Raw genomic sequence first — 288,358 nt, 5'->3', positions numbered from 1 at the left:
TGTGGGGGGGGTAGGTTGAGTGGTTTGTATGTGATTGATGTGTTTTCTGAACCTCACACAGCCAAACGGTTGAGCGTAATGTATGAGGTGTGTATTTGGTTGGAAATGGGGAGTGTTGGATGGTGTTAAAGTTGCCTGAGGTGTGTGTGTGTGTGTGTGTGTGTGTGTGTGTGTGTGTGTGTGTGTGTGTGTGATTGATGCATTGGGTTGGTGCATATTTGTGGCTTTGTGTGTTCAGCTGTGTGTAGGATTGATTTTTTGGTTTGGTGTGAGTTGAATTGGTTTTGACTGATGTGTGTTTCAGTGCTGTGTGTTAGACTGTGGGCTTGTTTAGTGTGAGTTCGTTTTTTGCATATTCTTGCCTTTTTTGTCCACACAATGATGATTAAAAATGCAATTTTGTAATTGTGGAAGTTTTGGTGCTCTGTGTGTGTGTGTGTGTTTATATGGAGGTGAAAGTTAAGGTTCACTATTCACATTATTAATGAGCAATAATTGAGTGTGATTTCTTCTTCTTCTTTGTCAGACCTGATGTCGTAGAAAGTTTGCTCTTTGGTTATTGTTCCTTTCTCACTGTAGTAAATTATAAAACTGTACCTTACCGTTGTTAAGTAGACAGCCAGGTTTGCTCACCAGCATTACACAGATTTGTTTTGGGTTTAATGAGGCTGCATGAATCAGTGCATTTATAGCCTGGGCATGACTTTTTTTTTTTACACTAGCATGTTTCTTTATTAGCATATAATCTTACTGCTTTATCTGAAAAAAAAAATAGCTAAATAGCTTGAGTGGCATTCCTAACTTACAGGATTGTTTAGCTTTACTTGTGGATGATGATGATGGCAGGAAAACAGTAGCAGCAAAAAAAAAAAGCAACCACAGACTGAAAGAGCGGAAATTGAATTTGCGGCTCTGTCTCGATCTGTAGGGTTTTCGTAGGCTTTTGATTACAGGCTCTGTTTTTAAAACGCTGATTGCTTGAGTGCGACGGCGATCTAACCGACGCCTGAGGAATCTACAGGAAGTAAACATGGTGTACTGGGAGCCATTCATTCATTACATACACACATGGTCATGAACGCGGGAGATATTACTCAGATGTTTAAATCGCAAAAATATTTGTTTACCATCAATCAATTTTAAAAAAAAATCACAGCCAGGCTTTTAAAAATGGTCCCTGTAACAAAAGTGACAGAGTCAGATAGTTAGTTCGTTAACATTTTGGTAGCTGGACGTTATGACTGCAGCCTGTTAGTGAGCTAAATTGAATTATCTGAATGACTTCCATTAATCTGTGTACATAAATCTGATAATCTTGACATTTTTAGAAAACGTGAGCTACAAGATACAATATAATGTATCTCAGAGAAAGGGATGATGTCGGTTTGATATTAATTTGATGTACAATAAGTGTCCTATTAATTATTTATTTATATAAAATGGCTAATGAGGCGTCCAGATATAAGAAATGTGAATATGAACATTTCAAGCATGTTGCATTATTTAGATAATATTCTCATCCATGTTGCATATCAGTAGACTAGCATTATAAACTTGTTGCTATGGTGATTTAAAAAAAAAGAGGTGGGTAAACTATGAATTCTGTGATCAAGGTAAGGTGGGGCGGCACGGTGGTGTAGTGGTTAGCGCTGTCGCCTCACAGCAAGAAGGTCCAGGTTCAAGCCCCGTGGCCGACGAGGGCCTTTCTGTGCGGAGTTTGCATGTTCTCCCTGTGTCCGCATGGGTTTCCTCCGGGTGCTCCGGTTTCCCCCACAGTCCAAAGACATGCAGGTTAGGTTAACTGGTGACTCTAAATTGACTGTAGGTGTGAATGTGAGTGTGAATGGTTGTCTGTGTCTATGTGTCAGCCCTGTGATGACCTGGCGACTTGTCCAGGGTGTACCCCGCCTTTCGCCCGTAGTCAGCTGGGATAGGCTCCAGCTTGCCTGCGACCCTGTAGAACAGGATAAAGCGGCTACAGATAATGAGATGAGATGAGCTATTCCACAAAATTGAGTCGTACATGAGCTGATAGCCGACGAGGCATGTAGCACCGAGTCATCTATAATCCATGTACGACGAGATTGAGTGGAATAACTGTTTTATTCTATCAACATTCACTGGATTTTGAGAAATAGAGCATTTTTATTTTTAGCAAATTCAATAAATAAAAACTTTATACAAAACGTCCGACAAAATTATTTCCGCTTAGAATGTAAACAAACTGGTGAAATGACAAGAGCAATTTGTGAAAAATGTAATAATAATAATTCTTGAAAAAAGATACGCTCTTAACATCAAATACTTTTATTCCATATTTTGTTGGGTTTTTTGTATTTTTTTGGGTTTTGTTTCCAAGTAGAGTTTTTATTTTGTCCTCAGTTGGTTCAGCAACACGCTTCGCCATTTTCTTTTTTTTTTTTTTGCTGGTTGGCAAACCAACTTAAAGGTGTATTATTGCCACTGACTGGGCTGGAGTGTGGAACAGGAGATATTGGGGGGGGGGAAACCATATTCTTTTATTTAGCTATTTCTGTTTCTTTTACAGTGGTGCTTGAAAGTTTGTGAACCCTTTAGAATTTTCTATATTTCTGCATAAATATGACCTAAAACATCATCAGATTTCCACACAAGTCCTAAAAGTAGATAAAGAGAACCCAGTTAAACAAATGAGACAAAAATGTTATACTTGGTCATTTATTTATTGAGGAAAATGATCCAATATTACATATCTGTGAGTGGCAAAAGTATGTGAACCTCTAGGATTAGCAGTTAATTTGAAGGTGAAATTAGAGTCAGGTGTTTTCAATCAATGGGATGACAATCAGGTGTGAGTGGGCACCCTGTTTTATTTAAAGAACAGGGATCTATCAAAGTCTGATCTTCACAGCACATGTTTGTGGAAGTGTATCATGGCATGAACAAAGGAGATTTCTGAGGACCTCAGAAAAAGCATTGTTGATGCTCATCAGGCTGGAAAAGATTAAAAAACCATCTCTAAAGAGTTTGGACTCCACCAATCCACAGTCAGACAGATTGTGTACAAATGGAGGAAATTCAAGACCATTGTTACCCTCCCCAGGAGTGGTCGACCAACAAAGATCACTCCAAGAGCAAGGCGTGTAATAGTCGGCGAGGTCACAAAGGACCTCAGGGCAACTTCTAAGCAACTGAAGGCTTCTCTCACATTGGCTAATGTTAATGTCCATGAGTCCACCATCAGGAGAACACTGAACAACAATGGTGTGCATGGCAGGGTTGCAAGGAGAAAGCCACTGCTCTCCAAAAAGAACATTGCTGCTCGTCTGCAGTTTGCTAAAAGGTCACGTGGACAAGCCAGAAGGCTATTGGAAAAATGTTTTGTGGATGGATGAGACAAAAGTAGAACTTTTTGGTTTAAATGAGAAGCGTTATGTTTGGAGAAAGGAAAACACTGCATTCCAGCATAAGAACCTTATCCCATCTGTGAAACATGGTGGTGGTAGTATCATGGTTTGGGCCTGTTTTGCTGCATCTGGGCCAGGACGGCTTGCCATCATTGATGGAACAATGAATTCTGAATTATACCAGCAAATTCTAAAGGAAAATGTCAGGACATCTGTCCATGAACTGAATCTCAAGAGAAGGTGGGTCATGCAGCAAGACAACGACCCTAAGCACACAAGTCGTTCTCCCAAAGAATGGTTAAAGAAGAATAAAGTTAATGTTTTGGAATGGCCAAGTCAAAGTCCTGACCTTAATCCAATGGAAATGTTGTGGAAGGACCTGAAGCGAGCAGTTCATGTGAGGAAACCCACCAACATCCCAGAGTTGAAGCTGTTCTGTACGGAGGAATGGGCTAAAATTCCTCCAAGCCGGTGTGCAGGACTGATCAACAGTTATGTAATATTGGATCATTTTCCTCAATAAATAAATGACCAAGTAGAATATTTTTGTCTCATTTGTTTAACTGGGTTCTCTTTATCTACTTTTAGGACTTGTGTGAAAATCTGATGATGTTTTAGGTCATATTTATGCCAAAATATAGAAAATTCTAAAGGGTTCACAGACTTTCAAGCACCACTGTAAATACTTGATAACAAAGTGATATGTCTGACTTGATGCACGCCACCATTTTGTTTTTCTCTACTCACAGTATATGGGTTGATATCCTAATAGTAGAGTAGTCAATCAGAGTGTGTGATTGCTCATATCCAGTGACTGTGAATAGAATAAATTGTAGTAGTCGAGTTTTGGGGGTTTGTGGTCGAGATCTTTTGCTGGCATCAACAAGAGGAGGCCTGATTTTTCTTCTGCTTTTTTAATATCCATTTGTCAACAACAAGAATCCAGACACACTAGTCAACCTTTCATTCTGAGTCTGTTTCTCCAGTTAATAGCACAACAGCTCTTTCCCATTTTAGATTTGTTTTTTTGTGTGTTTTGGCACCTTTTGAGCTAAATGCTAATGCTGCCACTCAGTGAGTCATTCTGCCACTCAGTGGGTGTAACCACATACAGTGACATCACATGCATACCCTCTAGTAAGAAACAATGTGATTGTTCACACAGTTTAGTTACCATAAATGCTGATAATGCAGCACAGATTTGAATATACTACAGCTTACGCTGTTAAAATATTCAGAAAGTCGAAAGGTCTTTACACAGACGGGGCGATACGAATAAATGATGCAAAAGTGCAAGAATAATAGATTATGAATTTAATGCAATGTTAACATTCACATTAAAAGCAACGTTTGTAAGAATTCCACAGAAATGACTGCGTGATGATGAGCTGGTGCTTATTCTTTTACAGTAAAAGGTGTGTGTGTGTGTGTGGGGGGGGGGGGGGGGGGGGTGCTTGGTCCATCCTATCTGGAGAAGTAGACGAGAATGTGCGGAGTTTCAACAAAGTAGGCTGCGGTACAGACGATGGACTGGACACTCACCATTTTCATTGCTGAGCTCCTTTGTGATTATTTTTTCCCCAGACGTTGTCTTTCAAGTTGTTTTTAATCTTTATAATTTTTGTTGCTCTTGTCAAACAATGCTAGGTTTTAAGACACAAAATGAATGAGACTCCACCAAGCCTGCAGCAGTGTCATGACGTTTGGTTGAATGCGTTCCTTTTGCAGACAAACTATTATAAAAATTGAATCTGTTGCAAAAAAACAAGTAAATAAACACTTTTTCACAAACAGACATTCATCTTTAATGTGAAAGCATTCATTTACAGGATAATCATTCGAAAAAAATTAGATAATATTCTAACAACAAATCGCACTGTATGTGTAAACTAGTGAATTTTAAAGTTACGTAGACGCTAGTTCAGAAATGTAGGAGGTGTGTAAATGCTTTTTATGTATGTTTAGCCTATAAATTATTTCTGTATATTTTAAAACTGTTTAATTGTGATAAGATATAAATGTAAGCGTAGCTTTGAGTCAAGTCAAGTTTATTTGTATCGCGCTTTTAACAATAGACATTGTCGCAAAGCAGCTTTACAGAATTTTAATGACTTTAAACATGAGCTAACTTTATCCCTAATCTATCCCCAATGAGCAAGCCTGCGGCGACGGTGGCAAGGAAAAACTCCCTCAGACGACATGAGGAAGAAACCTCGAGAGGAACCAGACTCAAAAGGGAACCCATCCTCATTTGGGCAACAACAGACAACATGACAATAACATTAACAGTTTTAACATGAAGTCAGTTTCGTTGATGTTATAAACTCTTCATTGATGGAAACTTGAGTGCAAAACTGTTCATGACAACTGCAGTCCTAAAGTTAGCAAGTCAACTGTAGTCCTCAGCCATAAAAGCATTACTGTAAGAGTCCAGAGTGTCTTCCAGGTGTGACTTTCAACTGTCCATATGGGGCCGTCCTCCACAGGAGCCATGTGATGAGACTCCGACCAGACGTAGGGCATCAGGATGGATCAGGCAGGTCTGAGGAGCAGAAGAGGTCAGCATCTCGATCTCAGGATTGACATGTAACTCAGAGGGACAGATGGGGGGGACACAGGTTGTTAGGTATGCCCAATGTCACCTGAATAAGAAGAAACAGTATACACTTTGTGCCGAGTGCAAGCAGGGACAATTATTTATGGTATCATGGTTACATAATATGAGGAACACTTCCAAAAAGGACAAAAAAAAAAAAAACCCAATAAGCTTAAGTAGTTAAAGCTGTGAGAATACTGGTCTGGGGAATATGTACAGTAAGCACAAACCAGCTAATTACCAGGACTAATGAGTTATCTCGCTAGCATGTCTTCTTTATGGACAATGTAAAGGTGGAGTGACAGCAGAAATGAGACAAAACTATTGGGAATATCAACATTTCTCTCAGATATGCCAAAAAATTTCCAAGAAATTGTCAAGAAAGGACTGAAACTGTCGAAAGTGAACTCATTTGGTGCCGCAATTTTGAAAAATGCTATCACTGCGTGCAGTGAGCTTGAACATATTTGGAAAGTTGAACTAATGAAGTAGTAAATATAAACAGAGATAAGAGGTTATGAGGGAGTTTACCATGTCATAAATGCAATAAACATGACCTCATTCTGAAGGACAATTATAAAGCAATATCCAGTTGGGGCGAGTATTTGTTCCCTTTGGTAAATTTGATAAGAATTTTGTTGTATGCCAGTAACAACCATAGAAGGTTGGCTTAATTTGTTTGACACACACACAACCCCCCCCCCCCCCCCCCCCAAACTTCCTGTTGAATTGCGATATTTCTGCTTGGGCTGGAAGGAAATGCTGATTGGACATCAAACGTTTGGCAGCTTCCATGTCAAGACAGTTTCCAAAACATGTTTTTGCTCTGGTGCTAATCAGCCATGACAGTGTTGCTGTGTAAACAATTACACCCGAAGCAGTATACGGTGATGATTCAGAAGTGAGTTTCCAAGAAGTGTTCAAATTAAAAATTAAAAAAAATATGCTGAGCGGAATAAAGTATTTTCAGTGCCAGTTTTAGATTTTTGGCTATTCCGGATTAGCATGAAAAAGGTGGAAGATAAATAAATTTAATGAAAGTCTGCTGATGGATGAACAAATATAATCAATATCGTGGGATCTCATACAACCCCGATTCCAAAAAAGTTGGGACAAAGTACAAATTGTCAATAAAAACGGAATGCAATAATTTACAAATCTCAGAAACTGATATTGTATTCACAATAGAACATAGACAACATATCAAATGTCAAAAGTGAGACATTTTGAAATTTCATGCCAAATATTGGCTCGTTTGAAATTTCATGAGAGCAACACATCTCAAAAAAGTTGGGACAGGGGCAATAAGAGGCTGGAAAAGTTAAAGGTACAAAAAAGGAACAGCTGGAGGACCAAATTGCAACTCATTAGGTCAACTGGCAATAGGTCATTAACATGACTGGGTATAAAAAGAGCATCTTGGAGTGGCAGCGGCTCTCAGAAGTAAAGATGGGAAGAGGATCACCAATCCCCCTAATTCTGCGCCGACAAATAGTGGAGCAATATCAGAAAGGAGTTCGACAGTGTAAAATTACAAAGAGTTTGAACATATCATCATCTACAGTGCATAATATCATCAAAAGATTCAGAGAATCTGGAAGAATCTCTGTGCGTAAGGATCAAGGCCGGAAAACCATACTGGGTGCCCGTGATCTTCGGGCCCTTAGATGGCACTGCATCACATACAGGCATGCTTCTGTATTGGAAATCACAAAATGGGCTCAGGAATATTTCCAGAGAACATTATCTGTGAACACAATTCACCGTGCCATCCACCGTTGCCAGCTAAAACTCTATAGTTCAAAGAAGAAGCCGTATCTAAACATGATCCAGAAGCGCAGACGTCTTCTCTGGGCCAAGGCTCATTTAAAATGGACTGTGGCAAAGTGGAAAACTGTTCTGTGGTCAGACGAATCAAAATTTGAAGTTCTTTATGGAAATCAGGGACGCCGTGTCGTTCGGACTAAAGAGGAGAAGGACGACCCAAGTTGTTATCAGCGCTCAGTTCAGAAGCCTGCATCTCTGATGGTATAGGGTTGCATTAGTGCGTGTGGCATAGGCAGCTTACACATCTGGAAAGACACCATCAATGCTGAAAGGTATATCCAGGTTCTAGAGCAACATATGCTCCCATCCAGACGACGTTTCTTTCAGGGAAGACCTTGCATTTTCCAACATGACAATGCCAAACCACATACTGCATCAATTACAGCATCATGGCTGCGTAGAAGAAGGGTCCGGGTACTGAACTGGCCAGCCTGCAGTCCAGATCTTTCACCCATAGAAAACATTTGGCGCATCATAAAACGGAAGATACGACAAAAAAGACCTAAGACAGTTGAACAACTAGAATCCTACATTAGACAAGAATGGGTTAACATTCCTATCCCTAAACTTGAGCAACTTGTCTCCTCAGTCCCCAGACGTTTACAGACTGTTGTAAAGAGAAAAGGGGATGTCTCACAGTGGTAAACATGGCCTTGTCCCAACTTTTTTGAGATGTGTTGTTGTCATGAAATTTAAAATCACCTAATTTTTCTCTTTAAATGATACATTTTCTCAGTTTAAACATTTGAAATGTCATCTATGTTCTATTCTGAATAAAATATGGAATTTTGAAACTTCCACATCATTGCATTCTGTTTTTATTTACAATTTGTACTTTGTCCCAACTTTTTTGGATTCGGGGTTGTATGTACCGTATTATATGGACACAAGTGTTTTACTGGGAAATACACCACTTGTATTTTCATATGAACTACACTCGGGACATGGAGAACCAAAACCATGACATGCGTAGAGGATATTACACGGTTATGCAAAGATATGAAGTTTATCTTCAAGTGGTGAATGTATATATTCACGAGTGAGCAACATGAACGAGTAAAATATTTTTCAACACAAGAAGATAAACTTCATATGTTCGTGCTACCGTGTAATATTCTTTATATTATATGGACACATCCACAAAAAAAAAATTAAAAACTGCAAGTTAATCCAAAGAATTTTAATTTTGAACCGGTTCACTATTTTGACAATTCGCATCTAGTCAGAGAGAAAACACTGTGAGTGACATCATCAGGGTGAAATATCAGGAATTATTATACACATAGGACACTTTTTCAATGGAATAAAAACATGTGTTCTATTCCCTTCTAGCGAGTTTCATTCATTTGGTTCGATAGCATACAATATTGTTAGCATATCGCTTATCCTACGTGTATTACGCCACTCTACCCAATGGAGAATGAGCGTTGAATATGGTTTACGATATTGCATGGTTGTCAAGACAACATGACGTCACACATCGGAGATGTAAAACTTTCACACAAGCGAGCGACTGGGACTATTTGTAAATAAACAATCATGGCCGCCAGATTTGCTTCTTTAAATACGGAAGATTTTGAGAGAATTTTGAAAGAGAAAGACGTGTTGAACACCTGAAAGGAATGTGTATGTATAATAATAATTACAATAATAATAATAATAATAATAATATTGGCTGGCTTTTTTTCATGGTCTATCAGATATATATCCATTCAGCTACTCGTCTTCGACTCGTTCAGTATCATGCTAGCTGAATAGAATATATCTGATAGACCACTCAATGCCAGCCAATATTATTTAAATATGTCACTCAGATCTGTGATGTATTTCGTATGAAAAATCCGAGTTTTTCAACATGAGAAGATAAACTTCATATCTTCAAGCCAACATGTGATTTTCTTTTTATTATATTGACATATTCACAAGCAAAAAAGTCCCAAATTTATCAAAACAATTCATTGATTTCTTCATGAATGACATATAGAGATTTACACTACCGTTCAAAAGTTTGGGGTCACCCAGACAATTTTGTGTTTTCCATGAAAAGTCACACTTTTATTTCCCACCATAAGTTGTAAAATGAATAGAAAATATAGTCGAGACATTTTTCTGGCCATTTTGAGCATTTAATCGACCCCACAAATGTGATGCTCCAGAAACTCAATCTGCTCAAAGGAAGGTCAGTTTTATAGCTTCTCTAAAGAGCTCAACTGTTTTCAGCTGTGCTAACATGATTGTACAAGGGTTTTCTAATCATCCATTAGCCTTCTGAGGCAATGAGCAAACACATTGTACCATTAGAACACTGGAGTGAGAGTTGCTGGAAATGGGCCTCTATACACCTATGGAGATATTGCACCAAAAACCAGACATTTGCAGCTAGAATAGTCATTTACCACATTAGCAATGTATAGAGTGGATTTCTGATTAGTTTAAAGTGATCTTCATTGAAAAGAACAGTGCTTTTCTTTCAAAAATAAGGACATTTCAAAGCGACCCCAAACCTTTGAACGGTAGTGTATGTCACGGTTTTGGTTCTCCATGTCCCGGATGGAGCTCGGATGAAAAATATGAGTGGTGTATTTCCCAGTGAAACACTCATGTGTATGTAATAAATCTCTAAATGTCACTCATGAGGAAATCAATGAATTGTTTTGATAAATTTGGGGACTTTTTGTTTGTGAATGTGTCGATATAATAAAAAGAAAATCACGCTTTGGCTTGAAGATATGAAGTTTATCTTCTCGTGTTGAAAATATTTTCACTCGTGATATACAGGCCTACATTCACCACTCGAAGATAAACTTCACATCATCGCACAGCTGTGTAATATCCTCTATATATTATTTAACTCCAAGTTTGACAAATGTGGGTACATAATTTTTGGTTATTAATAAAATGAAATAAAACAGTGTTTTTTTTATTTAACAAAAGGAATACAATTTGAATAAATTGATGATAAATAGGAAAATAAATGTAATTTTTTGTGAATAAAATTTTCATTTAATAAATTTTTCTCAATAATATCTTCGAGAAAATGAAATCGTGAACTGTTACATGCCTAGTCATGAAAAGGTGCAGTCACCGTGGACCTGAAGAGGAATAAACTACTCGGAACGTCATCATTTCTCTCAAGTGTGCTGGAAAATTGTTCCGTAAAGACTCAGTACTACTGAAATTCCACTCTGCCACATGGGGGGGGGGATCTTCTCCCAGTAAACAGTAGAATAAAAAGGATGGAGACTTGTTGCAGGAATATCAGTGATGGTATCTGAGCACAACTGAAGTAAAAGCCCTTCTCTCTCGTGCTCTCACTTTAAGGCGTGACTGTTGGTCCTGCATGCTTTCAGCTCGTCCTCTCGTCTGGATTTGACGCTGATCTCTCTACATCTCGAACACACTTTGTGAAATTGCAGAGCTCGGATCAGTCCGCACTTCCTGAATCTCATTCCGAGCCGTTATATTGCGCCGCCGATCCTTGACGAGGCCCCAGAATCTCTCTCGCATTATTTCTGCACTACTTAACGAAGGCCCTGCACCTTCATGCAAAACAAACACACAACACACTCTGCTTTGAAATAACTTCTGCACACAGTGTGTATACATCCATTCATTTCAAATATACTCGAATGCGAGGGCCTGTAGAATTGAGAATCGAGATGAATAGAGTGTTTGAATTTCTATTTCGTGTCATCATTCTGTTTTAATCTGGATTTCACTCCAGAAAAAAAATAAATAATAAGCTGGTCGACAAACTTTGGTACGAGGCAACATACATGATCAACTTAGTAAAAACAGGAAGTACACATCAGTATGTTCATTACTTTAGCGTGTATTGAATGTTGCTGAAGAATTACCATATGCAAATGAGACCTTCTTGGTCCGAATGATGCAGCTTGATGTAATTAGTGGGTTTTTAATATTTACAGTTGGGATTTAAAGGAATAAACTGCGATACAGGATTCTGTGGGAATCATACACACATGTATGATCTCAACTCTGTTAAGAGAGAGAGAGACAGACAAAGAGAGACAGACAGAGAGAGAGGCAGAGAAAGACAGAAAGAGGGAGAGAAAGACAGACAGAGAGACAAACAGAGACAGAGAGACAGACACACAGAGACACAGAGAGAGAGAGAGAGACAGAGAAAGACAGAGAGAGGGAGAGACAGAGTGAGAGAAAGACAGCCAGAGAGACAAACAGAGACAGAGACACAGACAGAGAGAGACAGACACACAGAGACAGACAGAGAGAGACAGACATACAGAGACACAGACAGAGAGACACAGAAAGAGAGAGAGAGACAGAGAAAGACAGAAAGAGGGAGAGAGAGACAGAGAGAGTGAGAGAAAGACAGACAGAGAGAGACAGAGACACAAAGAGACACAGACAGAGAGAGACAGACATACAGTGGTGCTTGAAAGTTTGTGAACCCTTTAGAATTTTCTATATTTCTGCACAAGTATGACCTAAAGCATCATCAGATTTTCACACAAGTCCTAAAAGTAGATAAAGAGAACCCAGTTAAACAAATGAGACAGAAATATTATACTTGGTCATTTATTTATTGAGGAAAATGATCCAATATTACATATCTGTGAGTGGCAAAAGTATGTGAACCTCTAGGATTAGCAGTTAATTTGAAGGTGAAATTAGAGTCAGGTGATTTCAATCAACGGGATGACAATCAGGTGTGAGTGGGCACCCTGTTTTATTTAAAGAACAGGGATCTATCAAAGTCTGATCTTCACAACAAATGTTTGTGGAAGTGTATCATGACACGAACAAAGGAGATTTCTAAGGACCTCAGAAAAAGTGTTGTTGATGCTCATCAGGCTGGAAAAGGTTACAAAACCCTCTCTAAAGGGTTTGGACTCCACCAATCCACAGTCAGAAAGATTGTGTACAAATGGAGGAAATTCAAGACCATTGTTACCCTCCCTAGGAGTGGTCGACCAACAAAGATCACTCCAAGAGCAAGGCATGTAATAGTTGGCAAGGTCACAAAGGACCCCAGGGTAACTTCTAAGCAACTGAAGGCCTCTCTCACATTGGCTAATGTTAATGTTAATGAGTCCACCATCAGGAGAACACAGAACAACAATGGTGTGCATGTCAGGGTTGCAAAGAGAAAGCCACTGCTCTTCAAAAAGAACATTGCTGCTCATCTGCAGTTTGCTAAAGATCACGTGGACAAGCCAGAAGGCTATTGGAAAAATGTTTTGTGGACGGATGAGACCAAAATAGAACTTTTTGGTTTAAATGAGAAGCATTATGTTTGGAGAAAGGAAAACACTGCATTCCAGCATAAGAACCCTATCCCATCTATGAAACATGGTGGTGGTAGTATCATGGTTTGGGCCTGTTTTGCTGCATCTGGGCCAGGACGGCTTGCCATCATTGATGGAACAATGAATTCTGAATTATACCAGCGAATTCTAAAGGAAAATGTCAGGACATCTGTCCATGAACTGAATCTCACGAGAAGGTGGGTCATGCAGCAAGACAACGACCCTAAGCACACAAGTCGTTCTACCAAAGAAGTGTTAAAGAAGAATAAAGTTAATGTTTTCTAATGGCCAAGTCAAAGTCCTGACCTTAATCCAATGGAAATGTTGTGGAAGGACCTGAAGCGAGCAGTTCATGTGAGGAAACCCACCAACATCCCAGAGTTGAAGCTGTTCTGTACGGAGGAACGGGCTAAAATTCCTCCAAGCCAGTGTGCAGGACTGATCAACAGTTACCGCAAACGTTTAGTTGCAGTTATTGCTGCACAAGGGGGTCACACCAGATACTGAAAGCAAAGGTTCACATACTTTTGCCACTCACAGAGATGTAATATTGGATCATTTTCCTCAATAAATAAATGACCAAGTATAATATTTCTGTCTCATTTGTTTAACGGGGCTCTCTTTATCTACTTTTAGGACTTGTGTGAAAATCTGATGATGTTTTAGGTCATATTTATGCAGAAATATAGAAAATTCTAAAGGGTTCACAAAGTTTCAAGCACCACTGTACAGAGACACAGACAGAGAGAGACAGATAGAGAAAGACAGAGACACAGAGAGACAGAAAGAGGGAGAGAGAGACAGAGAGAGCGAGAGATAGACAGACAGAGAGACAAACAGATACAGAGAGAGAGAGAGAGACACAGACAGAGAGAGAGAGAGAGAGAAGAATGAAATCTTTTTGGTCTGAATGATGCAGCTTGATGTTTAACAGTAATTAATGGGTTTTTAATATTTGCATTTGGGATTTAAAGGAATCACCTGCGATACGGGATTCTGTGTGAATCTCACACACTTGTCTGATCGCGACTCTGTTAAAGCTTGTGACGAAGTTTTTCTCTGAATGTGCAGTTTTAGGATCGTGCCATCAGGGGTGGAACATTTTTATAAGCTTCATAAAAATAGTTTAAAAACTCTCGCGTGGTATCCTCTCGGTAGCTGTTAAAGTGTGAACGCTGCGGCTTAATAGACTTCGAAGTGTCATTAAACCCAAATGGAGAACGGTTCTAAGCTCTGTGTGTTTGGCTGTGAAGCTAAGAAGTTGTCAGCTGTGTAAGCAATATCGATGAGTAAGAGTGGAGTTATACTGAATATCAGCACGGCTGTGATTCGGCACGGATCCCGAAGCCCCGGGCCGAGAGCCAGAGCTAATCATAGCTGTCCTGATATTCACTATAACCGCACTCTTGCTCATGCGATATTACTTTTACACAACAGTTCTATAAACAAGAATAATTGTGACTAACTGGTATTTTGGACACATGTTGGCCAAATAATGTTTATTTTTGCTCCATAAACAAACAGATCCCGCAGAAACCACACTCACTTTATAGCCTGTTGACTAGCTGGTGAGCTCACAATGACTTGGACATTCCTGTTAAAAGGGTTTCCTGTAAACCTGGTGTCCCTTCTTCCTTTTCATGTTCATCTGAAGAGCTTTCAGAAGTTATCTTCCTGAAAAATATTATGATTATTTACCTTCAGATTATCTGCTCAGGGTGTGTATAGTAACTAGGCATGTAACGATATATCATGCGACAATAAATCACCATACAAACTTATGACAATTCAAATAATGAAATAATTTTTTAAAAGTATCACAATCATCATCGGGCTACAATTGTTTTTTTTAACACTTGTGGCCTATAAATTGTGCAATTCTTTGTAATTAATAATAAATTTAATCCTTATAAGAAGACAAATACTGTATAAGCAATATTAGTTGTGAAAGCACTGTTGCTTGGCAACTGGGAAAAGCAAACCAAGTGACTGCTAATTCCTGGAACGAGTAATTTACCGAATTAGCTAATTGTTTATGTAATGAATAGGAATGTAACAAAGATAAATCGTGGTACAAATTTATGACGATTTGGATCAATGAAGTAAAAAAAATGAATTGTGATTATTATCACGTTGCATAATCTTAGCTAGCTGTAATTGTGTTGTTTAGACAGCATAGGGCGCAATAATTAAGTTATTCCACGAAATCGAGTCGTACATGAGCTGATAGCTGATGAGGCGCGTAGCACCGAGATTGAGTGGAATAACTGTTTTATTTTCTCCACATTCACTGGATTTTGAGAAACAGAGCATTTTTATTTTTATTTTTTGCAAATTCGATAAATAAAAACTTTATGCAAAACGTCCGACAAAATCATTTCCGCTTAGAATTGCAAACAAATTGCAATGGCAGGAGCAATTTGTGGAAAATGCAATAATAATAATAATAATTCTTGAAAAGTAAAAAAAGACATTCTTACCATCAAATAATTTTATTCCATATTTTGTTGCTTTTTTTGTATTTTGGGGTTTTGTTTTCAAGTAGTTTTTATTTCATTCTTGGTTGGTTCAGCAACACGCGCCGCCATTTTGTTTTTTTCTACTCACGGTATATGAGCTGATATCCTAGTAGTAGAGTAGCCAATCAGAGCACGCGATTGTTCATATCCAGTGAATGTGGACAGAATAAAGTCTTATATAATCAGTGAAGGGTGAAGTGGAGTCACTCCCTCCAGCCTGAAGTTGATTATTTTCCAATAACAGCATGTTCCAAAATTTTATTCATCATCTACCACAGCAGTTTGCCAACACTAACAGTTTTATTATTTATTAAAGAACGGCACATTGTACTTTTTTATTCATTTAATGTTGTAGAACATCTGTGAAACAACTTACCGTAGTTCCTCACCTGTGTCTGTTTTAGAATTCTCATCTCATCAAAATGCAGATTGTCATGTTACTGAGAAACTGCAAAGACTCCATCTTCAGCCATAGTGCTGTTACCATAGAAACGATAACGGTCAGTGCGACTGTTATAGAAAATTAATCAACACCTTCTGACCAATCAGAATTGAGAATTCAGCAGCACTGTGGTATAATACGATGCATGGTCTAATCATATTATTGACATGTACTACAGCAGTCAAAAGTTTACACACCCCTACTCTACTCATTCATAGGTTTTTCTGTATTTTGTATGTTCTGCATTGTAGAACAACACTGACGACATCAAAACTATGAAATAACATCTGGAACATATCTGGAATTATGTGGTAAAATTTAAAAAAGTGTTAAACTGAACATGTTTCATATTTTACGGTCTTCAAAGTATCCAGCATTTACCTTGATGATTGATTGATTGATTGATTGATTGATTGATTCGGTATAAACATGTAAAAATTTTACATAAATAAATATATAAAATATTGACATAATCATACCAGGATAACACAATAAAGCGCACAGCGCTTGTTTCCATTGTGGTCCTTGGGTCAAGTGACTAGAATGTAACAAGTGACTAAAAATGAAAATAGAATATTATACAAATTGTTAAAATAAATTAAACAAAATAAAGAGTATAAAATCAAAATGACTAGTAATATACATAAGGACTGTGTTCCTGGTTAATAAGTTCACTGAATAAAAACTGTTTGACTAGCAACTTGAAGAGAGACCTGCTTTGTGTACATTGAATATGAGATGGAAGCTCATTCCAGGCTAAAGTACCGGTATAAAAAAAAGAGGTGTTACCAAAAGATTTGACATGAGGAACATGGAGAGAAGAGGTGTTGGATCTTGTACCAATGCCGTGAATATTACGGGTAAGGGTAAGGGACTGAGAAAGATAAGAAGGGGCGTTTCCATTGACAATTTTATGTACTAAATTTAATTTAAGTTGTTTAATACGAAGTTCCAACGGCAACATCCTAACCAGGCAAAATTCATCAGCTCCAACATGGCTCCTTGACGGTGCATTCAAAAGGTATCTAATGATTTTGTTCTGAGAAGTCTGTAACCGAGACCTATGTTTCTTGGTTAATCCAAAATACCATGATGCACTGGCATAGTCATAGTGACTTTGGATTAAGGCTGACACAAGCAGCTTTTTAGTTTCAAAGTTGACATTTTTAGTCTGTCTATACAGAAACTTTAGTTTAGCATTGGATTTCTTAACTATTTTATCCACAATGCATTCCCCATCCAGGGATTGGTCCAATTCGACGCTTTACACACTGTTGGCGTTATCTTAGCCAGCTTCATGAGTCACCTGGAGCGCTTTTCAATTAACAGATGTGTCTCGTCAAAAGTTAATTAGTGGATGAGGTTTTTTGCGTCCTTAATGCGTTTGAGATCAAACAGTAAATGGTGAATAATAAAAATACTGAATAAATAAATAACCCTATTCTACAACTGTAGTAATCCATAAATAATATTATGTCAAGAACCGAACAACTAAATAAAGAGAAATGACGTCCATCATGACTTTAAGACATGAAGTGACTTTTAATTAATAAAAATAAAGAAAAAACATTGAATTAGATAGAAGGTGTGTGCAAACTTTTGACTGGTTTAAAAAAAAAAAAAAAGAAACTGAGCGATTCTGAAGGCCAGTGTGTGTGTGTGTGTGTGTGTGTGTGTCTGTCCCCCCCAGCTGTGTGTGTTTGGCCTCTGCATGTAGCCTAGCGAGGTCCTGGCAGGTCTTCTCAGGGGGAAAAAAAAGAAAGAAAGAAAAGCGATGGGGGTAAACGTTTCTAACCACATGTGAGGGAATTCTAAAGCGGGAAAGTATGCCTTTATCTCCGAATAAACGCAGGAGGCAACATGAAATTACACAGGGCTTTCAGGAGACTTAATGACTTTAATTATAGCACAGCAGAGAGAGAGATGGAGAGACACGGGTGGGAGAGAAGGAACATTGCTCACAAAGAGGAAGAAGAGGGAAAAATGAGGCGAGAGAGGGAGAAAATTCTTTTAATTGACCCTTTTTTTTAATCAGTAACAAGTTGAGATTTGTTTCTTGATTTTATGCAAATCAAAACGATACACTTCGGTGCGTTCCTCGGAGCAATCCTGCGATTTTATTCTCACGATTTCAGTTCAGTGTTTCGCAACAAAAATGGAAGAAAAACTCTGAACTGATGTGTTCTCTTTTCCTGGGATTTACTTGAAATATATACAGTGACTCACAGGAGCCTGTTTGTAGTTCTGAACTAATATGCCACCATTCAGGCCATGCCCACAACTGATAGCACTAAAGCGCAATCAGGGGTGCCAACATTTTCATAATGCACAATACCAATCAAGTGGTATAAAACTAAGCTTTTCACATGCAGTACAATGTCCTTTAAACATTTCAGGGTCGGCTTTCTGGGTAGGTGGCATTATTTTTGAGCTGTGTTTGTGGAAATCACATTAGGACAGCCGTCACGACACGTGCATCCTCTTTACAGACGGTCGTCCCAGAACGCTGTTCAGGAAAACCTGGAAACGATGGTGAACTTTGCTCCATAATAAAGTTTACATATTAAAATATAATGCTAAAATGATCTGTGTTCTGTTTGATAACCTGAACCATGTCCGTGTGCTGTGTGTGTAAAGACCAGTGTGTACGTGTGACAGGAAATAGTTTGTCTGTTTGTCAAAAAGCTTATTGATTTTTGCACTAGTAGTTCTTTTGGCTGTTGTTTTGACTCGTTCTTCGTAGCGCTATTTGCTCAGCGTTCAATCTTCAAAGCATTTTGGTGGAGAGCCTGCGGCGAGAGCATTACACACACTCTTTAGTTTGTGTGTGTGTGTGTGTGTGTGTGTGGTGGGGGTGGGACACCTGCATTAGGAGGGGTGTGTGTGTGTGTGTGTGTGTGTGTGTGTGTGTGTGTGTGTGTGTGTGTGTGTGTGTGTGCGCACTGTGGCCTTTAGCTTGCCGTAAGGAACAGTTTTATTTGGCTGTCGTGAGGCAAGTTCCTACTCGGCACAGCACGCCCAAATCTTGAGCCCTCTCTCTCTCGCTCTCTCTCTCTCGCTCTCTCTCTGTCTGTCTTTATCTCATCCATTTCTCTTACACTCTCTCCATCTTCCTTTCTATCTCTCCGTCTTATAAATCTGTTAATTATTAACCGAGATTGCGAGCTTCCAAAGAGCCAAAACACAGCTGAAGCAAGGAGTTCAAACCCCTCTGTGAATTCTTCTGAATCTTTGATAACTTTTGAAAAGTATCTGCGTGTTCTGTTTGTTTATAGGTATGTGTATGTACAGAAAGTCCTCATACTCAATTAAACCTTACAGCTATGAATGAGACGCAGTTTACTTCATGTTTATGAGCACTACCAACACTTGTTGGGGTTGGGGGGTAATCAAGGGTACTACTGTTGCAGCTTTCCTTGTCGCTGGACCCTCGAGCATATACACCCTTGTGTAGCTTTTAATATATATCTTTCACCTTAAATGTGCTTTACGGTCCATTTATATACCTTTTTAAGGGTATGCTATGTCCAGGTGAAAATTACGTTATCAAAATGATGACTCTTGAATGAGAAGCGAATGCTGTCTGACTTTAAAATGATGTAGCTTTGACATATATGTCTATTTAATGGATGCGTTTCATTTAAAAATTTCATGCACATGGAGTTTCTAAAAAAAAAAAAAACAAGAAACAACAGGTACTCTGTCAAAGCCTACGCATTCGGTCTTCTGTTTGGAAGCCCAAAGAAATATTTCTATCTTGCGCCTCTTAAATGTTTAAAGAGAAATATTGTGTCAAGAGAGTCCCAAAATAATTTAATCCTACGGTCAATGAGGTGAAAAGTGAACACTGTTTCTGTATAAGAACTGTAAATAAGCCCTGTTTCACGTCTGCACGTCTGACCAGTTTCTAACCCACACCTAATTGCCTGTTTCTGCCTTTAGATCTCTGGCTTATAAATAAGAACATTGTGTACATAAAAACTGTCAGGATGATGGTATGGAAAAACACCAACCCCCCCCTCCACGAGACAGATGTTTCAGGGAAGGTCCTCAGGTCATTTTCAAATGAATATTCGTGGAAAAATTAAGCTGACAAAACTTGTCCTATCTGGAAAAAAAAACAAGATTATTCAGTCATCTGTTCTTGAAATGTTTTACCCAAGTGTAATGTCTGATCTTTCCTCTGGTTCTGTGGCTAATCTGCATCTGGAGCTGTTTTTGGCTCCAACATCAGAATAGCAGTGCATTGAGTTGGGAAATTGAGTTCAAATAACTGGGTGGCACAAAAGTTTCTCCCTTCTGAAACTCTAATGAGACTTCCATAATGGCCATACTGTCTCTAAAAACGTGAGGTGCCAGGTGGAAATCTTTACACCTCCTCATTCTCCTCAAGAGACCGTGGATGATGCCGAGGGGAAGAAATTAGTGATTCAGGCACCTAGAAATAAGAGTGATTCATGGAAAATCAGTTGCTCTGACATCATGGTCATAAAATGGTAAACAACTGGGGACTCATCAAAGACCAGGGACTCGTGAAAGACCTGGGACTCCTCGGCGAACAATGACCAGGGATGCATCAGAGATCAACCACCAGGGTCTCATCAACGACTGGAGGCACATCGGCAATCAATGACTGGGGACTCATCAAAGACCGGGGACACATCGGCGATCAATGAACAGGAATTCATCAAAGACCGGGGGCACATTGGCAATCAACGACCAGGGACACATCGGCAATCAATGACCTGGAATGCACCAGAGATCAACCACCAGGGACTCATCAAAAACTGGAGGCACATTGGTAATCAATTTCTGGGGACTCATCAAAGACCAGGGACATATCACCGATCAATAATCGGGTACTCGTCAAAGACTGGAGGCACATCAGCAATCAACGACCAGGGACACATCAGCGATCAGTGACCGGGGACTTGTCAAAGACTGGGTGCACATTGGCGATCAACGACCGGAGACTCCTCAAAGACCGAGCGCACATTAGCAATCAATGACTGGGGACTCATCAAAGACTGGAGATACATTGGCGATCAACGATTGGGAACTCGTCAAAGACTGGGGGCACATCGGCGATCAACGACCAGGGACACACTGGCAATCAACGACCAGGAACTCATCAACGACTGGGAGCACATTGGCAATCAACGACCGGGGACACATCAGCAATCAATGACCGGGGATGCATCAGAGATCAACCACCAGGGACTCATCAAGAACTGGAAGCACATCAGCAATCAATGATTGGGGACTCATTAAAGACCAGGGACATATGGGCGATCAACAATCAGGAACTTGTCAAAGACTGGGGGCACATCAGCGATCAACGACCAGGGACACATCGGTGATAAACAACCGGGGACTCGTCAAAGACTGGGGGCACATTGATAATCAACGACCAGGGACACATCGGCGATCAACGACTGGAGACTCGTCAAAGACCGGGTACACACCGGCAATCAGTGACCGGGGACACATCAGAGATCAACCACCAGGGACTTGTCAAAGACTGGGGCACATTAACGATCAATGACCAGGGACACATCAGCGATCAACGACCGGGGACTCATCAAAGACCGGGGGCACATCGATGATCAACAACCAGGGACACCTCGGTGATCAATGACTGGAGACTCATCAAAGACCGGGGACACATCGACGATCAATGACCAGGGACGCATCAGAAATCAACCACCAGGAACTCATCAACAAATGGAGGCACATCGGCGATCAATGACTGGGTACTCATCAAAGACCAGAGACACATTGGAGATCAATGATCAGGAACTTGTCAAAAAACAGGGATGCATCAGCGATCAACAACCGGGAGCTTGTCAAAGACCGGGGTCATGATCAACAACCGGGAACTCATCAAAGACCGGGACCACATCGGCGATCAACGACTGGGGACTTTTTTCCATCGTACAGATGCCGATTTTCTCTGTTTCCATCTAGACTCAACAACATAGGATTTAACCATCACCATCCAAATGCCACTGTTCAATATCAGCAACATTGTCTGTCAAAAGTTAGTGTTCTTCATGCAAAAACCAAACTTCTTGTATTAAAAATAAACAACCTTTCCCATGTTTTACCATTTAACACCAATGTTTCCCATCACACACACCCGCACTGCTCATTATAAAGTTCCAGTGAAAGACTTAATTGGGAACATTGGCATTTAGTTGGAGAACATTTTTTTGTTTTGTTTAATGAACATTGGTGTTTGTTGTCCTTTCATATTTAGTTGGATGATGGCGGTGTTTGGATGGTGAATGTTAATTTCATGTTGTTTGGTGAACGTTGGGTTAACGTGGTATTGCTTACGACGTGAAAAGTGTGTGTGAAACCGATGGTATTAATGTTGTAATTACTGTTACGTAAGATGCAGTGGATTGATAACAACTAGATTTTGTGTAATACTGATTACTTCCCCTGAGCACTTCTGTGGACTTCCTGTCCTCTCATCCTCGCTTCCTTTTGCCAGTACCGAGGTGAGAGTGGATGGAGGAATGCCAGCAAACGAGAGATCAAAAGCTCTGTGTGTGTGTGCACTGTTTGCTTTCTCGTGTCCTTTTGATCTTTCGTTCTCATTCTGGTATCACTCAATATCTTTTCACACACACAATGTCCCATGGGTGCTGTCTCTTGTCTCTATCACAGAATCGAGCTCCAAGTAGTGGAACCACAAATTGGTCGGTAGTGGAGCTGCGCCATCCTCGTTCCTCCTCCCCTCCCCCATCATTCCTTTAAGACCTATCATAATGTGGATCGAAAAAGTTTGCATTTTGTCCATAAGATGATTTTTGACAGTGTGTACACCAACATTCTCCATCACACAGTAACATTTTCTCGATTTCGTACACCTATGCTGACGTTCTCCATCACACACCAAAGTTCTCCATCATGCACCCCAACACCTTCTTGGATGTTTCCATTTCTTTGAATTTCACATCATAGTTTCTTTTAGTTTAGTTACATAGCATTTGTTTTTCTAGTTTTGGTGGTGATCATTTTAGTGGCTTCTCCGGAATCTAACAGGGAAGCCATGTAGTCTTTTTTCCCCACAATCTCATTAAAAATTTTTTTTTAATTTGTTTGCTGGGGCGGCACGGTGGTGTAGTGGTTAGCGCTGTCGCCTCACAGCAAGAAGGTCCTGGGTTCGAGCCCCGGGGCCGGCGAGGGCCTTTCTGTGTGGAGTTTGCATGTTCTCCCCGTGTCCGCGTGGGTTTCCTCCGGGTGCTCCGGTTTCCCCCACAGTCCAAAGACATGCAGGTTAGGTTAACTGGTGACTCTAAATTGAGCGTAGGTGTGAATGTGAGTGTGAATGGTTGTCTGTGTCTATGTGTCAGCCCTGTGATGACCTGGCGACTTGTCCAGGGTGTACCCCGCCTTTCGCCCGTAGTCAGCTGGGATAGGCTCCAGTTTGCCTGCGACCCTGTAGAAGGATAAAGCGGCTACAGATAATGAGATGAGATGAATTTGTTTGCTGCATTTTCTCTAAAACTCTATCATTTTGGCCTTGTCACACTGTTTAAAAGTGGAAGTGGTTACTAGAGGTCAATAGTGTCCTCTAGTGGCTGTGAGGAGAACATGGATGCATAATTTAAAGAAAGAAAGAAAAGAAAGCACAACTTTATTCATCACGCACTTGTGAAATTCCTCTCTGCATTTAGCCCATCTGAAGCAGTGAACACACATGCACACACACGTGAGCAATGAGCGCACACACACATACCCAGAGCAGTGGGCAGCCATGCTAACAGCGATAAAAGGGTTTGGTGTTTCGACTGAAACTCTAACGAATCTTTGTAAAGCTCAGTGAAATGACAGGATACAGTGAAGAATTTCAGAAGATCATATAAACAATTATCAGCAACTAAGTTAATTTTTCGTTCTTGTCATGCAGGCAAAGAGGGCGGTGCAGAGAGGAGCTACGGCCGTGATCTTCGACGTGTCCGAAAATCCAGACGCCATCGATCAAGTGAGTCGTCTCTCAGCCTGTCTGTTTTCTCCAGTGGTGGTGGTGTTGAAGAGGTTTTACCAAAACTTTTAAATGATAATATACTTTATTTTAACACATGTTAACCATCTGTATATATAGGAGGATGGGGACATGACAAACATCTCATCCTATGATTCTGAAAGGCATTTCTACACTTTAAAGTTTGACATGTAATGTACACAAAAATGTATTTAATTATGAGCTCATCTGGCCGACAGGTGATGAGTTTATGTCATCATGTGTTGTGTTGTGTTGTCTGTCGTCCGTCCGGCGGCGTCCACATTTCACAAAAATCGCTTCTTCTCTCTCAGTTCTTCACTGATTTTTATTCTTTTTGGCAGGAAGGTAGGTCTGCCTGGGGTGCACATAGTTTCTACACAAATTTGCATAATTGGAATTAATAATGAAGATATGGAGTAATTAATCAATCCCTAACGAGCAGTTTCCACACACATTGCTTCTTCTCCCTCAATTCTTCACCGATTTTGATTCTCTCTGGCATGAAGGTAGGGGGACCAAGGGTGCATATAGCTTCTACCTGGATCTGCTTCATTACAATTATTAATGAAGTTATGGACTAATTAAGCCTTAATGAGCAGTTCAACAAAAATTGCTTCTTCTCGGTCAATTCCTCGCCGTTTTGGATTCTTTCTAGCAAATAGGTCGGTATTCCTAGGGTGGATATCGCTTCTATATATCGCTTGTATACAGCGTATATAGCTTGCAACATTTATTGTGCAAGGTGGCCCGCTTTAGATCGTTCCTTCTGGACTAGACGGGGCCAGAGTGAGCTACACCGTTATTGACGGTCTCGTTTTATTTATTGACCTACTTATGGCCCTTTTCCACTACCCTTTTTCAGCTCACTTCAGCCCGACACGGCTCGCGTTTCGACTACCTTAGAACAGCACGACTCAGCTCGCTTCAGCCCTGCTTAGCACCCAAAACTCGCACGGTTTTGGAGTGGGGCTGAAGCGAGCCAAACCGAGCTGAGTGAGGCTGGGGGCGTGAGCAGACACTCCCCTGTGCACTGATTGGTGAGGAGGAGTGTCCTCACATGCCCACACACGCCCCGCGAGCACGCTGGGATCTGTAAACACCGTAAACCCGGAAGAAGAAGAATTACGAGAATTTCTGAAGCCTTATGCGCCTCGCCTCATCTACACGCTCTTGCCAGTATCTGTTGGCGTTGTCGGTGACAACAAGCCACAGCACCAAGACCAGCAACACTAACGACTCCATGTCCTCCATGTTTATTGTTTACTATCCGGGTCGTGAGACTACCGCTTAAAAGCTCACTGATGTCACTGTTTGCGCCGCTTAACGACATCACGTGACGTCCACCCACTTTCGCTAACTCCACCCAATGTGTCCACCCACTTCCAGCCAGCACGGTTCAGCGCGGTTGTAGTCGAAATGCAACTCCAACAGCCCCACTCAGCTCGACTCAGCCCGACTCAGCACGGCACGGCTCAGCCCAACTCAGCCGCGTTGGTAGTGGAAAAGCGGCATTAGAATCTTGAAAAGGAAAAAAAACTTTTTAAAAATTAACATTTATGTAAAATAATTTTTGTACACCGTATCAGCTGCTTCCATTCAGTTTGTAACTTTAAAAACATTTATTAAAGGATATCACACCATCCAGTGCTATAATGTTACAAGTGTAAATCATACACTTGTTTAATATCCTAACATTTTCATTTCTCTCATGCCGCTCCCATACCTCCTTTCCCCCCTTTCCCTTTTCTTCTTCCTTCATCTCCCGTCCTTTCTCCTTCCCCAAATCTTATCTTTATCCCTCCCGTATCCTGTCTTGATTTTTTTACCTTCTCTCTCTCTTTTTCCGCTTTCCCTTTCTCCTTCCTGTCTGTCTTTCCGGTTGGTTGTCTTTGTATTTTATAAATCTAAATCCTCTCTCTAAATTCTCCTCCTTCTCTGATTCTCTGTTTGTCCAGCTAAACCAGCTCTCTGAGGACCCCCTGAAGAGGCCAGTGGTCTACGTTAAAGGAGCTGATGCTGTTAAACTGATGAACATAGTAAATAAACAGAAAGTGGCACGAGCCAGAATCCAGCATCGGCCTCCGAGGGTAAGAACCTACAACCACCATCACCGTCGCTTTATCAAAATCATTTTGTCTGATGAGGAATATTTATCAGAGTTAGTTTTCTAGATTCATTTTTATTCGAATCACTTTATCAGATTCAGAATCACTTCATTTGATTCACAATTATTTTGTATGAATCGCTTTATCAGAATTGTAATCATTTTATTAGATTCTTAATAAATTTGGAGGAATCAGTTTATCAGATATGAATTTATTAGATTCTCAGTTAATTTATGACTCACTTCATCAGAAACACTATCGGAATAGGAATTATTAGATTCTTAATTTGTCAGAATCACTGTATTGAAATCAGTTTAAATTGATTAAATTCTTCATTATTTTATAAGAATCACTTTATTCAAGTCATTGTATCAGAACTGGAATCACTTTAGTAGATACTCAGTTACTTAAAGAATCACTTTATTAGATTCTTAATTGCTTAAAGAATCACTTTATCGGAATCAGTTGATCAGAAATCAAATCACTTTATTAGATTCTCACTTAATATTTCTGAATCACTTAAACAGAATCAAGTTATTAGATTCTCAATTATTTCATATCACTTTATTAGTGTAATTGTACCAGAATTGAAATCACTTTAATTGAATCACTTGAACAGAATCGGTTATCAGGATTTGAATCACTTTATTAGATTCTTAATTATTTTGTCTGAATCATTTTGTTTGAATCAGGATGAAATTTCTGATTTGATTTTAAGTCATTGTGTCAGAACTGCAGTCACTTTATTACATTCTCACTTACTTTAAAGCTTCACGCCATGAGAGTCAGTTTATCAGGATTGGAATCATTTTATTTGATTCTTACAGATTTGGAATCTCTTTATAACGAAGTGTTATTTGTTCATTACAGTCAGAATCACTGTGTCAGGATGTAAAACTGATCTTCACTGGCCAGGAACACATTTAAATGTTTGAGTCATCAGTCAGTGCGGAACTGGTGCTTTTATAAAACACTATTACACAACAGAAATAAAGAATAAAACAAATGTTAACTATGGACCCTACCCACTCACGTGACCTTCGTAAACGCGACCGCCATTTTGGACATGAAGAAATAACGGTTTATGGCACAGACCCTTTCGGTTCTCGCTCATCTAGCTGCTACAATGACTGCTTAGACTGCAACAATAATACCTAACACACATTTAAGTATCCATCGTAAAGACGTGAAACTCGTCGAGTGACGAGTGTGTTCATTGATAAGCTAACACAATCTAAAAGTAGACATACCATCACACTGCCCTGGCGCTGTGTACAGTTTACCTTCTATGGTTTGTGCACTCACTATTTGCCATTACTTTCTCCAACCCAGTGTTCAAACTATGCCGATATTTTCGGGAGGTCCCTTTTTTTCCCTTGGGGGGGGGTGCGCTTGCGCTTGCGCTTGTCTCGGAGCGCGGATCTCCAAACACATGAGAAGCCTATCTTACACACATATCACGCGGACTCCACACACGCATCGCGTCTGAAGTCATAACTCATCAGGGGAAATCGTGTCCGCATTGGCATGTTCAAAAAACAACCTCGCGTCAACAATGATACCACACGCAAGAAAAAAAATACAGTCAGGCTACTCAACACATCTGATCCACAGCAGCACCAAAGCATCACTGGAAATCATGTCAACAACCAATCTTCCATTTCAACACGCGTCAACAAACAAATGGCACCACAAACATGAACGAATCGGTCAGGCTACCGATTCCAAACCCACAGCAGACGAATAATTAAATGCATCTTACTTTAAAGCAGAATCGACCACAAAGGAAGTGTGTTGGCAATGTTGGCACACTTCCTTTCTACTAGTTTGTGTCCCCAACCTGGCAGCAGCAGTCGTTGTCATATCGGTTTATTTTATCTTTGATGTAAACACAACACTTCGGATATGCAAATGCTTCCCGTTACACACGATTGCTATGTCAGTAAACATCATTTTGCCAATATTTTCGAGACCATCCATCTTCTCCGTCGGTCAGCATCTGTCGGGATCCGATAAAATGATAAATCTTGCCTTGTGTGTTGATGGTTACTACATCCAGGTGCACAACAATATAATGGCATGATGGAAGTCTTGCTGAAAGTAAAAACTTTCTTTGATGGCTATATTCCTTTCGATGCTTCGCCGTCGTTCCTCGTTGTTGGCTGTGGTAGACTACTGGTAGTTCATGTCCAAAATGGCAGCCGCATTTGTCGTGACGTTATGTGGGATGGGTCCATACACAGATTTGTGCTTCATCATGTGGGTGAATTTCACTTTCGTTATGTTGCTGGTTGTATTAACTCAGGTTAACGTCAACAACATGTGGGATTCAGTTTTAACATCTTAATATCATCTCCATGTACAGCACACGATCTTCAACAGTGTTTCTGCTTCATAATAATAATAATAATAATAAGTCAAAGACTAGTAGCTTTAACCCAGACCTTGGTGTAATATGTTAACCTATGAATATTTATGAGCTCATCCGGCCAACAGGAGATGAGTTTACGCCATCATGTGTAGTGCTGTCCGTTGTCCGTCCAGCGTCGTCCACATTTCATGAAAATCGCTTCTTCTCTCTCAGTTCTTCACCGATTTTTATTCTTTTTGGCAGGAAGGTAGGTCTGCCTGGGGTGCATATAGCTTCTACACAAATTTGCATAATTGCAGTTAATAATGAAGATATGGAGGAATCAATCAATCCCTAACGAGCAGTTTCCACACAAATCGCTTCTTCAATTCTTTCTGGCATGAAGGTAGGGGTACCTAGGGTGCATATAACTTCTAAACAGATTTGCTTCATTACAATTATTAATGAAGTTATGGACTTAATGCCTTCAGCAGTTCAACAAAAATTGCTTCTTCTCGGTCAATTCCTCGCCATTTTAGATTCTTTCTGGTAAATAGGTCGGTATTCCTAAGGTGGATATCGCTTCTATATATAGCTTGTATATAGTTTGCAATATATATTGCACAAGGTGGCCCACTTTAGATTGTTCCTTCTGAACTAGACCGGGCCGGAGTGAGCTACGCCATCATTGACGGTCTCGTTAATAATAGCACCGTATTTAATGTGTTGACTGTTACCCAGGATTTGATCAATAAACTGTTCTTCACTTATTGTTGCAGCCCACTGAGTATTTCGACATGGGGATTTTCCTAGCGTTCTTCGTCGTGGTGTCTCTGGTGTGCCTCATTCTCCTCATCAAAATCAAACTGAAGCAGAGACGCAGCCAGGTACACAGCGTCCTCTCACGGCGGATATAAAAGGCAGAAACAGAAACGATTTAAATAAAATAGCTTGTTTTGCACCTCCTTTATTTTCTCAGTGTCTTTTTTTTTCCATCCAGAGTTCTATGAACAGGATGGCCATTCAGGCTCTGGAGAAAATGGAGACCCGAAAGTTTAAGGCAAAGGTTAAAGGTCAGCGTGAGAGCAGCTGCAGTGCGTTGGATTCTCTGAGCAGCAGCTCGACGTCGGACTGCGCCATCTGCCTCGAGAAATACATCGATGGAGAGGTAAAGGTTTTACGTATGCAGGACTGTAAACGCGTCACACTGTGCCCGGTTACGCTTCAGTTTCCTTTGTGAGATGAGTTCAATTAACTAGCTGTTAACTAGTGATTCAAATAATCTATTACAACCCCGATTCCAAAAAAGTTGGGACAAAGTACAAATTGTAAATAAAAACGGAATGCAATGATGTGGAAGTTTCAAAATTCCATATTTTATTCAGAATAGAACATAGATGACATATCAAATGTTTAAACTGAGAAAATGTATCATTTAAAGAGAAAAATTAGGTGATTTTAAATTTCATGACAACAACACATCTCAAAAAAGTTGGGACAAGGCCATGTTTACCACTGTGAGACATCCCCTTTTCTCTTTACAACAGTCTGTAAACGTCTGGGGACTGAGGAGACAAGTTGCTCAAGTTTAGGGATAGGAATGTTAACCCATTCTTGTCTAATGTAGGATTCTAGTTGCTCAACTGTCTTAGGTCTTTTTTGTCGTATCTTCCGTTTTATGATGCGCCAAATGTTTTCTATGGGTGAAAGATCTGGACTGCAGGCTGGCCAGTTCAGTACCCGGACCCTTCTTCTACGCAGCCATGATGCTGTAATTGATGCAGTATGTGGTTTGGCATTGTCATGTTGGAAAATGCAAGGTCTTCCCTGAAAGAGACGTCGTCTGGATGGGAGCATATGTTGCTCTAGAACCTGGATATACCTTTCAGCATTGATGGTGTCTTTCCAGATGTGTAAGCTGCCCATGCCACACGCACTAATGCCACCCCATACCATCAGAGATGCAGGCTTCTGAACTGAGCGCTGATAACAACTCGGGTTGTCCTTTTTCTCTTTAGTCTGAATGACACGACGTCCCTGATTTCCATAAAGAACTTCACATTTTGATTCGTCTGACCACAGAACAGTTTTCCACTTTGCCACAGTCCATTTTAAATGAGCCTTGGCCCAGAGAAGACGTCTGCGCTTCTGGATCATGTTTAGATACGGCTTCTTCTTTGAACTATAGAGTTTTAGCTGGCAACGGCAGATGGCACGGTGAATTGTGTTCACAGATAATGTTCTCTGGAAATATTCCTGAGCCCATTTTGTGATTTCCAATACAGAAGCATGCCTGTATGTGATGCAGTGCCATCTAAGGGCCCGAAGATCACGGGCACCCAGTATGGTTTTCCGGCCTTGACCCTTATGCACAGAGATTCTTCCAGATTCTCTGAATCTTTTGATGATATTATGCACTGTAGATGATGATATGTTCAAACTCTTTGCAATTTTACACTGTCGAACTCCTTTCTGATATTGCTCCACTATTTGTCGGCGCAGAATTAGGGGGATTGGTGATCCTCTTCCCATCTTTACTTCTGAGAGCCGCTGCCACTCCAAGATGCTCTTTTTATACCCAGTCATGTTAATGACCTATTGCCAATTGACCTAATGAGTTGCAATTTGGTCCTCCAGCTGTTCCTTTTTTGTACCTTTAACTTTTCCAGCCTCTTATTGCCCCTGTCCCAACTTTTTTGAGATGTGTTGCTGTCATGAAATTTCAAATGAGCCAATATTTGGCATGAAATTTCAAAATGTCTCACTTTCGACATTTGATATGTTGTCTATGTTCTATTGTGAATACAATATCAGTTTTTGAGATTTGTAAATTATTGCATTCCGTTTTTATTTACAATTTGTACTTTGTCCCAATTTTTTTGGAATCGGGGTTGTAGAATGCTAGTGGTACTAACATTTTAAAAAACCTGTCACCAAATTTTGCTCTTTTCAGTCAATCAGGACACTGATAAAAGCTTGGCCAAGTATTTCTAGAAGTTCTAGATGTATTTTCTATTTTTGGAAAAGCTTCATGTATTTAAAAAACCACACACACACACACAAGGACAGGCTACTGTTAGCATGTAATACTACTTAGCTTTTTTTTTTACATTCATGGATTTAGCTAATATACAAAGCAACTCGTAAGTGCAGCAGGTTATTACAGTCTAATATTTTGTTATTAAAGAGGGAAAGGTAAATCTTTGACCTTTTTTTCTCGATGCAATCCACATCAGCTTTCAGGATCTATTTACGCAGCACCTGTTACACATTTATTTCAAGTGCATTAAAGTACAGGAAACACCAAGACAAACAGGAAGAACAATTATACCGAACTTTTAAAAAAAGAACAAATTGTGTGTCCTCGTGCCAGTTCTGCCACTCCAGTCATCCCAGGACAAACGTGTCACTGAGTTCAAACTGTCTTATTTATTTATTTATTTATTTTTGTCTTGTGGGTTGTGTGTCATGTTAAATAAAAACAAGCCACAAAGCAGGGCGCCTGGGTAGCGTACAGGAAGTGGGCTTAGAAAAGACTCAAAAGGAACAAAAGCTTCCCCCCCCCTTTTTTTTTTGCTTCACTGATGAATAAAAGCAACAAAAGGCCAGGCAGAAGGGAGAAGACATGATTCATCACGTAGGGGTTGGCGATGACGTTGGCAGACCAGAGACACAACTCCCTCCGCTGTTACAGTAGAGAGCACAGGTTCACTGCTCTAGTCCTGCAGCACCTCCATGTCCTACTCTCAATACGCCTGGTTCAATTAATGAACATTTCAAGGGTGTATGGGTTGGGGTTGGGGGTGGGGTGGGGGGTGGGGACTAAAATATACAGGACAAGGGGTTCTCCTGGACCACAGTTGGGAACCTGTGCAGTAGGGGAGTCGGGACTCTTTTTTAGAGCATTTTTAGAGATTAATTAGTTGTAATGTAATCGAAGACTCCAAAAGATTTATTTGATGAAATTTCAAGACTAAGTCGAGGTCAGAGTTTTGGTAAATCCAACTACAGATTATTATAAAGACCCTCCTGATTCCTTGTTATCTTCTTACCTACTCCAGGAACTGAGGGTGATCCCTTGTGCGCATCGTTTCCACAAGAAGTGTGTGGATCCCTGGCTTCTGCAGCACCACACTTGTCCACACTGCAGACATAACATCATCGGTGAGCCCTTAAATCTCACCCTTGTAACTGCTACCTTTACTTTACCTTGTGTATGCAAAAATTAACTTTTATTCCCCCCCACACACACACAGAGCAAAAGAAAGGAAACCCTGGCCCTGTATGCATGGACCCGAGGAACCCGGGTCTCCATAGTCAACAGCCAAGGGTGGTGCTCCCTGTTCACTACCCAGGAAGAGTGCATCGAGCTGGGCAAGTGACCGCCTTTCCAACTCGTACTAGCATGGACCCTCACGGGAACCCAATTACTGTATTAACAGTGGACCAACATCCGGATCAGAACCTTTACCCTCCGCAGTCTAATTTCATTCGTGGTTACCACAGTATGAACCCTCACCACTGCACCCTAGAGCATCGAGCACTTCCTTACCCTCAACCACATGCCTTCAAACGCCCCAAATTTCCTCGCAACTTCTCTCGTGCCGCTTGTTTCTCACAGTATGAGACCATGTATCAGCACTACTACTTCCAAGGGTTGACGTTTCCCCAGCAGGAAGGTCAGCCCGGTGGTGCGACCCACAAGGGCCACACTCGATCCTTCCAACCTGGACTTCTGTACCCTACTTTGGTGCACATGGCAGCACCGTCCTCTTCCCGTCTAGGGGACTCTGGAAGCGCTTCTGGGCTCGGATGTTATCACGGACATGGACGGTCCGTGTGTAGTGGATATCTTGCGGATTGTCCTGGCAGCGATAGCAGCAGCAGTAGCAGCAGTTCAGGACGATGCCATTGCTCCTCCAGTGACTCTATGTTGGATTGCACGGAAGTGAGCAACCAGGGCGTTTATGGAAGCTGCTCAACTTTTCGAAGTTCTTTAAGCAGCGACTACGATCCGTACATCTATCGGAGCAAAAGTCCGTGCCGGGGAGCGGCTGGAGAATCCAGTTCAGGATTCCCAGCAACTTCGTCCGTTAGTGACGATATACTGGCTCCTCTTTCAGGAGGTACAGACTGCATACCGCCTCCTGTAGGACCTTGCTACAATTCGGGGGACCAGCTATCGAATTGCAGCATTGAGCCCAACTGTAGCAGCCATTCGTCACTGGAAACCAGGGAAATCACTAGCACTACCTCACCCACAGCCCTAGAGGGAACCATGGAGCATTGTGGGGAACAAGGGGCAGCGTGTAGCTGCTGTTTTGAGGTTCCTCCGCTGAACGTGGAGCATAAAGGACAGGAAGGGGCAGACGGGGTCGGACGTTGCCGACGAGGCGCCGAACCTCAAACTGTGTCCGTTGCTTCTGCGCAGAACTTTTATGCTGCTAGCAATGAACTGATGTCGCCTGCTGAGCGTGCTAGCTACGACGGACTGCCTTGCTGCTTCTACACAGAAATGAAAGTACACCGAGGAACCGTCGGACGTTACGCTGAGGATTATTCTGTAAATGTACACTACGCCCAGACGGACAACGATGGCTGCTCGGGGCAAGGATGTCGCGAACTTGCTCAGCGGATACCCATAATCCCCGAGGACACGGACTGCGAATTGGGTCTCGTTTCCGAGCCTCAAACAAACCTTCTAACAGGACAGAACAGGACTTCTGTAGACACTAATCAAGGTTTTTTCACCTCAGGACAATGCAGAGGTCAAACATATCAACAACAACAAGACGAGGAAGCAAGAACGCTGTTTTCCTCGCAGTTTAAAATGAGCAAATTGACAACCGAGGGCTCCGGGTTGTAAGGGGGAAACAAATTTATATGGTCTCACAAGTACAAAGTTCATAAGAATTTGCACGTATTATTAAAAGTTGGGAATGGCTCGTGTTTAAGTTGGGGGTGGAGTTATCAGTCATGGCTTTTCTTATGAATTTATTCATTACGAGAGTTTTGCCTCTGTTAAAATAAAAAAAAAAAAATCATCTCAAACGTTTTGAAGTGTACTTCTGAAATGGAAAAAAATTTATTTGGTTGAAGTGCGGTTTGATTTATCGCTGATGTTCTTCATTCCTGTGGCCTTCAGAATCTTAGCCACACCTATTAAAAGGATAAAAGACGCGCATCATAAGGGGTTTTAATTCCACATGACTATACATTTTGGGGTGCGTTTAATACAAATTTAATTCTGGTGAAAAACAAAGTGAGGTATTTCAAAATTTGTAATTATTTTAGTCAGAAATGCGTGACATGTCGGCTAGCTATATCATCATCACGTAGATAAATATGAATAAAACCAAAACCGAACATTTCAGAGGAAAAGCTGGGTGTGGGCCGTTTCAGGGGAACTTGAAAACGTCCATCATGTTGTCCCATTTCACCTCGTCCTCTCCTTTGTCTCTCAGGGTCACTGATCACTCATTAGTACAGAAACAGACCAAGATTAACACTTTTTTGATGTTGTGGTTTTATTAATATAAGCAGGAGACTACTGAGCTGTCTGTACTATACACCAAAGTTTAGCTAGTCTCCGACGTGCAGTTAAACAGCTACAGAATAAGAAATTATAATGAACAGATTATTCAAGAATTAGTGGATTTTTTTTTTTTTTGGCGAATTTGTTTCAGCTCTTTGTTTTCCTTTTAGGAAATATTTCGAATGTTTGGTGCACTTGCGTTTTGTTTAAAATTCTGTTTTAAAGAACACGTTCACAGTTAGACTGAAAAGGCCAAAGTGTAACAGTTTAAGGAGACACAAATGCAGTTTTATTTGTTTTTGTTTTTTAAAGCTGACACACACTTTGAAACTATAATTATAAAATGACTTCACACACACACCTTCATGCCTTTCTGTTTTTTTTACAGAATATTTTACGCTGTTTCTATGAAATGTACCCATACGGCTTTCACAGGCGGACATTTTAAAATAACTTTATTTATACGTCAACAATTACAGTGCTGTAACACACACACACACACACACACAGTCTAATCTTGCCTTCCATAGAGTTATGTACTGCAAATGAATATAGCATTTTTTGGGGTACTTGAGTCACTATTTAATTTTTGTATTGTTTGTAGCACTTAAGAAGATTGTATAAAAGTACAAAAATTAATATTTTGTAATTTTTTAAAAAAAGATATAATTATTTTCTCCATCATTTCTCATCCTTCAGATGCTTCAGCCGTGTATATTTCTATATCTGTATAGCAGCACATTTCATAAATGGAAATATGTTCTCTGAATATTTATTGACTAATATATTTATCTGTAAGCCATGTCTTATGTTCAGAGTGTCTGAAGAAGTTTCTGGAGTGTTTGCTTTGGAGATCACTAATATGAAAACTTTGTAAATACATGGTAATTGCACACGAGATGATTAAATATCCTCTGACCAAAAACCGCTTTTAAGATTTTAGTACTATACAGTTTTGTAACAAAGTGTACAAAGATTTGGAAAAATTATATGGTTTTATTCAATTGAGAATGTTTGTGTCTTTCTTTGTGTGCGCGTTTTAAGTCTCTTCTTCCTTGTACATTGATATTATGATTTAAAATGAAGGAAAAACTCTACACTGAAACACACGACGTGTTTATATTCAAACGTGTGTTGTACTGAATATTTGCAGGGACGTTGTTGTTGTTGTTACAATGACCTTTAATAAGAAAAGGCCCGGCCCCACTGCACTTACGGATGCAAAGAAGATGTAAAACGTAAAAAAAATCTTTGCCATCCGTTGGAAAACGCTATGCATCTGTTGTGTACTCATTGCATACGTGCTTCATACGCTCTATCCATCGAGCATCCGTCCACTGTGATTTCATCCGCGCAAAAAGTTTTGAGCTGCACAAAACTTTTAGAACGGATGAACTTTCCGCCGTGTACGATGTAAATCCATGACATATACGAGCAACAAACGTTCTATGTCCATCATCATCCGTTAAACGTCTGCTGCATCCTCTGGGCATCCTCGCAACTCACATCCGCTGCAGCTGAAAACGGAAAGAGGGAGGAAAGATAAGGTACATGAAACGTCTATTCATCGTTAGTAGCACGGAAATAGAAAGGATGTAAGCGTATGCATCTCATATATAAAGTATTCAAAACGGACAAAGCGTTTATATCTGGGATGTATCTCGTATATTTAGGATGTCTGGAGTATGTCTAGAGTATGTAGAAGGACACCTAGCGCAGTGAACGGTCTGCATCCGATATACATCCGCGCAACATCCCCTTTGTTTCCGTTAGGCGTACGTGATGCATCCCCTTCATCCGCTATGCATCCGCTCTTTCTGCTATGCGTCCGCTTCTCAGTTATCACCGGTAACCCCTTCGGAGCTGTCATCCACTTCCATCCGCTTTCATCCACTAGGCTTCCTATGAACATGCGTTTAACATCCCCGCTATATACTACCCACGACCGTTCTTTTCCGTTCTGTTTTCGCAAATTTTCGCCAATTTTGTCCATTTCTGGAGCGGATGAAAACGGATAGAGCCACCCCCGAAATTTTGCTCGTCCGCTGTGTCCTTTTTGCATACGTTTTGTGTCCATCAGCCAGTGGGACCGGGCCTAAAGACAAATTTCACTGATCTCAAACAGAAGTGATAATAGTTATGCTTTGATTTTAGCGTCGAAAAACAGCAAGTGAGCTTCTTGTCTTATTCTCCATTTTCCAGTAGAACTAGAAATGATGTAGAAGGTGTGGACCATCAACGCTTTAGAGGGTGATGGAATAAAGCTGTACACTCCAGTGCTATTCTGTACAGAGAAACCTCACTATAGTATACAACACAGGGCTTTCCCCAGAAGTGCTGGTGCTACTGATGCGCAGCCCTGCCTGTAAGGGCTGGCCCAGCCCTCAGGGCCCTGAAGGCTGGTAGGGGGGTCTGGGGGCATGCTTCCCTGGAAAATTTTGAAATTAGAGACTTCAAATGGTGCATTCTGGTGATATCTAGGCACAATTCAACATTATTAAATTTTCTCTTTTTTACCTTGTCAAGTATGCAAGGGGCAACGTTAAAGGGCAAAATTAGATTTGAAATGAAAACCCTTCGTAGCATGCCTCTTCATTTTCCAATGCCAGGAACAGAATCGAGGTCAAATCATGCAACAGCACCATCTAGTGACCAGCGCAAAGAACATGATTTTGTGTCTGGTTGCAAATGGCAGTCAGCGCACACAGTGAAACCCTTTATTTTCACTTCTGGGTTGAGTCCCAGGATAATCGAGACCTTCCATCCATTTTCTACTGTTTATCCGGATCTAGGTCGCAGGGTAGCCCGAAGCAGAGCAGCCCAGACTTCCCTCTCCCCAGCCACCTCCACCAGCTCTTCCAGGGGAATACTGAGGCGTTCCCAGGCCAGCCAAGAGACCAGCGTGTCCTGGGTCATGCCCAGAGAACCTCCCTTGGGAGGCGTCCAGGGGGCATCCTAACAAGGTGCCCGAACCACCTCAACTGACTCCTTTCGATGTGGAGAAGCAGCGGTTCTACTCTGAGTCTCTCCCGAATGACCAAGCTTCTCACCCTGTCTCTAAGGGAGAGCCCAGCCACCCTGCGAAGAAAACTCATTTCTACTGCTTGTAACCGCAATCTCATTCTTTCGGTCACTACCCACAGCTCGTGACCATAGGTGAGAGTGGGAACATAGATGGACCAGTAAATTGAGAGGTTTGGCTTTTAGATCAGCTCTCTCTTTACCACAACAGACCGGTTTAGCGTCCCTATCACTGCTGACGCTGCCCCAATCTGTCTGTCCAACTCTGACTCCCCCTTACCCTCACTCGTGAGCAAAACCCCCAAGATAGTTAAATTCTTAGGTAGCAACTCCCCCCGGGTAGCAGCCAAAGGCGGAGGCCCTGCTGTACTGATCCCCGGCTGACAAAACTGGCTTTTGGGACATGGAATAGTCAAGACCTATATATTATAATATCTTCCTATTTCTATAGTTATTACTCATTTTCAGAGGGAATAGGAGATATTTAGGTGTGGAAAATACTCTGCATTGTTCAATTTATGGTATTGATTTTACTTTTGGTGTGTAAGTGACAACGCAGTGCTGATGTCACACTGTGCGGCAGTGTACCACGTATCCACGCTTTCGGGAAAGCCCTGCAATACTATTCCTATTGTATTTACTGTACTGTACTATAACATATGATAGAATATCTCAGCTTTGGAGCATGATAGAACAAAACTATGTGCACCCGTGTTAATCTTCACCTCACTAACACACACTGAATTTGGGGAAGATCTGAGAACATCAAAAATTTTAACCCAAAATAGAATGAGTTTTGTTTGTGTCTTTGCGGTTTTTAGGTGAAAAATTCAACGTTCTCCGATTTTCACCAAATTCATTCTCTGAGTTAAGGTGCTCAAAACAAACAGAGTCAGATCGTCCAAATCATGCTCCAAAGCTGAGATCTGACCCTCACATTTCCAATATATTAAACTTAATGAACTACACAGGTTCAGGGCACACATATGGGGCGTGTCCCCACAAAATGGTGAAAAAGTAGTAGATGCTTTATTGGATATTATAAATCTACAGTTAATTATCTTTAAAAAAAACAGGTAATTTGTTAAATTCCATGCAGCCAATTCTGAGAAATTAGTGAAATTATTTAACGTATCATCTTAACAGAAAATTGGGTTTTGAGAAAATCTGTTGTAAACTGAGGACTGGGGAAGCCATGGGCTAATGGGTCGAGAAGTAGCTTTGGGACCAAAAGGTCATGATGCAAATTAAAAGTACGAGACTTTACACCTACAGGAGTCAATATAGCACTTTACTTTCTTTATTCATCTAACAGCCTCCCAATAAAGACAAATACATGTGATATAATTCATAGGAACACAATTAAAGAAAAAAAAGTCTAAAACTGAAGTTAAACTTTGTGAGAATTCACTTGGGTTATAATTGAGTACACAAGATTTCCTAATTTCTTTGCTCAGAACGTTACAAAACAAGAAACCCATGTTGTTTTCTGTTTATTATTTTGAAATCATCTTTGTTTTTGGCTTCCAAGACTTTTTCCTTTAAATTCTGGCATGGATTGTGTGACACTGCCCCCTGGTGGACACACATGTTTCTTGCAAGAATGAAGATTTCAGTTGGTTTGAGTATCTGCACAGAACAAACACCCTGAAGTGCTCACAGATACGCTCACAGGAATATCAATCAGCCTTAAAGCTCTGCTGCATCACTCTTTTTAGGGAGAGATTTAGCAAGGGCTAAATCCCACTGCACCACAATCAGCAGGTCGTCAAACAACACTGGAAGTAACATAGAAAACTGATAATAATAACAATAATAAAAAATACCACCACTTCATTTTATCATATTGTTTTACTCATGAAAAAAAACAAGGAGTGTAATGCCTGCACTCTCATGGTTCTTTGATTTATTTATGGTTACAGCCCCTACAGTGAGAAACACCATGAACCAATCAGCATCGTGCATTTCCCAGTTTCTGTTTGTATGAACGTGCGTCACATTTTTTAATTTACATTGTACAGATGTGCGACGGTGATTTTATTTGGCTGCACCAAAACTGGAGACCTGTTGTTTTTCTTCCTTTTCACAGCACCAGTTGTGATGCATTTTTTGGATCTCGAGTTCAGATATCTAGCTAGTGCATGCTAGCTATCAGCAAGGCTCCGCCCACTTCCAATCTCCTCCTCTTTAATTCTTATCTTTCTGCCTGTTTTGCCGTGATTGCTAGTCAAATTTAAAATTAAATTTAGATCAGTGAATTTTGTGTTAATTAAATATTTGAATGCCAATTCCAACATGTTGTGCAAGTGTGTGTTTTAAGCAATTAATTATCTTTCAGTCCTTTGAGCTCACACTTAGACACCCCTTAGCAGTAGCGTAAAACTAAAGAAGCAAACTTCACACTGATGTATCGGAGATTAATTTTTTTGCCAAATTACTCCTTTAAACCTGACCGATGACTCGCCATGATTTCCGTTGTGTCTCTGTATTACGAGTTTGCACACAGCTATGCAGCATTGTGTCCGTCGTGGTTGCCGAACGTCTCCACATCAACTCGTCTCCTCCTCCGTGTGTCTACATCGCAAGCTCCATGTGTGACAGACATCCATCAAAGCTTGAACCCTGAGTGAAGAGCGACGATTCCTCCACTGAGATTAATGTACTGCACTCGGCAGAAACCAGCATCCTCAATCATTTCTTGAAACGTTTCCTGTTTTAAAAAAAATAATAAAATAAAAATTTTAAAAAAGGGAAGCATATTTAAATGTGTTAGTAAAGCAGCAGGTTTTTTTTGTACAGGACTCAGGATGGTAGAAATGTAAAGACACTGGAGACTGGTGGAGTGGAGGCTCGCTCATGGCTGCCTGTTAGTGTCAGCACTGATTCCTTTAATTAGTTTACTTGTGAATTTTAACATCTATAGACACACGCCAATAAATCCATCCATCCAAAAAACACAAACAAAACCATCCATCAACCAGAGAAACCACACAATCAACATTTCTATCCATTTGTTCAACAAACCAACCACCTATCCAGCAAAAAAAATCCATCCATCAAATAAAAGCACCCATCAATTCATTCATCCATTTAAACAAACCATCCATCAAATTATCCATCCATGAATCCATCTACTTGTTTAACAAATCAACCACCTATCTAGCCAAAAAAAAAAATTCCATCCATCCTTCAAATAATCCATTTTGAAGTAATTAAAAAAAAAATCCATTTCATTCATCCTTACAACAAACCATCCATCCGTCCATCCAGCCATCAAACCATCCATCCATTCAAACAAACCTTTCATTCAACAAACCATCCATCTATATGACCAACAAACCATCCATCCATCCGTCCAATAAACCATCCATCTAATCAAACCATCCATCCATCCATCCGTCCGTTCATCCATCAAACCACCCATTCGTCCATCAAACCATCTGTCCGTCCATCAAACTAACCAACCATCCGTCCGTCCATCCATCCATCCATCAAACCAACCAACCATCCGTCCGTCCATCCATCAAACCATCCATCCATCTGTCCGTCCATCCATCCGTCCGTCAAACCGTCCATCCGTCCGTCCATCCATCCGTCCGTCCGTCCATCCATCCGTCCGTCCATCCATCCATCCATCCGTCCGTCCATCCATCAAACCATCCATCCATCTGTCCGTCCATCCATCCGTCCATCCATCCATCCATCCGTCCGTCCATCCATCAAACCATCCATCCATCCGTCCAATAAACCATCCATCTAATCAAACCATCCATCCATCCATCCGTCCGTTCATCCATCAAACCACCCATTCGTCCATCAAACTAACCAACCATCCGTCCGTCCATCCATCCATCCATCCATCCATCAAACCAACCAACCATCCGTCCGTCCATCCATCAAACCATCCATCCATCTGTCCGTCCATCCATCCGTCCGTCAAACCATCCATCCGTCCATCCATCCGTCCGTCCGTCCATCCATCCGTCCGTCCATCCATCCGTCCGTCCGTCCATCCATCCGTCCGTCCATCCATCCGTCCGTCCATCCATCCATCAAACCATCCATCCATCTGTCCGTCCATCCATCCGTCCGTCCATCCATCCGTCCGTCCATCCATCAAACCATCCATTCATCAAACCATCCGTCCACCTGTCCGTCAAACCATCCATCCATCCATCCGTCCGTCCATCCATCTTGAGGAAACCACTGATCTAAATTAGGGATAAAATTAGCTCATGTTTAAAGTCTTTAATTTTCTGTAAAGCTGCTTTGCGATAATGTCTGTTGTTAAAAGCGTGATACAAATGAACTTGACTTGATCTAGAGAATGATATTCTTCCTCAAGGTGACATGAGCAACACTGTCTTTTCCAGTCCTGTACAGTTACCTGATCCGGAAACTTGCGGATGCTCTCCACCAGATACTGATACGACTTCCAGTCTCCTGCGATCACCTCACCGAGAACCGGAATCACCTGGAAACTGTAGGCATCATAGAGCCTGTACAACACATCATCATCAATAAAACTTAACCACACCTCACACCAACAAACTCACTGACAACAAAACCCAAAAGCAAATTAAAGCCGCTAGCGGCCTTGACGGGCCCTCGCATGTGTGGTTCTGCAACCCAGGACATTCCGCCACCCAACAAAACAGTCACATGTCATATATTCATCAAATGTTCAAAGGTGATGTGCATGTTGCAAATGCCATGACTGCTTGACGGATGAGAGATAGACAGACAAAGACTGTGTGTGTGTGTGTGTGTGTGTGTGTGTGTGTGTGTGTGTGTGTGTTTCTGTGGTGTGAAAATGTACATTTATAGATGTACAAAACTATACATATGTCTCCTCCTTATCTCCATCTCACACTGTAATCTTAAGTCATCTTAGCTTTCCTGTGTCTGCAGTGCGCGTGTGTGTATATACACATGCAGAGTTTTCATATGTCTGCAACAAAATGCACAATGATGGCAGGTCACTGTGTGTGTGCGTACTCTGCATGTACACACACGCACACATACAATAATAGTGACCTGCCATCATTGTGCATTTTGCTGCAGACATATGAAAACTCTGCATGTACATTCATATGTCTGCAGCAAAATGCACAATGATGGCAGGTCACTATTATTGTGTGCGCGCGCGTGTGTGTGTGTTTGTCGGGGGGGGGGGGGGGGGGGGAAGAGAGAGAGTGTGTGTGTGTGTGTGTGTGTGTGTGTGTGTGTGTGTGTGTGTGTGTGAGAAAGAGAGACAGTGTGCTCATAGATGTGTGTGCATGTGAGTGCATACTTGAGTGCATGTGTGTATGCATAAATATGCATACGACTGTGTGTGTGTGTGTGCACAGAATTGTATACGTCACCCATTCTCGTGAGTATTCATGTGTGTGTACATGACTGCAACTGTGTGTGTGTTTTTATATTTATATATCTATCTCGGGTGGGCAGAAAAAAGTGATACCCCTGTTTAATCAAGAATAACTCAAAAACTAGGCTATGCATACAAACTAAATTTGGTACATGTCATGAGCAGCTAGTTTTAGTCAAGTGGTGAAATTTTCAGCCAAAAATATTCATTAACACAGGAATAATGAAGAAATACAAAATTCAGGTAAAAAAAATGCAATGCCAGACATTGACTTATTATTTACTTACCACGGCTTTAATCGAGAAGATGGTCGATATGGCCTCCATCCTCGGAATCAACCAATCGAAGTTTTTTTTTCCAGGAAGATATGGACTTTCGAATTTCAGCAACTGATATTTCATCCCACTTTTCTATTATCTTGTCCTTCAGTTCCTGTTCTGTGAACTTTTCCGTCCTTCCGGCATAAAGTTTTTCGGATAACGAATCCCAAACATTGTAGTCCATTGGATTCAAGTCAGGTGACTGTGGAGGCCACTCATCCTTTTTTATGAACATTGGAGTGTTCTGTTCTAGGTATTCCTGGGTAACGCGGCTTGTATGCGAGGTGGCCCCATCCTGCTGAAAAATGTACGTGTCGTCTGGATAGAGTTGTCTGCAATCCGGCAGAAGTCCGTTTTCCAACAGCTGCATGCAAGATTGAGAGTTCACCTTCACTTTATTCGTATCGATAAAGTGGATGTTAGTTCTTCCATTCCAAGACACACCAGCCGACACCATGACTTTCTTGGTAAACCTTGAAGTTTCATGGTAGAGTCTTGTGGGAGGAATGTCATTCTTCTTTCTTCCATAAACCCTATCGTTCTGTCTATTGCGTGCAACTTCGTATGTAAAATCCTTTTCATCCGTAAACACCATCCGTCTTACATCCTTGGCTGAATACCTGTCGTTTAAATTCTGGCTGCGAGTCTTTCGCTTCTGTTTCACGTTAGTATCACATCTTGAAACCCTGATTCTCTTGAATGGTTTCAAATTAAGTTCCTTGGTAATGGTTCTAACAGAAGTACGACTGATGTTCAAATCGTGCGCAATTTGTCTTTGAGATTTATGTGACCCTGGCTGGTCCTCCTGGGATGCGATGAGCTCCTCAACTCGGGCCTTGTTATCATCAGTTGTAGCTGTTCGAGGTCGTCCACTGCCCGGCTTCCTATCTGTGGAACCAGTTTCTTTAATTCTTTTAATCCACCTGTTAAGAGTAGCAATGCTCCACTGTTTCCTAGGGAACTCCTTTATTAGCCGCTTAGCACCCCAGCCTTTCTCTTCCACACAGGCCTTAACAACAGCTTTATCTTCTTCACTCAAAACCATGACTTCTCTCAAGGGCTTTACAAAATCAAATGCTCCAAAACCAGGCTGTTCAGAATGTTTAGGTTATAGGGACTGCCACGCGCAGACGTTACATCATCAGGCAGCAGACGCACTGGTAGATGCACTGGATGACACAATAAGAACGTCTGGCATTGCATTTTTTTACCTGAATTTTGTATTTCCTCATTATTCCTGCATTAATGAATATTTTTGGCTGAAAATTTCACCACTTGACTAAAACTAGCTGCTCATGACATGTACCAAATTTAGTTTGTATGCATAGCCTAGTTTTTGAGTTATTCTTGATTAAACAAGGGTATCACTTTTTTCTGCCCACCCGATTATATATATATATATATATATATATATATATATATATATATATATATAATGTTTGTGTGCTACATGTGTATGAGTGAGTGTGTTGGTGGCGCTATGTCAGGGATGTCATAGATCAATCCGTCAAAGCATTGAAAATTTTTGGCACAATGCTTGGCCAGATGGTGATACTGTGCCAGGCATGTGATTTAGACGTGTCAATATCATCAGAATCACGATATCCAATATTTTGTAAAGTTTCAGATCAATCCATCAATGAATTGAACATTTTTCCCCATTTCCTGCTTGGCAAGATGGTGGCGCTGTGCTAGGCATCTGAATTACACATGTGAATATCATCACAATCATAATACACAATATTTTGTAAAGTGTCAGATCAATCATTTAAGGCATTGCCAATTTCTGGCACATTTCCTGCTTGGCCAGGTGGTGGTGCTATAACAGACAGGCCCACTGGGCGTCAGGTTATCATAATAATCATAATATCTATAGATAGTTTTCACATGACGTCACAGAGTCGGGGATTCCCTAGTGGCGGCCATCTTGGGGGTCCAGCTTACCGTACGGGTCACTGAGCACACATTGTAACGCGCGAGTACAAAGTCTTCAAAAGAACCCAAGCAGGCTATTTAAAGCAAGCAATGGTGCACACCTGTTGTATTCACGGCTGTCGTAATAGGTCAGATGATGACGTCAAGCGGAGCTTTTATGGAATTCCCACTGTACGGGAGCACGAAGGTGAGCAAACAAACTCAGCATACAAAAGGAGAAATCTATGGCTTGCGAGAATCAACCACAAGGATTATCAGCCTTCCGGACACAGCAAAGTCTGCTCCGATCATTTTATAAGTGGTAAGTTGTTTAAATAAACAATCAATTGTGTTCAAGTTTGTTTTTGGAAACCAAAACATCATGTGAACAATCTCTGGAGAATGCCTAACTGGAACCGTTGAGTTTACATTGTAATGTACACTTAATATCGCTCGTTTGTCACGTTTCTATTTGAAACTTGTCACTTCACTCATGCAAGGGGCATTTTTGAAAAACATTTTAGGTCTATTCTGTATGATTTGATTTGTGTTTGGGATGCAAACAGTGCGCCTTTTGGCGGATGCCGCCTGAATCGCGCAGATCCGATTTTTTTTTAGGGGGGGCGTTGGAGTGTCTGATTATAATTTCAAAGTAAATTCTGTATTAAAATTACTAAATAAGCAAATCCGTTACAGTCCATGAAACAGGAAGTATAAGGATGAGAAAAAAAAACAGTTTAAATTGGAAAGCTGCGCACATTTGCGCAGCCCGAGCGGTGTGCAGGACTGCGCATATGTGCGCAGCTTTCCGATTTAAACTGTTTTTTTTCCTCATCCTTATACTTCCTGTTTCATGGACTGTAACGGATTTGCTTATTTAGTAATTTTAATACAGAATTTACTTTGAAATTATAATCAGACACTCCAACGCCCCCCCCCCCCCCAAAAAAAAAAATCGGATCTGCGCGATTTAGGCGGCATCCGCCAAAAGGCGCGCTGTGAATATATAAAGTTGTATATATCAGACAGCCTTTAAAGTTTGATGAAGTCAGTTTCAGGCTTTGGCAGCCCTGTATAGTCACTTGGAAATGCAGCTTTGTCCACTTCGTAGGGGTCAATTCCCCCAATCAAGGCCAGTTTGGCTGCATACCGTTGTCGTGAGATGTCGTCTAATGTATCTATATACTTCTGTTTGCTTGATTTTGCCGACATTGATCTTTATTTTAGAAAACTGACTATATAACTTCATAAATTCGTCCGAGATAACGTAGCCGGTAGTGGCGATAGTCCGTTTTGTTTGCCCCCCAAGATGGCGGCTGGGGGGGGGGGCGTTCCCCGGAATGCCGTGACGTCAGTGAAAACTATCTATTGAAGAAAGAAGTGTCCGACCATACAGTCAATGCACTGTGGCTTTCTGACATGTTTCCTGTTTATGTGGCAAGATATTAAAATCATAAGGCCATTTCAACATATTACAAGATATCAAAAATCCCTTCGCAATTTAATATCAGCAACATCTTGGCATCACATATAACAAATTCCACATGAATCTCATGAACCGTCTCGGAGGAGCATGTTAAAATTCATTATGTGACAAAACACACATATTCAAAACCCTATTCTTTCCTTGGCCAGCTGGTGGCGCTATATCAGACAGGCATCTAGATGTCATAATAATCACATTCTCTAATGACCTGAAAGGTTTCAGCCAAATCATTAAATGTATTATGACTTCATGACACATTTCCTGTTTATGTGGCGAGTATTAAAATTCATAATATTGCCATTTCAACATATTACAACATATCAAAAATCCCTTCACAATTCAACTTCAGAAATATCTTGGCATCGTGTTTGCCAAGCTTGACATGAATCTGATGAACTGTCTTGGAGGAGTACGTTAAAAATGACCACGTGTCCAAACGCATACAAGCCCAATTACCTCACATCCTGTTGGGCGTGGCTAATGCAATGTATATAAGAAAGTTGTTCGTCTTGGGACGAACTACATACGTACCGAATTTGGCATGCGTAGCTGAAACTATATGCCAATCCAAGGACTCCATGACATTAGGGGGTGCTATGAAGTCCCTGGGCCACGCCCGGGGCCAAACGTCTGTGGCTGAGAAGCGGTTACAATGACTGATGTGTGTATCAAATTTCATGAGTTTTTGTGCATGGGAAATCCCTCAAAAAAAGCCAAGCGTGACAGAAAAATAATAAGAATAAGAACTAGAGACAATTCCCCTGTGGGAAATTGAGAGAGTGATGCACTGCGCGTAGCAGTCGCAGTTGTAGGAGCTGAGCTGTACTGTGTGAATGTGTGACTTGCCTTGATGCTACAAGCCTGTGTCTCTCTTGCCCCTTTTCCACCAAAGCAGTTCCAGGGCTGGTTCGGGGCCAGTGCTTAGTTTGGAACCGGGTTTTCTGTTTCCACTGACAAAGAACTGGCTCTGGGGCCAGAAAAACCAGTTCCAGGCTAGCACCAACTCTCTGCTGGGCCAGAGGAAAGAACCGCTTACGTCAGCGGGGGGGGCGGAGTCGTTAAGACCAACAACAATAACAAGACCGTAAAAGATTGCCATTTTTAAGCGACGAGAAGCAGCAGCTGTACAAACGCGAAGTCATCCATTATTATTATTGTTGTTGCCGCTGCTGCTTCTTCCGTGTTGTTTTTGCTTTGATATTCGCGCCAAGGTTTATGTAAACGTAGCGACGTAACTGACGTATACAGCGACGTAATGACGTATACAGCGACATAATGACGTGGCTCCGCTTAGCACCGCGAGCTATGGAAAAGCAAACTGGTTCTCAGCTGGCTCGCAATTTGAACGAGTTGTGAACCAGCACCAGCACTGAACCAGCCCTGGAACTGATTTGGTGGAAAAGGGGTATGAGAGGGAGCAGCCCCTCCCTCCTGTGTGTGTGTGTGTGTGTGAGAAAGAGCGAGCAGCCCCTCCCCCAACCGCGCGCTGCGAGCAGAGACAGAGTGTCACACAGAAAGTGCAGTTTTTCCTCAGAGTGCACCCTCCAAACAACGGGGATTTACACGAAAACGGAAGGAGATATTCACAAAATTCTTTCACAGTGAGTGCCAGAAGGGTCTCCTGAACACATTGATGTAATTTTTTTTGTCTGTAGTCTAAAAAATGAGGACACTAGAGCGATTTAAAAACGAGTGACTTTTCTGATTTTGCAGTAAAAGCGCTGCCACGTTTATAATGGGAGTCTATGGGGCAGCGCGCCTGTCCTCTCCTTACTTTCAGGCTTCTCATTCAAAAACTGTAAAGCCTATCGTTTAGGTAGACACGTTGTGTGAATCAGGACAAGTGTGGCCACTATTTTTGAGAAAATTAGGTGTATAGAGTGAAAATTGTGGCTGAAAACACAGTTTAAATGAGAAAGTTTGAGCTTTTTTTTCAGGCTGCCTACACTCTAAATTCCCGAGCCCCACTGGTGTGTAACGCAATAGACACCCATTATAAAGCCTGAATTTCTCCAGATTTGCTCATGGTGTTTGAGCCGGGACTGATCCAAAAGTATAGAACCTAGCAAAAAAGTTGAATCCCAGATTCACACAGGAGAAGTTTCTCTACGTTTTAAAGTTTGAATCATGTCTCTAGGTGAAAGCATGCCAGAGCAGTGGAGGTTTGAAAAACGTTGAAAATGGGCGTTGTTTTTCAATTAATTCCATAGAAATGAATGGGAAATTTTGGATGATTTTTTTGCGACTATGTCGCGAAAAAAATCATATTTTGATGAACAAAGTAATATCATACCGAGTCCGATCGAGCCGCACGTTTTGATGTATTGCTTGTCTGTGTGCGATGTATGGTTATTGGGTTATTACGAATCAAAATTTCTAGGGAGCCTAGGTACTCCTTCTCTCCTTCTATAATAATAAGAAGAAACACAGAGAAGAACAATAGTTATGCGTGCCTAGGCACTGCATCACTAATAATCCTTCGAAAAACAATCGGGTCTTCACACCGAACGGTGCTCGGGCCATAATTAACGACATTGTGACATTTCATTTCCACTGCAGGTTAAAACAAATACACTTCCTTTGCATACAGTTATAGGAAAATAATCAACAGCTGGGTGGTGTGATGGAGGATTTGCTGTTCACCGAGCACGGTGGGAGCCACTGATTTTGGCCAAACTCTTATTTTAAGGTAAAATAATAAAAGAAGCACTGACCTGGACAGGAGAGGGTTCGACACTTTGCTGAACTCGAGACACATGAAGCGTCCACCTGGTTTAAGCACACGCAGGGCTTCCTGCAGAGCCTAAAAAAATAAAACCACACAATCCTATTATGAATATTTTTATTAAAGCTTAGATACACTTCTAACTTCAATACAGCTCTAAGTTACTGGGCCTCAGGATCGAATCAACCAATCAGACAGAGGGAAACAAGTTCTCAATATGCAAATAGAAAGCGTAACAGATGTATGAGGTGTGTACATTCAAAAACAGTCTAGCAATAGAAGTAAAAGTAGATTTTTTTCCTCCACGTTTGAGCTTTATGATTTGCAGTTTTATGTATGTGATAATTTTAATGCTGAATGCCAATCTTCTCAGTAAATAATCAATCCTGAATATTCTACATAATTTCCCTCCTTTATTAGACTTAAGATTGATAGAGAATTTGTATGTAAAAAATAGGGCTGTAACGATATGCGTATCGAAATCGAAATCGCGATACGCAGAGCCACGATCCGTATCGCGATACAAGAAGGCAGAATCGCGGTACACCCTTTCAAACTTCTCCTCAGCCCAAAAACAGAGGCGCTTCCAAACTTCAATTTATGAATACTTTACTTTTTATTTAAATTACATTTTAAACTTACTTAAATTACTTTTTTTTTTTTTATATTAGTAAGTCGTTTTTTCGCCGACCTGCGACAATCTTCTGCAAGTCACGCAACGTCCACACTCGCCACTGGCAGAGCATTCATTTCTTTTAAGCGGTCGCCATTCTGGTTGCGACGCGGAGAGCGAATCTGTAAACAAGCAGCTCATTGGCTGGCTAGGTGTGCCACAAGCCAATCACAATCACTTGACCGGAAAGGCATGCAGTGTTGCCAGATTGGGCAGGTTTAGGTGCTTTTTGGCTGGTTTTGAACATATTTTGGGGTGGAAAACGTTAGCAATATCTGGCAACACTGAAGGCATGTCTGCTTGGGCGGAAGCCTTCTGCGGCAGTTACATTTTGACACGCGAGCAATGTTTCACTATAAAAATTCCGTAATTTCCATCTGTTTTCCGCGATCACAGAAAATCATTGGCCCAATGAGATTGAGACAGTGAGAGAGCCACCCCCCCCAAAAAAAATCTTAACGGATTTACACGATTTGGAAAAATGACTTTTTCAGAACCGAAAAAAACAGAGCTTCCGGCTCAACAGTATTATTTTGAGAAATAAAACAATCTTTGGATATACATTTGTTCATTTTTGCATACATATTACTCATTCTCTGCAGTGGTCTGAATTATTTGTTATTAAATAGTTAATGTAAGTAAGTAAATGTTAATAAGTCAAATTTACTACTTTAAAAACCATTTTTAAAAAAATCGTGGGCGTATCAAATCGTGGGTCAAAAATCGCGATACAAATCGAATCGTGAGTTGGGTGTATCGTTACAGCCCTAGTAAAAAATAATAATAATAAAATAAATAGACCAACTATTAAAAACTATTTTTACTTGCTCAACGTGAGTGACGTTCCGGATGCCGAATGCGATGGTGTAAATGTCAAACTGATCGTCGTCGAATGGGAGCTCCTCGGCGTCACCTACTACCCATGACAAACCTACACACACACACACACACACACACACACACACACACACATACATACATACATATCTGCACTGATGTTTCATTAATATATAAACACACATCTGTATTATTACTGTCCACTGTAATGTTGGTCAACTTGTAGGTGTGTAGTTAAAGATTATAAGCTCATGGGTTAAGGGGATTGCAATCTCAGAGAAACCTATTTGTTTGATAAGTCAAGACTGAAAGGACAGAACAACACAACGGCAGAGAATTACACAATAGAAGAACAGTACAGCAGGAAAGAATAACAACAGAATAAAACAAAGAATATAACAAAACACATAGAATAGAACAGAATGGAGGTTTTCAGCCTGACGTCATAAGGGGTGTTCACATGGCAACTTTTACTCCGGTGTAGCACCGGGGCTGCCCCGGTAGAGCGTTCACATGGTACAAAGTTATACCGGTGTCGCCCCTGAAAGCTGCTTAAACCGGTGCAAATCTAACCCTGCTCGGGAGGCGGTTTAAGAAATTTACTCCGGAGTAAATGCTAGTTTGCGGGGCAGCACCGATATAAAATGTGACGTCTGAACGCTACAGGGGTAGACTCGCTACGCGTGAGGAGTTGATTACATACGGGCATTGCATAATTTGCATCCTGGTATTTTGCACTTCCAAAATGGCGAATATCAACAACAACAGAACTGCGTGTCTTCCAGTGTTGCCAGATTGGGTGGTTTTAAGTGCATTTTGGCGGATTTGAACATGTTTTGGGCTGGAAAACGTCAGCAGTATCTGGCAACACTGGTGTCTTCATCCACGTTGTTTTCCCGGCACTTGGTGATGCCATGACAACCGGGAAAAGGGAGTACATTTTCACGCATGCGCATATTTAATTTCCGCATTATTACTATCGTATAGCACGGTCGCAAAAACTGCCGTGTGAACGCAAGTGAGGCTACACCGGTGCGAACACGCTTCTCTCTAGTAAGCAGGTTTGTGACGTGTGAACGCTCCACAAAATTTACACCGGTGTAAGATATATCGCAACAAAATACATCGGTGCAGCACCGATGCAAACATGTGCCGTGTGAACACCCCTATAGGGTCACGTGATACTGTTTACGCCGCCATTTTGGAGATCAAACAAAGCCACGCTTATCAGCAAACAACGCTTGTAATATCCATCTTCTTCATCGCTTACTTTTATCATAGAATGCCTGATGCGTGTTGTGCAGTTAGCTGCCACAACAGAAGAGGGGATAAACCTGGATTAACGTTCCAAAGGTTCCCGGCCGATCGACAGCGTCGCGAAAAGTGGATCGCGGCGATCAGGCGAGAGAATTGGCAGCCCACCGAACACACGCGTTTGTGTGGTGAACATTTTGTCTCAGGTAACTTTTCCAAAAGTTTAAAGATATCGTATGCGAGATAAATGACAAATTGTACAGTTGTGTTCAAAATAATAGCAGTGTGTTTAAAAATGTGAGTAAAGCTCAAAACCCTTATAATAGTTTTTATTTCCATGCATTGGGAACACTGCACATTATATTCTACATCAAAACGAAGAAAAGTGTATGAATATTTTAATTACTTTACAGAAAATGAAGAAAAATGAACATTGGGCTGTTCAAAAAAATAGCAGTGTCTGCATTTTTCATTACAAACTCCAAATATTTACTGTATAAACTGAAAAAATCTTAAGGATTTAGTATTCCTGTGAATCACTAAACTAATATTTAGTTGTATAACCACGGTTTCTGAGAACTTCTGGCACCTGTGAACAGGTATTCCAGCCCAGGATGATTTGACAACATTCCACAATTCCTCTGCATTTCTTGGTTTTGCCTCAGAAACGGCATTTTTGATGTCACCCCACAAGTTTTCTATCGGATTAAGGTCCGGGGATTGGGCTGGCCACTCCATAACTTTCATTTTGTTGGTCTTGAACCCTGATGCTGCTCGCTTACTGGTGTGTTTGGGGTCGTTGTCTTGTCGAAACACCCATTTCAAGGGCATTTCCTCTTCAGCATAAGACAACATGACCTCCTCAAGTATTTTGATATATGCAAACTGATCCATGATCCCTGGTATGCGATAAATAGGCCCGACACCACAGTAAGAGAAACATCCCCATATCATGATGCTTGCACCACCATGCTTCACTGTCTTCAGAGTGTACTGTGGCTTGAATTCAGTGTTTGGGGGTCGTCTGAAAAACTGTCTGCGGCTCTTGGACCCAAAAAGAACAATTTTACTTTCATCAGTCCACGAAATGTTTTTCCATTTCTCTTTAGGCCAGTCGATGTGTTCTTTGGCAAATTGTATCCTCTTCAGCACGTCTTTTTTTTTTTTAACAGTGGAACTTTGCGGGAGCTTCTTGCCGATAGATTAGCTTCACACAGGCGTCTTCTAATTGTCACAGTACTCACAGGTAACTTCAGACCGTCTTTGATCACCCTGGAGCTGATCATTGGCTGAGTCTTTGCCATTCTGGCTATTCTTCGATCCATTCGAATGGTAGTCTTCGGTTTTCTTCCACGTCTCTCTGGCTTTGCTGTCCATTTTAAAGCACTGGAGATCATTTTAGCCGAGCAGCCCATCATTTTCTGCACTTCTTTACAGTATACGTTTTACCTCTCCAATCAACGTTTTAATCAAAGCACGCTGTTCTTCTGAACAATGTCTGGAACGACCCATGTTTCTCAGGTTTTCAGAGAGAAATGGATGTACAACATGTGCTGGCTTCATCCTTAAATTAGGGCCACCTGACTGACATCTGTTTTTTCACAGAATGAATGATCTCACTAATTAAACTCCACACTGCTATTATTTTGAACACGTCCCTTTCACTTAATTATTCGATTACACAGACTCGGGAGCATGCATATCATGAATGTTGGGTCTGTTGGTTTTCTATGACTCTACTACACCTACTGGTAAATTATTTGCCATGTAGTAATATAATTTCCACCAAAAACAAACAGTGATTGATCTGGTTAGTCGTGTTGGACTGCTATTATTTTGAACACAAGTGTACATGTAGCCTAGCACCTAGCCTACACGTAAGCCCTGTTAGGCGGTCTTCAGGCTACTTGGCACCGAGCCCCACTAGTCAGGCTACGATGGTTTTATCTTTATACATCCATGGTTTTATATACGTGAGACGGGGACCGCTCGGCCTCATCAATAGGGCGACCTGGCACCGGGCTTCTTACTAGTGTTTGGGCGGCTTGCGTGTAGTCTAGGTTTAACATACACGGTGCCCTCAGGCGAGGCAGAGCCATGTTGTTGGGTGGGTTGTACTTTTTAGATGTGAATATGCAATGGACAAAACTAGAATTCGATACTAGACATATTAATTATTATGCGTTTTTCTATATGATTAATGTAACTCACTCTCTCAACCTGAACACTATTTTTCTAACTGCAATGAATTTACTTTTATTTGGCATCACGTTGAAGTAGACTGTTATGGAATTTTTTTGCCACAAAATGTTGTTGGAAATCTTTGCATATGTTGTCATGGCAACCATTCACGATGTCGAGGTACTGAAGGTCCGGCAAATCACCGACACTACACCGTTGCAGTGGCATAAACAGATGATTAGGTAACGAGTATGGGTCACGTATACCAGCCTCCGTCAATTTTTCGCGATATCTGCTCTTACTTTTACCATCGAGATGCTGTACGGTACACGACAGTGTAATGTCGCTCGGTAACCCACATGTTGGGCTATCGGGAGTCGCCATTGTTGTGACCGCCAAAATGGCGCCATGGCAACGGTCACATGGGTCAAAAACCTCTATACATCATGCCACGATGCATCGTGACCCAAAATTGTGACGATGTGCATCATGGAAATGTGCGACATCAGCATTCTATTAATGATGCAGCTATTAACTAGTTAGTAACTGGACTGGGGTAGCTCTTCAGTAACGGAATTACATCCACAGCAAAATGTGGTAACTTTTTTTTTAAGTTGCAGTACTTAAGATAATGGTATTAAATAAAAAATATGTCACACTGTATGGGGGGGGGAATCTTTCTTTTGACCCTAAAAAAAAAAGCATTGAAAAATTGGCTGTGTTTAACTCTGAACGCAAAATCTTACGAGGAAAGAAAAGTCAGTAACGGAATTACATCAGAAAAAAATGAACTTTGATTTCTTAAAATTCAAACCAAGATTTCTCTGATGTGATATTGCTGTAACCGGGGTGATGATTTTTAAATCTGGTTCTCAGTCCATACTTTAGCAAGATCACTGAGCTGAGACGTTAAGGCAGTCATTTCAGAATTTTGGCCTCTCTGCTGAAATATTACCCAGTGTCTGAACACCAGAGATCCCAATCTGCACAACCCATATAAAGGACTTTCACTGATGTCACGGATTTTTGTTTAATCGCGCAGTGTCCAACCATATTGCCGAGTAAACAAAGAACCATAACCACGACAGGTAATGAAGAAAATCAAGATGACTGCAGTCAGTACAATCTCTCTGAAATGATTTTTTTTTAAAATAAAAATTGTATACCAGCAGATCATGTTGCATCCAAAAGCTGAAACATGCAGGCATAACAGATTTAATAAATTTACCCACAAATGTATTTATTTATTATTTATTCTGCACACTGCACGTTCTCTCTGTGTGCATGTGAGCACGTGCGGGTTAAACGCAGAAGTGGAATGTGACAAAAATAAAGGCTTCTTCTCCTTAATTTACCCCAAATGTATTTATTCCACTTGAAAAGTGTTTGGCAAACCAGCTACCGGATTTGGGACACTATGACGTCCTGAACTATTTAGCATTTGAGATTTCTAAATACACCGGAGATGCTAAAGGCAGACAAAAGTACAGATGCCGAACCAAGGCATCTGTACTTTTATACAGATACCAAGGCAGGTTTCGTGCTCGAATGTTATGGGAAATTCCTGATAAAGAAAAATCCCTTATTATGACAAAGGTAAGCTCAAACGTGGTCTTCTAATAGTAATAAACAAACCAGGGCTGCGATCTAGCATTTTTTATGGTGTTTAGCCTCGTCTGCATTATCACTACATAACAAACATGCTGCTAGTTGAGCCAAGTGTTACATCTAATAAAATATATCGCATCCAAAGCCCACATCCAGATCTACATTTTAACACTGCACAGAGTTTTTCCACACTAACCTGATATAAAATGTTCTACACACACAGGAATGTTTTTCTTCCTGTTTAACAGCAGCTCGCCATTTTACTCATCTTTCTGGGTTCACCGGGAAACAGTGACAAGTTAAACCAGGCTTATCTCCACGTCTTTTATTACATCCAAAAGCACTACACGTCTCTGGGATTGTTCTTTTAGATAGAACTTCTACAAGTTTATCAGGAGACGTTTAATGAATTTGGCTTACAATCACTCGCATACACTTGTGCCGGTCGCTGCCAAACACAAAGCTTGCCAGGCAACATGGCCGCGTAAACAAATAAGCAGTTGCGATGACGTCACGTGAAAGTCCTCGATGGTTAAAACATACAGAGCGCACACTTTTCACATGAGCACGTTCTTCCATGGACAGCCTGCACCATGACTGAGACCAATAGGCTGATAGATCTGGATCGAAACATTAAAAAAAAGAGTAGCTTTCAAGTGACACCGGTCCTGTGCCTCTGCAATACACACTGCCTGAAAAAGAGGCTTTGGATAACGGTCATTTTAGCCGCTTTGGAGCTCTAATTACAGCTAAAGGGATACCACAGGTGACAATCAATCAAATTTTGTGTAAAACTTATTAATTTACATATTTTTAAGGACATGGCAAGTCGACAGTACTTTTTTTTTATTTTTTAGAGATGCTCCAATTAATCGGACGCCGATCATGATCGGCCGATATTGCCTAAAAATCGTTTGATCGGAGGACCCTAAAAGCGCCGATCAAAAAAGTCGATTAAACCACGTGACGTAAGCTACTCGCACAACGTTTTTTTTTTTTTCAACTGCGCATCGCATGGACTCAGCAGAGTGGAGCTCTTACAAGTGGCAGCATGAGTTCTCCTGTCTGGAAGTTCTTCAAAGTGTCTGACAAAGACACAAAATTTGCAGTTTGCAATGTATGCCATGATGAAATCCCTCGAGGTGGAAGCAACCCTCGAAATTTCAATACCACTAACCTCATTAGGCATCTTAGAGCGCACCATTATACAACTGAATATGCCGAGTACGAGAAGCTAAACCAGCCGAAGCCAGCGTTGAGCTCATCCCCATATCAGCCGACTGTGAGTGAGAACCATACAGCAGGGATAGTAAGAGGTGGAAAGACATCACATTTAAAATTATGGAATTCATTTGCCTTGACGAACAGCCTCTATCCGTTGTGGAGGATACAGGGTTCCATTGCCTGCTAACCTGTCTTGATCCACGATACGACCCCCCAGGCAGGAAATACCTAACAGACGTGTGTCTCCCTCAGTTGTACCAAACAGTGTTTACATACGTACATTGACTCGCTTCTGAAGGATAATATATATTTCAGCTTCACAAGCGATATTTGGAGTGCAGACGCCTGTCCAATGTCCCTGCTAAGCCTAACGGTGCACTTTATTGACTCAGACTTTGTCAGACACAACATTGTGCTCCACTGTCAGGATTTCACAGGGACACATTCTGCAGCGTCTTTGGTGGAATCATTTAGCGGCATGTTTCAGTCGTGGGGGATCTCAAGAGAAAAAAAATCCACTCAATTTTAACAGACAACGCCAAAAACATGCAAAAAGCAATGAGACGTGCAGATTTCCCTGGCCTGCCGTGTATGGCACACACTCTCCAGCTTGCTGTGAGTGACGGAATATTGTCCCAGCGAAGTATTTTGGATATCACAGCCTCAGGGAGACGCATTGTTGGGCACTTTAAACATTCTCCATTGGCATACATCCGGCTGGAACATTTTCAAAGGCAACTCGGCCAACCAATTAAAAAACTCCGCCAGGATGTTCCCACGCGATGGAACAGTACATTGTACATGCTCCAGAGTCTGTTAGAACAAAAACTTGCGCTCGCCTCCTATGCAGCAGAATACGAATTGCCATGCACGTTCACAATCCACCAGTGGAAATTAATTGAAAATACGATCTCCATCCTCGCCCCGTTTGAAGAGCTCACACAACAGATCAGCTCATCAACTGCATCAGCTGCAGATGTGATTCCGTGTATAAGAGCTCTCACCTGTCTCTTGGAGAAGATGGTGGAGTCTGACCATGGCGCTACCGGAAGCTGCTAGAAGACGATTTGCTGACACTGATACACAGAAGCTATATGCAATTGCAACAATGCTTGATCCAAGGTAAGAGAAACTTGCTAGACCCATCACTTAGGCTATAGTCTTCAGCCTACTACTTCTTTCTTTTAAATAGGCTAATTATTTTCGTTTCCGTTTCCGGTTGAGAGTACATCGTGCGCATTCTGGCTGCCGCTTCTCACCAGAGCTTTTTATTTTATTTTATTTCTTTTTCAATTTTCATTTTATTTATTTATTTTTTCTGTGTGTGTTTGTGTAGTTTGATGTTTGTTTGAGTGTTTTGTCCACCGGTTGTGGTGTAGCTCCGGACCCAGTTTTGGGCGTTGGTTCCCTCTAAGGCCTTGATTCGCTGTGCCTGCGCTCCCAGCTGTGGACTGCAGTGAGCTCGCTGCTCATTTAACATTCGTGGTTGTCCAGTGCTCTGCGCTTTTAATGCTTGGCGTGATGTTCCGAGCGATGTTGCTCGGTGGCGTCGCGGCGGCTGTGCAGGAGGTTTGGGACATACCAACGCTCTGCGTGGCGGAGCTTCTGTGTTCGCTTTGTGGATCCATGGCGTGGTGTTTGAGCGATGTGGCTGACGGCATCACGGCGGCTGTGCTGGAGATGTGGGACTCGTTTTCATGCGCCTTTTGGTGGGACTGTGGCTGCTACTTGGTGGACTTTTTACTTTTATTTTTTATTATTTATTCAATTATTTATTTATTATTTTTTGTTATTATTTTTTTCTTTGTCTATAATTGTAAAGCGTCCTTGGGTTTCTTGAAAGGCGCTATACAAGTTGAACTTATTATTATTACCCATGTCTATATTTGAAGGACAGCTTACAGTAATCTAAAATACACACACACACATATATATATATATATATATATATATATATATATATATATATATATATATATATATATCTCTCAGGGCTTGACATTAACGGTTGTCCGCTTGTCCGGGACAAGTGATCCTTTATGTCGGACAAGTGCCAAAATACGCCGATATTCGGGTTACATATCAAATTTATCAGTTTATTCACACGATTTCCGAAGCATCTCACTTGACATTTTGTTTTGCTGAATCGCTGGATGTTTCTCTTCAGAAAGAGCGATGTGCGCATGAGCAATATTCCGCTTGCAAAACCGGCCAATACCGCTTCGTGTATTTGAGCTGAAAAGTAAACAGTCGTTTGTCAGACCCTCCAGGATTTCGCGATGTTGCGATTTGCAACTTCAACGCAAATTCAACCAATCCCCGTGAATTCAAGGCGGTGTTGCAATTATATCCAATCACCGCAACTTTCCCGCAAATTTGACCAGTCGTTGGCGTCGTCTTGAGGTGACATCGACAAACTACCTTCCGCCTTACTTCCGTGTTTCCGTTCAAGAGAAGCAGCATGTGTGAGTCAGTGTTTATGTAGGCTTAAATTCTGTTACTGAAAGTGTGTTATGTTTACAGTGAAGGACTGTGCGCACTTTACATTATTTTTTTACTTAATGCAAGAAATTAATGGATGCCAACATTTTTGCCAAAATGGTATTTTATTTTCCATTGTTTAGGCAGCTTCAGCATCATACTGTGAGATTCTGTTCAAATTGTTTTTTTTCTTCCATGAAGCCTGAGTCATTTATTTTATTAGTTTATAATTATTGTTTAATTTAGTCTTCAGGAGAGACTGCCTGCACACAGTACTAGTATTAATAGTTTTTTTTCTTACATGAAAGCTGAGGCATTTATATTATATTTTAAGGTAACTTCATGTTGTGCTGTGAGGTTCTCTGCACTTTAACTTTTGAACCAACAGGAGCATTTGGATAAGTAAAGCCTATTTTTCTGCATTTTTGTAGTCCTGGTAATCTTTTATATTGGTAAAGTTGTTTATAGGACCATTTCTCAGTGTCTTTTTTTTAAATCAATAGTTTTTCAGTAATAACTTAATATTTAACATATCACTCAATTTTAATCACAAAAAGAGAAAATCGCAACAATTTCTCACAAACTTTCACTTCCTCCCGCAATGTAATCGCAACAAAAACCTAAAAAACACCGCAACTTTCATCGCAACCATTAAATACCATACAGGAGCCACAATGAATAATTAGACAACAATTAATCAGTGGAGGATATTATATATATATATATATATATATATATATATATATATATATATATATATATATATATTCGAAGTTAATAATTTAAAAATGAAAATATATCTCATCTCATTACCTGTAGCCGCTTTATCCTGTTCTACAGGGTCGCAGGCAAGCTGGATCCTATCCCAGCTGACTACGGGTGAAAGGCGGGGTACACCCTGGACAAGTCGCCAGGTCATCACAGGGCTGACACATAGACACAGACAACCATTCACACTCACATTCACACCTACGGTCAATTTAGTCACCAGTTAACCTAACCTGCATGTCTTTGGACTGTGGGGGAAACCGGAGCACCCGGAGGAAACCCACGCGGACACGGGGAGAACATGCAAACTCCACACAGAAAGGCCCTCGCCGGCCCCGGGGCTCGAACCCGGACCTTCTTGCTGTGAGGCGACAGTGCTAACCACTACACCACCGTGCCACCCATGAAAATTATATATTATTTTAACTTTCTGGTTTTCAATTTCTCATAAATATATTAATGATTGATGGCGTCCAATTTTTTTTTGCAGTGAATAGATTTTTGTCTTAAAGTAATTCTGGTGAAATTAGTTTATTACAAATAGTTTATGTTTTTTTTTCTCAAATTTTTCTTTGGACAAGTCAACTTCACATTCGGACAAGTAAATTTCCTTTCAACTTGCCCGACAGGACAAGTGGTTTCAAAAGTTCATGTAGAGCCCTGTATGTATGTATACATATATATATATTTTTAGAAATACTGTGAGTATTTTTTTCAATGCTAAATAACCTGATACAAATGGATGTGTGTGCCCTGCAAGGCATAACAACTGATTTCGCATTGTTTTCATTTTTACATCTATTTCAGGTACAAAGACAGATACTTTCCAGAGGCACTCAAACCAACTTTACTATCACTGAATTGCCAAGTACAAGCAGTGTGGAGGTACCCAGTTCCAGCGGGTCAACAAATAGCCCACCAGCTTGCTCTTTGGAGGCAATCTTTGCTGAGCTGGTGGAGGACGATACAGGACACAATCAACAAGAAATCACAATCGTCTCGCAGATCAACCACTATCTAGCAGAACCCGTAACGCTACGCAGTGGACAGCCACTTGCCTATTGGCAGGTGAATAAAGGCTGCTTCCCAGCACTTGCACAGGCAGCAAGAGCATATCTTTGTTCACTGTACACAAGTGTGGATAGTGAGAGACTATTTAGCACAGCTGCAAACGTTACTGATGACAAAAGAAACCGGCTCACCTCAAAAAATGCAGAGATGCTCATAGTAATCAAGACAAACTTGCCATTTATGATTGGAATCTAAAGGATTTTGTCCTCTGTGGTAGTAGGCCTAGCACATTTTGGTTTTAAACATTTTGTGTTTATTTTAATCAATATATTAAAAAGGCTAAGTTTCCAAGTAGCCTGGGCCTAAATGTGACTGATTGATCCCATCCTAAGTTGATCTAATGTGTGTTGGTAACTATCTGCTTGGCCTTCTTATGTTCTTTATTAATATTATGAAGGATGGCATTGGCATTATTTATTTATTTTTTGGATAAACAGTCGGTTGTTCCTCAACATCAGACATTCATAATGATGGCAGAAAAGTTTGCCATAATTTTCAGTGGCCAGTTTTGGTGTTTACATTTTGCTGCCAATTATTTAATTGTATTCAGTGAGAGGCTACAATTTCCAAGCATGCCTTAGTGCAACTTCATCCCATCCCATTAAGCTGATCTAATGTGTGCTGGTCTTCCTGACCCCTCTTGTTTTTTTGTTTCTCTGCCTTATTTGGGAAAGATGGCCTAGAGTAGCCTTAAGCTGTCTAATTTTATATAAGAAAATAAAAGCAGTTGGTGGTTCTTCAAGATCTTGACTGTATTTCTGTTTTTTTTTCAATACAGTTAATTCATAGTTTCATTTCTACACATTGTGCACACACTGCTAGATTACACTACCGTTCAAAAGTTTGGGGTCACTTTGAAATGTCCTTATTTTTGAAAGAAAAGCACTGTTCTTTTCAATGAAGATCACTTTAAACTAATCAGAAATCCACTCTATACATTGCTAATGTGGTAAATGACTATTCTAGCTGCAAATGTCTGGTTTTTGGTGCAATATCTCCATAGGTGTATAGAGGCCCATTTCCAGCAACTCTCACTCCAGTGTTCTAATGGTACAATGTGTTTGCTCATTGCCTCAGAAGGCTAATGGATGATTAGAAAACCCTTGTACAATCATGTTAGCACAGCTGAAAACAGTTGAGCTCTTTAGAGAAGCTATAAAACTGACCTTCCTTTGAGCAGATTGAGTTTCTGGAGCATCACATTTGTGGGGTCGATTAAATGCTCAAAATGGCCAGAAAAATGTCTCGACTATATTTTCTATTCATTTTACAACTTATGGTGGTAAATAAAAGTGTGACTTTTCATGGAAAACACAAAATTGTCTGGGTGACCCCAAACTTTTGAACGGTAGCGTATATATAAAAGATATGGAAGCTTCAGATTCGCCTGCCATTCTATGATCGGCAATCAGCAGATCATGATTTTGGTGATCGGGCCCAAAAATGGTGATCGGAGCATCACTAATTTTTTTTTTTTAAACAATATTAAACCTTTGTTCATAATTTTTTTTATTTACAGCTTTATACAGACAAAAATGTCTCGTCATAGTCGTTTAAAATATTACAAGTATATCGAATCCTGATCACAGAGTATCGTTCCACCCCTAGAACTGAACGACAAAAGAGTGGAACAACAGAACAGAACATCACTCGTCTACTGCAATGTTTGTGTGTGTAAGCAAGTAAATAAACAAACACACTATATAAATTCAGTTTGATGTAACGCTATAAAGGAAATGCTGTTCTGTGTATTACAGTAGCACAGTACCTGTGGTGATTCCTGCGTTCTCCGCCCGCTCTTTCCCCACCTTCAGCATTTCTTTATTGATGTCACACACCACCGCTCGGGATTCTGGAAGCTCCGCCCCCTCTGAGCCGTAACTTTTGGAGATATCCTGCCATGAAGGTGTCTGATTGGCCCGTGCTCTCTGACGCAGCTGCTTCTCACGCGCCGCACGTGTGTAATTCAGGAAACGGAACGAGATGTCACCTAGACAATAAACACACACACACACACATGGTTCCTCATCACAGACTAATAAATAAAGCATGATAAGAGGATTAACACTATTTTATCTTTCATTTTATCCCATTTTCAGTGACAGTATTTCACATCCCCCATTTCCTTTTCATAGTTCTGTATGCCGTATGAGTTAAATGTGTGTACCGGTGCCTCCGGCTGTGTCCAGCAGGCGTAACCCAGGCTGAGGATTCATCACACGCAGCAGTGTGTCCTTCCACAGCCGATGGATACCCAGACTCATCGCATCGTTCATCACATCATACTTCTGAGCAACACTTTCAAACACTTTATACACTGAGGAAGGAACACACACACACACACACACACACACACACACACACACGAGTGTGAGACCCAAGATATGAGGACTTGTACATATCTGAGTTACACAGATGTCTGTGGTGATGTTTAAGTTCCAGTGATGCCACAGAAACGGAACAGTCAAAAAAAAGTTGGGGTGGGGGGGACTTATTCCATGTTCAAGTTGTAATCTTACATTCGGTCATAAAGAATCTGAATAAATAAACTGTCAAAATTATACTTTTTTTTTTAAAAGTATGACATTCAGGTTCAATACCAGAGTCAGACTCTCAAAGTGAGTAATGAATCAACATCAAAACCAGAATTGGACTCTGAATCGAGTCAGAGTTCGAATCAAATCCAGAGTCAACTCTGGAAATCAGAACGAGCTTTTTGTGTTTGAGTTTTTGTAAAGGCTGTTACATTTATAAACCGTATCAGCATCATGTACAAGATTTATTTGCTTAAACTAAGAAGAGTGTAATAGGAAAAGAAAAATAAAACGAACCAGAACGTCAAGGACGCAGTCGCTTATCTGGCCTGCCATCAAAACAACCACGACGACCGAAACATCAAACAGAACTGAAACGTGACGATGTGAGAGAGGACCAACCTCCACGACAAGGAACAGAAAAAACAAACAACCAAGTTTTGTTCCTCAAGGGAAGATCAACCCAAAACATCCATCAGAACTGGAATCGGATGAGAAATCAGAGACAGTGTTCGAAATACCCGTCTGCAGTCTGCGTTTTGCAGAATGATTTTCAGGATTGCAGAAGAAAAATTAAACAACCTGCAATTTTGCAGAATGAGAAAAAAAAAAAAAAAAATCAGGCTCGGGATTCAATGGTTCTCAATTTAGCAAACTAGCGGCGCTGTAAATAAACAAACCTGCGCCGCGCGAACCTGACGGTGTTTTCCAGGTCAAAGGTGAGCAATATTTACATAATACCGACGAAAGGTGACGACAACCAAATAAGGGCAGTTGCCATTTTCCGATATAAGATTTCGTCACTTTTAATACCCGCTGGGAGGACCCGACAACTACCTCGGCAGTTTCTGCCATGTATCTCCCAGAATTCAATGCGGCACAACAAACATGGCTCCCAAGAAGAGGATTGTTTCTTCGGGGCAAGAGTCCGACAAAAACGCCAAGAAAACAAGGACGAGTTTGTCGTATCTCGGCAAAACCGGCAGCCAGCGTGACTCCAACAACAACAGCGACAGATCGCGCGTCCGCGAGGGGGACAAAAATGAAGACGGTCGCTGTTATAGTTGGATACATATATATTGGTAAATTGTATAGGTCTGTATATATTGTATTGTTGAATCATGCAAAATTATACTGATATTATATCCCTTTTTGAAGACAGCAACAGTATTTTACCTTTATTCATAGATACTTCTGAATATTTTGTTTTCTCATACCAAGCTACATGTTTTGTGTACATGTTCTATTTATTTATTTATTTTTTTTACTAGTGCTGTCTTGCCTGTGGTGCAGACGAGCACAAAGTAAAACAGTTGTTCTGTAAGACAAAGCTCGTAGGTTCAGTTCCGTAGCTCTCAGCAGGTCTGTAGCTCTCAGTTCTGCCATGATTAGTTTGTACCCAGTTCTCTGTTGTTAGTTTAGAGCAGTGAAACCCCTGCAGTAGTTCTCAGTTCAGTTCATGACCTTGCACTTTAGAAGCCAGGCGAACACCATGAACCCAAACGTCTTTCCACAGAGCCTAACCTAGGAATTTGAAAACGGGGGACAAATCCCTCACTAGTTGTAGAAACAGGGGACAGAAAATATTAAACATGGGTAAAAATATCCCTCATTTGTTCCAGTTAGTGGGGACAGAAAAATAAGTAATACATTGGTATAGGGCTGCACGATATCAGAAAAATATGCGATATTCGATAACATGACTGAATATCTCGATATCGATATGCATCACGATAATTAAATACATGTTTTTCTTACCTCTACTCGCCGTTCTACCCTGTCTAGCATTTAAAAAAAAAAAAAAAAAAAAAACCACCCAATGCATCGCTTCCATTCCAACATTATTTTTTATTGGAAAAACATGGCTACACCTGCAATGGTGTCCATCAATTATCTTTAAATCTCTTAATTTTTGTGAGCGCAGCAGAAATATATTCAGGGAACATCTAGACACAATGTCTCTAGACATCGTGTCTTCAGCTCGAACTCTTCAGTCAGAAAATGAACTGTGAAACTCAAGTAGGGTTCTGTGGTGCGACTTGGCCATAGGTCTGTAGTACTTGCATAGTACTCCGCTCCACTTACTTCAAGTGTAACTGATTTTCGACACGTGATGTACATGTCTGGAATTGCGACTTGAGAAAAATAATTCCGTGAGGGAATTTTAGGCCGAATCCCATTTTGCCCCTTGGACCAACCCCTTGGCCCTTCCCCTCCATTTTGCACGTTCACGTGAAGGGGTAGGCAGCGCTCGAAACTAACGGTGTCCCGATGTCCCGGGGACCATAAAAAATGTCATCGGGACACAAAATTATCATATCTGGGACAATCCCGGGACAATGGAAAAAAATAGATCTAGAAAAAAAGTTCTACATTAATATTATTTACAAAGCCGTCACACATACGTAGACATTCACCTAATTTGTCAATTTTAAAACGTTAACAGCAAAAAATACATAGTAGCTACACTTTCGATGCACCTGCATCCGTAGGCTACAGAGCAGCGCATTCTGTTCGAGAATCTTCGGCCGGTGTCCGCATTATATGGACTTGGAATGGAATTGCTACCGCACACGCTGCGCCGACTCTTGCCAGAACAAAAATGCTGAAGTGGTTGAAGCGGACCGACCACGGGGAAGAAACTGAAAGCCCAGACGTAACGTCTCCGGGACCTTCAGGATCCAAAGTGTCATCGCCTGGTCTGCAGGCAACGCGAGCAACTGAATGAACTTAATGAACACTGTTAGACACGTTATAAAATACAACAGGAATGATGTGGATGATATTGACGGAAGATACCGTTCAACAGAATAAGTGAGTTTTCTTGGTGTCTTTCTAGTTCAGAAAGTTTAGTCAGTCAGCAGCACAACTAGGCTCGGACCTGCTACTATGCTGATGTTGCTAACATTTGCACCCGGCAGCGAAAGTTCATAAAATGGATAACGGAAAGTTCATAAAAATGGATAACGGAAAGTTCATAAAAATGGATAACGATAATGGTGAAAATGATAAGTTGGCCTTATAAGTGCCAACAGATATTCAAGGTATAAGTAGATGAAATGAACATAAAAGGGGTCTTATTTTCAACTAAAGTGTACTGCAGATGTAGGGAGTTGAAACATTTTCTGAATGAGCTAGTTGGCCCCTTTAAATAAACGGGTATCTATTCATACAGTGAGATCGCCAAAGTTTAATAAACTGAAAATGCAATAACTGTAATTTTGAAGTAGATGATGTATAGGACATGTGTCGCTTGTGTCTTGTGACTTATTGTAAAAATGATATAAAGGGTTCAAAATCACATAGTTACAAATATAATAGTAACTTCATATGATAATATTAACCACTGGTTATTTCAGAGAGGAAAAAATGGGGACACTATTGCTTCCATTCGGGACAATACAACACAGAATTCGGGACCACTGGGGGACACAAAGAAAAAAAGTTAATTTCGAGCCCTGGGGGTAGGGGTATCCCAATCCCAGTTAACGCGGAGGGGTAGGGGAAGGGGTAGGGCTTCTGTACCCCTCCAAACGGAGATTTTCCTGGAGCTGACTCCGAACGAAGGGGTTTGAGTGATTTCCCACAATGCCATGCGGATTTCAGCGAGATTTCATGCGGATTTCAGAAAGATGGCGGTTCCCGCGGCGAAAGATTGTCATAAATGTATTTTCTCCATTATTTACGTGTTTTAAGTTGTTATCCAGAGGAAACACACCGCTTGATTCGCTTTCGAGCTGAGAATGAGCAGCAATTTCTGAAATCCAAGCTGCTGCTAAAAAGCTTTGGGAGTGAGTATTGTTTTCGGTTGCTTGACTGCGTACGTTTTGTTCTGTTACTCTCGCTTTTATTGTTTACATGAGTGTTCTGACACCTCATTCTGTCGGATGTGGTGCACGAAGCGCCAAAGATATCCCATTCAGTGGTGTTAGTTAACAAATCACACCCTGCCAGCAGAGATTTCTGGTTCTGCCTCTGGCTCTGACTGTAGCGGCTGGTCGCAGCCAATGACGCATTTGGTCGCGTTTTGCTAACGTAAACGCTGACGGAGGTACGCGATGACGTATGCGATCGTTGAAGGGCTATCCCAATACGTAAGGGTTGAATTTCAAGCCCTATCCCTTGTAGCTCAGTTTCAAGGGGAAGGGCCAAGGGGAAGGGGGAGGGGTAGAAATTAGAATTGGGATTGGGCCTTATACCGTCGGTCCAGTATTGAAATCATGTCCACAAATCCACTGCCGGTAACAGCTGTCATTGGCATCATGTCTTTCGCCAAGTATCTCGCTATGCCTGCCGTTATGTCTTTGTGGCGTTTAGAACGTGTCTCATAAGGGGTTATACTAGCAAAGCTCTGCTGAACTGTAGTCACCTTCGTAATTTTAGATGTTGAAGGACTTGGCATATCATTGGACTGTTTGCTGCTAACGCTAGCTTGGATCTCTTCGTACAGGTGTTTATGGTTGTGTCGTAGATGCTTACGGAGATTCGTCGTGTTCCCCTTGGTAGCTGCCACCACTGTTTTACGTCTTGCAAAGTACCCGAGTTTGCAGTACGTCATCCCTCCTGAATCCAAAGTACTTCCAAATAGCAGACGTGCATTTTTTTTTTGGAAACCAGTTCCTCCTCACACAAGTTTGTCTCACCACACTTGCTACCGCTCCCACCTTCCGCCATCACCACGAGGCTTTTACTTGTTTTGCAATAGGGGGCAGAGTTATCCTGTGGCGCTTGTTGACATTCAAATGTGATTGGACGGCACAGAAAAACTAACTTGTAAAGGCACACTAACTTGTGTCTCATGTGACTCTCATTCCAGTTGATTTCACCGACATGGTGTCTCCTGTAGAGGTCTCTCTCCATTTACTCATCAATCAATACAGATCACCGACAGCAGCGTCAGAAAAGTAAAATACCGTAAACATCTAAAGTACAGCTCATCACTGCATGCTGGAGGTCAGAACACAGTTTCCCAGCCCCGGTCCTCCCGGAGAACCCCATTCTGTACATTTTTTTGGTGTTTGCTCTAACACACACACACACACACACACACACACACACACTTTAAAAAGGAATTGAAGTCATTTTTAAACTTGCTTTATTTCTTAATTAACATGTTATTCAATTACGTTTTTGGTTTTAGTAACCTTATATCGTGACTCGTATTGGCAACTAATTGCAATTAAATATTATACTTATCGGCCTATTCGGTTTTTAGCCGTGTTGAATTTAGTTCGTTTGGTCCACGGCAGGCGTCGCTTATCCGTGCGATCTTCACAAGACTTGTGCAAGACTTCGAAACGTGAATTGTCAGCCAGGTGTCAGTGCCGCCATTTTGAAAACTCTTTTCCAAACGAAGTATTGCACAAAAACAAGTTTAAATGACGATTACTGCCTACTTTTTTCAAACTTTCCTGATTGCTATCAAAACAAACAAAACTTCCGGCTTGATTACGTCAGCATTCGAAAGAGGGCGCGCGCGTCTTTTGACAACGTTGGCAGATGTCGGTCACTTTGATTTCCGCTGTACGTTTTACTTCCGTCCTACGATGTCTCGCACAGGTCTCAACGCATCTCGTTTACGGCCATTGCTATGACATATTACATAGCATATTTCAAACACTCATAACTTGCTATAGCAGTGACAAAATAGCGATCAAAAACACATTCCGATATTTAATAAAATGAGAGAAATAGAATTTTGATAATTAAAAAAAATTGCCTTCAGTTCTCCTTTAAATGTACTACATAAACAAAGGTGAGTTGACTCGGAATATGGTCGTGATTAAGAAGATAAGTGCTTTAATAATAATGACAGTTGGGACAGTGGTGGCTCTATGGGTTAAAGCTCTGGGTAAAGGTCAGGGGTTCAAACCCCAGCACCTCCAAGCTGCCATTGTTGGGCCCCTGGTCAAGGCCCTTAGTCCCATCAGGCCAACCTAACCACATTGACCCAACACAGAGGTGAGAAGAAGAAAGAGGTTAGGTAGGGGACAGCATGGAGACTTGTGAAGGGGGAGACATGGGACAGTTTGTTTTTGCATAAATTAATTTGAACCAATCAGGTTTTAGATTCCATCAGAAGTTCCATGTTGCCCCTGAGAGTAACCAACTTTCTTTGGAGCCATGAAGCTGGACACTGCAATAAGGTTTGTGCAATTCAATATTTTATCAACCAAAACTTGTATTTTCTACTTCGCTTCCTCCGCCATTCTGTGGTGTAATGTACGCTGGAGAATCGGGGATTTGTTAGGAATTAAAGGAACAGTCCACCGTATTTCCATAATGAAATATGCTCTTACCTGAATTGAGACGAGCTGCTCCATACCTGTCTGAGCTTTGCGCGACCTCCCAGTCAGTCAGACGCGCTGTCACTCCTGTTAGCAATGTAGCTAGGCTCAGTATGGCCAATGGTATTTTTTGGGGCTGTAGTTAGATGCGACCAAACTCTTCCGCGTTTTTCCTGTTTACATAGGTTTATATGAGCAGTGATATGAAACAAGTTCAGTTACACAAATTGAAACGTAGCGATTTTCTATGCTATGGAAAGTCCGCACTATAATGACAGGCGTACTAACACCTTCTGCGCGCTTCGGCAGCGCATTGATACGGAGCTCAGATATCAATGCGCTGTCGAAGCGCGCAGAAGGTGTTAGTACGCCTGTCATTATAGTGCGGACTTTCCATAGCATAGAAAATCGCTACGTTTCAATTTGTGTAACTGAACTTGTTTCATATCACTGCTCATATAAACCTATGTAAACAGGAAAAACGCGGAAGAGTTTGGTCGCATCTAACTACAGCCCCAAAAAATACCATTGGCCATGCTGAGCCTAGCTACATTGCTAACAGGAGTGACAGCGCGTCTGACTGCGTCTGACTGACTGGGAGGTCGCGCAAAGCTCGGACAGGTACGGAGCAGCTTGTCTCAATTCAGGTAAGAGCATATTTCATTATGGAAATACGGTGGACTGTTCCTTTAAAGTCTGGTTTACAAATATAAAATTGTTTAAAAATGTTTGTGAAAAATGTGGGCGTGTCCCTGCATGAGGATTAATCTTATTTCATTCCTTCTTGAGAATGGAACTGTTTTGTTGAGTCAGGTTTTGGGTAAACAGGCATTTTTCTATCGCTGTACCAGCACTGTGTTCATACAGTTCATATGGTACAAGTTTTGATGATAAATAAATATTAAACATGTAGGATTAAGATCAGTATTTTTTTGTCCCATGTCTCCCTGCAAAAAAAAAAAAAAAGGACAGTAAAAGTGAAGTCTGAAGGCCAGTATGTGTGACAAGCTGAGAAACTGATGATGTGCTGAGGGTAGAGTAAAGACTCTGTAACGCAGGATGAAGGTGACGCTGCCTGCAAAGAATCAGACGATCTACAAAAGTCTCCCCTGATCATTAAACCAAAAACAGCTGGACATTAAGGTGAGCTCATGTATTAAACAGTGAAATTGCAACTTTCATTTGTTTACACATCTGCTGAGTAAACACCCAGAGTCTCTTAATAAATAAATAAATAAATAAACATCTTGCAACAATTTATCAGAATAAAAGAAAAATGAATATTTGAAGTTGAATAAGAGAAGGAAGCGCAGTCAGAATGAAAAACATTTTAGATTTAAACATTTAATTTAATACAAGCACTCTCTCTCTCTCTCTCTGTCTGTCTCTCACCTCCTTGTTTTTTTCTCTGATGTTGCGCTAAGAGGGTACAGTAAATATGCCGTGAAGAAACTGATGTAATGCAGTTCTCCTCTCTCTCTCCCTGTTCCTCTCTACCTCTCCCCGGTCCTACCCCTGTTCCCCGGTCCCCTCTCCCCCCCTGCTCCTCTCTCTACCTCCCTGCTCCTCTCTCTGTTCCTCTCTCTACCTCCCTGCTCCTCTCTCTACCTCCCTGTTCCTCTCTCTACCTCCCTGCTCCTCTCTCTACCTCCCTGCTCCTCTCTCTACCTCCCTGCTCCTCTCTCTACCTCCCTGCTCCTCTCTCTGTTCCTCTCTCTACTTCCCTGTTCCTCTCTCTACTTCCCTGTTCCTCTCTCTACTTCCCTGTTCCTCTCTCTACCTCCCTGCTCCTCTCTCTACCTCCCTGCTCCTCTCTCTACCTCCCTGTTCCTCTCTCTACCTCCCTGCTCCTCTCTCTACCTCCCTGTTCCTCTCTCTACTTCCCTGTTCCTCTCTCTACTTCCCTGTTCCTCTCTCTACCTCCCTGTTCCTCTCTCTACCTCCCTGTTCCTCTCTCTACCTCCCTGTTCCTCTCTCTACCTCCCTGCTCCTCTCTCTACCTCCCTGTTCCTCTCTCTACCTGTTCCTCTCTCTACCTCCCTGTTCCTCTCTCTACCTGTTCCTCTCTCTACCTCCCTGCTCCTCTCTCTACCTCCCTGCTCCTCTCTCTACCTCCCTGTATCTCTCTACCTCCCTGTTCCTCTCTCTACCTGTTCCTCTCTCTACCTCCCTGCTCCTCTCTCTACCTCCCTGCTCCTCTCTCTACCTCCCTGCTCCTCTCTCTACCTCCCTGCTCCTCTCTCTACCTCCCTGTTCCTCTCTCTACCTCCCTGTTCCTCTCTCTACCTCCCTGCTCCTCTCTCTACCTGTTCCTCTCTCTACCTCCCTGCTCCTCTCTCTACTCCTCTCTCCTCTCTCTCACACACCTCTTTCTGTTTTCTCCTCTTCTGTCACCGTCTCGAAACCAAAATGGGCGCTTTTTCCCTCTGAAACTGTGGCGTAGCTTCGGCATGTCGACACTTCTGCTGAATAAAGTAAACTTTTAACTCCACACACGGACTTCACATTCCGAGCTGGACAACCAGCCGCTTTCCGCATGAGAAGCCGAAAGGACGCCGCCATGTTGTCCGCGGGCTTCGGGCACGTCATAAACCTGCGACCGGCGATTTCCGGTGTAGCGTCGCTTCTCCCCGCCGCTGCAGGTCGTGTGGAGTTTAAAGGACTGGGAGCGGAGCAGCGTTCTCCTGCTTTTATTTAGACTTTAACACAAAAAGACAGTGTTATTTTATTTATTACAAATAGTTATATGAAGAAGTCGACGAAGCAAACAAAAAACAAAAGTGAATGAACCAAATGAGCATGAAATAATAAATACGGCATAAAACAATAAATTGAAAATATGTAAATAAATAATACTTTTAAATTAAAGTTTTTAAATGACACAATAAATCAAAATGTCCTATATATTTATATAATGTATTCACAATAAATGTAATAACTTGATAACATTCCACTATATATTTATTTCATGTCTATAATTTTGCCACATCTCCTTTTCATAATGTTTAAAGAATTACAATAACATTTAAACTCATTAATGAAGGTAAACAAACAGGAAAATACTTTATAAATGTGTTCTTTATCTATAAATAGTTTGAGATTACAACTACACATGAAATTGTGAATATTCAGCAAGACTCATGTTGTGAATACTGAGAAATCACACAGCAAGTTTGTGTCGAAATGAAACTCTGTACAAATATGAAAAATGTTATCATTCATGCAAATAAAAAAAATGTTGCAGGAAATTTTATTTGCAAAACTCAGACAACCCGAAAGAACAAATGGTCATTGAGGGTATTCTTTATGGAGGCTACACCTGTTGTAGTGCATTATGGGATTTCATACATGTACTGGGGGCGGCACGGTGGTGTAGTGGTTAGCGCTGTCGCCTCACAGCAAGAAGGTCCAGGTTCGAGCCCCGTGGCCGGCGAGGGCCTTTCTGTGCGGAGTTTGCATGTTCTCCCCGTGTCCGCGTGGGTTTCCTCCGGGTGCTCCGGTTTCCCCCACAGTCCAAAGACATGCAGGTTAGGTTAACTGGTGACTCTAAATTGAGCGTAGGTGTGAATGTGAGTGTGAATGGTTGTCTGTGTCTATGTGTCAGCCCTGTGATGACCTGGCGACTTGTCCAGGGTGTACCCCGCCTTTCGCCCGTAGTCAGCTGGGATGGGCTCCAGCTTGCCTGTGACCCTGTAGAAGGATAAAGCGGCTAGAGATAATGAGATGAGGTACATGTACTGGATTTTCATCTCATCTCATTATCTCTAGCCGCTTTATCCTGTTCTACAGGGTCGCAGGCAAGCTGGAGCCTATCCCAGCTGACTACGGGTGAAAGGCGGGGTACACCCTGGACAAGTCGCCAGGTCATCACAGGGCTGACACATAGACACAGACAACCATTCACATTCACACCTACGCTCAATTTAGAGTCACCAGTTAACCTAACCTGCATGTCTTTGGACTGTGGGGGAAACCGGAGCACCCGGAGGAAACCCACGCGGACACGGGGAGAACATGCAAACTCCACACAGAAAGGCCCTCGCTGGCCACGGGGCTCAAACCCGGACCTTCTTGCTGTGAGGCTAACAGCGCTAACCACTACACCACCATACCGCCCGTACTGGATTTTCTAATACAAAATTTCCCAAAATTGTACACCACATTGCAATGTCCTGCTCACCTACACTCCCCGGCCACTTTAATAGGAATTTGTTCCTGATTCTAAGATCCCTGTTCTTGGCTGCAGGACTGGAACCCAATGTGTTCTTCTGTTCTGCTGTTGCATGCTTAGATGTTTCTCTGCTCACCACGGCTGTAAAGACTGATTATATGAGTTATGATATCCTTCCTGGCAAAAAACTTGAACCAATCTGGCCATTTTCCTCTGACGCTCTCTTATCAACAAGATGTTTGTTTCCACCCACAGAACTCTCACTCAACCCAGTGTTTTTTGTTTTTCACACCATTCTGTGTAAACTCTAGAAAATGTTGTGTGTGAAAACCCCAGGAGATCAGCAGTTTCTGAAATACTCAAACCAACACCCATGCCACAGTGAAAGAAAGTCACACTTTGAGATCACAGTTTTTCCCATTCTGATGTTTGAACATTGTGAACATTAAAGTGCATATCACGGGTAAATTCAGGAGCAAGATCAATGTAATTCTCCTATTTTATATTAAACTTTGGTCAAATATCTGTCACATTCTGCATTCTCTGCAATTTTTTTACCTTGCGCAATACCAGAAAAATTCAGTTGAAATCAAGCCATTTGAGGCGAATTGGTCCGCCTCTGAAAAAACTTGGCATTTGGGTTTCCCGGCAAACATTGATTTTTGTGACATCATTTGCGGGACGCCTCCTTCTGAATCCTACGTCAGCGCTGGTTTGTTTATAAGAAAACGACCTGGTGGTTTTCTGCAAATTTCGTCAACGTTATCGCGTAATTATTAAAATGGTTAACAGATGTATCGTAGGAGGGTGTAGCAACACCAGTCTTGATGGGATTAGTACTCATCATTTCCCAAAAGACCGGACAATGAGAGAGAAATGGGAGCGCTTGGTCTACACAGGCTGTGCACTGAAACCGTGCAAAGCTCTCACAGCCTGTTGGCGCTTCCGCAGGTGACGTCACGAATCTGGCTCCAGACTCCCTTGGGATTTTTCCAGACGCGTTTTGTTATTTTATTTTTTTCTGCTGTCGACAGATGGCCTTGTGCAAAATTGCCCTTCTGGATGAGTGTGTAAAGGGACATACTTTCATATAAAAAAAACCAAGAAATTGGTCCAGAATATGCACTTTAACTGAAGCTCTTGATTTGTATCTGTGTGATTTGATGCATCGTGTTGCTGTCGAGGGATCGGTGGATTAGAGAACTGCATCAAACAGAACAGCAGGTGGATGTGTGGGTGTTTCTAATTAAGTAGCAAAGTGGTAGTTGTTAATGCAGTCTTTTCTCTAAAATTATTTTCTTTAACAAGTCTTAGCTTGAATGGACTAACTTTCACACCAGACTATCTCACTCATTCATTCATATTCATTCATATTCACCGTATCGTCTTATTTATCTTAAAGTGTGTTTTGTCCCCTTGTAATCACAACACCATGTGGTCTCCAGGCTCTTTTTTCACATTTCCGTTCCCACACTGTGGGCAGCACTGAAAGGCCGGCGAGCGAGTCCTTCACACTCCTGAAGCTTTAATGTAAAGTAGTGAAGAATATGAGATGAAGATGGCTCCCTGAGTGTGAGACAGCCGAGTCAGGGAGGTCCCATAGTCTCAGCTTACAGTCTGACAAAGGCTTCAGCTGGAGCAGATTCAGAGTAAAAGGGCTTTAAACCCGAGGGAAGGGTGTTGTTTCACACACTGTGATTCTCTTCTCCTCAGCAGGATCAGGTCTCATCAGGACCACAAACGCTTCCTTTCAGCTGAAACCAAAACTGGACCTGGGCGAGGGAGTTCGGTTCCTTCATTAAGGGCTTTTTGAACACCACCTGAAAGTGATATAATGGTACTGGAACCCACAGCAGTGAGAACCGTACTCAATGGTTTCACACCTGATTAAATTAAACCAGCTAGAAAATGATCCGCTTACCACAAATGGACCTAACCAGCTAAAACGGCTTTCGTGTCTGAAGGTCTTTAGCATTTCATCACACAGTCACACACACCTCAGTCGGCTTTGTCAGATTGTTTAGATGCATTGATGTGGTTTCTGACGCTGTAAGAAAGACTTTCATCTCCAAAAATGGACTAAATTCAGAGCTTAAAAAAAAAAAAGGCCAAGCTGAATCACTTTCTTCCTCACCCACCACAGCATTTAGTGTCTCGACTCCAGCATCAGATTCAGGAAGGAGGCGTGGCCTAAAGTTCCAAGTTATGCATATATTTCATTTGTATACAAACTTTAAAGCTAGCCTCGGCAGTTTATTTTCAAAATATTTTTATATTTCTTGAAATTCTTTTTACATCGCAACAGCACTGGATAAATCAAATGCTGTGAACATTTGATTGTCTGTGGCAATCACAGGGCTGGAAAAAGCCCGTCCAATCATTGCGTTCGGTCCAAATGATATGATCAGATGGCTGACGTGTCTTTCTACCTGTGCACACTCTGCCTGTGCACTCATTGCATGTGACCGGAGTCGTCTACAAGGCGAGGCAGACGTACTGCAGACATTTCGCAAAGCTAGCTGACAACTGTGAGGACTAACAATAGTCATGCTCATTGTTTACATTCATTATGATAATGTTAGGTGTTTTCTTACATGTGAATAAGTTAAGCTCCTCCTCCCAGCACTCTTTCTGGTAGACTTGTCCTCCAGTAGTAGTCAGGCGGTGCGCGTTCATGTGTTTTGAATGAGTGGCTTTGGAAGGAGGGCTGAAGGGAGGAGGGGTGGGATTTTTCGGTTGGAAAATTTCAAAATCTAGCTCGCTTTTACTGGTTTCTCCAATTTTGCCTACTGTCACTTAATACAAACAATAATGAAAGTTTGCGTCCATTGCCTTTTGAGGTGAATGTGTGAATCATGGGGAAACCAGCTTCCTTTGGGTTGTTAGCAAATTTTGGTCTTGTTTCCAGCTCCAGTGCAAAATTATAATTAATGAATTAGGGTAGTTCTTCGGTAACGGTGTTACATTCACAGCAAAATGGTAACTTTTTTAGTTGCAGTGCTCAAGATAATGGTATTAAATAAAAATGTCACACTGTACGGGGTACCTTTTGACCCTAAAAAAGCATAGAGAAATTGGCTATTTTTAACTCTGAATGCAAAATCATTTATGAGGAAAGAAAAGTCAGTAATGGAATTACGTCAGGGAAAAAAAACTGAATTTTGATTTCTTAAAATTCAAACCAAGATTTCTCTGAAGCGACATTGCTGTAACTGGGGTGATGATTTTTAAATATGGTTTTCAGTCCATTTTGCCTTGGAGTCTATACTTTAGCAAGATCACTGAGCTGACAAGTTATGGCAGTCTTAATTATTTCATAATTTTGGCCTCTCTGCTGAAAAATTGCCAATCAATCAATCAATCAATCAATCAATCAATCAATCAATCAATCAATCAATCAATCAAAAGTAAGAGTGATTGAGTACTTTAACAGCTCTGTGCTTGGACTAGACACTGCCTCATCTGTAAAGATGAAAGAATAAAAGATTGGGGGGGAGACTGGGGAACAACACAATATACAAAAGAAAGAAAGAAAGAAAGAAAGAAAGAAAGAAAGAAAGAGTAACAGAATACAATGTTGATTCAAAAACAATTGTTTTCACATTTTTATTTTAAATAACTCAAAAAGAATAATATGGACAATTAAGAAGAATAACAAATAAATAAACAAAAAAATCTATGACCTTGAGTTTGACATCTCAAAGTCATTCAAGGTCAAAGGTCATGGTGCCAAATGAAAGCTCATATGGCGCTTCCTATAAGATGATAATGGTAAAAATCTGTCTACCATCAACCGTTTTCAAGTTACAGCCCTTTGATAAACAAACAAATAAATAAACAAACAAAAGAACGAATGAATAAGAAGAAACCTTCATTTGTCACATCTGCATTACAGCACAGTGAAATTCTTTATTTGTTTATCTTTCTTTCTTTCTTTCTTTCTTTCTTATTTATAAATGAATGAATGAGATAATTTTGGTTAAGGGAAGTGGTGAGAACTAACCCGTGGTCAGTGAGTTATATCTTCTTTAGCATTTTTCCTGCCAAGTTTCTTCATGGGTCCCTGAAACAACCTTAAATCCTTAAAGCCTGCTATCAGTAGGTGGCGCTACAGGATTCATCATTATCAAACAAACCCTCCATCTGAAGTTCGAAGAGCTCTGTAGGACAAGCAGCATCACTCATCAAGCTTCCTCCTGAATCTGCATTTCCACAAATCACTCGTAAATGTGTGAAACGTCTAAACTCGAAATCAGTCAGTACTACTGAGTCCTGATGTACTGACTCCTATCATTACTGCATGGATGAAAGATTTTTCTGTCACACACTAACTTTTTATTATTCACCACATGCAGAAATAATTATATAAAAATACAGATGGAGAGAAAATCCCAGATCAGCACTTGCTGAAATACTGAAAAAATCAGCTCGTTTTTCAGAGTTAAAGTCACTGACGTTGGATCTTCCCCATTCTGATGTCTGATGTGATCATGAACTGAGGCTCTGGTCCTGGATCTGTATGATTTCATGTGTTGTGTGTTGAGCTGCTGCGACATGATTGGCTGATTGGATAAATGCATGAATGGATGGAGGAAATATGACGATATGCTGTGGACATCTGAGCTTCATCACGATATTTGGGGTCAGAGGGAATCGGAATCGTGTACTGAATCATTTTATTGTACAAGAAAGGCTGACTTTTTTGGGGTTTAATGTTGACTTCATTATGCTGGACTGGACGGGCTGATGATCATACCGGGAACTCGGCATACACAGCACACACACACACACCAACAATAATGTGTGTGTTTGTGTCCACGTGTGAGCTGATGAGTTGATGGACTGGACTGGCTGCGTGGAGAGAAATGTCTCACACGTGACACGTCAATACACTCTTTGTTTGGACATTCACACTGTGACTGCGAGTCATTTCACAAGCATTCAGGAAGACACATGTTCACAATTCACTTTCTGCACACACACACACACACACACACACACACACACACACACACACACACACACACACAGACATACACAAACAAACAAACAAACAAACAAACAAACAAACAAACCTGTATAAAACTGTACTTGTGGTGATCAAATAGTTTACAGTAACAGTATAAAAACTGGTTCAGTCCCACAGAAAGAGGTGTGGCCTATAGATCTGTCAATCCCAAAAAGGAAGCATGGTCTTGCATCTGTCCTGGACAGTAAAGGAGGTGTGGCCTAGATGTATGTCAATCCCTGTGAAAATAGTATTAGTGTCAGCCCCTGTGAAGGAGGCGTGGCCTTCTGTCTGCCCTGTATAGTGAAGGAGGTGTGGCCTCTGTACCTGTCAGCCCCAATAAAGGAGGCGTGGCCTATATGGATGCAAGTACCAGTAAAGGAGGTGTGGTCTTGCATCTGTACTATACTGAGAAGGAGGTGTGGCTTCTGTACCTGTTAGTCCTAATGAAGGAGGTGTGACCTATATGGCTGTAAGTACCAGTAAAGGAGGTGTGGCATCAATACTTGTCAGTCCTAGTGAAGAAGGTGTGGCTTATATGGCTGTAAGTACCAGTAAAGGAGGTGTGGCCTTCCATCTGTCCTGTAAAGAAAAGGAGGTGTGGCCTTTATGGCTGTAAGTCCTAGTAAAGGAGGTGTAGCTTCTGTACCTGTCAGTCCTAGTGAAGGAGGTGAGGCTTATATGGCTGTATGCCCTAGTAAAGGAGGTGTGGCATTTGTACTTGTCAGTCCTAGTTAAGGAGGCGTGGCCTATATGGCTGTAAGTACCAGTATAGGAGGTGTGCTCTTGCATGTGTCCTGTATAGAGAAGGAGTTGTGGCATCTGTACCTGTCAGTCCTAGTGAAGGAGGCATGGCCTATATGGCTGTAAGCCCTAGTAAAGAAGGCATGGCATCTGTACCTGTCAGTCCTAGTGAAGGAGGCGTGGCCTATATGGCTGTAAGTCCTAGTAAAGGAGGTGTGGCATCAATACCTGTCAGTACCAGTGAAGGATGTGTGGTCTTGCATGTGTCCTGTACAGAGAAGGAGGTGTGGCATCTGTACCTGTCAGTCCTAGTGAAGGAGGCATGGCCTATATGGCTGTAAGTACCAGTAAAGGAGGTGTGGCCTCTGTACCTGTCAGCCCCAGTGAAGGAGGCATGGCCTATATGGCTGTAAGTACCAGAAAAGGAGGTGTAACCTTCCATCTGTCCTGTATAGAAAAGGAGGTATGGCATCTGTACCTGTCAGTCCTAGTGAAGGAGGCGTGGCCTCTGTGCCTGTCAGTGCCATTGATTAAGGCGTGGTCTTTGGGACTGAGTCCCAGTAAAAGAGGCGGGACCTTGCATGCCAGTAAATGCAAGTAAATTGCATGTAAATTGCATGTCTCATGCAGTAAATTGCATGTCTCATACAAAGCATCTGCATATGAGAGAGACCATGATATCAATAAAAGTGCAGTTATGCAGTCTCTCTGTCTCTCTCACACACACACACACACACACACACACACACACACACACACACACACACACACACACACAGAGTTTTCACACATCACAGAGTCCTAATGTCCATGTCCCCGATATGCTTCAATACACTTCCTTGTAGAGCCCTGACTTTTACTCCCACAATGTCTTTAGTCCCCATGAGGTAGGTGTGTGAACAGGATGCAGCCCCATGAGCTGATGAATATGAACACACACACACTGAATAGTATCTTGTGGCACTTTTGTCCTTGTGACATGGGAAGGTGAACACACGGCATGCGTTAAATTATAGTAATACGGTTGCTAGGCAACTAGGAAGTATGGATCCTGTGCATAAACTAGCTACTGACCAAGGAAAGTGATTTAACTAGCTAGAGCCTTTATCTCTTTTACACACACAACATTAAGGATGCAGTGACAATGAACATGAGGGAACAGCAGCTTGTCCTTCAAACGTGTCGGTAAATTACTACGGCAGTACTCCTTAAACGGTCAGATTTATTAAAAAACTTAAAAGATCCTAAATATTCATTATTTACCCTAAACACCCAAGAGATATTTATGACAACTACAGTGGTGCTTGAAAGTTTGTGAACCCTTTAGAATTTTCTATATTTCTGCATAAATATGACCTAAAATATCATCAGATTTTCACACAAGTCCTAAAAGTAGATAAAGAGAACCCAGTTAAACAAATGAGACAAAAATATTATACTTGGTCATTTATTTATTGAGGAAAATGATCCAATATTACATGTCTGTGAGTGGCAAAAGTATGTGAACCTCTAGGATTAGCAGTTAATTTGAAGGTGAAATTAGAGTCAGGTGTTTTCAATCAATGGGATGACAATCAGGTGTGAGTGGGCACCCTGTTTTATTTAAAGAACAGGGATCTATCAAAGTCTGATCTTCACAACCCATGTTTGTGGAAGTGTATCATGGCACAAACAAAGGAGATTTCTGAGGACCTCAGAAAAAGCATTGTTGATGCTCATCAGGCTGGAAAAGGTTATAAAACCATCTCTAAAGAGTTTGGACTCCACCAATCCACAGTCAGACAGATTGTGTACAAATGGAAGAAATTCAAGACTATTGTTACCCTCCCCAGGAGTGGTCGACCAACAAAGATCACTCCAAGAGCAAGGCGTGTAATAGTCGGCGAGGTCACAAAGGACCCCAGGGTAACTCCTAAGCAACTGAAGGCCTCTCTCACATTGGCTAATGTTAATGTTCATGAGTCCACGATCAGGAGAACACTGAACAACAATGGTGTGCATGGCAGGGTTGCAAGGAGAAAGCCACTGCTCTCCAAAAAGAACATTGCTGCTCATCTGCAGTTTGCTAAAGATCACATGGACAAGCCAGAAGGCTATTGGAAAAATTTTTGTGGATGGATGAGACCAAAATAGAACTTCTTGGTTTAAATGAGAAGCATTATGTTTGGAGAAAGGAAAACACTGCATTCCAGCATAAGAACCTTATCCCATCTGTGAAACATGGTGGTGGTAGTATCATGGTTTGGGCCTGTTTTGCTGCATCTGGGCCAGGACGGCTTGCCATCATTGATGGAACAATGAATTCTGAATTATACCAGTGAATTCTAAAGGAAAATGTCAGGACATCTGTCCATGAACTAAATCTCACGAGAAGGTGGGTCATGCAGCAAGACAACGACCCTAAGCATAAAAGTTGTTCTATCAAAGAATGGTTAAAGAAGAATAAAGTTAATGTTTTGGAATGGCCAAGTTAAAGTCCTGACCTTAATCAAATCAAAATGTTGTGGAAGGACCTGAAGCGAGCAGTTCCCAGAGTTGAAGCTGTTCTGTATGGTGGAATGGGCTAAAATTCCTCCAAGCCGGTGTGCAGGACTGATCAACAGTTACCGGAAACATTTAGTTGTAGTTATTGCTGCATAAGGGGGTCACACCAGATACTGAAAGCAAAGGTTCACATACTTTTGCCACTCACAGATATGTAATATTGTATCATTTTCCTCAATAAATAAATGACCAAGTATAATATTTTTGTCTCATTTGTTTAACTGGGTCCTCTTTATCTACTTTTAGGACTTGTGTGAAAATCTGATGATGTTTTAGGTCATATTTATGCAGAAATATAGAACATTCTAAAGGGTTCACAAACTTTCAAGCACCACTGTAGCTATTTATTGCAGTTTGAAAATGTTTAGGGCGGCACGGTGGTGTAGTGGTTAGCGCTGTCGCCTCACAGCAAGAAGGTCCTGGGTTCGAGCCCCGTGGCCGGCGAGGGCCTTTCTGTGTGGAGTTTGCATGTTCTCCCCGTGTCCGCGTGGGTTTCCTCTGGGTGCTCCGGTTTCCCCCACAGTCCAAAGACATGCAGGTTAGGTTAACTGGTGACTCTAAATTGAGCGTAGGTGTGAATGTGAGTGTGAATGGTTGTCTGTGTCTATGTGTCAGCCCTGTGATGACCTGGCGACTTGTCCAGGGTGTACCCCGCCTTTCGCCCGTAGTCAGCTGGGATAGGCTCCAGCTTGCCTGCGACCCTGTAGAAGGATGAAGCGGCTAGAGATAATGAGATGAGATGAGATGAAAATGTTTAGAAAATCATTTCACCCCTTAAACTCCCAGTTTATTACTTCGATATTCATTACAGAGAAATTAACAGAAGTACCGTCTGTAGTTATGAGAGTAATGTGGATCTTGAAGGGGATGTAAACTTGTGAAATACTCTGACATCCTGGACATCATGATGGATTTCGACAGAACGAACAGTGTCAATTTTACTCCACCAGTTTTTAAATGTGTGGCACCATTTGTTCTTGTAATGATGAAAGATGAAACACGCTCAGCATCTTCCTTGCACTTATAAAATATTTTGTACCTTTCATATGTATCTTGCACCTGAAATTATAACATAATTGGAATAGATTATATGGACACGAGTGTTTTACTGGGAAACACACCACTCTTATTTTTCATCTGAGCTCCATCCGGGACATGCTTACTTGCTTATGTAGTTGAGTTCCGTCTGGAACATGATGTCGCGACCAATTGCCCAATACCCCTCCATTTCATCTGGTCTTTCGCCATCATCTGGGCCTCATTCCATGTGTTGATTCCGGCAACCTTCATCTTCTTCAGGACACTACGGCGCCAGGTTTCCTTTGGACGGCCCACACATCGCTTTCCTTCTGGAGCCCAAGAGATGCTGGTGTGGGGGATAGTTTTGGGTCTACGAAGGGTATGGCCTAGGAATTTCCATCGTCTCTCCTCAACAAGAGTTGTCACATTCTTGTGTCCAGAAAGTTCCAGAACTCTTCCATTAGTGATGTGTTGTTGCCAGTAGACATGAAGGATTCGTCTCAAGCACCTTTGCTGAAAGACACTGAGGATGTGACTATCTCCAGTTGTCAGTCTCCAGGACTCACAACCATACATCAGCACCGACATTACATTTGACATAAAGATCTTCAGCTTGGTGTTGCGAGGAATAACGGCAGACTTCCATATTCTATTCAAATGGTGAAATGCGCCATTCGCCTTCCTCACTCGTGTCCGCACATCGACAGCAGCTCCTCCATCATTAGTCAGTTCTGCTCCTAGATAAGTTAATTGATTCACAGATTCAATCTTGTTACCATTGACAATGATCCAATCACCACTTTGTCTGGTCCACGCTCTCATGATCTTCGTCTTCTGGAAGTTAATCATCAATCCAATCTTCTCTGCTAATTCTGCCGATCTGACTGTTACTGATTCCATGGCTGACTTTGTAGAACTGAACAAGCAGATGTCGTCTGCGTAAGCAAGGTAATGTTGCTGGGTGTTGAAGTTCCAACGTATCCCTCGGGGTTTATCCTTGATAACTTGCTGCATAAGATAATCTACAGCAATAATAAACAATAGTGGTGAAAGTGGGCATCCTTGTCGAACACCTGACCTGACAGAGAACCATTTATCTGGATAGCTATTCAGACAACATTGGTAGTTCTCGTAGAAGAGTTTGATGACGGTGATGACGGTGAATGCCATACGATGCTAGGATGTTCCAGAGACTGTCTCTGTGGAGGCTATCAAAAGCCTTTTTGAAGTCGATGAAGTTTAGGTAAAGTGAAGACCTCCATTCCTCGCACGATTCAATAACATTTCTGATGGTAAAGATGTTATCTGTGCATCCTCTCCCTGGTCTAAAACCTGCTTGTGCATCGTCCAATTTGTCATCCAACACTGAGTATGCGATTGTGGAGAATCTTCAGTAGAATTTTCCCAGATGTCGATAGCAGAGTAATACCTCTCCAGTTATTAGGATCAGTTAGATCTCCCTTTTTGGGGAGCTTTACTATTGTACCCTTTCTCCAATCTTCTGGAATATTCTCACGTGTCCATACCGTTCTGTATAATCTATCAAGTCAAGTCAACTTTATTGTCAAATATGCTATACATGCTCGACATACAGCACAGATGAAATTTCAGTCCTCTCTGACCCACGCTGCAAACAGGCAATGCAATAAATAAAAATGGAATAACTGAAATAAACAATATAAACAGGATAAACAGTCTAGATAAGAAATAGACATAGACTAAACACCCACAGGTATATATACATACACATATACATACACACACACACATATATATATATATATATATACACACACACATATTTTATATATATATATACGGCGGCACGGTGGTGTAGTGGTTAGCGCTGTCGCCTCACAGCAAGAAGGTCTGGGTTCGAGCCCCGTGGCCGGCGAGGGCCTTTCTGTGCGGAGTTTGCATGTTCTCCCCGTGTCCGCGTGGGTTTCCTCCGGGTGCTCCGGTTTCCCCCACAGTCCAAAGACATGCAGGTTAGGTTAACTGGTGACTCTAAATTGAGCGTAGGTGTGAATGTGAGTGTGAATGGTTGTCTGTGTCTATGTGTCAGCCCTGTGATGACCTGGCGACTTGTCCAGGGTGTACCCCGCCTTTCGCCCGTAGTCAGCTGGGATAGGCTCCAGCTTGCCTATGACCCTGTAGAACAGGATAAAGCAGCTAGAGATGATGAGATGAGATATACACATACATATTATATATATATATATATATATATATATATCGGTATATATACACACACACATATTTTCTCATCTCATTATCTCTAGCCGCTTTATCCTTCTACAGGGTCGCAGGCAAGCTGGAGCCTATCCCAGCTGACTATGGGCGAAAGGCGGGGTACACCCTGGACAAGTCGCCAGGTCATCACAGGGCTGACACATAGACACAGACAACCATTCACACTCACATTCACACCTACGCTCAATTTAGAGTCACCAGTTAACCTAACCTGCATGTCTTTGGACTGTGGGGGAAACCGGAGCACCCGGAGGAAACCCACGCGGACACGGGGAGAACATGCAAACTCCACACAGAAAGGCCCTCGCCGGCCATGGGGCTCGAACCCAGAACCTTCTTACTGTGAGGCGACAGCGCTAACCACTACACCACCGTGCCACCCCACACATTTGAAGAACTCTCCAGGTATGCTGTCATTTCCAGGGGCTTTACCAGAAGACAACGTTGTTATTGCCTCCTCAATTTCATTAAGAGTTGGGGGTTCGTCATCTATGTCCAGGAGTTGTTGATCTGCGACTTCAAAGTTGAAGGTACTTTGTGGGTCGGGAAGGTTTAGTATTCTGTTGAAGTGGCTGGTCCACATCTGAGATAATCTCTCCTGATCAGTTACAATATTTCCATCATCATTTCGCAGCACTGAGTCCTGCATAACTTTTCTTCCACTTAATTCTCTGTTTATCTGGTAAACTTTTGCCATGTTACCCATATCGGCAGCTCCCTGTGCAATCTGTGCTGTAAGCTCATAGTAGTCTCTTTTATCTTTCCTGGCACTTTTCTTCACTCTTTTATTCACTTCACAGTATTCCACATTAAGAGCATTCTTCAGTCTTTCTGACCGTGTATGCTGTTTCTTCAGATGTATTTTCTTTCGAAGATCGATAAGACTCCAAGTGTTTCGAGACATCCACTTGGCTGGGCAGCATCTGTCTTCTTCATCTATTACCTCATCAGCGGATTGATGGTAGATCTTCTTCATATTTTCCCACAAATTCTTAGGATCTTCATCTAGTTGAAGAGCCTGGAATCTGTTTTTGATCTTAAGGCTGAACTCCTTCCTGGTATCTTCCAATCTCAGCTTACCTACATTCCACTTCTCTGTAGACTTCTTCGGTGGACGTTTACTGCATAGTTTATGCTTCACTTTGGCAATGAGCATAAAATGGTCACTCCGTGCATCAGCTGATCGAAACACTCTTGTAACTTGTAAACTCCGTCTCCATTTCTGGTTGATCATCACATGGTCTATCTGGTTCATGTGTCCGGTCGGTGACTTCCACGTTAGCTTATGTACCTCTTTATGAGGAAAGAGATTCCCACCGATGATCATATCGTTGGTCAAGCAGAAGTCTCTCAGATGATCTCCATTGTTGTTCCGTTCGCCTGTTCCATGTCTTCCCATAACATCTTCGAAGTTATTGTTGTCTACACCAACTTTCGCATTGAAGTCACCCATCACTATCAGAACGTCATGCCGCTGTACAGTATCTTTCACCTGTTGTAGCTCCATATAAAGTTCTTCCTTCTTTGTATCGTCAGCCTCGTTCGTTGGTGCATAACATTGTATGATTGAAAGATGGCAGTATTTGCCTTTGAATCTGGCATACATCATCCTTTCATTGACTGGTCTCCAAGCCACAAGAGCCCTTCTAGCTCTAGGAGTTAGCATCAGTGCAACACCATACCTATGTATATCATTCACTTCACCAGAGTAGAGAACTGTCTCACCAGATATTAATTTCTTCTCTCCAAAAACTCACTCCTAAAACATCTAACTTAAACCTACGAAATTCTGCCGCCACCTGTGCGGTCTTTGAGCACTCAAACATTGTGCACACATTCCACACACCTATATTTAGGGTGGTCTGGAGGTCCATGAAGTTCATGCAATCGGCATTCTGGCTGCTGGCTTTGGCCGACATCCATCATCAACCCAGTGCTGGGGCGATTCCCTCCCATCTGTCCATTTCCAGGGGTTTCATTTAAATTAGTAATGATTTTGGTTACAACAAAGGTTTTTGGATGGAGAAGAGGTTGTAAGCCCCATGCCCCAACCCCCAGAACCCGGAGGACCGGTTGCCGCGTTAGTCTGGCATCTTGTCTTCGACCTGTTCGGCTTGGTAAGAACTGCCAGGGGCATACGCCCCCACCGACATAGCTCTCAGAGTCGTTAATGCACTCAAGCCCCTCAACCAGGAGCGGCCATGTGACCACCCCTCCTATATTGCTATAGGCGACAAGGTGCAGCATAGAGGGCCCATCTGGGACATGGAGAACCAAAACCGTGACATAAATCTCTATATGTCATTCATGAAGAAATCGATGAATTGTTTTGATAAATTTGGGGACTTTTTTGTTTGTGAATGTGTCAATATAATAAAAAGAAAATCACATGTTGGCTTGAAGCTATGAAGTTTATCTTCTCGTGTTGAAAAACTCGCATGTTTCGTATGAAATACATCACAGATCTGAGTGACATATTTAAATAATATTGGCTGGCATTGAGTGGTCTATCAGATATATTCCATTCAGCTAGCATGATATTAGAATATATCTGATGTACCATGAAAAAAATCCAGCTAATATTATTATTATTATTATTATTATTATAATACATACACATTCCTTTCAGGTGTTCCGCACATCTTTCTCTTTCAAAATTCTCTCAAAATCTTCTGTATTTAATGAAGCAAACCTGGCGACCATGTTTGTTTATTTACAAATTGTCCCAGTCGCTCGCTAGCGTGGAAGTTTTACGTCTCCGACGTGTGACGTCATGTTGTCTTGACAACCATGCAATATTGTAAACCATATTCAATGCTCATTCTCCATTGGGTAAAGTGACATAAGGCTGCTGGGCCATAGAAGGTTCACGCTGCACGCTGCATGCTGCACGCTACACGTTCACGTGAAGAACCGGACCCTGGGCCATTAAACTTCATGCTTGAATGTTCACGTGTTGCGTCTGTTCTACTTTGACCGAGTAACCAACAATACGGACTCTTCGGATGACGACGATTGCCTCATTCTGCTTTTACTGAGACAGAGGAAGAGAAAAAGGAACAGAATTTGGAGCCGAGAACACTTCCTTCTGAGAGAAACCCGTGGTGAATTTCACCGAACATTCTATAATCTGCTTGACAATCCCGATGAAGAACTATTTTTCAATTATACCATTCAATTATATTTTTTCTGAAGTTTTCCCCTGAAAGCATAGAGTTATCTCCCTAGACCCGTTCTGATTGGCTGGCGCGGCGGTGACCGCATGCATTGACTGGAATTTCCATCTTCACGCCTAGAAAAAAGTGTGCATGTTCATTTCACGCTTCACGCGTGAAGTGTGCAGCGTGCAGCGTGCAACGTGAACGCCGTTCTATGGCCCAGAGCAAGTCATGCTACGTTTGTCCACTTTTCTTTACACGCGTGTAGCGTGTAGTGTGCAGCATGCAGCGTGCAGCGTGAACCTTCTATGGCCCAGCTGCCTAATACATGTAGGATAAGCGCTATGCTAACAATAGTGCATGCTATCAAATCAAATTTATGAAACCCGCTAGAAGGGAATAGAACATGCTTTTATTCCATTGAAAAAGTGTCCTGTATGTATAATATTTCCAGATATTTCACTCCGATGACGTCACTCCCAGTGTTTCCCTGCTGACTGGACGCGCGTTGTCAAAATGGCAAAAAATTAAAATTCTTTTGATTAACTTGCTTTTGTGTGTGTGTGTGTGTGTGTGTGTGTGTGTGTGTATGTGTCCATATAATATAAAGAACATTACATGGTGGTGCAAAGATATGAAGTTTATCTTCTCGTGTTGAAAATATTTCACCACTCAAAGATAGACTTCATATCTTCACACCACCATGTAATATCCTCTATATTGTAGGTACACAGTCCGTCTAAGAACTACAACAGCCCGTCTCTTTAAGAAACTACATTTCCCATCAGCCCACTTCTGCGTTGACCTGCGTCACGCCGGGGCGGGATCACCAACATCACGTCCTTCATGAAAGCATAAATAACGGAACAAACTTCCGCTCTTTCTCTTTCCGTCTCGGGACTAGCGGTCTGCGTACACAAAGAGGCTGCTCACCCGAGCAAATTTAAAAAGACGTCTTTTTCTTTCTTTCTTGCAAGATCCACGAGTTAGCGTGATTTCTTTGTTTACCACTGGCCATGGTAGACTCTAAGATCGCGTGATTTTAAACTCAGTGAGTTACAACCGGTTTCATTCATTCAGTACGTACGACTGCAGCTCAAAGCAGTTAATTTATAATTAGGAGCGACCAGAATTCCTCCTGATTGAAGCACTGTGCACATTGTTTAATCAGAGACTTTCTTTTCATCACGAGCGACCACGAGCCGGACCAGGAAGTTCTCTGCGCTTTCTACAGAAGCGACTCACATTCTTCACAACGGTGAAAAGCTCCAAAGTCTCGGGACATCTTCTCATAATCTCACGTAGAAGCAGGATACGGAAGTAAGACTTGGCATTTTGGGGCATAATAAAAACCTAGTCTTAGGAATTTAGCTTTTATTAGGTTTATTTGTTACACTGTTAAACACGCAGCGTGTTGAATTGATTTATTTTGTTCTATGTTCTCTCAATTGTTTAATAGATAGGCTGTGCATGCTTCTCTTTATTCCTACTAACATATTTAATTCTCTTATTATACATCTTGACCGCATTAAGATTTCAGTGGATTTAGTAGTGTTATGAGCTAGCTTCCCTTTGTCTTAGCTTAGCCACACGAGGTTAACCTAGGCCTACCCAAACACGTGGTCACCCACAAACACACCTTAGCTAGGCCATAGGGCCTTTCACAGGCCACACACAAGCACACATTAGCCACACAAAGCTAATCTAGGCCTCACCTCGTGCACAACCACACCTCAGTTAGCATCCCACGCTAGCCTTCCTGTTGCTAGGCCATAGGCCTAAACACGTGGTCAACTCCCCCACGTGGCCACCACTCACAAACACACCTTAGTTAGCAACAGAGCTGATCCTTTGTTCTATTTAGATAACATCCCTTTGTCTTAGCTAGCAACACAAGGCTAATCTAGGCCTCCACCACGTGGCCACACACACAAACACACCTTTAGCTAGCAACCAGAGCTAAATCCTTTGTTCTCAAACCCCACGTGGTGACACACCCTCCTTAGTTAGCTACACAAAGCTAGTTCTTTTGTCTTAGCAACCAAAGCTAATTCTTTTGTGTAGGCCACACCCACACAAGGCCTCTCATACACACACACACACCTTACTGTTTGTATATATTTCAATCATTATCCATTTTTATCTTTGTTATAATAAATTCATTTATTGAACAAACTGTGTATTTATTTGTGTTCCAATATTTATGAAGTCACACACTCTCCCAAAGAATTCAGAAAGGTGCATATAAGTTATGTAATACGGTAAGTGATCATAATCATTTGGAATATACCATAATTTAGCTGTTTGGTAATTTATTATTAAGCACCAAGATTAATGGTATTAATTAATGAGACTGATTCCATGAGTGATTTAATGATAATATGAGACTGATTCAATTTAAATGATTCAAATGAGACTGATTCAATTTAATTATTAACCTTCAAATTTAATAAGACTGATTTAATGAGATCACTTAATAATTAACTGTAAATGCACCCACAATATTAAATTAAATGGTAGATTAAAGCTTTAAAGGTTTATATTTAAAGATATAAATGATGTATCTTTCAGGGTCCCACTCCAGCGAAAGGAATGGTTCCCTTTCATTGCTTGATAAAAGCAACTAATCCCAACAAATATATGCACTTTCTATTCCTGCCTGAACAATAAAACTCTGTCCTGAAGGACACGCTGTACTTTGCATTTTAAATCTCTCTCTCTCTCTCTCTCTCTCTCTCTCTCTCTCCATTTTCATTAATAAATTCTGGACACAGAGGACAAACCAGAGATGACAGACGCTTATAAGAAACATGCATATTTATTTGGCAGTCAGAACACATTAAATAAAAACTAGAAACATACTTCACTTATACAAAAGATAGATTATGTCCCATTTTAAAGTCCAAAATAACTTACTGTATAAATTAAAATCTCACTATTTACAATTGAATGACAATGACACCCCCCACCCCCAACGTCCCTGAAAGATCCGGATCTGCCGCGTGAGAGTGTCGTGGCAGGAGGCAGGATGGTGCAGGATGCAATCGGCCGGCGTTAATGTGACCTTGATAAATGGGAGCTGTCACGTTTGGTTTTCGGGTTGACAGTGTGAGCGTGTGTTCCTCTCTTTCCCCCTCTCTCTCTCTTTTCCTCTCTCTGAGTTTTTGTATGCATGAGTTTCTCCATGACTTGGATTTATTCATGCGGTAATTATGACAGGCGGGACTGCGGCATTCGCTCGTCTAGGACATCTGAGCAGGAAGAGCGAGTTCTTTACTGGAAGTCTGAGGTCTCTCTCACACACACACACACACACAAACAAGGCCCTTTTTCATCTTGCTATTCACTATTATGGTCTGGACCATGATGCTTTCTGCTTCCTCAGGACAATTAACACGGAACAGTCACACGGCAGAGTCTTATCTTTAGAAAAATAATGGAACAAACAAAACTGAAAAGAATGTAAAGTTTGAGGTCAAACAAAATAACAAGTCCTCGATTAATCACAGATGCAACATTGACAGGAAGAAACCCACAGAAAGAAAAACCCCATAGAGCCGGAGCACTGGGAAAGCTGGGGAAGTAACACGCAGAATAAGTGCTGTACAGAACTAAACATCAGCGTGTAAAGTGTTTCATCCACGTTGTGTGTTCTAGGTCTGTGCTGATAAGTTGATAAGAAATTATTAGTTTTGTTCGGGGGTAAAACCTGAGATCAGTTTACATTTTGACAAATTTAAAGTGTGCGATTGAATCAGTGATGCTCATTACGAAGTCTTTGTTTCAAGTGCGCACACAGCTAGTGCTTGGTAGAGTTTGGGAGCTTACTAATATTTAAAAAGTGTAAAAAAAAGTGTACAATTTGACCAACAGTGACGACACAGTAAGCCTCATCAGAAGAATATAAACAGCCCTAGCATCGACCCCTGAGATCACCACCATGATGAATGAAAGGTATAGATCAGGAACAAGTCAAAATTTTTGGTATTTCAGGGATCAAAATTGTTTCTAAAGCCCCCAATTGTCAATATGACTTAGAGGGACCTGAAGTTTATGTAAAATTTTGAGCAAGCGGCTCATATTTAGTGAAATTCTTCAGGTAGTACAATAGAAACCACCAGCATTTATTTATTTATTTATTTACTTAGCAGACAAGAAATCTCTTCTTAAAGGTAGACTGCCTTTCAGATTTTTAAAATTTAGATCATAAAAAGAATTTTCCCCGACACCCAAAGCTACTGAATTCGAATCATAGACTTCCAATTTTATTTTTTAAAATAAAATAATTAATGAATTTATCTCCACGTGGCCCTAAATTCTCCGCTATTTTTTCCTGCTTCACCATGACCCAATTCAAGATACTACGTCATGCATCACATCACGTGTTGGGCTTTCCCCGTTCACGCAAGGCATTGTGGGATACAAATTTGAAACAGGAGAGAAAAACGGAGGACGTGAGTGTGCGAATGAAACGTGAAAGAGCGACTACAGTAACGGAAAGCGAGAAGAAAAGGCGTTATGTTATATACGAAGGAAAGGAAACGCAGGACCAAACTAATAAATATCGGCGCTCAGTGAGCACCTCGGTGTGATCAGCTGTTCGTTTAGCGACAGAATGATGGAACTGTCAGTGCACGTTCAAAGGTAAACCTGCACATGCGCAACACACACACACGGACTTCCTCTGTCTGCTTGACTGCGCGAAGCGAGCGATTTCATGCACATTATTTGCTTTAATCCCCTCGAATTAAATAACTTCCCAGCTACAGAATGGCCTGATATTTTGTGAGATATTCCAGAAATAAACAGATATCACAATGACCACATTTCAGAGGGAACTAAATTTCACCGATTTTATGAAATCAAAAGGCCGTCTAGCTTTAAATTTTGGACCAAATGCCAAATTCTAACACCATACATTACATATCTGGATATTTATATGGCAGTAATGTCTCAAATCAAATGCTAGAATTTGAGCTAAATGGAATTAACCAATCAGCATGTGGTACCGCCTCAGGAGCCGCCTACTGTACAATTCAAAATGGCCGTCCTGATGTTTTTTCTTCTGCTTTTTTCCTCCACTTCGTTCCTCAGTGTTTCTAGTGCATCATTTAAATATTAACAGAGCACTGTCTCACTGAGTTTCATAAAATTGTGCAAACTCTACGATTTAAGACATTTAAAAAATAAAATAAAAAATAAAATAGTCCCACCTTCCCTACTGAGCACAGGTGCAAGTAAACCTGTGGCCGTTCTTTTTTTTAACAACAAAATCGTGCTTAATCTTGAGCCAGTTATAGCGATATGAAAATGTAATATTCACACACACCTAGTTTTTCTTAGAAAAATGAAAAAGTTGATGAATTACAGTACAGTTTCAGTTGGAAGACAATTCCCTACCAGTTAAAGCAAACCAAACATGCAGTGTTGGTAGAAATAAACAGAAATAAACAAACATTCACACACTGAACCCAACGTTCCCCATCCTGGTACTAACCCGACCCGAGATCGGATAGAACCGGACACTTTCAGAGAGGTATAGCTGTAAGAGTATTGAGAATTTTCAGTACACAAAGTGCTACATTAGGTTACGTTCACACTACACACTCCAGCTCGCGATGCTTTGCGATGGGTTATCGATGAAAATGAGGCGTTTGGAAAATGAGGCCTCGAGAAGTGTTCCCAAACCCATCTGCAAGTATTCACCGCTTAGTTTGCCGATGAAAACATCGGCATCAAATTTCAATGCATGTGTTGAAATTTTTCATGACATTTTTGGCCACTCATGCGGTGGAGACACACCAAAAAACAACTCGCAAAGCTCCGAGAACATTCGCTGTGTGTTGGACGATTGGTGGTGATGTTACCAATTTTTCATCGTAGAGTATTTGCAAATTAAACCCATCGCGAGCTGTCGTGTGACCGTAGCCTTAAGGAACAGTTCAACCAAAAGGAAATGAAATGCACAGTGTCTCTCTTGTGTCAAAAACAGTGGCTGAGTTGTATACAGAAGCAAACATCAGACACAAACATGTTGAACTATTAAAGCAGGCAGATCAGACACTCGCTGGCCGCACTGTGAAAATTGTCCATACAGACGCTCATCTAAGTTTCCAAATCTGTCGTTGCTTAACTCTTGAATATTTTCTATTGTGAATCCTATCATTAAAAAACTTATAATAGCTGCTTTCCAAAGAAATGTATCTGATCAAGATCGGTTCAGTACTTTGGGAGTAACGGCAGGTTGAAGTCGGTACAACAGAGTAAAAACTCTGTTCGCGGGACGTCGGGAAACTGCCGGTGCTTTTCTTTTTGAGTCACGGGAAAGTGCTCAGTCTCTCTCTCTCTCCTGATCGGTTTCCCACTGGATTACTCATCAATATCCATCAGATCACTTTTATAGGGACGTTCTCTCGCTCTCACTGTTTCTGATCAAGGATTCAGCAAAATTTTCCGTCTGCTAGTTTTGATGTTCTGATTCACGGGAGACTTTGAAGTGAGTTTGTGTAGTTTTACCTACTTATTTTTTCAAATCAAACCAATTCCTGTAAATAAATAACTATTTTAGAATATAACTGGAGTTGTTTTGATGAAAAATATTGAGATCTTAGTGGTCAGAATCAATTTCAGTTCAGTTAATGTGAATTGTTTATTCAAGGTTCGCACTGAAAGCTGTGAATATTAATCGAAATAGTCATTTATATTCTTTCATATAAACACTAGTAGGCACTACTGAGAAATACAAAAGCCTACAGAGCACAAAGAGGGGATTAGAAATCAGCTTTTATTACTTTTTTATTGAGTGTACTGATTTAACGGTTTTACCTAATTAGCATAATTAATACTAATTAAATACCAATTTGCATAATTTGTTTTGACTAATTTTTCAAACCTTGTATTCAGTATACAACCGTCTATGTACCTGCCAATTTCCATGTAAATATCTTGAAAAGTAGAAAAGTTATTAAGAAAAAACATTTGATCTCATTGGTTAATGAGGCCCATTTTGGACCATGTGACCCTCAGACAGAATATTACGTCAGTTTTCTAAAAATTACGCTGTTTCTTCAACCTTTGATTTGTAATATCTTGAGAACAGATAAACATATGTTGTTCTGCATTCAATTCTGAATTCAATGAGAGCAGGTTCAAGCAATTTAGATTGAATTTGAATTTTCACCTGATATGCCTAATTAAAGTCAAAAACAGATTACATTTAACTTTTTGTCACTGACTCGTTCATTTCATCATTTCGTTCACTGGGATTCTAACAGTAGAGTTCCGATTATTTCCTGTGTTTCTGGTGAAATCTGATCTTTTCTGTTTGTCAGCTCGAAGTAAAGCTATGGATTGAATCAATATGATATGATATGATACAATACCATCTTGAAAATACCATTACAATACAATTCTCTGAATGATTTTTGCCATATCGTCCACATCATTGCACTAAGTACTGTGATGTAATTATCTGAAATTTTCCACACACTTGGTTTTATATTTAATAATAAAAACTAGCGATATTATAAACTGACATTTTGATGTCACTGACATCATCATCATCTCATCTCATTATCTCTAGCCGCTTTATCCTGTTCTACAGGGTCGCAGGCAAGCTGGAGCCTATCCCAGCTGACTACGGGCGAAAGGCGGGGTACACCCTGGACAAGTCGCCAGGTCATCACAGGGCTGACACATAGACACAGACAACCATTCACACTCACATTCACACCTACGCTCAATTTAGAGTCACCAGTTAACCTAACCTGCATGTCTTTGGACTGTGGGGGAAACCGGAGCACCCGGAGGAAACCCACGTGGACAACATGCAAACTCCACACAGAAAGGCCCTCGCCGGCCACAGGGCTCGAACCCGGACCTTCTTGCTGTGAGGCGACAGTGCTAACCACTACACCACCGTGCCGCCCATCATCATCATCATCAGAGCAAAACAAACAGTGATGATGATGATCATGATGATCATGATGTCAGTGACGTCGAAACATCAGTTTATGATTTTGCTAGTTTTTATTATTAAATGTATAATAAAAGTTGTTTTAATTAAGATTTTGTTTGATTGGGAATTTACTCAGAATATAGAGGGAAGATTCACAATGTGTGGTAAAAACTGTTCAAATGATGGCACACATTACCCATAATTCCCTATGGTAAGGAACAGGGAGACAGACACAAGGGCTCTAGACCCCCAGGGTCAGTAAGTTCATGGGAAACATCACACTAGTCTTAATTTATTCATCAGCAAATATTGGATGCCAAAGAAGCTAATTCTAGTCAAAGTCAACCAGTGGTCTGGAAGACAATCCTGGGAAAAGTTTGTTTTTATTTATTTATGTTTTAATGTAACATTATGACTTTCATATCACGCTTCTAGTTCAGTGGTCCATGTTTAAGTGTCTATTGGTTTTAAAATAGTATAATTTCCTATACAGATTTATTATTTTGCACATTTATTGCTTTGATTTACATAGTTTCATCTTTAATCGTGTAGCCAAGGGTTAGGTTTAGCTACAATAATAAAACAGCGTACAAGTAATGTCCTGAATCTTTTTGTACTGTGATACGTAATTACAGTAAATTATCGGTCGATTGGTTAAAACTCACATCGATATTTAAGGGCTTTATGTTCAGAGGTTTAGTTTTAAGTATGCACTGTAGGCCAAATTCAGCCTCAGAACTATATAAAGTACTATATTTAAGTTCATTTTACGTACAATGATACTGATATTGATAGCTTTCTGAAATAGTTTCACGAGCACGACACGTTTGTACCAAAAACAGGAAAGCTACATTGTGGCTTAGCTAGGTTGCTAGCAGGGACGCCAATGTATGGCTGATGTGATAACACAGCTCTTGTGTTTAGGATTGAATATTGAAGAATTAAACAAAACAACCTGCCAATTTGTTACAATTCACAACTTATATTAAGTTTAGGGGCGGGGTTTGAGGTTAGTGTTCGTATCTTATCTTACGACTTAATTTGTATGGAAATCGAAAGACACTCGTTCTAACTCGGACGAATGCTAATGTAATTTTTTTTTTTCCCCAGAGAGTCTTGACGTACCAAAATGACCAGGTTATCAGGTTAGGTATGTACATACGGTAACATAACTTTACATTTCTAAAGTGTTGACTTGTATTTGTAGCTTTATCAGAATAAAAACTCAATTATTTTTTATGACCAATGCTGAGGTCCTCCACCACGCCAATTCTACTACCATCAAGACCATGCTTCGAAACAACAGACTACGCTGGCTCGGCCATGTGGCACGAATGGATGACTCTAGAACACCAAAGCAACTGCCGTTCGGTGAACTTAAGCAGGGCAAACGTGATAAGGGTCGTCCACATAAGTGTTGGAAAGACCGTGCCAAGGAGGACCTGCGGCTTTTCGGCATAAATGCCGACTGGTACCAGATTGCGCTGAACCGCAGCGCTTGGCGAGCCGCTCTCTCATTGGGAAAGGAGCTCTGCGAGGCCTGCCTCCAGACGAAGGCAGCCGAAAGACGCGAACGTCAACGTCCAAGGGTCCACCATCGTCATAATATGACGGGGACCATATATAAGTAAAGTAAGTATTTTTTGCTACAAATTCAAGATGAAGGTCCGAATATTTAGAAATTGTTATAAAGTTTACTATTTTATTATTAGTGTTGGTGGAGTTAATTTATAATGTATTTTAGTATAAATACGGAGGTGATTTATAGCAAATCACGTGCTGATTGGTCGAGAAACTGGGACTATTTCTCGATAATCACCTTGAGCGATGCAGCAAAATGGCGGCCGATCGCTTCGTCACCGTAAGTGAGGAAGAATTAGAAATGATGAAAGAAAATGCCGTTCCGAAAAGCACTAAAGATGCTACGAAGTTTGGTCTGAAACTATTCAAAAGGAAGGTGGAGTTGTGATTTATTTTATCGATTTCAAAACAAAGTATTTTATGTGACTCGGCGTAGATAAGTGACACAAATCTGTGCTCGCCTTTATTACATGTGCATGCTGCGTTTGAAGTTTGAAATAAATTATTCTTTTCATTTTTTAAATAATCACCTGTGTATTTACACTAAAACAGTTATCCGCCTCAGGCTCAGTGAATATCGGTGATTAATAACCTCGACTTTGTCTCGCTTATTATTCACCGATATTCACTTCAATAATTGCTAAACAGAATTCATGTTATCAATATTACCGTCTTGTCATCATGTTGGATTTAACGATCCGCTTTACAGGAAAATAAATAATTGAAATAGCATTCAGCACAACATCACTGCATATAAAATGTCAGTATGTTCAACTCACAATGGCGAAAACCGCATCTTGTGACATTACGTAGTACAGTAGTATGTGGTTTGGGATTATATGACTGTTTTGCTGTTGTTCTTTCACCCTGTTGCTCATATTTGGAATATTTAACAGGACTAGACAGAATATTGTGTCGTGACCCCGACACTCCGGGTGGCAGCACTGTAGTTAACACAAGAACAACAACAGCACTGATTCTAATAAAGCTGAAGAATGTGGTAAGCTCTGTAACGTCGGACAGCCCGCGGAAGACGAGGAGGAGGAGAAAGGGAGAATTGTTTTGGAAGAATGTGCCGCTTTTCATCGCTCCCACACGCAAGCTCTTAGTGGTGACTCAGTGAAGTGACAAAGCTGAAAACATTTGGGCAAAAATGAAACTTGTACAATACAATATCCCTGTTTATCTCGAACGTAGTCGATTAACCAAGACGTGTTCACTGGTTTAAGTGCTTCAGTTTTGCACTGGAGCTACAAGGCTACAACAACGAAGCTAGTTAATGACAGGCTAATCATTTCTATACTGTCGCTAACATATAGAATATAGCTTTATATATTAAATATAAAGTAGTCTTTTCTGGAAATGAGTCAAAAATGTCTGGAATATCAAGATTTACCTCAGATGTTTTGGTAAATTAGCAAGAAAAGACTCAATATTGCTAAAATTACACTAATTAGCATTAACCACAAATTCTGATGTTCCACACTGAGAACTGTAAACATTGTGTCACAACTTGCGAACTTAGAGCCATCAGAAAGGTCATAGGAAGACAAGTATATGATACCTATATTCACTGTTTTTTTTTTTTTTTGGGACACTGTTGCTAGGCAACTGGGAAACATGCGCGCTAAACATAGACGCTAGCTAGTGACTCACGCTAGTTGTTTATCTAGCTAGCTTATAAGCCAATAAGTCATTTTAAAGGTGTAAGGACAGTGAAAAAGACCCAAATGTCTCATTTTTCCTCATTAAATATCACCTTTTACCTCAGATATGTTGCTAAATTATTAAGAAAAGACGACATACAACTAAAAACTAAAATTGCAGTGTAATTTTACTTTGCATCAACCGCTAGTTAAACATTGATGGGTTCTGAAGTTCAGTATGATGTGTCAGAACTCAGAGCTGTCACAACATTTTAGCTTTTTGTAAAAACTACCAGTTTAGCATTGTGCAAGCTAATCTTTGGCTAAGTGATATCATTTGTACGTTATTGAAATCAGTTTTTACACACACACACACACTGTTTTGTTTTCAAGTTGTGGGAACACTTTTGGAAATATGCGCACCAATCTTAGAAGCTAGCTAGTGACTGAGGCTAATCATGTAGCATACAGCCATTTATAATCTTTTAGACAGGTAATGGCAGTGAAAATCTGACAACAATGTTGGGAATGACAACATTTACCTCAGAAGTATTGATAAATTACTCGGAAAAGTCTAAACATGACTGTGTAATGTCACTTAGCATCAACCGCTAACCAAATATCCATGAGTTCTTGAGTTTCACACTGAGTAATGCCAACTTCTGTTGACTGTTTTCAGCTCTGAAACGTCATTTTTTTTCTTTTATAGATGGCTGTTTGTCATAAATTGTCAAAAACCACATAAACAAGTCTGATGCTGAACTAGCATTAGCCTTGTAGCTCCAGTGCAAAAACTAAAGAAGAAAACTTCATTAAAAAAAACAAAAAACAAAACATGCCTTGGCTGATCGACTGCATTCGTGGTAATGGGAAACTTGTGTATCTTTCATCTCTGTGCCTTTAAAGACAGCTCTGTGGGAAGTAAAGGGGGAAAAAATTGTACACACAAACAGTTTTCCAACCCTTAAGGCACTTACAGACACCAGACACACAAAGCAAAACAAAACAAAACACAAAGATGAAAAACCCACAACAAATGAAAAAAAAAAATACTGAAAAACTGTTTACAGAGGTCCAGAAGGAACGTGGAATGCCAGTTTGTTTGGAGTACGGCCCGAGCCGTAGCGATGGCAGATTTACACACACATACGCGCGTGGACACACACACACACACACACACACACACACACACACACACACACACACACACATTCTTTTGTTTGTTGCTGTATTATTTGCTGGATCATGATCCTGTTCGTCCTCCGTTGGAAAACCGTAATCCTGTTCCAAACCGGAGGTGACCCACATAAAGCGCGAGGTGAAAATGGACTGAAACAGAATCGGGTTTTGGTGTAGTAGAAAAGGCTGATTGTCTGCATTGGTGTTCAGACAGTGACGTGAGCCGTTCCACGTTACAGTACGTTCTGTCTTTATTCTCCGACAACGGATTCTTATCTGAACTCCGTCTCTCAGAAACTGCCAGAATCTGCACAGCTGAAAACCTGCTGGAAGAAATAGTCTTTTCCCAGAACTGCTCAGGTTCTACTGGCATGTGACTGAGGCTTTGTCATGGTCCTGTCGAAGCCACGCCCCCTAACATGGCACCATCTGATTGGCTGTCAGTTGATTTCCAGTTCCTCATCAGGTGCTCCACTGTATTTGCTACCTGCTGTCCAGTAGAGTTTGTGTGACTGTGCATATGTGTGTGTGTGTGTGTGTGTGTGTGTGTGTGTGTGTGTGTGTGTGTGTGTGTGTAAGTATGTGTGTGTGGTTAGTTGCCCACCAGAGGGCTGAGGTCACCGTGATGGTTTTTGAGCTTCTTTTTAAAGAGCGAGATGGTGGAGGGTCTGTAGAAGATAATCCACGGCTCTGAGGTGGTGCTCTGAGAGCATGAGTCTGAACCGCTCACTGAGGGAATGGTGGGAGATCTGAGAGAAAGAAAGAAAGAAAGAAAGAAAGAAAGAAAGAAAGAAAGAAAGAAAGAAAGATGGGAAATTGATGTGAGTAATTCACAAGAGACAGGCAGACAGACAGACAGTTAGATAGAGTGAGACACAATAAATAAATAAATAAATAAATAACATGAAGATGGGAAATTGATGTGAGTAATTGCCGAGACAGACAGACAGACAGACAGACAGACAGACAGACAGACAGACAGATAGATAGATAGATAGATAGATAGATAGATAGATAGATAGATAGATAATAAAGATGGGAATTTTGCATGAGAAGAAAGAAAGAAAGAAAGAAAGAAAGAAAGAAAGAAAGAAAGAAAGAAAGATGGGAAATTGATGTGACCAATTTGCAAGAGACAGACAGACAGACAGACAGACAGACAGACAGACAGATAGATAGATAGATAGATAGATAGATAGATAGATAGATAGATAGATAGATAGATAGATAGATAGATAGATAATAAAGATGGGAATTTTGCATGAGAAGAAAGAAAGAAAGAAAGAAAGAAAGAAAGAAAGAAAGAAAGAAAGATGGGAAATTGATGTGAGCAATTTGCAAGAGACAGACAGACAGACAGACAGACAGACAGACAGACAGACAGATAGATAGATAGATAGATAGATAGATAGATAGATAGAAAATAAAGATGGGAATTTTGCATGAGAAGAAAGAAAGAAAGAAAGAAAGAAAGAAAGAAAGAAAGAAAGAAAGAAAGATGGGAAATTGATGTGACCAATTTGCAAGAGACAGACAGACAGACAGACAGACAGACAGACAGACAGACAGATAGATAGATAGATAGATAGATAGATAGATAGATAGATAGATAATAAAGATGGGAATTTTGCATGAGAAGAAAGAAAGAAAGAAAGAAAGAAAGAAAGAAAGAAAGAAAGAAAGAAAGAAAGAAAGAAAGAAAGATGGGAAATTGATGTGAGCAATTTGCAAGAGACAGACAGACAGACAGACAGACAGACAGACAGACAGATAGATAGATAGATAGATAGATAGATAGATAGATAGATAGATAGATAGATAGATAGATAGATAGATAGAAAATAAAGATGGGAATTTTGCATGAGTAGAAAGAAAGAAAGAAAGATGGGAAATTGATGTGAGCAATTTGCAAGAGACAGACAGACAGACAGACAGACAGACAGACAGTTAGATAGAGTGAGACACAATAAATAAATAAATAAATAAATAAAGAACATGAAGATGGGAGTTTTGCATGAGTAGATAGATAGACACAAGAAAGAAAGAAAGAAAGATGGGAAATTGATGTGAGTAATTGCCGAGACAGACAGACAGACAGACAGACAGACAGACAGATAGATAGATAGATAGATAGATAGATAGATAGATAGATAGATAGATAGATGAAAGAAAGAAAAGCAAAATAAGGAATGAGTCATTAAGTGTTAACAATAAATGTGTGTAAACACTCTCTCTCTCTCTCTCTCTCTCTCTCCTCACACACACTCCGTACGTCACTCAGCCGTATCAGGATCAGAGCTAAAGGCTGAACATCTCAGTTCGCTGTAATTTAAATTTTACAGTCCAAACGTGTTACAACACAAAAAACCCCACAGTGTTCAGTGTAGAATACTTACTTTACTGTAATGTAAAGCTTAGCCACCATGGCTATCACAGTTAGCGTTAGCAAGGCAGCCAGCGCGTAGATGGTCCACACTGTAAACACAACACAGTTATTACAGCACGCGCTTCTTCCTGCGTCACTGCCGTTTATTATAATAACAAACACTCAGCGTGACACTAACGCAGTCTGATCACTCCACCGACAGCGGATGGAAGGGAAACGTGTGTATGTTTAATTTATTTGACTGAAATGAATAGAAATAATAAAAATGTGTGTATATTTATTTATATATAGTGTGTTGAGTTTATTAGCTGTACTGTTACTAATAAACTGACAACCTAATGTAAAACACATGGAATTTTAATACCATAATAATCCAAAAAATGCAATAAAACTTCAGTAATTTAACTTTAAACAGCATGTTTCACTTCTAATTGTGAAAAAGGTTAATCTATTTGTGCCAATGTGACATTACTGACACGTGACACCGCTATGAAAACGACAGGTGACTGTGAAACGCTGACAGAGAATAAAGGTGTACATACTGGTGCTGTGCGCAGCGGTCCGGCCCCGGCCGAGCCACTGACCTGGCATTACGTTTTCCGACTTGGGACTGGACGTGATCAGATAGAGGATCTGAGACGGACTGCCTTTCTTGCTGGTGTTTGATCTCTCGGTCATGCTGCCAGAACGTGGATCGATTGTACTGGTGGCCTCTTTGCCATCGTTATCGTCACTGATAACGTTATCTTCAGGAGATCTGCTGCCTGGTCCTCTGGAAGCTGGAACGAAGAGGATCGCGTTAACGACATTTACACGCACATCAAGCTCTTCAATGACAATTATTCGTTTATTTCACTGTTTATCCAATTCTTCAGTCTTCAAACTTAAACACAAAAACTAATTCTCATTATGGGACAAACTGATGTATAAAATATTCTTTAAAATTCATGAATTAATTTATTTATCACAAAAACTGATAAAGAACAAAAGAAAAAAGCACATGGTTTATTTCAGGTTTGAAAGTGCATGGCATGGGGCAGTGAGTTTGTTGGTGTGCCCTAATGCCAGATAGTAACCCAAATGACCCTGAGGGTGCCAATACATTTATGCCATTATCTTTAATACTTTAAGAGGTTTAAGAATACAGCAAAAGCACAAGCCACTCCATTTCTGTGTGTAAATGTTAAAGTGTGGTCAGATAACAACCTACACGGAATTGAAGAAGGGTGCCAATACTTTAATCCCTGATATATATATATATATATATATATACACACACACACACACACACTTGAACAGCTCTCTGCATTGTTTCTAGCTCCGCCCACATGTCCCTGTTTGGTTCTTTTCCAGCAAGAACTGGAACCAACTGCAGAATAATCATCATCATCAGCTTCTTTTTCTTTATCATCTTTTTCTTCATCCTCCTCCCCATCGTCTTTTTTCTTCTTCATGTTCTCTATCTTAATCATCATCATCATCATCATCATCTTTTTCTTAATCTTTTTGTCCTTCATCCTCATCATCATCTTATTCCTCTCCTTCATCATCAGCAGCTTCTTTTTCTTCCTCCTCCTCATCTTTTTCTTCTTCTTCTTCCTCCTCCTTATCATCATCTTTTTCTTCTTCTTCTTCCTCCTCCTCCTCCTCCTCCTCATCATCATCATCATCTTTTTCTTCCTCATCTTCTTTTTCTTCTTCTCCTTTATCATCATCATCTTTTTCTTCCTCCTCCTCATCACCATCATAATCTTTTCCGTCTTCCTCCTCCTCCTCATCATCATCCTTTTCTTCATCTTCTCTTCTTCCTCCTCCTGCTAATCATCTTTTTCTTATTCTACTTTATCATCATCATCTTCATCAGCATCTTCTTTTTCTTCCTCCTCCTCATCCTTTTCTTCTTCATCTTCTTCCTCCTCCTACTCCTCCTCACCTTCTTTTTCTTCTTCTACTTTATCATCATCTTTTTCTTCCTCCTCCTCATCACCATCATAATCTTTTCCGTCTTCCTCCTCCTCATCATCATCATCCTTTTCTTCATCTTCTCTTCTTCCTCCTCCTGCTACTCATCTTTTTCTTATTCTACTTTATCAGCATCATCTTCATCAGCATCTTCTTTTTCTTCCTCCTCCTCATCCTTTTCTTCTTCATCTTCTTCCTCCTCCTACTCCTCCTCACCTTCTTTTTCTTCTTCTACTTTATCATCATAATCTTTTTCTTCCTCTTCCTCCTCATCCTTTTCTTCTCTGTCTTCTTCTTCTTCCTCCTCCTCCTCATCCTTTTCTTCTCCATCTTCTTCTTTTTCCTCCTACTCCATCTTCTCATCATCATCCTTTTCTTCTTCTTCTTCTCCTTTATCTTCGTCATCATCTGCTTCTCATTATTATTATTATTTCTTCAACCTCAGACTGATCTTTTGTCATCAGAATTAACATACAGGAGCGGGTCATAACAAATAACCAAGGGTCCTGCAGTTCACACTCCTTAACACACTTGTAGCACTCTTCTCAAAACTCTGGCTGTTCCCAAGAGTGCAGTCTTTTGCAGCAACTCGGTTCAAATTTCAACACCGATCTCTGAGATCCAATTTTGGATCTTTTTTGTAACCACACCAAGGGCTCCAACAACAACTGGAATAACCTCCACTTCATTCATTTCCCAAATCCACTTTATTTCAAATTTCAAAGGCTGGTATTTATCTTCCTTCTCGTTCTCTGTAACCCCGTCATCTCCTGGGATTGCAATGTCAATCAAGAGGCAGTGCTTTCTTTCTTTATCTACCAGTATCACATCTGCTCTTCTTGCCGTGATATTATTATTATTATTATTATTGTTATTATTTCAGATCCACTCCATCCTTCCAGGCTGACACACACACACACACACACACACGCGCGCGCACGGTATTTGAATACACACTCGATGATATGCGGTATTTAAACAGAGCGCTGCCCGAGGCGAAGTGAAAAAGCACTGTGGGTTTGTGAACTCGGCGAGCAACCAATTTATTTCTCTGACCTTTTCATTCGGGCTAAACATTTCCCGCTATTTCACGGTCCCTTCTTTCTTTACTTCCCCTCCGTCAGCCTGGCAAATAAATCATAAGAAAACAGAAATACTGCACGACGGCTGTTGGGTTTGGCTCGTCCAGCAGAGGCACAACGTCCTGGCTTCCTTTTTCACATCACCAACACTAATAAACACCGAGTGCACTGGAGAAAGTGAGTCTGAATACACAACAGATTTCAAAGGAATCAGTGGACAATTCAGAAATGTGGTTACTTTTATCAAAGTACTAACTGCGGCTATTTTATTTCATTAAATATACAATACTTTTCAAAATTCAAAATACTTGTAGTCAATTCTTTCATTAATACAGCTTCATTAAGAATACTAGAAAATCAGATATGCGTTATAATCTCTATAGTGCCTTGATTTAGTTGCAGTTTGTCCAGAAAGACCATTTTTTTTTATCAACAAGTGCTAAAATGGCACAAAAAATAAAATTTTACCAACTAAAATCTAACAGAAGTTATATTAAATTGTTAAAGTTGATAAAATTGTCCAAATGCAAAAATTCCAAACTGTTATAAAAAAAATTGTTTTTCCATAGAATAAAAACATGTGTTCTATTTCCTTCTAGTGGGTTTATTGATGGCATGCAATATTGTTATCATATCGCTTATCCTCCATGTATTACACCGCTCTCCCCAGTGGAGAATGAGCGTGCAATATTGTTATAATATTGCACATTGTCAAGACAACACGACATCACACATTGGAGCTCATGTGAAGATCCAATGATAAAACTTTTCTGCTGCACATGCACACAATCATTTCTTTGTCGGCCGGTAGAGACAGAAGACGGGGTTAATTCAGTGCTAGGTTTAAGCACTAAATAAATAAACTGAAAACTGAAACTGAAGACGTGCTGAACACCCAAAAGGCCACCAAAACTTCATTATATATTCTTCATGCATATTTACAAGAGAAAAACATACCAATGGACATCAAAAAACTGGAAAAGAGACATGTCAGAGATGTAAAACTTCCGCACTAGCGAGTGACTGAAACAATTTGGAAACAAACACGGCTGTGAGGTTTGCTTCGTTAAAAGCGGAAGATTTTGAGAGAATTTTGCCTGCCAGATCGCTCCGTTGTGTGTAGTTGTCGATGTTGATTTTAAAAGTAACTAAGTAAATTACACAGGGAAAATAATAATAATAATAATAATAATAATAATAATATTCAGCTTGACTGCGCTAGCATTGGCCTGTGCTAACACTACACCAGCTAGAAGGTGGTGCCTTCTGCCGTACTAACTGCCGTACTAACAGCACCGAGTCACGGGTAAGCTAGTGTCAGCCTTCACTAATGTTACTGCTACACCGGCTGGAAGGTAACTGGACTGCACGCTAACAGCACAGAGTCGTGGGTAAACTAGTGTTGGCCTTCGAGAATGCTGATATGAAGAGAGTTTGTATGTATAATAATAATAATAATAATAATATTGGCGGGCAGCACGGTGGTGTAGCGATTAGCACTGTTGCCTCACAGCAAGAAGGTTCTGGGTTCGAGCCCAGCAGCCGGCGAGGGCCTTTCTGTGTGGAGTTTGCATGTTCTCCCCGTGTCTGCGTGGGTTTCCTCCGGGTGCTCCGGTTTCCTCCACAGTCCAAAGACATGCAGGTTAGGTTAACTGGTGACTCTAAATTGAGCGTAGGTGTGAATGTGAGTGTGAATGGTTGTCTGTGTCTATGTGTCAGCCCTGTGATGACCTGGCGACTTGTCCAGGGTGTACCCCGCCTTTCGCCCGTAGTCAGCTGGGATAGGCTCCAGCTTGCCCGCGACCCTGTAGAACAGGATAAGCAGCTACAGATAATGGATGGATGGATGGATGGATGGATGGATAATATTGGCTGGCTTTTTTTCGTGGTCTATCAGATATATTCCATCCTGCTACTCATCTTCGACTTGTTCAATATCATACTAGCTGAATGGAATATATCTGATATTCCATGAAAAAAAGCCAGTCAATATTATTTAAATAACAATTTTTTTCTTCACATTGCGAGAATTAGTGAGTTTGCCAGCCTGCTATAAAGGAAGTGACCAAGCCGAAAAAAGCAGAGGGTGCCAGTACTTTAATCTGTGGTTAGTTAAGAGAGTGAGAGCAAATTTTGTCATACATGCAACAAATATGTGACACTTATACATTGATGTATAAATCCTGGATTTGTCTCATTGTGTGTTAATTTTCTGACATTGGGACACTTTGAGGGTCATTATGTCTCAGGTAACATTTGTTTTTTTTTTATATATTTTGATTGTTCTGAACTCAAAACAAACTTTTCAAACTCGTTATTCAAAATCGAAAATGCAATCATGGCACGGTTGTTCCAGCAATATTGAGAACGACCCCGTTATTAAGGCTGTTGTGGTCCAGATGCAGAAACCTGATAAACCTCAACAAAGCCAGATTAATTATTGATAAACTGCAACTCGTCCAATATCTGAGATGGAGGGAGTTCCTGAAATGGCCCAAGGTGCCATTAAAATATTTAACACCCACGACTCCAGGTTCAAAACAAAACAAAACAAAAAACTCTAGCTGGTGGAGGAAGTTTTTGTCCTATTATGTTTGCTCCAGTTCTCTCAGGATGTGTTTTTTCCATCTAAGAAACTGATGAACACTTTCACTGCAAGCTCATGTGCACTGACTGGGTATTTTGTTCTCTCTCTCTCTCTCTCTCTCTCTCTCTCTCTCTCTCTCTCCATCTGTCCATGCAGAGGTAAATTCCTGGTGTGAAGCATCAGCAGCTGTTTGTTTTATGTAAATGTGGAATGGAGGCAGAAAACACCAAATTACACCAACTCATGCAAATACAGCTCCTCACAGAGCATCATACACTCACTATCAGCCTCTCCCTCCATTCATTTATCTGTCCAATCACATAGACATCTGTCTGTCCATCCATCCATCCATCCATCCATCCATCCATCCATCCATCCATCCATCCATGAGCTGGAGCTACAAAACAACAAAGTATTATAATCCCTGTTGTGATAAATCATGTCCACAGTTTCATTCTGAAGGGCAAACATAAAGTTTGTCCATAAAACAACACCTAATTCCATCTACCCCTGCATGAATCCATCCATCCATCCATCCATCCATCCATCCATCCATCCATCCATCCATCCTTCATGTTTAATCCATCCATACACTGAACCACAGAGAATGATATTTTTTTCATGTGTTCAGAACATGAGGTATTGCAATCCCTACTCTGATAAACCCATCCATCGATTCAACCATCAACACATCCCTTCATTTATTAACCCACCCATTCATCTTCCATCCATCCATCCATCCATCCATCCATCCATCCATCCATCCATCCATCCAGGCATTGTAAAATCAAATCAGCAGCCGCAAGACCATTTAATTAATACCAGTACCTGATTCTGCACCACTGTATGTCCATCCATCCTTCCATCCATCAAAAATTTTCCAAATTTGCAGGCAATAAACAATGTAATTTATATTCATAAAACCCTTATTGCCATCCATCCACATTTCCATTCCTCTATCTATCCATCATTCCATCCATCTATCATGCCATGCCATCTATCTTCTTATCCATCCATCCATCCATCCATCCATCCATCATAAAATTAGCAGATTTGCAGCCATAGGCTGATCGAATTTATATCCATACATCAACCCAAACCTCCATTTATGTATCTATTGCCTGGTCAACCCATCAATCTATCCATATGTCCATCCATCAATCCACCCAGACATCCATCCATTCACCCAGACATCCACTCATCCATCCATCCATCCATCCATCCAGACATCCACCCAGACATTCACCCATCCATTCACTCATCCATCCATCCATCCATCCATCCAGACATCCACTCATCCAGAAATAATCCATCCATCCATTCACCCATCATAAAATTAGCAGATTTGCAGCCATAGGCTGATCAAATTTATATCCATACATCAACCCAAACCTCCATTTATGTATCTACTGCCTGGCCAACCCATCAATCCATCCATCCATCTATTCACCCATCCATCCATCCATAAATCCACTCATCCATCCATCCATCCATCCATCCATCCATCCATCCATCCATCCACTCATCCATGTTCTTTCATATTTATTTTAAACACCATTGTAATGTTTTCTCCGAAAAACAATGGAGAATTAATTATAATTCATTATAATTCAAAAATGTTACACTGTGGGTGTGAAAATTTCCACCCATATGACAAAGAGAGATGGAATAAAACCTTTCATCATAATATTGTGATCTGTACCTTGATAGATCATGGAGAACCCTTGGGCCTCGTTCGTCCTGTCAGAGTAGAAATACAGGATAACAAAGTCGGCGCTGATGTTAACAATTTCCCGCGGTGGGTTTCGCCCATCGAACCTCGCCACCACCTGATTGGTGTAACCGTCCAGCAGCTCGACCATATCTGCCTGGTCCATGATGTTGAAGAAAGTGAAGTTAAAGAGGATGACTGATGCACCCAGAACCTGGAGAGAATGGAGAGAACAGCAATTTGAAAAAAATATATACTTTAAAAGAATATTCTTGAAAAATTAAACGTATTTTTTTTACCTGGATGGTCCAGTAGCAGACACGGCCGGGGCTGTATTTATCTGGAAAGTCCGGTGAGTAGATTATGGCTGATTCAGTTGTGTAGTTTCCACCGCATGCTCCTACTTTGGCTAAAGACACAAAGACACACAGTCATGGTCCATTTTCATGCCATGCCAACTATAAGGTTTAAAAATGTGGATTTTTTTAGAATAACGCTGGGAAACTTCAATATTAGATATTTTTTGTCTAATAACATAATAATAGCATTGTCTAATGTTCCCCTTGGGTTTTACACCGTCTTTAATGACACAACAGTAGCTTTTCCCTCGTGATGACTTTCGCTAGCTAATTTGAATGGAGCATGTAATTAGCTAAGATATTAGCTTTATTCCCATATCACAGATTTTCCATAATGTAAACTCACATTTCCAAAAATCTAATTTCGAATGATCTGTAACTCTTTTTTACTCACTGGCACATTTTAACTGCCCTAGAGTGTGGATATATTTTTGCATTTACTTAAAAATAAAGTCATTTCACCTACAGCAAAAGCTCATTATTTCGTGTGTCTTGTATCTACACTGGAAACTGTTTAGATTTGATCCACACTCGTAGTCAAATCTGGTACTCTCCGGTTAACCAGATTGAAATCCGAATACTGAGATGCGAATATGCAAATCAGCTCGTTACATTTAACCAGCAGCTTCCTGTATCGTTTGTCGTTCTCAGTTCTTAGGCAAAAGACCTTACAGCCTTTAATTTCCTGATCCCTTTCATATCTGGTGTTCACATTCGTAGGCTGTACATTAAAGGAAATGAAGAAAAATGAATGAATGAAGAAACCTTTATTTAATATATAGTGAAATATACACTGATCAGCCATAACATTAACACCACTGACAGGTGACGTGAATAACATTGATTATCTCATTACAATGGCACCTCCTAATCAAGGGGCGGGATATATCAGGCAGCAAGAAAGTGAACAGTCAGTTCTTGAAGTTGACATGTTGGAAGCAGGCAAAATGGGCAAGTGTAAGGATCTGAGCGATTTTGACAAGGGCCAAATCGTGATGGCGAGATGACTGGGTCTGAGCGTCTCCAAAATGGCACATCTTGTGGGGTGTTCCCGATATGCAGTGGTTAGTACCGAACAAAAGTGGGCCAAGGATCCAAAGGACTACCGGTGAACCGGCGACAGGGTCATTGGTAGAGAAGGCTCATTGATTCGCATGGAGCATGAAGGCTAGCCCATATGGTCCAATCCCACCCACAGAAGAGCTCCTGTAGCACAAACTGCTGAAAAAGTTAACGCTGACACCCTTCTGGCTTTAATATTATGGCTGATCGGTGTATAGATTTATAAGATGTAAATCACCTCCAAACCACTCCAATGTGATATTTAACGGTTATTCCACGAAATCGAGTCGTACATGAGCTGATAGCCGACAAGGCGCGTAGCACCGAGTTGTCTTTAAGCGATGTACAACGAGATTGAGTGGGATAACTGTTTTATTCTATCCACATTCACGGGATTTTGAGAAACAGTGCATTTTTATTTTTTGCAAATTCGATAAATAAAAACTTTATACGAAACGTCCGACAAAATAATTTCCGCTTAGAATGTAAACAAACTAGCGAAATGACAGGAGCAATTTGTGAAAAATGCAATAATAATAATAATAATAAATCTTGAAAAAGAAAAAAAGATACGTTCTTACCATCATATAATTTTATTCCATATTTTGTTGCATTTTTTTTTTTTGAGGTTTTGTTTTCGAGTGGAGTTTTTATTTCGTCCTCGGTTGGTTCAGCAACATGCTCGGCCATTTTGTTTTTCTCTCCTCACAGTATATGAGCTGATATCCTAGTAGTAGAGTAGCCAATCAGAGCACGCGATTGCTCATATCCAGTGAATGTGGAGAGAATAAACACCATTATCCTGAAGATTATTACTCCATCAGGTTTTGCTCCTCTCAATCCAACATGGCTGACGGTGACAGACACAGTACGTCTCTAAACTTTCTACATAAAAAGATGTAACCAATTTGGGGAAAAAGAAAACATCTTTAAGAAGCATTAACTTTTTTTTAAAAATAAGATCTCCTAAATGGGGTGGCGCGGTGGTGTAGTGGTTAGCGCTGTCACCTCACAGCAAGAAGGTCCGGGTTCGAGCCCCGTGGCCGGCGAGGGCCTTTCTGTGCGGAGTTTGCATGTTCTCCCCGTGTCCGCGTGGGTTTCCTCCGGGTGCTCTGGTTTCCCCCACAGTCCAAAGACATGCAGGTTACGTTAACTGGTGACTCTAAATTGAGCGTAGGTGTGAATGTGAGTGTGAATGGTTGTCTGTGTCTATGTGTCAGCCCTGTGATGACCTGGCGACTTGTCCAGGGTGTACCCCGCCTTTCGCCCGTAGTCAGCTGGGATAGGCTCCAGCTCGCCTGCGACCCTGTAGAACAGGATAAAGCGGCTACAGATAATGAGATGAGATCTCCTAAAAGGTCAGATTTAAACTGAAGAACTGCTCCATTTATTATTATATTTTTAAAAAGAGTATTTTCAATTATTTTGGACTTTTGGAATGTTTTATCCTATTTTACTCTTCCGATGTCGTTTATTATCTACGAAGTCCAGATGCTTTTAGTGATTTTTCAGGAAAAAGGCAAAACTCTGAATACACAGCTGTGTTATTTTGATCCAGGCCAGTCCGTTAACCCAGACTGATTCAACTCACTGTCGAAGACGATGACGTGTCCGTCTCCTCCGCACGGCTGGTGCTGATCCCCGAAGCACCCGTGACTACACTCCAAACTGGGAGCGTCGCCATGGAGATGGTAGTCAAGCTCGTTGCCGCAGAAACAGGCGTAGCCTGCCTCCATTCCAGCAAGCTGGGGAAAACACGGGGACGATGACATCACACTTTGAGCGAGAAATATAATAATGGCTTTGTGTTGCTCAGCTACACATCGGGGAGAGACTTCCTAAAATAAAGTCTGCGTGCTTTACCAAGATGTGTTTTTATTCTTTCAGTTATCAGACAGTGATATGAAACAAAACACCATTATTCTGTAGGAACATGAATCCAGAATGGATTCTGATTGGCTGAAAGCAACAGCAAGCAGTTTGTTTCGAAAGTGGTCTAAGTGACTCTCTTTAAAACAAGTCAACTTTAAATCAATATTCTAATCAAGTTTCCTTCACATTTAAAAGAACCACCAAACCACAATAAATCACTCAGTGTAATGTTATTATCAGAAAATAATCAACGACAGGGTGGTGTGGTGCAGCCTGAGTTACTGTTCGCGCTTCAATTAAGGAAAAAGAAAGAATGCAGCTTGGCCTGTTACTAAAATAAACCACACACTCTTCTCTCCTGAAGACTTTCCTGTGCCAGCTTATGAACCAGATCTGTTTTTTGAACCAGCAGCGTCTATTCTCTGTATAAACCCTTTGAAGATCAGCGTAGACACCACTCAACATAGTTAGTTCAACTCTTGGAACACCACCAAGCTAAGCTAGTCAATGTCACCAAGCTCTCACCGACCAATCAAAATAAAAAATGGGCAGGACTGATAATATTTTAAAACCTGGTCTAAAATCTCATGTACCAAGACTCTTCTTTTTGAATATACAGTGTATCAAATCCCACGTAGCGAGCTGCTGCCAGTGCCGGGACGGGATGCTTTCCATTGTTTTTAGTGCAACTTTCTAAAGTAAACAGACTTGACTTTCACAATAAAGGAATGTGAAAGTGCTAGATGTTTTTTTTTCCTATTCTAGCAACAAAAAGCGCTTCAAAGGATCGCTCTGGAAGTGCTCTGAAAAAGATAGTGGGCACAAAATACACACCTGGTGGACACAGGTTTCCCGTGATGAATGTTAGTGTTTAATGGTGAATGCTGGCATTTGATGGTGAATGTTAGTGTTTGATGTTGAATGCTGGTGTTTGACGGTGAATGATGGCACTTGGTGAATGGTGTCATTTGATGCTGAATGTTAGTGTTTGATGGTGAATGGTGTCATTTGATGTTGAATGTTAGTGTTTGATGGTGAATGCTGGTATTTGATGGTGAGTGTTAGTGTTTGATGGTGAATGCTGGTATTTGATGGTGAGTGTTAGTGTTTGATGGTGAATGATGGCATTTGATGTTGATTGCTGGTGTTTGACGGTGAATGTTAGTGTTTGATGGTGAATGCTGGTATTTGATGTTGAATGCTGGTGTTTGATAGTGAATGTTAGTGTTTGATGTTGAATCCTCGTGTCTGATAGTGAATGCTATGAATGTTAGTGTTTGATGGTGAATGCTGATGTTTGATGTTGAATGTTAGTGTTTGATGGTGAATGCTGGTACTTGATGTTGAATGCTGGTGTTTGATGGTGAATGCTAGTGTTTGATGTTGAATGCTGGAGTTTGATGGTGAATGCTAGTGTTTGATGTTGAATGCTGGAGTTTGATGGTGAATGCTAGTGTTTGATGTTGAATGCTAGTGTTTGATGTTGAATGCTGGAGTTTGATGGTGAATGCTAGTGTTTGATGTTGAATGCTGGAGTCTGATGGTGAATGCTAGTGTTTGATGTTGAATGCTGGTGTTTGATGGTGAATGCTAGTGTTTGACAGTGAATGCTGGTGTTTGATGGTGAATGTTACTGTTTAATGGTGAATGCTGGCATTTGATGGTGAATGTTGGAGTTTGACAGTGAATGTTAGTGTTTGATGGTGAATGCTGGAGTTTGATGGTGAATGCTAGTGTTTGATGTTGAATGCTGGAGTCTGATGGTGAATGCTAGTGTTTGATGTTGAATGCTGGAGTTTGATGGTGAATGCTAGTGTTTGACAGTGAATGCTGGTGTTTGATGGTGAATGTTACTGTTTAATGGTGAATGCTGGCATTTGATGGTGAATGTTGGAGTTTGACAGTGAATGTTAGTGTTTGATGGTGAATGCTGGTGTTTGATGGTGAATGATGGCACTTGATGTTGAATGCTGGTGTTTGATGATGAATGCTAGTGTTTGACAGTGAATGCTGGTGTTTGATGGTGAATGCTGGCATTTGATGGTGAATGTTGGAGTTTGACAGTGAATGTTAGTGTTTGATGGTGAATGCTGGTGTTTGATGGTGAATGTAAGTGTTTAATGATGAATGTTGGAGTTTTACAATGAATGTTAGTGTTTGATGGTGAATGCTGCTGTTTGATGGTGATTGATGGCAATTGATGTTGAATGCTGGTGTTTGATGTTGAATGCTGGCATTTGATGGTGAATGTTAGCGTTTGATGGCGAATGATGGCCTTTGTTGGTGAATGATGGCATTTTATGGTTAATGCTGGCATTTGATGGTGAATGATGGTGTTTGATGGTGAATGATGGTGTTTGATGGTGAATGTTAGTGTTTGATGGTGAATTTTAGTGTTTGATGGTGAATGATGGCATTTGATGGTGAATGTTGGTGTTTGATGATGAATGATGGTGTTTGATGATGAATGTTAGTGTTTGATGGTGTATTATGGCATTTGATGGTGAATGATGGTGTTTGATGGTGAATGATGGTGTTTGATGGTGAATGTTAGGGTTTGATGGTGAATGTTAGTGTTTGATGGTGAATGATGGCATTTGATGGTGAATGATGGTGTTTGATGGTGAATGTTAGTGTTTGATGATGAATGATGGTGTTTGATAGTGAATGTTAGTGTTGGATTGTGAGTAATGGCGTTTGACGGTGAATGCTGGTGTTTGATGGTGAATGATGGCGTTTGATGGTGAATGATGGTGTTTGATGGTGAATGCTGGTGTTTGATGGTGAATGATGGCGTTTGATGGTGAATGATGGTGTTTGATGGTGAATGCTGGTGTTTGATGGTGAATGTTGGTGTTTGATGGTGAATGTTAGTGTTTGATGGTGAATGTTAGTGTTTGATGGTGAATTATGGCATTTGATGGTGAATGATGGTGTTTGATGGTGAATGTTAGTGTTTGATGATGAATGATGGTGTTTGATAGTGAATGTTAGTGTTGGATTGTGAGTAATGGCGTTTGACGGTGAATGCTGGTGTTTGATGGTGAATGATGGCGTTTGATGGTGAATGATGGTGAATGTTAGTGTTTGATGGTGAATGTTAGTGTTTGATGGTGTATGATGGCATTTGATGGTGAATGATGGTGTTTGATGGTGAATGTTAGTGTTTGATGATGAATGATGGTGTTTGATAGTGAATGTTAGTGTTGGATTGTGAGTAATGGCGTTTGATGGTGAATGCTGGTGTTTGATGGTAAATGATGGCGTTTGATGGCGGATGCTGGTGTTTGATGGTAAATGATGGCGTTTGATGGTGAATGCTGGTGTTTGATGGTAAATGATGGCGTTTGATGGTGAATGCTGGTGTTTGATGGTGAATGATGGCGTTTGATGGCGGATGCTGGTGTTTGATGGTAAATGATGGCGTTTGATGATGGATGCTGGTGTTTGAAGGAATGTGGAAGTGCTCAATGTTTTTTTTTCTATCTTAGCAACAAGAATCACTTGAAAGAATCACTTTGAAAATGCTCTGAAAATGACAGTTGGCACAAAATATGCACCTGGTGGACACAGGCCCTTATTCAGATTGTTACAAAGCACTGAAACTGGAGTCTCCTTCCATAAACATGTCCTTTCTAAACATCACCATATCAATGTTCTTTGTTAAGCAGCAACACATTTATTTCATCCATTTATGTGGAATATTCACCATACAAGACATTGTTACCATTGCAACATCTGTGTTTAGATGTTTGTACTGTCAGGCTAATACACTTCCCAGACCTCCTGAAAGGGTTTCCATTATTTAAATCTGTATTAAATTTGTATCCTTTTCATGCATTTCCACTTGCATTTTGATGGATAGAAATTCCAGATATAGGAATGATACCTGAACTGCATCAAAAGGCCAGATGTAGTGTCCTCATCAAGTAAACAGCGTTAGTTTGATTGTGTCCAGCCCATAGCTCAACCCAGGAAGGGTCAGGTTTCCCATGATGCACTGCTCACCTTGTATCTCTGGTTGCGACAGAGACTGATGCAGCTCTGCACAGTGAGCTTCTGAGACGTCTGGTAGCTCTTAGAGAGAGGAGGAGGATCACCGTTATCCTTAAAACAACCGAGAATCCCTGGCACTGAGAAACAGAGAGAGAGAGAGAGAGAGACAGAGAGAGAGAGAGAGAGAGAAGATTAGTTCTACTTGTTAAATTCTGGTATTATAAATTCAGAATAATGATAAAATGAGGCTTCATTGGATGTTTTATTGTATCAATGTATTATCCAAAGTTTTAATTTACACATTTTTGTGATTAATGGCATAAAATGAAAATATGTAAGACTTTAAAATGTTTCCACAGTCAGAAGACAGGGACCTTTGACAGATACAGAAACTGCAGTTACTAAAGCAGCTGGTACAGAAAATAACTCCATTATGCTCCACTGCTTCTCATAAAGTCTTAAAATTCTTTCCCAGAGAGAGAGAGAGAGAGAGAGCGAGAGAGAGAGAGAGAGAGAGAGAATAATCACAAATAACAACATCAAACATCAAAAGTTGGCGCCCTCAGTGCGCCGCTTGGCAAAAACAAAGCAGCGTGTCTGTCTTCACCAACACCACGCTTGCTAACAACATAACCTAATTACAGACAGAAAGTCTACTAGAGGAAGGGTGTGTGCGCGCGCGTGTGTGTGTGTGTGTGTGTGTGTGTGTAGGATTCTGCGTGTTTCTTGTTTCTAAAACAAATTTACACTATATCTCACCCACCAGGTTGGGGCAGAAAACACACACACACACACACACACACACACACACACACACACACACACACACACACACATACACACACACACACATAAATATCTTGTGATAAAAAAGCATAAGTGTGTGTTATTCAGACAGGGAATATGAAGACAAATTGTATATACAAGTCTGTGTGTGTGTGTGTGTGTGTGTGTGTGTGTGTGTGGTTCCCACAAAAAGAGAAAGAAAAGCAGTGTTCACACCACAATGTTCTGCCAAAACAATAAAAATGATTTGCACATATTATCACAATGAAATCACACACATTTATTCATTCACTCACTAAATCAATTACTCATTCACTAAATTACTGACTGACTGACTCACTAACTCACTGATTCACTGAATCATTTATTCCCTCCCTCACTGTATGACTCACTGATTCACTCACTGACTAACTCACTCATTCGCTAAATTACTGACTGACTCACTAATTTGCTCACTGATTCACTTACTGAATCACTTATTCCCTCACTCAGTGCCTGACTCACTGGTTCACTCACCAACTACATCACTCATTCAATGAATTACTGACTGACTGACTGATTCACTCTCTGCCTGACTCAGTGATTCACTCACTGACACACTGAATCACTTATTTTATCACTCTCTGCCTGACTCACTGATTCACTCACTGATGCACTGAATCATTTATTCCCTCACTCACTGTATGACTCACTGATTCACTCACTGACTAAATCGCTCATTCGCTAAATTACCGACTGACTCACTAATTCGCTCACTGAATCACTTATTCTCTCACTCTCTGCCTGACTCACTGATTCACTCACTGACACACTGAATCACTTATTCCCTCACTCTCTGCCTGACTCACTGATTCACTCACTGACACACTGAATCACTTATTCCCTCACTCTCTGCCTGACTCACTGATTCACTCACTGACACACTGAATCACTTATTCCCTCACTCTCTGCCTGACTCACTGATTCATTCACTGACTAAATCAATTAATCATTCACTGAACTATTGACTGACTCACTGATTCACTCACTGAATCACTTATTCCCTCACTCACTGGCTGACTCACTGATTCACCTACTCTGCCTGATTCAACTTGCTCACTTATTCAGTCACTCACTGACTGACTCATTGTTTGATTCACAGATTCTTTCAGTCACTGACAGACTGATTCACTCACTCAGTAACTGACTCACTCTCTGATTCACTCACTCACTCACTCATTGATTCACTCACTGCTTGACTCACCAATTCCTTCACTCACTTACTGACTCACCGAATGACACACCGATTCTTTCACTCATTCACCTACCTCCTCTCTGGCAAAACAAATCATGAATCCATTCACTCACTAAATCACCGACTGACTCTTTTCCTCAATCCTTCATTCACTTCGACACTTGGTTCTTCACTTCATCATGAACATCTGGACTCCCTTCTTCACTTTCTCTTTTACTTACACAGTCACGTCTCACTTCAACCCTCGCTGTCTCACTCATTAAATCTCTCTGTCACTATTGTCAACAACCCCTCATTTTATATGATCATGTTCTCACTCCTTCACTCACCCTCTCACTTGCTCCATCCTTCAGGTTTCTCCTGGTTCTCCATCGCTCTTCTCTGTAATTAACCCGTTTGAGAAAGCATGTCATCTTTCATCAAATCCATTCGCTTGTTCTTTTATTGAAGGGTGCTTTTCCTCGTGCACACTTTAACCAGCACCAGTTTACATGTGTTTCACTTTTTTAAAGTTACGACAGCTGGCGGCGCTTCACAGAGATATTAATTAGTTCTTTCTGAGAAGGATTTACCGCAATATAAAACACCATGAAAATATGAATCGGCTGTAATTCTGTCCAGAAGAGCTGAAGAGCTTTGAGTGGGGATTCTGGGTTGGAGTGGGCCGCTTCTGACCGGATCCATATTTGTTTTATTTCTGCGCTAGAGGTTTAGTCGTTGAAGATTTATAACGGATATGACATTGAAAATGTGAACCAGAGAGAGATGTTTTGTGAATTAAAAGGATGTTGAAATAAATCTTGAATCGGGGAACACCAAGTTCTGAGAGGGAAAAAAAAAGTCACAGATTTTCTTACTAAACACATCTGATGTTAAACTTCCACTGGGCATTTGTGTGTGCGCGTGCGTGTGTTCTGGCTGGGGGAAAGCCGCAAGCATGCACTGTGTGAGTGACTGAGGCCGTGTCGTGACATGATTGAGTTTGCAGAGATGAATGGCTTCACCTCAGGGAGCAACACGACTCCGTAATTAAAGGCTGAGGAGGTATGCGAAACCCAAATGGAATAATTAGAAGGGCGTTCGGAGCTCGGACTCGGAACAACAGAACAACAGAGGAGAGAAAAGAGGGACAGATTCAGCTTCGCGGAAGAGAGGATTAGGAGTTATGGGTGTCCTTTGAGGAGAAGATGAAGAACATGAAAAGAGCGTCTTGCTTTCATGTGTGGAGTCGAACGAGAGGAATACGGCCACTGTTTTATCCAAAGTGATGCCACAGCAGATTCTCTCCTCAAGTTTTTTTTTTCTTTGCTAGGGTGGAGCTTCCTGTGGGTGTGGCATGATTTCATTTTTCAGGCTAGGTAATGGTAACGGCAACATTTGGTTGTTTGCAAATGTTTGTGACGCTTAAGCGATATAACACGACGGCAAAAGTCTGGTGTAGCTGTTAATCAAAAAATGGTCAGTTCCCCCATCATAGCCCCGCCCTCTCATGTCCTATTGGCTCATGCTTTCCAAATTCATGAGGTGTGTGGTCAACCTCAAAACCAAATGAACCGGAAGTGAATTACTTCATGTTTATTCTGACCGCTGTTTGATTCGCAAGTCCGACACGATCCATTCTGAGCACAGAGCTGACGAGTCGAGGGTTGACATCCCATCAATGAACCTATGACACACTTGGGATTTGAACTCCTAACCTTGTGGTCACTAGCATAGATGCTTAACCACTGAGCTGCTGTGAGGGAAACTTTAAAAATTACTTCTAATTGTAGTTGCATGCTCCATGCAGACAGAAAGGAAGGTCTGATTTTTAAACCACATGCCCACATCAATAAACAGAAGCATTGCTCCATGAGTGTTGCCATTTGATGGTGAATAAATGTTGGTGTGATTTAGCGTTAATGACCGTGTGCGGTGCTGGTATGGGGAATGTTGGTGTTTTGTGGTATTTATTGGTGTTAGATGAATACATCATGGGCTGTTTTAGTGTTAATGTTTAACAGTGTGTCTTGTGGGATGGTGAATGTTGTTTGCCGATGGTGAATGTCGGTGTTTTATTGCATTTAATGGCGTTTGGTGGTGAATATTTCATGTCTGTGAATTTTGGTGTCTGATAGTGCTTTTGGGGACAGTGTAGTATTTGATGGTGATTCTTGACATTAGATGGTGAACGTTGGTGTTTGATCTTCATGTTTGACAATGAATGTTATTGTTTAGTGGTACATGTTGATTTGATAGTGAATGTTAGTGTTGACAGTGAATGTTCCTGCTGGATTTTGAACAATTGCTGATGAATGTTATCGTTTGATGATGAACGATGGAGTTTGATGGTGAATGGTGACGGTGAATAATGGTGTTTGATGGTGAATGCTGGTGTTTGATGATGAACGATGGGAGTTTGATGGTGAATGGTGACGGTGAATAATGGTGTTTGATGGTGTATGTTGGAGTTAGGATGGTGAATGTTGGAGTTTAATGTTGGAGTTTGATGGTGAATGTTGGTGTGCAATGATGAACGTTGGTATTTTGTGGTGAATGCTGGTGTTTGATGGTGAATGTTGGTGTGAAATGATGAATATTGGTGTTTGATGGTGAATGCTGGTGTTTGATGGTGTGAGATGATGAATATTGGTGTTTGATGGTGAATGCTGGTCTATGATGGTGAACGTTAGTATTTTGTGGTGAATGCTAGTTTTTGATGGTGAACGATGGTGTGAGATGATGAATAATGGTGTTTGATGGTGAATGCCGGTGTTTGATGGTGAATGTTGGTGTTTGATGGTGAATGCTAGTGTTTGATGGTGAATGATGGTGTGAGATGATGAATGTTGGTGTTTTGTGGTGTAGGGTGGTGCATGCTAACCCTACAATGCCTTTCCCAAGATTTGATGACTTTCTCATGCTGTGTTAATGAAAGAAGAGGTTCAGTATGTGCTGAGTAAAAGAATGTTAATTGAGCCTGACATTCACACATGTGTCTGTAACGTCAGTGTTCTCCCTCTGTTTACCATCTGAGGCACTGCATTACAGCAGAATGAGTGTGTGAGTGTGTCTGCCTCCTGTGACTGTCTGCTTAAAATACCTGTCACTGACATAATGAAGAAGAGAGAGAGAGAGGTGTCTGTGTGTGTACAGGGTGTGTGTGTGTGCAGGGAGAGAATGGGCCAATGTGTGTGTTTGAGAAAGACTTGGGGTGTGTGCTTTTTGAGAATGAAAATGTGTGCTTGTGCATGTGGACGTGTGTGTACTTGAGAGAGTCTGTGTTTGTTTGAAAGACAGTGTGGACGTGTCAGTTTGTGTCCTGTGTCGAGTGTGTGTGTGAATGAGATGGTAATATCGCTGTTGTGTGCCTGCTGTTTGCTTCACCTGAGAAAGCCTCACACAGCTCATTCGTGCTGCCAAAAATTCCCCCAAGGTGTGCGCGAGTTCGAGTGTGTGTACAGAACGAGTCAAAGTTTCGGACACACCTTTTAATTCAGTGGTTCGTTCTTTATTTTTATTAATTAAAAGTCACTTCAGGTCTTAAAGTGATGATGGATGTCCTTTCTCTTTACTGAGTTGTTCAGTTCTTGACATAATACTGTATGGATTACTGCAGTTGTGAAATAGGGTTATTTATTTACAACCCTGATTCCAAAAAAGTTGGGACAAAATACAAATTGTAAATAAAAACGGAATGCAATGATGTGGAAGTTTCAAAATTCCATATTTTATTCAGAATAGAACATAGATGACATATCAAATGTTTAAACTGAGAAAATGTATCATTTAAAGAGAAAAATTAGGCGATTTTAAATTTCATGACAACAACACATCTCAAAAAAGTTGGGACAAGGCCATGTTTCCCACTGTGAGACATCCCCTTTTCTCTTTACAACAGTCTGTAAACGTCTGGGGACTGAGGAGACAAGTTGCTCAAGTTTAGGGATAGGAATGTTAACCCATTCTTGTCTAATGTAGGATTCTAGTTGCTCAACCGTCTTAGGTCTTTTTTGTCGTATCTTCCGTTTTATGATGCGCCAAATGTTTTCTATGGGTGAAAGATCTGGACTGCAGGCTGGCCAGTTCAGTACCCGGACCCTTCTTCTACGCAGCCATGATGCTGTAATTGATGCAGTATGTGGTTTGGCATTGTCATGTTGGAAAATGCAAGGTCTTCCCTGAAAGAGACGTCGTCTGGATGGGAGCATATGTTGCTCTAGAACCTGGATATACCTTTCAGCATTGATGGTGTCTTTCCAGATGTGTAAGCTGCCCATGCCACACGCACTAATGCAACCCCATACCATCAGAGATGCAGGCTTCTGAACTGAGCGCTGATAACAACTCGGGTCGTCCTTCTCCTCTTTAGTCCGAATGGCACGGCGTCCCTGATTTCCATAAAGAACTTCACATTTTGATTCGTCTGACCACAGAACAGTTTTCCACTTTGCCACAGTCCATTTTAAATGAGCCTTGGCCCAGAGAAGACGTCTGCGCTTCTGGATCATGTTTAGATACGGCTTCTTCTTTGAACTATAGAGTTTTAGCTGGCAACGGCGGACGGCACGGTGAATTGTGTTCACAGATAATGTTCTCTGGAAATATTCCTGAGCCCATTTTGTGATTTCCAATACAGAAGCATGCCTGTATGTGATGCAGTGCCGTCTAAGGGCCCGAAGATCACGGGCACCCAGTATGGTTTTCCGGCCTTGACCCTTACGCACAGAGATTCTTCCAGATTCTCTGAATCTTTTGATGATATTATGCACTGTAGATGATGATATGTTCAAACTCTTTGCAATTTTACACTGTCGAACTCCTTTCTGATATTGCTCCACTATTTGTCGGCGCAGAATTAGGGGGATTGGTGATCCTCTTCCCATCTTTACTTCTGAGAGCCGCTGCCACTCCAAGATGCTCTTTTTATACCCAGTCATGTTAATGACCTATTGCCAATTGACCTAATGAGTTGCAGTTTGGTCCTCCAGCTGTTCCTTTTTTGTACCTTTAACTTTTCCAGCCTCTTATTGCCCCTGTCCCAACTTTTTTGAGATGTGTTGCTGTCATGAAATTTCAAATGAGCCAATATTTGGCATGAAATTTCAAAATGTCTCATTTTCGACATTTGAAATGTTGTCTATGTCCTATTGTGAATACAATATCAGTTTTTGAGATTTGTAAATTATTGCATTCCATTTTTATTTACAATTTGTACTTTGTCCCAACTTTTTTGGAATCAGGGTTGTATTTAGTATTTTTATTCTACACTATTTACTCTTTGATATTGAACGCATTAAGAAGGCAATAAATTCCACTAATTAACTTTTCTTTTGCTTCTTTATTCTAATGGCAGTGCATAAACGGTGAAAGAGCTCCGCAGTCTATTGCCCTATGGCGCCAAAATATAATTAAGAATGCAATCTTTCAGTCCTCTCATCAAGGTGGGTCTTCAGTTATGATGTCACTTCCTCCTTCAGTGGCTGGTTCACTGGCAGGACATCACTTCATCTCCTGCTTCACTTCAACATCTTACATTTAACAGTTATTCCACGAAATCGAGTCGTACATGAGCTGATAGCCAACGAGGCGCGTAGCACCGAGTTGTCTATAATCTATCTACAATGAGATTGAGTGGAATAACTGTTTTATTCTATCCACATTCACTGGATTTTGAGAAACAGAGCATTTTTATTTTTTACCAATTCGATAAATAAAAACTTTATACAAAACGCTCGACAAAATAATTTCCGCTTAGAATGTAAACAAACCGGCGAAATGACAGGAGCAATTTGTGAAAAATGCGATAATAATAATTCTTGAAAAATTAAAAAAAGATACTTTCTTACCATCAGATACTTTTATTCCATATCTTATTGCTTTTTCTTTTTGTATTTTTGTGGTTTTGTTTTCGAGTAGAGTTTTTGTTTCGTCCTCGGTTGGTTCAGCAACACGCGCCGCCATTTTGTTTTTCTCTCCTCACGGTATATGAGCTGATATCCTAGTAGTAGAGTAGCCAATCAGAGCACGCGATTGCTCATATCCAGTGAATATCAAGGCAATAAAAATAGATAGATTTTGGTGCAACAAATGTACGAGTTTCTGAACCTCAACTATTGGTGTTCACACTTTCCTGCAGGAAGCGTAGCTACAGGCGACCTGAAATATTATTCTTAATCATTTACCCCGAGTACTGTACAATTTAAGCTTTAAACTCTAACTTTTAAAGTGATGAATGGTCTTGCACCAACTTATACATGTAGCCGAGTTGAGGTAATGCATCCTCTTTACGCAGAAATAACGATATCCTTCTTAAATCTTTTAATGCAAGAACCAAGAAGACTCTTGGCAACAGGGCCTTCGCTGCTGCAGCGCCGAAACTTTTTAACGCTCTTTCTCATGAAAATTGGACACGAGAAGAATTTTGATAATTTTAAGTCTTTGGTTAAAACGTTTTTGTTTTGGGCTGCTTATGGATAAATTTTATATACTACAACTGATCATATTCATGTTTCATTATTATATGTTGAGCTATTTCCATCATATTTAGATTTTCTTTTATGGAAACATTTTATTCATTTATTTTTGCAACTATATTTATATGAAGATAAAGATAAATTATTTTTAGGCAATAAGCAACAGGTCCAGCCTGGATGTGTCCTTCTTGGATGTGCTGCCCCCCCAGCACACCACGGTGTAAAACAGGACACTGGCGACCACGGACTGATAGAACAGTCTTCTTCTTCTTATTATTATTATTCTCCTAACATTTTTAGGAAGCTATTTCTCCCTCGGTTTTCAACCAATCACCACCAAATTTCACATGAAGAAAACCTCTGGGCTGAATTATGTTGCTATGACTTTTGGTGCTGATCTGGATCACTGATCCAGAATGATCCATGAAAAATTGTGTCTGTGTGTGTGTGTGGGGGGGGGGGGTGTGTTTCAATAATGTATAACTCTGTCAATTTTCATGATTTTTTTCATCTCATCTCATTATCTCTAGCCGCTTTATCCTGTTCTACAGGGTCGCAGGCAAGCTGGAGCCTATCCCAGCTGACTACAGGCGAAAGGCGGGGTACACCCTGGACAAGTCGCCAGGTCATCACAGGGCTGACACATAGACACAGACAACCATTCACACTCACATTCACACCTACGGTCAATTTAGAGTCACCAGTTAACCTAACCTGCATGTCTTTGGACTGTGGGGGAAACCGGAGCACCTGGAGGAAACCCACGCGGACACGGGGAGAACATGCAAACTCCACACAGAAAGGCCCTCGCCGGCCACGGGGCTCGAACCCAGAACCTTCTTATTGTGAGGTGACAGCGCTAACCACTACACCACCGTGCCGCCCCACAGGGACAGTCTATCTAGTTTATTATTATTACTAATCCCACTCGCTCCATGAGCTGATTTCCCATCACCCGTCACAAGCCTACCTAGAGGTAGAGGAGTAACGTTAATCCTGTTCTGCTCCTCGTGAGTCTCGGAGGCCTCTCAGAGGAGCTGCGCTGCCGATTTCACCATACTTAGATAGATTGAATGGAACAGATTCACTTTGACTGAACGAGGAAGTTTACACAACTGTTTATATCTGCTATAATTTATCTAAGTGAGAACTTGTTTCATGGACATTTCACATTAAAAGTAACTATAAATGGATAAAAAAAAAACCACACAATGCTATTGCTAATTAATAATTCATTTTAAACATTAGTAATTGAGATGTATTTGGAATGTTGCTGTGGTATAAGAGGAATAAAACTCTTCAGACTTTGTTACTTCAACACATCGCTGATTATTTTCCTGTTGCATGTGTTTAATTCTTGACATATTGAGCCACATTATGAGCTTCCTCTCCGAGATTAAGGACCCGTTTACACGAGGACGCTGTCGGGTAAAAACGACTAAATATTTTATCGGAAGTGCCTTTCGTCTACACGGGGACGGCGTTTCCGAGGCTGAAAAACGGAAAATTTGAAAACGCCTTCCAGAGTGGATAAGTTAAAAACAGCCCCCCTGCATATCCGTCTAAACTACCCAATACGCCAAACTCTGCTCGGATCTGCTCACGTCGGGTACGCATTTACGTCATACATATGTCATATACTGTACATGCCAGCCCGGGAAGTAAGAAAGTAAGTAAAAAAGTAAGAGCATGTCTGATTACATCGATCCAACGGACCTTCAAGCTGCTCTGGCAGCTTTAATAAACGTCCAGGAGTCCTTCGAACATCTATACCGAATCTGCACATATACCGTTAATGAACAGAGGCGGGTATAGTATGCTCTTACTTTTTTACTTACTTTCTTACTTACCATAGCCAGAGTAGTCAAAGTTTTCGCGGCGCAGATGTGCAGATCAGACAAGACGGAAGACGTTGCGCATGCGTGCAGACATAGCAGAAGTCTTTCACAGCACCGCCTAGCCGCCTGGCATGCACATCCGATTGAATGCCACACGTTTATGCGTCACCGTATAGACGCAGATTTCCTCCTTGAAAACGGTCGTGTAGACACGGAAAAAAAGTGAGAACGAAAACGGACTTTTGCGTTTTTGTTTCAGACCGTCCCCGTGTAAAGTGGGCCTTAAAACCTGTTTTGTTTTGTTTTTTTAATCCAAGATGATTCCTGAGTCAGGTTAATTTATGACTGACATGTTAATGTGATAGTGATAAAGTTCTCATGCCACACCTGAGCCAAGTTACTGGACAGCCACCAAGCAACAAACAATGCAGAAAATCTAGAGCGAAATGACTACGGTACAGCAGAACCGTGGGTTGGGCAATTCCATGTAAATGTCAACCTCACAGGAGATCCCAAATTTCAAAATAAACAAACTAAATCATCTCATCTCATCTCATTATCTGTAGCCGCTTTATCCTTCTACAGGGTCGCAGGCAAGCTGGAGCCTATCCCAGCTGACTACGGGCGAAAGGCGGGGTACACCCTGGACAAGTCGCCAGGTCATCACAGGGCTGACACATAGACACAGACAACCATTCACACTCACATTCACACCTACGCTCAATTTAGAGTCACCAGTTAACCTAACCTGCATGTCTTTGGACTGTGGGGGAAACCGGAGCACCCGGAGGAAACCCACGCGGACACGGGGAGAACATGCAAACTCCACACAGAAAGGCCCTCGCCGGCCCCGGGGATCGAACCCAGGACCTTCTTGCTGTGAGGCGACAGCGCTAACCACTACACCACCGTGCCGCCCCTCAAACTAAATCAATAAACAAATAAATAAATACATACATAAATAAATATTTTGATCACCTAATATGTCACTGTCAGTCTTTCTTTCTTATAATGTAAAACCCAAGCTAAAATCAACTTTGATCATGTACAATTCTATATTATTGCCACAAGCCACAGAAATGTATGCAAAAATCCACAAAACAGCAAAACAATAGCCATCCTAAATATTATTTAAGAACTTTGATAGTTTTAGCTGATATTTAGAGTTTTTCAAAGGGTTATGGTGGTTAAATTGCTGATTTTCTAAACATACGCCATGTCTATTTCAGACGCGTCACATCCGTAACGGAATTTCGTCACATCCATAACGCTGACTTTTCCTTCCGAAACTCTGCATGAAATACAAAATATTTTAAACAAAGATTTTTTAATATTCACCTTGGACCCCTCTATCAAATGGATCTCTCCATTTCGACATTAGGTTTACAATTTCACAGAGTTTGATAAAAATGTACAGTCACCCAAGAAAAGTGATACTTTTTCTGTCACGTCCATAACGCATCTTTTATTGGCATTTTCTGGCATGCCCTAGATGTACTATGGGAATTGTTCTTGTTCTATCACTTCTCCAGTATGGTACAGCCTTAAAATATGCAACACCTGTTTAAATACTGGGAGACAATAAAACATGCACTGGGTCATTTGTTGCCATTTTGAGTTCAAGTGTCACGTCCATAACGCTGGAATTGCTCGGTTCTTCCCTGATCAGAAACAAAAACAGCTGTAGATCAGAATGCACGAAAGGATGCGGCGGATCTGGCACTCGAGTGACTGATTTTCTGTTTTTTGTTCTTGTTGGTGGTGTTTGTTTTTTGGGTTTTTTTTTTACAGAAAAACACCCAGCTTGAGCGGAAAGGTCCAACAAATTCGCTGTTTTGATCACTTGTATTATATGGAGCCATCTGACATCCATCCCATAATACCTTGTCTAATACAGGGAGTGTGTGGATCTGATATGGGAGACGCCCGAGAGCAGGAGGCGGAGAGTCAAAACTGGAACAAACACAGACATTAACGGAAACCAGACGAAACTCAGTCATGCCTAAAGGGCTACGGGTGACTGCAGCGAGACAATGAACGGCCTCGATGTGCAGCGTGTGGCTAAAATCACACCTGAATCAGGCTTTCACCTGCTATTAGGCTGAATCTTTTAACGTGTGCATGAGAAAAAAACTGCATGTTAACATTATACAGACTTTAAAAATGCCAAAATATCATTAAAAATGTGTTTCTTATTGTCTGAGCTGTAAACTGATGTATAGCTAATATAAAAAATACGGTACAGTACTGTGCAAAAGTCTTAGGCACGCTGGTTTTTTTTTTATTCATACAAACTGTTATAGATTTCTATTTTATAACATCTACATTATTTATTGCACTGCCGGTTTGCACCGTGGGTCAGAGAGGACTGAAATTTCATCTGTGCTGTATGTCGAGCATGTATAGCATATTTGACAATAAAGTAGACTTGACTTGATTATAAAAACATTTTAGAGTTCCAAACATTACATTTTTTTCCAGCACAAAATTAAATGTTACAGAAAAAATAAAGTTTATAATATGTCTGAGCAGCGTATTCCATAAGACGCACTTTTCAGATTAAAAAAAAAAAATAAAACATAATGAAGGCTGCTGGGTTTTGGTGTAAAATGAAGAAGCGAGTGTGACGGTCAAAGTGTCCAGAAGAACTGCGGCTGGTTCTGTAAGATGCTCAGTAAAACCTACAGCTCATTTCCGCATAAAACTGCACTCACTGGACCGGAGATTAAACCAAAGGGTCGTCTCGCACCCAATATCGACTTTGTTTCATTTATTACTGCTTACTGATTACTGTTTATAGTATTTTTTAATGTTGAAACATTTTGAATTATTTTTTAAACTGTTTTTGGTCGACAGCATTTCTTTACATGTGCCTCAGACTTTTGCACAGAACTGCAGAAGAATATGATCAGGAGAACAGAAAAAAAAAAAAAACACCAGGAAGATACCAAAAAGAAACAGGAAACAACCAGAAAGACATCAGCAAAACAAAGGGACTAAAACAGAAACACTGCGTAAGGATACCAGGAAAACATCATGGAGAATCAAGGATACGGATAAGACTAGGAAGGCAACAGAAAGTAAACAGGAAAACACAGCGAAGACACAAGGATAGACCAGGAATACGCTAGGAAAAGGAAAAATTATATATCAGTAAGAAAAAAAAACGTGGAAAGTTCTAGAGAGACACCAGAATGTGTGAGGAAAATAGTAAGAAGATCCAAGAATGCACCAGAAAATGTTAAAGACACCAGGAATATGTATGAGGAAAACCACAGGAAGGGGCAGGAATACACCAGGAGAAACGCTAGAAAAATATTAGAATGACACCAGGAACGTTTGCGGAAAATTCTAGGATATAGCAGCGAAAAAATACTTGTGAAATGCTAGAAAGGGACTCCTGAACATTGTGAGTAAAATATAGTACTAGGCAGTGTTGTATTCAAGTCACTAAACCTCGAGTCCAAGTCCAGTCTCGAGTCCCCAGTGTTCAAGTCCGAGTCTTTAAAGGAGAACTGGAGGCAAATTTTTTATGATCAAAATTCTATTGATCTTATTTTATTAAATATCGGAATGCATTTTTGATCGCTATTTTGTCACTGCTATAGCAAGTTATGAGTGTTTGAAATATGCTCTGTAATATAACAGTCTACAGTGCCTTGAAAAAGTATTCATACCCCTTGAACTTTTTCACATTTTTCCACCTTACAACCACGAACTTGCACTACGTTCAGACTGCAACCTGAAACGACCCATATCCGATTTGTTGTGAAATCCGATTTTTTTGTTAGGCCGTTCACATTACCAATTACCGTATTTTTCGGACTATAAGTCGCACTTTTTTTCATGGTTCGGCTGGCAATGCGACTTATACTCCGGTGCGACGTATATATGTTTTTGGTTTTTTTTTTCACCGCGGAATAACTGGAGCTGATGCTGAGTCTGACGACAGCCACGCAGAAGAAGAGGAAACGGCGCTTCATCTGCCGCTGGAGGCAGAGTTGTTCAGAAGCGACACCGAGGATGAGGAATTCAATGGATTTGCTGATTTGGAGTGAAATCATCAGCTTGATAAACTTGATTGATCTGTGTTTTATTATTAATGATAGGGCTATAGTTATTTAAATAAGTTATGTAGTGATTTTAGGCAGTGCTTAATTTGTGAAGTGGGAGGTCCCGGAACGCAGGAGGTGGGTGGGTCCGGCGACTCAAAAAAAAAAAAAAAAAGGCGGGGGATGGTTTACTATAACTTAAAGCACATGCGCTTATTGTGTGTGTAAAATAATAATAATAATAATAATAATAATAATAATAATATCAGACATTATGATCTTAGAAAACGCTTTAGTGACAAACAGTTACAGACAGTAATATGTCGTGATATTATATTATAAAATATTAATTTTTATTAGTCTATATATTAAATTATATATTACATTTATCTTCTAAAATAACAGACTGTACTCATCACAACCGGTTTATTTCACCATTGGAGATCAGATCACACAAGACATGAGTTAAATGACTCATTTTAAGGATTTAAGTAGGGTATTTAAAAGCGGTTTTTTTTTTTTTTTTTCACTAGACGGTTGTTTTTACTACCGTACCTGTCTTTGGAGATGATATACCTATAGCCTACTTGGCCTCTGATTTGATGAAATAAAATTCGACAAAAATGAAGAATGAAACTCCTCGATGATGACTACAGCTTTAATAACACAGATGAAAGAGCCATGGGGCGATAATAAGCCCTACCGGTAAAAATATTCTAAAAGTAAACTGATTAATGCATCAGTAATAGGCTATTAATATTAGTTATAATAATAATATAGGCTATTAGTAATAACGATAGTGATAGTATTAAAGATAGTAGTAGATATTTAAAATAATCAGACTAGGCTACTTACAGGGCAAAGGGCGCGTTATCACTGCTCAGCTGTTTGTTTATTAAATAAACAATGCAGTCGCGCAGTAACCACGCGCCGCTTATCAGATACAATCACAGATTCTATGGATAGAATAACCCTTCAAAAAAGTGCGACTTATAGTCCGGTGCGACGTATATATGTTTTTTTCGTCTTCATAATGCATTTTTTGGCTGATGCGACTTAAACTCCGGAGCGACGTATAGTCCGGAAAATACGGTATATGAGACTTGTATGCGATCTCCAATATGAACGGAAAACGACCCAAAAGTGTCTCGCATGCGCAAATTGACACGTAATAAGCACATCTACGCAATACGTAAACAAAAAAAAAGCGCACTCTTCATGTTTAATGATTTTTTTGTTTGTTTGTTTAATTATCTGGTTAGTGTTAAAGTGTGAGGTCTCGTGTGTGTTTTTGTTTCTGAACTGAAATGAAAACGTGTAGCCTGGTAACGAGGGTTGACTCCTAAATGCCTCTCTAATTTCTATATAAGTGCACTACATGTTACTAGGAAGTAATGGATTTTTAAACTCTATATAGTGCACTCGAGCTTCAGCAGGCAGTCATTTGGGATACGGCCGCTGTATTACCAAACTCTTAATTCAGGCTTAATAATTTGCACATATTTATTTCATCATATTAATAAACTTTTTCTACATTTTTATAAATATTTATTTAGATTGTTTATAGCCAGCTGAATTCTGCAACTTCTCTCAGCGCTGGCTCAAGGTGCAGAAACACCAGTGCAGTTTGCTATGGAGATGAGGCGAGACCTGGCGATGTGGTTTTTGTGGCAGCGGCAGAACTCACACAATAATCTGATTAATGTGGGCAGCAGACTAATGAGACCGAAGGTGTCAAATTACTGGAAATTTCCAGAACAATCTTATCTTGTAATACAGGATGGTTTAAGTTATAAATCAGTTATAGAAACTGTTTTATTTAATCAGGCTAACAGATCAACATCCAGGTCCCTACCAAATCCACCATTAGCTTGATCAATTCTATAAAAGTCTATTTAAATTCTGAAAACTGTACAAATGTTGTTGTTTTCCACCAAAGAGGCGGGATTAGCCAACGCAGAATAGTGACGTTTGTCTCTTGTTGATGACGTGTAGGTCGTATGAATGCGACCTGTCCGGTCAGACTGCAGTCGCATGTGAAAATATCGGATATGCATCGGATTTAGGACCGCATATCCAAGCGGCCTGGGTCGCATGTGAAAAAATCGGATCTGTGTCGTTCAGATTGTCAATAACAAATCGGATACAGGTCGCATATGGGCAAAAAAATCGGATATGGGTCGTTTCAGGGTGCAGTCTGAACGTAGTCTTAAAAGTTTTTTTACTGAGATTTTATGTGATAGACCAGCACAGAGTAGCACATAATTGTGAACTGAAACGAAAATGATAAATGGTCTTCAAAATTTTAAACAAATAAAAATCTGAAAAATGTGGTGTGCATTAGTATTCAGCCCCCCTGCGTCAATACTTTGTAGAGCCACCTTTTGCTGCAATTACAGCTGCAAGTCTTTTGTGGTATGTCTCTATAATAATAATAAGTTAAATTTATATAGCGCCTTTCAAAAAACCCAAGGACGCTTTACAATTATAGACAAGGAAATAAATAAAAATATAATAAAAAGTAAAAAGTCCACCAAGTAGGGGTCAGGATGTAATTCCCGTGGTGTAGCAGCCACAGTCCCACCAAAAGGCGCACGAAAACAAGTCCCACATCTCCAGCACCGCCGCCGTGACACCGTCAGCAACATCGCTTGAACACCACGCCGTGGATCCACACAGCGAGCAGAGAAGCTCTGCCACGCAGAGCGCTGGTGTGTCCCAAACCGCCTGCACAGCCGCTGCGACGCCACCGAGCAACATCGCTCGGAACATCACGCCAAGCGTTAAAAGCACAGAGCGCTGGACAACCACGATGTAAAATGAGCAACAGGCTCACTGCAGCCCACAGCTGGGAGCACAGGCATCACCCACAGCGAACCAAGGCCTGGAGGGAACCGACGCCCCAAACTGGGTCCGGAGCTACACCACAACCGGCGTACAAAACACTCAAACAAACACCAAACTACACAAACACACAGGAAAGAAAAAAATAGAAAAAGAAATAAAATAAGAGCTCCGGTGAGAAGCGGCAGCCAGAACGTGCACGACGTACTCTCAACCGGAAACGGAAACGAAAAAGCTCTACCAGCTTTGCACATCTAGACGCTGAAATTTTTGCCCATTCTTCTTTGCAAAATAGCTCAAGCTCAGCCAGATTGGATGGAGAGCGTCTGTGAACAGCAATTTTTAAGTCTTGCCACAGATGCTCAATGGGATTTAGGTCTGGACTTTGACTGGGCCATTCTAACACATGAATATTCTTTGATCTAAACCATTCCATTGTAGCTCTGGCTGTACGTTTAGGGTCATTGTCTTGCTGGAAGGTGAATCTCCTTCCCAGTCTCGAGTCTTTTGCAGCCTCCAACAGGTTTTCTTCCAGGATTGCCCTGTATTTAGCTCCATCCATCTTCCCATCAACTCTGACCAGCTTCCCTGTCCCTGCTGAAGAAAAGCATCCCCATAGCATGATGCTGCCACCACCATGTTTCACAGTGGAGATGGTGTGTGCAGGGTGATGAGCAGTGTTAGTTTTCCGCCACACATAGTGCTTTGCATTTAGGCCAAAAAGTTCAACTTTGGTCTCATCTGACCAGAGCACCTTCTTCCACATGTTTGCTGTGTCCCCTACATGGCTTCTGGCAAACTGCAAACGAGACTTCTTATGCCTGTCTTTCAACAATGGCTTTCTTCTTGCCACTCTTCCAAAAAGGCCAGATTTGTGGAGTGTACGACTTATAGTTGTCCTGTGCACAGATTCTCCCACCTGAGCTGTGGATTTCTGCAGCTCCTCCAGAGTGATCATGGGCCTCTTGGCTGCTTCTCTGACCAGTGCTCTCCTTGCTCGCTCTGTCAGTTTAGGTGGACGGCCATGTCTTGGTAGGTTTGCAGTTGTGCCATACTTTTTCCATTTCTGAATGATGGACTGAACAGTGCTTCTTGAGATGTTCAGAGCTTGGGATATTTTTTTTATAACCTAACCCTGCTTTAAACTTCTCCAGAACTTTATCCCTGACCTGTCTGGTGAGTTCTTTGGTCTTCATGATGCTGTTTGTTCTTCAGTGTTCTCTAACAAACCACTGAGGCCTTCACAGAACAAGTGTATTTATGCTGAGAGTAAATTACACACAGTAGGACTCGATTAACTAATTAGATGACTTCTGAAGGCAATTGATTGCACTGGATTGTATTTAGAGGTATCAGAGTACAGGGGGCTGAATACTAATGCACACCACATTTTTCAGATTTTTATTTGTTTAAAATTTTGAAGACCATTTATCATTTTCGTTTCACTTCACAATTATGGGCTACTCTGTGTTGGTCTATCACATAAAATCTCAATAAAAAACTTTTAAGTTCGTGGTTGTAAGGTGGAAAAATGTGAAAAAGTTCAAGGGGTATGAATACTTTTTCAAGGCACTGTATATTTCAAAGCAATGGCTGCAAATGAGATTCGTTGAGACCTGTGCGAGACTTCGTAGGACGGAAGTAAAACGTACAGTGGAAATCAAAGTGACCAACATCTGCCAACATTGTCAAAAGACGTGCGCGCCCTCTTTCGAATGCTGACGTAATCAAGCCGGAAGTTTTGTTTGTTTTGATAGCGATCAGGAAAGTTTGAAAAAAGTCGGCAGTAATCGTCATTTAAACTCGTTTTTGTGCAATATTTCATTTGGAAAACAGTTTTCAAAATGGCGGCACTGACACCTGGCTGACACTTCATGTTTCGAAGTCTCACATAAGCAGGGGCGTCAGAAGCATTTTTAATGTGGGCAGGACACACTGGTGGGAGGTCTGGGGGTCCTCCTCCAGAAAATCGCATCTCATCTCATTATCTCTAGCCGCTTTATCCTGTTCTACAGGGTCGCAGGCGAGCTGGAGCCTATCCCAGCTGACTACGGGCGAAAGGCGGGGTACACCCTGGACAAGTCGCCAGGTCATCACAGGGCTGACACATAGACACAGACAACCATTCACACTCACATTCACACCTACGCTCAATTTAGAGTCACCAGTTAACCTAACCTGCATGTCTTTGGACTGTGGGGGAAACTGGAGCACCCGGAGGAAACCCACGCGGACACGGGGAGAACATGCAAACTCCGCACAGAAAGGCCCTCGCCGGCCACGGGGCTCAAACCCGGACCTTCTTGCTGTGAGGCGACAGCGCTAACCACTACACCACCGTGCTGCCCCTCCTCCAGAAAAATTTTAATTAATTAGAGGCCATTTCCTGCATTCTGGTGTATTTTTAACAGGTTGTTAAACACCTAATTTTACCTACAAAAGTCACGTAATTCAATGACTATTTTAGAGACTCAACAATACGTCCTCATTCAACTAGTCCATACATTCATCAGCCTGTTTTTAAACCCACCGCTACGCCTAAGATAATGAGATGAATGTGACACAATTTATCACCAACAATGACTTTATGGGTGCATTTTACTTTTTATTTTGTGTTTCCTTTTTTATTTAGTTTTGGATGTAACACAACATGCCACTGTGCCAAGCAATAGTGACACTCAACTGTATGTTTAAAAATAAGAATATTCATAATTTCACACAATGAACAGGCATGACATGGCATCATGCAAACTTCATAACACAAAATCACACAACGGTGAGACATAAAAAACAACTTCACACAATGAACAGGTGCAATTTTGTTAACCACCAACAGTGACTTTAGTGGGTGCGTTTTACTTTTTTCCGATTTAGTGATGCTCATAACAAAAATGACATGGCATCATGCAGTCTTCATAACAACATCACACTGTGTCAAGCAATGACATAAAAGATAACGTCACACAATGAACAAGTGCAGTTTTGTCAACCTACATGCAATGGTGGTACTACAGTAACATTTACAGATTAGTATACGGTAACAAATAGATTTATAGATAGAACTCCTTACATTGGTGCCACCACAATTTCTACCACTTCATAACTTTTATCCCCCTTTCCTTCACAATCCACCTGGAATAACATCCATCTCTCTCCATTACTTTCCTTTCTACTATTCCTTCCCCATACACAGATTTCCCATGTTACTTTCAGAAAACTGGCAAAGACCAGACAAAACAAGGAATCAATAAATATCAGAGCAGACTTGACCTCATTCTTGGCATTACAATAAGGTCGGCCTACTGGGTTTGAATTAAATGATAGCTAACATTAAGCTAGCTGATACAGCTAACATTCAGTACGTTTACATGCACATCCAAATCGAGCTGCTGTCGGTAATCGAGCAAAGGGTCCCAGCAGGGGTGCCAGAGAAATCCAATCCTACATGCACACAAGGAAATCGAGCTATTGTGTGAGGTACATTGTGCACCCGAGCCACAGGTGGCGCTACACGCCCTATCGTGTTGGTACACTTCCGGTTGTCGTCATGAAGAAGAGCTATTCAAGAGTGTAAACAAAGTTATCAGGTCTGTGTTCTCCATTGCGCGTTTTTCTCCTGTCCGTGAATTTTAATATATTCAACTCCTTAAGCTGAATGAGCATGAACTCTGTCTCCTCATTGCTCCAGAAGTGCACGTTTCTGCTCGCCATTTTCTCTTCTTCGTTTGTTCCCCCTGACCTCTTCTGCTGCTCACTACTACTGTTGTCATGCCGACCGAGGCTGTCGTGTTTCCCGCTTGTGGTCTCGTCACTCGTCATTTCCGGAAGGGGCAGCGCTGAAGTAAGTAGCTCGACTATGTAGCTCGATAGGGTTTACATGCACTAAGTAGCTCGGCTACAATCGCATAATCTAGGTCATGTAGCTCGATTACGAGAAATCAAGTTTGGTTCAATTTCAGCCTAGCTAAGGTGTTTCCATGGCATTTAGAACTTCGATTTCAGTCGAGCAACGGCAGAAATTCGATTTTCCCTATGTGCATGTAAACGCACTCATTGACTAGCCAGCTAACTGCACTAACATTTCCATTGGGACAAAAAACCCTGTCCTGTGGGGAAATTCTGACTGACTTTCCGCTGCTTTGTAAAGAATGTCCTTATGTCCATTGTGTCTGGGGAGGAGCAAATACCGCAAACAATTCATCATCAACCAAGAATACCCCATTAGGCTAAGCTTATTTCACTGTTTAGTTGAACATTAATTTAACGTGTCCTAGGGTTAATTTTGAGGGCAGATAACAAAAGAATAAGGTTTTAGCAAAAGCTAGACATTGTGAGGTGGCAATGGGGCTGACGTCACCTCCTCCACTTTCCAGCAGCTGCACCAACATTTCTCTGCTTGCACTGAGATTCACTCACACGCGTTGAGCTGTTGTAGGGAACGCCCGGAAAACCCAGAGTGGATTTTCAGTGGTCTGTGTATTCTCTTATTGATCAAGTGGAATGGATTCTTTCACGAAGCAATAGAAACGGCGCTGGGTGAACTAATATTGTATGCTAAATGTGGGGGGATCCAAACGAAGAATTATAAAATGTGAAGGGGACACGCCCCCTTCACATTCAATGGTGGCGACGCCCATGCGCACAAGTCTCGTGAAGATCGCGCGGATAAGCGACGCCTGCCGTGGACCAAACGAACTAAATTCAACACGGCTAAAAACCGAATAGGCCGATAAGTGTAATGTTTAATTGCAATTAGTTGCCAATACGAGTCACGATATAAGGTTACTAAAACCGAAAACGTAATTGAATAACACGTTAATTAAGGAATAAAGCAAGTTTAAAAATGACTTCAGTTCTCCTTTAAAGAAAATTTTGAATCGAGTCCACTACTGAGTCGAGTCGAGTCCGAGAACAAGACTCCATCTGCACCATTTGACGGTGGCTGTTGCTGCCTTTATGTGAAAGTGTCTCTGTTACTGTGTTGGACTAACGTTCCTGCTCGACTCCCCCATTTTAGCTAATAGGCTACAGATAAAAAGCTTGTTCATCGCTCAGCAAGCCCCGCCCACTATCAACAGCGCAAATAACATGAGAGAGGGTTAACACTAGCTAGTTCATCGCTCAGCAAGCCCCGCCCACTATCAACAGAGCAAATAACATGAGAGAGGGTTAACACTAGCTTGTTCATCGCTCAGCAAGCCCCACCCACTATCAACAGAGCAAATAACATGAGAGAGGGTTAACACTAGCTAGTTCATCGCTCAGCAAGCCCCACCCACTATCAACAGAGCAAATGAGAGAGGGTTAACACTAGCTTGTTCATCGCTCAGCAAGCCCCACCCACTATCAACAGAGTAATGAACATAGCGTGTCACTTCCTTCTCTGGGTGTAGTCTTGCCAAATGACGACTGAAGTTCGAGGTTGAACCGCGTCGTCTCCTCGATAGTTCTTCTACATATGGAACACATAGCAGTGCATTTTTTCCCACTGCACAAGAAGTCTGTATAAGCAAATCGGACAATCCTAGCGGCGTCTCTCCAGACATTTTAGCGCCATTAACGTTAGTTTGTTCCTGAACATGACGTATGAACAGGTGAATGAGGATTCTCTTGCAGGAAATTAGTATAAAAATTAATGTAGATAATAAATATCTTATGTCAAATTATTATGGCATGTTAGAAAAAAAAAAGAGTCCTTGTTTCTAATTTACGAGTCTGAATGCGGTTAATGAATGCACGAGTCAGAGTCAAGGACGCGTTATCCTAATGGGCTTCATGGGCAGCTGCCCAGGGCCTCGGCCACTAGGGGGCCTCGGAGGTAGCGAGATCGGAAATTATGAAACGATATTTTCAGAAGTTTTGATCATATTGATAACATTTTTGATGCATTTCGCCACCCGTAAGGAAGCCCACCTTGTCCCGTCGCATAAATCACCCGTCATTGTCAATATGATCACTGTCCACCATGTCTTCCCACGCTACGCCAGCTTGAGTTCGATGATTTAATTAATGACTTCGCTTTCCAGAAAAGTAGGAAAGTGCCCTTGTAAGTTGACCCATGGCCGTCAAACTGAATGCGCAAAGCTGTGTGCCACTGCTGTTTGGGACATTACGTGTGTGAAAGGATGAAATGTTTCACACAGCCTAACATTTTGAGATTTATTTCTGAGAAGCAAGATATTTTTCTTTCTTTGTTATCGCTCTTTGTTTTCACAAGTTAAAAGTCGCCTGGATTCCAAAATGAAAACGAACGGTTATATACCAAATGAATGTTCTTGTTCTGAATACTAAAGAAACTGTTGTAGGCCTCGGTTATGTTCTTGACATGTTGTTCATTGACTCCCTCATTCAAAGGCTTCTTGAGGCTAAACTTCAGTTAACCAGACTTGTTAACCGTGATGTCTGATGGATTTTTTCACCATGCAATTGCCTGTTTCACCATTGCTTTTTCTCGATTAAACAGGTGTTGATGGATATAAAGTTTTATCGTTCAATTGTGCCACTGTCATTATTTAAGTTTCTGTGTCAAGTTAGACAGGCACGTCTGAGGGCGTGAATTTGCTGAGCGCAGTTGACAACAGGCGGGGGTGGGGCCTCGGGGGTGGGGCCTCGGGGGGGGTGTCTGCCCAGGGCCTCGGCAAGGGTTAATGCGGTCCTGGTCAGAGTCCAAGTCATCAGTGCTCAAGTCCAAGTCAAGTCATGAGTCCTTAAAATTAGGACACTCGTCGGACTCGAGTACTACAAGCCTGGTACTATGAAGTCTTAAGAGTACAGCAGGAAAACACAAGAAGATGTAAGATTAGTTTCGAACCTACGGCACCTGAATCCATTATAATCCATAATAATGATCCATTATAAATATTGACTTTGTTTCATGTATTATGGCTTACTGCTTATAGTATTTTTTAATGTTGAAACAATTAATTTCATTATTTTTAAGACCTTTTTGGTCAACAGCATTTCTTTACACGTGCCTAAGGCTTTTGTACAGTACTGTATATGGTATAACAGACATTTGAAATGGGTAAAATTTGACCAAAAAAAAATGCAAAAAAATAAATCTAAGGGAGAGAAAATGCATCTAATCTTCATTATGATATTATTAATAAAGAAATATAATATTACTAAGCTTATTTATTAAGATCTATCATTAAAACTAAAAATTGTACTTAGCACAATGTCCACAAACAGCCTTGATTGTCGTATATATTTGTTTGATCGTAATCTCAAAATTAGAAATATTACATAAATCTGCCTACTTTCAAGATATTTGCCTTTGATATTATTTTAAAGTTTATCCATCAATGTGAAAAACAAAACAAAATGAAAAAAAAACCTACAGTCGAAATAATTTTGAGATTTAAAAATACCTTCTGAAATTATAAGTGTGCCACTGGCTTCCATCACTATTATTTTCACTAACAAGTACCTGATAAACATAATTTTATTACCTACTGTTTTATTTTTCATTGTTAAGTACTTTTTAATTTTAAATATAAAAATAATTGAACTTTGCGAACAATATGCCATAGTGTATCGTGAAAATGTGTGTGTTTTGGCGTTAAACCACTGGAGACTGGAACAAACTCAACACCCACACACCCTTTTGCTCGAGCAATATCACAGCTGGGAAAAAAAAAAGACGTATGAAAATGATAAAAATTAAAACGGAGCTCGACAATCGAGCCGCACTCCACCAGTGAGGTGAAAAGTATTTTCGGAACGTGATGTAAAATCATAAAAGGGAGCGCGTTTGGTTTTGTAATGGATGACGTGATGCAGAGCATCGAGCCGTCACATTAATCCTGAACCTCACACCCACTTGGTGCTTGTAAAAATGAAAAACTGTATTATAAGTGCAGGAAAAAAAAGAAAAACAGCCCTGCAGCTGTGGTTTATAGCCTTAATCATGTCTGTACAGAGAGAGATTATGGCACCGTCCTCAACATATCATTCGGCTTTCACCTCTGAGCAGGTGCTGCTACTTTTACGATCGTTTCTGCATCAGCATCATTTTAATATTAAAATTTACAAAAATTTTGTAGCCTTGTGTTTATCAAACTCCTCCTTCAATAGAACTGATAAGTAGAGAGGGCACACGTCTTTCAATGGAACTGATAAATAAAGAGGCCATACCCCCTACAATAGAACTGATAAGTAGAGAGGCCACACCTCCTTCAATGGAACTGATAAGCAGAGAGGCCACACCTCCTTCAATAGAACTGATAAGCAGAGAGGCCACACCTCCTTCAATAGAACTGATAAGTAAAGAGGCCACACCTCTTTCAATGGAACTGATAAGAGGCCACACCTCCTTCAAAAGAACTGATAAGTAGAGAGGCCATACCTATTTCATTGGAACTGATAAGTAGGGAGGCCCCACCCCCTTCACTGGGATGGACAGATCCATAGACCACATCTCCTTCGATGGAACTGATAAATAGAGAAGCCACACCCCTTCACTGGGACTGATAAGTAGGGAGGCCACACCCCCTTCACTGGGACGGACAGATCCATAGACCACATCTCCTTCGATGGAACTGATAAATAGAGAAGCCACACCCCTTCACTGGGACGGACAGATCCATAGACCACATCTTCTTCGATGGAACTGATAGAGAAGCCACACCCCTTCACTGGGACTGACAGATCCATAGACCACATCATCTTCGATGGAACTGATAAATAGAGAAGCCACTCCCCTTCACTGGGACTGATAAGTAGGGAGGCCACACCCCCTCCACTAGGACTGACAGATCCATAGACCACATGCCCTTTGATGGAACTGATAAATAGAGAGGCCACTCCCCCTTCACTGGGACTGACAGATCCATAGACCACATCCCCTTCGATGGAACTGATAAATAGAGAGGCCACTCCCCCTTCACTGGGACTGACAGATCCATAGACCACATCCCCTTCGATGGAACTGATAGACACTTTATATATATAAAACACACACCTGGTCATCAACCATCGCTGTAACACAGTCTCACTGAATGATGGGTAAATGTTAAAAAGTCACATAACCACTAAGTCTTGAACATACATTTGTGTTGATGTGATGCACGTGCACACACACACACACACACACACACACACACACGCCTTGGGTGGGGAGTGCAGTGTATCAATCAGCGCATTGGCGTGTCGTATTTGTGATTGGCGGGGCCATTAGAGACGTTTTTCTGCTCATAATCAATCCATCAGTGCTCTCATCCCTCCCTCTGTCCTTTTACTCACTCTGACAACTCGGAATCTCGCAGAACTTCCAGTATGTTCCGTCTTCCTGGTCTGCAATGTAACACCAGGGCTGAACATCTCCATCTGGGTTTCTGAGAGAGAGACAGACAGACAGACAGAGAGAGAGAGAGAGAGAGAGAGAGAGAGAGAGAGAGAACCAGATCATCCACTTCATATCAGAACTGAAAGCCTCTTCATTTGATGCCAATCAAAAACTGATTAACATTTCCCTTTAATGCACTAATGAAATTAAAGTTTATTGAGCTTTGGGACAAATAACTGAGATTGAGAGAAAAACAGAAGACAGGAAGTGACAGACAGACAGATAAACAGAGAGACAGACAGAAAACTAATATAAAGTAAAATAAAAAAGTCTAGTCAAGTCAACTTTATTGTCAAATATGCTATACATGCTCGACATACAGCACAGATGAAATTTCAGTCCTCTCTGACCCACGGTGCAAACAGGCAATGCAATAAATAAAAATAGAATAATTGAAAAAAACAACAATATAAACAGTATAAACACTCTAGATAGGAACAAGACATAGACTAAACACTCAAACAATATAAACAGTATAAATAAACAGTATAAACACTAGATAAGAACAAGACATAGACTAAACACTCACAATATAAACAGTGTAAACACTAGATAAGAACTACACACAGACTAAACACTCAAACAGACAATATAAACAGTATAAACACTAGATATGAACTAGACATAGACTAAACACTCATACACACACACACACACACACACACACACACACACACACACACACACACACACACACACAAAAACGATAGAAAAACATGACAGAGGCAGACAGACAGACAGAGGTAAACAAATATAAATGAATAGTTAAAAGGTGACAGAGAGATAGAGACAGACAGACAGACAGATATACAGAGAGGCAGACAGAAACACACAGAGGGACAGGCAGAAACAGACAGAGACAGACAGGTAGCACACAGACAAACAGACAGACAGAAATTGACACAAAAACAAGAGAAAAAATGCATACAGATAGAAATAGACAGAATGACAGATAGATAGACACAGAGATAGCTAGACAGACAAGTAGACAGACAGAATGACAGATAGACAGACACAGGGATAGCTAGATAGACAAGTAGACAGACAGACAGACAGACACAGAGATAGGTAGATAGATAAGTAGACAGACAGGCAGGCAGATAGATAGAGAGATGTGTAGATTGACAGACAGACAGACAGACAGACAGACAGATAGATAGATAGATAGATAGATAGATAGATAGATAGATAGATAGATAGATAGATAGATAGATAGATAGATAGATAGAGTCAGGCAGACAGAAAGACAGACAGACAGACTAACAGATAGAGACAGGTAGGATGTTGTGGCAGCGGGGGCGTGGTCAAGCGTCGGTCTGTGACCGGAGGGCGGAGTCAGGGAAGGTAAGTGGCAGAATCACTACACCTGATGTCAATTAACCTGTGTTTGTGTGTCTTCCAAGCGACCACACCCGATATAAGGAGAGAGAGAGCAGAGGAAGAGAGCTCTCTCCCCAACCAGACGGCTGATGTGTGTGGGTCTGTCTGAGTGTCTGGGAGAGTGAAAACGCTGAAAAGTGTTAATAAAGAGTTTTTGGAAACTCAGTTGTGGCCTGCTGTACTTCTGTGCTCCACCCACCCGTGCAAAGTTCTACAGTGGTGCCGAAACCCGGGATCGGAGCACAGAGGAGAACAGCCCCATGGAGTCCTACCCCTTCGTAGACCTGATCCACGCCCTTGCCACAGCCCAACAGAGCCAGCACCAGGCGCTGCTCGCCCTCTGAAAGGAGCAAGAACAACGGTTCGAGGCCCTGGTGCTGGTGCAACAGGAAGATCGTCAGGCGTTCCGGCACCTCCTCGCGTCGGCGGGGTCCACCACCTCCATCGCCGTGGGCCCACCCCACCTCACCCTAACGAAGATGGGCCCGCATGACGGTGAGTGTCCAAGGGGATACATATCAGGTTTTGGTGGACTCTGGCTGTAATCAGACCTCAATCCACCAAAGCCTGGTGCAAGGCGAGGCATTGGGGGGAGCACAATTGGTGAAGGTGTTGTGTGTGCACGGGGATGTTCACCTCTTTAGTGTCGGTCCACATTCTATTTCGAGGGGAGAAATCTAGTGTAAAGGCGGCGATTAATCCTCGCCTTACCCACTCTATAATTTTGGGGACTGATTGGCCGGGGTTTCGGGAGTTAATGACTCATTTAGTAAAGAGTGGGTCCTGCCGTAGTTCAGCAGGGGGAGGTCCCGGAGTGGCATTGGCAGGAGCAAGCTGTCACAGAGCCGTCTACGTCATCTTTGCGTCAGAGTGAGGAGCAGCAGGCTCCTCCTCCCTCTCTCGGGGAATCCCTTGCGGATTTCCCGTTAGAGCAGTCGCGAGACGAGACTCTGTGGCATGCATTTGACCAAGTGAGAGTAATCGATGGTCAAACGCTCCAGCCAAATGCCACCCCGTCCTTCCCCTATTTTTCCATTATGAGAGATAGATTATACTGAGTGACGCAGGACACTCAGACTAAGGAGACGGTCTCACAACTTTTAATCCCAAAGAGCCGCCAGGAACTGGTATTCCAGGCGGTTCACTTTAATCCCATGGCTGGACACTTGGGGCAGGATAAGACACTAGCCCGAATAATCGCCCGGTTCTATTGGCCAGGGATTCGCGGCGATGTCCATAGGTGGTGTACGGCATGCTGCGAATGCCAGTTAGTAAATCCAGCAGCCATTCCAAAAGCGCCTTTGCGCCCTCTACCATTAATCGAGACCCCGTTCGAAAGAATTGGGATGGATCTCGTTGGGCCATTAGATTGGTCAACACAAGGGTATCGCTTTATTTTAGTCCTGGTGGACTATGCAACGCGATACCCGGAAGCAGCGCCTCTTCGCAATATCTCAGCATGCAGTATTGTGGAAGCACTCTTCCACGTCATCTCCCAAATCGGAATCCCCAAAGAGATTCTGACTGATCAAGGCACTTCGTTTATGTCACGCACACTGCGCGAACTGTATAGGTTATTGGGAATTAAGCCGATCCACACCAGCGTTTATCACCCACAAATGGACAGTTTAGTTGAACGGTTCAACCGCACCCTCAAGAATATAATTTAAAAATTCCTAAGCGAGGACGCATGCAATTGGGCTAAATGGCTCGAACCCTTGTTATTTGCAGTGTGAGAGGTCCCACAAGCCTCCACAGGGTTCTCCCCGTTCGAATTATTATATGGGCGTAAGCCGCGCAGCATCCTAGATGTACTGCGGGAAAATTGGGAGGAGGGACCTTCACCGAGCAAAAATGAAATTCAATACATTATTGACCTCCGCGCAAAACTCCACACACTCGCACACCTAACCCAGGAGAATTTGCGGCAGGCTCAAGAATGGCAAATCCACCTGTACGACAGGGGTACGCGCCTTAGGGAGTTCGCACCGGGAGATAAAGTACTCGTACTGTTGCCCACGTCGAGCTCCAAATTGATCGCCAAGTGGCAAGGACCCTTTGAGGTCAAACGGCGAGTCAGGGACGTTGACTATGAGGTGAGGCGAACGGACAGGGGTGGGGCGCTACAGATTTACCACCTCAATCTGCTTAAACTCTGGAACGAGGAGGTCCCCGTGGCGTTGGTGTCGGTGGTTCTGGAGAAGGCGGAGCTGGGGCCGGAGGTTCAAAAAGGAACATTGGCATCGCTTACCTCTCCGGTCCCCTGTGGGACCACCTCTCCCCGACCCAACTCACGGAGGTTGCCCAGTTGCAGACCGAATTTTCGGACGTGTTCTCGCCCCTGCCCGGCCACACCCGCCTCATAGAACACCACATTGAGATGCCCCCGGGGGTGGTAGTGCGCAGCCCCCCTTACAGGCTACCCAAACACAAGAAAAAGGTGGTTCGGGAAGAACTCGAGGCCATGCTCGAAATGGGCATCGTCGAGGAGTCCCACAGTGACTAGAGCAGCCCGGTGGTCTTGGTTCCCCAGGCCGACGGGTCAGTCCGGTTTTGTGTGGACTATAGAAAAGTCAACGCGGTGTCTAAATTCGACACATACCCAATGCCTCGCATTGACGAGTTGCTGGATCGACTAAGCACGGCTCTGGACACTGGATTTGACAAAGGGTTATTGGCAGATCCCCTTGACTCCATTATCCGGAGAAAAAACAGCCTTTTCCACACCGTTTGGCTTGCACCAATTTGTCACACTTCCTTTTGGGCTGTTTGGGGCACCCGCTACGTTCCAGCGGCTCATGGACAGGGTCCTCCGCCCCCACGCCACCTACGCGGCCGCATACTTGGACGACATAATAATCTATAGTAATGACTGGCCACGGCATCTGCAGCACCTGAGGGCCGTCCTTGGGTCGCTGAAGTGAGCGGGTCTCACAGCCAACCCGAAGAAGTGTGCGATTGGGCGGGTGGAAGTACGGTATCTGGGCTTCCACTTGGACAATGGGCAGGTGCGTCCCCAAATTAATAAGACAGCAGCGATTGCGGCCTGCCCGAGGCCCAAGACCAAAAAGGGGGTGAGACAGTTGCTGGGGCTGGCTGGCTACTATCGTAGGCTTATACCTAATTATTCGGACGTCATCAACCCGCTGACTGATCTCACTAAAAAGGGGGCACCAGATCCGGTCCAATGGACGGAGCAATGCCAGCGGGCTTTCTCTGAGGTGAAGGCTGCACTGTGTGGGGGGCCACTGTTACACTCCCCTGACTTTTCTCTCCCCTTTATGTTGCAGACGGACACGTCGGACAGAGGGCTGGGGGCTATTTTGTCCCAGGAGGTGGAGGGGGAGGATCACCCCGTGCTGTACATCAGCAGGAAGCTGTCAGTGCGTGAGGGGCGCTACAGCACAATCGAGAAGGAGTGCCTAGCCATCAAATGGGCGGTCCTTGCCCTCCGCTACTACCTGCTGGGACGCCCTTTCACCCTCTGTTCGGACCACGCACCCCTCCAGTGACTCCACCGAATGAAGGATGCCAACGCGTGGATCACCCATTGGTATCTGGCACTCCAGCCCTTTAACTTCAAGGTGATCCACAGGCCAGGGGCGCAGATGGTTGTGGTGGACTTCATCTCCCGTGGGGGGGGAGTCGGCTGCAGGCCGGTCAGTTGCCCGGCCTGAGTCGGGCGGTGGGGGTATGTGGCAGCGGGGGCATGGTCAAGCGTCGGTCTGTGACCGGAGGGCGGAGTCAGGGAAGGTAAGTGGCAGAATCACTACACCTGATGTCAATTAACCTGTGTTTGTGTGTCTTCCAAGCGACCACACCCGATATAAGGAGAGAGAGAGCAGAGGAAGAGAGCTCTCTCCCCAACCAGACGGCTGATGTGCGTGCGTCTGTCTGAGTGTCTGGGAGAGTGAAAATGCTGAAAAGTGTTAATAAAGAGTTTTTGGAAACTCAGTTCTGGCCTGCCGTACTTCTGTGCTCCACCCACCCGTGCAAAGTTCTACAGATGTGTAGACTGACAGATAAACAGGATGTGTAGAGGACAGACAGACAGACAGGCAAACAGACAGACAGATAGAGAGAGAGAGAGAGAGAGAGAGAGAAAGAGAGAGTCAGGCCGACAGATAGATAGATAGATAGATAGATAGATAGATAGATAGATAGATAGATAGATAGATAGATAGATAGATAGATAGATAGATAGATTGCAAAAAATGATATCTTAGCAAGTGAAAATATCTTGAAAATAGTTGAAACGATCTCGCATTTCCTATTAGAAGAATACAAGACACCAATTCTGAGATTATTAAACCTCGTTCTAGATTGCAACCAACTTATTCTAAGATGTTTTATCAAGTAAAAATATCTGTCCGTGCAGCAAGATCATTTCACTAGTATTAAGGAATTTTCTCCTCAAATTCAGTTTTCAATTTTTTGCAGTATAGATAGATAGATAGATAGATAGATAGATAGATAGATAGATAGATAGATAGATAGATAGATAGATAGATAGATAGCAGTATGAAGGCGCTGATGTGATGTGATGTTTTGTGTCGTTGCTCTCAGGGTGAAAGTGAGCCAACACTCTGCGCAGTGAAACTCTGATGTGTAAAACGGATCAGTGGAGAACCGGAGCCGAGCGCTCGCAGGATAAAGGCGTAATTACGAGTTCTCCTCGCCTTTCAGTACACACAAAGGGAGATCCTCGAGCCCGAGGCGACGGCGATCTGGTTTCAGCCATTGTGAGGGGAATCCTGAAGGGTGTCTCCGTCTCTTTTCTTCCTCGATCAAAAAACCGCTTCCCAGATTCTCCTCGCCACAGAAAGGAGCTTTCAGTGACGCCGCGGCTCTTTATCTGCTCGCTAGTGGCTTTGTGTTGTTGTTGTTGTTGTTTTGTTCTGGGAGGAAATCGAACCTCCGGTCAGTGACCGGCTTTTCATTTTTGTTTTGTTGATGTTGTTGTTTTTTCTGCGTTTCTACAGGAAAGTGTTTTTGTAAAAGCCGTATTTGTGATTCTTTTCGATGCGCCGTCTCATTTGACTTGGGTTTTGACTGTGTGAAGCACAATGGCTGCTTTGCATGAGATTTTGAATGATGTATTCCTATATGCACACCTGTTCGAGCACATCGGAGCCTGGGGCATATGAGCAGAAAACTCACAATACACACACACACACACACAAGCAGAGGAACGCCAGGATAAACTCATGCAATGATAATCAGCCAAACCAACATGGCGCCTTTCACTACATCACAGTCTCAGCTTTTGTGTGCTAATAGATATTTTTGTATCGCGATATTTTCCGAAATTGTAATCACGGTTAATGATTTTATCGTTGCATTGCTCCCCTTTTAGGAAATACGGCTCATTTAACAGTTCTTTACACAGAAACCGCAAAGCGTCCATCTCATCCCTGAGCGTTCCAAAGCGCTGACACTGGAGACTCCTTCCGTAAATAAACACAAACATCTCCTTACAGCAAACTTCACCATACGGACGCTTACCTTTGGTAATTAATTATTAATTATTAATTTATGATCTTTGATTTTTTTTTGCCAATTTCTGACAAGTTTGACGTTTTTCTGAAGTTATTCTACATTTAATGAACAAATTCAATTTCGTCGTTAAAGCTGCTCAAATCCGTTTGACATAATGTACATTATTTTTATTATAAAAATGGTACATTATTTACATCAGGAGTAAAAAGCGAGTCTTTTCAGGGTTAAAGTGAACTTACGTTTATCCGAATAATACACAAATACTACTTTGTCATTTCTCACATCTAAAATGTTAAAAAAAAAAAAAAAGTTTCTCGTGACATCGATGTAGAGGATATCTTTAATGATCGGACTATTTTAGCTTTTTTCTTATCGAGACGTACCATTGTATCGTCACAACCTCATACGCACATTTAAACACGTCTTTTTATGACTTCATGTCAGTGCAGTGAGGGTCAGATGGCGATCATCTTCCTGCCCCTACCCTCTAATCACCGGCCTGAGGGCAAAAACAATACAACACAGAGGCCCCTGTCCCCTACCCGGAACCCTGACAGGCTTTGATCACTAAAGCTCCACCTCCAGTCAGTGTGTGTGAGTTCAAGCCTGCAGCGAGTTTTCCAATCCTTTTATGTGTGACCTGAAGAGCAGTAAAATGCTTGAAGGGTTAAAGGGGACGAGGGATCTGCCCTCTGCTTCAAAAGTGTATAAATGGAGAGATGTGTAACGGTGTAAAAGTGCAACAGTGAAATGTAAACGTGAACACCAGCCTCCAGGACACGACAGAGTGATGTACACGACAAGAATCAGGTCAGCTGAAGGAAACTATGCTCGACCGGTTGAGAAAGAGCAAATAAAGCTTAAGTGTGCGTGTATGTGTGTGTGTAAAATTTAACGTAATTTGGATAGCACCCAGTCAAACCATGTACAGAACGTCCTCTGTCATCAACATTTTCCAAATGTGTCAACAGTTTATAATATTCACTGTTTATCCAACAACTGTGCAGTTCAATCCTCAGGTCTGATTGGTCAGAATTATGGGATGGCATGAACCTTGGATGTTCAGTGTTTCAACATGTTCATTATCTTTGCTCAGGGCAAAACGTCGACCCAAATTAAACAGATTACGCCCATCTCAATTTAGACCACAGCCACGGAATGAACTCGTTTCTGACTGACTCTCTGCTGTCTTTTATTTTTTTTTAAACAGGTTTTTTTTTTTTTCAAATTAAGTTTCTGTGCACAGGCCCAAGTTTCAGCTTTTAAACAGATCTTTGGTTAGTGTTTATGATTTTGATTCGTAGTGTGATTTAAAATCGTGTGTTAGTATGCTGGAGGAATTGTTGAGAATCTGGAAGAAAATGCTTACTTTTTTTATGGTAAAGTACAACAAATAATGTAAAACAGATACTACTACTACTACTACTACTACTAATAATAATAATAATAATAATGGCTAAAATAAAGGTGTCAGCGTTAACTTTTTCAGCAGTTTGTACTGTACTACAGTAGCTCTTCTGTGGGTGGGATTGGACCATATGAGCTAGCCTTCATGCTCCATGCGAATCAATGAGCCTTCTCTACCCATGACCCTGTCGCCGGTTCACCGGTTGTCCTTTGGATCCTTGGCCCACTTTTGTTCAGTACTAACCACTGCATACCGGGAACACCCCACAAGATGTGCCATTTTGGAGACGCTCAGACCCAGTCATCTCACCATCACGATTTGTCAAAGTCGCTCAGATCCTTATGCTCGCCCATTTTTCCTGCTTCCAACACATCAACTTCAAGAACTGACTGTTCTCTTTCTTGCTGTTTAATCTATCCCACCGCTTGACAGGCGCCAGTGTAATGAGATAATCAATGTTATTCACTTCTTCACCTGTCAGTGGTGTTAATGTTATGGCTGATCGGTGTAAATATGATGAGGGAAAGTGATTCACAATCAACACAAGCAAATGTATTCTCAAATATACATGAAACGTTTAATCGGTCCTTTAAAAAAAAAAAAAGGACCGATTTCAAATATTTCCATATATTTTGAAATATATATTTCTTATGTGTTTTTGCACAGAAAGTAAAGTTTTATATCTGACAATGTGTAGAAATGTTCAATAAAAGCACCAAGAATGGAGTAGGATAATGAAATGTTACCATAGCAACAACTGAATAATGTAATTAATGCATTGTAATTAATGCATTGGAAATGTATATTATTCTGTTATGAATAATATATGTACACCCCTACTCTACTCATTCATAGGTTTTTCTGTATTGTGACTATTTTCTACACTGTAGAACAACACTGAACTATGAAATAACACATGGAACATATCTGAAATTATGTGATAAACAAAAATAAGTGAAAAAAAATGAAAAACAAAGTATGTTTAATCTTTTAGATTCTTCAACCTATCCAGCGTTTACCTTGATGACGCTTTACGCACTATTGGCATTATCTTAACCAGCTTCATGAGGTCGTCACCTGGAACGCTTTTCAATTAACAGGTGCTTCATCAAAAGTTAATTAGTGGACGAGTTTCTTGCCTTATTAATGCATTTGAAATCAGCAAACAGTAAATAGTAAATAATAAAATTTTTGCATTTAAGAATGTTAATGGAGAAGTACAGGGAAGGCCAGAGAAAGCTACAGTACATTGTGTGTTTGTAGACCTGGAGAAGGCATACGATAGAGTGCTGAGAGATGAGTTATGGTATTGTATGAGAAAAAGAGTGGAGTGATTGAGAAGTATATCAGAGTGGTGCAAGACATGTATGAGAACAGTGAAACAGCAGTGAGGTGTGTAGTTGGAACGAATGAATGGTTCAAGGTGAAGGTGGGAATCCATCAAGGATCTGCTTTGAGTCCTTTCTTGTTTGCCATAGTGATGGATAGCTTGACGGACGAAGTGAGGCAAGAGTCGCCATGGAACATGATGTTTGTGGATGATGTTGTGATATGTGGTGAAAATAGAAAGGAGGTTGAGTTGGGTTTGGAGAGATGGAGGTACACACTGGAACGAAGAGGAATGAAGGTGAGCAGTAGCAAAACAGAATACATGTGCATCAATGAGAATGGGGATGAGAGTGTAGTGAAGACGCAAGGAGTAGACGTAAAGAAAGTTGGTGAATTCAAGTACCTGGGGTCAACTGTGCAGGAAAATGGGGGCTGCGATAGTGAGGTGAGAAAGCGAGTGCAGGCAAGGTGGAGCAGTTGGAGAAGGATGTTGGGAGTCATTTGTGATCGGAAAGTCCCAGCAAAAGTGAAAGGTAAGATGTATAAGACAGTAGTGAGACCAGCTGTGATGTATGGATTGGAGACCGGACCCTTAACGAAGAGACAGGAGGCAAAGTTGGAGGTGGCGGAGTTGAGGATGTTAAAGGAACAGTCCACCGTACTTCCATAATGAAATATGTTCTTCTCTGAATTGAGACGAGCTGATCCGTACCTCTCCGAGCTTTGCGCGACCTCCCAGTCAGTCAGACGCGCTGTCACTCCTGTTTACTCCTGTTAGCAATGTAGCTAGGCTCAGCATGGCCAACGGTATTTTTTGGGGCTGTAGTTAGATGCGACCAAACTCTTCCACGTTTTTCCTGTTTACATAGGTTTATATGACCAGTGACATGAAACAAGTTCAGTTACACAAATTGAAATGTGGCGATTTTCTATGCTATGGAAAGTCCGCACTATAATGACAGGCGTACTAACACCTTCTGCGCGCTTCGACAGCGCATTGATACCTTCACAGGCCCATGGTAAAACTGCACTTCCAGGAGGGGCTGCCGTCTGCCTCCCGAGCCGGCCGAGAGCGCTCCTCGTCGGGCACGGCCAGGCGGGCAAATGCCCTGGTCCGTCCGCACTGTCTAAAAAGAATGGTACAACTCAAGCCCCATGGTAAAACTGGGACTTTGTCATTTTTTCAGCCTAAGGCCCATGGTAAAACTAGGACTTTGTCATTTTTCCGCATGAGGCCCATGGTAAAACCACACTTCCAGGAGGGGCTGCCGTCTGCCTCCCAAGCCGGCCGAGAGTGCTCCTCGTCGGGCACGGCCAGGCGGGCGAATGCCCTGCGGTATCAATGCGCTGTCGAAGCGCGCAGAAGGTGTTAGTATGCCTGTCATTATAGTGCGGACTTTCCATAGCATAGAAAATCGCCACGTTTCAATTTGTGTAACTGAACTTGTTTCATGTCACTGGTCATATAAACCTATGTAAACAGGAAAAACGTGGAAGAGTTTGGTCGCATCTAACTACAGCCCCAAAAAATACCATTGGCCATGCTGAGCCTAGCTACATTGCTAACAGGAGTGACAGCGCGTCTGACTGACTGGGAGGTCGCGCAAAGCTCGGAGAAGTACGGATCAGCTCGTCTCAATTCAGAAAAGAACATATTTCATTATGGAAGTACGGTGGACTGTTCCCTTAAGGTTTGCGATGGGAGGTTGGACAGGATAAGGAATGAGCACATCAGAGGGACAGCACATGTGGAGAGCTTGGGAATGAAGCTAAGAGAGATGAGACTGAGATGGTCTGGGCACATCCTGAGAAGAGATGCAGAGCATGTTGGAAGGAGAATGTTGAGGATGGAGCTGCCAGGCAAACGAAAACGAGGAAGGCCAAAGAGGAGATACATGGATGTGGTGAGAGAGGACATGAAAGTGGCAGGTGTGGTAGAGAAGGATGCGGAAGACAGGGACCAATGGAGACGAAAGATCCGCTGTGGCGACCCCTAATCGGGAGCAGCCAGAAGAAGAAGAAGAAGAAGAAGACTAAATAAGTAAATAGCCTTATTCTACAACTGTAGTAATCCATACAGTATTATGTCAAGAACTGAACAACTACAGTAAGTAAAGAGAAATGACATCCATCATCACTTTAAGACCTTAAGTGACTTTTAATTAATAAAAATTAAAAATAAAAATACACTGAATTCGAAGCTGTGTCCAAACTTTTGACTGGTCCTGTGTGTCATAAACCAGATTACTGACGTATCTGATTTTTTTTTTTATCACTCATCAACAGCTGTGTGTTTAAACTCCACCCAGCGATATTTTTCAACTTGGAGACTAAAAATAAATCAGTTAACCACACGAGAAGGTTTATTACACTCACTCTCTCTCAGCGCTGTGTCTGAAGCAGCCGCTCTGGAATACGTTCAAAAAGCTTTAACAGCCACTTTCCGACTCTGCCGAATCATAAAGTTTATGATAAACCTTTAAAAATTCCAGCACCTGCAGGATTCATAAAGAAAGAACCCCCCCCCCCCGAAACATCAAAAACATGAACCGAATAAACCTGAACAACGAATACATATTTTAGACACTCTTCACTCTTCACCTGTGTGTTCTGTTTGGGTTTAAATAACCTGCGTAAAGGTTTTAATAAAACAGCAAATACAACGCCAAAAGAGTTTTCCAGCATGAAGCTTTATGTGTTTGGCTCAGTTGCTATTTTTTAAAAATCGTGTTTATTAGATTTAGCTCATTTTAATAACAAGCTGAGAAACAAGGTGTAATAAGTTTATTAAAAATGACAGAATACAGTGGTGCTTGAAAGTTAGTGAACCCTTTAGAATTTTCTATATTTCTGCATAAATATGACCTGAAACATCATCAGATTTTCACACAAGTCCTAAAAGTAGATAAAGAGAACCCAGTTAACAAATGAGACAAAAATATTATAGTTGGTTATTTATTTATTGAGGAAAATGATCCAGTATTACATATCTGTGAGTGGCAAAAGTATGTGAACCTCTAGGATTAGCAGTTAATTGAAGGTGAAATTAGAGTCAGTTTTTTTCAATCAGGGCGGCACGGTGGTGTAGTGGTTAGCGCTGTCGCCTCACAGCAAGAAGGTCCGGGTTCGAGCCCCGTGGCTGGCGAGGGCCTTTCTGTGCGGAGTTTGCATGTTCTCCCCATGGGTTTCCTCCGGGTGCTCCGGTTTCCCCCACAGTCCAAAGACATGCAGGTTAGGTTAACTGGTGACTCTAAATTGAGCGTAGGTGTGAATGTGAGTGTGAATGGTTGTCTGTGTCTATGTGTCAGCCCTGTGATGACCTGGCGACTTGTCCAGGGTGTACCCCGCCTTTCGCCCGTAGTCAGCTGGGGTAGGCTCCAGTTTGCCTGAGACCCTGTAGAACAGGATAAAGCGGCTACAGATAATGAGATGAGATGAGATGAGATGAGAGGTGTTTTCAATCAATGGGATGACAATCAGGTGTGAGTGGGCGCCCTGTTTTATTTGAAGAACAGGGATCTATCAAAGTCTGAGCTTCACAACACATGTTTGTGGAAGTGTATCATGGCACGAACAAAGGAGATTTCTGAGGACCTCAGAAAAAGCATTGTTGATGCTCATCAGGCTGGAAAAGGTTACAAAACCATCTCTAAAGAGTTTGGACTCCACCAATCCACAGTCAGACAGATTGTGTACAAATGGAGGAAATTCAAGACCATTGTTACCCTCCCCAGGAGTGGTCGACCAACAAAGATCACTCCAAGAGCAAGGCGTGTAATAGTCGGCGAGGTCACAAAGGACCCCAGGGTAACTTCTAAGCAACTGAAGGCCTCTCTCACATTGGCTAATGTTAATGTCCATGAGTCCACCATCAGGAGAACACTGAACAACAATGGTGTGCATGGCAGGGTTGCAAGGAGAAAGCCACTGCTCTCCAAAAAGAACATTGCTGTTCGTCTGCAGTTTGCTAAAGATCATGTGGACAAGCCAGAAGGCTAATGGAAAATCATGTGGATGGATGAGACCAAAATAGACCTTTTTGGTTTAAATGAGAAGCGTTATGTTTGGAGAAAGGAAAACACTGCATTCCAGCATAAGAACCTTCTCCCATCTGTGAAACATGGTGGTGGTAGTATCATGGTTTGGGCCTGTTTTGTTGCATCTGGGCCAGAATGTCTTGCCATCATTGGTGAAACAATGAATTCTGAATTATACCAGCAAATTCTAAAGGGAAAATGTCAGGACATCTGTCCATGAACTGAATCTCAAGAGAAGGTGGGTCATGCACCAAGACAATGACCCTAAGCACACAAGTCGTTCTACCAAAGAATGGTTAAAGAAGAATAAAGTTAATGTTTTGGAATGGCCAAGTCAAAGTCCTGACCTTAATCCAATCAAAATGTTGTGGAAGGACCTGAAGCGAGCAGTTCATGTGAGGAAACCCACCAACATCTCAGAGTTGAAGCTGTTCTGTACGGAGGAACGGGCTAAAATTCCTCCAAGCCGGTGTGCAGGACTGATCAGCAGTTACTGCAAACGTTTAGCTGCAGTTATTGCTGCACAAGGGGGTCACACCAGATACTGAAAGCAAAGGTTCACATACTTTTGCCACTCACAGATATGTAATATTGGATCATTTTTCTCAATAAATAAATGACCAAGTATAATATTTTTGTCTCATTTGTTTAACTGGGTTCTCTTTATCTACTTTTAGGACTTGTGTGAAAATTCTGATGATGTTTTAGGTCATATTTATGCAGAAATATAGAAAATTCTAAAGGGTTGACAAACTTTCAAGTACCACTGTATGTGATATCAAGTAGAAATGTAACTACAGTGTCCGTGACGTTCCCTCTGTGTCGTATCTACACCCTCACCTGAGTGCAAGATGAGACTTTATTGCTCCGTTTCAGACAGGATTAGTTTTATTGATCGTTAATGATGGACTGAAATTAAAATTTCTGGATGAAACTAAAAATTTACCAAATTCACCAAAACCCCTATGGAGAAAAATCCGAGGACCGTGACGTCGCCCGGGATGACGCAGCCGGGGCCCCACCCTGGAGCCAGGCCCGGGGTTGGGGCTCGTATGCGAGCGCTTGGTGGCCGGGCCTTTGCCCATGGGGCCCGGCCGGGCTCAGCCCGAAGAGCTGACGTGGGCCCGACCTCCTGTGGGTTCACCACCCACAGAGGTAGCAGTAGGGGACTGGTGCAATGTGGATTGGGTGGCAGTCGAAGGCAGGGGCCTCGACGACCTGATCCCCGGACACAGCGGCTGGCTGTTGGGACATGGAATGTCACTTCGCTGGGGGGGAAAGAGCCTGAGCTTGTGCGGGAGGTTGAGAGGTACCGGCTAGAGATAGTCGGGCTCACCTCCACGCACAGCTTGGGCTCTGGAACCCAGCTCCTCGAGAGGGGCTGGACTCTCCACTTCTCTGGAGTCGCCCGTGGTGAGCGGCGGCGGGCTGGTGTGGGCTTGCTTATAGCTCCCCAGCTCAGCCGCCATGTGTTGGAGTTTACCCCAGTGAACGAGAGGGTCGCCTCGCTGCGCCTTCGGATTGGGGAGAGGGCTCTTGCTGTTGTTTGTGCCTATGGCCCAAATAGCAGTATAGAGTATCCGGCCTTCTTGGAGTCCCTGGGAGAGGTACTGAGGAGTGCTCAGACTGGGGACTCCATTGTGTTACTGGGGGACTTCAATGCTCACGTGGGAGATGACAGTGACACCTGGAGGGGCGTGGTTGGGAGGAACGGCCTCCCCGATCTGAACCCGAGTGGTGTTTTGTTATTGGACTTCTGTGCTAGTCATGGTTTGTCCATAACGAACACCATGTTCGAGCATAGGGGTGTCCATAAGTGCACGTGGCACCAGGACACCTTAGGTCGGAGGTCAATGATAGACCTTGTAGTCGTTTCATCTGATCTCCGGCCCTATGTCTTGGACACTCGGGTGAAGAGAGGGGCTGAGCTGTCAACTGATCACCACCTGGTGGTGAGTTGGATCCGCTGGTGGAGGAGGAAGCTGGACAGACCTGGCAGGCCCAAACGTATGGTGAGGGTCTGCTGGGAACGTCTGGCCGAGCACTCTGTCGGGGAGGTCTTTAACTCCCACCTCCGGGAGAGCTTTTCCCAGCTTCCGAGGGAGGCGGGGGACATTGAGTCTGAGTGGACCATGTTCTCTACCTCCATTGTGGACGCAGCTGTTCAGAGCTGTGGCCGCAAGGTCTCCGGTGCCTGTCGTGGCGGCAATCCCCGAACCCGGTGGTGGACACCAGAAGTAAGGGATGCCGTCAAGCTGAAGAAGGAGTCCTATCGGGCCATGTTAACCTCCAGGACTCCCGAGGCAGCTGACGGGTATCGGCAGGCCAGGCGTGCTGCAGCTCGGGCAGTTGCGGAGGCAAAAACTCGGAACTGGGAGGAGTTCGGGGAGGCCATGGAGAAGGACTATCGGTCGGCCTCGAAGAAATTCTGGCAAACCGTCCGGCGCCTCAGGAGGGGGAAGCAGTACTCTGCCAACACTGTTTACAGTGCGGGTGGGGAGCTGTTGACCTCGACTGGGGACATTGTCGGGCGGTGGAAGGAATACTTTGAGGATCTCCTCAATCCCACCGTCATGTCTTCCACTGAGGAGACTGAGGCTGATGACTCAGAGGTGGACTCGTCCATTACCCAAGCCGAAGTCACTGAGGTGGTTTGCAAGCTCCTCGGTGGCAAGGCACCGGGGGTGGATGAGATCCGCCCTGAGTATCTCAAGTCTCTGGATGTTGTGGGGCTGTCTTGGTTGACACGCCTCTGCAACATCGCGTGGCGGTCAGGGACAGTGCCTCTGGAGTGGCAGACTGGGGTGGTGGTCCCTCTTTTTAAGAAAGGGGACCGGAGAGTGTGCCCCAATTATAGGGGAATCACACTTCTCAGCCTCCCAGGGAAGGTTTACTCCAGGGTACTGGAGAGGAGAATTCGACCAATAGTCGAACCTCGGATCCAGGAGGAACAATGCGGTTTTCGTCCTGGTCGCGGAACACTGGACCAGCTCTATACCCTTCATAGGGTGCTCGAGGGTTCATGGGAGTTTGCCCAACCAGTCCACATGTGCTTTGTGGATCTGGAGAAGGCATTCGACCGTGTCCCCCGTAGTATTCTGTGGGGGGTGCTTCGGGAGTATGGGGTTCGGGGCTCTTTGCTAAGGGCTGTCCGGTCCCTGTACGAACGGAGCAGGAGTCTGGTTCGCATTGCCGGCAGTAAGTCAGACCTGTTCCCAGTGCATGTTGGACTCCGGCAGGGCTGCCCTTTGTCACCGGTTCTGTTCATAATTTTTATGGACAGAATTTCTAGGCGCAGCCAGGGGCCAGAAGGAATCCTGTTTGGGAACCACAGGATTTCATCTCTGCTTTTTGCGGATGATGTTGTCCTGTTGGCTTCTTCAAACCAGGACCTTCAGCATGCACTGGGGCGGTTTGCAGTCGAGTGTGAAGCGGCTGGGATGAGAATCAGCACCTCCAAGTCCGAGGCCATGGTTCTCGACCGGAAAAGGGTGGCTTGCCCTCTCCAGGTTGGTGGAGAAGTTCTGCCTCAAGTGGAGGAGTTTAAGTATCTCGGGATCTTGTTCACGAGTGAGGGAAGGATGGAGCGTGAGATCGACAGGCGGATCGGTGCAGCCTCCGCAGTGATGCGGTCGCTTTACCGGTCCGTTGTGGTGAAGAAGGAGCTGAGCCAAAAGGCGAAGCTCTCAATTTACCGGTCGATCTACGTTCCGACTCTCACCTATGGTCATGAGCTTTGGGTAATGACCGAAAGGACAAGATCGCGGATACAAGCGGCCGAAATGAGTTTCCTTCGCAGGGTGGCTGGGCGCTCCCTTAGAGATAGGGTGAGAAGCACAGTCACTCGGGAGGAGCTCGGAGTAGAGCCGCTGCTGCTCCACATCGAGAGGAATCAGCTGAGGTGGCTCGGGCATCTTTTTCGGATGCCTCCTGGACGCCTCCCTGGGGAGGTGTTCCAGGCATGTCCCCCCGGGAGGAGGCCCCGGGGAAGACCCAGGACACGCTGGAGGGACTATGTCTCTCGGCTGGCCTGGGAACGCCTCGGTGTTCTTCCCGAGGAGCTGGCCGAGGTGTCTGGGGAAAGGGAAGTTTGGGCTTCCCTGCTTAGACTGCTGCCTCCGCGACCCGGTCCCGGATAAAGCGGAAGAAGACGAGACGAGACGAGACTAAAAATTTAGGTCACTAAATTCTTTTAAACGAGAGATGGGCTCAACCTGATACCCAGTAACAGTATCGGACCAATACCAGCGAAGTAAAACAAAACATACAAGATCGTCGATGACGGCGTAGCTCAGTCCGACTCCGTCTAGTCCAGGAGGAACAATCTAAAGTGGGCCACCTTAATGTGCAATAAATGTTGCAAGCGATATGCACTGTGTAGGTATCATGTCGCCATCTTGTGTCAGAACTACAATTCCCAGGCAACTTCTGTGTGACCTACGTCACACGTGGGCGGGATCATCTACGTCAGTCCGCCATGCGCGTATAAGTCCAGGCGGAAGCTCCGCCATTTTGTCTCTCGCGTCCGGTTTTCAAGGAAGCTAGACGCACCAAAGAGATGCTCTCCGCCAAAAAGACGTCTTCTTTCTTGCAAGATTCATCACTCAGCGCGATTTTCTTTCTTACCCTTGGCAAAGGTAAACTCTAGAGTCGCGCGATCTTTAAACTCAACCTGAGTTACAACCGGTTTACTTGTATTAGAAGTGACGTCACGACTGCAGCCCAGGCAGTTAAAAGTTAAGAAGCGATTGAATCCTTTTTAACTCAAAAGCGCTGTGCATCTTATTCTGATCAGAGACTTTTCCTCATGAATGCTGAGGTTCGGACCAAGAATCCTCTGCTTTCTACGGGAACCACCCAAGTGCTCCGCTGGACCCGCAAGTTTCTACGCCTCCATCACGAGCGGCTCACGTGCTCCCACGGCGAGGCCCGAAACTACACCGGCGAATAGTTCTTCATATCTTGCTAAAGGCAGGATTAAGTAAGATTTTGGCATTTGGGCATAATTAAGATAGTCTTAGGAATTTGCTTTTATTTGAAATAGTGTGAATCTCAACCCAGGTTTATTGTTACACTGTTAAAACACGCAGCGTGTTGATTTATTTTGGTTCTATGTTCTCTCAATTGTTTGATAGGTTGTGCATGCTCCTTCTCTCTCTCTTATTCTGACTAACACTTTAAATTTCCTTATCATACATTTTGACCTTATCAAGGTTTCAGTGAGTTTGGTAATGTTATGAGTGTGGAATCTTTTTGTTACTGAGAAAACACGTGCTCAACAGGCCTGACCAGGCCTGATACACTTTAGACAGCTTCCCTTTGTCTTTAGCAACACGTGCTCAGTAGGCCTCACCAGGCCTAACAAACACACTTTAGCTAGGCCATAGGGCCTTTCACAAACACACACTAGCAACACAAGGCTAATCTAGGCCTCCACCACGTGTAGTTAGCTACACGAGGCTAAACACATGGTCAAGTCCTTCCCCCACACACACACAAGCACACATTAGCAACAGAGCTAATCCTTTGTTCTATTTAGATAACATTCTTTTGTTTTAGCTAGCAACAAGCTAGGCCATACACACACACACACACACACACACACACACACACACCACATATATATATATATATACACACCTCACTGCTTGTATATATTGATTTATTATTTTTATCTTTGTTATAATAAATTCATTTATTAAACAAACTGTGTTTATTTGTGTGAACAATATAAAGTCCCCAATCTCTCGAAGAATTCAAAAAGGTGCATATAAGTTATGTAATATGGTAAGTGATCGTAATAATTTGGAAATATACCATAATTTATCCAGGATTAATGGTATGATTCACTAAATGATTCACTAAATGATTCACTTCAAATGAGACTGATTCTATGGTATGATTCAATTCAAATGAGTCAAAGTAAACGATTCAATGGGATTGATTCATTTTAATTATTAACCTTCAAAATTTAATGAGACTGATTTAATGAGATTGATCACTTAATTTCAATAATTAACTGATTGCACCCACAACTGTATACAGTGCCTTGCAAAAGTATTCATCCCCCTTGGTGTTTGTCCTGCTTTGTTGCATCACAAGCTGGAATTAAAATGGATTTTTGGGGGGTTAGCACCATTTGATTTACACAAGATGCCTACCAATTTAAAGGTGCACATTGTTTTTTTATTGTGACACAAACAATAATTAAGATGAAAAACCAGAAATCTGGAGTGTGCATAGGTATTCACCCCCCCAAAGTCAATACTTTATAGAGTCACCTTTTGCTATAATTACAGCTGCAAGTATCTTGGGGTATGTCTCTATTAGCTTAGCACATCTAGCCACTGGGATTTTTGCCCATTCCTCAAAGCAAAACTGCTCCAACTCCTTCAAGTTAGATGGGTTGCGTTGGTGTCCAGCAATTTTCAAGTTATGCCACAGATTCTCAACTGGATTGAGGTCTGGGCTTCGATTAGGCCATTCCAAAGCATTTAAACGCTTCCCTTTAAACCACTCCAGTGTAGCTTTAGCAGTATGTTTAGGGTCGTTGTCCTGCTGGAACGTGAACCTTCATCCCAGTCTGAAACCTCTGGCCGACTCAAACAGGTTTTCCTCCAGAATTGCCCTGTATTTAGTGCCATCCATCTTTCCTTCAGTCCTGACCAGCTTCCCTTTCCCTGCAGATGAAAAACATCCCCACAGCATGATGCCGCCACCACCATGCTTCACTGTAGGAATGGTGTTCTCAGGGTGTTGGGTTTCGCACAAGTCTCGTGAAGATCGCGCGGATAAGCGACGCCTGCCGTGGACCAAACGAACTAAATTCAACACGGCTAAAAACCGAATAGGCCGATAAGTATAATATTTAATTGCAATTAGTTGCCAATACAAGTCACGATATAAGGTTACTCAAACCGAAAACGTAATTGAATAACACGTTAATTAAGAAATAAAGCAAGTTTAAAAATGACTTCAGTTCCCCTTTAACTGAAGCTCTTGATTTGTATCTGTGTGATTTGATGCATGGTGCTGCTGTCGAGGGATCGGCTGATTAGAGAACGGCATCAAACAGAACAGCAGGTGGATGGGTGGGTGTTCCTAATAAAGTGACCAGTGAGTGTATACTGTATGTTTTCTGCATTTTTACTGTTTCAGCTGCAAATCATTTATTTATATTTTAATATATTAAAACCGTATTACATGTATGTTTTTCATGAAAGATTTTCAGTCGCTAAACTTTTCAGTGAAACTCGACTGATCCCCACTGAGATTAAAACAAGACAAACAAAGATATAAAAAGATGATCAAACCACAACGCTGTTAAATTCTCCAGTGGGATCCGTTAGAAGTTGTTTATTGATTTCTCAGTAGGATCTTTTCATTTTATTATCTTTAAAAAACTGAATAATCTTCTTTCCTGTCTGTTCCACCACATTAAATGGAACTAAAGAAGAATAAAACACTGTAATGCTGTACAAGAGAAACACTGAGACGTGATGTTATCGGGAAATAATCAACACTGGAGTGGTAACAGTAAATACGCTTCATCACAGCAATCTGACGTTGATTATTTTCTTATAACAGCATGACATCGGAGTGTTTTATTCATTTAAAATGAAATCATGGAGCTTTACACTGTGATTAGGAGGAGTGTGTAGGAAGGTTTGACGATATAAACCTTTATCACTGATTTACATTTATGATCTGTAACTCAGCACTGGATTTTCTTCAGAACTCAATCTGACTTTCTCGCTTTGCCTCCAATGCTCACTTTCTCCACAAATATTTGCATATAACCAAATCAAAACTGCTCGAACGGCTGAGTTTCCCTCCGACCGAGTGCAACTCGAGAAACTCAATGCTCCAAAATGACGAGTGAAACGTAATCTCGCTCCTGAACATGGAATTTCCATGTCAAATCATAAAGTGCTTTATCTTTAGCTTCCATCAAAACAGAAACATGGCTTGGCAATTATTCGCTGAAGGCAAACTGAATATTGGCGATTATTCTATCCATATTCACTGGATATGAGCAACCGCGCGCTCTGATTGGCTACTCTACTACTAGGATATCAGCTCATATACCATGAGTAGAGAAAAACCAAATGGCGGAGCGTGTTGCTGAACCAACTGAGAATGAAATAAAAACTCTACTGAAAACAAAACCCCAAAAAATATGGAATAAAAGTATTTGATGGTAAGAACGTAAGAGGGAATGAAAGACAGACAGAAAGCAAGACAGATACAGAGAAAGAGAGAGAAAGAATGGCGAAAGACACAAATGTTGAAAAACAGAAAAAGCCAGAGAGAGAGAGAGAGAGAGAGAGAAATATGATGAGTTGTAAAGGAAAAGACAGACAGATGGCGTGAATGATAAAAGTGTGAGAGGGAGAACAGACAGAATGCGTGAGAGAGTAACAGATGACGAGAAAAATGAAAACAAGAGCGACAGAAAACAGAGAAAGAGAGAGAGGAAAAAACAAGATATAGTGAAAGAAGCAGACAGAAATCAGACAGAAACCGTAAACATAGTGACAAAACGAGGGAGTGAAAGAAAGAAGTGGGAGAGAAAAAAAAACGAGATGGAGTGAAAGAAAACAACAGATGGTGTGGAAAAACAAAAAAATAAATAAGAGACAGGAAAATAAAGTGAAAGAAAAACAAACAGACAGATGGCATGAAAGGCAGAGAGAGAGAGAGAGAGAGGACAAGGGGAAAAACAGATGCAAGAGAGAGAAAGATGTTGAGAAAACAAGGAAGTGAAAGAGAAGTGAAAGAGAAAAATGTAAGCTGGAGTGAAAAACAAAAGATGGTGTGAAAAACAAAATGAGAGGAAGTAAGGTGAAAAACAGATAGCTGGCATGAAAGGCGCAGAGAGAGCGAGAGGACAAGGGAAGACAAGGGAAAAACAGAAGCAAGAAAGACAGACAGAAAGACGTAGAGAGAAAGAAGTCAACTGAAAGACAGATACACAGAGAGAGTGATGAAAGAAGAGAAGGAATAAGATCGAGTGATGGTGAAGACAGATGTGGACAGATACAGAGAGACAGATACAGGCAGGATGAAAGACAGAAAGAGAGAGATGAATAAATAATATAAATAAAACACACACTGAAAGACTGAAAGTGTGAGAACGACAGATATGTTCCTCAAGATTCAATAAATAAATAAATAAATAAATAGAGAATTAACTGAACACTGTGTAATGAAGCATCTCGCCTACGTCATATCGTCCCGGAGTGATTTGTGCACTAGGGGCATCCATGGCCTAATGGTTCGAGCTTTGGGACCATAAGGTTACCGGTTCGATTCCCTGGACCAGCAGGAATGGCTGAAGTGCCCTTGAGCAAAGCACCTGCCCCCCCACCGGCCCCCCCAGGCTGCTCTGGGTGTGTTGTACATCGCTGTGGATAAGAGCGTCTGCTAATGTAGTCGATGTAACGCTGACCTGCAGAAGTTGTGCACTCCCAGTCCTCCTTCTCCATTCGGATATTTCAGTGTGTTATACGGATGCTGGAAGGTTTCGTTCCAAAACAGACACGGCTTCCCTCCGTGGAGACTTGTGTGGTTCTGCTGACCTCGGTAGTCCTCGCCGTTCACCGTGTAGCATTCTACAACACACACACACGGTTCATGAATATATTTTATATACACTTTACACACACGTCATTCTGTTCACGTCACCTCATCTCATCTCATCTCATCTCATTATCTGTAGCCGCTTTATCCTTCTACAGGGTCGCAGGCAAGCTGGAGCCTATCCCAGCTGACTACGGGCGAAAGGCGGGGTACACCCTGGACAAGTCGCCAGGTCATCACAGGGCTGACACATAGACACAGACAACCATTCACACTCACATTCACACCTACGCTCAATTTAGAGTCACCAGTTAACCTAACCTGCATGTCTTTGGACTGTGGGGGAAACCGGAGCACCCGGAGGAAACCCACGCGGACACGGGGAGAACATGGAAACTCCGCACAGAAAGGCCCTCGCCGGCCACGGGGCTCGAACCCAGGACCTTCTTGCTGTGAGGCGACAGCGCTAACCACTACACCACCGTGCCGCCCCCCACGTCACCTCATTACCGAAAAAAAAAAGATAAATATCAATGTTCATATTTCCTCTACAGCACTGAGCAAGTGCTTGTGCTAAGCAGCTTAGCTGTTTCATGTCATTTTCGATGCGAATCTTTCATCATGAAGGACATTTATATCCTGTAAAAACTATCATAGAAGTTCGCAAGGAACAAACTTGCTAACTTTGCTAATATGCTCAAATTATGTAAAAGTATACATGATCAAATTTATTTAGCGAGTCCTTTATGCTAAATGCGCTAAGAATTACCTGCTTACTTTTTTTTTTTACTGTCCTAAACATAAGCTTTCACACAGATACAGGTTAAAGTTAACATCAAACATTTGGAGGAAAAAAAAAAAAACACAGGGGAAAATGTGATCTCTGATCACAGCGTGCTGATCTCCTGGGAACAGTGTCTGGAGTTTCTACAGAATGGACAGACTGGCGTAAAGGAGAACGTCAGTGACGGCGTAGTTCACTCCGGTTCCGTCTAGATCTAAAGTGGGCCAATAAATGTTGCAAGCTACATACACTACGGTATATACGAGCTATATATAGAAGCGATATCCACCCTAGGAATACCGACCTATTTACCAGAAAGAATCCAAAAGGGTGAGAAACTGACCAAGAAGAAGTGATTTTTGTTGAACTGCTGAAGGCATTAAGGATTAATTAGTCCATAACTTCATTAATAATCATCTCATCTCATCTCATCTCATTATCTCTAGCCGCTTTATCCTGTTCTACAGGGTCGCAGGCAAGCTGGAGCCTATCCCAGCTGACTACAGGCGAGAGGCGGGGTACACCCTGGACAAGTCGCCAGGTCATCACAGGGCTATTAATAATCATAATGAAGCAAATCTTCCTTCATACCAGAAAGAATCAAAATCGCTGATGAATTGAGGGAGAAGAAGTGATTTGTGTGGAAACTGCTCATTAGGGATTGATTAAAGGGGAACTGAAGTCATTTTTAAACTTGCTTTATCTCTTAATTAACGTGTTATTCAATTACGTTTTTGGTTTTAGTAACCTTATATCGTGACTCGTATTGGCAACTAATTGCAATTAAATATTATACTTATCGGCCTGGGGCGGCACGGTGGTGTAGTGGTTAGCGCTGTCGCCTCACAGCAAGAAGGTCCTGGGTTCGAGCCCCGGGGCCGGCGAGGGCCTTTCTGTGTGGAGTTTGCATGTTCTCCCCGTGTCCGCGTGGGTTTCCTCCGGGTGCTCCGGTTTCCCCCACAGTCCAAAGACATGCAGGTTAGGTTAACTGGTGACTCTAAATTGAGCGTAGGTGTGAATGTGAGTGTGAATGGTTGTCTGTGTCTATGTGTCAGCCCTGTGATGACCTGGCGACTTGTCCAGGGTGTACCCCGCCTTTCACCCGTAGTCAGCTGGGATAGGCTCCAGCTTGCCTGCGACCCTGTAGAAGGATAAAGCGGCTAGAGATAATGAGATGAGATGAGACTTATCGGCCTCGTCGGTTTTTAGCCGTGTTGAATTTAGTTCGTTTGGTCCACGGCAGGCGTCACTTATCCACGCGATCTTCACGAGACTTGTGCGAGACTTCGAAACGTGAAGTGTCAGCCAGGTGTCAGTGCCGCCATTTTGAAAACTGTTTTCCAAACGAAATATTGCACAAAAACGAGTTTAAATGACGATTACTGCCTACTTTTTTCAAACTTTCCTGATTGCTATCAAAACAAACAAAACTTCCGGCTTGATTACATCAGCATTCGAAAGAGGACGCGCGCGTCTTTTGACAATGTTGGCAGATGTCGGTCGCTTTGATTTCCGCTGTACGTTTTACTTCCGGCCTACGATGTCTCGCACAGGTCTCAACGCATCTTGTTTACGGCCATCGCTTTGACATATGGACTGACATATTACAGAGCGTATTTCAAACACTCACAACTTGCTATAGCAGCGACAAAATAGCGATCAAAAATGCATTCCTATATTTAATAAAATGAGAAATAGAATTCTGATAATAAAAAATGTGCCTTCAGTTCCCCTTTAATTACTCCATATCTTCATTATTACATGCAATTATGCAAATTTGGTTAGAAGCTACATGCACCCCAGGCAGACCTACCTTCCTGCCAAAAAGAATAAAAATCAGTGAAGAACTGAGACAGAAGAAGAGATTTTCATGAAATGTGGATGATGCCGGACAACACAATACATGATGGCATAAACTCATCACCTGTCGGCCGGATGAGCTGATAACCACTCTGTACAAACTGGGTGAGCAGAAAAGCATCTCAGAATACACAACATGTCTAACACTTAAGGTCCTGCAAAAGCAGAAGACCACACCGGGTTCCACTCCTGAAGGTCAGAGAACCAGCACGATCGGCCTTTCTAATGTTCGATGTGAACATGATCTGAACCTCTTGATGTGTACCTGCAATTTATTAGAACACCCATCCATCCATCCATCCATCCATCCATCCGCTGTTCTGTTTTCTGCAGTTCTCTAATCATCTGATCCCTTGATGCATCAAATCATGCAGATACAAATCAAGAGCTTCAGTTCATTAATTTTCACAATGTTCAAACATCAAAATGGGAAAAATCATGATCTTAAAGTGTGGCTTTCCTTCACTGTGGTATGGGTGTTGGTTTGAGTCAGCTGAGTATTTTTGGTTTGAGTATTTCACGAACTGCTGATCTCCTTCCTGGGGTTTTCACACAACAACAGTCTCTAGAGTTTACACAGATAGAATGGTGTGAAAAATGAAAAAAACATCTAGTGAGTTGAGTGAGGGACAGTTCTGTGGGTGGAAACAAACGCCTTGTTGATGAGAGAGGTCAGAGGGAAATGGACAGATTGAGAAGTTCGAGCTGCCAGGAAGGATATAGTAACTCATATAATCACTCTGTACAACCGCGGTGAGCAGAAAAGCATCTCAGCATGCAACAGAAAACAGAAGAACGCATTGGGTTCCACTCCTGCAGCCAAGAACAGGGATCTTAGAATCAACAGCAAGAACGAGTTCATATTAGAGTAACCGGTGAGATTGTGTGTGTGTGTGTGTGTGTGTGTGTGTGTGTGTGTGTGTAGCTGCATCTAGCGTGACATGTTTTCTAAGTGTTTTAGTGTTAACATTTAACAGTTAACCTCATTTTAGATTCACTTTATTCATCCCACATCGGGGAGATTCACGATTTTTTGCCTAAATCATTCATCACAAGCCATAACAATTGTACAAATAAAATGTAATTATGTGAAATGCCTCGAGGGGATTGGCTGATGGTGATAATTTTCCATTTGTGTAATCAGATTTGAGTTGGTTGCGCATGAGTCGAGCCACATTACCACTGTTATTTAGCTTGTGTTAGCATGCTCGTCCGATACCGTGCTGTGAGTCATCGCGGAGGGCGTCGAGGGAGCGGAAGGGGGTGGGAGGGTGACGGATGAATCAGATATAAATACGATTTCAGATCCGGAAATTAAATTAGAATGTTTTGGTCCATCTGCAGCAGGTCTGCACTCGTGAGGCGAGATGAATGAGAATTAGGCCTATTAATCTTCCACGAGATACGAAAACAAATGAAGTCGTGTAGAAGAAACGAAAACGAAATGAGATTCTGCACAGCCTCCCTGTGAGCAACAAGCAAAACATTTTCTGCTAAAAGCTGAGGAGGAATGAGAGGCCTTGTTTTGCTCGGAGTCAAAACAATCAGGTTCCTCAGCGTCCACTCTGTCCATGTGAAGACTTCAAAAGCGTGTCATTTCCAGTTCTGCTCTGCGAGGAGGAGCTGGAATGTGGTGCGATAGATTCGTGTCTTTCATATCATCTGGCGTCTTTCACAATGATGAGACAATTTCCACCAAGCCATCAGACTCCTGAACTCTAAATAATCTCCTACTATATATATCTGGACAAGAACCTCACTATCTGGAATATGTGCAATATCCTACATGCTGCTATAAATCCTTTATTGTTTTATATATTTAATATAGGGCGGCATGGTGGTGTAGTGGTTAGCGCTGTCGCCTCACAGCAAGAAGGTCCTGGGTTCGAGCCCCGTGGTCGGCGAGGGCCTTTCTGTGTGGAGTTTGCATGTTCTCCCCGTGTCCGCGTGGGTTTCCTCCGGGTGCTCCGGTTTCCCCCACAGTCCAAAGACATGCAGGTTAGGTTAACTGGTGACTCTAAATTGAGCGTAGGTGTGAATGTGAGTGTGAATGGTTGTCTGTGTCTATGTGTCAGCCCTGTGATGACCTGGCGACTTGTCCAGGGTGTACCCCGCCTTTCGCCCATAGTCAGCTGGGATAGGCTCCAGCTTGCCTGCGACCCTGTAGAACAGGATAAAGCGGCTACAGATAATGAGATGAGATGAGATATTTAATATATGGTGGTGTAGTGGTTATCAGAATTCAGCAGTGCTGTGGTGTAAATGTTAGTATTCTATCCACATGCACTGGATATGAGCAATCGCATGCTCTGATTGGCTACTCTACTACTAGGATATCAGCTCATATACCATGAGTAGAGAAAAACAAAATGGCAGCACGCATCAAGTCAGATATATCACTTTGTTATCAAGTATTTCAAAGAAACAGAAATAGCTAAAAGAATATAAAGGTTTCTTTTCTCCCCAATATCTCCTGTTCCAGGGGCGGCACAGTGGTGTAGCGGTTAGCACTGTCGCCTCACAGCAAGAAGGTTCTAGGTTTGAGCCCAGCAGACAATGAGGAACTTTCTGTGCGGAGTTTGCATGTTCTCCCCGTGTCCACGTGGGTTTCCTCCGGGTGCTCCGGTTTCCCCCACAGTCCAAAGACATGCAGGTTAGGTTAACTGGTGACTCTAAATTGAGCGTAGGTGTGAATGTGAGTGTGAATGGTTGTCTGTGTCTATGTGTCAGCCCTGTGATGACCTGGCGACTTGTCCAGGGTGTACCCCGCCTTTCGCCCGTAGTCAGCTGGGATAGGCTCCAGCTCGCCTGTGACCCTGCACAGGATAAATGGCTACGGATAATGGATGGATGGATGGATGGATGGATATTTAATATATGTAGCACAGTTAATATATTTGATTTATAGATTTTTTTAATTTAAAGTGTCTAATGGTAAAATTTTATATTTTTGGTTAGCAAATTATGTGCAATAGTTATATGCAGCAGTTACATTGATGTAAGCCAGTAGGACGAAATTTCATTCTGAATGCACAGGTCAATGATAATCAATAAATCAATAAATCTATCTATCTATCTATCTATCTATCTATCTATCTATCTATCTATCTATCTATCTATCTATCTATCTATCTATCTATCTAGGGTGTGAGTCTCAGCGATCCGGTAGAAACTCACAAACAAAGGTGTGGTGATGATGGTGGTATCTGAAATAGTTTCCATGTTATCCTGATGCCGTGTGATTACGTCTTAGAACATTTTATTTTCCATTTTTAGTTTTTTTTTTCTCTTTAAGAGAATTTTGTCATTAAAGATTAAATTATTCAATGTGCACTTGGGTATTTGAAAATAAGTGGGAGATATTTTTGATCATTTAAATACATATTTCAGAGTTTGAATGGATCATAGATGAAAATTTCCCCATAATTATATTTTTCACCTCTTTATTTCCAAAAAATAACCACGATCTCTGCAATCAAAGCAAATATAACAAGAAGACGGAGTCATCTATATCCCCCGCCCTATACACCAACTATATACCAAGTTTCAAGATATTATTTGTCACATTTTTCAAGTTGTGCTGCAGGAAGCCAACCCTACGTCTTTACACTGACCTCAGCAGCCCATGGCATAAACCCACCGGACCTTTGGTCCAGATGAGCTGAAAATTAACATTTCTCACATTTCATGGTATCAAAAGGCACGTATACATTACTTAATCAACACATATACCAACTTTCAAAACCATACCACTCACAATTTTCAAGTTCTGCTCTGGAAACAAAACCTACCCCTAAGACTAACCTGAGAGACTAAGCCTGAAATTGTTTCTATGGAAACATGAAAAATTAACATTTCTCAAATTTCTTAGTATGAAAAGGCACATCTACATCACCTTGTTAACATGGATACGAAGTTTCAAATCCGTATCATCAATAGTTTTGGATATATGCTCCGGAAACCAACATTGCTCTTAGAAACTAAATCAAAATCTATTTTTTCTGTAAAAATTTGAAAAATCTTTTTTTTTTTTTTGGAAAATCCAAAATAGCAAAAGGCACCAGTTCACATGTTGCTTGATATGTATACAAAGTTTCACAAAGATATCTTCAGTAGTTTTAAAGCTATGGCCTGGAAACGAAAACGTGACCAGCTGGACAGCCGGCCGGAACCCGTTTCTATATCCCCCACCAGACTTCGTTTGGGCGGGGGATAATTAGAAGGGCACTCGGTAGAGTGTATACCTCCACCAAGCCATGTGGTATCAACATCATGATCAAAATCCTGACAGTTTAATGGGGCGCGTGCTTTAGTTCAAAATAATGAGCTCTTAATGAAGGATTTGTTTTTCTCTGAATAAATTTATTTCAATTAAGGGTCGGATTTTTCTCATTTTTTCAGTGTGAGATGAATCGATTTCACCAAAAGGTGGATTTTTTTCTAATCCTTTTTACTAAACTTTACAAGGGAGGGAGCAATAATATATACAGTCCTGTGCAAAAGTCTCCCCGCCCCTTTTTTTTCCTTCATACAAACTTTGTTATAGATTTCTATTTTATGACTTCTACATCTCATCTCATTATCTGTAGCTGCTTTATCCTGTTCTACAGGGTCGCAGGCAAGCTGGAGTCTATCCCAGCTGACTACGGGCGAAAGGCGGGGTACACCCTGGACAAGTCGCCAGGTCATCACAGGGCTGACACATAGACACAGACAACCATTCACACTCACATTCACACCTACGCTCAATTTAGAGTCACCAGTTAACCTAACCTGCATGTCTTTGGACTGTGGGGGAAACCGGAGCACCCGGAGGAAACCCACGCGGACACGGGGAGAACATGCAAACTCCGCACAGAAAGGCCCTCGCCGGCCACGGGGCTCGAACCCAGACCTTCTTGCTGTGAGGCGACAGCGCTAACCACTACACCACTGTGCCGCCCGGTTCTGTAAGATGCTCAGTAAAACCTACAGCTCATTTCCGCATAAAACTGCACTCACTGGACCTGAGACTAAAGCAAAGGGTCGTCTCGCACCAAATGCTGACTTTGTTTCATTTATTACGGCTTACTGATTACTGTTTATAGTATTTTTTTAATGCTGAAACATTTCATTATTTTTAAGCCATTTTTGGTCGACAGCATTTCTTTACATGTGCCTTAGACTTTTGCACAGTAGGTACTGTATATATATATATCAGGGCTTTACATTAGCACCTGCCCACCTGCCAAATGCGGGTAAAATTTGGCTTTGGCGGGTAATGACTTTAGTCCCACTAGCCACTTTGGCGGGTGGGTTATTCTGTGGTATGACAATATATTTGAATTGTAGTTTTCTCTGAAGGCATCTGATATAATAAACGCATTGCAATGTAATATTACGCGCCTACAACTCCCATGAGCACCTGCATAAACATTCTGACAACATGTTAGAATTGTTTAGAACGTTCATTAACGTCTCAGATAAAATCAGTGGGGGCGGCACGGTGGTGTAGTGGTTAGCGCTCTCGCCTCACAGCAAGAAGGTCCGGGTTCGAGCCCTGTGGCCGGCGAGAGCCTTTCTGTGCGGAGTTTGCATGTTCTCCCCGTGTCCACGTGGGTTTCCTCCGGTTTCCCCGTCGTGTGTGTGTGTATATTATTTACTAGCTGGGGGGGTCCGTATCATGAAATACCGTGACCGAGGTCTTGAAAATACTGACCGAGGCCTCTGGGCCGAGGTCACGGTATTTCACGATACGGACTGACCTTAAGCTGGAAAATAATATATTTATTTTTTAATCTCATCTCATCTCATTATCTCTAGCCACTTTATCCTGTTCTACAGGGTCGCAGGCAAGCTGGAGCCTATCCCAGCTGACGACGAAGTTCGAAAATGTAAATTTAACAGCTTCATGAAAGTGCGCTGATGGTTAGCATGGAAACCCTGTGTCTCCTGCACTGCGTTCCTCCCCTGAGATATGCGTGCACTCATTCGCTTTTGTGTTCTTGGTCTCAGAGCCACACGCACCAAACAGAGACAGAATCAACATTTAACATCATTAACAATGCACTTTTTACGGAGACATTTTAATGTTATTCATTATTTTTTTATGTAGTTGAATATTTAGCGTACAAATGTATTTTCAGCCCTTAAAAATGACCGAGGGCCGGACCACGGGGGCCTCAGAGCTGGCTGCGGCCATGGAGATGAACAAGACGCGAATAGGAAGATCAGACAGTTCAATGACAAATGGAAGTTCGGGTGAGATTGGCTAATTCATAGCAAAACCGAAAATACCATGTACTGCGAATACTGTAGAAAGTCTGGCAAAGACAGGCACCAGTAATTTTAAACTCGAAACTATAAAGGACCACGAAAAGTCAAATGCACACATCGGTACTATAACATCAAAACCGGTGAAGACGGCTGGTTCGCTACAGGACAGCATTGCTTTCAGTCCCTGGCTGTCACGAAGTCGGCTGAGCTGGAGAGGATGGAGCTGCTGTTTAGAAACGTTCACGCGACTGGAAAGAAGTTGATCCACCCCAGCTATCAACTTATGGCCTGCTGGAAGCCTCAGGTCACGAAGACCATTTTTCATGGACCATTCAGACTCATCTGATGATGAATGTAATGAGGACATTTAATGTCTCTCTCGACACATGTTCACACACACACACACACACACACACACACACACACACACACACACACACACACACTATTAATAGATAATACATAATATACATAATAATACTTGATAATACACATAATACTTGCATATCAAAACATCAAATGTTTTTCAATGATAAATGTTTTGAATTGGACTTTTAATATTAGAATCAGTTCAGTTGTACTGAATGTTATTTTTCATATTATACGATATTTCATATTTTAAGGGGCTTGAATTTGAGTTCAATAAACAGAATACTCTGTTTATATTTCTGTCTGAATTGGTTGCATGTTTTCATATAGGGAGCGACCTTAACAGCACTGAGATACATTATACGCTGCCATTCATAATTAAATCTAGATCTTCCGAACTTTAACGCATCATGGTGAATAAAAAACTGCGATTTCCTGGCAACAAAATTGTGGCTAATGAACAGGCTGAATAGCTAGTGACTCGGGAAAACCACTAGCCACAGTGGCCGGTGAGCAAAAAAGTTCATGTAAAGCCCTGATATATATCAGTGGCGGCTGGTAGTCTTTCAAACAGGGGATGCTGGTCGGTTACGACATTTCCAGATTTTAAAAGAAAAAACATCAATTTTGCCCATACTCTTGCCTCTGATCTGGCTGATTGTTGGCAGGGTCACAAACTGTGAAATAACAGGTTCTTTTGGCCCATTAGCCTACTGTCCAATATACATGATGGTGGTGTTGGGGGGGAGGGGTATATTTTAACATTTTATATTTTAAAATTGTGGCATGTTGTTTAAAAATTGATCATTATTGAAAGCAGCTCTTTGTCAGGAACCTCAGCAGTAGAGCTGGGTGCCACACATTTCATTCAATGACACTTTACTTATTCATTTCAAATATTCAAATAATATTATTTCATTCAGTGATATTTTACTTATTTTGACTGAGAAATGTTTTATTGACAATTTTGATAACCCTTCACTTTTAATCCAGGTCTGTAGTGTGAAATGTTCTCGGCTGTGTTTTTGTTTAAAAATGTTTTCCAAATTGTAGCTGTGTTTAATTCATATCCAGAGAAATATATATTCCAATATAATATACTCAGCATAAACATTATAAATAGATTCTATATTTTTGGTCCATCCATGACATATTACTAAAGTAGCCTATTTACTGTTGTTGATGTGGGTCACTTGCTGTTAGCCAATTCACTTTCTCGTACCAGGAGAGCTGAAAGGAACGAGTATTATTCCCGACCTTTTTCACCAAGTCAATTTGAGGCGTTGGTCTACCCTGCTCTTTAATTTTAATTTTTTCCTCGAAAGGAAGACCGGCAAATGGCTTCGCCAGAATTAAATCAGCAATGCTTGGCGTCCGTGCGCAGCTTTCTTGCTAGCTGACTAGCCCCCTCAAGTTCAAGTTCAGTCACTCAAATAAACAAAATTTCTGGAACTAAGATAGCAAACTTGACAACACTATATTTACACTTTATTTACAATGATAATATATACAAACTAAAAAAGCTGGTAGAAACCGTATGTAATGAATGAAATCGAAATGTAAGCTGATCTCTTACAATACACCACAGCACTTGAGAATCCGCATGGGACTGAACTGAGATTCACCGCTGCCTGTCTATAGTTGAAACGAGCTGTCAATCAAAGAAAATATCCGGCCGCTTTCACCAATCACCAGTCTCCTCCGGAAAGCATTGCCATGTCCCTCCCATGTGAGGCTGGGAGTCCGTAGGCGGGCATTTTCGCGGTATTTGTCCAATAACCGTCTTGCATTTTGAGATTGAAAAGCGCAGAGCTCCCAAATGCCATTGAAGTCCACTGAGGCTGGGAGTCCGTGGGAGTCCGTGGGTGGGCATTTTCGCAGTATTTGTCCAATAACCGTCTTGCATTTTGAGATTGAAAAGCGCAGAGCTCCCAAATGCCATTGAAGTCCACTGAGGCTGGGCTGCATCGCGCTGTCACGAGGGGGAAAAACTCACACACACATTAAAGTTATAAACGGAATGATTTCGCACTGTAGTTGGGTTGAGCACATATATTTCTATGATTCTGGATCTGAAATAGCAATGTTATAACTTATAACATTGCTATTTCAGATCCAGAATTTTTAGAGGAGGCTGAGCCTCCCTCGTTGTCTTAGAGCAGAGGTCACCAACCCGTCGATCGCGATTGACTGGTCGATCTCGGAGGCTTTCCCAGTCGATCTAGGGGGATGAGGAAAGAAACTGTAAGATTATACAGAAATACACTGCAGTGTATCTGATTGGCGTTCATATTACGTCTTCCGATAGGCCCACTACGACACCAGCTTTCCCCCTCTGTGTCGCAGGGTTCTTTTTTTTAACTCCTGCTGCTTACGTCTTACGTCTCTGAGCGTCGCCACCATGGTGATAGCCTCGCAATACAGTTCAGGGTTCTCCACGAGGGGTTTTAGAGGTGCGGGCCACCCCCCTTTCTGTGATTCCCGCCCCCGTTTAATTTCTGCCACCCCTTTACAAAAGGAAGCATGATATTGCCTATAAAACCGTGAGGATATAACCTGGCTGTCAGTGTTACTGTAGCTCTTGAAGTGTTTCCGCGGAGTGGTGGATCGGACTCGAGCCTGGCATGAACCGCTCCGACGCACTATAATGACACCAATCTATCACCAGCCAATCAGGAGACTTAATCAAACGCATCCCCCGCCCACCAATCTATCACCAGCCAATCAGGAGACTTAATCAAACACATCCCCCGCCCACTCGTGTCCGCTGTGTGATAAATTAACGAACGAATAAGAGAGGAATTTCAACATATAGGGCTCAAGTTTGTTACTGTTAAATAAGCATTGCTTGTACAGTAACGTTATGTTGTTACAACGCTGACCCACTTTTAACGTGCCGAGTACCGACTGTAGCCGCTAACAAATGCTAACAAATTGCTGTCAAGTTTTTCCTTTGTCGAGCTTTAAGCGTAAGGTCATGGATGTTACTACTGCTTGTTCCTGCCGTAATATGATACGTGATATGAACCGAACTATAAGGCACTCACTGACCATGTTCAGTCACAGCCATCACATTGACTTGAGTTGCGTGATGAACTGTAACCTCTGTAGCATGACAGCAGTCATTGGTAGTAGCATCACCGCAAGTTCATATTTGTCTTTATTGTGTATGTATGGTTAAAGAAAATCAGTTCATGTTGAATTGAAGTTGTCATTTTGTCACTTAAGTTACAATTTGTGATATATCACTGTTGTGTTGTGATTTCAGTTGACAATTTCCATTTTATGTTGCTGTGAAATTAATTAATTTAGTGTTACAATAGGGTGGCATGGTGGTGTAGTGGTTAGCGCTGTCGCCTCACAGCAAGAAGGTCCTGGGTTCGAGCCCCGGGGCCGGCGAGGGCCTTTCTGTGCAGAGTTTGCATGTTCTCCCCGTGTCCGCGTGGGTTTCCTCCGGGTGCTCCGGTTTCCCCCACAGTCCAAAGACATGCAGGTTAGGTTAACTGGTGACTCTAAATTGAGCGTAGGTGTGAATGTGAGTGTGAATGGTTGTCTGTGTCTATGTGTCAGCCCTGTGATGACCTGGCGACTTGTCCAGGGTGTACCCCGCCTTTCACCCGTAGTCAGCTGGGATAGGCTCCAGCTCGCCTGCGACCCTGTAGAACAGGATAAAGCGGCTAGAGATAATGAGATGAGATGAGTGTTACAATACAAACAAGACAGTGCAACTGATGTTAACAGTTCAGCTTTCTCATTACAATATTATTAGTTGATATTAATAACAATCTGAGTCATTGGTGGTTCATTCATTCTGCTCACTACAGATATAGGCCTATATATTTTTTGTGTATAGTTAATTTCCATTGTATGTTGTACTGAAATTAAGTCATTTCGTCAGCTCTCACAAGAAATTAAAAAGTTGGACCAGGGTCTTAAATCTTATTCAGTTAAAATTAGGCTAAATAAAAAGACTCAACTTGAAACAGTCTAGTCTGGATTTCTTTTTCTGTCAACGCTTCAAGGGGTAGATCTTGCTTGCCATCTAGGCAGAGGTTAGGGATCTCGGGCATAAAAAGGTTGGTGACCACTGTCTTAGAGCAATCGCCCGTTTTATATATAGAGAGTGATTCCACGCTTATGGGTACTGAAATGGGGACATGAACTTATTTTTAAAAATTCACCTAAAACCATTTCTTTTTTTACCATCAGGTAACAAAACATGTAATCTTTAATGAATGATATGTTAAAAGATAACTTTCATTTTCTGAGATGTAATAAAAACATATTTATATGCCAAAGTCAGAACGTAACAGAAGTGTTGTGGACATATAGATTCTCAATTTTAACAATGTAGAATTACTTTTTGAAACATAGGAAGGTGATGTTTTAGCAAATATAATTAATAAACATGTGTAGTAGAATAAACATACACATTCTTTCAATAAGATTAACATGGTATAGAGCTAGATCGTAATTAATTTGTAACAGACGCGAGATGGACAATCGTAACAGAAGTAATGGAACAGACATCATTTTGGAACTCATAGGCTTGACTTTGGCATATAAATATGTTTTTATTACATCTCAGAAAATTAAAGTTATCTTTTAACATTTAACATTTATCATTCATTAAAAATTACATGTTTTGTGACCTGATGGTAAAAAAAGAAATGGTTTTAGGTGAATAAGTTCATGTCCCCATTTCAGTACCCATAAGCGTGGAATCACTCTCATATATATATATATATATATATATATATATATATATATATATATATATATATCCTCTCGTAACACCTTGTGCCAGTTTTGATTTACAGTGTCATGCTTGACAGGTGATGAGATGAGATAATTGCATCTCATTTGTGTCATTAAATAATTTAATGACACAGAATGATTCAAAACCGTATCACTGGCTTGGACAGTCTTTCGTTCTGCACATACCATCCAGGTTGAGTTGCTAAATCAGGAAATTTCACCCCATCATTAAAGTCATTATTCAGTCACGGTATTTAGCTTCCACTTATTCACCTGACAATCTTCAAACTGACACATGAAGATGAGACTGACGTGTGAAAATGACAGAAAGGAGATTTAATTAAATCCCTGAGTATGCCAAACCCGTGCTCACCTTTCAGCAGAATGCAACACATACAACAGCATTTTGTTGTAACCGTCAATGTTTTAGACTCGTTTTTGTGTAATTATGCATGATTATTTTTATCATCACTGATATTTAACTTAATCTCATCTCATTATCTGTAGCCGCTTTATCCTGTTCTACAGGGTCGCAGGCAAGCTGGAGCCTATCCCAGCTGACTACGGGCGAAAGGCGGGGTACACCCTGGACAAGTCACCAGGTCATCACAGGGCTATTTAACTTAATTTTAGGCAAAAAAAAAAATTTAGAATGCCACCATGACACATTTATGCAAAGCAATTTTTCTCCATAAAAAGAGTCATTGGGTCTAAAAATATTTATAAAACATACAACTCTATAGATTTAATTAAACAAAACCAATAAGGCTCTATTTACTATTATTCTATCGACATTCACTGGATATGAGCATAGCACACTCTGACTGGCTACTCTACTACTAGGATATCAGCTCATATACCATGAGTAGAGAAAAACAAAACGGCAGAGCGTGTTGCTGAACCAACCGAGGACGAAATAAAAACTCTACTCGAAAACAAAACCAATCATCTTTTTTATAGTATGAAATATAACTCTGTGCCTGGAAAAGTATTTGCCCCCCTTTGAATTTCTCTGCCGTTTTGTAGAACTGGGTTGATACAGCTATACCATGAATCTAAACAAAAAAAAGCTCATAATATTAAAGTCGGAGAGAAATCCACATATATTTTGCTGTGGAAAAACGATTGACAGATGAAAAAACTGCATAAGTATTCATGCTCATCGGTGTGAAAGCCCTCAAAATGTGGTTCAAGAGCTATGTAATTAAAATAAGATCTATGTAATTAAAACCTTTTTAAAAACTCAATAAACATCTGGGTTGCAATGTTTGATGAATATCTAATATAAATCTGATATAGTAAGTCATCATTTCAAGAACTTCTGAATCATTATGTCATCGTGAGGCATAAATCTGAAAAATGTACATTATTAAAATCTAATGAACAGCATAATTTTGTTTTCAATGCGCGTAAGTGCCATCCATCCATCCATCCATCCATCCATCCATCCATCCATAGCCGCTTATCCTGTGCAGGATCGCTGGCAAGCTGGAGCCTATCCCAGCTGACTACGGGTGAAAGGCGGGGTACACCCTGGACAAGTTGCCAGGTCATCACAGGGCTGACACATAGACACAGACAACCATTCACACTCACATTCACACCTACGCTCAATTTAGAGTCACCAGTTAACCTAACCTGCATGTCTTTGGACTGTGGGGGAAACCGGAGCACCCGGAGGAAACCCACGCGGACACGGGGAGAACATGCAAACTCCGCACAGAAAGGCCCTCACGGCAACGGGGCTCGAATTTGGACCTTCTTGCTGTGAGGTGACAGCGCTAACCACTACACCACCGTGCCGCCCCTGGGTGTAAGTGTACTTCCACAAATTTAATACCTGCTTTTGGGTTGTACTAATTTGCACATGCAATTGTCCTTCCTGAGTGCAAAATGAATCCACTTGGCCCTGACTCCGCCCTGTATTTCATACATATATGTTATTTCCCAGCTGGGAGGTCCGTATGGTGAAATACCGTGACCGAGGTCTTGAAAGTACTGATCGGGGCCCTCTGGGTCGAGGTCAGTATTCAAGGCCGAGGTGACGGTATTTCACCATACGGACCGACCTTAAGCTGGTAAATAATATATTTATTTTTTTCTTTATCAAATTCTAACAGAAAACAAGCGCGCCCGAAAGGGAGAACCCAGCCGAGCCGCCATTTTGAATCCTCATTCACAGCTGTAATGCAAATTGCTTCCTCCTCGGTATACAAGTGCACTTCCATGGCAGGGAAAAAAAAAACTATATTTTGCCGCCTATGTAGTCCCCTATTTATCCAAATAGGAGTCATTCAGGATTCAGCCATGTTTTTGCTCAGCGTTAGCAAGTTACAGGTTTTAGCTTTCTCCTGAAATGTTTTCTTTTATTTCTTCTTCTTCAGGGTAGTAAAACTTGCTTTCGCTGAGTGTGAACACTGTCGTTATCGCTATCCATGCTGTAAAATTAATGCTATTCTCCTGAGAAATGCGAAAATAGATATTGACAAAAAATGCTACTATGTTTGTTGTTGTTGTGAACGAGCGAGTCGCCAGAGGTCCGTAACCAGGGTCCGTAACTGGGGTTACGGACCCACTTGCCAGCCAATCAGAGCGCAGGATTTGGACCGTGAAAAAAATAATTAACAGTTATTCCACGAAATCGAGTCGTACACAAGCTGATAGCTGATGAGGCGCGTAGCACCGAGTTGTCTATAATCCATGTACGATGAGATCGAGTGGAATAACTGTTTTATTCTATCTACATTCACTGGATTTTGAGAAACAGAGCATTTTTATTTTTATTTTTTGCAAATTTGATAAATAAAAACTTTATACAAAACGTCCGACAAAATAATTTCCACTTAGAATCTAAACAAACCAGCGAAATGACAGGAGCAACTTGTGAAAAATGCGATAATAATAATAATAATAATCATAATAATAATACTTGAAAAATAAAAAAAAGATCCGTTATTACCATCAAATACTTTCATTCCATATTTTATTCCTTTTTTTGTATCTTTTGTGGTTTTGTTTTCGAGTAGAGTTTTTATTTCATCCTCGGTTGGTTCAACAACACGCTCCGCCATTTTCTTTGTCTTTAGGGTTTTTTGGCGGTTGGCAAACCAACTTAAAGGTGCATTAGGGCCACCGACTGGGCTGGAGTGTGGAACGGGAGAAACTGGGGGGAGAAAAAACTATATTCTTTTTGCTATTTGTTTCTTTTAAGTACTTGATAAAGTGATAAATCTGACTTGATGCGTGCTGCCAATTTGTTTTTCTCTGCTCATGGTATATGAGCTGATATCCTAGTAGTAGAGTAGCCAATCAGAGCATGCGATTGCTCATATCCAGTGCATGTGGATAGAATACTTTCCCCCTAAACTGCATATTCATTACGGTAATCATGCACTGAACATGTGCCTTTTTTTCTTTTCTTTTTTTTTTGTAATTTGAAAAACACACAGCCCTCTCTAGACCCTGCTTGTAAATCAGCTTATGCTTATGTGAGTTTTCCAAATGTTCTCAAGTTTGCATCTTTTTGAGTTCTTCAACTTTAAATCGTGGATTTTTCACCTTTGAATATGTAAATACTGTGAACATTTGAATAGAATCTGAACAGCGTTACTGACCTACAAAAGTGTGGACATTTTTTTTTTAAAGTTCCTCATTTTCCTTCTTTTGAATTTGCAAATGAGAAGCAGTCCGTTTTCCTTCGATAGAAAAAATAAAAGGTGCAAATGAAGGGTAAACTCACAGCACTTTTCTTTTTTTTTTGGGGGGGGGGAATGCAAATTTTAAGTAAAAGCCCCAGCGCTGTAGAAACACGAGCTTGTTTTCTTAATTATAATTGCTGTAACTCATAAATGTGTTTGGATTATTAGTCAGCGCTGGGCGCGGCAGCCGGTATATTAGGTCAAAGGGTTTTGTATGAAAAATTGCTGATCACAAAAGCAGTGGTGAGAAGCAAGGTGTGCAGCATTGTGTAACCTGGATTCACACTAGCAAACAGCCAAATTAATTTTTTTTTACAGAAGTGTGCAAATCAAAGTGAGCTATTCATCATTTTATGTAAGTTAGATCAGATCATGTGAACTGGTTGCAGCAAACTGGAATCGAACAATCGTATGCTGCAGGTCGTCCATCGTATATCCTCAGGTTTAATTTAATTTATTCTATCCACATTCGCTGGATATGAGCATAGCGTGCTCTGATTGGCTACTCTACTACTAGGATATCAGCTCATATACCGTGGGTAGAGAAAAACAAAATGGCAGAGCGTGTTGCTGAACCAACCAAGGACGAAATAAAAACTCTACTCGAAAACAAAACTCCAAAAAAGTGCCCAAAAAAAAAAAATATATATATATATGGAATGAAAGTATTTGATGGTAAGAATGTATCTTTTTTTAGTTTTCAAGAATTATTATTATTATTATCACATTTTTCACAAGTTGCTCCTGTCATTTTGCTGGTTTGTTTAGATTCTAAGCGGAAATTATTTTGTCGGACGTTTTGTATAAAGTTTTTATTTATCAAATTTGAAAAAAATAAAAATGCTACGTTTCTCAAAATCCCGTGAATGTGGATAGAATAAAACAGTTATTTCACTCAATCTCACTGTACATGGATGACAAACAACTCGATGCTACGCGCCTCGTCGGCTATCAGCTCATGTACGACTCGATTTCGTGGAATAACTGTTAAAGGTAGACTGCTTTTCAGAGTTTTCATGAAAAGAATTTTCCCCGACATCCAATTATTTTTCTTTAATGGACCAAAAGCTACCGAATTCGAATCACAGACGTCCAATTTTATTAGTTTTTTTTTAATAGAACAATTAATGAATTTAAGGCCATGTGGCCCTAAATTCTCCACTATTTTTTCCTGCTTCACCATGACCCAATACAAGATACTATGTCATGCATCACGTGGTGGGCTTTCCCCGTTCACGCAAGGCATTGTGGGATACAAATTTGAAACAGGAGAGAAAAATGGAGGACGTGAGTGTGCGAATGAAACGTGAAAGAGCGACTACAGTAACGGAAAGAAAGCGAGAAGAAAAGACGTTATGTTCTATACGAAGGAAAGGAAACGCAGGACCAAACTAATAAATATCGGCGCTCAGTGAGCACCTCGGTGTGATCAGCTGTTCGTTTAGCGACAGAATGATGGAACTGTCAGTGCACGCTCAAAGATAAACCTGCGCACACACACACACACGGACTTCCTCTGTCTGCTTGACTGCGTGAAGCGAGCGATTTCATGCACATTATTTGCTTTAATCCCTTCAAATTAAATAACTTCCCAGCCACAGAATGGCCTGATATTTTGTGAGATATTACAGAAATAAACAGATATCACAATGACCACATTTCAGAAGGAACTAAATTTCGCCGATTTTATGAAATCGAAAGACCGTCTCGCTTTTAATTTCCCTCGTTTATAGGGAATTTTTAAATAGCCCAAATGATTTTGCTCCAACCAATTCTTATAATGCAGGATTAGAGGATGTTAACCACTAGATTAAGGACTTGTGGATAATTAAGCTCTGCTAGGTGGCACTATTATTCTGCAAAGCTCTGGAAATAGTCCTCATGCAAGCTGGGAAACATTTCAAGGCCTGGGACTCAGAAGCGGTCCATGAGTCATACCGCATGTCCTCTGGAGTAATTACCATATTCTTTTTGTAATCTCGGGCCAAGCCACAAGGCGAGCGGGGAGGATACCCTTCGGAGCCGATCGCATTAGAGTCCTGCACATGAGGGAGAATAAAGGCGGAAAGAAAGAGGAATGGGAGGAAGAACAACTGTGACTTTGACAACACTCTCAATGTAATGTGTGGATACGGAGATTGGTACCACTCAGAGATTGGGCAGCCATCTTGCTTCTGTGGTTAACCTCTCTGAAAAAGCTTTCTCAAACTGGCTGGACTGAAATAAGCCGGGCTCGACGAAGGGTAGTAATTAGCAGCAGTTTGGTTTGATGTGGTCAAGAGGCACCATTACTTTGCGGCGACCAGGGGAAGCAGGAATAAGAGGAACGAGATAAGAAGGTCCGTCCATGATGAATAGGGAGTCAAAAACCGACATGGTTCAAAGCGCTGCTGTTTTGGGACAAGAACTCACAAGTTGCACGCGCCGGAGTGAGTTTAAGGCCAGTCGAAGAAGGTGATGGCCTCTATTCCAGTTGCAGAACCACCATCTCGCGTTGTCACAAAGCAACTGTTTCCCCTGTATCGCCATGTGACGTCTTTGTTGTGGTTGGATTACAGACTTTGATGGGAAACAGAGCTCTGACCACATAAAAGGTTAAAGTGGGGGAAAAAAATGCTATAAAACATGACCACTTATGGGGGAAAAAAGCCCAGTACAACAACCAAGAGAGGGAAACCCAGCGTAGGCCTTATAACCAAAAACAAGAGGGTCTATACGTGAAGACTTGATCACCCTGTTATTATGTTTGCAAAGATTTGAAACTAATTGTTTCCACATTGAGCATCCAGATGCTGTCGTATCTGCATAAGAGGGGGTGAAAAAGAAGGGAAAAAAAGCAAGAGCAGCTTCACGGTCATGTGATTGATATCAAAATAAACAAGAAACAAAGGCCTGCCCTCCAGCGAGGAATGCAGGTCATGCCATATCGTGTTTAACCAAAAATCTGCTTTGAAGGAGGATGAGATAGAGTTACACACATGTCGACGTTCATGTGAACACACACTGAGGACAGATGCGTCATAAACAACACAACGAAGTTCCAAGAAAATGGACTCTGGGGCTAGAGGTGCGAGATGCTAATCGAGGATTCGTGTAGTTGTTAGCGTTGCCCTTGTCTTAGCCGTTATAAAAAAACAGACACATAGAGTAGAGATGAGTTTAGTGAGAGTTTAAAACTCTCCCTGTGTCTGAAATCGCTCACTCGTTCACTACTCCTTACTCCCTATATAGGGAATTACTATATAGAGGACTATATCGTGAGCTCATTGGTAAAATGAAGAAAAAAAAAAAAACGCTTTCGGACACTAGTCCGTCGCACTGGGATTTACATCATTACTGTCGCACAATTAAAACGTGCCAGATCAGCTGGCTGGTGGGTTTCAAAATAATAAATACACGCATGTGTTTTTGTGATAAATCCATATTATACTGAGCGCATTTCCCACATGAATCAATACAAAGTCCCTGCAGCTTTCAGTTCTTTTAAATCAAGGCTGAATACTTTCTTCTTTGCCGCTGCCTTTTATTAAATCACATTTGAGACTTTTAATTTGATTTCTTTCAGTGCGACTGCAATGCATGATGGGATATATTGCTTTGGTTAGTGACCATCGGTTGTACACTACTTTTCGTGATGCATTGTGGGACACTTTGAGTGCACTATATAGGGTATAAATAATCCTCACTAAGGTTTCGGACAGCACTACAAAATGGTGTCCTCACTATATAATGAGTAGGGAGCGATTTCGGACACAGGGCCAATTTCACATTTTTGCCGCTTTTCCACTACAAACGCGGCTGAGTTGGGCTGAGCCGTGCCGTGCTGAGTTGGGCTGAGTCGAGCTGAGCGGGGCTGTCGGAGTTGCATTTCGACTACAACCGCGCTGAACCGTGCTGGCTGGAAGTGGGTGGACACATTGGGTGAAGTTAGCGAAAGTGGGTGGACGTCAGGTGATGTCGTTAAGCAGCGCAAACAGTGACATCAGTGAGCTTTTAAGCGGTAGTCTCACGACCCGAATAGTAAACAATAAACATGGAGGACATGGAGTCGTTAGTGTTGCTGGTCTTGGTTCTGTGGCTTGTTGTCACCGACAACGCGGACAGATACTGGCAAGAGCGTATAGATGAGGCGAGGCGCATAAGGCTTCAGAAATTCTCGTAATTCGTAATTCTTCTCCTTCCGGGTTTGCGGTGTTTACAGATCCCAGCGTGCTCGCGGGGCGTGTGTGGGCATGTGAGGACACTCCTCCTCGCCAATCAGTGCACAGGGGAGTGTCTGCTCACGCCCCCAGCCTCACTCGGCTCGCTTTGGCTCGCTTCAGCCCCACTCCAAAACCGTGCGAGTTTTAGGGGCTAAGCAGGGCTGAAGCGAGCTGAGTCGTGCTGTTTTTTGGTAGTTGAAACGCGAGCCGTGTCGGGCTGAAGTGAGCTGAAAAAGGGTAGTGGAAAAGGGCCATTAGACTCAGGAAAGAGGTACAAATCCGGCATCCCTAGTGGTTCCAGTTTAATCGGCTAAAAACAAACTTGGTAAGATGTCATGTGTCATCGCCGATATCCTTTCTGGAGCAGTTCATAACATAACTTGACACATCTTAAACATCCATCCGTCCATTAACTGTAACCGCTTATCGTGTGCAGGGTCGCGGGCAAGCTGGAGCCTATCCCAGCTGACTACGGGCGAAAGGCGGGGTACACCCTGGACAAGTCGCCAGGTCATCACAGGGCTGACACATAGACACAGACAACCATTCACACTCACATTCACACCTACGCTCAATTTAGAGTCACCAGTTAACCTAACCTGCATGTCTTTGGACTGTGGGGGAAACCGGAGCACCCGGAGGAAACCCACGCGGACACGGGGAGAACACGCAAACTCCACACAGAAAGGCCCTCGCCAGCCAAACCCGGACCTTCTTGCTGTGAGGCGACAGCGCTAACCACTACACCACCGTGCCGCCCTAAGACATAAAATACGAGAATAAAAGTTACAGTGCAGAGCGAGGAATTAATCAAAAGCCTCAAGTCTGATTTCATAAAAGGCAGCGGCAAAGAAGAAAGAAAGTATTCAGCCTTGATTTAAAAGAACTGAAAGATGCAGCAGATACAAAGTACTTTGTATTTATTCATGTGGGAAATACGCTCAGTATAATATGGATTTATCACAGAAATTTTATCACGTGCATGTATTTATTATTTTGAAAACCCACCAGCCGACTGATCTGGCATGTTTTAATTGTGCGACATTAATGACGTAAATACCAGCGTGGCAGAATAGTGTCCGAAAGCGTTTTTTAATTTTTTTTATTTTACCAAGGAGCTAACGATATAGTCCTCTATATAGAATTCCCTAGATAGTGAGTAGGGAGTAGTGAATGAGTGAATGATTTTGGACATAGCTAATATAATAGTTTCACTTTGCGTTATCTTTCCAGCTGTAGCTACTTGCCACTAAGTAGCTAGCCAATTCACCATCAAACTAGCGACTCTGAGGTCAACTCCTAAACAGAGAGGAACCGTCAGGGCCTTCTAGGTGTTCAGAGAAGGCCCAAACATATCAGCATTTCAAATATTATATTTAATTTCTTTCATCCTTTCATCATTTCATTATAATTATTCTCTTCTAATTCAAATTTGGCCTCATTTTCTATCAAAGCTGCTTCAGAAATGAAAGGGTTACTGTCCTGAAAACTTTAGAGTTATTCAATGAGATTTTTTTTTGTTGTTGTTGTCTCTAGGCTGAGAAGAGTTTCGAGCTGCTCACTCATTGGTTAGGACTTCACTGCCGGGACAGAAGGCCATGGAAGTATATGTTTATGTAGGGAGTGACAGATGAATTAACCAAAAATGTATCGCCCTCGGCCTTCTCGAAGGCCAACATGAGCTTAACCATGTATCGGCACCATCAGCGCAGCAGTGAAGTCACCTTCCAGCCGGTGTAGCATTCATCAGTAGTGTTAGCAAATGCTAATAAAGCAGTCAAGCCAGTGCTATCGAGAGCAAGTAGCACAGGCTAACGACCGAGAAACTAAGATTTCTGTCTCCAGACTCTTCTTGCCACAGTATTTTTCACTCAGATTTAAAGGAGAACTGAAGGCAAATTTTTTATTATCAAAATTATATTTCTCTCATTTTATTAAATATCGGAATGCATTTTTGAGAGCTATTTTGTCGCTGCTATAGCAAGTTATGAGTGTTTGAAATATGCTCTGTAATATATCAGTCCATATGTCAAAGCGATGGCCGTAAACGAGATTCGTTGAGACCTGTGCGAGACATCGTAGGACGGAAGTAAAACGTACAGCGGAAATCAAAGTGACCGACATCTGCCAACGTTGCGCACCCTCTTTTGAATGCTGATGTAATCAAGCCGGAAGTTTTGTTTGTTTTGATAGCAATCAGGAAAGTTTGAAAAAAGTCGGCAGTAATCGTCATTTAAACTCGTTTTTGTGCAATACTTCGTTTGGAAAACAGTTTTCAAAATGGCGCCACTGACACCTGGCTGACACTTCACGTTTCGAAGTCTCGCACAAGTCTCGTGAAGATCGTGCGGATAAGCGACGCCTGCTAATATTTAACTGCAATTAGTCGCCAATGCAAGTCACGATATAAGGTTACTAAAACCGAAAACGTAATTGAGTAACACATTAATTGAGAAATAAAGCAAGTTTAAAAATGACTTCAGTTCTCCTTAAAGTATTCATTTCCCTGTGTAATTTACTGACTTACTTTTAAAATCAGCATCGACAGCTACACACAAAGTAGCTACCTGGCAGCCTGCCGCCAATCCCTTGCAAAATCCTTTGCCCTGTTGCTTTTTTGGTGTCTGGCTAAGTTTTGACTGAGCTCAAGTCCCAGCTCGAATAGTAACGGTTCACCGCTGCTACCAAGTATTAAAATTCACGAGCAGGACAGGTAAATATTTTAGTATTTATTTAAATCTAGCTTATGTACAAGTTGGCAGACATGATTGTAAATCTCATCTCATCTCATTATCTGTAGCCGCTTTATCCTTCTACAGGGTCGCAGGCAAGCTGGAGCCTATCCCAGCTGACTACGGGCGAAAGGCGGGGTACACCCTGGACAAGTCGCCAGGTCATCACAGGGCTGACACATAGACACAGACAACCATTCACACTCACATTCACACCTACGCTCAATTTAGAGTCACCAGTTAACCTAACCTGCATGTCTTTGGACTGTGGGGGAAACCGGAGCACCCGGAGGAAACCCACGCGGACACGGGGAGAACATGCAAACTCCACACAGAAAGGCCCTCGCCGGCCCCGGGGCTCGAACCCAGGACCTTCTTGCTGTGAGGCGACAGCGCTAACCACTACACCACCGTGCCGCCCCTGATTGTAAATCATACTGTGGAAATAAACTCAAAGCGAAGCTGCTAGCAAGCTAGCGAATATTAAGTATGCTATTGTGGTAATATCAAGTTTATGAGTCATTGATCAGATTTAACATGAGTTCTACCTTATTATCACAAGGACACCTAAAACTCGTCAAAATCAGAATGTAAAAATCGTAGTGGTGCTACATGCTAATCCAGGCTTTGCAGTGGCTGTTTATGCGCTCATTAGCACACATGCTACATTTCTGAGTCTAAATTCATTTGCATGTCAAATCAGCACTTCCTGGAAGATGTTTGTGTCCTGAAACAGAACATCACAAGAAATGATAATGATAAAAGGTTTGACAAAAGGGCTGGGATAATTCGACCAAACCGAGTCTATTTGAGGAATGTTTTCTGACATTTCAGAACAGGAAGAACAGGAAATACAGTAGTTCCCTTAACTAGATAAGATATGTTGCACTTTTGCCTGAACATATCTTGTGGTTTTGATGGCACCGAAGCGTTCCTTGAAGAAATGGTTCACCAAAAAAATAAAATAAATAAAATAGTTTGCGAGCCTGCAGAACAAGAGAGATAATGAGAGTGAAAATTGTTTTTTCTTCTGAAATGTAGCTGATCAGTTAAGACATGGTTAGTGTCCTAGTTTTGCTTTTTTTAATTTTTTGGACTCGAGCCATATTTGTAATATACAAACACAGCTTTCAAATAACAAAAGCCTATTATCGCCCGAAAGCTCCATTAATACACGTCCAGATAATTTGTTAAGCGAAATAATAAAGGCAGAGCAAATAACAGGGCTGTTCCAGCAGCTGTGGCTGAGAGGAGATGCATGAGACAACGCTAGTAGAACAAATTATTCTGTTTTTGATGTGAGAAATCTCATGCCAAACCATTCCCTCAACTCCAGAACCACATCAGACTTTGACACACTCGTCCAGCATTCAGCCCATCAGTCCCTGGAGGAAGTTCCTTCCACACGAGGGAAGACAAACTGACGCTATTTAAGCATAGACTTCGGGTCGATGAACAATACTGTAAGTGAAAGACACGATTTGAAGAGATTATTCCTCCAACGGTGAGCCTTTCAAGGTTTAATGAATCCGAGCCATCGTTTCGGACTACGTTTGTGTTCTAAATTCGGTATTCCTCGACCAAAAACCTGAGCCAAGCCAAGGGAAAAAACATAATTACCCCTGTTCCTGTCTCATTTTCTTGGACTCCTACCCCAGCCTGAGCAGCGTATCACGTTTACCTCAAGCTAATACCCACTTACTCGAATCTAAGAATAGCGGCACGGCTAACCACGCTAGCCACAGACCCGGGCTTCCTGTAGAAGGCGTAACTCCGGGTTTATCCAAACACACAGGCTGACCATCAAAAGAGAAACTGCAAAAGCTGGTCTCGCCTCAGTGTAAAACTCCAACACACAAAGCGGTTGCTGGCCCGGTGGCGTTTTCACCTCTTGACTTTCCTCCATCCCACATTCTCTCCCGCTCTCTTCCGCTTCTCATTCGTGTGTCGCTTTTCATGGAGGGAAACCAAAATGGCCATTTAGCCAAAGTGTGCTGCCAGAAGTCTGCTTCTTTGATGTGTAATATCTGTATAAAAGAAGTAAAAATTCCTGCAGCAGCCGGTTTGTTTACTTGTTTCCAGCCTTTTAGTTAAACACTTAAAGATAAAACGATAATATGAAGGAAAAATAACGAAGCAAACATACAAACAAGTGTCTAACAAAAAATTATTTTATTTATCTCTGGATATATTTATTTCTATATTTACAATTACTTTTTTTTACCTTTTTATTTTTTCATTATCTCATCTCATCTCATCTCATTATCTGTAGCCGCTTTATCCTTCTACAGGGTCGCAGGCAAGCTGGAGCCTATCCCAGCTGACTACGGGCGAAAGGCGGGGTACACCCTGGACAAGTCGCCAGGTCATCACAGGGCTGACACATAGACACAGACAACCATTCACACTCACATTCACACCTACGCTCAATTTAGAGTCACCAGTTAACCTAACCTGCATGTCTTTGGACTGTGGGGGAAACCGGAGCGCCCGGAGGAAACCCACGCAGACACGGGGAGAACATGCAAACTCCGCACAGAAAGGCCCTCGCCGGCCCCGGGGCTCGAACCTGGACCTTCTTGCTGTGAGGCGACAGCGCTAACCACTACACCACTGTGCCGCCCTTTTTCATTATTATTATTACAATTTTTTTATTCTGTCAAGGTTGGAGGAGGCTGAGCATCCATGAAATATATTTATATTAAAATACAGTTTCAATATTATTAATTAATATTATAATATTTAAATAATATTGGCTGGCGTTGAGTGGTATATCAGATATATTCTATTCAGCTAGCATGATACATGATCTTTTGCGCCGGGGACAATGCACAGCAGCTTATGGAAACAATCACAACCGAAATGAATAAATTAAAAAGGTGGTTTAATGTAAACAAATTGTCATTGAATTTGAGTAAAACATAGATTATGTTATTTGGAAAATATAAGTCGAACCCGCAAGTTGAATTGAAAATTGACAACATAACCATAGAAAGAATTTATGAAATAAAATTTCTGGGTGTGATTGTTGATCGTAAAATCTGCTGGAAACCGCATATTAATCATGTTAAAGCAAAAATAGCAAAGATTACTGCAATTTTGGGGAAATCAAGACACATTCTGGACTATAAATCACTACATACTCTGTATAATGCACTCATACTTCCATATCTGAGCTACTGTGTGGAGATATGGGGTACGGTAATACCTACAAATCTAACCTGCAGCCGTTATGCACATTACAAAAAAAAGCAATAAGAATCGTCAATAATACGGGATATCTTGAGCATACAAACGCATTATTCGTAAAAGCACACACTCTGAAATTCACTGATCTGGTTAAACACAAGACTGCACAAATTATGTATAAAGCAAGACATAACCTTCTTCCGGGTGAGGTACAAAATACGTTTATGGAAAGGCAGGGTGGGTATAACCTGAGAGGGGAAATGAATTTTAAGAGAGTAAATGTTAGAACAACTATGAAAAGTATGTGCATAACAGTCTGTCGGGTGAAATTGTGGAATGGTCTGGAAAATGAACTCAAAAATAGCACCAACATAAAACTGTTTAAAAAATTATATAAAAACATGTTACTAAAAATATATGAGAATGAGGACAGGCAGACTATATAGGTGATGATGAAATTGAGAGTAAGTCTGTGACTGGTCTTCTTGTATTTTGTGTATAGTTATAGGTATGTGTATATGTGTATATGTATGTACTATATATGTATTGTATGTGTGTATATATGCATAACATAAGTATCTGTATAAGATTTGATTTGGTCGATATTATACCATGTCGGTATGTCTTGGTATGTTGGTATGTTTTCTTTTTGTTTGTTGCTTTTGTTTTCTTTTGTATATATAGTTTATTATGGCGGAAAGTGACGTCTGATTAGCGGTGGTATAGAGGGTTAGGATTGGATAAGTTATTACTTCTTCCTAATCCTTTCCGAACATTATTATGTTACTGCCTTGTGGCTACGCTATTCTGTTTGTTTATGACAATGTTTTGATTATTGCATTTTTTATTTACATTTTTTTATTTTTATATCTTTCTTCTTTATTGTTCAGAATAAAGTAATCAATCAATCAATCAATCATGATACTGAACGAGTCGAAGACGAGTAGCTGAATGGAATATATCTGATATACCATGAAAAAAGCCAGCCGATATTATTATTATTATTTTACATACACACTCTTCATATCAGCGCTCTCGAAGGCCAACGCTAGCTTACCGTGACTCAGTGCTGTTAGCACGGCAGCCCAGTTACCTTCCAGCTGGTGTAGTGAAGCTCATCTCATCTCATCTCATTATCTGTAGCCGCTTTATCCTGTTCTACAGGGTCGCAGGCAAGCTGGAGCCTATCCCAGCTGACTACGGGCGAAAGGCGGGGTACACCCTGGACAAGTTGCCAGGTCATCACAGGGCTGACACATAGACACAGACAACCATTCACACTCACATTCACACCTACGCTCAATTTAGAGTCACCAGTTAACCTAACCTGCATGTCTTTGGACTGTGGGGGAAACCGGAGCACCCGGAGGAAACCCACGCAGACACGGGGAGAACATGCAAACTCCGCACAGAAAGGCCCTCGCCGGCCACGGGGCTCGAACCCAGGACCTTCTTGCTGTGAGGCGACAGCGCTAACCACTACACCACCGTGCCGCCCCTGTAGTGAAGCTGAATATTATTATTATCCCTATGTAATTTACTGTTACTTTTAAAATCAACACTGACAGTGACACACAGCGGAGCAATCTGGCAGCCGAAATTCTCTCAAAATGTTCTGTTTTTAACGAAGCAAATCTGGCGGCCGTGTTTGTCACTCACTTGCGCAGAAGTTTTACATCTCCAACGTGTGCCGTCGTGTTATCTTGACAATGTGCAATATTGTAACAATATTGCATGCTCATTCTCCATTGGGTAGAGTGATGTAATATACGGAAGATAAGCGATATGCTAACAATATTGCATCCTATCAATAAACCCACTAGAAGGGAACAAAATACATATATGTTATTTCCCAGCTGGGAGGTTTGTATGGTGAAATACCGTGACCGAGGTCTTGAAAGTACTGAGCGAGGCCCTCTGGGCTGAGGTCAGTATTCAAGGCCGAGGTCACAGTATTTCACCATACAGACCAACCTTAAGCTGGTAAATAATATATTAATTTTTTTCTTTACCAAATTCTAACAGAAAACGAGAGCGCCCGAAAGGGAAAACCGAGCCGAGGCGAGCTGCCATTTTGAATCCTCATTCACAGCTGTAATGCAAATTGCTTCCTCCTCGGTATACAAGTGCACTTCCATGGCAGGGAAAAAGAAACTACATTTTGCCGCCTATGTAGTCCCCTATTTATACAAAATTGAGTCATTCAGGATTCAGCCATGTTTTTGCTCGGCGTTACCAAGTTAGCGGTTTTTAGCTTTCTCCTGAAATGTTTTATTTTATTTCTTCTTCCTCAGGGTAGTAAAACTCGCTTTCACTGTGAACACTGTCGTTATCACTATTCATGCTGTAAAATTAATGCTATTCTCCTGAGAAATGCTGGCAAAAATGTATAAGATTTTTGATAATCTTATAAATAAATCTTATAAAAAAAAAAAGATAAATGTTGACAAAAAATGCTACGATGTTTGTTGTTGTTGTGAATGAGCGAGTCGCCAGAGGTCCGTAACCGGGGTCCGTACCTGTAGGATATGGACCCTCTCGCCAGCCAATCAGAGCGCAGGATTTGATGGAAACCGCACCGCAAAAAAAAAAAGTTTTTATTCCATGAAAAAAGTGGCCTGTATGTATAATAATAAGAAATATTTAACAATTATTGGCCGAAGGTGAAGTGAATATCAGCGAATAATAACTGAGTTGAAGTTGAGGTTATTCTTCACCGATATTCACTGAGCCTGAGGCAGATAATTGTTTTAGCATGAATACACAGGTGTTTATTTTTTAAAAAATCATATGAAAAAAAATTTTTTTCAATCTTCAAAAGCATCATTTAAATGTAATAACGGCGTGCCGCAGACTTGTCACTTATCTACACCGACTCACATAAAATACTTGTTTTTGAAATCGATAAAATAAATCACAACTCCACCTTCTCTTTGAATAGTTTTAGACCAAACTTCATCGCATCTTTAGTGCTTTTGTGAACAGCATTTTCTTTCATCATTTGTAATTCTTCCTCATGTACAGTGACGAAGCGATCGGCCGCCATTTTGCTGAGTCACTTGAGGTGATTATCGAGAAATAGTCTGAATCCCTCGACCAATCAGCGCGTGAGATTTTCTATAATCACCTCTATATTTCTACTAATCCACATTAAAATGAAATTATTTACTATACCTAATGGTAAATTAAGTTAAAAAAAATTAAAAAAGGATATATTTCAGGCTTATATTTGTTTGGTTATGCATTTGTCTTGCATTTATTAATCTAGTCAGTTTTTTAACTGACATATTTCCAAATTTCTGTCACACATCCATCCATGCACCTATCTATCTATCTATCTATCTATCTATCTATCTATCTATCTATCTATCTATCTATCTATCTATCTATCTATCTATCTATCTATCTTACAAATTTATTATTGGTTTCACTTCAAGATTTCCTCAGAAACACTGTCAAATTATATCTTATCATCCCAGCTAGCTTTAGTTTGCACTAAAGATAATTGAACTCCTTCATATAACCTTAAAATTCTGTCAGGTTAGCCCGTTACTCCTAGCTGGCTAGCATTAGCAGTAAACATCATACGTATTGATGAATCTAATTTAAAAATTCGGTCACAAAATCAAGACACTTTAGCATACATGTCAACCTTTGGTCAATCAAACCTGTATAACCAACCTCCAAAATCCGTATTTCCCTTATAAAATCCTTATAAGATGCAAATTAAAATAATTTACCTAAAATTTGAATGATAATTAACGATGATATATCCAAGTTACTTTTTATTCAATATTAATAACAATAAACCTTCAGAATGAATACAAAGCTCCAATGTTTGACAAAAACACAAAGTGTCACTCTAATGTTCTGAATTGTACTCCATGACAGCTTTTTTAGCAGTCTGCACCAATACCTCACGAGGCTGCATGTCACAGCAAGTGTCTGTGTTGATCTTGCCGGAGTGCCCATTCAGAATCTTTTCAGTCGCTAGTGAAAGTCGCTCAGGTGGAAATACGCTTTTCAAACAAAATGTTACTTCCCGGTTGGCGGGATTCTCGCAATCCGGTGTGAGCATGATCAAAAGTGGAACGAAGTCTCGCTACCACAAGATAATGCGCGATTTCATAAGACTCTTTACTGGTTGTTTGTGCTTTCTGTGGTGCAGTGTTTCTTAACTGGTGGGTCGCGACCCAAAAGTGGGTCGCGGAGGGGTCCCGGGTGGGTCGCGGAGCTGTGGTGTAAAAAAAATGCTAATTCATTGATTCACTAAAAAAAAGTGCAACTTTTTTCTGCGACAATTTACAACTCTTATTTTGATAGACGATTCCAGCTCCGTGTCATCTGTTGCCATAGACGCAGAATGTTTATGCGACATAACGTGCGTGCTAGTCATTTGAGCGGTGAACGACATGTCGAAATGATGGTACGACCCCGAATATTTGAAATATGGATTTAGTTGTGTTGAGGACAAAATGGTACAGAAACCCATCTGTGTGGTATGTGGTGAGACACTTGCACATGAGAGCATGAAGCCGTTGAAACTGAAACGTCACCTGGACACAAAACACCTGACGGTCAAAGATAAACCAGTTGAGTATTTTGAAAGACGGCGCCAAGAACTGAGGGCTTCGCAAATGCGGCTAACAGCAACATGCTCCACATAAGTGCAGGCACTCCGTGCGTCTTACCACGTAGCTCATCGGATAGCGAAGGCCAAGAAACCTCACACCATAGCAGAAGACCTCATCTTACCTGCTGCTATGGATATGGTCAGGGAGATGGTCAATGAAGCAGCGGCAAATAAGTTGAAGACAATACCGCTATCGAATGATACTATAATTATACAGCATATAATGGCCATGCAGATGCAAACACAGGTATAATAATACTAATAATACTACTACTACTACTAATAATAATAATAATAATGTTATTATTACATATTATGGTTATATTTTGAGAATTACATTAAATTGACTTGAACACTAAAAAAATTGGGTCGCGACCTAATGACCATGGAAAATTGTGGGTCCCAAGACTGTTCCAGTTAAGAACCATTGCTGTGGTGTACAATACGTTTGTAAATGTTATGCGCTCTTTTATCATCGTGGGAATTGATTATAGCTCTAAATAAATATTGAAGTTTTTTTTTAAAGAATCCGTATAACTTTATTTGTACGCCCGTATACTACGTTTATTGAATCAAATCCGTATAAAATACGGACATTCCGTATAGGTTGACATGTATGCTTTAGTTTATTTCAGGAACCAAATCTGCATGAGCAGTGATTATTAAACATTTCTGAATCGAACAAAATCTCAAGACTCCTGTTACATTAGCTTATTTTAACTAACTCCTGTAGCTAGCTGTAGTAGCAAACATTCTGACCATTTACAACTAACAATCCTTTCAGAAATCCTGTCAGATCATGCCAGCTATAGTTAGCATTTGCAGTTTGGTTTATTCATGTTTAGAAATGTGACTGTTATGAACTAAAAATCCCCTCAGAAATCCTGTCACGTTAGTGTTAAGTTAGTGTACGTTAGCCAGCTAACAGTGAAGATTATTAATATTTATGACTACGATTAAAAATCCTCTCAGGAATTCCATCATTTAGCTCCTGCGCTAGCCTGCCAGCTAGCATTTGCAGTGTATGTTATAAACATAGCTAATATGAGCAAAGCTGACAGGATTTCTGAAAGGATTTGGGCGCTTGTTCATGGTAAAAATCTCATCTCATCTCATTATCTCTAGCCGCTTTATCCTTCTACAGGGTCGCAGGCAAGCTGGAGCCTATCCCAGCTGACTACGGGCGAAAGGCGGGGTACATCCTGGACAAGTCGCCAGGTCATCACAGGGCTGACACATAGACACAGACAACCATTCACACTCACATTCACACCTACGGTCAATTTAGAGTCACCAGTTAACCTAACCTGCATGTCTTTGGACTGTGGGGGAAACCGGAGCACCCGGAGGAAACCCACGCGGACACGGGGAGAACATGCAAACTCCGCACAGAAAGGCCCTCGCCGGCCACGGGGCTCGAACCCAGGACCTTCTTGCTGTGAGGCGACAGCGCTAACCACTACACCACCGTGCCGCCCTGTTCATGGTAAAAATTTTCCAAAATAAAAAATAAAAAATAAATCAATAAAAATAAAATACAGTCCTGTCAGAAATATTATGTTCTAAATTTTCTCCAAAATAAAGGAAGTTGTTTGAAGTGTGAAGTAAGAGTGGTACTGTATATGTTAAATAACTGCTCATAAATTCTTAAAAACAGACAGATGTACTTATAATTTAATGCTGATGTTGGTTTTTCTGATGTTTGTAATATTTTGAATGAGAAACCTGAGGTATTTTGGCTCACATCACACACACACTGTGATGATTTCACGCTTCAAATTCAAGCGTAGAAGGAACGCAGCTACAGCCAGAGCCACAGAGCCCATCAGGCACAGCTTCAGAAGCCCGGGTTCAAAAAGCTCGTTTTCAGATTGCACGATGGTTCTGAGGCCTGCGGGATTTTTAAATTTTTTTTTATTGTGGTTCGCCAAGTCTGGAAAGTGTGATTAAAGCAATGCACCGCGAGAGATGAGCTCTGGGAGGTTACGAGGTTAAATAAATAGCAAGCTAATCACAGGCTAGTGCTGCACACACCACTAAACTCACTCAAACTGGCTCTGACAGGAGAGTAAACAACAGAGAACACTCTGAGGAGAGGAGAGGAGAGGAGAGGAGAGGAGAGGAGAGGAGAGGAGAGGAGAGGAGAGGAGAGATACAGAGAGGAGAAGAGAGGAGAGAAAAGAAGAGAGATGAGGAGAGGAAAGGAAAGATACAGAGAGGAGAGAAAAGGAGAGGAGAGATACAAAGAGGAGAGGAAAAGAGAGGCGAGATGAGGAGAGGAAAGGAAAGATACAGAGAGGAGAGAAAAAGAGAGGAGAGAAAAGGAGAGGAGAGATACAGAGAGGAGAGGAAAGATGAGGAGAGATACAGAGAGGAGAGAAAAGGAGAGGAGAGATGAGGAGAGGAAAGATACAGAGGAGAGGAGAGAAAAGGAGAGGAGAGATACAGAGAGGAGAGGAAAGATACAGAGGAGAGAAAAGGAGAGGAGAGATGAGGAAAGGAACGATACAGAGAGGAGAGAAAAGGAGAGATACAGAGAGGAGAGGAAAGATGAGGAGAGGAGAGATGAGGAGAGGAAAGGAAAGATACAGAGAGGAGAGAAAAGGAGAGGAGAGATACAGAGAGGAGAGGAGAGAAAAGGAGAGGAGAGATACAGAAAGGAGAGAAGAGAAAAGGAGAGGAGCGATGAGGAGAGGAAAGATACAGAGGAGAGATGAGGAGAGGAGAGGAGATATACAGAGAAGAGAGGAAAAGAGAGGAGGAGAGACAAGAGGGGAGGAGAGGAAAAGAGAGGAGAGGAGAGATAACAAGAGGAAGGGAGAGGAGAAAAAAGATAAAGAGAGGTGAATGGAGCCGAGTTCAGGAGGGAAAAAGAGAAAGAGAGGCGTGCAGAGATGAGGAAAGGAGAGGGAAAGAAGAGGAGAGGAGGGTTAAAGAGAGTGGAGGAGAGATGAAGAGAGGAGAAGAGAGATAAAGAGTTTAGGGCATGGGAGGAGAGATAAAAAGAAGACAGTAGAAAAGAGAAGAAATAAAGAGACAGAAAGGAGATAAAAAGGATAGAATAGAAAAAGAAGAGGAGAGATTAAAAAAGGAGAGGAGACAAGAGGAAAGAAGAGATGGAGAGAGAAAAGATTAGGTGAGGAGAAGAGGAGGCAGAGAGATAAGGAAAAGAGAGGTAAAGAGAAGAGAGGAGGGTTAAAAAGAGGGGAGAAGAGACGAAGGGAGGAGAGGAGAGGAGGGATGAAGATAGCACTGAGGAGGGACAGAGAAAGAGAGGAGAGGAGAGAAGGAGAGTGGTGGGGACAAGAAGGGAGTGTAAAAGTGGAAGACTTGTCACGCTCCCTCTTTAAGTGCATTTCTTCTCCGCTCAGTGAAGTAACAATCACTTTAATTTACGTTTCCCTTTGTGATGGTTCGGGTCAAGAAGCCAAACCTCATAAAAAACAACAGCACAACAAAGATAGGCCACGCCCACATGGAGTCACGTTTAACGTCCAAATCTGCTCTAGAAAGACCAAACAAGTCTGCATACACACTGAGGAAACCTGATAGGTCTGAGAAACGTGTGTGTGTGTGGGTTATGTACGCTGTCTAGTCTGTCAGCATTGTGAAGAAGTGTTGATGGACGTTGGCCAAGTCTGGGATCAGCTCATTTAAAGGAACAGTTTCGCCAAAAATACTGAAAGTACAACATTTATCTCACATGGAGTCGATCAGCCAAGACATTGTTTAGTGTCTGACATTTACTGCTTTTGTTTTTCTGGAACTGCTTCAAAGTAAAGAAGTTTCCCTCATGTTAAGTACACACCCGAATCTTTATATACTTTGGCTTGAATGACATCTTTAAGCTGTCTCATTTCATTTTAAAATAAGCACAAGGTTAACTTAAGTCGGTCTAACTGCGGAGGCACAGTACTTACATGACACGCCTACTATGTGACACGCCCACTTCTCAGAGCCACCATCTTGGACACTACGCCAACCTTATTAGACCTCAGGTTACAGTTAGGGTCAAGAATGTCCGGTAGCATTTATAGCTGTTAACACGCGTTAGGGTGTGTCCTCAGGGCATTTGTCGTGTACAGAAGTGGGTGTGTCAGGTAGTTAAGTGGGTGTGTCTTGTGGTCTACAAGACTGCACATAGACCCTTCTCAGGCAACTGGCTGAATGATTTTTATAATGCATGCACAGATGTCACTAGCTGAACTTAGATATCTTTATAACTCGCTAACTTTTTGTCAACCGCGAGCTGGCCTAGTGGTTAGCGTGTCCACCTCTCGCTCGAGAGATTTGGGTCATACCAAAGACCATCATAAAAATGGTACCTACTGCTGTCTGGCAAGGCACACTGCAATCCAAATGCGAGTAGGGAGCAGTCAAACTCTCGCAGTTACCAGAGAATTAGTTCCCCACTGTAACCCTAGCTGTATAGGCGAGAGGCCGAGGGCTACGGAAACAGAGATCAGTGCCGCCCAATGCGCCTTAACGGCCTGGTTAGTACTGGGACAGGAGACTGCCTGGGAGGACCAGGGCATGGCGCGGGAAGGACTTTAGACTTTTAGAACTTTTTGTCAAGAACACAATCACAAAGTTTAAAGAGAAGAACTAGCTAACAAGCTCACCACACACACTATTACATTACATTAGCTACCACATTTTAGCCTCGTCGATTGGATTTCATCTGGAAGCACATGATACTGGGCAGAACACTGGAGTTCTGCAAACACTTGCCAGCAGGCTGGCTAATAAATTTATCACTTATCCCTGATAAAAAGCCACGACGGCATTTTGTAAAACATAACAGCCATCTGGTTGTCAGTTTGTTAGCACAGGAACACGGCGTGTTGATTGTAAATCTATCAGTAGAGCTCAAGCAACACACTGCTAACAAAATCAAGTGATCTTGTAGGCTACATAATGTATTTATTTGACTTGTAATTATGGAACTACCTAAATTGCTAGCTAGCATAGTAGGTAGTTAATATCACTCATTATTGGAAGCTTCATAGATGTAACCTATCTTAGCATACAGGATGTCTCTTATTGCCTTTATGTGCCATTATAATTGTGGTAAATATTTCGAGTCATAATTACAACCCCGATTCCAAAAAAGTTGGGACTAAGTACAAATTGTCAATAAAAATGGAATGCAATAATTTACAAATCTCAAAAACTGATATTGTATTCACAATAGAACATAGACAACATATCAAATGTCAAAAGTGAGACATTTTGAAATTTCATGCCAAATATTGGCTCATTTGAAATTTCATGACAGCAACACATCTCAAAAAAGTTGGGACAGGGGCAATAAGAGGCTGGAAAAGTTAAAGGTACAAAAAAGGAACAGCTGGAGGACCAAATTGCAACTCATTAGGTCAATTGGCAATAGGTCATTAACATGACTGGGTATAAAAAGAGCATCTTGGAGTGGCAGCGGCTCTCAGAAGTAAAGATGGGAAGAGGATCACCAATCCCCCTAATTCTGCGCCCACAAATAGTGGAGCAATATCAGAAAGGAGTTCGACAGTGTAAAATTGCAAAGAGTTTGAACATATCATCATCTACAGTGCATAATATCATCAAAAGATTCAGAGAATCTGGAAGAATCTCTGTGCGTAAGGGTCAAGGCTGGAAAACCATACTGGGTGCCCGTGATCTTCGGGCCCTTAGACGGCACTGCATCACATACAGGCATGCTTCTGTATTGGAAATCACAAAAGGGGCTCAGGAATATTTCCAGAGAACATTATCTGTGAGCACAATTCACCGTGCCATCCGCCGTTGCCAGCTAAAACTCTATAGTTCAAAGAAGAAGCCGTATCTAAACATGATCCAGAAGCGCAGACGTCTTCTCTGGGCCAAGGCTCATTTAAAATGGACTGTGGCAAAGTAGAAAACTGTTCTGTGGTCAGACGAATCAAAATTTGAAGTTCTTTATGGAAATCAGGGACGCCGTGTCATTCGGACTAAAGAGGAGAAGAACGACCCAAGTTATCAGCGCTCAGTTCAGAAGCTTGCATCTCTGATGATATGGGGTTGCATTAGTGCATGTGGCATGGGCAGCTTGCACATCTGGAAAGACACCATCAATGCTGAAAGGTATATCCAGGTTCTAGAGCAACATATGCTCCCATCCAGACAACGTCTCTTTCAGGGAAGACCTTGCATTTTCCAACATGACAATGCCAAACCACATACTGCATCAATTACAGCATCATGGCTGCGTAGAAGAAGGGTCCGGGTACTGAACTGGCCAGCCTGCAGTCCAGATCTTTCACCCATAGAAAGCATTTGGCGCATCATAAAACGGAAGATACGACAAAAAAGACCTAAGACAGTTGAGCAACTAGAATCCTACATTAGACAAGAATGGGTTAACATTCCTATCCCTAAACTTGAGCAACTTGTCTCCTCAGTCCCCAGACGTTTACAGACTGTTGTAAAGAGAAAAGGGGATGTCTCACAGTGGTAAACATGGCCTTGTCCCAACTTTTTTGAGATGTGTTGTTGTCATGAAATTTAAAATCACCTAATTTTTCTCTTTAAATGATACATTTTCTCAGTTTAAACATTTGATATGTCATCTATGTTCTATTCTGAATAAAATATGGAATTTTGAAACTTCCACATCATTGCATTCCGTTTTTATTTACAATTTGTACTTTGTCCCAACTTTTTTGGAATCGGGGTTGTATTTTGGAAACAACCAACATTGGAATTTACCTCATTTCCAAGGAATAGGACTTGATTGTTGATGTTTTTTTCCTCATAAAAGTCGTCATAGTCCTGGATATGACTTTAAACTGCAACCGGTGGTGAGTCTCAGGCAGGGCTCGAAATTAACTTTTTTTCTTTGTGTCCCCCAGTGGTCCCGAATTCTGTGTTGTATTGTCCCGAATGGAAGCAATAGTGTCCCCATTTTTTTTCCTCTCTGAAATAACCAGTGGTTAATATTATCATATGAAGTTACTATTATATTTGTAACTATGCGATTTTGAACCCTTTATATCATTTTTACAATAAGTCACAAAACACAAGTGACACATGTCCTATACATCATCTACTTCAAAATTAGTTATTGCATTTTCAGTTTATTAAACTTTGGCGATCTCACTGTATGAATAGATACCCGTTTATTTAAAGGGGCCAACTAGCTCATTCAGAAAATGTTTCAACTCCCTACATCTGCAGTACACTTTAGTTGAAAATAAGACCCCTTTTATGTTCATTTCATCTACTTATACCTTGAATATCTGTTGGCATTTATAAGGCCAACTTATAATTTTCACCATTACCGTTATCCATTTTTATGAACTTTCGCTGCTGAAACGTGGGTTTCATAGTGCCAGTATTGGTGGGACATGGCGATTCATTTCCGCCAGTTCGTTCATGTCGGTCAGTTCAGCAAAGAAATTCGTTCGTTCAGTTCGTTCACTCGTTCATTTTGATGACGTCACACCAAAGCGGCACAACAATGGCTGTCGTCCGAAGTTTAGTTCATCTTGAGTGAACGAGAGGCGGCAGAGGTGCCATCCACAATAGATTTTCATACATTACAATGTGCTTGAGAAAAAGATGGAAGAAAAACATTATCCTAGCATTATCTGAAAAAGACTACATAAACAAAGCTCTGAAAGTTAATTAAATGTAGATGAGAATAAAGCTGTTTTTATATTTATTATATTTATTTTAGTAGAGCCATGGTCTGCCGGCTATGCAGTTGTTCTCTCAAACCCATTAAGCAAAAAAAAAAAATTGCTTATTTAACAGCAACACTCATTTCAGAGAATAAACAACTTTACAAGTCATCGTATTCAGCGAACAGTAGCCTGCGATGTCTCTCTGCTGCATTCATGATCGTTCATTGTTTGGCCTGGTCATGGACATGGAAACGGTTGTTATGCACGAACATTCGATTGACGTCACGTCTAGCAAGACCTTTTCCAGCTGTTCGAGCAAGAGACCTCCTTGACTGTTTCATGCAGTTGTTCAAACCCATTAAGTAACACCCATTTTGCTCATATTCAACAGCAACGCTCATTACAAAGAACAAACCACTTTATTACAAATTGCATTAACATTAAAAAAACGAACACAGTATGCCGCGATCTCCAGAGCCACGTTCTTCATTGTTTATCACAGTCATGGAAACCGTTGCTATGCGCCCAGCCCAGTATGGCAGCAGGCAGGCTGGCTGCTGGCTGTTCGTTCGTTCGTTCGCGAACTGCTGAGCTCGTTCGCTGTGAACTGAAATGTATTGCTGAGTGAGAGCTCTAAATTGTAAACTAAAGACCTGGCATGTGTCAACGCTCTGATAATAGGGCTCAGATAGCCCTTAAAGAAGTAAAGTGGCGCTGCTCTGCACAGATCAAAATGCAAGTTGGACGCCCTTCTGCTACTGAACAGATCCTGCTGATTCGCCAACGACCGAGATTCAGCGAGCGCCCTGCTGCCAGCGAGCAGAGACTGCTGATTCGCGAACGACCGAGAACGAGAGGCAGCGCGAACTAGTTCTAGTCGTTCACTTCGAAGACTCGTTCGAAAAGAACGGTTCGTTCGTGAACGACACACCACTAAGTGCCAGGTCCGAGCCTAGTTGTGCTGCTGACTGACTAAACTTTCTGAACTAGAAAGACACCAAGAAAACTCACTTATTCTGTTGAACGGTATCTTCCGTCAATATCATCCACATCATTCCTGTTGTATTTTATAACGTGTCTAACAGTGTTCATTAAGTTCATTCAGTTGCTAGCGTTGCCTGCAGACCAGGCGATGACACTTTGGATCCTGAAGGTCCCGGAGACGTTATATCTGGGCTTTCAGTTTCTTCCCCGCGGTCGGTCCGCTTCAACCACTTAACCATTTTTGTTCTGGCAAGAGTCGGCGCAGCGTGTGCGGTAGCAATTCCATTCCAAGTCCATATAATGCGGACTCCGGCCGAAGATTCTAGAACAGAATGCGCTGCTCTGTAGCCTACGGATGCAGGTGCATCGAAAGTGTAGCTACTATGTATTTTTCGCTGTTAACGTTTTAAAATTAAAATTGACAAATTAGGTGAATGTCTACGTATGTGTTACGGCTTTGTAAGTAATATTAATGTAGAACTTTTTTTTCCAGATCTATTTTTTTCCATTGTCCCGGGATTGTCCCAGATATGATAATTTTGTGTCCCGATGACATTTTTTATGGTCCCCGGGACGTCGGGACACCGTTAGTTTCGAGCGCTGGTCTCAGGTCCGGGAGGACTTGAGCATTGGGGAAAGTGGAGTTACCCCTTAATCACCATTGCTCCCAGGTCAACTCTGACCCAGAGTGGTAGCACCTGCCTAGGTTGTAGCTATGGGTTAAACAGTCCATCACAAATAATGCGCTGGCAGCAGGGCGCTTTTCGGTGCAATGTGGCAGATGAACCCAACAGGGTCAATGGCACACCACCAGATGGCATCTGGGAGAGCCACTTAAATAGCCAATTCATGGCATCACTTGGCATGTCAATTGTCACTGTGGGACAACTTCCATACCCGTCAGGTCTGTAGCACTTTTGTGCACCACTTGGCATCGGGTCTGGAGGTCCAGAGAGACAACCCAATGGGGGCACAGCATCATTTGTCTTACTGTGCAAGGTGCTTCGTTAGAAGATATAGGAAAGCCCTGTGGCGATGGAGTAAATGCGACAGCAGCAGGTCTGAGAAGCTGGAAGTTGCTAACAAGAACTTTACACACAGGCGGCTCGCATTTGATGGTCGCAGCCTAGCGGAAACTCTGGCTAACAGCGGGCTGAGGCAGCAATGCGGGTGCTCAGGCAGCCCTATTTAGGGAAAGCACTGCCTGTCTTGGAAAGGGAAGTCCCTAGAAAAGGTGGGGCAAAGAAAGCTTATCCAGTCCTTACCTGGCTGGCTCACCGTGGCCAGCAGGTCTCCATAATGGTGGTCATAAAAGTAGTTGATGTGTAGCAGATTCCAGTACGGCAAAATATCAAGTACATCAGGCTAGTTTTCTTGCTAACTAGGTAACGTCATGGATATATAAATACTTCAACCATTCAACTTTACAGCTTCATCTGACAACAGAAGAAGGAAGAAGGCAGCATTAGTTGTTGTGTTTTGGAGTGAAATCCGATTATCCAAAATGGCCGACCCATAACGTTCCAAACCTACATGATGAGGTTTTGTTGACGTTTTTAGATTACAGCGTGTCCTAATCCACATCAGCAAGACAGTCGTCCATTACTTTTAAAAGAAATGAGCCTTGCAGCCCTGACCTGAATATAAACATGTTTTAGAATATGATCAATGACATTTAAGGGGTAATTGCAAAAGTTTCGTTTTTTCGACACGTTTCATTTTTGACCTGTTTCTTTAAGATTTTGCTTTTCTCTCCCTGACCCTGGATCAGTGTCTGTTACTGACACGCTAACAGCTTGAAGCGCTGTCATGTGCATTAATGGAAAACCAGTGGCTGTGTGTGGGTGTCAAAGTGTGAAATCATGCCTGTTTCAAACGACTCCTACTCCAACTCCAAATTGCCTCATCAGATTCCCAAAAAACAAAACCAAAAAAGGCACAAGAAGCATGCATTAATCTGCTCCTTCCGAACAGCATTCCCTTTTTGCCCTCCTCCCTCCTGTTTTTGAAACTGCATCGCTGCGGTTGTGTTCCAAAATATTTCTGATAGCACACTAGGGCTCATTGTTGACTTCAAAGAGTGTCATCATTTTAATGGCTCTCGACGCCCAGTTATTATAATCCCACAGGCCACAGACGGGAAGAACAGCTCAACACTGAGAACTTTCTAGAACCCCGTGGTACATTTGGAAATGTTTGAAACGAATACTTTAGATATTACACTGGTAGTCTAATGCTAATTCGCTAGCTGGCCTGAAAATTTGCTCATAACAAGTCATAATAACTAACTAACATTCTAGTTAGCTATTTAGGTAATTAGCTAATAATGAGTGATATTAACTAATTACCCTGCTAGCTAGCTATTAAGATAGTTACTGAATAATGATTTATCGAGCTAAGCACAAGACTAGCTATTTAAGTAGTCTGCCAATAATGAGTTATATAGCTATTTAGATAGTTACATAATAACAAATCATATTAGCTAACTAATATCCTAGCTAGTTATTTAGGTATTAAACTAATAATGAGTGATATTAGCTAATTACCATGCTAGCTAGCCACTTAGGTGGTTATCTAATAATGAGTTATAATAGTTATCTACAATGCAAGCTACTTTAATAGTCTGCTCATCATTAATGGTATTAGCTACCTAACGTTCTAGCTAGCTATTTAGGTAGACACCTAATAATAAGTGATATCTATCATGCTAGCTAGAAATCTAGGTAGTCACCTAATAATGAGTTTCATTGGTGGTACAAGGCTGACAGCGAATTATTTTAGCTAATTACCAGGTAGCTAGATATTTAGGTAGTTAGCAAAGAATAGGAAAGATATTAGCTAACTACCAAGCTAGCTATCTAGAGTTCAGCTGAGAGCAAAACTTGACAGCAGCTGTAACCAAGCCAAGCTAGGCAGCTTTTCAGCTATGCATGCTTATGCACTTAAAGAACAACCGTTCAGAACAAACCAGCTAGCTATATTTAATAATATATCTCATGGAGTTACTAGTATTTTTATGTTTATCTGATATACAGTGTACTGATTATAGCTCATTGCTGTATCACTAGCTTGTTTGTTGTTTTTTTGGGGTTTTTTTTCTCCAAGTTAACACAAGCTAGTTGGTCTAGAACTAGTCAGGTTCTGGGGCTTGACAACTCAAACTAAAATCGAACGATAAATGTCATTGCATATTTTCATTCCATATCATGATATATTATATGGACACAAGTCTTTTACTGGGAAATACACCACTCGTATTTTTCATACAAGGTCCATCCGGGACATGGAGAACCAAAACTGGGACATAAATCCCTATGTCACTCGTGAAAAAAAAAATCGATGAATTGTTTTGATAAATTTGGGGACTTTTTGTTTGTGAATGTGTCGATATAATGAAAAAAATAAATCACACCTTGGCTTGAAGATATGAAGTTTATCTTCTTGTGTTGAAAAACTCACATTTTTCATACAAAATACATCGCGGATCTTATGGAATCAATTTTGTGACAAAATGTTCATACAATACTTTTGAAATATCAAACAAAAACGACAAATCAAAATACAAAAAAACAAAAAAAAGTCAATTTTTTTAGACTGGCAAACAAATTATTCGTGTAATCGTGCAAAATATCAGTCTATTACTCTTCAGAAACCTTTTATTTTTGTTCCGCGTCTTTCTCAGTTTTGTTTGACGTAATTTATTTTGGTTGCGATTCCAGCTTTCTCGTTTGCGCTCCCTGACTTTTTGCTTGCAGTTTTGGCACAAACTTCACGTGTGGGTGGGCTGTCCAGGAATGCATTCCCATTGGCTAACTTGTGTTTGACTGACAGGTATGCTCAGCGATTCCCCCGGAGGCTGTTGCAGTCACTGTTTGACGAGTGACCGATCCATTGACGGTAAACAAGGATCGAGTGGACTTCAGTGGCGACTATGATATTGAATTAATTCAACAAAATGTAAATTCAATATCATAGTCGCCACTGAAGTCCACTCGATCCTTGTTTACCGTCAATGGATCGGTCACTCGTCAAACAGTCCGCCAGAATCCGAGTAGGGAATGGCTGAGCGGAGCTGTCAGTCAAACACAAGTTACCCAATGGGAATGCATTCCTGGACAGCCCGCCCACACGTGAAGTTTGTGCCAAAACTGCAAGCAAAAAGTCAGGGAACGCAAACGAGAAAGCTGGAATCGCAACCAAAATAAATTACGTCAAACAAAACTGAGAAAGACGTGGAACAAAAATAAAAGGTTTCTGAAGAGTAATAGACTGATATTTTGCACGATTACACGAATAATTTGTTTGCCAGTCTAAAAAAATGTACCTTTTTTTGTATTTTTGTATTTTGATTTGTCGTTTTTGTTTGATATTTCAAAAGTATTGTATGAACATTTTGGCACAAAATTGATTCCATAGGATCTGAGTGACATATTTAAATAATATTGTCTGGCTTTTTTACGTGGTATATCACATATATTCCATTCAGCTAGCATGATACTGAATGAGTCGAAGACGAGTAGCTGAATGGAATATATCTGATATACCATGAAAAAGCTAGCCAATATTGTTATTATTATACATACACATTCCTTTCAGGTGTTCAACGCATCTTTCTCTTTCAAAATTTTCTCAAAATCTTCCATATTTAACGAAACAAACCTGGTGGCCATGTTTGTTTACAAATTGTCACAGTCGCTCGCTAGCGTGGAAGTTTTACATCTCTGACGTGTGACGTCATGTTGTCTTGACAACCATGCAATATTGTAAACCATATTCAACACCCATTCTCCATTAGGCAGAGTGACGTAATACACGTAGGATAAGCGATATGCTAACAATATTGCATGCTATCAAACCAAATGAATGAAACCCACTAGAAGGGAATAGAACACGTTTTTATTCCATCAAATAAGTGTCCTGTATGTATAATAATTCCTGATATTTCACTCTGATGATATCATGCCCGGGCGGCATGGTGGTGTAGTGGTTAGCGCTGTCGCCTCACAGCAAGAAGGTCCGGGTTCGAGCCCCGTGGCCAGCGAGGGCCTTTCTGTGCGGAGTTTGCATGTTCTCCCCGTGTCCGCGTGGGTTTCCTCCGAGTGCTCCGGTTTCCCCCACAGTCCAAAGACATGCAGGTTAGGTTAACTGGTGACTCTAAATTGAGCGTAGGTGTGAATGTGAGTGTGAATGGTTGTCTGTGTCTATGTGTCAGCCCTGTGATGACCTGGCGACTTGTCCAGGGTGTACCCCGCCTTTCACCCGTAGTCAGCTGGGATAGGCTCCAGCTTGCCTGCGACCCTGTAGAACAGGATAAAGCGGCTAGAGATAATGAGATGAGATATCACGCCCAGTGTTTTCCCGCTGACTAGACACGCGTTGTCAAAACGGCAAACTGGTTCAAAATTCTTTTGGCTGGCTGCTTTATGTCCCGGGGCTCCCTCATGCCTGTGTTACCTTCTGGCTCTCCCCTTTTAGTTATGCTGTCATAGTTAGTTTTGCCGGAGTCCCTGCTTGTACTCAGTGCAATATGTATACTGTTCCTACTTATTCAGGTGACATTGGGCATACCTAACAACCTGTGTTTTCTCTCTCTTCCCAACCCCCCCAATCTGTCCCTCTGAGTTACATGTTGGTCCTGGGATCGAGATGCTGAACCTCTTCTGCTCCTTGGACCTGCCTGATCCATCCTGGTGCCCTGTGTCTGGTTGGAGTCTCATCACATCGCTCCTGTGGAGGACGGCCCCATGAGGACAGTTGAAAGTCACACCTGGAGGACACTCTGGACTCTTACAGTAATGCTTTTATGGCTGAGGACTACAGTTGACTTGCTAACTTTAGGACTGCAGTTGTCATGAACAGTTTTGCACTCAAGTTTCCATCAATGAAGAGTTTATAACATCAACGAAACTGACTTCATGTTCAAACTGTTAATGTTACAGTCATGCTGTCTGTTGTCGCCCAAATGAGGATGGGTTCCCTTTTGAGTCTGATTCCTCTCGAGGTTTCTTCCTCATGTCGTCTGAGGGAGTTTTTCCTTGCCACCGTCGCTACAGGCGTGCTCATTGGGGATAGATTAGGGATAAAATTAGCTCACGTTGTAAGTCGTTCAAATTCTGTAAAACTGCTTTGCGACAATGTTTATTGTTAAAAGCGCTATACAAATAAACTTGACTTGACTTTTGATTAACTTGCAGGGTTTTTCTGTGAATGTGTCTATATAATATAAAAAACATTACACGGTGGCACGAAGATATGAAGTTTATTTTCGCTTTGCTCACTCGTGATATATATATATATATATATATATATATATATATATATATATATATATATATATATATATATATATATATATATTGACCACGCTAAGTTAAACTTCACATCTTCATGCAATCATGTAATATCCTCTATATATTTCTAAGTTAAACGCGATATTTGTGAAGAAGATAACAAATGGATTTGGGTTTTTATCACCCTGGATTTGACTGGACAGCCAAAAAGGTGGACGTTCCAAATCAAGCATGAGGTAGATCGGTGTTTTAATTCTATGCCAGAGATTAACGAAATTAGAACAATAACCAGCGAGGAACATCACCAGGATGGCTGCCAAGTGGACAGACGTGAAAAAAAATTTTTTTAAATGCAAACATATTTTGAGAAAGATGACAAAAAACAAGAATTTTGTCTGACTGATGATGAATCATACTGAATATGTACAGGAACATGAACTAACAAGGTAAAAAAAAAAAAGTCGGGCTTCAATTTTACGTTATTACTAAGTGTATTCTAGAAAACTCATGAAACCCACTGTGGTTTGATTAATGAGGCCTCAGAGTTCTACTGAACTTCAAGTGAACTAAAACCTCATGATCTAAATTTTCCAAGTTTTTCAGCTTTCACCCCTGTAAGCCAAACACCCATCAACCCAACAATTTCTACAACAAACCCAAACAAATATTGTGTGCTCTACAAGTTTGGGATTGCTCAGAGGTCTGTGGAATGTTTCCCCTCTTTTCACACCCTTTCTGAACAGGCTTGCCACTTCTCCCTTTTCGCCTGCCAACATTGGATTATTTTTTTTTTGTTGTTGGATAATTTTGCAGTGTGTGCCAAGGTCTGTTGACTCCTGTACAGGCAGCTCCCTTCCTACCCAAAACCCCCAAACATCAGCATTACAGGAAAGGCTCCAGAGTTCCTGTCACATGAACCTTCCAAAACCAATTTGTGTGAAAAACTGGTTTTGCTGAGCTAAAAGCTGCACAATAACTGAATACTGTTAGCAAAACAACAAGCAAACAGAACATCAATGTAGCAATGTGTCCTTTTCATGCTAACATGCTAGCCTTAGATTTTCCTATTGCAATAATTGCTTAGAATGTATGATATTAGCACATAATTACATTTACCAAAAAAAGGTAACAAATATTTGAACAAACGTTCCTGGTCTGGAAAAAAAAAATAGAAAAATCACAAAATCAAAAGTCCCAATTTACCATCAATTAAGAGTTAGCTAACTAATGTGAACTAGCTAACATTGTTACATATGTTTTCTCTCAGTCTACATTACGTTAACTAGCTTACAGTTGGGTAGCTAACATAATGTGGCCTGACAGACACTAAGTGTAGCTTGGTAGCTCAACAGCTAGCTACATTACTCAAAGGACAAAAGAGAATTGAGCTAGTGAAGGAAATGTTACCTGACAGACACAGAACGTAGCTTGGCAGTTAGATATTTCTCAAAGGATAAAATAGAATTTAGCTAGCTGTCAAAATTTGGCCTGACAGACTTAAAGTGTGATTTGGTAGTTACCGTAAGACAGCTTACGATGTTGCTTGAAAGAACACAAGAACACATTTAGCTAGCTAGCAAAATGTAACCTGACCGATACCGGTACTAAGTCTAGCTTGGTACCCATGTTACTTGGAAGAAAATAATTTAGCTAGCTAGCAAAATGTGACTTGAAAGAAACCAAGTCTAATTTGGTAGCTAGAGAGCTAGCTATGTTAATTGAAAGAAAGCAATTTAGCTAGCAAGCAAAATATTACCTGACAGCCATAAAGTGTAATTCAGTAGTTAAGACAGCTAACTATGTTACATGAAAGAACACAATTTAGCCAGCTAGCAAAATGTGACTTGAAAGAAACTAAGTCTAATTTGGTAGTTAGAAAGTTAGCTATGTTACTTGAAAGAAAACAATTTAGCTAGCAAAATGTAACCTGACAGATACTAAATCTAGCTTGGGAGCTAGACAGCTAGCTATGTTACTTGAAAGAAAACAATTTAGCCAGCTCGCAAAATGTGACTTGAAAGAAACTAAGTCTAATTTGGTAGTTAGAAAGCTAGCTATGTTACTTGAAAGAACACAGTTTAGCTAGCAAAATTTGACCTGACAGATATTAAGTCTAGCTTGGTAGCTAGACAGCTAGCTACATTACTTAACGGACAAAACTGAATTTAGCTAGTTAACAAAATGTGACCTGGCAAACATGGAATGGTAGCTAGGCAGCTAGCCAAGTTTGTTGATAGAACAGAATTTAGCTACCTAATGAAATGTGACCTGACTAGACAGTGATTGTAACTTGTTAACTAGCATTAGTTAGTCAGGAAAATGCTTGAAACCACTTTTAATAATCTACAAATATACAGAAAGATTAATCTTACTCGCAGTGGTAGAAAATATTAATTCCAATTAGCTTTGTAAGCTTTGCAAACCTTGTCTGAAAATGACATCTACTTAGGCATCTTTCTTTGAAATGAGATGCATACGGCGCATAAACGATATAATATACAATCTAATAATTATCCAGTACATCAGATTAATAACACCTGCGTGGTACATGCTGAGCTAGTCGACCTAACAACCAGAACACACATCGAGAAAACAAAAACACGATGTTGATAAAATCAAATGAAGACAACTCATCACCATGACACACCTATTATCTTTCAAACGACTTCATGGAAGTAATGTAAGCAATGATTCTGGATAAATTAGAAATGATTAACTTGTCAAAAACATGTCTAAATTGTTGGGGAATTGATGCCCAAAGCACAATAACAGACAAGACAGCTACAGGTACAACAACAAGCAAGTACAGGTACACATTAAGCCTCAAACAACCACACACACACACACACACACACACGCACACGTTTCATATCGCTGAGTTTTAGTTCAGGTTTATTGGTATTACGGGAATGTTAATTACATGTGGTTTTGTTCTAACAGGCGTGCCTAAAGATCATTGCAGGGCATGTGTACGCAGCATTCGCGCTAGCGTCCCTTTAGATCTGATGGACACTGATTACAGGACACATCACAACAGGAGGAAGAGGTGTGTGTGTGTGTGTGTGTGTGTGTGTGTTTGTTTTACTCAACTAGTCAGGACTAAAGGTTTGTGGTTAGCTTTGTGTAGCTCTTGTACACTTGTACAAGAACTTTGTGTGTATAGTAGGTACAGAATTAAAAGGATTCACTGGTTTGGTTCTCTTTCTTGGAGAAACCCTTAATGGTTCCATGTAGAACCCTGCAACAGGAAAGGGTAAGAGTAAGGTAAAAAAGGTTGGACTGAAAAACAATTTGCTTTTATTAGACTTTTTATGAGAAATGTGTGTTTAAAGCAGCAATACGTAACTTTTGGGGACCTCCTTGGTACCAAAAATTTTTTTTGTATCTGAGTCAAATTGTGAAGATGTACAAGTCCAAAAGTAAATTAAAAACAAACAAACAACACAGGCGGCACGGTGGTGTAGTGGTTAGCGCTGTCACCTCACAGCAAGAAGGTCCGGGTTCGAGCCCCGGGGCCGGCGAAGGCCTTTCTGTGCGGAGTTTGCATGTTCTCCCCGTGTCCGCGTGGGTTTCCTCCGGGTGCTCCGGTTTCCCCCACAGTCCAAAGACATGCAGGTTAGGTTAACTGGTGACTCTAAATTGAGCGTAGGTGTGAATGTGAGTGTGAATGGTTGTCTGTGTCTATGTGTCAGCCCTGTGATGACCTGGCGACTTGTCCAGGGTGTACCCCGCCTTTCGCCCGTAGTCAGCTGGGATAGGCTCCAGCTTGCCCGCGACCCTGTAGAACAGGATAAAGCGGCTAGAGATAATGAGATGAGATGAGATGAGACAAACAACACAGGCCAAATCTACGACAACGTATTAGGGTGATTGAAGGTAAAAGAAAAAAAAATAAATACGAAGCTGAGGTACGGGGTAATATTTCAAGAAAAAGCTCAGATATTTTCTGAGATTAAAAAGTCACAAATTTATGACAAACCTCCCTTTTTTTGTCAAGGAACTAGACCGCTCCACTTTGCAAGGGTAGAACAACGTCATCCCGCCAACGTCACAACAGATGCCACGAATGAGCTGAAAGTTACAGGAAATGCAGTCCTTCCTCCTCTATGGCTCAGTATAAAAGAATAAACGCGCCAAGTGATTTTCAATGATGTTTCTCAGAATACACTGCAGCTGGGAAGCAGGTGATTATTGTCTCAGAGAATATCCAAGTGTTTTGGGGTTTTTTTTTTTTGCAAATTTGTGAATTTTTAATCTTGGAATTTCTGAGTTTTTTCTCAAAAATTTACAACTTTAATCTTGGAAGTTCTGAGGGCTTTTTTTTTTTTCCCTCGGAAAATTACCCTCTGCCTCAGCTCTGTATTATTTATTTATTTATTTATTTATTTTTTACCTACAATGGCCTTAATATACCATCATACAAATCTGACTCTGAATTAATATTTTACATTTTTCAGGGCCAGAACACTGTTTGGAAAATTACTGTTATTATTACTATTTCTTCCCTAATGGCTCAGCAATCTTATTTCCTAATTTTTGGATCTTTAAATCAGCAAATATATTTGTATTTTACAATGATTTCTTTAGAACATTTCATTTCAGAATTGAATTATTATCCATAATAATTTTGCAGGTAACTTTATTTGTCCATCAATATGATCCTTTGTTCCAGTAAACATATTTCGAACAACAGAGAATGTTATTATTTTGTAAATTGAACAGCCCTTCGACACAAAGAAAGACACGTCTTGTAACAAAAAAAAATTACATACTCCAGCTTTAATGAACCTAAACCAATCTGTGAGTTTTTTTTCTCTCCGAATTATCTGCTGTTTCAAGGTTACGGTCTCCATTTAATTTCGGATATTTATCTGTCTGTGTTCTTTCGAATAGCTGAACTCTGAAGGCGAGCTGAAAAAAAGAACAGGATAGATTTTGATGTCATTTATTTTCATATTATTAAATAACAGAACCAATGTGGCGGTCTGAGCCTTGTGATATTGTCGCACCCAAGAATTTCTGTAGAAGGTTTATTTTAAAAATGGGATTTTTAACTGAGCTAATTTCATAATTAACTTTGCTAATTTAAAGATGCATTAAAATGCTGTGATTTTTCATTGAATTCTTTCTGCTCCAAGGTTCTTCAAAGCCACCAGTCATGCAGCATTATTATATTATTATAGATTATTTAAAGGCCCAGACAGTGAGGTTACACTCACACTGCAGAGCAGTAAATATAAAATGGAGACGGTGTTAATTGCGTGCAAGCATAAGTATAGGTAATCGTATGGGGCCGAGTAAAATTAAGGATTAATTTCACAAGTGATTTCGAAGTTTTGAAATCACGAGTGAAATTGATCCTTAATTTTATGATTAACCATACGATTACTTGTTTATAATATATCGGGCCAAATTCATACTTCGGAAGCCATTCAAGTTCACAACATTTGTCATTCACATTTTCTGAACCAATCAGGGCGCGAGACTATCTTGCATGTTTGAATCAGTTTCTAAAGCGTCTTTCATCTTGACACGGCGACACGACACGAGGATTTTGAAAGTGGTTTAAAAATTTTATTGGAACTTCTTTACAAAAGCCTGCATTACTTTAAGAGAGTCTGGTTCGTAGTTTTCCCCATTTTCTTTCCTCACTTCTGCATAAAACTGCGATAGCACCTTGTCTAACTCACAGCATTCATACGCCACTAGAGAGTCGTTTATTTGTCTTTCTGCGGCCCATTTCTTAAACATGGAAAGCCAAAAATTCGTACTTTTTTTGGCATTTTCATTTTCGCTTGCAGCTTTCAATTGGTTTATCATTTCTTCGTCAAATATAGCGAAACGCGGCATTGCTGAGTCAGGAGAGTCAGCCAGTTTGTTGACAAAATGTGCTCATTTTTGTAACCGTAACCAAGCAACGAACTAGCCAATAGCATTTCAGAAATACGGCCCTGTGTTAAGGAAAAAAAGCCCTCCTTGATTGACCAATCGTAATTCGGCCCTATGTATTATAAGAATTTATATTACTTCCTGTTCCAACTTTACCGGTAAATGATTTTACAAATTGGAACGTGGTATGCAGTCAGACAGGAAGCTCGATTACATGGTATAATTATTTTTAGATTTTTTATTATTTCCTGTTTGTGATTAGCGAGTTTCTAGCAACCAAGTCAGACAGGTGATCAAGCAATTGAAATTGATAATAAACATGTATTTTTAATTCTAAACTGATTCAAATTCATACTACTGAATTCTGGGTGGCACAGTGGTGTAGTGGTTAGCACTGTCGCCTCACAACAAGAAGGTTCTGGGTTCGAGCCCCGTGGCCGGCGAGGGCCTTTCTGTGCGGAGTTTGCATGTTCTCCCCGTGTCCGCGTGGGTTTCCTCCGGGTGCTCCGGTTTCCCCCACAGTCCAAAGACATGCAGGTTAGGTTAACTGGTGACTCTAAATTGAGCGTAGGTGTGAATGTGAGTGTGAATGGTTGTCTGTGTCTATGTGTCAGCCCTGTGATGACCTGGCGACTTGTCCAGGGTGTACCCCGCCTTTCGCCCGTAGTCAGCTGGGATAGGCTCCAGCTTGCCTGCGACCATGCACAGGGTAAACGGTTACAGATAATGGATGGATGGAATACTGAATTCTGAACTGGATCAGATTCATATAACTGAATCAAGTTGAGTGTGAACTGAACCATGTCAATTATGAACAGAATCAGATTTATCGAACTCAGACCCTGTGTCCGAAATCGATCCCTACTCACTGTATAGGGCACTATATTAGTGAGGATGCCATTTTGTGGTGCTCTCCGAAACCTTAGTGAGGATTATTTACACCCTATATAGTGCACTCAAAGTATCCCACAATGCATCACGAAAAGTAGTGTACAACTGATGGTCACTAACCAAAGCAATATATCCCATCATGCATTGCGGTCACACTGAAAGAAATCAAATTAAAAGTCTCAAATGTGATTTAATAAAAGGCAGCGGCAAAGAAGAAAGTATTCAGCCTTGATTTAAAAGAACTGAAAGCTGCAGGTACTTTGTATTGATTAATGTCGGAAATGTGCTCAGTATAATATGGATTTATCACAAAAACACATGCGTGTATTTATTATTTTGAAAACCAACCAGCCGGCTGATCTGGCGCGTTTTAATGGTGCAACAGTAATGATGTAAATACCAGCACGACGGAGTAGTGTCCGAAAGCATTTTTTCATTTTACCAATGAGCTCACGATATAGTCCTCTATATAGTAATTCCCTGTATAGGGAGTGTGGAGTAGTGAACGAGTGAGCGATTTCAGACACTGGGAGAGTTCATTCTGAACTGAATCAAATTCATAAAACTGAACTGAATCAATTCTGATGTGACTCAGGTTTACGTAAGTGAATCTTTTGGACTTCTCGAGTGCCTTCAACACCATCCAGCCCCTTTTGCTTCAGGACAAACTGAACAGGATGCGAGTGGACCCCTGTCTGGTCACCTGGATCTCCAGCTACCTCACTGACAGGCCGCAGTATGTCAGGCTGAAGGACATCACGTCTGACACTGTAATTAGCAGCACCGGAGCACCCCAGGGCACGGTGCTGGCCCCTCTTCTCTTCACCCTGTACACCGCGGACTTCTGCTACAACTCGGAGCTGTGCCACATTCAGAAGTTTGCCGATGACACAGCCATCGTTGGGTGTATCAGTGACGACAGAGAGGAGGAGTATAGGAGCCTGGTGAGGGACTTTGCTCTGTGGTGCAACAGGAACCATCTGCAGCTCAACACCTCGAAGACCAAGGAGCTGGTCATTGACTTTGGGAGGTCCAGACCAAGGTCACGACCAGTTCTGATCGACGGAGTCGAGGTGGAGGCTGTGGATTCCTACAAGTACCTCGGGCTGTGGCTGGACAGCAAGCTGGACTGGACTTGCAACACCAATCACTTATACAGGAAGGGACAGAGCAGGCTGTACTTCCTTAGGAGGCTGCGGTCCTTTAACATCTGCAGGAAACTCTTGTGAATGTTCTATCAGTCCGTGGTCGCCAGTGTCCTGTTTTACACCGTGGTGTGCTGGGGGGGCAGCACATCCAAGAAGGACACATCCAGGCTGGACAAACTGATCAGGCGGGCCGGCTCTGTGGTCGGCATGAAGCTGGACTCTCTGGTGACGGTGGCGGAGAAGAGGACTATGGACAAACTATTGAACATCATGGACGATGCCAGTCACCCTCTGCACACCCTCATCAGCAACCAGAGGAGCCTGTTCAGTGACAGAATGCTCCTTCCCAAGTGCAGGACGAACAGACTCAAAAACTCCTTTGTCCCTCACACCATCAGACTGTACAACTCCTCTCTGGGGGGGGAGGAGGGGTAACAGGAGGACAGAGGACAGGAAGGAGCAGTAGCCTAGCCTGACAATAAGCAATACCGGACAATGTGCAATATAATGTGCAACATAAAGTGCAATATCTCTCTTGCTGCCCCCCTTCTCCCCCTTCCCCCCCTCCTCTCTCTCCCCCTTCCTCTCTTCCCCATATCTTACTCTTTTTATATTTGTATATGTAAATAATTTATTTAAATTTATCTAGAAGTTTTTTCTCTATTTCTTTTTTCTGTTTATCTGTAATGATGCTGCTGGAATCTTAATTTCCCTGAGGGAACCCTCCCAAAGGGATCAATAAAGTTTTATCTAATCTGTCTAATCTAATCTAATCTTTTCATGTTTGATTGAGGTTAACAGAACTGAATCAACTGGCATGTGAACTTGTGTAAAGTGAACTGAACTGATTCAGTTCTACGGACCTGATTCAGTCCAAAATTGATGCGAGTCAGAACAGAGTTGAATCCTGAGTCATGTCTGTGTCGTCTGGGCCACTTGGAAAGGAAAAAAAAAAAAAAGAGCAATAACAACAACAAGACAAGCGACATTTTTCTTCCTCACCTGCAACATGTTCCTGTTAATTCCGAGCCGTATCGACTTGATAAAACTAAATCGACTCGATTCTTATCTGGCTCAAGTTTACAGAATGAGTGGACTGTTTCTTGGAGAAAGTTGGAGAAATATTTGTTCTTTTTGTTGGAACAAAGATATGAAGTGGAAAGATGGAAAGAAAATACATGCAGCAGTTTGTCTAACCGTCTGCATTCCTCTGAGATCTGATATCAACAGTAGCCTCTTTTTTTTTTTATGTAACGCTTTGTCAGTCAGCTATGCTGTTCCCACTTTATCTCTTTCCACACTCCACTCCACATTTATCTGATCCTGCCTTTCAAACATGCACAGAAAGGCCTGCGCATGCTGCGCCTCGTCCTCATCCTGTCCTTTTTTCTTTCTTTGTATCTCTCGGGCTTTGTGCAAAAATGTCCTCCAGCCTGCAACTCTGAACACATACTCGCACACACTCAGCACCACTTTAACCGATGGCGTGAAAACAGATGAATAAAAACAACCATATGTGCTGTGGATCGTATTTGTGAAAAGAAAAGCAGGCTGTCTGAAATAAAACAGGGACAAAGGGCTAACAAAAGCAAGTGCGCAAGACGCAGCACGATCGACGTCTCTCGCCCTCGGGGCCCGAATCAACTCCAGGTCAGTTGCACAAAGACACAGACAGACAGAACTCTGCCTGGGAAAGAACGACAGAGCAAATATGTGAGAGAGAAAGAGAGAAAAGGGGGCATCCTGGTATCATCAGAGTGCAGGATCAGGTTCAGGGATTTATTCATGTCTGTGAGATTTAGTTTCACATCACCGGCAGCCTTACGAGCAGCTAAAGTGACCCGTATTCATCCCACACGCACAGGCCAGAGTAAACCAGGGCTTAGCTCGGATTAGATTACATCCTGTTCTTAACCGCTGATTTCAATACATACACACGTACACACACACACAGGCAATGAGAGCAAAACACAATAGACAGGACAAGAGCGGCAACGTTTAAGTGCCAAATAAATGTCTGTAATACAATAAAAGGAGGAGACGAGTCGCAACACTGAACCTCAACAAATGAAACTGTTTCAAATTAATCAGATTTAATGAAGCTTAAAATCAAACCGATTTCCCAAAAGTGTCGTATTGTTTTAAGATAAACTGTTCAAACTAAACTGTTCAGAAAGTTTTTCATGCCTTCACCTTGTATGAAGTGATTTATGACTCACATCAAGTTAATTCACCTAATTCGAGTAACATCCAATCTAAATCACTCCGGCAGAATGGTCCAACTCGTGTCAAATGACTTACGCAACATAGCTAACAAACAAAGGAAGCAAATACGAACTTTATTATCATCTGAATCGCAGGTACAACTCTGCGTTCACATTTTAGGCCACGCCTCCTACCTGAATCTGATGCAGACACAAAGCAAAATCACACTATCCCTAATTTATGAACTGAATCAACTGAATAGAGCTGAACTGATTCACTTTTCAACTGAACTGATTCAACATAGAGATGAATCCGATTCACTTCTCAGCTGATTCAAATCTAAAAGTAAATAAAGTCAATTCTGATCCGAGACAGAATTGGATTCATTCGAAATTAGTTCAGGTTTATAGAATCGAACCGAGTCAATTAAAATCCAATTCAAATTTATAGCACTGAACTGAATCAATTCTGAACTTAATAATATATAGATCTGAGTCAATTCTAAACTGATAATTCTTCAATGAATCAAGTCACATCTGAAATGAATCTTATTTATATATAACTGAATCAAGTCAGTCACGGACTGAACCGAGTTTATAAAACTGACACGTAACAATTTTATACTGAATCAGTTGTACAGAAGTGAATCAGAAATTGTTCTGAGATGAATCATGTTGTCAGAAATGAAATGAATCAATTCTGAACTGACAATTCTTCAATGAATCAAGTAACCTATAAAACGAATCTTATTTATATATAACTGAATCAAGTCAATCATGGACTGAATCGAGTCTATAAAACTGACATGACAATTTTGTACTGAATCAGTTGTACAGAAGTGAATCAGAAATTGTTCTGAATTGAATCAAGTTGTTAGAACGAAACTGAACTTAATGATATATAGATCTCAATCTGTTCTGAACTGAATTGATTCAATGAATCACGTAACATCTGAAATGAATTTTATTTATATATAACTGAATCAAGTCAATCATGGACTGAATCAAGTCTATAAAACTGACACATGACAATTTTGTACTGAATCAGTTGTACAGAAATGAATCAGAAATTGTTCTGTGATGAATCAAGGTGTTAGAACTGAAATGAATCAATTCTTCAATGAATCAATTAACATATAAAATGAATCTTATTTATATATAACTAAATCAAGTCAGTCATGGATTGGAACTTCTCCTTCTTCTGGCTGCTCCCGATTAGGGGTCGCCACAGCGGATCTTTCGTCTCCATTGCTCCCTGTTTTCCGCATCCTTCTCTACCACACCTGCCACTTTCATATCCTCTCTCACCACATCCATGTATCTCCTCTTTGGCCTTCCTCGCTTTTGTTTGCCTGGCAGCTCCATCCTCAACATTCTCCTTCCAACATGCTCTGCATCTCTTCTCAGGATGTGCCCAGACCATCTCAGTCTCATCTCTCTTAGTTTAATTCCCAAGCTCTCCACATGTGCTGTCCCTCTGATGTGCTCGTTCCTTACCCTGTTCAACCTCCCATCGCAAACCTTAACATCCTCAACTCCGCCACCTCCAACTTTGCCTCCTGTCTCTTCGTTAAGGGTCCGGTCTCCAATCCATACATCACAGCTGGTCTCGCTACTGTCTTATACATCTTACCTTTCACTTTTGCTGGGATTTTCCTATCATAAATGACTCCCAACATCCTTCTCCAACTGCTCCACCCTGCCTGCACTCTCTTTCTCACCTCACTATCGCAGCCCCCATTTTCCTGCACAGTTGACCCCAGGTACTTGAATTCACCAACTTTCTTTATGTCTACTCCTTGCATCTTCACTACACTCTCATCCCCATTCTCATTGATGCACATGTATTCTGTTTTGCTACTGCTCACCATCATTCCTCTTCGTTCCAGTGTGTACCTCCATCTCTCCAAACCCAACTCAACCTCCTTTCTACTTTCACCACATATCACAATATCATCCGCAAACATCATGTTCCATGGTGACTCTTGCCTCACTTCGTCCGTCAAGCTATCCATCACTATGGCAAACAAGAAAGGACTCAAAGCAGATCCTTGATGGAGTCCCACATTCACCTTGAACCATTCAGTCGTTCCAACTACACACCTCACTGCTGTTTCACTGTTCTCATACATGTCTTGCACCACTCTGATATACTTCTCATTCACTCCACTCTTTTTCTCATACAATACCATAACTCATCTCTCGGCACTCTATCGTATGCCTTCTACAGGTCTACAAACACACAATGTACTGTAGCTTTCTCTGGCCTTCCCTGTACTTCTCCATTAACATTCTTAAAGCAAAAATTGCATCCGACATGCTCTTCCTTGGCATAAACCTGTACTGCTGTTCACAGATTGCTACCTCTCTTCTCAATCTCACCTCCAATACCCTTTCCCATAGCTTCATGGTGTGGCTCATCAATTTTATTCCTCTGTAATTACTCCAGCTCTGTACATCTCCCTTATTCTTGTATATTGGGACTAGCACACTCTTTCTCCATTCATTTGGCATTTTCTCATTCTCTAGGATCTTATTAAACAATCTCATTAGGAACTCCACAGCCGTCTCACCCAAACATCTCCAAGCCTCAATCTGGATACCATCTGGTCCGACTGCTTTCCCAGTCTTCATTCTTTTCATGGCTGCCCTCACCTCATCCTTACTAACCAACTCTGCTTCGTGATTTGCTGTCTCCAACGAATCTGACCTTTTCTCTCTTGGATTCTCCTCATTTAATAAATCCTCAAAGTACTCTTTCCACCTTCTTAATACCCTCTCTTTGTTTGTCAGCACATTTCCATCTTTCATCACTCTTACCTGCTGTACATCCCTCGCTTCTCTGTTTCTCTGCCTAGCTAGTCTGTACAGGTCTTTCTCTCCTTCTTTGGTCTCCAGTCTTTCATACAACTCCTGGTATGCATCTGCTTTCGCCTTCGCTACCGCTCTTTTTGCCTTCTGTCTCATCTCTCTGTATAACCGCCTGCTTTCCTTGTCTCTCTGATCGTCCCAATTCTTCTTTGCTAGCCTCTTCTCTTTTATAATTTCCTGCACTTCTTTGTTCCACCATCATGTCTCCTTGTCTTCCTTCCTCCTTCCCGATGACCACCCTAGCACCTTCCTTGCTGCCTCTCTTACTAGTATAGCAGTAGTATTCCAATCTTCTGTCAGACTTCCATGACCACTCAATGCTCGTCTCATTTCTTCCCTAAACTCCTTCCGATGTTCAACCTCTTTTAGTTTCCACCACTTAATCATCGGCTGCACTATTTCACGCTTCCTCTTTCACTTTCAAGCTCATCCTGCACACGACCGCTCGATGTTATCGAGCTACACTCTCCCCTGCCATCACTTTACAGTCTCCAATCTCCTTCAGGTTACCCCTTCTGCAGAGTATGTAGTCCACCTGTGTAGATCTTCCTCCACTCTTAAACGTCACCCCGTGCTGCTCTTTCTTCTCGAAGTCTGTATTGACTATTGCCAAATTCATCCTCTTTGAAAAATCAACCACCATTTGCCCTTCCACATTTCTCTCTCTTACACCATGTCTGCCCATCACGCCTTCATCTGCTCCGTTTCCCTCGCCAACATGTCCATTGAAATCTGCTCCTAGCAGCATGCGCTCCTCCCTCGGTATATTTTCTACCACTTCATCCATCTTTTCCCAGAAAGACTCTTTCTCTTCATTCTCACATCCAACCTGTGGGGCGTACGTACACACAACATTGATTACCACTCCTTGAATCTCCAACTTCATGCCTATCACTCTATCTGACACCCTCTTCACATCAATCACACTGTTGACCAACTCTCCCCTCAAAACAATACCAGCACCATTTCTCTTTCCATCGACTCCATAATAAAACAACTTGCATCCATCTCCAATGTTCTTGGCCTTGCTTCCTTTCCACCTCAGCTCCTGCACATACAAAATGTCCAACTTCCTTCTTTCCATCATACCTGCTAACTCTCTCGCTCTGCCAGTCAATGTTCCCACATCCAGTGTTCCGACCCTCAATTCTAAGCTCCTTCCCTTCCATCTTTCATGCTTTCTCCTAACACGCCTCCCCCCTCTCTTTCTTCTTCTCTGTTTTGACGCAACAGTAGCACACTTTCCACCGGCACCCTGTTGACCAACAGCACGGGCGCAGATAGAGGGTGGGACGGGTGGGATTCGTCCCACCCAGATTTAAATTCACCTCGTTCGGTCCCCCCACTTATAGGGAGGAAAAAACGTCTATGCTGTCTTTCTTTGCATAAGGCAAACCTCACGGAAAAATCAAAAGACTAATTACCATTCGGTTTATTGAGGTGCACAGCAGTACATACATAGTTGCAACTGCGCAGACTGCACAGGTTGCGAGCTCGAGCTTGGTTGCTATGGTTACCCACAACAAGTTTGACAGGCATATCGGGGACAGCTCCTAGTTCAGGACCCCAACACGGCATGATGAAGGGTGCCAAAAGGCAGAAAACGATTGCATCATTTTTTCAAAAAAAAAAAACGACTGTAAGTAAACTGTGCCTTACTTTATCGTATCACCTTGCAATTTTTTGATAGTCTGTTCAAAGTAATGTCGTAGTGAAAGTAAAATCGTACGGAGTAGAGATGCCTTTCTGGTAGCCTCCTTCTTTCGGTGGTAGCCTGTAGATACAGTGCTCAGAAGGCAGTTTTAATGTTTAATCTGATGTTCCCTGCCATAATTTCAGCGAGCATATTGTTTCATAAGGAAACTTTGCGAAGAGTTGTTGACTGACTGCCGCTCACGCAACACACAGGCATAGTTAGAAAGTCAGGATGCACTGGTTTACACTTTACACACACACACGTAGCCCAGCCTCTCGCTATGTTTAACAGTTGGAACTTAGCGGTTTTAAAACTAGTTTTGCAGTTTTGCAATTTCTGTGCGTGATGATAATGTGTAAACTTTGGATTTCCATAGGCTATGTTAAAATGTTCTCATTGTCCTGGCCTGCGGGTAGTTCCTGGTGATGGCAGTGAGGGAGGTGAAATAACATGTATATACACTACCGTTCAAAAGTTTGGGGTCACCCAGACAATTTTGTGTTTTCCATGAAAAGTCACACTTTTATTTCCCACCATAAGTTGTAAAATGAATAGAAAATATAGTCAAGACATTTTTCTGGCCATTTTGAGCATTTAATCGACCCCACAAATGTGATGCTCCAGAAACTCAATCTGCTCAAAGGAAGGTCAGTTTTATAGCTTCTCTAAAGAGCTCAACTGTTTTCAGCTGTGCTAACATGATTGTACAAGGGTTTTCTAATCATCCATTAGCCTTCTGAGGCAATGAGCAAACACATTGTACCATTAGAACACTGGAGTGAGAGTTGCTGGAAATGGGCCTCTATACACCTATGGAGATATTGCACCAAAAACCAGACATTTGCAGCTAGAATAGTCATTTACCACATTAGCAATGTATAGAGTGGATTTCTGATTAGTTTAAAGTGATCTTCATTGAAAAGAACAGTGCTTTTCTTTCAAAAATAAGGACATTTCAAAGTGACCCCAAACTTTTGAACGGTAGTGTGTATATATATATATATATATATATATATATATATACACACATACACACTACCGTTCAAAAGTTTGGGGTCACTTTGAAATGTCCTTATTTTTGAAAGAAAAGCACTGTTCTTTATATATATATATATATATATATATATATATATATATATATATATATATATATATATATATACACACACAATGGAATCATTTGCTGACAGCTCAGTCCCCCCCAGTTCAAAAATCCTATCTGCGCCCCTGACCAACAGTACCGGAGGCAGTCGTTGTTAACCCAGACCCTGACCGATCCAGTATGGCATTTCTCTTTTCAATCCGCATGTTAGATTTGGCACGGTTTTCCGCCAGATGCCCTTCCTGACACAGCCCTCTCCAATTTATCCGGGCTTGGGACCGGCACCAAGAGTACGCTTATGCACCCCCAGTGGCTGAATTTCAGTCATGATCAGTCATGGATTGGAACTAGTTTATAAAAATGACACGTGATAATTTTGTACTGAATCAGTTGTACAGAAGTGAATCAGAAATTGTTCTGTGTTGAATTAAGTTATCAGAAGTTAAATGGATCAATTCTGTACTGACAGTTCTTCAATGAATCAAACAACATCTGAAATGAATTTTATTTATATATAACTGAATCAAGTCAGTCATGGACTGAATCGAGTCTATACAACTGACGTGACAATTTTGTTCTGAATCAGTTGTACAGAAGTGAATCAGAAATTGTTCTGAGCTGAATCAAGTTATCAGAACTGAAATGAATCACTTCTGATCTGACTCAAATATACAGCTCTGAATCTGAACAGGGCCAAATCTGAGCTGATTAAATTGAATCCTAAGTCCAGTCCATATCAGGGCCTGTCACAAAAAAAAAAAAACAAGAAGAAAGGCGACAATTTGCTTCCTCACCCACAAAGTGTTCCTGTCCAGAGAAGGCAGGGAGGGACGGTCGTCTGGCATGTTATATTTTCAGCCCTGGACTTTTATATTTCCTCTCCACTTCCCCCGTTCGTGTCAAGCGTACACTCCAGTGGCAGAGGACCAAAGTCAGCCTTCATCTTGTGGTGAAAAAGTTCACGATGCAGGTCGAGTTCATGAAACTGCACTGCTTCTGGTCATGGAGCCTGAAATCAGAGTTCTACGGCTGACCACATAAGTACACGTTAGCGTTTTAAAAATGCTAAAATGTGGCCGGCGTGGACATGGGAATGACGGAGACTCCCAGCAGATGACATACACTCACCGAGGACTTGTTTTGAAGGACATAAACCATCTGAGGTTACTCAACCAAACCCTTGAGGTCACAAGGTCAAAGGTCAGCAATGGCCGAGAAGCCAGAAGAGTACACAGCGAGTAGCGATATGAATAGATGATCAATCGCCAGTCTTAAGTTAATGCACACGTTCTTCTTTGTTTTTTATCCTTTTCTGGATACTTTGTGACATGAAACAACAACAACGTTTAGATTTGGAACGAGTCCTTTGATAGACAATAAATTATAAATGCATCTTATTTTTATGATACTGAATAGTGAACGTTCTACGACAAACAGGCCACACCTCCTTCTCTGGATCGAACAGCTGCAACGACAACACCTCCTCAGTGTGTGGCTATCCAGCTAGCTGGTATAAACTAGCTTTGTGTTTATGTTAAGCTAGCATGAACCCTAGCATACTTAATAGCAGGCTAGCTAGAGCTAATATTTACCAAAGTTTACAATGATAAACATTTCAAATAAAATTAATTTCAATTTTAATCTGGCTGTGTGAATTTGTGAATATTATGTGCATAGTCATGCAATTTATTTTATCTGATGGAATGGCGTCTAGCTCGGCAGTTCAGTTTCACAAAGCCTCGCCTCACAAAAAAAAACTCATTATCTCGTGCAGTTTTCATCCCTTTTTTTTGCATTTTCCTCGAGGGCCTGTCGTTCCTCGCAAATCGAGCAGTATGCAAAAGAAGCCTCGGTGTGATTTTGATTATAAAAACAATTATTTTTGCCATCAGATAGTGCTGCAGAGGGACTGAACGTTTGTGAGGCCATTATTCATTACTGTGTATTCAACCGAAGAGAGAGAGACAGACGTCGAAAGCTCTCTCATCAGGCATGCATAAACGTCAGGGGAAAACTGAAATCTCAGGTTTGTGGGTATTGGAGCAAATAAATAGAAAAGAAAAAAAGAGAAGACGCGAGGGATTAGAGAGTAGGGATTGAAACGTTTACGTGTGAAGGTGATCTTAAACGGTTTCTAAAAGAAATTTAGTGAGCTAACTAGCTGCTATTGAGTTTAGCTGATGGGCATTAACATTAGCGCAGTGCTGCGTTTAGCTAGCTGGCTCGCGTGGATAATATTGCGAAGCTGTGATATCTCATCTCATTATCTCTAGCCGCTTTATCCTGTTCTACAGGGTCGCAGGCAAGCTGGAGCCTATCCCAGCTGACTACGGGCGAAAGGCGGGGTACACCCTGGACAAGTCGCCAGGTCATCACAGGGCTGACACATAGACACAGACAACCATTCACACTCACACTCACACCTACGGTCAATTTAGAGTCACCAGTTAACCTAACCTGCATGTCTTTGGACTGTGGGGGAAACCGGAGCACCCGGAGGAAACCCACGCGGACACGGGGAGAACATGCAAACTCCGCACAGAAAGGCCCTCGCCGGCCACGGGGCTCGAACCCGGACCTTCTTGCTGTGAGGCAACAGTGCTAACCACTACACCACCGTGCCGCCCTGATTGAAAAAACCTGACTCTAATTTCACCTTCAAATTAACTGCTAATCCTCGAGGTTCACATACTTTTGCCACTCACAGATATGTAATACTGGATCATTTTCCTCAATAAATAAATGACCAAGTATAATATTTTTGTCTCATTTGTTTAACTGGGTTCTCTTTATCTACTTTTAGGACTTGTGTGAAAATCTGATGATGATTTTGGTCATATTTATGCAGAAATATAGAAAATTCTAAAGGGTTCACAAACTTTCAAGCACCACTGTATTCTCATCTCATCTCATTATCTGTAGCCGCTTTATCCTGTTCTACAGGGTCACAGGCAAGCTGGAGCCTATCCCAGCTGACTACGGGCGAAAGGCGGGGTACACCCTGGACAAGTCGCCAGGTCATCACAGGGCTGACACATAGACACAGACAACCATTCACACTCACATTCACACCTACGCTCAATTTAGAGTCACCAGTTAACCTAACCTGCATGTCTTTGGACTGTGGGGGAAACCGGAGCACCCGGAGGAAACCCACGCGGACACGGGGAGAACATGCAAACTCCGCACAGAAAGGCCCTCGCCGGCCACGGGGCTCGAACCCGGACCTTCTTGCTGTGAGGTGACAGCGCTAACCACTACACCACCGTGCCGCCCCAGCTGTGATATATTGTAATTAAAGTGTTTTATGTTCAGTGACACGTCGAGCCAAAACAATAACAAGAACAACTAGAACAAACAAAATGAATCAGGAAATCCAGTCAAAATCACTTATATAAATATTTTACATTTTAAATTAACAATCCTTCTTGCACACACACACAGACATACACACAAACACAAGCACACACACACAAAGACCCTCAAACACACACAAACACACCCTTAAACACACAAACACTCAAACACACACAAACACACAAATGCTTGACAGTTTAATTTTATGTTGTCTCTAAACTGCTTCTCTGAATTATACAGAAATGACACAGCAAATCTGATGCCAATGTGCCAATGTGCCCCCCCCACACACACACTCTCTCTCGCTCTCTTATATAACCATCATATGACAAGTTCTGTCAGTGGAAGCCTACGGTCTTTGTTTTGAAGTTACAGTGCCAAAGATACTCGTGTGTGTGTGTGTGTGTGTGTGTGTGTGTGTGTGTCTGTGTCCACTACAAATTCAACCGCACATCCACATCAGCATTCAACTGAACTTGTTAGCGGTCAGTTCAGAGAGCTAATTTAGCGCACACACAGCCCACATCAGGGAGCGCAGCATTTAGAAACGGTTACCCATCCTTCCTACAGTTCCCAGAAGTCTTTGCGCCCACTTCCTGCCAACCAATCCTCACGCAAACAGGCTGTAATTACGGATGGGGTGGATGACCTGGTCTTGAACTGACGCCCTTTTGAACTCTGTATCATACACAATACTTCTGAAACCATGATACTGTAATATACTGAGAAAAAATTATTGGGGCGGCACGGTGGTGTAGTGGTTAGCGCTGTCACCTCACAGCAAGAAGGTCCGGGTTTGAGCCCCGTGGCCGGCGAGGGCCTTTCTGTGTGGAGTTTGCATGTTCTCCCCGTGTCCGCGTGGGTTTCCTCCGGGTGCTCCGGTTTCCCCCACAGTCCAAAGACATGCAGGTTAGGTTAACTGGTGACTCTAAATTGAGCGTAGGTGTGAATGTGAGTGTGAATGGTTGTCTGTGTCTATGTGTCAGCCCTGTGATGACCTGGCGACTTGTCCAGGGTGTACCCCGCCTTTCGCCCGTAGTCAGCTGGGATAGGCTCCAGCTTGCCTGCGACCCTGTAGAACAGGATAAAGCGGCTACAGATAATGAGATGAGAAAAATTATCGATTAGAAATGCACATCTGTAGGCTATAACTGTTGCTATGGTAACACCCTATAGACCGATATCTTAATCTAGATGCTTTTATTTACAATTGTTTACCAGAACTGAAGTCTAAAAATCATTGTTTTTAAAGCTTACAGTATGTAATTTCAGTAGCAAAGCATAAATATCAGCTGTTGCTGTCATGGTAACAATCGAACATGATAACGATAACATCAAAAGACGTGTTTAAATGATGATTCAACATCAATGTCCAAATTTTATAGGATTCAGCGCTTCTAATGTCGGATTTTTTTCACAAGTTTTGACACCATTTTGTTGTTTCTGAACGTGGAACTTGAAAGCCCACAGAATTTTCGTTAGCACTTGATGCTAAGTGGAATTACAGTGTAATTTCAATCAAAATGAGCCTTTTTTGGGAATTTATCTCCATATCTGTGTGAAATGTTGATATTCTTGACTGTTCTGTCACGCTTCCACGGTTACTGGGACTTCACATTGTCTGCAAAAACACTTCATGGCTGTGTGAGAGCTAGCTAAACTGTTAGCCAGAGTTATTAGCTTAGCTTATGCCTGGGACATCTGAAGGGACATTTGAAGCTCATTTGAAGGCACTGATAGTACGGAGCAGAGCCAGATCTTTATTTAACTCAGTCAACATTAGTGTAGAACTGATATTTAAAAAATAAGAGTACAAATAACAGAAACCTGCCAGCCAATCAGGAAGAAGTATTTTCTAGAGCTGTGTACACTCTAATAATGTGAGGTAAATTATATTTTCTGTGTTTTCTGGACAACAAAGGAACTGAAAAATTAACTGTACTGTCCAGGTGCAAATGTGTGTGTGTGTGTGTGTGTGTGTGTGTGTGTGTGTGTGTGTGTGTGTGTGGTGTGTGTGTGTGTGTGTGTGTATTCCCACATGTATCAGAAACACACACTGAACACCCTGACCCCTTTAAAACATGAGAGGCGACGTCAAATGCTCCCAGATGACTGAGGACACACACACACACACGTCATTTGGAATGACTGTGAAACAGCACAGAAGACATGAGAGACACACAATGTCTCTGTACACATACCAGATGAAAAAAGTGTGTGTAAGTGTGTGTGTGGTGGTGGTGTGTGTGTGTGTGGTGGTGGTGTGTGTGTGTGTGTGGGGGGGGGGGGCAACATGGCAAAAACCCTTGATATTTGTGTGTGTGTGTGTGTGTGTGTGTGTGTGTGTGTGTCTCGCTCTCTCTCACACACACACGCACACACACACACTACACGCTCACACTAAAGGCCAAGAGTTTAAACATTTTTAGTGGCACATCTCACAAAACTGACATTGTTCCACCTCAACCGTGTGAAACACTCAAAACGCATCTATCGAAATACCACCTCACCCGTCCTGCTGCGTTTCTCACGTTCTCAGCTCATCCCCTTCTTTCCTCGCGTGCGTATGTGAAAGACAAACTTCACAGGTTTTATATCCATGTAAATCAAACACCTTGCCAGGTCATCCGAGTGACGTAGAGGAAGCAAAACGACACCAGGCTTCCTCTTGTGTCTTTTAGGGGCAGGTTTTGAGATCAGATTGATAAAATGATATATATAAATTAATTAATAAATAAATAAATAAACTTCACCGTATTAACTGTAAGGACGCAATGAAATCGAAGTTCTTGGCTGAAACTGAAAAATCCAAACAAAGGCATCAATCAAGGACTCTCAAAAATATCGCAGTCAGAGATTCAGAGATCCAGTTACTCACTGACCGTCCCACACACCAGACTTTACACGGGGGGTCCTTCAGTGCCACCACCCCCAAACTCTGGAATTCTCTTCCCCAATCTCTCCATGACGGCTCTTCTTTCTCTACTTTCAAATCTCAATCGAAGACTTTTCTCTTTCTCTCTTACTGCTGAGACTTTTTCCCCTCCCTTTTGCAAAGTGACCTTGGGATACTGAAAGGCACTATGGAAATTATTATTATTATAATAATACATGGGGCCAAATTACTCAATTCTGATTGGTCAATCAAGGAGGGCTTTTTTCCTTAACTTTCTGAAATGCTATTGGCTAGTTCGTTGCTTGGTTACGGTTACAAAAATGAGCACATTTTGTCAACAAAATGGCTGACTCTGCTGACTCAGCAATGCCGCGTTTCGCTATATTTGACGAAGAAATGATAAACCAATTGAAAGCTGCAAACGAAAATGAAAACACCAAAAAAAAAAAAGTACGAATTTTTGGCTTTGTGTTTAAGAAATGGGCTGCAGAAAGACAAATAAACGACTCTCTAGTGGCGTATGAATGCTGTGAGTTAGACAAGGTGCTATCGCAGTTTTATGCAGAAGTGAGGAAAGAAAATGGGGAAAACTACGAACCAGACTCTCTTAAAGTAATGCAGGCAGCATTGGATCGGCATCTGAGACAAGAGAAATATCCGGGATCAGTCCTGAAAGATGTAAATCCTCGTGTCGTGTCGCAGTGTCATGATGAAAGACGCTTTAGAAACTGATTCAAACGTGCAAGATAGTCTCGTGCCCTGATTGGTTCAGAAAACGTGAATGACAAATGTTGTGAACTTGAATGGCTTCCGAAGTATGAATTTGGCCCGATATATTATAAACAAGTAATCGTATGGTTAATCATAAAATTAAGGATCAATTTTGCGACTCGGGCAATTTTCAAACCTTCGAAATCACTCGTGAAATTAATCCTTAATTTTACTCGGCCCCATACGATTACCTATACTTATTATTATTATTATTACTACTAGTTAGTTAGTTAGTTAGTTAGTTAGTTAGTTAGTTAGTTAGTTAGTTAGTTAGTTAAAATTATGGACTCCTTCAGCACAGATTTATTTCACAAACTATTTTTTTTTTAGTTCAGCACATTATTTAAATGCGGTTATTAAACTGGAGTGTGTTTTTTTTTTCCTTTTTATTAAATTCTGAACTTTCCACCCCGATATTATTACTGTCATTAGATTTCAGTCGACATTAGCTTATTATTTATAGGCAGAAATTAACACAAACTACTGACTTACATTTTTATATTTTTTTTATTTATTTGAAAAACATGAACTAAAACCTTTTTTTAATTAATGTTTAATTGGAAAACTACAAAGCAATAATAAACACTTTATTATCCATAAGGATGTTACTTTACGATACTGACAATACATTCAACAAATCAATCAATCAATAAAACACAGCAGTATTACACCTAGTCTGCATACTGACTGAGATATCAACGGAAAAGTCATTCGGCGTAAAAGGGACTTTTTTTCAATTAAAATTTTCGTCTACACACACCGGCCACTTTAATAGGAACCTCTTGGCTTCTTGTTCTTGGCTGCAGGACTGCAACTCAATGTGTTCTTCTGTTTTCTGTTGCATGCTGAGATGCTTTTCTGCTCACCGCAGTTGTACAGAGTGATTCTATGAGTTACTATATCCTTCCTGGCAGCTCTGGCTATTTTCCTGTGTCCTTTCCAATCAACAAGGCTATTGTTTCCACCCACAGAACTGTCACTCACTCAATGGTTGTTTTCTGTTTTTCGCACCATTCTGTGTAAACTCTAGAGACTGTTGTGTGTGAAAACCCCAGGAAGGAGATCAGCAGTTTCTGAAATACTCGAACCAGTCCATCTGGCTCAATTTCACACTGAATTATTTCAATAAAATAATCTAAAAAAAAATCTATAAAATAAAATAATCTGTCATGAAAGAACATGGTTAAATGCACTTTATATAGAAAGGGATATGTAACATTTTGGGGGAAAATGCCGTGGCGCGGATATGTAGCGACTTGACAAAAAAATTATTATTTGGTTCAGTTAAAAGCTGTTAATTAGTTCTGGATTTCATTTTTGAAGTTTATCATCATTAAGGAGTTAGGCAATAAATTTTAAAACAGAATTTTCCTTTTATCACTTCCTGTAATCAGAAAAAGTGATTTTTCTCGAAACAATGGAATTGGATATATAGCGTTTTGGAACCAAACTCTTCAAATTTTGACTCTTAGACCAGCAAACTTCATGAACACGCCCACTGAATGGACCGATATTCCTCGAACAAACTGTGTGTGACCTAAACTCCGATCGCTTGTTCAAAGTTCAAACCTGACATTAATCCATAGGTACAGATGGCAACGTTTATGTCCTGCCCCAGATGGCGTAACTTCTAATTTGAGTAGAAGCCTGTAATTAAGAGACCGAAAAAATGAAAAAGGAAGCTTGGGGATTTACTTGAAACGTGACTCCGATTACAGCAGCGAGACGTCTGACTTATGTGGTCTCTAAGTGAGCATCGCGCTCGTCTCAGAACACAGAAACACTCGGCTCAGAGGAATGAACTCGTGCGTGTGTGTGTGTGTGAGAGAGAGAGAGAGAGAGAGAGAGAGAGAGAGATCTGAGCACATTGAACCGAACACTCGCTCGTCCGCTGCACACGTCTGAATGATGGTGTATCGTGCTTGAATGTTGCCAGATCTGTGGGTTTGGAGAGGAAAACAATCCATTGTCGACTTTTGACTGCTCGTGACCACTGAAACAAGACTCGATTCCCCCAACTGCGGTTCACAGAACGAGCTGTTTACGGTCTGTATTGTACATGGAAACTACAGATCTGTCAATCAGATTGTTGTGTTTGGAATGAATGAGTTGCAGGGATGAATGAGCCAATCAACACAACCTGCTCACACTCTTTCAACAATCTCAAAAGATTTATTTTATCACCAAAGTATGAACTGATTTTATTCATTCGTCTTTTTTTTTCAACATTTTTGGTCTGTTTTAAAGCTGCAACAGTTTCCGACATTACCCACAATGCCGTTCTACCTGCTCATAGTCCTGGAGCTGGAGGATATTACCCCTCACATCATCTCTCTCCCCAAACTGTAAAAAGTGATGCAGCGGCGCTTTAGTACTTTAGCCTGTCCAGCTCTCTGACCTCTCTCAAACAGATCCGCTTACTCAAAAGCTTCAACTTTGACACGAATACAAGCATCAACATCATCGCGCTCGTCATCTCGTAGATTGCTGGCTAGCGGAGACGAGTTTCAGTCGTAACTCAGCATCATATCGCTGCACTGCATTCTGGGACTCGGAGTTCAATCGCTTTCACGACTAATTCTACCCTGGATTTCTCATTAATATGAACAAAACAACGTCTCCCTGTGACATCATTGTGGCACACAAAATCTAACTTCTCACAGGAATAATAATAAAAAATACAGCACCGATCAAAACTTTAGCACCACAATCGCTAAATCACCACATCGCATATATTTCAATATAAACACACTTTAGGGTGGAGTCTTCCTTTAAAAAATAAGGGATATTACCTTTAAAAACATGCACCAAGCTTTAAAACTCGTTCACGGAGATTTAAACTTGGCCTCTGAGAGGAAATGGACATTTACTGAGGTATGATGAGGATCATCAGTGTTACTCACAGCAACAGGTGGCTGACTGGAAAGATAATTTTCTATTACTTCTATCTGGTTATTTGTGTCGCCCTTAAATAAATCTCTGATGCCACAGTGAAAGAAAGTCACGCTTTGAGATCACAATTTTTCCTGTTCTGATGTTTGAACATCTCATCTCATTATCTGTAGCCGCTTTATCCTGTTCTACAGGGTCGCAGGCAAGCTGGAGCCTATCCCAGCTGACTACGGGCGAAAGGCGGGGTACACCCTGGACAAGTCGCCAGGTCATCACAGGGCTGACACTTAGCCCATGTTTACATTAGACCGTATCAGCGGATCATCAGATTAACGTTTTTAAAACGATTAGTGCACACAGCAACACCAATACACGATTTGCGTGCACACAGCAACGCCAATACACGGATACGCTCAGCTCCGCAGGCATCCTGCGCTCCAAATCACTCCGCCCTGAACAGCGAGTGCCCTCTGGAGGGTGCGCACTCACTCCGGCCCTGCGCAGCTCACAGAGCGCGCGAGTGAAGCGCACGAGCAGTGATTCGGGACTGAGCCGCTGTGTGTGTGATCCCAGCGCATATCACTTACCACTTGCAAGTGGAAGGATGGCAAGCCTAAAGACAATCATAACTACACAATGGGCAGTATTTGCATCAGTATTTGCAGTATTTTCATACTTTTATGCTCTTTAATGAAAGGTGATACAAGGCGGAAGTCCGCGCCGTTTTTCAGCAGTCGCGTCACATGACCAACGCCAGCGAATCAGGAAGGTGGATGTCACAGTGACGTTGTCCAATGACGACGCCAGCTAGAGCTCAGCACAGCGTATCAGCGTATTCTCAATGTTTACACAGCACCGGAGCTGACACGATCTGGATTGAATACGTGGACCCTGGCGGATTCCCGTTTCCCGGCGGTTTAATGTAAACGGACAGTGCATCCGCGAAGAAAACGAGACAGATACGGTCTAATGTAAACTTGGCCATAGACACAGACAACCATTCACACTCACATTCACACCTACGGTCAATTTAGAGTCACCAGTTAACCTAACCTGCATGTCTTTGGACTGTGGGGGAAACCGGAGCACCCGGAGGAAACCCACGCGGACACGGGGAGAACATGCAAACTCCACACAGAAAGGCCCTCGCCAGCCCCGGGGCTTGAACCCGGACCTTCTTGCTGTGAGGTGACAGCGCTAACCACTACACCACCGTGTGTGAGACGACCCATTGCTTTAAAAAACAAAGCAGTAGTCTCAGGTCCAGTGAGTGCAGTTTCATAATGAAATGAGCTGTAGGTTTTACTGAGCATCTTACAAAGCCAGCCACAGTTCTTCTGGACACTTTGACTGTCACACTCGCTTCTTAATTTAATTTTGCACCACTACAATCACATCGCACTACAATCATTTGCATTACTGTTGTATCTGCTGCTATTGCTCATTTGCACTACTGCTCATATACACCTCATAAGCTACTCTTCTAAGCACCTTCTCCGCTGCAGATATTACTGTATTTGCATGACTGCTATTTTGTACATTGTTTGATTTTAGAGTGTATTTTTACCTATATTTTATAAATATTTATATACAGGGGGCTGCAAAAGTTGGTATACAGTAGTGAAAAACAAAATGTTTGCACAAAACGCTAGTATTAAATGAAGCCTAGCACCACTGATACTGGAATAATCCTTACCGTATACCTACTTTTGCAGCCCCCTGTGTATATTGTTTTTCTTGATATAATTTTTTTTTTTTTACAAGTAAGGTGAGACAGAAATGGCATTTCAATTCTCCGATATGTCCTGGATATATAGTGAATTGACAATAAAAAAAAAAAATCTTTGAATCTTTGAAAACCCAGCAGCCTTCATTGGGTTTTCCTTTTTAATCTGAAACGTGCTCTGCTCAGACAGAAACGTTCTGACTCGATCATGTAGAAGTCATAAAACAGAAATCGATAAAGTTTATGGAGAGGATTCTATGATGATCCATGAGAGGATAAATACTTGATGCTCCCTATTAGACAGACAGAACTGAAGAAGCCTTTCGGATGAGAGGCGAAACGTTTTCAAGAATCTTCAAGCAAGTCCAGTTGCTCTCTTCAACCAACCACAGATTACTATGTACCTGGATGACTGAGATTCGTCACAGATATGTTTCTACGCACTTTGGGATGAGATCCCTTCGACTGGTGCGGGAGTATGAGAGGACTTCCAGAAAACTGGCAGACATCTTAGCCAGAGAGGATCGTTCATTTTTGTCAACCTGGAATGACCATCATTGAACAGAGGTGGGTGTCTAAGACATCTTTTATCAGCCACCTACAATGCAGCCATCAGCATTCTGATTTGGATTCTATGATGATCCATGAGAGGATAAACACTTGATGCTCCCTATTAGTCAGACAGAACTGAGGAAGCCTTTAGGATGAGAGGCGAAACGTTTTCAAGAATCTTCAAGCAAGTCCAGTTGCTCTCTTCTACCAATCACAGATTACTATGTACCTGGATGACTGAGATTCGTCACAGACATGTTTATGGAGAGGAAAAAAAAAGGAAAGGGGGCCTAGTACTGTATGTGATATATATATATATATATATATATATATATATATATATATATATACACACTACCGTTCAAAAGTTTGGGGTCACTTTGAAATGTCCTTATTTTTGAAAGAAAAGCACTGTTCTTTTCAATGAAGATCACTTTAAACTCATCAGAAATCCACTCTATACATTGCTAATGTGGTAAATGACTATTCTAGCTGCAAATGTCTGGTTTTTGGTGCAATATCTCCATAGGTGTATAGAGGCCCATTTCCAGCAACTCTCACTCCAGTGTTCTAATGGTACAATGTGTTTGCTCATTGCCTCAGAAGGCTAATGGATGATTAGAAAACCCTTGTACAATCATGTTAGCACAGCTGAAAACAGTTGAGCTCTTTAGAGAAGCTATAAAACTGACCTTCCTTTGAGCAGATTGAGTTTCTGGAGCATCACATTTGTGGGGTCGATTAAATGCTCAAAATGGCCAGAAAAATGTCTCGACTATATTTTCTATTCATTTTACAACTTAGGGTGGGAAATAAAAGTGCGACTTTTCATGGAAAACACAAAATTGTCTGGGTGACCCCAAACTTTTGAACGGTAGTGTATATATATCTCATCTCATCATCTGTAGCTGCTTTATCCTTCTACAGGGTCGCAGGCAAGCTGGAGCCTATCCCAGTTGACTACGGGCGAAAGGCGGGGTACACCCTGGACAAGTCGCCAGGTCATCACAGGGCTGACACATAGACACAGACAACCATTCACACTCACATTCACACCTACGGTCAATTTAGAGTCACCAGTTAACCTAACCTGCATGTCTTTGGACTGTGGGGGAAACCAGAGCACCCGGAGGAAACCCACGCTGACACGGGGAGAACATGCAAACTCCGCACAGAAAGGCCCTCGCCGGCCCCGGGGCTCGAACCCAGGACCTTCTTGCTGTGAGGCGACAGCGCTAACCACTACACCACCGTGCCGCCCATATATATATCTATATATGCATACTGTTCTTCCAAACTGATGCACGAAATGCAAAGAAAGGGCCAAAAGTTTGTGCACCCCTGCTGTTGGTTGTTCAAGTGCCACAACAAGTGGATGCTGCTCACCTGAGTCAGGGCTCCTTTACGCACGCGCGCGCGGTGCATTAATCAACTAAACAAACAGAAAGGAAAAGAAAAGAAAAAAGAAAAGAAAAGAAAAGAACGAGTGGAAACAAATAAACTGATAAGAGAAGGGCGCGTGGGCAGATGCTAAAGTTTCAAAGTAAACATGTTTGACATTATGTGACAACCGCACAATGCATGAAAGAGAGAGAGAGAGAGGGAGAGAGAGTGTGTGTGTGTGTGTGTGTGTGTGTGTGTGAGAGAGAGAGGGAGAGAGAGAGTCCCGGTCCTCACCCGTGGTGAAGTGTCCGATCGCGGACGCAGTGGAGGAGAAGAACGAGGAGAAGAAGAAGAGCAGCACCGAATCCATGAGGAGATGAAGAACGCACGCGCGCCTATGTCCTGCAGAAGCAAATCAAAACAAACAAACAAACAAACAAACAAAGTCTTCTGCTCGTGCTGCCGCGCGTGGAACCGCAAACCTTCCCGTGTGGCGAATCGGCGGCGCGCGCACAACCCGGTGCGCTCCCGAGCCACGGACAGAGCGGAGAGAGAGAGAGAGAGAGAGAGAGAGAGAGAGACGCGCGCTTGTGCCGCTGCTCGTGCTGCTGTTCTCACACACACAGCGGAGGGAGGAGAAGAAAAGAAAGAGGGGAAAAAAAAACGAGTGAGGATCAGATTACCAAATCATGTGACAGGAAACCTTGGGCAGGATGGGCAGGCGCGCGCAGGATTCATCCCGTATCACAGTACCTGCACCGAACCGAACCGAACCGAACCGAGCACACGCTCGTGCTTTTTTATTTTTATTAAGAAGAAAGTTCACATCTTACTGGACAACAACAACAAAGAAGAAGAGAGTCTGTAAACTGTTGCATCATTTTTCATATGATCCGGATTATTAATAACATAAACTCCTGTTCTGTTTCTAATCACACCTGTGTACAGGTATATGGGTCTGTCTCAGAAACTGGGCACTGTGGGGGCACTTTATTCATCACACACTTGTGAAATTTCCTCTCTGCATTTAACCCATCTGAAGCAGTGAGGAAGTTGGGAGTTAGGTGCATTGCTCAAGGGCACCTCAGCCCAAGGCCGCCACATATTAACCTAACCGTGCGTCTTTGGGGGAAACCCACGCAGACACGGGGAGAACATGCAAACTCCAAACAGAAAGGCCCTCACCGGCCACTGGGTTCGAACCCGAACCTTCTTGCCGTGAGACGACCGTGCTAACCACGACACCACCGTGCCGCCACAAATATACTCATCTCATCATCTCTAGCCGCTTTATCCTGTTCTACAGGGTCGCAGGCGAGCTGGAGCCTATCCCAGCTGACTACGGGCGAAAGGCGGGGTACACCCTGGACAAGTCGCCAGGTCATCACAGGGCTGACACATAGACACAGACAACCATTCACACTCACATTCACACCTACGGTCAATTTAGAGTCACCAGTTAACCTAACCTGCATGTCTTTGGACTGTGGGGGAAACCGGAGCACCCGGAGGAAACCCACGCGGACACGGGGAGAACATGCAAACTCCGTACAGAAAGGCCCTCGCCGGCCACGGGGCTCGAACCCGGACCTTCTTGCTGTGAGGTGACAGCGCTAACCACTACACCACCGTGCCGCCCTTAGTTATTTTATATGTAAATCAATTTTACAAAAGCATTTGAATTGTAATCAAAAATTTTCCACAGTGGAGGCCAGATAAAGCAAGATGCTATGTTTATTCTTATTAAACATGACAAAAGAAACATTGAGTGTTAGGTAAATGCAAAAAAAAAAAAAAGTAAAATTCGAAAATTTATTTTTTGACCATAATGTCCAAAGTGAGAGACCAGTTTCTGAGACGGACCCATACACATATTACTGAACATCACGGGGGCGGCATGGTGGCGTAGTGGTTAGCATTGTCACCTCACAGCAAGAAGGTTCTGAGTTTGAGCCCAGCAGCTGATGGGGGCCTTTCTGTGTGGAGTTTGCATGTTCTCCCCGTGTCTGTGTGGGTTTCCTCCGGGTGCTCCGGTTTCCCCAACAGCATGCAGGTTAGGCTAATTGTACCTTACCTTGTCCAGGTCTTCAGGTGACGGCTCTGCCCGCTCACATTTTTTGCGTTCATTCAGTGCGGTTAACAAGAGGCGATGCCATCTGTTGCGATCTAATGCTAGACTCACACCATCCGAGATGTTGCAGTCATCACCCAAGAGGAGCCGGAGGTCTTGTTCTAAGATCTTCAAGAGGGATAGCCTGGGAAGCCCCACACGTCGAGACCCATGAGTGGGCAACCAGTAGAGGAGACGTAACATGAGCCTTTCACTTGGCATTCTAGCTACATGGCCGAAGTAGAGGAGACGTCGATGACTGATGATGGTTGCTAGTGTGAAGCATCCAGTTCTTCTCCTTATCTCACGGTTTGAAACATGGTCGTAAAATCGGACATTCAAAATCCTTCGTAAGCAGTTGTGATGGAATGCATCCAAACGCTGTAGTTGTTGCTGTTTAAGAGCCCACGTTGCACAACCATAAAGCAGTATCGTGATTACTCCACACGATACTGTGAGAGTGTCTGATACCTCATAAAGTTAGGCTAATTGGTGGCTCTAAATTGACTGTAGGTGTGAATGTGAGTGTGAATGGTTGTCTGTCAGCCCCACGATGACCTGGCGACTTGTCCAGGGTGTACCCCACCTCTCACTCGTAGTCAAGTGGGATAGGATCCAGCTTGCCTGCGACCCTGTAGAACAGGATAAGTGGCTACAGATAATGGATAGATGGATGGATGGATGGATGAACATTAGGGTTGAGTCTAAAGCTGGAGTAAACATATATAACTGCATTCATACAGCAAACATCATCGTCATTTTCACCAACATTTAGTGGATATGAACTCTGAAATTCTGAAACTGTCGCTTACTTTCAGTAAGTGTTTTAACCTTGGAAGCATGATGCTGGATCTGGAGTCTATCCCAGGAACACTGCGCATGGAAGGAGGCAGAAATATCACCTGGATAGGACACTGGTCCATCACAGAGCACCATGCATACACACATTCACACCGAGAGTCAATTTATCTTCAGCCAGTTCATCAATTAGCATGTATTTGGGAGGTAGGAGGAAACCAGAAGGCACATATGAAATTCACATGGTAGACACTTGGAGACTCGGAGACTAGGAGACAGGTGAAATCTGCATCTGCACGGACAGTAACCGGAGTTCGAACCCAGGATTCTGAAGCTGTGAGGCGCCAATGGCAATAACAATCCCATAATGTTGGAGAAGAGAGCCATTGAAGATGTTCCATCATTTACGTACCTGGGAAACATTGTTAACACTAACGGAGGAACAGATGAAGACGTTAAAGCCAGAATATAAAAAGCCAGAGCAGAATTTGACATCTTGCAGAAGATGTGGAAGTCTAGGGACATAACATCAACCAAACTGTAAATTTTCAATACTAATGTCAAAACTGCCTTGCTTTATGGATCTGAAACTTGGCAGACTTCAAAGATCATCTTAAAAAAAGAAAGTCCAAGGATTTATCAACAAGTGCCTTAGAAGGATACTGAGAATTTGGTGGCCAGAAACTATCAGGAACGAAGATCTATGGGAGAGAACGGGCCAAGAACCAGCTAAAAGTATCATCGGCAGAAGGAAGTGGTTATGGATCGGCCACACAACGAAAGCCAAAGGAAGACATCACAAAGCAGGCACTGGCATGGAACCCATCGGGAAAACGTCGCCGTGGAAGACCAAGGCATATATGGAGAAGAGAGATAGCGGCAGAGGGCTACAATCTGAAAAGACTGGAGAAGATAGCCCAAAATCATGTTCCGTGGAAGCTAACTGTTGATGGCCTATGCTCCGCTACGGGGTAGAAGGGCAATGATAATGATGATGATGAGGTGCCAATGGTCTTATGACTTTACTTACTGAAGTATTAATTCAGCCACATATTAACTGATGATGCAGAATATTTAAAATAGATTGTCACCCAGGTAAAAAAAAAAAAATTATGATAATCCAATCCATACAGTGGGAAGTCTGGACTCTACTGGAATGACGCCATTTTCAACCTTCATGCATTTTTTGTATATTTGTTTGCTTAATTAATGTTTACTGATGCCAACATGTCAACTTTCTTTATCATTCCACCACCATGAGGACATTTTCACAGCTGGAATAAAATAAATAAATAAATAAATACAAGTCAAAAGTTGAAAATTTGTCAGGAATTGAACCTATCACCTTGGAGAGGGATGCAGAGGAATTTCCGACCTGCACATTTCTTTGGCTCAAATTTGAAAGTCAAATTTCAGAATGAACTGTTAGTTTCCTTCATAAAAACATGTGGTTTGGAAGAGCTACACAAAAGAGGCTTTTCCTGGAAGAAATCGTAGATCCTGATCTCACCAGGTGACTTTGGAATGATAACTGGAAACATGGCTTGTGGCGATGAGCACCGCGTTCAAGGAAAAGCCCTGAAACACACTGTAAAATCCTGAGATGAATGATTCATAGCCTACTACAGGGCTGTTTTGCAGCTGGTGGTCCAGAAGCTAAAGTGAAGCTCAGTGGCTTTTGCTTGTACAAATATATTAATAACATGCTCTTAAACACAACATGCTGGTTAGCACTATTTTCATTACATTACATGTATGTATATAGACGTAAAATATACAGTATAAAGCAAATACTACTACTACTAATAATAATAAGATCATCAATGAGGGCGGCACGGTGGTGTAGTGGTTAGCGCTGTCGCCTCACAGCAAGAAGGTCCTGGGTTCGAGCCCCGGGGCCGGCGGGGGCCTTTCTGTGTGGAGTTTGCATGTTCTCCCCGTGTCCGCGTGGGTTTCCTCCGGGTGCTCCGGTTTCCCCCACAGTCCAAAGACATGCAGGTTAGGTTAACTGGTGACTCTAAATTGACCGTAGGTGTGAATGTGAGTGTGAATGGTTGTCTGTGTCTATGTGTCAGCCCTGTGATGACCTGGCGACTTGTCCAGGGTGTACCCCGCCTTTCGCCCGTAGTCAGCTGGGATAGGCTCCAGCTTGCCTGCGACCCTGTAGAAGGATAAAGCGGCTAGAGATAATGAGATGAGATGAGATCATCAATGACGGCGTAGCTCACTCCGGCCCCATCTAGTCCAGAAGGAACGATCTAAAGTGGGCCACCTTGCACAATAAATGTTGCAAGCTATATACACTATATACAAGCTATATATAGAAGCGATATCCACCCTAGGAATACCGACCCATTTACCAGAAAGAATCCAAAACAGCGAGGAATTGACCGAGAAGAAGCGATTTTTGTTGAACTGCTCATTAAGGCTTAATTAGTCCATTACTTCATTAATAATTGTAATGAAGCAGATCTGGGTAGAAGTTCTATGCACCCTAGGTCCCCCTACCTTCATGCCAGAAAGAATCAAAATCGGTGAAGAATTGAGGGAGAAGAAGCAATTTATGTTGAAACTGCTTGTTAGGGATTGATTAATTACTCCATATCTTCATTACTAATTGCAATTATGCAAATTTGGTTAGAAGCTATATGCACTCCAGGCAGACCTACCTTCCTGCCAAAAAGAATAAAAATCAGTGAAGAACTGAGAGAGAAGAAGAGATTTTCATGAAATGTAGATGGACAACACATGATGGCATAAACTCATCACCTATCGGCGAGATGAGCGAACTAGAAATGCATTTCCACAAATTGTGATTGGAACAGTGCTAAAAAAAGCCGGGTGTGGCTCATCACAGGCAGGTGTGTGTGCCGGTTGTGCCGGTGTTTGACATGAAAGAAAGAAAGAAAGAAAGAAAGAAAGAAAGAAAGAAAGAAAGAAAGAAAGCACAACTTTATTCATCACGCACTTGTGAAATTTCCTCTCTGCATTTAACCCATCTGAAGCAGTGAACACACACATGCACACACATGTGAGCAATGAGCACACACACACACACCCAGAGCAGTGGGCAGCCATGCTAACAGCGCCCGGGGAGCAGTTGGGAGTTAGGTGCCTCGCTCAAGAGCACCTCAGCCCAAGGCTGTCCTATATTAACCTAACCACATATCTTTGGGTTGTGGAGGAAACCGGAGCACCCGGAGGAAACCCACACAGACACGGGGAGAACATGCAAGAAAGGCCCTCGCCGGCTGCTAGGTTCGAACCCAGAACCTTCTTGCTGTGAGGTGACCATGCTAACCACTACACCACCGTGCCACCCAGAAGTTTGGTGGCTCTGTGATGAAGCTTGGCCGAGCAGGATGATGTTGATTCCAAAACTCCATTCATTTCAACAGGGCCGAAAAACGACAGAAAAACGACAAAACGAGGGAATGAGTGCATCTTTGTGAAAGCTGTATACAAGCACACTATCGTTTTTAGGCTTGCACAATCACACTACTACTACTACTACTACTAATAATAATAATAATAATAGGGCCAAACATGCATAGAAGTCAATGGGAGAAAAAAAGGATGGACAAAAAACAAGAAAAAGACGAACACGGATCATAGTTGATTTCATGGATTTGTTGGGTGAGGTGGCCTGAGGTGGAATATAAAGTTTGGTGGCTCTCTGATGAAGCATGACCAAGCAGGAACACTTTGATTCTGAAACTCCATTCATTTCAACGGGGCCAAAAAATGACAGAAAGACGACTAAACGAGGGAACGAGTGTGTCTTTGTGAAAGCTATATACAAGCACACTATCATTTTTAGGCTTGCGCAATCACACTACTGCTACTACTACTACTACTAATAATAATAATAGGGCCAAACATGCATAGAAGTCAATGGGAGAAAAAAAGGATGGACAAAAAAACAAGAGAAAGACAAATACAGATCATAGTTGATTTCATGGATTTGTCGGGTGAGGTGGCCTGAGGTGGAATATAAAGTTTGGTGGCTGTCTAATGAAGCGGGACCGAGCAGGAACACTTTAATTCTGAAACTCCATTCATTTCAACGGGGCCAAAAAACGACAGAAAAATGAAAAAAAAAAACACCGAGGAAACGTGTGCATCTTTGTGAAAGCTGTATACAAGCACACTATCACTTTTAGGCTTGCGCAATCACACTACTACTAATAATAATAATAATAATTAGTAGTAGTAGTAGTAGTAGTAGTGTGATTGCACAAGATTTCCCATAAAAACCTTGACTTATAAACATGCACAAACATCCTAATAAGTTTTTTTTTCCAAAACAACTGTTCCTAAGCTACGTTATTAGTCTATACAAATCTATATCATCTCTAACTGACTAGCAAACATATACTTTTAAATATTAAATAATCTGCTCAATCAAAGCTCATACATACTAGTACTCTTAAATATGTACTTACTAGTGCTAACTCATGCTAACTCATAATAACATGTACCATAATACAGCACAACTGGTGAGGCAACTGAAAACTTTAAAACTGAGACATACATTAGACCTGAATCTAATTTTTTTTTTAAATTTTCCCTGGAATTGAGATACTTAAGCTCTGGAAGACTTGCATTGAGGGAAATGGAGATTATATAGAAAAATGAGAGACTTTGTGACACTTATTTACTATAAACAATGCCACATTTTTAAAAAAAAATTAAGGTTTTCATTTGACTCAACGTATATAACTGATCATCATACAGTCTACAAGTCTAACTATGATTTTTGTACATAATCTTCATTTTTGTTCAGTGTTCCAGAGCTTAAAGGAGTGTATGGATTCTTTGAGGAAAAAAAAAATTCTGTTCCATTCTGGTAATTTCTATGTCACACTTTTCATTCATAATTTCATTTTACACACTTTTGTAATTACACTGATCAGCCATCACATTAAAACCACTGACAGGTGAAGAAGTGAATAACGTTGATTATCTCATTACAATGGCAGCTGTCAAGGGGTGGGATATACAGTATTACATAGAAAGAGAACAGTCAGTTCTTGAAGTTGATGTGTTGGAAGCAGGAAAAATGGGCAAGCGTAAGGATTTGAGTGACTTTGACAAGGGCCACATTGTGATGGCGAGATGACTGGGTCTGAGCATCTCCAAAATGGCACATCTTGTAGGGTGTTCCAGGTATGCAGTGGTTAGTACTGAACAAAAGTGGTTCAAGGATCCGAAGGGCAACCGGTGAACCGGCAACAGGGTCATAGGTGTCGAAGGCTTACTGATTCACATGGGGCACGAAAGCTAGAACATATGATCCAAACTGTTGAAAAGGTTAAAGGTGGACTGACTTTCAGATTTTTCAAGTGTAAGTCATAAAAAGAATTTTCCCCGATACCTAATTTTTGTTTAGTGGACTGAAAGCTACTGAATTCAAATCACAGACTTCCAATTTTATTAGGTTTTTTTTTTTTAAATAGAACAATGAATGTCTTTAGAGCCACATGGCCCTAAATTCTTTGCTATTTTTTCCTGCTTCACCATGACCCAATACAAGATACTATGTCATGCATGACGTGGTGGGCTTTCCCCGTTCACGCAAGGCGTTGTGGGATACAAATTTGAAACAGGAGAGAAAAATGGAGGACGTGAATGTGCGAATGAAACGTGAAAGAGCGACTACAGTAACGGAAAGAAAGCGAGAAGAAAAGACGTTATGCTACATACAAAGGAAAGGAAACGCAGGACCAAACTAATAAATATCAGCACTCCGCGAGCACCTCGGTGTGATCAGCTGTTCGTTTAGCGACAGAATGGTGGAACTGTTGGCGCACGCTCAAAGGTAAACCTGTAGATGGCAGTAATGTGCCACTGTGGATGCCAGCTGCCGTAAAACCCAAAAGAAGAAGAAGGTAAACCTGCGCATGCGCACACACACAAACGGACTTCCTCTGTCTGCTTGACTGCGCAAAGCGAGCGATTTCATGCACATTATTTGCTTTAATCCCCCCAAATTAAATAACTTCCCAGCCACAGAATGGTCTGATATTTTGTCAGATATTACAGAAATAAACATATATCACAATGACCACATTTCAGAGGGAACTAAATTTCACCGATTTTATGAAATCGAAAGGCCGTCTCGCTTTAACTCTGGCTAAAACAGAAAGGTTTCAGCATTAACCTTTTCAGCAGTTTGTGCTACAATAGTAGTAGTACAGTAGTAGTAGCTCTTCTGTGGGATTGGACCATATGGGCTAGGCTTCGTGCCCCATGCAAATCAATGAGCCTTTGACACCCATGATCCTGTTGCTGGTTCACCGGTTGCCCTTTGGCTCCTTGGAACACTTTTGGTAGGTACTACCCACTGCATACCGGGAACACCTCACAAGATGTGCCATTTTGGAGATCCTCAGATCCAGTCATCTCGCCATCACAGTTTGGCCCTTGTCAAAGTCACTCAGATCCTTCGTCACCTTCAAAGACAAAGCAAGGCAAGAGGACGATTATTTCACCCAGTACAAGCTAAGAGATGCCCTCCAGTCTCAACGTGTACACATAAACAAGGCAGATTTCTATATTAGAGCTTTTTGAGTTTTTTTTTTTAATCACAAGAAATTATTTAATATAGTCAGAGAGGGGCGGTGGTGTAGTGGTTAGCGCTGTCGCCTCACAGCAAGAAGGTCCGGGTTCGAGCCCCGGGGCCGGCGAGGGCCTTTCTGTACGGAGTTTGCATGTTCTCCCCGTGTCCGCGTGGGTTTCCTCCGGGTGCTCCGGTTTCCCCCACAGTCCAAAGACATGCAGGTTAGGTTAACTGGTGACTCTAAATTGAGCGTAGGTGTGAATGTGAGTGTGAATGGTTGTCTGTGTCTATGTGTCAGCCCTGTGATGACCTGGCGACTTGTCCAGGGTGAACCCCGCCTTTCGCCCGTAGTCAGCTGGGATAGGCTCCAGCTCGCCTGCGACCCTGTAGAACAGTTTAAAGCGGCTAGAGATAATGAGATGAGATGAGATAGTCAGAGAAAACTGTCTCCCTCTGCTGGCAGGGCTGAATCACAGCGTCTCACACACACTTACACACACTCTGGCAGTAAATAACAGCAGGTCTGCATCTTCCGTGACCTCACTGGCCACTGGAGTGAAAATGAAATCAGCCTGAAACCCTAAAAAGCCCTGCTAGATCACTTAGTGTAAAATAACACACTCTTATCCAGTGCCATTTTAAGGTTTGAAAGGATTTCAGAGTGGTGGCGGGATTATAAACCCTGACCATGAGTTCATGAATCATTCGTGTGATGGTCAGAAACCTCATTTTCACCACCATCATCTCGAGAAACCCGAGTTCTGACTCATTTTAAAGGTTTTCTGCTCATGACTGATGCACAAAAACATTTATTAAAAAAAAGGACAGGGATTCATCCAAAGCGAAGGCATGCAGGTAATCACACACTGGTCCGGCCTGGACTTGTTGCTCGAGTTGATTTCTTTACGGCTGACTGCACTCACAAGATCTCTGACCCTGTGTAATGTTATACACGCTGGATAATTAGCATGAACAAAAGTCTATACGTTAGAATTATCACGTCATTTGAAATAACAGCGTTCTCTCCAAACATACTTACTGCTATTCAAAACCTCAATTAAACTCTTTGGATTTGAAAACTCAGCCTAATCCTTACAGCGATGATGAACGGATACAGTATACGCACCCACTGAAACACTTTATAATGGATCATGGATTATAGTGGATTCAGATGCCGTAGGTTCAAAACTAATCTTACGTCTCAAACGTTTTGTGTTTTCCTGCTGTACTCTTAGGATTTCCTAGTACTATATTTTACTCACAATGTCGAGGAGTCCCTTTCTAGCATTTCCCAAGTATTTTTTTCCCCCCGCTATATCCTAGAATTTTCTGCAAATATTCCTGGTGTCATTCTAATATTTTTCTAGCATTCCTCCTGGTGTATCCCTGCCCCTTCCTGTGGTTTTCCTCATACATATTCCTGGTGTCTTTATAATATTTTCTGGTGCATTCTTGGATCTTCTTACTATTTTCCTCACACATTCTGGTGTCTCTCTAGAACTTTCCACGATTTTTTTTCTTACTGGGATATAATTTTTCCTTTTCCTAGCATTTTCCTAGCACATTCCTGGTCTATCCTTGCGTCTTCGCTGTGTTTTCCTGTTTACTTTCTGGCGCCTTATCCGTATCCTTGTCTCTTCATGATGTTTTCCTGGTGTCCTTACGCAGTGTTTCTGTTTTAGTCCCTTTGTTTTGCTGATGTCTTTCTGGATGTTTCCTGTTTCTTTTTGGTATCTTCATGGTGTTTTTTTTTCTGTTCTCCTGATCATATTCATATTCTTCTTTCTAGCTTTGACTCCCATCATAATTTGTGTAATTTGTGTACAAAAGTCTGAGGCACATGTAAAGAAATGCTGTTGACCAAAAATGGCTTAAAAATAATGAAACGAAATGTTTCAACATTAAAAAAAATACTATAAACAGTAATCAGTAAGGCATAATAAATGAAACAAAGTTAATATTTGGTATGAGACAACCATTTGCTTATAAAAAAATAGTAGCCTCAGGTACATCCCCAATTCCAAAAAAGTTAGAACACTGTGTTAAACATAAATAAAAACAGAATGTGAAGATTTCCAAATCATGGAAACCCTATATTTCATTGCAAAAACTGCATGGCTCCATAGTAAAAGAGTCAGGGTGCTAAACTGGCCTGCCTGCAATCCAGACATGTCTCCCATTTAAAACATTTGGTGCGTTATACAGTAAAGTGCAAAATATGACAAAGGAGACCTTGAACTGTTGAGCAACCAAAATTGTATATCAGGCAAGAATGGGACAACATTTCTTTTTCAAAACTACAGCAGTTGGTCTCCTCAATTCCCAAACATTTACAGAGTGTTGTTAAAAGTAGAGGTGATGCAACACAGTGGTAAACACACTCCTGTACCACGTTTTTTTAAACATGTTGCTCACATCAAATTCAAAATGAGCATATATTTTTTTACAAAACAATAAAATTTCTCAGTTTCGACATTTGATATGTTGTCTTTGTACTACTTTCAATGAAATCTAGGGTTTCCATGATTTGCAAATGATCACATTGTTTTTCTTTACAGTTTACACAGCATAACATTTAACATTAATTCACCTTTTAATTTTAACAATGTAAAGCTTAGTTTTGTAATGTTAGCTAAGGAGTTTTATTGGCAGTATTCTGTAAAAATAGCCAAGTTTCTTTGAGAATGTAATGTTAGCTAGCTTGCTTTGTTTCAGAATTTTCTTTAACTTTAAAAACTTTACATCTAGCAGGCTACATATTTTTGTTGTAGGCTGTTTATCATGTCTTACTAATGTCTCATCTCATCTCATTATCTGTAGCCGCTTTATCCTTCTACAGGGTCGCAGGCAAGCTGGAGCCTATCCCAGCTGACTATGGGCGAAAGCGGGGTACACCCTGGACAAGTCGCCAGGTCATCACAGGGCTGACACATAGACACAGACAACCATTCACACTCACATTCACACCTACGCTCAATTTAGAGTCACCAGTTAACCTAACCTGCATGTCTTTGGACTGTGGGGGAAACCGGAGCACCCGGAGGAAACCCACGCGGACACGGGGAGAACATGCAAACTCCACACAGAAAGGCCCTCGCCGGCCATGGGGCTCGAACCCGGACCTTCTTGCTGTGAGGCGACAGCGCTAACCACTACACCACCGTGCCGCCCTATTACTAATGTAATATGTTTTATTAGTTTTGTTTTATTAGGTTTTTTTTAATCTTAAAGCCACCTATCAATTTTCACCAATGATACTAACAAACACCAGAAAGTAGCAGTATCACAAGGTATATTTCTTAGCAGTGAAATATAGTAAACTTAACGAAATTAAAAATGTTAACTTAAAAAAAATTGGCATGACTCTGTTAAAACACTTAAACAACAACCACCAAAAAAACAACAACAAAATCTCCACTGAGTAGAGCAGGAGCAGTTAGACTCAGCTTAGTGCATCTGCAGAAGTGTGACTCATCTCACACACACACACACACACACACACACACCAAAACTCTAACTAGAGTGTGGTTATCATCTTGTCCACTCCTGTCTATGAATCATTTGTGTGTTTTTATGTTCAAACCTGTTTTTCTCTCAGTGGACTCTCTCTCTCTCTCTCTCTCTCACACACACACACACACACACACACACACACACACACACACACACACACACACACACACACTTTCCCCTCTGGTTATGAACACACACATATCTTTCTCATCCCCTTGAGGCCATCAGAACTTCTACAACAATGAAAGAGATAAAAGTGAACATCCAAACCATCCCACCTGTGCAGACCACCAGAAACACACACACACACACTGATCCCCTTGTGCTTCCAGCAGCCTGTAATTACAGTGCGAGTGCCGTGTCACCCAGCCAAGTGTGTATTATTAGCTGCTCTTTTCTTCTTGCAGACGAAGCTCAGATCACCTGCAGCAATCGTTCACACCTGCAACTGCACCCTTCATCTTCTTCTTCTTCCTCAGCTGAGGACCGTGTGGGAGGAAGAGTACTTATACACCTGAGGCACATCCGCTCACATACACACTGCCGTATAATTTTATTTCATGTACAAATTAATTCAGCTCATTGCAGCGTAATTCAACAAGGATGCTTTATTTTATTGCAACCTTTTATACACAAGTCTGAAAATGCTGTTTTTTGTAATAACACGATCTTCACTTAGGTTAGAGCTTCACTCTTCACTTAAAAAATAAATACTGCAAAAATAGTGATGTAAAGAAAAGGTTTGAAAGTTTTTTGCAGGCAAATACCCCTTTAACTGTAATCAATCAATCAATCAATCAATCAATCAATCAATCAATCAATCAATCAATCAGTCAATCCACAGATTAATTATCTGAATATAATCCAACTATTTGAATGTATACAATAACATTTTGGCCTAAACATTGGTGCTATACTGTATATTTCATACATTTCTATTAATATTAAACCTAGACGGCCTTTAGATTTCATAAAATCAGTGAAATTTAGTTCCCTCTAAAATATGCTCATTGTGATACATGTTTATTTCTGTAATATCTCACAAAATATCAGGCCATTCTGTAGCTGGGAAGTTATTTAATTTGAGGGGATTAAAGCAAATAATGTGCATGAAATCGTTTGTGCAATCAAGCAGACAGAGGAAGTCCGTGTGTGTGCACATGCGCAGGTTTATCTTTGGTCGTGCACTGACAGTTCCATTATTCTGTCGCTAAACGAACAGCCGATCACACCGAGGTGCTCGCTGACCGCCAATATTTATTAGTTTGGTCCTGCATTTCCTTTCCTTCGTATAGAACATAACGTCTTTTCTTCTCGCTTTCTTTCCATTACTGTAGTCACTCTTTCACGTTTCATTTGCATAGTTCTTCTTCATATGGAACACATAGCAGTGCATTTTTTTCCCACTGCACGAGAAGTCTGTATAAGCAAAGCAGACAATCCTAGGGGCGTTCTGTCCAGGCATTTTAGCGCCATTAACGTTAGTTTGTTCCTGAACATGACGTATGAACAGGTGAATGTGCATTCTCATACACGAAATTAGTATAAAAATTAATGTAGATACGTATAAATATCTTAGGCCAAATTATTATGGCATGTTACAAAAAATAATGAAAAAAATCAAAGTCCTCGTCTCCAATTTACGAGTCCGAATGCGGTTAATGAATGCACGAGTCCGAGTCATCAGTGCTCAAGTCCAAGTCAAGTCATGAGTCCTTAAAATTAGGGCACGAGTCGGACTTGAGTACTACAAGCCTGTTATTATTAGTTACTGCTGTTGTTGTGTGAGTTTATCAATGAAACGTTATCATAGATATGTAAGCAAACCAAAACAAGCTTTATACTGCATATGGTTGGTTATTAGCCATGGTTTCAGTTGTCTGTGTTAGATCTCAGAACGTATCCCCCATGGATATGTTCCCCAATGGTTAGTATTATCTAATAATCTAATTTGAGATGATTTGGTTTGAGATATTTTGTTACCTTGCTCATTCTGTCTGAAGAATATTCTCTAATATTAGCTAGTTTTGTTTGGGATTTCTGTTCTAGCTAGCTAGCTTTCTTTCTGGGTTATATAACCTAACGTGAGATAATATTGTTTGGGATATTTGGTGTTAGTTAGCTAGTTTTGTTTAGAAAATATTCTTAAATGGTATCTACTTTTGTTTAGGATTTTTTTTCCAACATTAGCAAACTAGTTTTCTTTAGAGTCTTTGTAACATTAGCTGTTTTTGTGATTATTTCCAAACTGACAGCATGTTCTTGTACGAAATCCTCCCTACTGTTAGCTTTGTTTTGTTTGGATGATATTTTTATAACACTACTTTAAGATGATGTTTTATGTTTCAGAATCTCAGCTGCAGTCTCATCGAAAGCATAGCCATCAGTCAGTAAAGGTTTTACGATTGGTTATGACTTCTAACAAGTTCAATAATTTATGGAGTGCGAAAGTGGGACATCATCATTGTGTGTAGTTGTGTGTGTCCCCGTGGCCTTGGAGATGTTCCTAAATTCAAAGGAACAGGTTTGTGATATGATAAATGCTTGAGGCCAAAAACTCATTAAGGTTCTTGTTTGAAGCCTGTGTAGACAACCGCCGGTCCACCCAGCACAAAATTCCTCACATTCTCTCTTGAACACGGCACAAAACAAAGTGTTGTTTTAACAATGCGAGGTTTGTGTGGGAGTGTGAGAACATGTAAGTGTGTGTGTGTGTTTTTTAACTATATGACCTTACATCGGGTGTTAAAGTAGACTAATCTAGGTCAACACCATTTGCCAAAGCTCCTGGATGTTAACTAAATGTATTAGCAAAAAAGTTAACGAATCTGCTAGTAAACTGTGAGTAAAGATCAAAATTATTTATTAGCTAGCATTCCAAATGTTCTTTATTTTTATTAGTTTCATTAGTTTCAAGAAGCATACATACATTGTTACATGAAATCATCGTTGTTGTTGTTGCTGCCATTATTCTAATATTGTGATTTATCTTATATTAAATTATGTTCCAAATGGGGGCGGCACGGTGGTGTAGTGGTTAGCGCTGTCGCCTCACAGCAAGAAGGTCCGGGTTCGAGCCCCGTGGCCGGCGAGGGCCTTTCTGTGTGGAGTTTGCATGTTCTCCCCGTGTCCGCGTGGGTTTCCTCCGGGTGCTCCGGTTTCCCCCACAGTCCAAAGACATGCAGGTTAGGTTAACTGGTGACTCTAAATTGAGCGTAGGTGTGAATGTGAGTGTGAATGGTTGTCTGTGTCTATGTGTCAGCCCTGTGATGACCTGGCGACTTGTCCAGGGTGTACCCCGCCTTTCGCCCGTAGTCAGCTGGGATAGGCTCCAGCTTGCCTGCGACCCTGTAGAAGGATAAAGCGGCTACAGATAATGAGATGAGATGAGACAATCCTCAAATTTGTTGTCGCTCAAAGTAAGGAAACCACTACATGGAAGAAACTCCAAATGAACAAAGTTCAAAAGCTAACAATAAATAAGCTAGTAAATTGTGAGTAAATTCAACATTATTTATTAGTTAATATTCCGAGTTTTCTTTCATTATATTACTTTCAGGAAGTGTAAATACATCGCTACTGTAGCTCCAAAGTTGAATATCTTTTCAAAGGTTAGAGAAATCATCACTATTTTTGTGTTTCAACTGTTTGATACCTAAAAATAGTCGAATATAGGCAAGTCCATTTGCCTTAGAAGAAACCTTTGTTGATTGATTTGTCACATATTCATTACAGCACAGTGAATTTCTTTTTTATTTGAATATCCCAACTTGTTAGGTAGCCGGGGTCAGAGTGCAGGGTCAACCATGATACGGCACCCTAGAGCAGAAAGGGTTAAGGGCCTTGCTAGAGATGTTATAAGGGAGGAGACAAACTACTTAAACAGTCTTGAATAGAAATCTATGGGAAAAGTCCATAACACCAGATGGCGGTTATTTGCACATATCCCGCCCCTCTGCCCAAACAGCCAATCGTCTGCTGAACCAGGAAAGATATTAAACCAATCATTTGTTGCACTGATGCAAGTGCACAGTTGTGCATGTGTAGTCATCGTCGTCAGCTGTCCATCACTGGTGATGATGACTGCTTCATTAGGATGTGCGGAAACGCAGACGGGCCATGAGGCCCACACCAGCGCGACACAGTCGTCCACAGTGGTGGCATGAATGGCCTATCTCCTCTCCTAATGATGTGCCTTGCACATTAAGGTAAGACGATGTCGTGCCCCCATCGTGTTGTCTCTCTGGACCTCTAGACCTGATGTCAAGTGATGCACAAAAGTGCCACAGACCTGACGGGTATGGAAGTTGCCCCGCAGTGACAACTGACTTGCCGAGTGATGCTATCCATTGGCCATTTGAGTGGCTCTTCTACATGCCATCTGGTGGCGTGCCACTGACCCTGTTGGGTTCATCTGCCACATTGCACTGACACGCACCCTGCTACCAGTGCCTTATTGGTGACGTACTATTTAACTCATAGCTGGAACCCAGGCAGGTGCTACCACTCTGGGTCAGAGCGGACCTGGGGGCAATGGTGATTAAGGGGTAATTCCACTTTCCCCAATACTCAAGTCCTCCTGGACCTGAGACTTACCACTGATTGTAGTTTAAAGTCATATCCAGGACTAATGTGTAGTAGAAGTATAGCAACCACAAAGTAACCTTGCGAATGCATAGTAGAAGTATAATGTGTGAGGGAAAAGCTTTTTAAACCTTATTTTGGGGCAAAGTCACCAAACTTCTTAAGTGTTTTTTACTAGCATTGACTGCAGTTGTCATTGAAAGTGCAGTTATGGATTTCTACCCATTCATTTAGACTGGGGCCTGAACTTGTTACCCTGAAATAACTACCCAGGCAGATTACCAAGATGGCTGTCGAGTAGCAAGAACTTTGGCCTTGCTCAAGGGCCCAACAGGGGCCCCAGTGCTGGGACTTGAACTCTGACCTCCTGATTAGTAAACCAGAGTGCTAACCGTTGAGCCACTGCCCAGTTAGCAACAAAAAAATTTCCAATTACAATCTAAAATTCAAAATGAGGGAATTAGATGATAACGATGACAATGAACTCTAAAACGAACAAGGTTGCAGAAGCTAACAATAAATTTGCTAGAAAATTGTGAGTAAAATTCAACTACAAAAATCAGTTTCAAATGTTAGCAAAGTCACGTTGTCATTGCCGTTATTGTAAATTGATTTATCTCACGTTAAATTACATTAGGGCTAAATAAACTGAATTGACTGATTGACATTAGAAAATTTGTTTAGCTCAAGCTTGAAATTTGTGTGCGTGTGTGTGTGTGTGTGTGTGTTCTAATTGTGAGATTAGTTCAGTTGGACATATTTTCAAAAATGGCTGTTTAGTTTGCTAGTTAGCTAATCATTGTTGTAAACTCTAACTTTGTTAACTTACAAAACTGGAATGACTTTGTTTTGGTCAGAGGAAGTTTTCAAATAAATGATTGTAGGCTAGCTCCAAAGTCAAACTTTCCACAGCATGCTGCTAGCAGGCATAGTTTGCAATAAATAAATAAATAAAGCCAAGGGTGTGTGGTGTTTTTTTTTATAGTTCTGCAGAAGGTCTTTGTAGTTACTGTTGTTTCTATAGCTGTTTCACTTTCTTTCAAAGCAGGTTTATAAGCTGATATTTTCCCACAAAAATGATTTTGTTCATGTCCTCACTTGACGCAACAGATGAGATGTCTGACTAATTAGAGCACTGGTTTTAGATTAAATGAACCGAGGGAAAAAACCCATTATGTTGTCTCATCTCATTATCTCTAGCCGCTTTATCCTGTTCTACAAGGTCGCAGGCAAGCTGGAGCCTATCCAAGCTGACTATGGGCGCCATTATGTTGTGACATTTTGAAATTAAAATAAACAGCTGGAGGAAATGCAGTTGTAATTATTTTATGAACAAATCAATGACAGTTGCGGATTCCACGGATCGCTTCAAAAAGTATTTTAATTAAACTGGTTCTTTGTGAGAAAAAACACACAAAGCAGCAGGTTAGACTGCAATCATCAGATTAGCAATTTAGTCAAGTCAAGTCAAGTGCTTTTATTTGTCACATACATTTTACATGTAGTGAAATGTTAAAGGGGTCATCAGCTCAGCATACAAATAAATAAATAAATAAATAAGAATAAAAACAACATATGCAAATAAGTAACCGCACTAGAAAAGTAAAAGATGACTCCTGAAGCATGACATGTAAAAAATAAGTCTAAAATACTAATGAGTAAGTTAAAATAGCCTGGGGATAACAACAAGATAAAAATGAAATGTGCACAGTTAAAAAGAGGAAAATGAGTCCTCTAACACTGATATAAAAACTGTAGTAAAAGGGATTATTTAAAAGTTTAGCAGTCTAACTGCCTGTGGATAAAAACTCTTCCTCAGTCTCTCTGTTCGTGCATGGAGACTTCATAGTCGTCTGCCCGAATTCAGCAGGGTAAAGAGGTTAGAGTTTGGGTGTGAGGCATCCTGCATGATTTTCCTGGCCCTAGCTCCCACCCTCTTTGTGTATATGTCCATCAGACTCGGTAGGGGGGCTCTGATTGTCCGTTCCGCAGAGCGCACCACTCTCTGCAGTGCTTTCTGGTCACATGCTGTACAGTTCCCAAACCAGGCCGTAATACAGCCTGTTAGGACACTCTCCACCGCTGAGGAGTAAAATGTGGTTGTTGCGTGAATCGCGTGTGGGTGGAGCACAGAGGACGGCAGGACAGAGATCAGGTTTGTAAACCGGCTTTATTGCCACACTTTTCAGAGTTGCAATCAAGTTTTCACTGGCGCGAGAGACACACACACACACACACACAGCGTCTCGTCCGGTTCTCCCTCTGCTCTCGCTCTCCCTCCTTAAATAGGGCGGTTTACTGGGGAGAACACACAAAACACAGGTTAATGACACTCAGGTGAAGCGATTCTGCCACTTACCTTCCCCAACTCCGCCCTCCTGTCACAGACCGGTGCTTGACCACGCCCCCGCTGCCACATACCCCCACCGCCCGACTCAGGCCGGGCGCCCGTCCGGCCCGCAGCCGACTCCCCCCCCCCCTTGACGGGAGAGGAAGTCCGCCACGACCATCTGCGCCCCCGGCCTGTGGACCACCTTGAAGTTGAAAGGTTGGAGCGCCAGATACCAACGGGTGATCCGCGCGTTGGCATCCTTCATGCGGTGGAGCCACTGGAGGGGCGCGTGGTCCGAACAGAGGGTGAAAGAGCGCCCCAGCAGGTAGTAACGGAGGGCGAGGACCGCCCACTTGATGGCCAGGCACTCCTTCTCGATAGTGCTGTAGCGCCCCTCACGCACTGACAGCTTCCGGCTGATGTACAACACTGGGCGGTCCTCTCCCCCCACCTGCTGGGACAAAACGGCCCCCAGCCCTCTGTCCGACGCATCCGTCTGCAACAAAAAGGGGAGAGAGAAGTCAGGGGAGTGCAAAAGTGGCCCCCCACACAGTGCAGCCTTTACCTCAGAGAAAGCCCGCTGGCACTGCTCCGTCCACTGGACCGGGTCTGGCGCCCCCTTTTTAGTGAGGTCAGTCAGCGGGCTGGTGACGTCTGAATAATTAGGTATGAACCTACGATAATAGCCAGCCAGCCCCAGGAACTGTCTCACCCCCTTTTTGGTCTTGGGTCTCGGGCAGGCCGCAATCGCTGCTGTCTTATTAATTTGGGGACGCACCTGCCCGTTACCCAAGTGGAAGCCCAGATACCGTACTTCCACCCGCCCAATCGCACACTTCTTCGGGTTGGCAGTGAGCCCCGCCCGCCTCAGCGACCTAAGGACGGCCCTCAGGTGTTGCAGGTGCCGCTGCCAGTCATTACTATAAATGATTATGTCGTCTAAATAAGCGGCCGCATAGGTGGCGTGGGGCCGGAGGATCCGGTCCATCAGCCGCTGAAACGTAGCGGGCGCCCCAAACAGCCCAAACGGAAGTGTGACGAACTGGTGTAAGCCGAACGGTGTGGAAAAGGCCGTTTTTTCCCGGGATAATGGAGTCAAGGGGATCTGCCAATATCCCTTCGTCAAATCCAGTGTCGAGTAAAAGCGAGCCGTGCCTAGTCGATCAAGCAGCTCATCAATACGAGGCATTGGGTACGCGTCGAATTTAGACACCGCATTGACTTTTCTATAGTCCACGCAGAACCGGACCGAGCCGTCGGCCTTGGGAACCAGGACCACCGGGCTGCTCCAGTCACTGTGGGACTCCTCGACGATGCCCATTTCGAGCATGGCCTGAAGTTCTTCCCGAACCACCTTTTTTTTGTGTTCGGGCAATCTATAAGGTCGGCTACGCACTACCACCCCCGGGGGCGTCTCTATGTGGTGTTCTATGAGGTTGGTGCGACCGGGCAGGGGCGAGAACACATCCGAAAACTCGGCCTGCAACTGGGCGACCTCCGTGAGTTGGGTCGGGGAGAGGTGGTCTCCACAGGGGACCGGAGAGGTGCGAGATGCCAATGACCCTTTTTGGATCTCCGGCCCCAGCTCCGCCTTCTCCGGAACTACCGACACCAACGCCACGGGGACCTCCTCATTCCAGAGCTTCAGCAGATTGAGGTGGTAGATCTGTAGCGCCCCCTCCCTGTCCGTTCGCCTAACCTCATAGTCGACATCCCCGACTCGCCGTGTGACCTCAAAGGGCCCTTGCCACTTGGCGATTAATTTGGAGCTCGACGTGGGCAACAGGACGAGTACCTTATCTCCCGGAGTGAACTCTCTAAGGCGCGTGCCCTTGTTGTACAGGCGGGTTTGCCGTTCCTGGGCCTGCCGCAAATTCTCCTGAGTTAAGTGGGTGAGCGTGTGGAGTTTTGCGCGCAGATCCATAACGTATTGAATTTCATTTTTGCTCTGCGAAGGTCCCTCCTCCCAATTTTCCCGCAGTACATCTAAGATGCCGCGCGGCTTACGCCCATACAGTAATTCAAATGGGGAGAACCCCGTGGAGGCTTGGGGGACCTCTCGCACTGCAAACAACAAGGGTTCGAGCCACTTATCCCAGTTACGTGCGTCCTCACTTACGAATTTTTTGATAATATTCTTGAGGGTGCGGTTGAACCGTTCGACTAAACCGTCCGTTTGTGGGTGATACACGCTGGTGCGGATCGGCTTAATACCCAGTAGCCCATACAGTTCGGCCAGTGTTCGTGACATAAACGAGGTGCCTTGATCAGTCAGAATCTCTTTCGGGATTCCGACCCGGGAGATGACGTGGAAGAGAGCCTCTGCAATACTACGTGCGGAGATATTGCGAAGAGGCACCGCTTCCGGGTTTCGGCACCACTGTTGCGTGAATCGCGTGTGGGTGGAGCACAGAGGACGGCAGGACAGAGATCAGGTTTGTAAACCGGCTTTATTGCCACACTTTTCAGAGTTGCAATCAAGTTTTCACTGGCGCGAGAGACACACACACACACACACACAGCGTCTCGTCCGGTTCTTCCTCTGCTCTCGCTCTCCCTCCTTAAATAGGGCGGTTTACTGGGGAGAACACACAAAACACAGGTTAATGACACTCAGGTGAAGCGATTCTGCCACTTACCTTCCCCAACTCCGCCCTCCTGTCACAGACCGGTGCTTGACCACGCCCCCGCTGCCACAGTGGTCAAGATGGAAGGGGAGACCTTAAACTTCCTCAGTCGACGGAGAAAGTACAGCCGCTGCCTGGATTTCGCTGTGAGGTGTTGTGTTTGTAGTGACCAGGAGAGGTTCTCAGTCAGATGTACCCCCAGGTACTTGAAGCTGGGGACCCTCTCCACAGGCTCCCCGCTAATGGTGAGTGGTGTATATGTCCTGCTCTGCACCTTCCTGAAGTCCACCACCATTTCCTTTGTCTTGCTGACATTCAGGGCCAAGTTGTTGGACTGGCACCACAGTGCTAGGTCAGCCACCTCCTTCAGGTAAGCCTGCTTGTGTTTTTGTGAGATGAGACCCAGCACCACGGTGTCGTCAGCAAATTTGATGATGGAAGTGGAACTGCTGGTGGTTGTGCAGTCGTGTGTGTAGATGTTATAGAGCAATGGACTTAAAACACAACCCTGGGGCGAGCCAATGCTGAGGGTCAACTTCCCTGAAGTGACACCCCCCCTATTCTGACCACTTGGGGGCGATCCGTGAGGAAGCTGAGCACCAAATTACACAACTGGGTGTTAAATCCCAGCGCCCTCATCTTATCAACCAGGCGAAGGGGGATTATGGTGTTAAATGCTGAACTATAATCTATGAACAGCATTCTCACATAATTTCCCCTCCCCTCATCCAGATGGACCAATGTAGTGTGCAGTAGGCTTGAGATGGCATCGTCCCTACTTCTGTTTGCTCTGTAGGCAAATTGGTGAGGATCGAAAGCACTGGGCAGGGTGTGGCATATGTGTTTTTTCACAAGCCTCTCAAAGCACTTCATTACCGCTGATGTAAGGGCCACTGGGCGGTAGTCATTCAGGCCTGCTGGCTTGCTGTTCTTAGGCACAGGAACAATGATTGATTTTTTAAAGCAAGATGGAACCACGGCTTCAGCCAGTGACATACTGAAGATCTCAGCATAAACAGGGGCTAGCTGATCAGCGCAGGATCTCAGAATCCTGCCAGGGATCTGATCGGGGCCTGTTGCTTTCCTCCCATTTACGCCTCTGAACACTCCCCTCACATCACTCTCACTGATAATGAAAGGAGGCGTCCCGTTACCACTAGACTTTTCAGTCACAGCTACCATGGGGTTAGCAAGGTCAAAGCGAGCATAGAATGTATTTAGCTCATCAGCAAGTGAGGGGTCAGAGCTATGCACCCCTCATCTAGTGTTAGTGTTTTAGCTGCTGTGTTTTGACTTTGTGGATAAATAATTCTCATCTCATCTCATTATCTCTAGCCGCTTTATCCTTCTACAGGGTCGCAGGCAAGCTGGAGCCTATCCCAGCTGACTACGGGCGAAAGGCGGGGTACACCCTGGACAAGTCGCCAGGTCATCACAGGGCTGACACATAGACACAGACAACCATTCACACTCACATTCACACCTACGCTCAATTTAGAGTCACCAGTTAACCTAACCTGCATGTCTTTGGACTGTGGGGGAAACCGGAGCACCCGGAGGAAACCCACGCGGACACGGGGAGAACATGCAAACTCCACACAGAAAGGCCCTCGCCGGCCCCGGGGCTCGAACCCAGGACCTTCTTGCTGTGAGGTGACAGCGCTAACCACTACACCACCGTGCCACCCATAAATAATTCTCTTAACTTTAAAATTTGCTTTGATATTTTATACAGGAAAAAGAAATGTCTGCGCATAATGCTAATTAGCTAGCTAACACGAGCTGACAGGATTTCTTACAGGATTTTAAAGTCATATTCAGAAATATAGAAACTCTTCACGGGTAAATCTAGCCAGCTTGCTAGCCCAAGTTAATGTGACAGGATTTCTGAGAGGATTTTTCCACCCATTTGTTTATTTGTTTACTAATATAAGCTAACAACAATATTCAAAAAAGGATTTTAAGTCATATTCACAAATTTTTGTTCAATGCCAGCTTGCTAATATCAGCTAAGGATTTCTAAGGGGAGTGTCCAGTCGTATTGCTTGTTCATGAGCTAACCTGACAGGATTTCTAGGTGTTAAATGCTAATGCTAACTAGCATCTAGTCAATTTCTAAGAGGATTTTTAAGACATATTCACAAATATGCAAAAATATTCATGAGTAAACCTAGCTGGCTATAGCTAACCTGAGCTAAACTGACAGGATTTACATTCATAAAAGTTCGGTGCTAGCTAATTTGACAGATGTTTTAAAATGGATTTTTAAGCCACATTTGTAAACCTTCACTGCTAATGCTACCTAGCTAGCTAGTAAGTGAAGCCTGAACCTGTCAGAATTTCAAAGGATTTTTAAGTAATATTCGTAATTGCTCACTAGTAACTTGAGTCAGCTAGCTAACACATCATAACCTGACAGGATTTCTGAAAGGATTTCATGTTATATTCATAAAAGTTCACACAATTCATAAAATTCTACACAGCTAGCACAGGCTAATTTGACAGGATTACATTTGTAAACATTAACTGCTTCTTTCAAACAAGAATATGTCACTCTAGGCAGCTAGCTAACCTGAGCTAACCTGACAACATTTCTGAAAATATTTTTAAGTGATATTCATAATTAGCTAGTATAAGCTAATTTGACAGGATTTCATAATGAATTTGTTCACAGTTCATTATACAGTGGTGCTTGAAAGTTTGTGAACTCTTTACAATTTTCTATATTTCTCCATCAATATGACCAAAAACATCATCTGATTTTCATACAAGTCCTAAAAGTAGATAAAGAGAACCCAATTCAACCAATGAGACAAAAATATTATATTGAGTCTTTTATTTGTTGAGGAAAATGATCCAATATTACATATCACGGAGCAGCAAAAGTATGTGAACCTCTAGGACTAGCCATTAATTTGAAGGTAAAATTAGAGTCGGGTGTTTTCAATCAATAGGATGACAATCAGGTGCGAATGTTTGCCCTGATTTATTTAAAGAACATGGATCTATCAAAGTCCGATCTTCACAACACGTTTGTGGAAATCTCATCTCTCATCTCATCTCATTATCTGTAGCCGCTTTATCCTGTTCTACAGGGTCGCAGGCAAGCTGGAGCCTATCCCAGCTGACTACGGGCGAAAGGCGGAGTACACCCTGGACAAGTCGCCAGGTCATCACAGGGCTGACACATAGACAACCATTCACAATCACATTCACACCTACGGTCAATTTAGAGTCGCCAGTTAACCTAACCTGCATGTCTTTGGACTGTGGGGGAAACCGGAGCACCCGGAGGAAACCCACGCGGACACGGGGAGAACATGCAAACTCCACACAGAAAGGCCCTCGCCGGCCACGGGGCTCGAACCCGGACCTTCTTGCTGTGAGGCGACAGCGCTAACCACTACACCACCGTGCCGCCCTCGTTTGTGGAAATGTATCATTATATGAACAAAGGAGGTATCTGAGGACCTCAGAAAAAGAGCTGTTGAAGGTCATCAAGCTGGAAAAGGTCACAAAACCATCTCTAAAGAGTTTGGACTCCACCAATCCACAGTCAGACAGGTGGAGGAAATTCAGGATCACTGTTACCCTCCTCAAAAGTGGACCAACCAACAAAGATCACTCCAAGAGCAAGGTGTGTAATAGTCCACGAGGTCTCAAAGGAACCCAGGGTAACTTCTAAACAACTAAAGGCTTCTCTCACATTGGCTAATGTTAATGGTCATGTTCATAAGTCCTCCATCAGGAGAACGCCGAACAACAATCGTGTGCATGGCAGGGTTGCAAGGGAGAACGTACTGCTCTCCAAAAAGAACATTGCTTCTCAAATACAGTTTGCTAAAGATCACATGGACAAGGCAGAAGGATATTGGAAAAATTTATGGTTGGATGAAATGAAAATATATTTTTTTGGTTGAAATGAGAAGCATTATGTTTGGAGAAATGGGGGGAAAAGCCCTGCATGTTAACATAAGAACTTGATCCTATCTGTGAAACATGATGGTGGTAGTGTCATGGTTTGGTCTGTTTTACTGCATCTGGATCAGGATGGTTTACCATCATTGATAGAACAATGAATTCTGGATTATTCCAGCGAATTCTAAAGGAAAATGTCAAAACATTTGTCTATGAACTTTATCTCAGAGAAAGTGGGTCATGCAGCAAGACAATGACCCAAAGCACACAAGTCGCTCTACCAAAGAATGGTTAAAGAAGAATGAAGTTAATGTTTTGGAATGGCCAAGTCAAAGTCCTGATCTTACTCCAATAGAAATGCTGTGTGAGCAGTTCATCTGAGGAAACATACCAACATCCCAGAGATGAACCTGCTCTCTAAGAGGAATGGACTAAAATTCCTCCAAGCCGATGTGCAGGATTATCTGATCCACAGTTGCCGCAAACATTCAGTTCAGTTATTGCTGCACAAGAGGGTCACAGCAGATACTGAAAACAAAGGTTCACATACTTTTGCCAGTCAGTGATATACAATATTGGATTATTCTTCCTTCATAAATAAATGACCAAGTATAATATTTTTGTCACATTTGTTGAATTAGGTTCTCTTTATCGACTTTTAGGACTTGTATGAAAATCTGATGATGTTTCTGGTCACATTTATGGAGAAATGTAGAAATTTCTAAAGGGTTCACAAACTTTCAAGCACCATTGTAGGTAGCAAGGATTTTTTTTTTTTTTAAGATTTTTTTGGGGCTTTTTTCACCTTTATTGGATAGGACAGTGTAGAGACAGGAAATGAGCTGGAGAGAGAGACGGGGAGGGACCGGGAAACAACCCCAGGTTGGAACCGAACCCGGGTCCCCGGACCCACGGCACGGCGCCCCCACCGACTGAGCCACGGCGCCCCCACCGACTGAGCCACGGCGCCCCCTGTAGCAAGGATTTTTAAGGCTTTTTTTAATCCTTAATGTTAATGCTAACCAGAGTGTAAAATGTCTCTTTTAAAGCTTTTAGCATCTCTTGGAATATCTAAATCTGTCCTGAGAGCTTTCAAATGCTGCTTCACTCCATCTCTTCTTTTCCTCCCTTTGTTGTTTTGTTCCTTTAAATGAAAAGTCATCTCTGCCAAACACTCCCTGACAAATGTCCTTACTTCTCCGCTGCAGTAAAACCACAGCTAAATAAACCACAGAAAGATTGCCAGCCTGATTTAGAGAGAGAGATAGAGAGAGAGAGAGAGAGAGAGAGAGAGAGAGAGAGAGAGAGAGAGAGAGAAACCTACTGGATTTAACACCATTTAGCATGTTCCCACGTTTACGGCTACAGTAATGGTGCGGAAAGTGTGAGCAAGCTGCTCTCTCTCTCTTCCTCGCAAAAGAACCACTAAGATCCATCACTCAGTTGAGTGATGAATGTGTATGAAAGTTGAGATGCATTTCTAAATGAACTCTGAGGTTTGAGGTTCTTCTTAATAACAATTTCTAATATTAGCTGCAGCGGCAGACAGGGTTCGGCCACACGACCGAGACTCGCAGATCCATGACGCATGGCAGAGGTCAGCCTGGGGCTTCCGCTGCTTTATTTCTGTACGATTATGAGGGCAGTGAAATTACAGAGAGAGAGAGAGAGAGAGAGAGAGAGAGAGAGTAAAAGTTTAAGTCATATTTATACATTTCCATTCAATGCTAGCTGGCTAATATACGGTAAATATTTCTGAGGGGAATTACCGTATCTAGCCATACTGATTTCTCTTAAACATGAGCTAACCTGACAGGATTTCTGAGATGAATAATAGTGTGCTCACTATTAGGATAACTAGCTAGCATGAGAGTGTTTCACGTCACATATAGTATATAAATTTGCAAGCTCTTCCTTCTAAAGCTAACCAGCTAGCTAACCTGAGTTAGCACGTGGGCGGCACGGTGGTGTAGTGGTTAGCACGGTTGCCTCACAGCAAGAAGGTTCCGGGTTTGAACCCAGCGGTTGGCGAGGGCCTTTCTGTGTGGAGTTTGCATGTTCTCCCCGTGTCTGCGTGGGTTTCCTCCGGGTGCTCCGGTTTCCCCACAGTCCAAAGACATGCAGTTAGGTTAACGTGGGGCAGCCTTGGGCTGAGGTGCCCTTGAGCAAGGTACCGAACCCCTGACTGCTCCCCGGGCGCTCTGGTGTGGCTGCCCACTGCTCTGAGTGTGCGTGTGTTCACTGCTTCAGATGGGTTAAATGCAGAGGATGAATTTCACTGTGCTTGAAGTGTGCATGTGATGAATAAAGGTTTCTTCTTCTAGCATGATTTCTGAAATAATTTAATTGCTCACTGTTGTCTATAGTCAGTTTGCTAACTCGCTAAGTTTTGAGCTAATCTCAGAGATCACATTCATAAAAGTTCAGTTACTTCAATGCTAGCTGGCTAATATACTCAGCAAAAATAAAAACTTGACACTCATTATTTTTCAAATAGTGTTTAGAAACTTTTCTTGAAAGAGTTCTTGTTGTGATTATGGTTAAATGCATTGTCAAGGGCATTACGTCACACATTCATTCTACTGGTCGGGCCTACATAGCACGTGCGAGAGCACTGCACGCTAAAATCACGTTTCCACGTGACACAAGTGACGTGACCTATTGATACACGTGCAATTGATCTCACGGTAGCAGAGTAGAGTGTCATCTCAGAAAAACAAGGTTTTATGGTTAATTATTCGTTAATTTGCAATGCCACGACTGTCAAACATTCAGCGTGAACGTGCCATTGGCATGCTGAATACGGGAACATCCGTCACTGATGTTGCGAGGGTTATGGGATGCAGTCGACAGACCATCCATAATCTCCAGACACGTCTCCATCAAACTGGCACCACAGCCGACCGTAAGGGACCCTCCACAGAACTTGCAGGAGCTTGGTGCCATGTTGGTACAAATATGGCGGCGCATTCCCCAAGCTGTGTTCAGACGCATCATCCAATCCATGAGGAGACGTTGTATCGCAGTTGTGAACGCCCATGGAGGACACACCTGATATTGACATGATTTCATTAAGTTGTGACTCACAGTTTTTGATCATGGGCATTGTCGTCGCATTTCCGGTGGAACCGATTCCATGACAAACATGATCTGTATGCTATAGCATCTTTAATGACAAGATAATTGAATACAATCGTTATTTCAAACCTATTTTCCAAAATGTTCAAATTATTGACTTTGAAACGAGTGTAAAGTTTTTATTTTTGTTGAGTATATATGGTAAATATTTCTGAGGGGAATTATCTAGCCATACTGATTTCTCTTAAACATGAGCTTACCTGACAGGATTTCTGAGACGAATAATAGTGTGCTCACTATTAGGATAACTAGCTAGCCTGAGAGTGTTTCACGTCACATGCAGTATATAAATTTGCAAACTCTTCCTTCTAAAGCTAACCAGCTAGCTAACCTGAGTTAGCATGATTTCTGAAAGGATTTAATTGCTCACTGTTGTCTCTAGTCGGCTTGCTAACTCGAGAAGTATAAATACTGGAAAACAGCCATTGAGCTAAGTTTTTAAAGTTGCTCTTAAAGTTTGAAAATTCATTAATTTAATTATAAATTTTAAATTAGATTATTCTGGCTTGGAGAATAAATTCAAAAAGGAAAAAAAAACACTGGTAGGTCCACAAAAAAAGTCATTAAAAGATAGAAAAAGACACTGACGCACTAACACCTTTACCCTAATCAAAAAATATCAGATTTTATTATACCCTCCCCGGCCACTTTAATAGGAACTTGTTCTTAATTCTAAGATTCCTGTTCTTGGCTGTAGGACTGGAATCCAATGTGTTCTTCTGTTTTCTGTTGCATGCTGAGATGCTTTTCTGCTCACCACGGTTGTAAAAAGTGATTATATGAGTTACTATATCCTTCCTGGCAAAAAAGCTCGAACCACCTTGAATCTGTCCATTTTCCTCTGACCTCTCTTATCAACAAGGTGTTTGTTTCCACCCACAGAACTGTCGCTCACTCAGCTTAATGTTTTTCGCACCATTCTGTGTAAACTCTAGAGACTGTTGTGTGTGAAAACCCCAGGAAGATCAGCAGTTTCTGAAATACTCAAACCAGCAGTCCATCTGGCTCAAACCAACACCCATACCACAGTGAAAGAACGTCACACTTCACTGTGAGATCACAATTTTTCCCGTTCTGATGTTTGAACATCGTGAACTTTAACTGAAGCTCTTGATTTGTATCTGTGTGATTTGATGCATCGTGCTGCTGTCGAGGGATCGGCTGATTAGAGAACTGCATCAAACAGAACAGCAGGTGGACGGATGGGTGCTCCTAATAAAGTGGCCAGGGAGTGTCAATATACCTTTTGGAAACAGATCTAGCACGTATACATGCGCCGCCTTCTTTCCCTGGTGAATCTGAGTTACATCTATTTTATATGCATGTTAGAACCTGATTGGCTCTGATATTTTATGATCTAATAACATTTTCCTGTCACACTTTGATTCAAATTGATTCCGCACACCTGAAATAATTCCTCATCTCATTATCTCTAGCCGCTTTATCCTTCTACAGGGTCGCAGGCAAGCTGGATCCTATCCCAGCTGACTACGGGCGAAAGGCGGGGTACACCCTGGACAAGTCGCCAGGTCATCACAGGGCTGACACATAGACACAGACAACCATTCACACTCACATTCACACCTACGCTCAATTTAGAGTCACCAGTTAACCTAACCTGCATGTCTTTGGACTGTGGGGGAAACCGGAGCACCCGGAGGAAACCCACGCGGACACGGGGAGAACATGCAAACTCCACACAGAAAGGCCCTCGCCGGCCACGGGGCTCGAACCCGGACCTTCTTGCTGTGAGGCGACAGCGCTAACCACTACACCACCGTGCCGCCCTGAAATAATTCCTGTGAAAACTTTTTTTCTTTCTTTCAATTATAGAACACTTTTCTCTCACCCAGATTATTATTATTATTATGGGCGAGGGGGAGGGGTGGAGACTCAGGGACCGTCTGAATGTTTACACCCTCTGACTGCAGCGACCAAAACACACCTACTGCAGACACCAACAAGGGATCATTTCCAAGAGCCGTCATGTCAAACGCCAATATCTCATCTCATTATCTCTAGCCGCTTTATCCTGTTCTACAGGGTCGCAGGCGAGCTGGAGCCTATCCCAGCTGACTACGGGCGAAAGGCGGGGTACACCCTGGACAAGTCGCCAGGTCATCACAGGGCTGACACATAGACACAGACAACCATTCACACTCACATTCACACCTACGCTCAATTTAGAGTCACCAGTTAACCTAACCTGCATGTCTTTGGACTGTGGGGGAAACCAGAGCACCCGGAGGAAATCCACGCAGACACGGGGAGAACATGCAAACTCCACACAGAAAGGCCCTCGCCAGCCACGGGGCTCGAACCCAGAACCTTCTTGCTGTGAGGCGACACTGCTAACCACTACATCACTGTGCCGCCTATTATTATGATTATTAAACAATTATTGGCCGACAGTGAAGTGAATATCGGTGGATAATAAGCGAGATGAAGTCGAGGTTATTCTTCACCAATATCCACTGAGCCTGAGGTGGATAATTGTTTGAGTATAAATACACAGGCGATTATTTTAAAAAAATCTGTATTCAACAAATCATTTATTTCAATCTTCAAAAGCGGTATGTAAATGTAATAAAGGTGCAGCACAGACTTGTCACTTATCTACACCGAGTCACATAAAATACTTTGTTTTGAAATTGATAAAATAAATCACAACTCCACCTTACCTTTGAATAGTTTTAGACCAAACTTTGTAGTAAATTTAGTGCTTTTATGAACAGCATTTTCTTTCGTCGTCTGTAATTCTTCCTCACTCATGGTGACGAAGCGATCGGCCGCCATTTTGCCGAGTCACTTGAGGTGATTATCGAGAAATAGTCTGAATTTCTCGACCAATCAGAGCGCGCGTTATTACACTAAAATATAATAACCATGTAACATTATTTTGCACATCCAAATATATCTAGGTTATCAATATTATCATTATGTCATCATAAAATAATTTCTAAATGTTACATCTAAAACATAATAATGAAAATATTTTAATTCAATACATTAAATGAATTTATTAATTATTTGATCTTGGAAAATGGATCCTATCCTGTCTGAACACCGAGGCATACGAGAGTCTGCTTTTTGGGAAAATACCCATCCTGTCTGTGGTAAAAGTCATAAATCACAAAGATGCGATGAATAAACGAAACTTCAGCCAAAGACAATTTTGGTGTCGTCCCGGAAAAAAGGAAAATAGTTCTGGAAAAAAGCTATAATTTCAATCTGAAGCATCTGTAGCATCTACAGGCTGGAAGATGTCATTAGTGTGGATTGGAATAAATGATGATGTAGTGTGTTTGTGTGTGTTTGGCTGGCGCTCTTTGGATGATGTCATCTTGTCATTGGTGTTTGAAACCAAACAGAACAGTAGCTGATGGAAACAAAAGCACGTGTTCATAAGTTGGCTCAACATTTCTAAAACATCTGGATGGATAGATAATCAAACAAATGGTAAAAGAGAGAGAGAGAGAGAGAGAGAGTTGGAGTCCTAGTAGCTCTTGCTTCTTTGTGGAAACCGCAGAAGGTTCCCGACTCTGCCAAAACCCATTTACTCCATTTTCTTCCATTATAGAGGAACACGAGTGCTCATGTGAAGCTACGCTCTTAAAGACCGAACCCACGATTGAATGAAACCAGAGAGGATGGACAGATGGGTCGGATAAAAGAAAACCAAATCCGAAAACTGTTTGCAGGACAAATCATTGGGTACAAAGGCTAAGATCATACCGTAACACAAACCACACCAAAGAGGAACAGATTTTAGCTCTGGGCCTTTTTGGGTTTTATTTTTTTATTCTTTTCCAAGGACCTTTTTTTTAATACATGTATATATATTTTTTTAAAGAAATTCTTTGGCAAAATTTTACATGTGTATAAAGTGTCACTTAAACCAAATGTAATCATTCAGCTGAAATGTGTTCAGTGTTGAAAGTTTGCGTCATTATTCATGCACTGGAGCGACGAGGTACTTTTTAAAAAAAAATCATTTTCAACACTGATACAGGAGCGTATGGAAGACTTTCACGTGACATCATCGCAACTGCGAATTTGTTTATCTGGCCGAGCTTTGTGTTTTCCAGCGACCGGCACAAGTGTATGCGAGTGATTGTAAGCCAAATCCAGTAAAGATCTCCAGATAAACTTGCAGAAGTTCCATCTAAAAGAACAATCCCAGAGACGTGTAGTGCTTTTGGATGTAATAAAAGACGTAGAGATAAGCCTGGTTTAACTTTTCACCACTTCCCAGTGAACCCAGAAAGACGAGAAAAATGGCGAGCTGTTGTTAAACAGGACGAAAAACATTCCCGTGTGTGTGGAGAACATTTTATATCAGGTTCGTGTGAAAGCTCTGTGCAGCATTAAGATGTAGATTTGGATGTGATATATCTTATTAGGGGCGGCACGGTGGTGTAGTGGTTAGCGCTGTCGCCTCACAGCAAAGAAGGTCCGGGTTCGAGCCCCGTGGCCGGCGAGGGCCTTTCTGTGCGGAGTTTGCATGTTCTCCCCGTGTCCGCGTGGGTTTCCTCCGGGTGCTCCGGTTTCCCCCACAGTCCAAAGACATGCAGGTTAGGTTAACTGGTGACTCTAAATTGAGCGTAGGTGTGAATGTGAGTGTGAATGGTTGTCTGTGTCTGTGTGTCAGCCCTGTGATGACCTGGCGACTTGTCCAGGGTGTACCCCGCCTTTCGCCCGTAGTCAGCTGGGATAGGCTCCAGCTTGCCTGTAGAACAGGATAAAGCGGCTACAGATAATGAGATGAGATGAGATATTTTATTAGACCTAACGCTTGGTGACACTAGCAGCATGTTTATGTAGTGATAATGTAGACGAGGCTAAACACCATAAAATGTGCTAGAGCTCGGTTCTGGCTTGTTTATTACTATTAGAAGTCCATGTTTGAGCTTACCTTTGTCATAATAAGGTATTCTTCTTTACTGGGAATTTCCCATAACATTCTGGCATGAAACCTGCCTTGAAATATCGGTAGGTATCTGTACTTTTGTCTGCCTTTAGCATCTCCAGTGTATTTAGAAATCCCAAATACTAAATAGTTCAGGATGTCATAGTATCTCAAATCCGGTAGCTGGTTTGCCAAACACTTTCAAGTGGAATAAATACATTTGTGGATAAATTAAGGAGAAGAAGCCTTTATTTTTGTCACATGTACACTCAAGCACAGTGAAATTCCTCCTGTGCATTTAATCCATCTGAAGCGGTGAACACATGAGAGAGAGAGAGAGAGAGAGAGAGAGAGAGAGAGAGAGAGAGAGAGAGAGCAGTGTGCAGAATGAAGAATAAATAAATACGTTTGTGGGTAAATTAAATGGATCTGTTATGCCTGCATGTTTCAGCTCTTGGATGTAACATGATCTGCTGGTATAAAATACATTTTTAATCATTTCAGAGAGATTGTACTGACTGCAGTCGTCTCGATTTTTTATTATTAAACGTCACAGCTGTTTCTTTGTTTGCCCAACAGTATGGCGGACGCTGCGTGATAAACAAAAACCTGTGACGTCAGTGAAAGTCCTCTGTAGGTCAATACATATGACTAAACTTTTATTGACATCCTGTTACAAACTCAAACCACTTCCTGGTGTGATGGCAATTTTTATTGTGTTTACTGAAACATGTGCACGATACTGATGTTCCAGGATCGGCTTCTGAAATCAGTGCTCAGTACTGGATCCACGCTTCCTTAGAAATACCTGAAGTACTGTTTATTAGTTCATCCGGCTGATAGGTGATGAGTTTGTGCCGTCACGTGTTGTCTGGCGTCATCCACATTTCATAAAAATAATTTCTTCTCTCTCAATTCTTCACCGAATTTTATTCTTTTTGGCAGGAAGGTCGGTCTGCCTGGGGTGCATATAGCTTCTACATAAATTTGCATAACTGCAATTAATAATGACGATATGGAGTAATTAATCAATCCCTAATGAGCAGTTTCCACACAAATCGCTTCTTCTCCCTCAGTTCTTCACCGATTTTGATTCTTTCTGGCATGAAGGTAGGGGGACCTAGGGTGCATATAATTTCTACCCAGATTTGCTTCATTACAATTATTAATGAAGTTATGGACTAATTAAGCCTTAAAGGAGAACTGAAGGCAAATTTTTTATTATCAAAATTCTATTTATCTCATTTTATTAAATATAAGAATGCATTTTTGATTGCTATTTTGTCGCTGCTATAGCGAGTTATGAGTGTTTGAAATACGCTCTGTAATATATATCAGTCCATATGTCAAAGCGATGGGCGTAAGCGAGATTCGTTGAGACCTGTGCGAGACATCGTAGGATGTAGGACAGAAGTAAAATGTACAGTGGAAATCAAAGTGATCGACATCTGCCAACATTGTCAAAAGACGCACGCGTCCTCTTTCGAATGCTGATGTAATCAAGCGGGAGTTTTGTTTGTTTTGATAGCGATCAGGAAAGTTTGAAAAAAGTAGGCAGTAATCGTCATTTAAACTCGTTTTTGTGCAATATTTTGTTTGGAAAACAGTTTTCAAAATGGCGGCACTGACAACTGGCTGACACTTCACGTTTCGAAGTCTCACACAAGTCTCGTGAAGATCGCGCGGATAAGCGACGCCTGCCGTGGACCAAACGAACTAAATTCAACACGACTAAAAACCCAATAGGCTGATAAGTATAATATTTAATTGCAATTAGTTGCCAATACGAGTCACGATATAAGGTTACTCAAACCGAAAACATAATTGAATAACACGTTAATTAAGAAATAAAGCAAGTTTAAAAATGACTTCAGTTCTCCTTTAATGAGCAGTTCAACAAAAATCACTTCTTCTCGGTCAATTCCTCGCCGTTTTGGATTCATTCTGGTAAATGGGTCGGTATTCCTAGAGTGGATATCTCATCTCATCTCATTATCTCTAGCCGCTTTATCCTTCTACAGGGTCGCAGGCAAGCTGGAGCCTATCCCAGCTGACTACGGGCGAAAGGCGGGGTACACCCTGGACAAGTCGCCAGGTCATCACAGGGCTGACACATAGACACAGACAACCATTCACACTCACATTCACACCTACGCTCAATTTAGAGTCGCCAGTTAACCTAACCTGCATGTCTTTGGACTGTGGGGGAAACCGGAGCACCCGGAGGAAACCCACGCGGACACGGGGAGAACATGCAAACTCCACACAGAAAGGCCCTCGCCGGCCCCGGGGCTCGAACCCAGGACCTTCTTGCTGTGAGGCGACAGCGCTAACCACTACACCACCGTGCCGCCCTAGAGTGGATATCGCTTCTATATATAGCTTGTATATAGTGTATATAGAGATCTTGCAGTCACGTGACCGGAAAGTACACAACCGCCATCTTGTCGGTAAAAAACACCGCTGAATACTGCTGCACTCATGTACAGAATGGATCAATTTCAACCGACGGACTACACGGCTCATTTTTCTAATGAACAGATAACTAGATATATGTCTAAAATAAACGATCTACAGATTAGTGACCCTTATGGCTTACCGGATGGAGTTTTCACGACCGGATTTTGAACTGCCAGCGGAATACCCGGACGTGTATAATTACCTCATTAACTTTCCCTCGCTGTTCAGTGGTGAAGCACTGCGTGCTTATAAATCTCTGGACAGTTATCTCTACAGAAATTCAGGATTTGTCAGCGACTCAGATGTGGCATCTTGTAAACAAGAATCCTCATTGGATGGGTAAGTCACTTAAGTATTGAGTACTAATACTATTTATATCAGTATCTAGTATAGCACTGACCAGCCGATTATAGAATAGAATAAGGTAATTCCAGCTGTAATTCCAAATCGTCTGTGTTGTTTACATGGATCTGGCGTTGGAGAGGTAGAGGCTTAGCAGTGGAGGTTTGAGTGGCTGTTTTCTGAGCTTAGTCAACAGGCCGGCTCTGCAGCCTCGCTTTTGCTTCCCCTCCCGGCACTGCCTCCTTCGCTTTGCTTCCGATAACAATCCACGGAGACCCCGCTGGTCTCGCTATCTCATCCGGAATGTTGTGCATGCGATGGAAATCGTTACAAACCGTCATTTTCTGCTGGAAACCAATGTCCAGTAAGTCCATACGGTTGTAGTGGATATTGAAGTCTGGTACAGACGAACAACACGCAAAAATACACACAAAAAACAAAAAATGTGCACAGGTAGGGAGAGCTTGTAGCCGCAGCCGTTGTAGTAGAATTGTATATAGTAGGGTTTTCCAGAAGAAAAGGTAGAAGTAAAAGCAGAAGTAGAACCAGAAGTAGAAGGCGGAATATGGCGTGTGACCGACACGATGGCATCTGTCACAATCTGGATCGGCTGTGACGTCACATGCAAGTGCTCCATAGCTTGCAACATTTATTGCACAAGTTGGCCCACTTTAGATCGTTCCTTCTGAACTAGATGGGGCCAGAGTGAGCTACACCATCATTGACGATCTCGTTTACTTATTTATCACTGTTACTTAATGTCATTTAATGTCTTTTTTCCTTATTTGTGTTATTTATTGTGAAAATATTATCTCATTTCATTATCTCTAGCCGCTTTATCCTTCTAGAGGGTCGCAGGCAAGCTGGAGCCTATCCCAGCTGACTACGGGCGAAAGGCGGGGTACACCCTGGACAAGTCGCCAGGTCATCACAGGGCTGACACATAGACACAGACAACCATTCACACTCACATTCACACCTACGCTCAATTTAGAGTCACCAGTTAACCTAACCTGCATGTCTTTGGACTGTGGGGGAAACCGGAGCACCCGGAGGAAACCCACGCGGACACGGGGAGAACATGCAAACTCCGCACAGAAAGGCCCTCGCCGGCCACGGGGCTCGAACCCGGACCTTCTTGCTGTGAGGTGACAGCGCTATGTGAAAATATTATTTCCTATATAATATATTACAATATTGTAGCAGATCGTAGGAGGGGGAGGAGCACAGAAAGACGGCAGGGCAGAATAAAGTTCAATAATTCGTTTATTTTGCTCTTTTCAGATGCAAAACTCACTCTCTTCCATGCGCGCGCGTGCACACACACACAAGTCGTCGGGTTCAGGAGAGAGCGCTTTTCCTCTGCTCTCTCTCTCTTTATATAGGGCGCGGTCACTGGGAAGACACACAAACACAGGTTAATTGACATCAGGTGTAGTGATTCTGCCACTTACCTTCCCTGACTCTGCCCTCCGGTCACAGACTGGCGCTTGACCACGCCCCGCTGCCACAAATATAAATGTTGGATTCTTGTGTGATTATAATATTTTATTTAAATATTTTAATTGAATTATTGTTTATTTCAGATTAGATGGGCAGCTTGAGACGTCTCCCTCACCCCAGGGATGAAAGCGAGTGGAAAAACCCAGAGTTAAAGGTGACTTTGAGGGTACTTTTGTTCTTTAAGTGGCCCATTAGACATAATCGTCTTCAAGGCCCGGTGCCGTTACGCGCAGGGGCATGAAGAGAGCAGAAAAAGTCCGAGCAGATTTTCAGGGGGATTCTGGGAAAAAGCCACATCAGTCAGGACGATCAGCGCTCACGTAGCAACCACCATCTCATGCTGAGACTTAATGTGTTTACTCGAGATTATTACACAACTCGAAGCGGGATGAGACCTACGGGTTTGCATTTTAACGTGTGTCACAAATCCAGAGTGACGATCAAAGCGAAACGGAAAGGCTTTGTGGATGACAGCTGGAGCATGACGGGTGTAAGTGCAGAGATTTCACTGGCGAGCTTCTGAGAAGGGCCGTGTTTGTGTTGGCAGCAGAGACGCAGCGGGGTTAAGACAAAAAGCGGTGCGATGGGGCGGGGCATGAGGGAGCACAGGAATAAGATAAGGCCTTAATTGAATTAAGAAGCCAGAGATCACATGTCAACTTCAAGCACAGTTAAGAATAAGAAATGTGGAAAAAACAAGAGTGAGAGTTCAGTTCTTGACCGTGTGTGTGTGTGTGAGAGACAGAGAGAGAGAGAGACAGAAAGCAAGAGAGAAGAAGAAGAAGCAGCCTTTATTTGCCACATACTGTACAGTACACACTCAAGCACAGTGAAATTCGTCCTCTGCATTTAACCCATCTGAAGTAGTGAAAACACACACACAAGTGAGTAATTAGTACGCACACATACCCAGAGCAGTGGGCAGCCATTCTACAGCACCCGGGGAGCAGTTGGGGGTTAGGGGCCTTACTCAAGGGCACTTCAGCCCCAGGCCGCCCCATGTTAACCTAATCTGCATGTCTTTGGACTCTGGAGGAAACCAGAGCACCCGGAGGAAACCCACACAGACACGGGGAGAACATGCAAACTCCACACAGAAAGCCCCCCGTCAGCCACTGGGCTCGAACCCAGAACCTTCTTGCTGTGAGGCGACAGTTCTAACCACTAACCCACCGTGCGAGAGAGAGAGAAAGCCAGAGAGAGAGAAACAGCAAGAGAGATGGAGCTTCAGATTTTTCTCATTTAAAGAATAAAACAAGGCGCATTTTGTCCGTTTTTGTGTTTTCATCATTAGAGCTGTGTTACTTTCACCTACACTGAAGTCACATGCATTCCCATTACTTATTGTACAGTGATTTATCGTGCACGATATGTTGTTACATGCCTAGTGAAAACAGTAACTCTGTTTCACATAACTCTTTCTTTAAATATTTTCCTATTACAGTGTTTTTAAGAAGCAGAAGAAGCCTTTATTTGTCACATGCACACTGAAGCACAGTGAAATTCCTCCTCTGCGTTTAACCCATCTGAAGCAGTGAACACACCCATGCGCGCACACATACCCAGAGCAGTGGGCAGCTACGCTACAGCGCCTGGGGAGCAGTTGGGGCTCCCACTTCAGCCCAAGGCTGCCCCATGTTAATCTAACTGCATGTCTTTGGACTGTGGGGGAAACCGGAGCACCCGGAGGAAACCCACACGGACACAGGGAGAACATGCAAACTCCACACAGAAAGGCCCCCGTCAGCTGCTGGGCTCGAACCCAGAACCTTCTTCCTGCGAGGTGACAGTACTAACCACTACACCACCGTGCCGCCTACATTGTTTTATTCCTAATGTAAAGCAGACACTGGAAGCATAAACTATTGGAAAAGCAACAATATTAAAGAAGGGAGTGATGGACATAAGACTTCGCCCATGATGCCTTCATGGGGAAGCCATGGCCTAAAGGTTAGAGATGGTTGGACCTTTTGGGACCGAAAGGTCACTTGTTCAATTCCCTGGACCAGCAGGAAAATGTGGGTGGGTGGGAGCGAATGAACAGCACTTTCCCCTACGTCCATGGATGAAGTGTCCTTGAGCAAAGCAAAACCTTGTGTACTCGCATCCCCAGATGGGTTCAATGCAGACACAGAATTTCACTGTGCTCTAATGTACATGTGATGAATAAAGAAAAAAATGTTTTAACAGGAGACGGTTTTACAGTCCTAATTACGTTCTTTGTTATTAGCCAAAAAGTGAAATGTTCACCACTTAGTATCTCTGAGTTTTAGTGGTTGGTGAAGAAGGATTTGTTTTTCCCCACTGAGCTACACCTTTAATAACCGGAGACAACTTTCTCAAAGGTCAACACACTGAGATGCAGGGCATTCTTTTACAGAAACACTTCTCTCTTTCTCTCTCTCCAAAAATATTTCATAACTGAATTTCCTGAATTAGACAGATCACTTCCACTTTTGTGTTTATAGAAGTCATGTTTTTCACCAACCTGCAACCAATTTATATCCCTCTCTTTTTCATTTCACTTTAGGTGGATAAGAGCTCCCACCATTTTCCAGATGGGGCATCAATAAAAGGGTAAAAACAGAAAATGAAAAGGAAAAGAAACTTTGCTCTGATTTTCAGCTGCTGCTGTAGGCCAGAGAAGCAAAACTCACATGTTAGGAGTCATTAAGCCCACACACACACACACACACACACACACCTCAGAACCCAACACAACCGCCACAATAGAATATATATTGAATTGTCGACAGATTTATTCTGGACAGCGTCTTTGTGAAGTAAAGCAAACTTCACTGATCCAGAATGATGGTTTGCAGGTTATCAGCCTTCAAAGTCTAGCGTTATCAAGCGGAGTGAGATTTAAACTTCATAAAAGTGAAGTCCATTGGTTCGTATATTTTGTTATGAGTAAAAATCACATGGTTACAGAAAATTTCTGGTTAGATTTTTAGAATAAAAAGTACAGCACAGTGAGGTTCTTTCTCTGGATTTAACCCATCTGAAACACTGAACACAGAGAGAGAGAGAGAGAGAGCAGTGGCGACTGGGGATTTATTTATTTATTTTAGAATTAGGAGCCTTTATTTGTCACAGATACATTACAGCACAGTGAAGTTCTTTCTCTGGATTTAACCCATCTGAAGCAGTGAACACTGCGCATGCACACACACACACACACACACACACACACACACAGAGAGAGAGAGAGAGAGAGAGAGAGAGAGAGAGAGAGAGAACAGTGGCACCTGGGGATTTGTTTTTTTTTAAAATAGAATTCGAAGCCTTTATTTAATGGCTCTGTGTTATGAAGGTAAACGGCGTTGTAGTGTGCCGTTAACGTAACAGGCAGATATCTGGTTTCAGTACAAATGGTTTTTCCCCAATATCATTTTAAAAGGGATAAATTGTTATAAAGTTTTATTTTTAATTTAAACGTGTGGGGAGCACATCAGAGCACTTACCGTGATCAGCAAACGGCATTTACTTTTGGGTTTTGTTTGACTTTAAGCATATGGGTCTGTCTCAGAAACTGGGTACTGTGGGGGAACCCCACTAAATATACTCAGTCAATAAACTATACGGTTTTGAATGGTGATGTTGGTTTTAATTTGAAATAAAATGATGAAAGAAATAATACAGATAAAACTAAATCTTTGATGTGAATACTCTATTCAGAATTTGGCAAAAATTCAGCAAATTTGTGGAAAAATGGCGGCTTGATCTGAGACATGATAAACGGTCGACTACATCGCATTCCCTTAAAAAGGTTGTAGTCCACTGAAAAGTCTACAGTTATCACTGATTGTATTTTAAGTTGTAACTTTATACACCTAAGGATTGGTGCACTTACAGAATAATCATAACCGTAATAAAACATCATGCAAAATATT

At 41.8% G+C, this 288,358-nt stretch overlaps 3 protein-coding genes across 6 annotated transcripts in view; 1 reads left to right on the top strand and 2 right to left on the bottom strand.

Moving 5' to 3' along the window:
• Positions 1 to 36,072, top strand: part of znrf3 (zinc and ring finger 3) — a 139,731-nt gene extending 103,659 nt beyond the window's left edge. For all 3 annotated transcript variants that reach the window (XM_060907475.1, XM_060907476.1, XM_060907477.1), the window contains 6 exons: positions 23,983 to 24,057; positions 26,034 to 26,165; positions 29,313 to 29,420; positions 29,534 to 29,701; positions 32,595 to 32,697; positions 32,790 to 36,072. In XM_060907475.1, the coding sequence (XP_060763458.1) occupies positions 23,983 to 24,057; positions 26,034 to 26,165; positions 29,313 to 29,420; positions 29,534 to 29,701; positions 32,595 to 32,697; positions 32,790 to 34,399 (2,196 nt within the window). In that variant the 3' untranslated portion in view covers positions 34,400 to 36,072. The remainder of the gene's footprint in view (positions 1 to 23,982; positions 24,058 to 26,033; positions 26,166 to 29,312; positions 29,421 to 29,533; positions 29,702 to 32,594; positions 32,698 to 32,789) is intronic.
• A 3,849-nt stretch (positions 36,073 to 39,921) lies between these two features.
• Positions 39,922 to 73,397, bottom strand: coq5 (coenzyme Q5, methyltransferase). Its single transcript, XM_060906785.1, has 7 exons — positions 73,190 to 73,397; positions 64,170 to 64,319; positions 63,771 to 63,992; positions 51,403 to 51,509; positions 49,895 to 49,983; positions 42,477 to 42,588; positions 39,922 to 40,799 (listed from the first exon to the last, which is right to left on the bottom strand). Exons 1-7 carry the CDS (start codon positions 73,383 to 73,385, stop codon positions 40,698 to 40,700), a joined length of 978 nt encoding a protein of 325 aa, XP_060762768.1. The 5' UTR covers positions 73,386 to 73,397; the 3' UTR covers positions 39,922 to 40,697.
• A 29,210-nt stretch (positions 73,398 to 102,607) lies between these two features.
• Positions 102,608 to 246,278, bottom strand: kremen1 (kringle containing transmembrane protein 1). 2 transcript variants are annotated; one of them, XM_060907472.1, is made up of 10 exons: positions 245,961 to 246,278; positions 168,761 to 168,923; positions 145,554 to 145,645; positions 119,114 to 119,238; positions 114,825 to 114,978; positions 112,112 to 112,221; positions 111,804 to 112,026; positions 105,013 to 105,249; positions 104,481 to 104,559; positions 102,608 to 102,833 (listed from the first exon to the last, which is right to left on the bottom strand). In XM_060907472.1, exons 1-10 carry the CDS (start codon positions 246,034 to 246,036, stop codon positions 102,677 to 102,679), a joined length of 1,416 nt encoding a protein of 471 aa, XP_060763455.1. In that variant the 5' UTR covers positions 246,037 to 246,278; the 3' UTR covers positions 102,608 to 102,676. The 2 variants fall into 2 exon arrangements, with proteins under 2 accessions (XP_060763455.1, XP_060763457.1); XM_060907474.1 differs by having other exon boundaries at positions 105,055 to 105,249.
• Positions 246,279 to 288,358: the final 42,080 nt, after the last annotated feature.

This window comes from Neoarius graeffei, chromosome 24 (genome assembly GCF_027579695.1).
Source record: "Neoarius graeffei isolate fNeoGra1 chromosome 24, fNeoGra1.pri, whole genome shotgun sequence".
Classification (NCBI taxonomy): Eukaryota; Metazoa; Chordata; class Actinopteri; order Siluriformes; family Ariidae; genus Neoarius; species Neoarius graeffei.
The sequence above is the reverse complement of the archived record's forward strand: the minus strand, read 5'-3'. Positions and strand labels throughout refer to the sequence as shown.

Excerpts from the sequence above, each read along its gene's own strand:
- coq5 (XM_060906785.1), bottom strand. The coding sequence starts at position 73,385 with ATGGCGGCGTCCTTTCGGCTTCTCATGCGGAAAGCGGCTGGTTGTCCA. Across the intron at positions 64,320-73,189 it reads AGAGGAGAAAACAGAAAGAG|TGTATAAAGTGTTTGAAAGT; the intron begins GTGTGTGAGAGA and ends TTCCTTCCTCAG. Across the intron at positions 63,993-64,169 it reads GGACACAGCCGGAGGCACCG|GTGACATCTCGTTCCGTTTC; the intron begins GTACACACATTT and ends TTTATTGTCTAG.
- kremen1 (XM_060907472.1), bottom strand. The coding sequence starts at position 246,036 with ATGGATTCGGTGCTGCTCTTCTTCTTCTCCTCGTTCTTCTCCTCCACT. Across the intron at positions 112,027-112,111 it reads TCTGCTACTGGACCATCCAG|GTTCTGGGTGCATCAGTCAT; the intron begins GTAAAAAAAATA and ends CATTCTCTCCAG. Across the intron at positions 105,250-111,803 it reads GTTCTCCATGATCTATCAAG|CTTCCAGAGGACCAGGCAGC; the intron begins GTACAGATCACA and ends TCTTCGTTCCAG.